At 40.3% G+C, this 271,644-nt stretch overlaps 6 protein-coding genes across 10 annotated transcripts; all 6 read left to right on the top strand.

Annotated features, from left to right (window-relative positions):
• The first annotated feature begins 1,736 nt into the window (after positions 1–1,736).
• hcrt (hypocretin (orexin) neuropeptide precursor) lies at positions 1,737–3,725 on the top strand. Its single transcript, XM_042504727.1, has 2 exons — positions 1,737–1,820; positions 3,357–3,725. The coding sequence occupies exons 1-2, from the start codon at positions 1,737–1,739 to the stop codon at positions 3,723–3,725; spliced, it is 453 nt and encodes a 150-aa protein (XP_042360661.1).
• A 5,649-nt stretch (positions 3,726–9,374) lies between these two features.
• Positions 9,375–32,320, top strand: kcnh4a (potassium voltage-gated channel, subfamily H (eag-related), member 4a). The gene is made up of 16 exons (XM_042505236.1): positions 9,375–9,450; positions 17,687–17,920; positions 18,184–18,315; positions 18,442–18,575; positions 20,793–21,045; positions 22,749–22,906; positions 24,747–24,954; positions 25,339–25,533; positions 25,623–25,822; positions 26,933–27,182; positions 27,281–27,495; positions 27,668–27,706; positions 29,207–29,574; positions 29,668–29,747; positions 31,108–31,184; positions 31,337–32,320. The coding sequence occupies exons 1-16, from the start codon at positions 9,375–9,377 to the stop codon at positions 32,318–32,320; spliced, it is 3,603 nt and encodes a 1,200-aa protein (XP_042361170.1).
• Positions 32,321–36,634: 4,314 nt separating this feature from the next.
• rab5c (RAB5C, member RAS oncogene family) lies at positions 36,635–50,871 on the top strand. The gene is made up of 6 exons (XM_042505002.1): positions 36,635–36,733; positions 44,294–44,632; positions 47,639–47,790; positions 48,008–48,130; positions 48,275–48,368; positions 49,410–50,871. The coding sequence occupies exons 2-6, from the start codon at positions 44,467–44,469 to the stop codon at positions 49,535–49,537; spliced, it is 663 nt and encodes a 220-aa protein (XP_042360936.1). The 5' UTR covers positions 36,635–36,733; positions 44,294–44,466; the 3' UTR covers positions 49,538–50,871.
• A 1,670-nt stretch (positions 50,872–52,541) lies between these two features.
• kat2a (K(lysine) acetyltransferase 2A) lies at positions 52,542–61,558 on the top strand. The gene is made up of 18 exons (XM_042505468.1): positions 52,542–52,806; positions 53,125–53,248; positions 53,408–53,553; positions 53,702–53,791; positions 54,515–54,696; positions 54,808–54,999; positions 55,783–55,889; positions 56,590–56,694; positions 56,933–57,069; positions 57,165–57,373; positions 57,444–57,570; positions 58,192–58,302; positions 58,389–58,532; positions 58,633–58,747; positions 58,828–58,864; positions 59,154–59,217; positions 59,296–59,380; positions 60,248–61,558. The coding sequence occupies exons 1-18, from the start codon at positions 52,582–52,584 to the stop codon at positions 60,439–60,441; spliced, it is 2,394 nt and encodes a 797-aa protein (XP_042361402.1). The 5' UTR covers positions 52,542–52,581; the 3' UTR covers positions 60,442–61,558.
• A 4,265-nt stretch (positions 61,559–65,823) lies between these two features.
• On the top strand, positions 65,824–74,282 carry dhx58 (DEXH (Asp-Glu-X-His) box polypeptide 58). Of its 2 annotated transcripts, none has more exons than XM_042504732.1 (12): positions 65,824–65,914; positions 66,110–66,297; positions 66,407–66,611; positions 66,746–66,936; positions 67,056–67,169; positions 69,028–69,160; positions 69,314–69,496; positions 69,621–69,871; positions 69,977–70,288; positions 70,379–70,569; positions 70,683–70,776; positions 71,996–74,282. In XM_042504732.1, exons 2-12 carry the CDS (start codon positions 66,121–66,123, stop codon positions 72,179–72,181), a joined length of 2,037 nt encoding a protein of 678 aa, XP_042360666.1. In that variant the 5' UTR covers positions 65,824–65,914; positions 66,110–66,120; the 3' UTR covers positions 72,182–74,282. The 2 variants fall into 2 exon arrangements, with proteins under 2 accessions (XP_042360666.1, XP_042360665.1); XM_042504731.1 differs by having other exon boundaries at positions 66,107–66,297.
• Positions 74,283–75,663: 1,381 nt separating this feature from the next.
• Positions 75,664–265,124, top strand: znf385c (zinc finger protein 385C). Of its 4 annotated transcripts, XM_042505282.1 has the most exons (11): positions 75,664–75,821; positions 80,555–80,656; positions 156,842–157,171; positions 234,580–234,722; positions 246,167–246,277; positions 251,789–252,014; positions 259,642–260,010; positions 260,113–260,300; positions 261,873–261,971; positions 262,513–262,602; positions 264,610–265,124. In XM_042505282.1, exons 2-11 carry the CDS (start codon positions 80,596–80,598, stop codon positions 264,838–264,840), a joined length of 1,848 nt encoding a protein of 615 aa, XP_042361216.1. In that variant the 5' UTR covers positions 75,664–75,821; positions 80,555–80,595; the 3' UTR covers positions 264,841–265,124. The 4 variants fall into 4 exon arrangements, with proteins under 4 accessions (XP_042361216.1, XP_042361218.1, XP_042361217.1 ...); XM_042505284.1 differs by lacking the exon at positions 262,513–262,602; XM_042505283.1 differs by lacking the exons at positions 75,664–75,821; positions 80,555–80,656 and adding an exon at positions 99,077–99,122.
• Positions 265,125–271,644: the final 6,520 nt, after the last annotated feature.

The raw sequence follows: 271,644 nt of genomic DNA, 5'->3' as shown, positions 1-271,644 counted from the left end.
AGGAAGAGACCTCTGCAGATTGGCTTTCCTGTGAAAACCTCCTGAGCGTCTGGATATAAAGTTATCAGAAAACAAGGGTGAGCACATATTGGCAGGTGCTGGGCTTGCAGCCAAAACAGCATCAGAGAAACACTGTTTTTTAACATGAAATTGCTTCATTCAGTGTTTTCACAAATTTTTAAATGCATGGTCAGTTTCTTGTGAAATGGAAAAGACTTCTGCAGATAATTCAGCTCCTGGTATAAACCCCCCGAATAATGAACCATAAAGGAATTTTAACTAGGAGTTGATGCTTGGCACGTGAGAGGTTTCAGCCGGTTGCAATCTTCAATCCTCACCACTAGATGTCGATAAATCCTACACACTTCCTCTAAGTATTAAAAGTAAAAGTACACAATGCAGAAGCATTTTTAATCTCTTTCATACATTAAAATAATTTAAAAGAAAATCAGCAAGTCCTCATATTTGAGAAGCTGAAAGCATGAAATATTTTGCATGAAAAATGACTCAAAATAGTTTTTATCAAAGAAAGAAACCGGTGACCAAATTAAATAAATAAATAAAATAATTGAAGCGGAGTAAAAAGGGCAATATCCCATTCTGAGGTTTAGTGGAGTGAATGTACAGAGGTAGTACAGGTCTACAAGAATGTTAAATTTGTTTATTCTCTGTTATTAGACTGGAATTTCCACAATGTATCAGCTAGCGCCTGAACTGATATAACATTGAAACTGATGTCAGAGAATAACTGTGAGTGAAGTGACTTTTTTGGATTGCATTCAAACTGACATCGGCAGCTCTTCAGAGCATTTTGAAAGCAGCTCTTGCAGTGAACAATCAATAAAGCCTTCCAAAGGCTTTATTGATTGCTTTTGATGCACTATGATGCACTGTTAATTCTTCTTGAAGTGAAATTCTCTTCTTATTGATAAACAAAAAGGAGGCCATTAATTTTAACATAAATAAATTAGTCTATTTAAAGCAATGCTTCCTGTTGTCCATAAGATGGCAACAGATATTAAAGAAAGTGAGGATGCGAGGATGAAAAGGTGAAAAACAACAATCTAAAAGTCAATAATTGCTTTCAAGTGATTTTTGTCATGTTTACAGTGCCAGTAATGTCCAGTTTATAAAGCAGGTCATATGAGGGCAGTGGTTACCAGCCTCCCAAAGGAATATTGCTAAAACTTTCTCTTTTTTTCTATTTAAAATAATCCTACTTGAAGTTTTGGGGATCCTTTTCATCTGTGGGCCTATGGAGTGATCAACACTATTTACCCCACTAGTTAACAGCAAGACAAAACTGTTCTTGATATGTCACACCTTTGTACTAGAGAATAAAGCCTCTAGAACCTCATTAGCATGACTTTTGAATGCCATTAGCACAGAGAAAAGGGCATCTCTGCTTTTTTTATTTATTTATATATTAGAATTCATAGGACACATTAGCTAATTGACTTCCGTCAGTCACCACTCATCATAAAGGTATGTCTTCATAGACCTTCGGCATGCATCCACAAAGACATACTTGTAGTTCATCAAAGAACCATAGAAGAGTCTTGGAGATGATCCACCGCAAAAGACTAATTAATGGCAGCGAGCGTGACATCAACCTTTCAAATGAGCAAGTGAGTAGTTTCATGTCATGTTTGTGGTTGGCCTGAATGACGTCCATCGGCGTGGACTCCACAGAACAATATAAAAGACATTTGTTCTTCCCCTGAGCAGATAAGAAGATGACATCCACTCACACAAGTCAGAGGATACTGTGGTTCCCTGCCAATTTACAGAGAGCTGCTGGGATGGACACGCATAACAGGGTGAGGCAGCAAATTTGTATTTCACAAAGTTCAATCAGGATGGTTACTCATTTATGAGTTTGTTTGTGATTTATGGTCTTTCCACTTACAATTCATTTTCATATCCTTTCAGTTCCTCACCCAGACAGAGGCAGCAGACTTCAAGGCATTTTGTTACATTTATTATGTTAAGTTTTATAAACTACTTGAAGAATATGTGCAAGTTTGCATTTGTTTTATGCCTGACATTGCTTCACCATGTCACTGAGATCCTAAGTTGCAAGTTCACTTAGTAAGAACACAACTTGTGTTGCATTTATGGGGACATGTTAGGGCATCCTAGTAAGAAGGTCTTTTGGACAGAGTTTTTTCTCTGTCAGGGGCTCGATATGGATCATAACTGGAACATTTTGGAACACTCTCTGAGGGGTAAACAGTCAATCAGTGTTATTACAATGTATTTTGTAGCCTATTTTCTTTCAGGGCCAAAGCGGGGATGGCTTCTGACATTCCCAAATTTTATTACCAAAATCTATATAATATTATTAAATAAATGTTTTGACATTATTGAGGATCCTGTGCAATTTGCAAATTTCTATAGCACTGAATGACATGTAGCAGACTTGTCAGCTAAACATTATCTCGGCTCCAGCATAATATAACAACTTTACTCCAAATTTCAACCCTACCTATATTATGTAACTCAGAAAAACATCAGACAGTTTTTCTAGGTGACAGGAGTGAAAACTAGTCATCCCTAATAGTTGTTGTGTTATGGTTTCAGAATGATAAAATTAGTCTAAGAAAATGTTGATACAAAATAGGATGAAGGTTTTACAGCACAATTTTTTCCCACTTGACTGTTATTATGTTTTTACCAAATGATGCAAATATTTAAAGCATTCTTATATCTCAAATAGCTTGAAAAATAGTTCTTAGCTGCTGTAAATAGGGAAAAGCATGTCCCAGATCCAACTAGATTTGGGCTAAGCCCTGAATGTTTACAACATCTGCCCCTGGTTTCTATATCTTTTTTTTTCTATATCATCTTTTATGTATATCAGGGCAAGGCTTGCAAATGACTAAAGGTGCCACATGTCACTCTATTTTTATGTATCTGCTTCTATATAATAAAATAAATAAATAAATAAATAATAAAATAGTGCATGCCGATAATCATTTAGGGTTGCATATTATCAATGATACAAACTTTACAAAGTAAACTGCATTCTGTTAGACTGATGTGATTTTGTTTATGTAAAATCCCGTTGACTATAGAGATTAACGGTTGAGCATGCGTATGTAAAATAAATGTCAGTATGATATTGTTGGCTCCTTAGTTACTCATATCCTTTATGCACGGATTATCCCAGTTTCTCATGGGGACACTCTTTAAATCCTTGACTAGAGGTCAGGGTTTTATTTTGTAATTAAAGACTAAATGTCAGCATCCTCTTATTGGAAAATAAGTGATTCATAATCACTATGTTTTATGCCTTCAGATAGTACTCTTGTATCAGTTCTTTTGGGTGTAAACTACTCTTTTTTGCCCAGCAGAAAGTCCTGGTTCTGGTTTTGATGTTGCTGCTGTCTCAACTGGCCTGTGATGCCCACAGCGTGTCTGAGTGCTGCAGACAACCACCACGCTTCTGTCGCCTCCATGTGTTGCTGTGCCGCTCTGGCAGCAAGAACTTGGGGGGGGTGCTCACAGGAGACGCCGCTGCTGGCATCCTCACTCTGGGTAAACGGAGAGAGGATGAGCATCGTTTACAGAGCCGACTCCACCAGCTCCTCCAAGGCTCCAGGAACCAGGCAGCAGGGATCCTGACGATGGGGAAGAGGACTGAGGAGATGGCTGGAGAGCACTTCATGGACTGGATGTCTCAGTCTGGAACCATCACAACACCACTGCCTGTTTTAAGCTAAATACCTCATGGTATAAATATGAGACTCTGTTCAAATCTAGGTGGAAAAAAATGCACCTATTTGGTGACCATTAGTAAACAAAGTGTATATTTCTTTGCTCATATACAAAATGTTTGTGTTGTTTTCTTTATTGTACCTTTATGAATGTGATGCACTGTGCACTGACCTATCAGATTAAAGACACTGTACATATATGAAAAAGGCCTTGGTGTAATAAAAAATCTAAAGCTGACAAAAAATCATTCTTGGGTGGGTGTTTAGGGTTAGAACTAAATATTTCTTACATTTTCTATAGCTAAAGAAAGTGCTCAAACTCTGTTGACTGAAACATTTGACAAAAATAAAATGCAGTAATGATTCTATCATGGCTAAAGCTAGCCTTGCATGAGCCAGATAACTTGCATCATGTAACTTATGTTAATTCTATCTTACGTATGTATCTATTCATCCTTTTAAAAGGCTGTGGTTTAAAAAACTTAAAGCAGAGCCTAATCAAAAATATATAGGAGAAGGATGAAAACACAGAATGAATTATTTATCGCCTAATGTTCATTATAGAAGGGAGCGTCATTGGATTTTTCTTTCTTTTCCAGAGATTCATATAGGTCTATTTATCATTGCAAAATTAACTGAAATAAAGATCAAAATAGTTACATAAAAACTACTATGGACCATAACAGTTTAACAATATGCAGAGAATAATCATATCTGTTTTTCTGCTTCACTTAATTAACTAGTTAGTAGAAGCTCAAATAAAATATCTATTTATATATCTGTCTATCTATCAATCTGTTCGTTTGATGTCTGAGAAACTTTATATGTCTCTCGCACTAAAGAGTCCACTTTTATTGTGCAATATGTGTTGTGTAAATAATGTTGTTCATTTAACACGATAATATAAAAAAAGGAAATAGCCTAGTATTCATCTTGGGCGAACTGTCCCTAAGGAATTTCGGGATGACCCCCATTTTTTTCAGTTTTTGATGTCAGTAACTTTATTGACCTAAGCCACAGGCCCCTCCCATTTTGGACTGAGCCTTGTTCTGTTGAAATCTGATTGGCTCAGTCATTTTCATGTTGATAAGTTTCCACCTGTGCAAAGTTTTATTTCTATTTTTATGGTGAAGGCACTTAGAAAAAACGGTGAGAAAGAAAGAAGACGGGCGCTGAAGAATCAGTGTATGGTGCAGGAAAAAAAGATGTTCTACAAAGCAAAATATGTTGGTGCAAGATGCAGCTATCTGCGCCGAGGTGACATGTCTGTTCCGTGATGGAGGAGCCAGATGGACACTGATGACTGTTGGACTGCGAGAGTACTTGCTGCTGACGTGAGGTAGGCAGTCTCAGTTTGTTTTGGGGTTTGATAGTAGGTTTATATTGCATAGTGGAGGTTGATTTTCTGTCTCCAAATAGTTGCTTTGCTGTTAATAATCTGCTTGTTTTTAACTATTGTGACACACACGCACACACACTTTACTATTTTTTAATGGTACTGCAATTATTGATGATATTTTGAAAAACACCGAGTATCTAAATGTGCATACATGTGTGAGCACGAGTATTTTGCACGCCATATACTGTGGTTGGCAGTATACAGGCTTTCCTGGCCTAACATTGTTTTGATTCAATGCAGATGATGCGTCTTTGGTCTTCAGAATCATCGGATTTTCTTTTGGTGTTGAAAACTTCGATTTTCAATTTTAATAAATAATAAAATACAAACAATGAGCCACGGTTGATGTTACTCGAATATATGTTTAATACAATACACATCTGGCGTCAGAGAAGATCTTAGAATGTGTACATGGACACATACTAAAAACTTGAAGAACAGATGTTTGACGTGTATTTCATACGCCACACAGAAGCATGTGCAACCCTTGGTCCAACCTGTTTAATGGGTTGATCAATATTGGGGTTTTTTTCAGGGCTGATACAGATTATTAGTTATCAGTGAGACCAATAACTGATACTTGGAACTGCTATGTATTTACAATAAAAATGGAAATCTTTATGTCAATATTTAGAATTTGGAATATGACAAACTTCAACACAAAACTTTGCTTAAATGCCTTTAGAAAATGTTTGATCAAAACTGATACGTTCAACATCGTATACAGCAAGTTCCCAGCAACTTTTTTTTAAAAATTTAAATAAAAATATAAACAAAGTTTAAGTTCCTCCCATGCTGTCACTTTCTTTGCACTCTTTAATTAATCAATTTTATTGTTGATTATTAAAATAAAATGCTGATACAGATAATCAGCAAAATGCCAGATGTCGGCCCCAATAATCGGCCAGGTCTATAATCTGTCTACCCCTACTGTTTAACACAAGAGTCTGAAGATCTGAAAGATCGTCTTCAACCATCAGAGCCTCCTGACATCCTGCATGCAGACATACTGAGGCCTTTGAAAATACTAAATCATGGCCATAGATGAATCAGACATTCATACAGTTACTATTGTAATACACGATGACACTCATATACATTTACATTGAATATTTTTTCCAAGACACAATTATACCAAAAACGGTATTAGTGTTAAATTTTTTGCTCATGCCCAGGGCCTGTGCAATGCAGAAGTCCTGAGCAGAACTCTGCCCCTTGATTTCACCTCCCGAGGCTCTTCTATGGCTCCCAGAATGTTTTTCGAATGGCATTAAGGGAAGAATTTCCAGATTATGCTTTGGAAATGCTTTGTTTTGCAATACTTTAGCAAAATGGGGATGGGGATGTTTTGTACCTTTTCTCTGTCTTTCATTGTGATTCTGTCAAAGTCTATTTGCACTGATTTCTGCCATTTTTCTAAAGCTTTGCTCTTATTTACTCCATTCAATTGACCATAGAGAGAGAGAACCAAGGGAGGTAGTTTATATTTTGGGTGAACTGTTCCTTGAATTATCCCCTACCCATATCCCCACCCCACTACTATTTGCCCAGTCCCTGAGACTGAATGAAAGCCAGCATCTCAGCTCATGCCTGGACTTCTATTTTGATTTAGTACAGCTTGCACACACAGTAGGAGTGGGAATAAATTGGAACACAAGATGGCATATGATATGATAAGAAGGAGAAGTGTAGTGATACAGATGATAGATTGTCCAGTCGGATGCCCTGTGCATGCTTTGACCTGTTGCTTTGCTGTGACCTGTTGTGGTAGTGCAGATCTATCAGTACAATAGCGTCTTTGTATTTACACCTAATGAATGAATGATTTTTGAGTAAGCCTTACATAGATAATCCTGCAGGTTCAATACTTCAGAACTCTGCAATAAAAGTATTACCATTATTCTGTAGGTATTCCTCATTTACCTTGTTTTTTACATGCCCTCTCTCCATCACACTACTTCTTTACTTTTTAGCCTATATTTGGTTTTTTTTTAAACGAATTGAACTGAACTTTACGAAGCAACTCTCAGATGTTAAAATAACCCCTGTGAATTTTTCATTTTGAATTAAAAATGTTAGATATAATCATATTTCTTTTTCATTGTTTGTTTGCTTAGTAGACTCAAAGTCCTGACCCTGGTTGAGACCATTGGCTTTGGCTTGTTTTTGCTGAGAGATTCTTTATGATGCTGAACGATACTTGGGTTTTCTATTCACAATCTAAGGTAAACAATGTTTGATCACTTTATCAGCGTTCAGCCTTTTTTGACTGAGGAGTATTATAGAAAAATAGTGAGAGGCTGTTGCTATTGTGGAAATGTTCTTGAATTGAGTTGCAGCAGTTAAAGCAGCAGCTTTATTGACCAAGCAAATAGACTTGGAGTTTAAGGTGAAGTTTGGATGGATTTAGTGTAGATGGATTTAATGGGATCTAGCGGTGAGGATTGCGGATTGCAACCAGCTGAAACTTCTCCTGGTTAGAATTCCTTCGGTTTTCATTGTTAGGAAGGTTTTTATTCATCCGCAGAGGTCTCTTCCTCTCAAAAAAAAAAAGACCCAGGTGATTCAAACCAGTAAAAGGAAAAACAATGACAAAAAACAAAACAAAAACTAAGTTAAGCAGTTTCATATTACAAGTCAGTTTTTCTCAGATGCCGATGCAAAAATGGGAATGCCCTAGAGCCACTGTGTGGTTTTTCTGTTTTGGGCTACTGTATAAGCATTTTGGTGCAATACCGCTCATTCAAAATATAAAAACATAATTAAGGATGCAGATTTACAATGAAAGAGTAAAGAGATAAAATATAAAAGGTAAAATAAAGTACTAAATTATTTGAGTTTTTTTTTTTAGATAAAAATCACCATTAATAATATTAATATTATATTATAATTTCACTGAAGAAAACATACATACTACTTTATTAAATTCCATTTCTGCCAATATATTCCCCCTAAATCCTGCACACTGGACCACTAGCAAACAGTAAGCTAGACTAACATGTAAGCTACATGTGCAACATTTAAGGACTGCTGTTCAGCTACATGTTACGGAAAGCCATTAGCCACTGATAAGTGCATAAAAAGTACTGTAAATTTAAAAAAAAAAAACTACAAAAAAACTAGATAGTATTTAACAACGTTTTTTTTTTTTAATGAAAATGTATTTTAATAGGCTGAGTTTTTGACCTTTCCATGAATAAGTGAAGATCACCAATGCATTAATGAAATGTCATATCTAAGTGGATGTGTGATTGTGCACAACAGCTTCCCTCTCCCCTCCCTCTCCACGTGAAACATTGAGGGAAGGCAGTAATTGCCGAGGATGCTAGTAAAGAACCAGTGTGTGCTGTTATTTAGAAATGCCATCAGTGGGTTTGTGTGTGTGCATGTAGGCTTGCACTCCGTGCGTTAGCGGCTGTGTGTGTGGGTGTTTGTTTATGTGCAGTATAGGCAGCAAAGAAAATGTGATGGCGATACAGACAGCAGGCTGATAGATCATTTAAGCTGCTGACAGACATCTACTACTAATGTGCTGTAGTTTAATTGAGCCAGACTGTGTATCATCATCCATTACTGCGCTTTATTCACCCTGACCTCTGACCTCCAAATGCCCATGAGTGAAAGAAAAGGTTATATGTTAATACAGACTTTCACGACATCTTGTCCTATGTGTTGCAGAGTATCCATGGCAACCAACATGTGCTGAGGCTTTGGATATATACTGTATAATAATCAACAATTAGAAACCAGCAGCCTGAGGAAAAGCACAGCATCTTGTGGTTTCAAAAATGATAGAGGTACAACTCATAAATTCACTGTGTGGACAGGGGGATGGTACAATCTTTTTATATGACAGAGAGAGAAAAAGAGAGAGAGAGAGAGAGAGAGGCAGGGGACTCTGAGATAGCAGGAACCATGGTGAGCAGAGTTACACTGACTGAAGAGAAGCTGAGGTTTCACAGTGATACTGGAGCTGTGCTGAGAGCAGAGGGATGCGCAACCGACTCAATACTGAGAGAGAAGCTTTAGGGAACTGCAACGCTTCCGAGCTCTCCTCCTCCAAAGAAGAAGAAATAATGCAAGTTAATGGTTTCAATGTAAAATAGAAACAACTCTCATTGAAACATTCTGGAAGAGTTTGAAGCAAGCCCAAGGAGAGGCATTGGGTTTTCTTTCAGGTTGTCTTTGGGGAATGGTGAGGAACTGCTGGAAAGTGCTGTTTGAGAGTCTGCAGTCTCTTCCTAATCTTTTACAAGATGCCTGTGATGAAAGGCCTTCTCGCTCCACAAAACACCTTCTTGGACACCATCGCAAACCACTTTGATGGCACTCGTGAGTATATTTTTGGGGAAGAGATTTCCATGCTGCCCCACTGTTGTCCTTGGATATTTATGACTTTTATCTGTGCGGCTTGTCACGGTGAATAATTCTTGCGTATGCCAACTGGTAGTATTCCAAGCTTACAATTTAACTGTAATGTGTGGGACGAACAACAAATTAAGTGCATCCTTTTGGGTGATGGACATCATTGCCTTTGCTGGTTCTTTTGGCATATCATATGGTCACAATACTGCAGTCAGTGTCTTTCACACTTTTTCTCCAGAGATACACATAATCAAATTAAAATTGTGATGTGTGCAAATAGGTTGCTCTTCGTTCAAAGCTTTTAGGAGTTTAGCCTTTGGCACTTTTGTAACCCAGTTCAGAATTGTGAGTGACTGGCGCTGAAAATCACCGCTGTCGACAAATGTGTCCAACAGCAGTGAGATCCAATTATAAGACTGCAAGCTGTGACAGTAAAGCAGAACTACAGTAGAAATGGAGATGGACGGTGCAGTCCAGGGTGATGAATTGGGACTGAGGAGCCACTTGTTGAGTGACAGAGCTGCTTATTAGGAATGTTCACTCTTGAGATTCATGCATGTTTCAGTCTTTTTTTCAAACAAATACTTCAACAGCAACATAGCTATCTAACTTTTTATTTTATTTTATTTTACAAATTATGCTATAACTATACATTTGTCTTAAGATGTCTGTGTGGTTTTTTTTTTTGCTTGGTGTTTTGCTCTTTGGGTTAGGATATTTGTTTGTGTGTATATATATATATATATATATATAATTACATTTGAATTGCAAGGTCGTAATTGCCAAAAACATTTGATTTAATGCCATGTATCCATTTTTTTTCTTTTGTCAAAATCAGTCAAGCCCTTCTGTGGGAAAGCTTACATTTCTGATGTTTCCCTTTTTACTTTATACCCCTTATATTCTGCACAGGGCCACATATTATACTTACCTGCATTGCTTGAATAAGATAAAGATGATTTGTCCAAAAGTTTGTCTTAAATTTGGTTATTACAAATATCTGATCTATTTTGATCTAAATTATCTAATTATCTGCAGACACCCTGGGAGAGGCACAACAAAATGGATTGTCCATGACAATGAGGCCACGGAGGTGTTAACTGGTGAAAATTGGCTTTTGCGGCTGAAAATAGATCAGTCTAAATCAGGACCAGATCTCTTTCAGCACAGCATCAGTCATTTAGTGCCTTTGTGATTCTACAAGCAAGCACATTTCTAAAAAATTTATTTGACCTTTATGTAACTAGAATAGGTCATTACAGGACACAAAAAACTTAATTGAAATGTACGACAGTTTTTACAGAATTATCTGTAAACTTGCAGTTAAACACTACAATGGCAAGAAATTTTAGACCCAAAGAAACAAAGTAATATTTACAAGATGTAAAAAATATATATATTTTTACTTTTATCTGTACCATTTATTTGAGCATTATTGTTTAATTTTTTAACCAAGATTATGCATCAAGAACTAGGTATGTTTGAAACTATTTTTCTCACAATTCTGATTCTGATACTTGAACTTGTGTACCGATCCAATACACTGCATTAATAAGAAAATTTAAAAAATGAATACCTGTATACGGTGAACCCTGTATGGATAGAAAATTATTACAATCATTGTTGTTTGGCATGGCACAGGTTAAACCTCAAACTGGTGGATCTTTTTGTGTAAAATGTTGCCGAATTGTTGAAATTTTTTTGCTAATGGACAAGTGTTTACCAGGAATCAATTCTTTTTTGCTGCTCTAAAACAACAGTTGCCTGTGGCTGCACAGTGCAGCTGTGTAGGCTACTGTTTTAGTGCATCAAACTTGACATGGCAGGGCTTTCAATATCTCCACAGGAGTAAATTCAACTTTTAAATAAAACACAATTGCAAATTGGTTCTTCTCTTGCGCTGGAACTCTGGACCTCTCAGATAGTAATATTTATTCCCTGTTTGAAAATTCCATGCTTCTTGTTTTATGCAGTGTTTTACTCAGCACCATAGCTTTGCACAGAACATACTGTACCTGAATATATATATTAGCTGACGTACCTAGGTGCTCCCTCAGAGACCTACACATGAACCATACCAGTCAGTGCTATTGCTATGTTTGAGTAGTCTAACAATTAGATAGTGGTTTGGACAGTAATGATGTTCACCCACTGTTCATTAATTTTGACCCCTGCTTTGTTGTTTTATGTTTGTTAAGTTCACATCTGTTAGTGTGCACCATGCCTCAGAATCAGCAGAGTAGAAAGTCAGCAAGCACTTGTCAGCTTTTTCCAGAACATGATGAAAAGTGTGACAGCATGTGTTTGGGTCAGACTGTCCATGTCCTTACAACTTATCAGATTCATGAATTCAGTGTGATGGCACTATCTCTGTCTGTATCACACACACAAACACACACACAAACAGATCTTCCACCTTGTCTTCATGCTGTCTCGCCCTCGCTCTCTGTACATGCACATGTATACATAGAATCACACATGAAGGAGCAGACATTTTCTCAGTCTTAGCTGCTACAGTACCTCTGCATCAGATTTGAAAGTGGGCGGATTGACCAAGGAGCCGAGTGGGAGGTGAAGGGGCCAACTGACAAGAGATGTCTTCAGAGCAGAGCAATATTCAGTCTGAGGAACTGCCTTGAATCTGTCTCACTTTAATTGGAAGCTTTTCTGTGTGATGACATCTCTATGAGGACACGGGGATTAAACTATTTCAACTCCTATCTCTTTGCAGGAGGAATAATACAAATATCCACAGTGTGAATGTAATTAGAGGCTAGGCTCAGGAGAATAGAGGTGGTATTCACACGGCCCTGATGTTGGAAGGGAAATTAATTAAAATGAATAATGCAGAGGCAAAAAGCCAGTCAAACATCATCAGAGGTTTTGCTCATCGTCTATGAAAGCAGAAAAAAAATACTTAAATTATTCATATCAGTTGTCACCTCCAAATATTGGTAATTATAGTCAGCTAAAGACAAAATTAAATCAGTTTTTTAGGGTAACATTTATGTTATCTAATTTTTCTTCGAAAACTGTGGAGTATCATAGTAATTGATATAATTGTAGAGTAGCAGCCATAGAAAGTTGTAGCTTCTTTTTTTTTTAAACCCTTCCTCAACAGTCTCTTCTGCTAATTGCGTGTATTGACAATTACATCTTTGTCCTCCTTGTAGTGCTGTCATGGATAATCAGTGATAATCACTGCGTTTGAGTGACTGCAGTTGAACTGAAGAGAAGCATTAGGTGAATATGCTGAGTGGAACTGGAGATGTACAGATGAATAAGACATTTAAAATTATTTTACATTGTGTTCCATCTAGCATAGACATGAAACATTTACTGACAAGAATTTACTCTGAGTAAGTTTCACAGATAAACAATTTCTTTGGCCACTCAGGCGTGAACATGAAGCCATTGAAACAGGCTGAAAAAGAAAAAAAAGACAGGAGAGATGTGGAAGACTTTGATTTTAGAGACAGCACTTGCCAAATAGTGGTAAGGGATCTGAGCAAGATATCATTTGTTTGGGAAGGTCACAGCATCAATTTAAATATAATAAAGGCACATGCTAGTAGTACCTAAGTATCTGTAGCCAACAATGCTATATTTGCATTCTGCATTTATATCTTGGGCGACCTAGCAAAAATGACAAAAATGACGTTGACACTAAAGGGTCTGTTCAGCTTTTCTGCTGAAGTTTATGTACACTGTGTGCATTTGGCAGCTTTATACATTCTTAAGACTAAAAATAATGAGTCATCTAAGTCTAAAAGTAATAAGCCATCAGTGACTCACACCAGTCTGTGCTTGACCAATTCACCCAACACATCGTACTTCCTCTATGAACTATTATTCTTTATACAGTTTCTGCCAGTAACTTTGTGATTTTTTCTTGTAAATTTACTACTGTAATCTTCGAGAATATTCGAGATTGGCTGGCACTAGCCCTGAGAGTGATCTCTTTTCCTGTTCGCAAAATTCAGCTATTAGTCTACAATTAAACACTGCAGTGAAAATATGTTAATAAAAACATTTCAGGCAAAAAAAGGGCGGTGCATCAACATGTGATATATATTTGATCAGCACCCCCTAGTTTTACTACTTGATTGGATTTTGGTCCTAGTTTGAGACAAAGAGGAGCTGGGTCGGGCTCTTGATCTGCTTGTATAGTCTTTGTGTCTGCAGTGGTGACATGGATGGGAGGCAAAACAAAAATACGGAAATCAGAGCAACAGCTATAATATGATAAATAGTACATTATATAGCTTACTATATGTAGAAGATCAGTTAATTTAGCAAAATCTGTGCAAAAGGCTTTAGTTTTAGCTAAGCAGTAATTTATTGGTACTAAATCCTCACTTGTAAGCATTTGAACAATTAGAGTCTATCAAACTGTTAAATGTGTTGAGTATGAGTGGAGCCAATAATGCAGATTCTTTATTGGCTACAATTGTGTTTCAGAGGGATCAGTTTCTGGTGTCCCTGCAGATGCAAAGTGCAGCGTTGGCATATGTTTTCTGTCTTTCCTACACAAATTGCTATGGCAACATGTGCGTGGAAAGATCTTAATTTAGTTTCTTGTGAGATTAACTGCACACTTATCAGGTATAATATCCACACACATCACTAATTGCATGTCTTTTCCTCTGGAACAAACAGTTGTTAACACCCCCCTCCGTGCTGCCTCTGCTCGGTAATTATGTTCCAGTATAAAATAATCTGAAAAGGATCAGGTGAATCAACAGATGCATGTGGTATTATCAGCCTGTGTTTATTTCCTCAGTGTTAGGGACAAAACAAAGCAACACTCACATGAAAATGGGCTGCTGTACAGGTGTTGACTGTGCAGTATTATCATTTTAGTGCTTGAAAAAAATAGTTAAACAAAGATGTTTGTTTGAAATTGAATCAGCTGGCATTCAGTGAAAATGAGCATATAAATGAAAGTAGACACTCAGTCCATCTGTCTAAATATTGAACAATTATTTAAGGTTATGTGTAAGTGAGTGAAAGCAGATAGCAGTGAATGAGATTTTGCTTATATTTGTTGACAATAAACCCTATAGTGCATGGCCCTATATTATTTACTCTTACATCACATAAATAAAGGATTATATTAGGCAGGTTCCTTTCAAGCTCTAAATTCCTTATATGATAGCTCATCAAAAAGGAGGTATCTTTTGTCAGGTTTCCATGGACAGAAAGCATGCAAATAATTTTTTTGTGTTTGTGTATGTAACAGTCTTATAATAGCCTACATTAACAATAGCATCATGGTTGACCCATTTTCTGTTCACATGGCAGTCTGTCAAATCCTCCTAATAGATACATGAAGAAATGAAGAAACTCATGGTATGGAACAGCTCCGTTTTACAGCATCTTGCAGAATACGTTCAGTCATTTTTCTAGTTGCAGTTTCATTATCATTTTCTTCTGCTTCACCACCTACGCTTCCTGACCTGCAATGACTCCTTAATGCTCCAGCAGTTAGCAACAATATATCTTTCTTTTTTTAAACTAAACTTTCATTTTCAAGTATCAATGAAGTATTCGCTTTCTCTCGCTTGCCTTATAGGACCTTGTGCTGTTATATAATATGTGAAATTGAACTTTTAGTAATAGTATGCTTCTTGGCTGTGTGAAAAAGAAAATGTTTCCTTGGCCTACATGATTTTTTTTATCAAGAGTATTGCCAGAATAAAGTATCAATCTTCGAAATAAATATAGCTTTTTTAATGCAAACAAATTTAACAGCAACAAGCATCTTCAGCTTATTTAATTCCCCACACATACTAATACATAGATACATACTTTAGAACATTTTAAAGCTACAGTTGGTAACTTTAATTTAAAAAATCCCTTTTTTTATATTTGCTGACACTGCCTCTGTATTCACAAGACTGGCGGGGCGGCTGTGGCTCAGAGGTAGAGTGGGTCGTCCTCGAATCAGAAGGTCAGCGGTTTGATCCCCAGCTCCTCTGGACAACATGTCGAAGTATCCTTGGGCAAGATACTGAACCCCAAATTGCTCCTGATGCTGCGTCATCGGAGTGTGAGTGTGTGTGAATGATTACTGAGTAGCAGGTGGCACCTTGTATGGTAGATCGGCCACCAGTGTGTGAATGTGTGTGTGAATGGGTGAATGTGACAATGTAGTGTTAAAATGCTTTGAGTGGTCAATAAGACTAGAAAAGCGCTATACAAGTATAGTCCATTTACAATCTGTGGAAAAAAATCTGTCATATTCCTTTCACTTCTCTATTGTCTTGTAGCATTCCTAATGGCCATACTGCACATGAACAAAAACAACCAATCAGAGATAAGGAGTCCTTGACGTAACTTTCAATTATGTCAGTCACTGTTGGTGAACTGCAGTAAAACTGTCAGCTAGGCAGCGTTGATCAAATATGAATTAAGTGAAGCAAATTAAATTAAACTGACTAAAAATAAAGACTTCAGTTTTATAAAACTGCTAAATCATTTGTGGCTCACTCAGGAAAATAGTAAATTGTAATACACATAATTTTGGTGGTCTTACAGCTACAGGTGGACATTTTTATAAAAATTACTTTGTGTCAGAGCTTCTTAAAATGTCACTATAAAAAAGTACACGACAGTTAATTTAATTATTTAATTATTTATTATTTAATTATTTCTCACCTCAAATGTTCCCAGAAACATATTTTAGTTTACTGTTTAGCTGTAAAATGAGACACTTGGTTCTTTGTTGGTACCTCAGTCAACCATTTCCTCATGGCAGCCAGGTTAATGGTGTTCTGCAGTTCTGTATGTGGTTTGTCCAATCTGTGTCACTGTGCCTAGAAAAAGGCTTGTGGGCTTATTTAACTTACATTAATGCCCATATTCTGTTATATTTGTCAAATAGCTCAAGTGAAGTCTGAATCATTTATGAAGTGTAATCATTTATGTTGCACTGCATGTATAGTTTATGTAGACAGCAGTAGCCTTTTATGTACTGCATATTTGTTAACTGTTCTTTATGCTTATGATAAATAATATATTATATAATAAGGAGACCACCCCAGCAGATTTGGTCCCCCGATAGGGTGCCGGTTGGCCTTCATAGCATTATCTAATTCACAGTAATAGTAAAGTGATACACACAGGTAATTTTTGCACTTTTAGTATTCATGAGGTGCCAGAGTGCATAAAACAGCAGTAAAATAGAGCTTATTTATATATATATATATATATTTTATAAAAAGTGCCAGTGGAGGATCTCCTGCATTCCCTGGCAGAAGTCCTTGCTAAGCCCCCGATGTCTTAAAACCTTAGAAATGTCCAGAATCCTAGAAACTTTCTAAAATCCTAAAAATCACCTAAAATCCTAGAAACATCCTAAAATCTGAGAAAATTTCTAAAATGTTTTAAACAACAAACAAAAATAATTTTCCTCAAATCCTAGAAACGTCATTAAGTCCTAGGAACAACATAAAATCCTAGAAACGTCCTAAAATCCTACACACGTATGGGGCTGCTGTGACTGGCATTCCATTTTCCAATGTAGCTCCTAAGTAAACAAGTGGAGTATTCCTGCCTTAGTCCAGAGGCTGGAGAACATTGCTGCGGAGAGGGATGGCTGGACCTTGTTTAGCCTACTGCCACCGCAACAAGACCCGCGCAATCAGCCGGAAAGGGATGAATGGATGAATATTTTATGTTAAGAAACTGTGTGCATGTGTGTGTGTGTGTGTAGTTGTGTAAATACTAACATCCACTGCACAACTGGTGGAGAGATGAAAACATGCCCTGCATGCTAATTAAGGGCCAAAGCCTCACTGAGACACGGGTCCCCTATGGAGCCAGCTGGACCCCCACATGTATCCTTAGACTTCATACACACCACCAGCTTATTTCAAAGCCCTCTCTGATGTACATTCGATGATTTCAGGGCTCGGAGCTGAAGGCAGATGGAGTGACTCAGAAAAAGGAAAAAAAAGTTGTTTTCTGTTGGTGCATCAACAAACAAAACAAATCTGGAGTGAAATCTGTGGAGGAATTGTGGAAAGAGAAGACAACCTGGTCGCCTTGTCTGAATGTTTCAGAGCTTTCTTTCAGAGCTGTAGCTATCTCAAGCTGTGCAGATGGAAAAGCACAAAATATTGCCTGTTGTTCAATCAGTCTTTTTTTCATCCTCAGGGTCACGCAGAAGCTTTACCTCCTACCTTTATTTCTATTGCAGACAGTAACTTCCTGCTGGGAAATGCTCAGGGTCGTCATGGCTACCCCATTGTGTACTGCTCTGATGGGTTTTGTGAGCTGACCGGCTTTGTTCGGACTGAGGTGATGCAGAAAACTTGCACCTGCAGCTTCCTCCATGGAGGTGAGACCAACGAAAGTGTAATCCAGCAGGTTGACAAAGCTCTGGAGGGCCAGCAGGAGTACCAGGGAGAAGTCTGCTTCTATCGGAAAAATGGTGAGGATACCCCAAAGTTGAGTTGGTCATGCACTCTGAAACACACACTTTTTAATATTGTATTTAAACCTAACCAAAAAAGTATTTCTACATGTAAGAAGTGATGATTATATGTTGTATTTAAACCTTTTTTAATTGTGGGGACAGTGAGGTGATGAAGGGGAAAAAACGTTGTTATTCCAGCATTAATAGAAATCCAATCACCATTTTATGGGAGAACTACAGTAATAATCTCAGTGTAATAATTTTTTTAATATCCTTAGGAAATCAATTTTGGTGCCTCCTGGATATTGTGCCAATTAAAAATGAGAAAGGTGAGGTGGTGCTGTTCCTCTTGTCCTTCAAAGACATCAGTGAATCATACGGGAAAAGTCATCACTACAGCCAAGGAGGCGGTGAGGCCTGGCTTTAGACTAATTCATCTTGAAAATGTTATGCTGCCATATTTATTTATACAATTTAAAGTTAAATGGAATATGGCACTTGTATTAATTCAGTGAGTGTGGTGATTTTGCTCACAGGTGTGTCAGAGGCTGCTCACCAGAGCAGGAAAAGCAATCGATCGCACTTTTCCCAAGCTCGAAAACGAGGGAGGACTATTCTGCACCACCTGACCAACCTTTTCAGCAAGAGGGGGAAAAGGAAACTAACTAATGTGAGTGCAAAACCCTCATTAAACCCACAATATATACATACAGAATGAGTCTTATTAGTTTATGACATTGCTGAGCAATGTTTGGCTATTTTTCCTTAGAATCAAAGCATTTGCTGTCTTTAAACCTTTGAAACTTGAGCAAATTGACTTGATGTCTTTCAAAAACATGACAGACAAAAAATTAAAAACAAAATAGACACCAGAAACAGACATAAATTAATAATAACACTAAAATAATACACTATCCTGATATTTTACAAGCTTTAAAGACAAATGTTGCCAACTTATAAACATTAAGATTAAATACCCAACAAATTGTCATCATCATTAGGGTACCAGAACATTTTAGGGTTTTTAACATAAATATCAGGAGCTATTCTTAAATTACCATAATAACAACAATGCAGAAGAAAATGTGATCCAGCCTCTTCTCGTTTGTGTAATTCACACAACCTGTTTTACTCCTGGATGTTTTTAAATCTGCTAGTTTCAAGGGCCAGAGGAAAGACTTCTCTTACCAGCTGTGTAACAAAATGTGTAGCTGTGTGTAACTTGATTTGAATATATGTTTATAATTTTGGTTGTAACAAGATCTCTTTTAACATTTGGTCTTCAAATATAGCTAAAAACTGTCTTCTTGCTGTGTTAACACTGCATGATAAATAATTCCTAGACATATATATTGTACATCAGCTTCCTCAAAAACAGCCTGAGGGCCTGTAGTCCATAGAGAATTATGCAATTAACTCCAAAGAAAAACCCTCTTATTGACCCTGTTTTCTGACACATTAAACAAATAATTCCACAGTCGTTTCATTTTACATATTCACCTTATTGATCCAAGAATCCAACCCATATTACCCTGAATAACAAAGTAGCTGCAAACTTATAAACACACAACAGCAAGCAGCTCTGCTCTCTAGAGTCTGCTACTTCACATTCTTTGAATCCCATATCTCTGAAGCATTATACAATACGGGCAGACACCTGCATCATAAAGTAGTTGGTAAGTAAAATCCGTGAGATACATTAAATTTATGACAACAGACCTTAATGTCCTCCCAGCTGAATCAGTTAATCTACAGTAAATTTAGATATATTTATTCCGGTATATATTTTAGTGTTGAAGTCCCAAAAGTGAAAAAAATCCCACTTTTTGAAATACTTTTTTCCTGTGTTTTGCTTTGATTTATTGACAACCTTGATAGATTTGTGCAGCCACAGATAATGTTTTTCATGTTTTTGTCTGACATCACGCAATCTAATGTTACAGACAGAATGGCGACTCAGCATAGGAGTGATGTTTGCAAGTATTTGGACAAAATAAATGATATGAATGCACAGTGTAAAAAGTGTAATGTTGAACTCTCATATATATAGCTTATCTCTTTAGTCTGTGCTGTTCAGAAAGTTAGGCCAAACCGAATCCCTGCTAGCATTTTTGCTTGTGTATCCATTCCAGACCCTATTCTTATGGGGCATTTTTCTGTGCGTACTCAGTTATAATTCACTGCAGGTACTTAATGTATGGAATATGGAAACAGCACCATGCCTCTGCGATGAAGCCGTGGAACAGAGAAGCTTGGATTGCAGTGGTTGGGTTACCTCATTCTCTGCTCAGGACGCCATTACTCCATATATATCTTTACTAAATATCTTTACTAAACATATATCTATTGGCTGCTACAGTAATGCTTTGATTGTCACATACAGAAGCTTTAAACTACTGCTGTCTCATCAGCATAAATTGTTTATTCAAGGTTATTCAAAATTAAGTCAAGCTGTTGTAGTGATGATGATAGGCAGGTGCACTCAATATCCTCGATGTTTCATGCTGAACTGATTAATGGCGGTGCTGCACCATCAGCACTGGGATGTCCTTAAGAGCTCTGCAGATTAAAATCTCACATTTTTAAATTTTATACAGTTTTTTTAAGGATTCTCATGTGATTCATATGTAAAAAACAAAGAGAGAAACTCCTGCACAATATCCCACTCCCACACACACTGAAAAAGTTGTGTTCTAGCAGGGTCCATTAGTCCGAAACGTCGACTTTTTCACTCAATAAATATGTCAGCAGTAACCGGGACAGCTTGCAGGAGTTTCTCTCTTTGTTTCTGTGTTGCTCCCTCCTCCGACGCACCTGTCAAGCATTCAGGTGTGCAGATATTTTCTTCCGCAATTTCATGTGATTTATATGTACCTTTGTCTTTCAGAGTGTGTTTCAGAAACCCTCTCTACCGGAGTACAAGGTGGCAGCTGTTAAGAAGTCAAGATTCATCCTGCTACACTACAGCATCTCTAAGGCACTGTGGGACTGGCTCATTCTATTGGCTACCTTCTATGTTGCTGTGGCTGTGCCTTATGACATCTGCTTTGTCAGTCATGAGGAGGGCAGTGACTATCACTCACTTGTCAGCCGCAGTACTATGGGCAGTGACATCGCAGTGGAGATGCTGTTTATACTCGGTATGATATGTTTACATTTGAATAAAGTATTTTTGCTATCACTGTATATGTTTGCATTCATGTCAGTAAAGCCTCCGGATGGTAGGCGGGTGTACTCTTCTTTCTGTAAAATAATTGGTAGCTTGTACCACTATATGACTGCATGCTGCACACCCGCTGACCTTCCTGTTGAAGCATCTTGAGTAGAGTTATGAATAGACAGCAGTGTGCAGTTTAAAATACAATCAACTAAACTTCTCAGTGCAGCTGTTTCCCTGGCAATAGCTAAAACACAGCTACAACTCCTACCTTTCCTCACCCACTCAGGGTGTCTCTGTTGCCCCAGGTTACGAATCATAATTAGGTTTCTCTCACTTCGCCCCACTTTTCCTTCAAACGAAGTGTGATAGCACATCTGTCACGAGGCTCTGTGATTTTCTGTCAGGTCAAAATTAGCGTGCCTGGTATGTGCTATTGCTATATATTATCTTTCTCTGAAAGTAAATCATTTGGGGTGAAGATGTTGTGGAGTAGTGCTATAGATGCTTGTCCTTGAACCAGCTTCATGTACATTCATGAACACTCACTTTTCAGTTGTTTTGTAATAAACATGAGAAGAGCTTGTCTTTTCAGAAGCTATGTACAGGGATGTCAGGGGTTTATAGCATTAATTGGGCCATGTTTTTGCTAAGAAATAATACTGATGAGTTTTTTGTTTTTTCAAATAAACACTTGCTTTTTTCATTTAACTCACCTCTTCCAGCTACTTATTCTGCTTTCAATATCCATTTCATATATGTGTGTGTGTGTATATATATATATACATAATGTTTCAGTTTTCAAATATCCATTATAGTTACTGTAGCTATTTTTTAAGAAACAGTTGTTTTATAAGAAATAACTTTTGTCATATTAGCTGAACCTCTCTCTCACAATATTCACACAGCACTAAATAAGTCAAATAATCTATGGAAAAATCATATAGTCTTCTGCCTACTCTATTGCCTCACAGCATTTCTAATTTTCTTACTAAATATGAACAAAAACAACCAGAGCTGAGGAGTCTTTGACTCATCTGTCAATCATGTCTATTGCTCTATGAACTGCATTGGTGATCAAATATGAATAAAGATTCTATTACTGCATTGCAGGTGTGTTTTTAAAAACATAGTTAAGTGCACTGTTTAACTGTGAATTGAAAAAAGCTGGTACTTGGTTGGTACTTCAGTCAACTGTATCCAACATAGTGGCATAGGTTACAAACTTTCTCATGTTACAGCTAAATGCTACACCAAGATGTGTTTCTAGAAACCTCTGAGGTTAACATGATTGACAGCTGTTGGTTGTTTTTTTGTTTGTTTGGTTCAGAAGAGTAATGACATTATTTTTTTCACAGTTAGCTGTCTCGTGTCCTTCTCTGAATATAGTGACAGTTTCAGAAAATGTGACACAAAGTTATTTTCATAAAAATGTCCAACTGTAGCTGTAGAACCAGATAAAATTATGTTAGGTGTATTACAGTTTATTATTTTCCCCAGTGAGCTACAAATGACTTGTTAATTTAATGTAATACTTAATTGTTTTATATGTGCCTGAGCTATAGTCTAAGTAAACTCACAAACTGCCTGTCTTAGGCCAATGGAAGATTTGTTTGTGTGTGTGTGTGTGTGTGTGTGTTTTGTTTCTGTTCTGTGACTCATTGACTGTACTTCTCTCCTTTTCAGATATTATCCTGAATTTCCGTACCACCTATGTCAGTCAGTCAGGCCAAGTCGTGTATGACGCCCGCTCCATCTACCTCCATTACTGCACCACTTGGTTCTTTGTGGATCTGATAGCAGCGTTGCCTTTTGACCTCCTCTATGCTTTCAACATCACAGTGGTAAGATGAAGTTTTATCGCATATCTCAAAGCATGGTGTGCCTGAGGATTTTATACTTTCCTGTCTCTTTTAAGTGCACTAACTTTTAGACCAGTCACTAATGATTTAGTATTGTTCTCCCTGAGCGCTGGACTGGAGATGATTATCTCTCTACATTCAACCACTTCACTGAGCATTCTCGTTTGTCTGCTCGCTTCAGTTTTACCCTCCAGATAAACACAAGTGCTTGTCATGGATCAGTCTTACTCTGCCACAGGCCTCAGATGACACACAAAGACGTCCCTCTATTAGGGCTTTAAACTTCGGCATTTTGTTAAGTTAAACTTTTACTTAGAGATGAGGGCTGCCTCAAAATCCGTTGTTGGGGCTTTGAAGCTTCAGTGATAATTACCTGAAATATATTCAAGCCTTCAACGGGACTCAGGGGGTGAGGAGATATAGTAATCAGTAAGTGATATTCATATACGCTAATCAACCAGCCAAACGCAACTTGACTTCAGCAGGACTTAGCATTGCTGCGTGTGTGAGGAAGAGTGATGGAAAGAGCGAATATAAAGTGAACTACTGCATGCAATGTTTATGTAAGATATTGATAACTTTGAACAACTTGGGTAGGGTCACATCACTCAATAAAAAGCAAGCACTTTGATTCAGCTGCCAGTTACACATAACCTCTGCAATTCGTCTCACCTGTTCATTTTCCTCATCAGACAACCGATTTAAAATTGAAGTTGGGTTCAGTGACACTGCCGAGGTCACTGACCCCCTCCTTTCAGTTTCCTCCACTAGTACACTGGTGAAGAAACTTAACAAAAATGAAGCATTCAAATACTGAATTAGAAGTTGATTACCATGGTAACAGTTTAAGCTGCAAAGCATTTGGGTCAGCCCTATTAGAGATGGAGAGAAACATTACTCTATTACACTGAGATTTAGCATTTAGGTTCAGCAGCTTGATGGAGCCTTTAAAAACGATAGCTTCAAGCACTTTGATTTGCACTTTGGCACGCAATCTTCTGTCTAATGGGAGAGGTTCATATTCAGAGAGGAGAGGATGTTGAGAGTCCGCTGCTGTTTGTTCCATGACTGCCTGCTCGTACAGTCTCTGTTAGGGCTCATACTCTTTCCTACCTCTAACCTTCATAGCTGTTATGTGCATGTTGGCAAGCTTGTATCATTCTCACAGTACTGTTGCTGCGCTAATCATTTTTTACTGTTTGATTTGTCTTATTGTAAGTCTTTATATTGTCTGACGCTTTTTCAAACCCTTTTATGTATGTCTTTTCATGCTGTCCTTGTGTAAAGATCCTATACAAATTAACATGCTTCGTTTCTCCTTCCCTCCAACTATGGTCATGGTTTTGTTATGCCTCTGCGCCGGCAACAGCCATGGCTTGAAAGCATCATATTTTCTGGTTGTCCACTATCCTGTCCCATTCTCGTACACACGATATTGAGAAATACTTTGAGAGAATTTCTTCACAGTTTGCACAAACATTCACTTGAACTCAACAATGAAGTGGTTAGATTTTGGTGGTCAAAGTTCAAGGTCACTATAACCTTGGGTTGGTCTCGTTGTTATGAAGGTGATACCTCAAGAACACCTCAAGGTATTTTTTCAAGTGTGGCACAAAAGTTCTTATTCAGTAGAGACTAATAAAAGACTCTGAATCAAGGTTAGAAAAGAAAAGAGGATGGGTCACAGGTTATACCAACAAATCTGTTTAATAGAACAAGAGGGGAATAAAACTACATACTCTTAAAGAAGTGATAGAAAACACAGCAAAAGTGATACAAAATGATCCATCTTGTACTCTCTGGTTTTCCTCTCTTCGCCCAGACCTCACTGGTGCACTTGTTGAAGACTGTACGTCTGCTGCGTTTGCTGCGCCTGTTGCAGAAACTGGATCGCTACTCCCAGTACAGCGCCGTGGTCCTGACCCTGCTCATGTCTGTGTTTGCTCTGCTGGCTCACTGGATGGCTTGTGTCTGGTACGTCATCGGACGCCAGGAGATAGAAAGCATTGACCCCGTTACCTGGGACATAGGTGAGCACACTGTGTGTGTGTGTGACAGCTCCAACACCACTGAATCAAGACTATAATGTTTTTCCTCACTCATTAAGTTTTGCTGAGACATTTTTAGTATCTCTATTGGAAACCCCAAAGGGCCAGCACTGCACATCTCTAGTCATGCCTGAATGCCTCAGCATCATTATAACCTCAAGCCTGCCTCCTCTCAGGCCAGAGGAAGTGTAGTTCACAGAATAATCCCATTATGTCACCAGTAATGCATTATATCATTCTACATTATATCACCCATCATATAATCGACCTAAGGACAAAGGCCTATTCATTGGAGGAGACATGAAAACGCTAATTTTCTTCTATTGGTTACATCTTATACAACCTTATCCTGACCTCATCCACCAGGCTGGCTTCAGGAGTTGGGAAAGCGCCTGGAGACACCGTATATCAACCGCACTACAGGTGGCCCCTCTATCCCTAGCGCCTACATCGCCTCTCTTTATTTCACTCTCAGTAGCCTCACCAGTGTCGGTTTTGGCAACGTGTGCGCCAACACAGACGCCGAGAAAATCTTCTCCATCTGCATTATGCTCATGGGTGGTGAGTTTACTGGTGATCACAGACAATTTTCAGAATTTAAATAAGTGCTGTGGGAATATCTTAATATTACATCCCTCTCCCACCTCCAGCCCTGATGCATGCTGTGGTCTTCGGCAATGTAACAGCCATCATCCAGCGCATGTACTCACGGCGTTCTCTTTACCACACCCGCATGAAGGATCTCAAAGACTTTATTCGTGTGCATCGGCTGCCTCAGCTGCTGAAGCAGAGGATGCTGGAGTACTTTCAGGCCACATGGTCTGTCAACAATGGCATTAACGCCAATGAGGTGGGTGAAGACTCATATTAGCAACCATTTGTCATTTTTTAAGCACTTAATCCTTATCAAGATGTTTCTCCTGTAAAAGTGAATCTCTTTTTAATAAGTTGCTGTACACTATGTGAAATTTTGAATGTGTGGGCTGCAGAAATGTATTTTTCATGAAGAAATAATACATTTTGTGTGGGTGCTGGATTCCAGATTCAGTAACGTCATCCTTAAAATGTGGGTCACCTCGAAGTCTCTGGTGTCTTATTCCATTTCCTTAAGTAGACGGCACTTTGTTGCAAATAGAACTTCTGTAACAATGCCAGAACTGATCTAGGAGAAGTTCACTGTAATTACAAGAGTAGGAGTTGAAACAGAGAGAATATTCATTAACACCCTCACTGCCACCATCTGTTGATAATTAATTCACTGTTGAAGGTAACAGACACAGCCACTGGTTTCTGAGAATATGGCTTTAACACCTCCTGTCTGTTTTTACCACACAGCTTGGCACGTCACATCGTGCATCAACCTTTATTAACACAATCTATACTTTTTAATCTTTTCTCTCTTAGTACCTTGAGGTAAATATGTCTAATTTCAAGTAGAAGTCTTATTTATGGGCAGCTTTTTTGAGCTGATTTTTTACAAGAAATGGAGAGAATTAAGTTTTAAATAGTGCAACATCAGTATCCACTGTAGTTTTGTTTATGGGCACCTGATGTAGTCATGTGTCTTTCACAGTAGCTCTTGTTCTTCCCCCTACAAGGTTTCTGTGAATCTTTAGAAAGTTTCAATTTTAGGCTTTAAAATGTCAATACGATTAAAAATCTTATAACATTGGTCTTAAAAACTGATGGCCTATGAAAATTAACGTTACTTCTGTAAAGTTGAATTAACTTCAGTTAATGTGTTTTGGGGAAAAATTTGCATCGATCGCACTGTGACAAAACTATAACCTGAAACCAGTATGCAGTATGAATCTGTTGGGTTTTTTTAAAAACATTTTTGGGTTGTTTGGAGTATATTTTTTATGTAAGATTTCTGTTCAACAGTTTTGTGTAAAACCATTAACTGAGTTTTAGCATTTAGTGGGGTTTTTTTTGTTTGTTTTTTTGTCCTCTTTCTTAGCTGCTGCATGACTTCCCAGATGAACTGCGAGCTGACATCGCCATGCACCTGAACAAAGATATCCTGCAGCTGCCTGTATTTGAGCGAGCCAGCAGAGGGTGTCTGCGCTCCCTCTCCCTGCACATCAAGACTTCTTTCTGTGCACCTGGAGAATACCTTATACGCCATGGAGATGCCCTTCAAGCCAATTATTTTGTCTGCTCTGGCTCCCTGGAGGTTCTGAAAGATGGCATGGTCCTGGCCATCCTGGGTCAGTGTGCACCAAATGTGAAACATGTCCTCTCTTACTCATTCTGCACCTTTGAGATGTGTTGCTCCTTGTTGTAGCCCCTCTGTTTTCATCTACAGGCAAAGGTGACCTCATTGGGGCTGATCTCCCAGAAAATGACCAAGTGATCAAGACCAATGCAGACGTGAAGGCGCTGACCTACTGTGACTTGCAGTACATCAGTGTTAGGGCCTTGAGGGAAGTCCTTGGGCTGTACCCAGAGTACGGCAGCCGGTTCAGCTCCGACATCCACCACAACCTCACTTACAATCTGAGGGAGGGCAATGACTCTGATGTAAGACATTTTTTAACACATTTAAAGAGCCAAAACACCGCAGAGACAGACAGAAATGTACCAGTGTTTTATTCCTTTACTCCTGCTCACTAACAGCAGCATATCCATGCTTTGTCATCAAACAGAGAATGTGTATGTAAAGCCTTGTTAATTTTCACTTTAATATCTCCAGGGAGTAACCAAGTTTCCATCGTCCTCCAGGCTGTCTCAGGTATGTGTGCCTCACTAAGGTAATTACTGCCTCATTACTTCATTTGCTTGATATGTCTGGCGGCCTATTACTGCACAATCTGTGTTTACATCATGAGGCATCAGTCTGCTTTACTGAAAATTTTTAAAACTGTCACAGTAACTGGGGGAAATGTCACATTAACTGCTTGAATTTATAGCTGAGATAAAGATGCTTATAGATTATGATGCTGCTAATTAAAAGACAGGAAAAGTGAAGGAAACAGCTTATATGTTGACAACACAGGTGAGATGAATTAGATACTCAAGATTAAACTTAAAAGGGACAGTTCACCCCAAAATCAAAAACACATATTTTTCCTCTTACCTGTAGTGCTATTTATAATTTTAGAATGATGTGGTGTGAGTTGCTGAGTGTTAAGATATCAGCCATAGAGATGCCTGCCTTCTCTGCAATATAATGGAACTAGATGGCACTTGGCTTGTGGTGCTCAAAGCTCCCAAAAAATACTATTGAAAAGCTCAACAGCAATGTGTCTTTACAGAATGGCCCAGTAACTCCAGATAATCCACAGAGCTTTTTGTTAGCAACTTATTGTAGGAACCATTTCCTTTCTACCAAATTACACCCGCTAACAGTATTACCATGCAGAAGGAAGCCTGCATCTACTCATGAACGAGCGGCTCAACTTGTGATAGTGAAAAATGTAAACATTAATGACGTCGTCCTCGGATGAGCTGTAACATTAGCTATCTCAGTGAAGCTAGGTGAGTTAGCAGTAGATGTACCCTTCTGCGCAGTGATACAGTTAGTGGGTGTAGTTAGGTAAAAAGAAAATAGTTCCTCACACTCGACACAAAAAGAATCTAAATTGATAAATAGCATTACAGGTAAGGATAAAATTATGTATATTTTGATTAATGGGTTAACTATCCCTACAAGTATGCAGGTTAACTAAAAGATTTTACAAGGGGAGCCTAAAAGAAGCCTGTACTGTATAAAACTGTTAAAATACATATCGTAACACTTTTGTACTAAGAAGTTAAGAAGACTTTGCTTCATTCATTAATTCAAGCTTGTGTGCACACAATGTTTTGTTTGCCCTTGAAAGATTGTTTTCAGAAATGTAACCTGTCTGTCTGCTTGCATGTTGATAAAAAGTAGGAATGAAAATAATTTCTACAGTTCACTTACTTGTGTAGCAAGACTGTGGCTGTTTGTTTTCTATTTTTTTTTTCCATCTGTTGCAGAGGAGGCAGCTTTGCTTTTATATATCCACTCAGCACTTTCTGTATGCAGATATGTGTTATTTTATCATATTTGACACCAGAAATTAAAATGGATTCCAATATGATTTTTTTCATTAAATAGGATGCTCCACTACTGTATGTTTAATCCCTTATTATGCACTGATATGATGGGTGTGTTGTTAAAAGAAACAAAATATTTAAGACTCTTGCAGCTTCCATCAATTTCCACTTATAAAAAAAACATCTTATTTTCCGTCTCCCATCTCATCAGGGTCGTGGCTCTATGGACCGTAATCTGCTTTATATTGTTGAGGCAGATGACGCTGATCGTGGTGAAGACACTAGACACTCTCAGCACAGGAGAGTGCCTCTGTTACATGGAATGGGCAGCCCTGTTCGACAGCCCTGCCTCAGCAGCCTGTTAGGAGAGGAGCTCCGCCACATCAATGCACTCCAACTCTGTCGGTCACCTGTCCAAGGCAGTAGAGGCTGCAGCCCCTCCCCTCAGCCATTCTCCAATCAGGAGCTCACTCCTTCTCCTATGCCCAGTCTTACCAGTGACCAAGGCTTAAACCATCGGCCTGCCAATCTACTCATGCCATCCTTGCCTTGTGTTAGTCCACTGAGCCTCAGTCCCAGGTATTCTGATCATCCTGCTTTACCCAAGTATAATTCAGTAATCATTTTTTCTATTATTTAAAATGATGTAACACTGATTTGTGTCTCTGATAGGGTCGTGGACGGAATTGAGGACAATGGTCACTCATTTCAGTTTAATGTAGAGCAGAGTGAGACAAAGACTAATGTAACAGGTAAAGTCTTTGCAAGCTGCGCAATGGATGAAAAGTGAACTATGTGGGATTGGGCCAGCAAAAATCTTGATTTAAAAACACCTTTCAGGAGTGATTGCTTAAAGCTGGGGTAGGCAGAAATCCAGAGTAGAGACACACAAACCAAAAAAAAAAAGACTCCTGACCTCCAGACTCCAGAACTGCTGCAGCTCCTTCTTCTCCCCTCTCTGTTCTGTCCCTCCCACCTTTGATCACAGGTATATGCTTGTGTTTTATACAGTAACTCATAGATTGATTTATTTAATCCTTTTTAATTGTACAGTTGCACAAAGCTAATTTGCTCAGCCCCTCGCTGTCCCTCTCTTCATCAGAAAGCAAAGAGACAAGAATTAGCTAACTAGATACTCCACCGTCTCTCTACCTCACTCCCCACGGATGTGGACTGCTTTCCAGGGAGGAGGGCGGGCAGCAGATTAGGAGACTGACATTCTGATGGCAGCTGTAGTGCCTCAAATTCAGCCAGAGCAAATACCACGGAGCCAGGTATCACAGCAACAGGGCCAAGTGTCAGGGCAACAGCCACAAGTCTAACCTGTGTAAAGACAGCAACAGAAAGTTTGCTGATCTGGCGAGGGGTCAAGGCTGTCAGGTTCCCCGCAGCTGTGGTTTGCACTGTCTGAATTTGGGTTGTTGTGGCCTTTGGCTAGGGGTCCGCCCTCCCAATGAGGTGGTGTGGGGAGTGAGGACACACTAATTTGAGGCTCTCACTAATGTTAGCTACACAACATGAGGAAGGCTAAACCATCAGCAACATTTTCTATGCATATCTGAAATGCTTTGCCAATTTTTACAGGTTTTATTTTGTTTATTGTCAGACTCTCTTTTAGACTGACTTTTTGATAAGTCTTTCTTCCTTTTTTATGCTTTGCTGTGTAGACAATTATTAATCATGTAGACAGTCTGCAATATTTGTAGTATAGCCAATAGGAACGCCTGCTCTCTGAAATGGCCTGTGATTGGCCAAAGTCTCCCATCACGGGCTAAATTTTCCAAGCTTGCGAACAGAGACAAGAGGAGGTGCAGAGGTCTAGTGCTCCCACAGTCCACTTGAATTACAATATGCTCCATGTTTGTTATGGCATTTTTGCCCAGAGCCAAAATAAAACTGCGTACCCCAGCTTTACCTTTAAATTATGCAAGATTGAATAAACATAGAAAAATATCAGATTTTAACACTTTGTGACTCATTTTGATTCCCTCTACTCAAGCATTACTTATAATCCTGCTCATTAAAGGTTAGATTTCATACTTATATAGGACATATAGGGGGTTATCTCAGATAAGCTATGTTACATAGCTCTTTTTTTTAATCCATTTTCAGACCGGTTCCAGGTGAGTGCTAACCTGCTTCTGGAGACAGAGGAAGTGAGACAAAACATCAGCAAACTAAACAAAGAGGTATCATCTATACTAGACCCAAATATGAATCAGTTGGCTATAGAGTATATCAGTGCATTCATTTTTGACCTTTAAAGAAACTATGTGCTCCAGTTTGTAATTGCTTTTATCTTTTTTTCCAGAATACTCATTCATACTCATTTTTTTTACAGGTGAACAACTTGAACCAAGAAGTATCCAACTTAGCCAAGGAGCTCCACAATATAATGCATTTCTTACAGTCTCATATGGCCATGCTCCATGCCCCTCCAGTCTCCTCATATTCCTGTGGCATACAGATGGTCCCCAATCCTAGTGTAACTGTCTCCAGCAGCTGGCAGCCCCATGTACCTTTAAAAATTGCTACCGGGCTGCACCTTCACCATGAAGCAATTAGCCACCCTGCCAGAAATGTGTGGGGCTGCAGTGGGATGCCCTCCCAGGGCAGAAGTCCCACCTTGCTGCACTCTTCAAGCCCTGTGTCATCCTGTTTACACCTGTGCTGCTCTGACAGAGAAGGGGCCACAGCACATAGGTTACAGAGCCAGTGTAGCCCCTTCCAAACCTCCAGAACAACCCCAAACTCCCCCTACATGATCCACTCGCGTGCCCAAGGAGGTCCATCCCTCCTGGGTGTCAGTCCTGCCTATAGTGGCTTCCCAGTGATTTGTCAGGCCCCACAGGTGGCATACAACGCTTCTATTCCCACAATGAGCAACTCTCACCCTTTATGTTCCCCAGTAAATTCCAGCTACTCCCATCCACCTCTGAGTGTTCGAACCAAGTCTGATCCCACACATAACCAGACCAGCTCCCAGACGCCAATTCATTCCTCCATCACTTATGCTGGCCAGCTGCAGTATCATACTACCTTCAGCTCTCTCACCCCTCCAGCAATTCACACTTCAACATGCACAGGACACAGCCAGGGCCAACAGGGCTCTCCCATTGGCCCCAGGCAAAATGACCTTGTAGGATCCAGCCCTGTGCACCACACACAGGGCCGTGCATATTCTCTACTGGAGCAGGTAGCAGACACAGACTGTAGAGATTCACTCTATCAAGAGAGGACAAACAGTACTGAATCTCAGGATACGAGCGGCATTACTCCAACTGTAGAAGTTAAACCTCCTCTCTTGGACGTAGAACGAATATAGGGACCAAACTGATGACCTCTGTATCGTATTGTATAATAATTATGACTTAATTGTTCCGTTTAAGACTTTTAGTGTAAAGTGTCCATCAAAAAGTTTTCTTTGCCCAAATGCACGAACAATTGCTGAAATTCTTCTGCCACGACTATATGAACATTTTGTAAATGATTGTACTCGTGTTTTTATAGGATAATGGCATTATTTGTTAAATTGGTTGAGATTGCTTTCCTGTCTTGAGACTGTTGTTTGGCAAAAGCTGTAATATCCACCAAGATGTGCACCATACACTCTCTCATAGCAGGGGCGGAGCGTGGCGTGGCCTTTGGGGCTCCAGTCTTGAATGTTTTATTCTATGCAATCCCCTAAAGAAATCTCATACAGTTTAGGAACTTTTCTTCTTTTAGCCTCATATTTAGAGTATTAAAGAATAAATTTACCTGCCACTGTTGCAGATCCTTGATTTACAATGAGATCAGCCCACATTAGAGCTTTAATATCTGCCTGAGCCCAATTGAGTCCAATGCGACCTGCTAGATTCAGGCCAGGCAGTGCTGTAAGTTATCAATATTCCCTCAGGCTTTACCAGTGTTTTTTGTTGTTGTTATTATAATTATTATTATTCTTAAATGAGCAGTTCGTCTCTTGTCTGTAATTGACAAGAAAACAGACTAGGGGAGGGGGGGACTGTGGCTTAGAGAGGCAAAGTAACAGAACACTTTAGCAACGTAGTGGAGAACCAGGGGAGAGAGAGGGGAAGAAAAAAGAGATAAAAGAGGTGTGCAACAAGGGGCACAGCCTGCTCTGCAGAACCTGTTGTGCATGACACAACAGACTATTGATATTAGAAGAAGTGGTGCAAGGAAACACATCAGCCCCAAGTTTGTAATAAATGTTTTGATTATATATATGGGAAGAAAAAAGAGATAAAAGAGGTGTGCAACAAGGGGCACAGCCTGCTCTGCAGAACCTGTTGTGCATGACACAACAGACTATTGATATTAGAAGAAGTGGTGCAAGGAAACACATCAGCCCCAAGTTTGTAATAAATGTTTTGATTATATATATATATATATATATATATTATATATACATATTCATTTTTTTTTAATTCATCTATTTATTTTTTAATGGACCTTAACTTGGTGCCTTGGTCCGGCCTCAGGTCAGGCTTAAATCGAAACTGTCGGGTTCATGAAGGGTAGAGCCTGGGGATTTTTGGTCCTTATCACAGCTCTAGCCCAGCTTATTGTGGTATGATTTCAAATGTAGCAGATATGTCAGTTAAACATTCACTCTGTGAATTCTGCACCAGCAACAAACATAGGTTTCAAGATTAATGATGCCGTTTACTTCAAGTTCCCACTCTACATAATGTAACTAACATTAACAACAGACTATTTTTGCCTTATTTAAGGTGACAGGAATACAGTTAAGTCATCCTGAACATGTGTGGTGTTATGGTTTCACAATAATGAAGATGGTTGGAGAACAATTAGATACAAAATAGGATAAAGTCTCTATAGTATGTTTTTTTTGGTGTTGTTTTGCTTTTGCTTTGGCATCTGTCGTGTATTTCCCAAACTATGTACAGAATTTTAGGCATTGTCTTAAATAGCTTAGTCTGGCTCTGCCCCTGTATTATAGCATTCTATAAGGATTATTTGGATATTTCTTAAAGTTCTCAGGTACACTGAAAAGCATTAGCATATTGGAAATTTACTGTATATGATTTCACTGCCGTCATCACACTTATTATACCAGTTCAGTGTGCCTGGGCTGAGGTGCAAGTTGCAATGGGTAAGCAGTGCCACTCAGTGGTGACATGTGGTTCCAACTACAAAGGCTGACATTTCATTGCACCCAGCACAGGTGGAACAAACCTCAATATGATGCTCATCCGATGATTCATCTTGAAACTGAGGTAAAACTCTGACAAGCAAAAATACAACTGTACAGTTGATAGTGAAAATCAGAATATTTTGCACTAGATATTTACCAGTCGTTATTTTGATTTGATCTTTTCTATATTTTTATTTTAGCCCACATTTACAAAAACAAAACAAAACAAAACAAACAGCGTGACTGTGGGCATTGGGTTGGGGTTTTTTTTTGTTTGTTTTTTTCATTTCATTTTTGGAAGACATGCTCACAAATTGTCATGCATTCATGTAGCAATTAATTGTCCTGCACCCATGTATGCATATTCTTTACAGCACACACAAGCTGAAACATACTCCAAAGGGACTTTCTTAAGGGAATAAAAGATTCCCTTTTACTACATGGAAATGTCCCTCCAGGAGCTACACTCATAGTGATTGTAGATATTATTATATTGGAAGCGGAAATATATTGCACTCACATAAAATATAGATTTAATTGTGGTGAATCAAAATGCGTGCAAAGTAGGCTTATAAGGCTGAGAGTAGTTGCCACTTAATTTTTTTAAAGCAGACCTCCTCTTTCCTGGGGGATTGACATTCTTTATTCTTTATTTTTAAGCTCAACATCTTTTTTCCCATGTTAACAATGATGAACAATTTACTGTAACTTTTGAACACAAGAGGACATTCAAACACTCTGAAAAATAAGAACAAGAGTCTGTTTTTATTTCAACTTCAGAGGATATTTGGAATAGCTCATGACGTAGGCGACTGGTCTTCTGCAACACATGCATCCCTGTAGCACTGAACATTGAATCTTTGAATGTTGTGTTGTGGCTTGTTATTTATAATTCTGATGTGCACAGTAGCATTAGTGTGTCATCTGTACAAACAAACAAAACAGGCCATTCAGTCAAGTTTTCTATTTGTTTTGGCTGAACTTGGTTGAAGAAATCAAAGTATCCGAGATAGATTATAGCTTTAAAGATCTAGCAATGTTTTAACCTTCTATGACCTCTTCTAACCAGCTCTCACACAGCTATTAAAATCAGGTGAGAACATCCTGTGGAACATAATGTTCATCAGAGACATAATGATAAAGAAGAGGAGGTCTGTTAAATTATCACTTCATTAACGACAATATTTTAAAACTGCATTGCGTCATTGTGTCGTCTTGCCAGAGTGAAAGATTTCCAGACTTAAAGCATGATTATAATGTCTGTTTAGTTGTTAGTTTTTGGAAATGGTTTTTTTTTTATTGTAATTTGATTCATTAAAGTGAATTATAGATCCCTCCTTCAGTCTGATCTGTTTTTTCTGCATGTTTATCAGCATCGTAGTCTAGCAGCAAAGAGCTACTGGCAAAACCATGTACAGCAGCGACAAAGTGAGGAAAAGAGAAGCAAGGTGAGTGCATCCATCCAGGAATAACTGATTAAGCTGAATTGAAGAAACTGGTAGGTAAGAAAAGACAACTGGAAAGGGATCTGGGTGTTAGATAAAACTGTGCCATCTTATTCGAGCAAAGGTGAAAGAAGTAGGCCTACTCAGATCTTTTATCTAAGTAAAAGTGGTAACAGTGTAAACATCTTGCATTACAAGTTAAAAGTCACACACTCAAAGTCTTTCTCAAGTAAAAGTGTTAGCATCAAAAGATACTTTGAATACCACAAGTATTCCACGGACCTTGTTTTGAGCAGTTTCATACACAATGTATTATTTGGTCCAGAAAGATTTTTCAGAAATAATAATAATTATCATTATTATTATTATCATAATTATAATATAACTTTATTCATTGAGCACCTTTAAAAACAGCTGTCTACAAAGGGCTTTGACAGACAAAGCAAAGGCCAGAACTCATGAAAAAATGAAAACAGACATCAACAATCAAGCCAAATGTAACCTTACTGGCTGGCTGCATATTGATACAAAATATAAATTACAGTAACATCACAATCAATATGCAAGAATAAGATGAGGAAAGATAGCCTATGTAATTTTGAGTGGGGGATGAACTGTACCTTTGAGTACGGTTGGATAAATGTATCTAGTTATATTTCACCACTTTTCTCCATTATTTATTTACAACAGAGTTTACCCAGAATCCAGTATACAATTGAATGTACCTGTCCCTCCAGAATTTCTAGGTGTATTTACCTTGCTTACTTACTACAATACAACTTAAAATGTAACTGACTATTAGAAGCCTATTTAGGCTCTGATGCTTGTAAAGGCTTTCATTTTTAATCATAACTCATATAAATAATAGTTAAAATTAACCTTGTGGATTAATATTTGCCTAGGTGCAATATTTGTACATTTGTAATTTCAGACAGTCACTGGGAGTCCCTGCACGCCTCCCCTCTGCAGCAGAAAGTGGTGTCTCGTGCAGACTGCTGTTGTCATTGGTCAGACAGCCGCTGACAAAAAGTGGGACGTTCCCGGAAAAATCGCTAACCGGAAAGGAAGGCCGGAGCCTCAGAAGAAGAAGACAGCCGCCGCCGATGAGACCAGCGAAAGAAGAAAAAGTACTGTAAGTCCAACCAGTTGAAATAAGAGAACATGGGGGTAAAGAGGAACACTGGTCGCATGCTGCACTTTTCTGTCGACGAGCTGTTAACCGTATTTATACACGCGTTGTCAAATTTTGGTCAAACGATCAGCCAAGCAGTAAGTCCGGGTTCAGTCGAAATGTCCATCAGACAGGATCGACAGAGGCTACGAGTTTCTAGCCCTGTGAGACAACCTAACATATCCAAAAAGCCTCATCGCGAAAATGACTGAGAAGCATATGCCATTATGTTTAAGCCAGCAGCAGACACAATAACAAACCTGAGTGTCCGACTTTGTCAAATGTCAAACAGCTGACGACGTGGGGCCGAGAAAAGGAAAGTTGTCTAATGACGTTTTCGACACTGGGCTATAGCTGCTAACCTAACGTTAGCTCACGGTATCAGGACTCAACTTTCAATTTCCAGAGTTTAGCATTAGTTTTTCTGTCGAAAATTCATGCTAGCAAGCTAGTGCTAATGCTAAAGCAACCGATAACGTCTATTACTGACGTTAGCTTGTCGACGTTAGTTGGCAAAGTGCTAATAACAATAGTCACTATTTTGCTTTCTCACGCTAAGTAATTGACTGCGTTCGCTTTATTTTGGCCGGCTAACCTTTGCTAACGATAACTTTATGTTACCCTTGTTAACCAGCATAGGTGCAGGTTTTAAAATGTGAAAATAATTTTAAAAAGCTAAAATACTGTCACCTGATGCTCCTCTACTCTTCCAGTGCATCTGGATTGGAAGTAGGAATTATTTCCACAATACAACATGAAAGAAGGATTTGTGTGTTGACAAAATTAGTTACGTTTACACCATAAATTAATACAGAAAAGGTACAAATTGTTGCCCGTATTTCCACAGGAATTCACAAAGTTCAATGTTTGATTCTAAAAAATTTCTGGTAGAGGACTCCACACCACCCATTTTATATGTGTCCTCCCTCATGAAAGTAGCAGTGGAATTTTATTTTGAAAAAAAAATACATTTACATCAACAATTGATGCAGGAAAGGAACAAATTAGTGCATGAAAATCCACCAAAATTCACAAATTTGTGTTTGATGCTCAAAATATTCTGGCAGACGACACCCAAACCCACCCTTTTATGTGTTTTCCCCTAATGTTGAAAGGAAATGTACACACTTGAGAAGGTCCATATTTGGGTTAGTAAGGTTATGCATTAGCTGATAAATGATTTTCATATCATCAAACAGCAAACCTGTCTCCAACAAATTAAGTCAGTTTATCACTCTGTTAAAGCTAACATTGTCTCAACCAGATAAAGGTAAACATTTTTAACATACTGACTTTTAAAATTTAAATCTAATCTAAACTTAACCATAAATGACAACATTTGTGGCATGCACACGTTTAGTAGGACATTGCTATGCTCATTTTGAGTCCATCCAGTTGCTAATATTTTGCTTTTACCCTGAAGTCACAGGTAACTTTCAAGCTACTTGGTTTTTTTTTTTCAAAAGGTATACTTTAAAAAATGTTGTTTGACAGCTTTTAACTTTCTTTGGAATTGCTATCATTGTAATGTTGGAATTTACAAGTTTACCTTGATGCTTTAACTTAGGCACTCATCTGAGGTAGTTCATGGGTTCACAGTTTCTCACAGTCAGGCCAGTAAATGCCAGCAAGCTTGTACTTTCACACATTAAGTGTCATAAAGATGTCATTACTGCTGACAGCATCTGTGTTGTAATTCTGCCAGTTTGCATTGCATATGTTATAATGTGTCTGCACGTGTGTCTCCTTACATTTAACAGGGAATATTTTCGCACATGTATGTGTCTTCATAGCTCCTATTTATGGGGGAACAAGGGGAACAGAGCCTGGACCTTTGAGACAGAGAAGGGATTTACTGTTACTTGCTTGAGCTCTCGCCAGGTTTATGGCATATGGACCTTGTCCTTCTAAAGTGGTGACGCATCACGAAGAACCAGCCTTACGCCCTGAGAAGGACTATGAATTTGTCCCCCATCTGTATACATAATATTTGTGTTTTTGTTTCTTGAGGACACCCTTCATCTTTTTTTTTTTATTCAGGCTATGTCTCAGCACTGTCTGACATTGTAGGTCAGTACTGTTGAACTGAAAACAAGGGCCTAGTGATGTATTTTAGTTTTCTAAAGTGTATTATGGTCTTGCATATATGTATTTAAGACCGTGGCGGTGAGCTGCCATCCATACATTTTCTGTATCTGCAGAAAGGAGCACATTTTTTTATGATTCATTAAAGGTGTTCATTGAAAAAAACAAGATGGGCACAAAGGCAAGTTGTGGGACCATATCTTAGAGTGCATGCATGTGTGCAGTTGGGATTTTGTGTTAATTTTAACTAGATTTTAATGCATAAAGGAAGATATTGTAAGATAATCTCTTCCTTTGGATTTTCAAATGCCATGTTTAGATAGGAAAACTTTGCAAGACTTAGTCTATACTGTAAGGTAATTTGGTGAGCAATTATGTAACTTGATACCTTAAACTACTATTGTTAATTTATTTTTCAGTTTGTAAACAGTTTTAGTTTTGAATGTTTTGCTGTTATTTCACAGGGAGGTACAGGATTTGGTTGAACCTATGAATTTGCTATATTTGTCTGCTTGGGTACAGAGTGTTTCACACATAAGTCACAAGAAAAGGAAGTCCCTGTGATTTCCTATTGGCCTGGCTAACTGCTAGATGAGTATCATGTTTGCTTTTCCTGTGTTGCGTCCCCAGTTTCCCTGTCACTGCTTCCAAAGCCATTCTTTATTAGAAACTTAAATTGGTGAATGGCTTACCTTAGATCAGGAGCATTTCCTGTTTCATTAGAGATCCCAAGGATTGTTCTGTTATAGTGTCTTTGTTGTTGTTGTCTGGGGGGCAAAATGTCACACATGAAAGCTTTTCACCAGTAATGTCTAGGTCTTAAATATATTGTTTCATTGGTTGCAGTTACATGGAAATCTGCTGCTTTCATGCAAGTGCCTGACCATTTGGTGTAATAGACAAAAGGAGGATGGTGATACAGCCCCTCATATCAGACACCAGCAGTTCCTCCAGGACCCCACCCTTAAAATTAAGTGAGCAGCACAAGTCCCAGCCTGTGTTCTTAAAACTGGAATAGTGACGCCAGCTGCAAAGGTTGTTTGAAAGCTACTTAAAAGGAATGTGTGACTGAGTTCATATTTTTCATTACATGTGCTCTCTTAAGCGTGCAAATTATATGTTGAGCCTATTTTTGTAATCAATAGCTACCTAAGTTCCTTGCAAAGAACTTATCCTGCAATAGATTTTATATTGAGTGGCCTGCTGCAAAGGAAAAAATAACTAGATATTTTTCTTCTTTAAATATTGCAAAAAAAGGAAGCTTCTAAACGAGTGCACTCATCAGTAATCCAATGGGATCTTTCCATTGGATTACTGATGAGTGCACTCGTTTAGAAGGATTTCCATTTTAGGATTTTTGAAGCCTAAATGCAATCACCAGAAGTAAAAAGCTAATGCTAGGCAATCAACAAACTACACTGCAGTTGCATGACTTAATGTCACCAACCACAATAAGGCTGTAAAGCCGTGCTCACCATGATGTCGTTCCACAGTCTCATTTAACCACATGCTAGCAACAGCCTTTTTAAAGAACCATCAAGGCTTCAATATTCACGAGTAGGGTATTTACTGATGTTCTTTATGTCATAGAACAAAACTTAAAAGTCACTTAAGCCTGTGTTAACCTTTGACATTATTTCAGGTACCTAACCAAAAACCTGTTCAAAAAACCCACTGACTTCAAGATGACGGAACCAGAAGTGCCAAAATAAAAAATTAGGACTCATTATTACTATCATTAATAAAGATGAAACAAATGCAATTCTATTGCAGGTCGTGGTAAAAAAAAAAGCACTCACAATAAGTTAGTCATGGTGAATTTCCATTATTAGGATAATCGTGAATATCAAGTCCAGCAGCACCCAAAGAGACAACAGGCAGACAACAGCAGGCAGTATACAACCCAACTGAAAATAGCAACAAAGGTCTTGATTAAGCATCTTTATATTTCAAATAGCCTGGCTTTTTTAAAAACAGTCTTTGAAACAGGTTTTGAATTTGAATAACACTGCCATAAGTTGTGTGTACCTGTGTAGTCATTTAATTTGTGCACCTGTTCTCATATTTAGGTGTTAAATGTGCTGCAATCTCTGCTAAGTGCTTGGATATCATGCTTGCAGCAAAGTATACAGGAGGCCACGATGAATATTTCACAGGCTCTCCCTCTAGTCTGCTCCCTCCTCTTGCCTTTTCTCCTCCCCCTTTCACTGACCCATGTGCCACCGTCTCTCTGTGACCCACTTCCCTGTGGAGGTCTTCAGAGCCCATTAGGGATGCCATCAAAGCGACCGTCGCAGGCTGTTTAAGATGTGTGCAGGTCTGTCTCAGTGCAACAAAGAGCCTCTGATTGCATGATAGACAGCCACTTTAACTTTTTGATCAATGTTGATATTTTGGCACTTAACAGTTGACAACATCAGTTAGTATGTGAGTAGTGTGGGTATGGATTAAATGTTTATTTTTCTATTAATGGTGTATTAGTAGCAAAAACAAATCATCAACACAGGACACATATTCTGCTTTATCTTCTATAGGCGACTCTTTCTGTCAGTTAAACCCCCCTGCACTGTATTCCTTCCATGAATGGCTGCAGTACAATATATTTGTGCTGGCCAAAATTGAAAATAGTGACCACAAATATAAAATTATTGTGCTTCATAACGAAACCTTGTTGGCCCGTTGTTGCTCTAGGTCTATATTACCCATCTGTTTTGTCCAAACTGTCCTTAGTAATCTCACTGAGCAAAATTAACAATTTTTAAAGTTGTCAGTGTGATGAAGGCTTACTTTTCTGCAAAAATGTACATGCATGACTTGCATATCTTATTTATAATAAAATTCCGGCTAATTGTTTACAAAATGTCATTCTTTTCACATCTTCTGTTCAAGAAAAGCAATTAGGCCACATTCTCAGCATTTGCTTGTCAGTGTGTTTTGGAGGTCTGTTTCCAAAGACCCATTCAACCCTCTTCTATTTTTTTCTTTCTCTATTGAGGAATTTAACAGGTGAGAGCCCGGCTCTGCTGCTTGCAATCAAATGAGTTCAGACTAACTGTGCGACCCAGTGAACAGAGTGCCTTTATTCCTTCTCCAACGGCTGCGGCTGTGAAGGATTCCCTCTGCTCTCCCAGGCCTTGTGACAGTGTGTGTCTGCTAGTTAAAGAGTCCAGTGAGACCTTAAGTGCCCGGCTGATGATGTCTGCTCTAGTTGTGTAAGGAGTACTTGCATGTACCCTACGTAAAATCTTTATCAAAAGTTAACAGATTTAGTAACATGCTGAATTTGGAGAATACTTCTTAAATCACAACATGTAAAGCCAACTTGGTTTTTCATTTGGTAAAAAGGGAAAACGGTAAAGGAACTGCTCTGGGTTGCTGCAGCTATGTGTAAGTTCTCTAATAAGTTAAGACAAAAAGTTGACACTCGAGGTGCACCAGTTAGTTACTAATCCAGCTACTAGTATTAGTTGCACCAGGACTACTTTGGGTACAGCTTAACTATTATCGACATAAAGTCATAACAAAGGCAAGTGTGCATCACATTTCAAACTGACATGAGCCACTCGGCATTGTTGCACATAGTAGTAAGCTAGATCAATATTGAAATGTAATGTGTCATATAATGTGTTGCAAAATAGCATGCAGGTAATGAAAAAAAAAGATGCTTTGTGGCAGAAGAACTTCAGTTTTACGATTATTGAGTCTAATTATGTGACATTTTATGCTTTACATGTACCCTACGGGCATGTTTAATGAGTTGTTACTCAGACTTGTGTTGTCATTTATCTTTGTGATGCAACCAGTTTTATTTTTAAAATGCATGAATCAAAACTTGGTTACAATTTACGGTATAACTAGGCTAAGCTTGAACTTACATACAGTTTGTGCAGCAGGCTGCTGGTATTTGTTTTTATTTCCCATAATGCTATGTGACAGTGATTTCTCAACTTAAACTGCAAAACATAATGGGAGACCTGCAGAGCAGAAATTTGGTCACATAATGAACATATGCAGCATGGTTGGTATACCGTCAAATGAAATATGGCAGTTCTGAATATTTTATGGACAGAGCCATTATCTCCTGTCACATGCTGAAGCTTAAGTCCGGCTAAGCTACGAGCTGAGAAAAAGTACAACCAAACTCTTAAGACTATCCCCGGTGACGTCTTAACTTCAGTTTTCCTCATTCTCGACATTTCCCTTCTCCTTCAGGAATAGTCTCACCTCCTCTTATCTTCAGTATGCATTGTGTTTCTGCATTAAGTTGTCCAAGTGACAACACAAAGGCTATCCCAAGTTTTTACATGCTCAGCAGTAAAAAGTCTTCTGCAATCTTCACTTCCTGCTTTGAGCTGAGTTGTGTTTCCTGTCCTTTGACCAAGCAGAAGCTAGCTGACCTCATGAGTATCATCCAACTGAAAAAAAAGATTGGGCAAGATTTCATGTATGCAAAACAGACCCAAGTTAAGAGAAGAAAGCGTTGGCTTTGAATGCTGTTATCATGTGAAGATATGTGACTTTTGTGGGACAAGTTACAATGAATGAAATACCGTGGAAACTTTGAAGACAACCTGTGGCGCAGGTTCCTCTTTGTACTGATTGTTAAGTACCTAAAATCCACAAGAAGACTAAATCCTTGCAAAAAAATGTGGTTGCCAGAGGTTGCAATGTTAAAAATGTTTTATTTTTGACTCACCAATTAATGTTTCATTACCTGGTTTTGGTATCGCTGCTTAGAAACCGCCACAAAGATCTTAACAGCATGTAGTCAGGGTTTCTGACTGTGGCCAGATATCTGTCAGAGATGACTCATAGGAACAAGTGTGTGGAGGCTTAGGCATGGCGGGAGTGTTTGGGCAATATTTAATTCTCTTTTGTATAGTTTATATAGCTTTTCAATTTCTTTAATTTTACTTTTGTTTAATGTACACATGCTTCCGACACCTTCTTTTTATAATTTATATATTTGATTTTTTAGACATGCTTGTTTATTCGGTATATACAGTTCTTTTAAGCAGCTAAAGCAAAGCAAAAAGTAAGAATTTAATTCACATGTCAAAAAACATACTCTATTAGGACAAGCTCAGTTATACATAACACTTGGGTGCTCTTTTCTAGCACTTGTTTATTCTAAACACGGTTAAATAATAAACTCTTTAAGTGGAGGCCCAGCCCCAGTGTGATGCATGTCAACAATTTAAACTCTTAATCGTCAGATGGTAATCTTAGCTAAAACAAAAGCTTTAGTGCAGACATATTTTACAGGTAACCTATATTTTTACTTGATTTATTACTGTTATTGACCACTGACACAGGAAATCAAAGAATTCAGCTTTGTTTGTTTTTCTAAGGCAACACTGACTATAATATTCAGCAGATAACGTGATTGTTTTAACGGAGTTAAACTTAACATTCTGCATGCTTTGTGTTTTCCAGCTCCCACTGGTGAGGTCTCCTCTTCCTTTGGCACATCTACCTGCCTGATCCAAACTTGCCCCCTGTCTAGCTCAGCCTCACCCATTCCCTGCACCAAGCCCCAGCCTAAAGTCAACCAGACATCCTCCCTCTTCTTCCAGCTTCTTCTTTCTACAGATTTTCAACACAGCACGATGGCAGGGCGAGGCGGACCAGCACGAACCAACGGCACTGCAGCAAGCAACAAGATTTGCCAGTTTAAACTCGTGCTGTTGGGGGAATCAGCGGTGGGGAAGTCCAGCTTGGTGCTGCGCTTTGTCAAAGGCCAGTTCCACGAGTACCAGGAGAGCACCATTGGAGGTGAGGGGTTTTGTGTTTTGATTACCAGGATTGCATCTGCTCTCTGTTATGATTTAATAGCATCATAGCTGTACATCTTTTCAGCTGTAATTCATGGCTCAAAGGGATGAAAGGGTAGAAATTAAATGATTTGAAACTTATATTACAAAACTTTCATATGAATTTTCACACCCAAACAATGATAACAGAATTATTACACGACCCGTCCAGTTTTCATTCTGTTTTGTGAAGAATGTATTACTTTCATAAGTGTATCTTGTGGCTCTACAGAACTACTCTACTTTCTTGTATTCACTCTAAAACGATTTCAGCATGTCAATGGACAAAGCATGAATGCTGAAGCAGAAAAAAACATGTCTCTGCCAGTACAGAGGAACTGCTTGCTTGCAGGTCTTAATCTTTTCTGTTGTCAGAGCCTGTGCAGGGGAAGGAGTGGCAGAACCAGTTCTTTGCAGCTGATCACCTGACTCCCCCTTAAGCCACCGAGCTCCTCACACATGGCAGACATAAATATTGATTTGCAGACACAAATTGAATTTCTTAATATTTTTAGACAATAAAGAGCTGCAAATGGACAGAAAATGATTTTAGGTTGTCGTCTGTAAACACCGGTTCTTCAGCGGAGGAGCGAGGTGAATTGAAACAGGAAGGAATTGAGACAACAATGGGGATTTCCTGGACCTCCTTTAGATCACTGAAGCTGGTGAAAGAGTATTGTTACATTTTAAAACAAGAATATAATAATCTGTATCTTTGACGTTTTGCAGTGTGGTGGTTACATGTGTTTGTTTTTCTGCTTTATGGTGATTGCAGCTAGAGGGCTTCAGGAGTAAACTTTTAACTGGGATGTTGAGTGTATGTGCTCTTTCCAGCTGGGAAAACAACAGTGACAGATTTAAAGTGGGGCTGCTGACTTCTGAGACTGCGCTCGTTGCTTCTCGCCCACTGACCTCCTACAGTCTCAACTCTCAGAAGTGTCTGAGTCCTTCAGCTTATTGCCGTAAATGATAATTTGCTCTTTTTTTTTCAACATGCTGCATTTAATATGTTTTACCATGTACATACAGTATACTCATATTTTTACATAAAGACGCTGAAACACTTAGGCTGTGGTTTGGATATCAGTGCAGCCTTTTTTCAAAGTTGACTTGAAATATAAGTGTGAAGTCTAAAACCCTTACAAACACTTATTGATGAACTTATTATTGATCATTAATGTGGTTTATGATCAGTTGAGGAAATTGCTTATTATTTGTGTCCCTAGGATCTTGGGCTGCATCCAACTTTTCATTAATGATTAATCTGCTGATTACAGAGCCCAAGATGACGTCTTCAAGTTGCTTGTTTTGACTGAACAACAGTCTAAATCTGACAGATAATTAATGAACATTGATGTAAAACAAAGGAAAACAGCAGATGGAAGAGGAAGAACTAGTGAACGTTTGACATTCTTGACTTGAAAAATAACTGGATCGGTTACATTTTTGTTGATATTAATCAACTAACCTAATCTAACCTTAGGTTAGTTGGTGACTCTGACGCTGCTCATAGGTGTGAATGTGAGCCTGAGTAGTTGTCTGTCGCTATGTGTCAGCCCTGTGATTCTCTGGTGACCTGTCCAGGGTGCACCCCGCCCCTCATCCAATGTCAGCTGGGATAGGCTCCAGCCTCCATGCAACCCTTAACAGGATAAGCAGTCATGGATAATGAATTAACAAATTAAATAATCTGCTAATTATTTCAGCTGTAATGGTAGACTTCAAGCTACAGTTGGTAATTTTTATGAAAATAATTATGTACCCTATTTGTTGGAACTATCACTTTTTTCTTAAAGAAGTAAGCAAGACAGATAGTTTGCGAAAAAAGAAAAGTGCCTCTTACAACTGCCTCTAATGGTGCTAACGAGAAGCTATCACAGCGCACCAAAAACAAACCATCAAAAACAATCATTTCAGTTGCTCCATGAAATGCAGTCAAACTGTCAAAGTAGGCAGCCCTGATCAGATGTGAAGGAAAAGTCTTTGACTGCATGGCTCGGCACTTCGTTTAACTGTTTCCAACATGGCGGCCGGGTCGCACACTTTCTCGTTTTACAGCGTAACAGTACACTAAAATATGTTTCAGAAAACATTTGTAGCAAGAAATAGGCAGTGCGGTTTGCTTGATGTTTGCTCAGCACTATCTAGTTTGACAATTTGACTGCAGCTCACAAGCAGTAACTTACAGCTGCATTACAGATTCCTCCGCTCTCATTGGTTGTTTTCATTCAGTGGTAAGGCCAATTGAAGTGCTACAAGACAGTAGAGTCGGCAGGGCAATTTTTTTTTTCACAGATTTTCTGTCTCACTTTGTGCTTTGTAGATATAGTAACAGTTTCAGCAAATATGGTGTTTTAAAAAAATAAAAGTTACCAAGTACAGCTTTAATCTGGTAAACTGAGATTATGTGTCTGGTTTAATGCTATGAAGACATTTATATTTGAAGTAGCAGCAGAACTTTTTGTCTCATTTCCTTTTTGCCTTATTTCGAAGCAACATTTCATTTCCACGTTTCCGATGTTTTATGAGTAATGTGGCTGTAGGATGTGGGGACAGGATGCTCAGTGCTTGCACTCACCAAACGAGTCAGCATGTTTTATATTCTACTGAGCCTTGTGGTCAGCTACATGCCTGGTCAAAGATTACAAAGCTTTAAAGTATGTGCGAGTGCTCAGTTTCTGTCATGTGACAGTCGGCTGAGTAAGCGGGTTGTATGCACTTGTGCCTGCTCATTATGTGCTGCAGTATGTTTTTACTATACACATTATTTCTTTTTTCTCTGTGGTATATTTCCATGACTCTACATTATTACCCTTTCCTGACATGTTTTCTTACTTGTTTTTGTAATTCTAGGCAGTACCAGCCAGAATAGTGCTGTGCCATGCACCATAGCCCCCTGTATTTCATTTAAGTTGTTAAACTTGAATATTTGCTATCAGCTTTCTGATTTGAGTCATTTTCTTTCCAGCTGCCTTTCTCACACAGACGGTTTGTTTGGACGATACAACAGTCAAGTTTGAGATCTGGGACACTGCAGGACAGGAACGGTATCACAGCTTGGCGCCCATGTACTACAGGGGAGCCCAGGCCGCCATCGTGGTCTACGATATCACCAACACAGTAAGTCACATGGCCAAGGACAGGACATCTGCCATGACTGTCTTACGTCATTTGTTTGCTAACCCTTGTCTTCCAGTTTGGGTTGATGATTGCTTAATTCAAGAGACAACTCCAGACCTTTGCTCTGACAGTCATATGTAACATGTAGAAGTTACGTCAGGGATTTAAACTTTAAAAGCACAGCATTATATGTTTATGCTTTGTTTTTTTTTTTAAGGATACATTCACACGTGCAAAGAACTGGGTGAAGGAGCTCCAGCGACAAGCCAGCCCAAATATTGTTATTGCACTGGCAGGAAACAAAGCAGACCTGGCCAACAAGAGAGCCATAGATTTCCAGGTAAAACGGGATTTTTTTTTTTTTTTTTACAGACTGATGTCAGAGTTTACAAATAAATTAAAAATAAATTTATTAAAATTAATTCTTGAATAAATTCAAATAAGCTGAGAATGTATTTGTTGCCGTTTGTATTTATTTCTTTAGGAAGCACAAGCATATGCAGATGACAACAGTTTGCTCTTCATGGAGACTTCAGCCAAGACTGCTATGAATGTCAATGAGATTTTTATGGCTATAGGTAAGTGCTCCCCAAAACTGACAGGGACACGATGATCAGTATTCATTGATCTGTAGATCAACAGAAAAAAAACTGCAATTATCAGTCAGTCTGTTAATGTTAAACTTTAGGCAGCAACTAAAGGTTATTTTCATCGTTGATTATGACAATTTATGTTTATGATTTATTTATTAAAAGTGCATGCGTGTGTGCGTGTCAAATGCTGGGAATGTTATTTGCCAGAGCTCAAGGTGCAGTCTTCAAATTCAGTTTTAATTGACCGTCACTCAAAACCTCCTAAAATTCACTTCATTGTAATGCAAGACAAGAAAAAACAGGAAATCTTCGCACTTCAGACACAGGAACCAGAGAGTGTTTGCTTAAAAAATTACTTAAATGATTGATTTTGATAGATTTTGATTGAAATGACGATTTTTAAAATAGTTAACAATTATTTTTCTGTTTTAAATTTCAGCTCTTTTTAAGAATATCAAAGGTAAAATGACAAATGTTTAATAGTTTGATATACGGGTAGGTAATTAGGCCAAAATCTTCTGTCACGATAACGGTAAATATCCATATACAGTAATTGTTGTGGGAACTCAATTAGGAAATAGTTTGAAAAAAACATACCACACTGTCTGTCAGACATATCACATTTGACTCTTTTCATGTAAACAATGAAATAAAGAAACACATTTGACGACACTTTAAGTTAAAAACAAGGACTCATACAAATAAAGTTCTTTGAAAATGTGAGATACCAGCCCTGACCTGCTACATGGCCTGCCCCATATATCTTCTGCTGTAGAAATTGTATTGCCAAATTTTAACTGGACGCATTTTTATAATTGCGTATCGTCCAACCCTTGTTACAGACGATAGAACTTACTGCTTTTTCTTGTCTTGCAGTACAGTGAATTGAATATCTTTGCATATTCACTATTTTCTGCACTTTAAGAGTCAAAATTTAACAGTAATTATCAGAATCATCAATAATGAAAAGAGTTATTTGTTGCCTAAGTGCAGAAATTGATAAGTTCTTCTTCTAACCCAAAACAGCCAAGAAGCTTCCTAAGAACGAGCCTCAGGGCGGAGCGGGCCCAGGTGGGCGAGCCAGAGGCGGCGTGGACCTACAGGAAGCTGCACCACAGGGCAGAAGCGGCCAGTGCTGTGGGGGCGGGAACTAACTAACACGACGAGTCAGCTGATCCAACCAATCTACAGCTTCGATCAACCAGACCAGATATTAGCCAGCTGTCAAACAATGCCCCATTGGTCAAACCAAACCACGGTCGGACCAACCACCCTATGAGCAACAACAGCACCAATTAACTGTTTGGCAAACGAGTCCACTGGCCAGTAAACTGCCAGACCCCCTCTGACGGTTGAACCAACCAACAGACCAAGAAATCCACCCACAGGCTTATTTACAGAATCATGTTTTAACCCCTGGACTTGCCAATCCATGACCTCTCTAATGATGATGGACACTTGACATCACTTTAGAGGGGAAAAAAAAAAGGTCCCATTCGTGGAAGAAGGAAAAAAAAAATCGGTCATTACCAATGGCACTTTATAGGGCCATCTTGCTCACCTTTTTGTTTCTGTGTTTGTGTAGAGAGAAAAAAAAATGAAAGCAACAGGAAGGAATAAAAAGAGGCTTGTTGGCCCTGTCCTTTCTCTTCTGCCCCCTGCTTTCTCATGCACCTTACAATTCATAAGTATGTCCATCGTGGTCTTATGAGGCTGTTTAAACTCCAGGTGCATGCAGCAGTCCTTCACTTTTCTGTCTTGTTCCTGGTGAGCTTCCTGGAAAAGATGAAAAGAGAGAAGGTTCCTAACAGGAGAACGGGAATGGACAGATATTTCCTTCTTAATAGAGCTGTGTAGATTGAATTATTACATTGTTATTGTTATCACTATTATTATTACTTCTTTTGACACAGGCTGTTCTGTATGATTTTAAAGCCTTCAAGGTTTTACAATCATCCATCTATGTTATAAAACCATATACAGTGAATAGTACTTTAACATTGTCACCCATAAGTAATTTTAGCATTAATGTAATGTTTTGGAATCATCAGTGTACAATGATAAAAACATAAAGCAAGATTTCTTGACCAAAATCACAACTGTGTATTGACAACATTGCTGTATTTGTATCAGACTTTTCAAGTTTATAATCAATCAGTAGTTATTGTCGAAACAATATCTTCCCAATCTCTACAGGATGTTTTGTCAACCTTAATTATTTTGTGATGAATTTTTTTTTTTTTTTTATGTCTTAATCTTTTTTTTTTCTCTGAAGATCTATGGTATTAAATGCACTGGTTCTGTCTCATCATCTTTGTGAATTGAGATGTTATCATCAGCTTCCTTTCTTTTTTCTTTTCTCTCTCTTTGTTTTTACTCTTCATATCAGGGAGGGATTGCTTTCAACTGTGTTGTCATCCTGTTATGGCATCAACAACTAGCACAACAGTACCTGCACAGCAGCCGCTGCTGTTAGGTGGGTGGGGGTGGGTGGGGAGGGTGGGATCATGGGTGGAGACAGAAGAGAAAAAACAAAATGTAATTTTACCAATAAACAAGGGGAAGGTATCTTTTCTGTATGCCTGTTTAATCATTTCACCTTATCCAAATAATAATCATTTGTCAGCTAACAGTGAAACGATTGATAATCTTTTATTCAAACAAGTTTCAGAAAACATAAAATATTATAATTAGATCTATATAATATATAAATTAAGTGGCATAATTTTACTTATGTTTAGATTTAACCAGTGTGAAAACATTAAAAGGCATTTGTTTACGCCGGTATATTCGAGTTTTACTACTTGTCCATAAACTACATTACCCATAATCCCCACAACAGGCCAGGCATGTTGCTTTCATGTCCACTAGGAATATTGCTCCGCCTGAAAATGTATTTAATTACAAATTATCTGTATTGCAAGTCAGTTCATGGTACTTGAATTTATCTATTCAAATCTATTCAAGACAGGCTTAATTGACATTCCTAATTGCCTTTTTAAAAAAAAAAAAAAAAAAAAGGTTAAAATGACGGTAGTGTTTTTAATATGCATCCTATTGGTAAGTTAGCAAGGCAGTATTTGTTGCGGGGCTATTAATCGGAATCCGTGACATGGAGTAGAGTTTTGTTTTATAACAGAATAAACCAATAATGCAGATATACTGACATATAACACGACATAACACAATTACTAATTTCTGTAAAGAATATTAATAATCACAATAAATATCGATATCACTCCTGCTCTTATACACAAAGTTATAATTGTAGTCTGGCAAAAAACACAAAAGAAAAAGAAGCTTGTATTCTGAGTCATTTTGAAAACTCACAACCGGAAGTGGTAGTATGTATTTTTAATTATGTTGCAGCTCATGACTTTGTCCGCAAGAGGACAGTAAATATACAGTATGCGTAAGAATAGCATCACGTCTACTGTCACCTCCACCGAGCCGTGTCGACTTTTAGTGAATATTCACGACTATAAACGTCTTCATGATATCTCCACCATAGTACACAATTATAGTGGGATATACTGGTTAATATCTTTAAATATAAAGTACTGTAGTCAGAGATGAAGTAACGCACTGTGACCACTGGAGGGCACTGAACACTCATGAAGACAGTTGCCCGCACCAGCCACATGAGATTTAAGGACGGGGGGAGATTTCATTTTGATGCAAATAATTATGCATTTTGTCTGTAAGGGAAATTGGAAGTTAGAAACACGTATTTTTCTATTTTGATTCAGTGCAGTCCTTCTAAAGTGATATGCAGCGCTGGCTACAGTGCAGGGAGATTGTGTTGTCATGATGGATTGAAAAGATGTAACTGTAGTGTTTGTGTTCAAGACAAAGATGATGGACTTTGTTTTCAATATTGTCTTGTCACTGGGGAAGTTTTTTTTTTTTTATAAATAAATGTACATACGTTATGACTAAACCCTGCCTGGACCATCGGAATCTTAGCCTGTCGTATGAAATGTGCTATATAAATAAACATGACTTGACCTAAAATAACTGATGTATACTATGTATGCTCTTAACACCTGCGTTCATGTGAAAATCTAAAAAAAAAAATAAACAAGTAATTTCCACTTGTAAACACGGATGCGGTCCTCTTAAATCAACATTTTCCGACAGTCCGTGAAGGCAGCAGATGAGGTAAACGGGAGCAGAGGAAGAGAGCAGCAGCGTGGACATGTCGGACCCGGCGGCGCAGGCCTTACAACCCCGGCTTCTTCAAGCTCAGTCTGCTGGGTCAGCTGGGTCCAGTACTGCCTCGACCGGCTCCGGGACCGGGAATAGTGACCCGGCCAGACCGGGACTAAGCCAGCAACAACGTGCGAGCCAGAAGAAAGCCCAAGTCCGAGCTTTCCCACGGGCGAAAAAGCTCGAGAAACTTGGCGTATTCTCCGCATGCAAGGTAGCTAGCTTAGCTAGCCAAAGTTCACCACAACAAAGCACACCTCGGTACTGTTAGCATTAGTATATGAGGGCTCAGCTCAGGCACCTCACACAAAAACATGAACAAATAGCGTAATGACCTGACGTATTTGTTAACTTCTGCAGCTAGCTAGCTTTACTCCCGGATACTTGTATTATTCACAGTGATGTTTTTTGAAGATACATGCATTATCAGCTAGCTTAATATAACTGGTTAGTCATTCATTGGCGAGCATAAACTGCACGTCTGTCACTATTAAAGTCGCTTTATTTCAGGATATTTCTTGCTTATTTTCAGGCTAGTGACACATGCAAGTGCAATGGATGGAAAAACCCAAATCCACCATCAGCCACACGTATGGACCTGCAGCAGCAAGCAGCCAGCCTGAGCGAGCCGTGCCGCAGCTGTGGACATGCTCTGGGTACAAACTAACCAGCCTCCACACACACACACACACACACACACACCAGCCTTTCTCCTAACACCAACTAAAGCTGTATTCCAGGGACTCATTCTTATCCACTGTTGTTTAACACATTATGTTATTGACATTATTATTATGGGACTTGGTGTTTTGCAGCTGATCATGTGTCCCACCTGGAAAATGTGTCTGAGGATGAGATTAACAGGCTGCTGGGGATGGTGGTGGACGTGGAGAATCTTTTTATGTCCGTACACAAAGAGGAGGACACTGACACCAAACAGGTCTACTTCTACCTGTTTAAGGTAAGCAAAAGTGTATCTCACATCAGCATGACAAGTAAAGCAGTCCTATCAATACTCAGGAGTCCACATGTAGTATATTTTTATAGTATAACATATGTTATCATTCATAAATCAATATTGTTTTTATTTTCCACCCTATTTCCTGTAGCTGCTGAGGAAATGCATCTTGCAGATGAGCCAGCCAGTCGTAGAGGGGTCCCTTGGAAGTCCGCCATTTGAAAAGCCCAACATCGAGCAGGTGAACATGACTGAAATAAGCCGCAGGTCATATATTAGAATAGATTTTAAGATTCTCTCACCTGTTTCTAAAGCTTTTAATAGTTTTGGACCGACCTACATTGCAGACTATCAGTCGTTCTATTATTCTTCACAAGCTCTCAGATGTTCTGCTCCTGGGTTTTTAATTACATGCAGTTACACACACAAGAAAACAGCGCGGTTTTCGTGAGCTATGCTCCAAAATTATGGCATACTCTTCCAAAAGCTATAAGATAAGCAGGCTCTGTTAACATTTTTAAATAACAACTGAAAATATATGCATTTAGTCTGTCTTTTAATTTATGTAATTCTTGTATTTATTATTTTAGATCAGTTATCTTATTTTTACTGGTCTCTGTATTTTTTACTTTGACTTTGAAACAGCAACATGATTCTGCTCCCTGTTCTTATTACACATGCCATACTTTTGTATTGTGACAGCAGGTGTTGCCCCGTGTGCGCAACCAATGGAAAATAATTTGTGAGGACAAACAAACTTATGCCAGGATGCTGAAATCTCCCATTTCACATTTTTAAAGGGAGAAGAAAGGACTAGAGCACAGTGATCTATTTACAGCCTCTAATTGTGCAAACAGAATCGTATTTCGGCACCACTGTGTCTCCATCAGAGATGCATTAATTTAATCATTTTTTTTCCCCTCTTCCTCTTATTCTTAATCTTTTGTTTCCTTTTCCTCCAAAGGGTGTTTTGAATTTTGTTCAGTATAAGTTCAGCCACCTTGCACCAAAGGAAAGGCAGACCATGTTTGAGCTGTCAAAGATGTTCCTCTTGTGCCTAAATTACTGGAAGCTGGAGACACCAACGCAGTACCGCCAGCGGACCCAGAAAGACGATGGGACAGCATACAAAGTGGACTATACCAGGTGTGTGGGTGTGTTTATTGTTTCAGAAAACAGGTAATTTTATTTGTTAGATTTCTGTGTTGGATGCTGATATCAGTGTCTACAGTAAGTTGTTTTTCTTATGACTCCCAGGTGGCTGTGCTACTGCCACGTCCCCCAGAGTAACGACAGCCTACCGCGCTATGAAACCACTCATGTGTTTGGCCGCAGTTTGCTCAAGTCCATCTTCACTGTGACCCGACGCCAGCTCCTGGAGAAGTTCAGAGTGGAGAAGGACAAACTGCTGCCAGAGAAACGCACACTCATCCTCACACACTTTCCCAAGTAAGGGCAGGCTGTTTGAAATAGTGTGTGTGTGTGTCAGAGCTTTAATGATAGCTGAAAAATGTTTAGATTCAATAGAGCATGAATCCCTTTTTATCTTTTATTCCAATCCTTGGTGTCGGTACTTCTTTCAGATAGGAAAAAAAAAAATCAAAATACCACGCTTTTCACTGGTCTTGCACCTGTATTTGTAGAAATTCTGGTGCAAACAGAATATCTGCCTCAGATAATGTGTTTGAAAAGGTCACTGCACTGCTTTACAAGGTTATTGTGGATTTGCATTTGTGCACATGAGCATAATGGGCAGTAATCAAACAGCACATCCCTGGATAAAAGGTCATGTTGCATGCTTTCATTATTATCAAAAATTGAATTGAATTTCTCAAAAATATTGAGAAATGCTCACAAATCATTTCAATAGATGGATAATAACCAGTCGCACTGCAGTGGAAAAAAACGCAGTAGGATTCCATAGCATATATAAAATAGGTCTCTTTTGACAATACATTACAGTTTGCATTAAGTTATGCGAAAAAATGGGGGGGTTTTTTGTTACTGTAGTTTCTGTCTCATACCCAGGGTGCTCTAGCTTTGCCTGTATCCATCTGCTCCCGTTAATATTAGCCATTTAAATAAAATTCATAATAATAATCACATTTTATAGCGCTTTTCAAAGTCCTCAAAGATGTTTTACATAGAATGAGATATCTATTTGAAAAAACAAAAGTAGTAAACTCAGATGATAAAATAAAAAATAAAACATTTTATGCTGAATATCATCAGGTTCTTGTCCATGCTGGAGGAGGAAATCTATGGTGAGAATTCCCCAATCTGGGAGGCGGACTTCACCATGCCCGCCTCTGATGGCACACAGCTGGGACATCAGACAGGTGAGACAGATGTTCAGTGTTTTGGTCAGTTCGCTACGATGTTTTTAGTTGGATGGGACCAAACTGAAAAAAAAACACAGCGTCCTGTGCCTTAGCTTTTTGACTGTATAAATGCTTTTAACAATAAGTTTTGTTCTTTAAATCATCATCAGGTCACTTGATGGTGGCAAAAAAAAGCTATTCTCAAGCAGGAATTAACTATGACTTTTATTTTATTTTTTTGGCACGAGCTGTTGTTTGTGTTTTGTGTTGTGTTGGCTAACAGGTTTTTAAAAATGCAGTTGCCAGTGCCACATTGGCTCATGTGATTGACTAATCTCTGTGCGTTTACATTACTTAAGGTTTCTCTTGTGCTTGGAGAGTACTTAATCTGAAGTAAAGGCCAAAAAAGTCCCTCAAAACAATGCTGTTCTGGCGATGCGGACACATTAAAAAAAGCGTTTCTTTGAATTCTGAAAAAGTTTGTCCAGTTTAAAAACGCCTGATGTGAAATAATCTAGTCTGATAGTGCAACTCTAAATCGGTAGTATTATAATTTAAGAGTCATAAATGGGTTTCTTCAGTATATATATCGTACATCATATAAAGGGCAGCATCTACACATATATTTTATGGGTATGATGATAAATATACAGCACATAAAAACATATGTAAATATTGGTGCTTTTAGTTACCTGCATGTTGGTATCTCTTGTTGCAGTGATCAGTCCTGCTGCAGTTTCTGGCTCCCCTGCACTGCCCAAAGGTCTGAGCAGCATCTCCTCTCTGGGCAGCATGGACACTGGAGGTGCAGAGCCCATCACAGGTCTGTCGGCTACTATTTGGAGTGTATTGAAAGTAGAGAGCACCCAACACACACCGGTGACCACATACATATACATACATTAATGGTTTCTAATAGTAATAAACCCTACCAAACTACAGTCCAAAAGGTTTTACCCCACACGCTGCAGCGGCTAACACAATTGTCTGATGGCTCTGAGATCAGCAGTTAGTTGTGTCGTGTCATTGCTTTGTGTTAAATAATGTCCCTGTCTGTTCAGGAGAGAAACGTAAACTTCCGGAGGCGTTGACCCTGGAGGATGCCAAGCGTATCCGTGTGATGGGAGACATTCCTATGGAGCTGGTCAATGAAGTCATGATGACAATCACTGACCCTGCTGCCATGCTCGGACCAGAGGTAAATTCAATGTCTGGTGATTTCTTCATGGAAAAGGCCTTATTAAACTGCAAATTTAAGCCGTAGTTCTCACAGTTTCATGTCTGCATTGCTAGACTAATCTGCTGACGCCAAACGCTGCCCGTGATGAGACTGCCAGACTGGAGGAGAGGCGGGGAATCATAGAGTTTCACGTCATTGGAAACTCGCTTTCCCAAAAGTCCAACAAAAAGATCTTGATGTGGCTGGTTGGCCTGCAGAATGTCTTCTCTCATCAATTACCTCGCATGCCCAAAGAGTACATCACACGACTGGTGTTCGACCCGTAAGTAGGTGCCATATCACATGTCACACGGGATGCCTGCACACTGCTCTAACATCTCCAACTTTCACAGGAAGCACAAGACCCTAGCCCTTATCAAAGATGGCCGCGTCATCGGAGGCATCTGTTTTAGGATGTTTCCCACTCAGGGCTTCACAGAGATCGTCTTCTGTGCCGTCACATCCAACGAGCAAGTTAAGGTACAGAATGATCATCTACTCTCTTGAAAGTTGTAGTGGTCCAGATGACCACACTTTTTCATTTGTAGTAGCTTCTTCATAGCATACTTTTTCTTCTGGTATAAAATTGTCGAAAGAGAAGACTCCTAGTTAGGAATTATGTGGTTTGTTGATCACTTGCAGCCTCTACCAGCCGATTAGAAAGATTGAGGACTCAACAGTCAATGACATTAAAAGTTAATAAAACAGGTTTTTAAACAATTGTGAATGAATGCAATTGCAACAGGTCCTCGAGCACAGAGTCATAAATGTGCACTAGAGTATTAGGCTGACTGGTCCAGAAGTCGGCAAGCTTAGCTGCGGACAGAGGGACACACACACCACTGAGTATTTTGTGCTTGGAGGGGATTTTCTGTATGTAGGTTGCCTGGCTCATAGAAAATATAATATCCTTTTCATCTTTTCTTAAAAAATGTATTGATTTCCATAAGAAAGAAACAGCTATAAGATCCTGTTTCCAAATCAGCCTTTTTTTCATCCACCTTACCTTTAATCATAAAAAGCATAATCATATAAAAAGATCATAGCAGTACTGAGATGCCCTTCGTGACGTTGTCTTTTCACTGCTCTTTTTAATGTCAGGGCTACGGTACCCACCTGATGAACCACCTGAAGGAGTACCACATCAAACACAGCATCCTCTATTTCCTCACTTACGCTGACGAGTATGCCATTGGCTACTTCAAAAAGCAGGTACTGCAGGCATGACCTGTGCATTCGCTCTGGCCCTGTCCTCTCCCCTCACTGCGTCCTTTCAGTAATTTGGTCTCTCCTCCCAGGGCTTTTCCAAAGACATCAAAGTGCCGAAGAGTCGATACCTTGGATACATCAAAGACTACGAGGGAGCGACCCTCATGGAGTGTGAGCTCAACCCGAGAATCCCCTACACCGAGCTCTCTCACATCATTAAAAGACAGAAGGAGGTATGTGAGGCTCAGCCAACCTCACATAAAAGCCAAACCATGTTTTCTTTTGTGAATCTTTGCGTTGTTGATAATTACATAATCTTAAATGTCATAACAGATAATTAAGAAGCTGATTGAGAGGAAACAGAGTCAGATCAGAAAGGTTTATCCAGGTCTCACCTGCTTCAAAGAGGGCGTACGACAGATCCCAGTGGAGAGCATCCCAGGCATAAGTGAGTATTTTGTTTGTGTTAGATGGAAACATATTTGTAATATTAGTATTATCATATTACTTACATGTCTTTTTTTCCAGGAGAGACCGGCTGGAAACCCAGTAATAAGGACAAAGGGTAAGCTTTTAGCATATACAATATAACTCATTATTGTAGTGTTTAGATGCTTGTGCTTTTGATGATGTGTCTGTTGTCTGATACGACCACTGGGGAGCGTCAGTAAATCAAGACATTTATAATTTTCACACATAATGGATTCAATGTTATATCTGTTTCTGTGTCACATGGACACTTGGCCGTTAACAGGTTACACAGTTTGCCCTGATCTCAAAGCACAGTCTCAATACACGCACCTGAATGTTGGTTTAGTCAATACTTCACTCATCTATCATTCCACATTTTGCAGGAAAGAGGTGAAGGATCCTGACGTGTTATATAACATGTTGAAGAACCTCCTGGCCCAGATTAAGGTAAGGCTCACCTGTTGACACGGGACACCACAGTGGTAACAAGAACAGAGACTAACTAGGACGTTATCTCTTCACCAGACTCATCCTGACGCCTGGCCCTTCATGGAACCAGTGAAAAAGTCAGAGGCTCCAGATTACTACGAGATCATCCGCTTTCCCATCGGTGAGTCAGCCTGTCTTCCTGATTACATTTAGTTGCGGTTATTGTCACACATGCGATTCATAGATACTATTCTTACGTATCTATAAGATCTAATTAGGATTTTATAGACTGAAAAAACATAACAACTCAGGTCACTGGGAAGAAGGTGGGGAGGGGTTAAGTTATAATTAGATTCATATGAGGTTTAAAAGGAGGCTGAAAAATTATTGACACAATTAAACACCAAAATTCACTGAAAAACCCCCCCACCAAATTCCGTTCTCAAATCAAACTCATTTCTTTCAATTTTCGTTCAATATTTATCAGTTACTTTTCGAAGTTCACATGAACCTCTCTTCATGGATCTATGGCACAGCACCTACCTAAAGGGAAGATACAACACTTTTCATGCTGGTTCACCTGTTACTGGTTAAGAACACCAGGAGAAATTGCCAGGAACTGATTTTTCTTTAAAACAAAATTATGACTTGTGTGTGCTGCACGCCAAATTAATCTTAACCACCAGACCTGTTTGTAACCTAAAGCCTACCAACGTTATCTCCACAACAACCGTTCCACTGACTTTAAAGGTAAAGATAACAGACCCCGACTGTCCTGCTGTGACCACTGACGTGAACTAACCACACCGACTCACAGGCCTCAATCATGGACTCACGGGGGTGTGCTGCCGCAGTTCACGGCATTTTGCCGTTGCTGAATGAATACGGGGGAAACACTGGAATAGATATGTGGCACAATTTATGACTTTTAAAAAAAGATTGTTTTTAGTCCCACGGGGGTTCCTTCCATGACTGTACGATAACAGAGGAAACACTGTATTATTATTTTACATTGAGCACTTTTTTTTTCCTTTTTTCGTTTCCAAAGACCTGAAGACCATGACAGAAAGACTGAAAAATAGATACTATGTGACCAAGAAGCTTTTCATTGCCGACCTGCAGCGAATCATCACCAACTGTCGCGAGTACAACCCTCCAGACAGCGAGTACTGCAAGAGTGCCAACACCTTGGAAAAGTTCTTCTACTTCAAATTAAAAGATGGAGGCCTGATCGAGAAATGAACTCAGAAATGGTTACCGATTTCTTAACAGACAGGGGGTGACTTTGACACAAAGAGGACAAGGAAAACATCACTAGCTGTTGTCTTATCTGTGTTAATGAAGGGGTATGTACATGACTGAAACAATATACAAGGGATTGTTCGGCGTGAACAAACATAAGAAGTTTGTTTGGAAATATCAGATCATGTTGAGCATCACAAAGTGTAAAAATGGCATTAACCTTTCCCCTTTAAGTTGTCATTTTCTCTTCTCCAATACTCATTGGGTCAATACTCTGCATTTACATGTCTCATTAAGTGTACCAAAGTTATAGGTCCAAGTTATAACAATTTCTCACCTTTATTTATTGTATACCTGGTTTTGTTGCATTTAATTACATTTGTTCATTCCAGTTTGCTTAAAACTCCGAGCGGACATTTACGTAGTGTAGAGTTCTTTCACAGAAAACTGGACCTCGGGACCTAAAGCCACGTTGCCTTCCGTTACTGACAGACACTTGAACATCCCAGCCATCTTCATGGATAAAAAGAAATACACTCTTTGAGGGGTGAAGTCCTCAAAACACTTGACTGAAAGTGGGTAGTACTTTGACTCTTGGGTAGTCTTGAAATGATTTGATCAGGTGATTGGTGACAAATTAATCAAATGCGATTGTTAAAGTTGTTAATGGAGTGCAAATACAGAACATTTGCTGATTTTAGCTCCAGTGTTGGAGTTTTTTTTTCAGATTCAGATTCAGAAAAGAGGAAATTATTTATCATTTAGGCTGCAGCAATTGTTTAACATTCTATATTCTTAACAAATAATGGTAAACATCGCCGATCAACCAATAATAAAAATCACTGTTTTCAGCCCTCCTCTTGAGTAGTTGGACACACTGCTAGTGATGGACTGGGCATCAAATATTTCCAGCACATGCGTGCTAAACAAAATAATTTCCCCCATCGTTGCCTTCAAGAAAACTGTTGTTTTCATGTTGACAACAACATAGTAGATACTTATTTATACAGTAAATATGATACATGCTGTTTATACATTTTCCACCGGCAGGGTTTTATTCCAAACCGTTTCGGATGAGGTCACATTAGTTTAGCTTGTACCACGCTTGCAGGTGATGTTGTTGGCATTGATTTGTTATGTTGCTAGACTCTGTAGTTCAGTCACTTCTGCACACATATGCTAAGTAGTCTATTTAGTGCACAGCCACATTTGTTTGTGGTGTTCACAGGTTTACTGGATAGTTTATGTTGGTAAGATATAAATATGTTGGGAGGAAGCTAATCAGCAGTCCTCATAGTGATTCTGTGTGGAGAGAAGATAACCGGTTTATTTATCACACCGTACACAAGCTGTAGTGCGTGTTATAATGCATGGCGGACAGTTACTGAATTTAAATTCAGAGAAACCATCGAGCTCTAAGCCACTGTTGTTGCAGTTGTTTGTTTTTTTGTTTTTTTTTTACAGTGTTACACACATTGTACTGTTCAGCGGTCAGTGTCAAACGGAGTGCTTCCTGAGATGCATCCACTTCTTTTATCAGAAGTTAACTGTCTGCTGCTGGTTGAGCCTGCTTGTTGAATGTTCCATGACTTGTGAATATGTGTGTGTGAGCGTGTGTTTATTTTGTACTTGAATCATGACTAGCTTTGAATTACTGAAGTGATGTCAGTGTTGCATTATTCAGGGTTGTCTATTGCGTACTTCTCCCTCAATCTACCTATGCTGCATTTCAGATTTTCTTAAAAAGGTCAGTCTGAGTGAACTTTCCACCTGTTTGAGGATGGCTACTGTCTCTAGTTATGGTATAAATGCCATCGGCTGTAACTGTAATACTGTTCATGACAATAAAGGTTTGGTTTTTTTTTGTTTTTTTTTAAAAATAAACAATGGGTGTGAACATGAGTCACTTGACTTGGGACTGCAGTTGTAACTTAGTAAAGACTTTGGGGATTTTAGAAATGATGACATAAGACGACGAGTTTTCACTTTTGCTTTAAGGTAATACGTAATAATAATAAAATAATAATAAAACCATTTCTACCTCATTTCATGTGTAACTAGAGAGGCACTCTGCGAACACAGACCTCCGCTAGTAGTCCAGTCTTCTATGATATGCATATCTGCAAACACAACAACTATATATGTCTGGACATATTTCCAAAACTATTAAATGATGTCAAAATATGGTTTTGCCTATCGGAAGCCTCACCATCTGAGCTCTGCATTAATTAAATTTTACTTCTAAATTGTAAATACGTCTAACTTGTGGTCAATATTATTGCTTGTTTTCTTGATCCATAAAGTGTGAACATTTTTTGTTAATGACCCTGGTGACTGACATCGAAGGATCAAAAAGCGGCATCGCTATGAACGCTCGGCCACCACAAGCCAGTATAACCGGTGCCAGAGCTTGGTCCGCATTGCTGACAGTAAGTCGAACTTGTTTCCGGTGAGGGTTGGACTCTCACAGGGCTGCCCTTTGTCACCGATTCTGTTCATAACTTTTATGGACAGAATTTCTAGGCACAGCCAGGTTGTTGAGGGGGTCCGGTTTGGTGACCTCAGGATTGGGTCTCTGCTCTTGGCTTCATCAGGCCATGACCTCCAGCTCTCACTGGATCGGTTTGCAGCCGAGTGTGAAGCGGCCGGGATGAGAATCAGCACCTCCAAATCCGAGGCCATGGTTCTCAGCCAGAAAAGGGTGGAGTGCCCCCTCCAGATCGGGGACAAGATCCTGCCCCAAGTGGAGGAGTTTAAGTACCTCGGGGTCTTGTTCACGAGTGAGGGAAGGATGGAGCGGGAGATCAACAGGCCGATCGGTGCAGCGTCTGCAGTAATGCGGACGCTGCACCGATCTGTCGTGGTGAAGAAGGAGCTGAGCCGAAAGGCAAAGCTCTCGATTTACCGGTCGATCTTCGTTCCTACCCTCATCTATGGTCACGAGCTTTGGGTAGTGACAGAAAGAACAAGATCGTGGGTACAAGCGGCCGAAATGAGCTTCCTCCGTAGGGTGGCTGGGCTCTCCCTTAGAGATAGGGTGAGAAGCTCAGTCATCCGGGAGGAGCTCAGAGTAGAGCCGCTGCTCCTCCGCGTTGAGAAGAGCCAGATGAGGGGGCTCGGGCATCTAATTAGGATGCCTCCAGGACGCCTCCCTGGTGAGGTGTTCAGGGCATGTCCCACCGGTAGGAGGCCCCGGGGAAGACCTAGGACACGCTGGAGAGACTATGTCTCACAGCTGGCCTAGGAACGCCTGGGGTCCCCCAGGAAGAGCTGGACGAAGTGGCCGGGGAGAGGGAAGTCTGGGCTTCCCTGCTTAGGCTGCTGCCCCCGCGACCTGACCACGGATAAACGGAAGAAAATGGATGTATGGATGGATGGATGGAGAAAACCCGTGTTACAGTATTACAGGTTCTCCCATGAAACCCCTGTTCCCCAGTACCCCATAAAAACTGCTTTCGGTATGAAGTTTGAGCAGCTACATGTGTAGGCTACCTCAGAGGATTACTGGTACCTGTAAGTGAGTAAGTAATATGATAATACTAAGTATTATCTAAACGGGTGCTTCTTATATGATGCATCTGCATGAAATTTTTAGTGCCAAAAAGTGCTTCTCCTTTAGTTTGTAGCAGCCGGTGTTAGGTTTCGTTTTCCTAAGTGATGTTACAAAAACACACAAGCAGGGCCCATTGGGGGTGCACTGTGCTCAAAAGCCGATAATGTTTGTAGTGGCCTCTCCATTTCAGTTTCAATACAACACCACAAGATAAATATGAGATTGCATGTAACTAGAATAGAGAGGGTTTGTGAAAGGCGTGCTTCTTCCCAGTGTAGCTCAGGCTTCCCCTGCCACTGCAAGGTGAAGACCAGCTGTTGTTCCTCCAGAGCCTCCCTCAGTAGGGCCCATCTGTGAGCAGAGTGCACAGAGGTTTTACTTTTGTTTCTCTGTATCACACAGCTGATCATAACAGAATCAAAAAAGAGGATAAGCAGAAATGGTCATTAGCAGGAATTTTAACATATGTATGACCAAAATTTGAGAGAAATATATCTATTGAGTGCATAAAGTCTTAGATCTTTAACTTAAAACTGTGAAAATGGAGCAAAAAAAGGAATTTTTGTTCAGTGTGTAGTAACTGCAGCATATTTATCTTGTACTTTTCATTATCCCGTGATTTCACCCATCTCTTTCCTTGGAGGTAATTCATCCAAAATGGCACCATGTGTTTTCCCTCAGTTTATTATGTTTCATTGATCATCTAATTCTCCTTGTGCTCAGCTTATAGGTGTAGGGGAAGTCAAGGCCACAGTGTGTAGTAACCATAGTTTTAATTTTTGTTAATCATATAAAGATATTGCGATGTGTAAGTATAGAACTTTTGAACTTGTATTCAGGCTGTTGATATCATTTTGAATTTTTGTACATTTGGTTGCACTAGAAGCTATTAACAAGATAAAATTCTTTATTCCTTCATCGCTCTGAAAAGGTGATGTTGCCAATTTTCAACTGATTAGATAAAGTATATAATGCTTTTTTAAAAAAAATTCTGTGCTTTTGCCTCTTTAAAAATCAAGTTATAACCCTTGTTACGCCCTGTATTGTTTATTCATTATCAGTACTGATGTACTTAACTTCCTAGTTTTTTCTTGACTTAACCCCTTAAAACCTGGATCGCCATCAGTTTTCTTGTGCTTTGTTGAGATGCCTTTCAACTTCTGAAGCCTTAGCAAATTTTTCTTTCAAGAACATTTTTTTTTGTTTATTTCCTCATTGCATTTGTTTTTAATTATTTTGGGGTAATTTTCTTGTTTTTTTCTGCTAATTTCTTGCTAATGTTTAGGGAATGTCTTAAATTGAACATCGCTTTCTACCCATGTTTTTAAAAGAAATTAAACACATTTGCTCAGGTTTTAAAGGCTTAAGATTTACTGTAACAAAGTTCTACAAAACAATGACTTGCAACCAAAAGCAGACAGTTGCTGAATAACCGGTTTGCATGAGTAACTATCTAAACAGTGAAGGCGATTTCATGCCAGCACACAAGCAACAACTTTAAGTTTCGTTTTCCTTATGTCATGAAAAGCGAATGGGGCCCAGTAAGGGGGCATAAAACCTCTAAGTACATTTTCAACATCCTACATACGAAAAAGGCCCCAGGAAGCCGCTGAAAGAGCAAATATACAAATAAGATACAAATATAGGCTGCGACATGGCTTTGTTATAAATGGTTGAGATAGACCCTATATGATGTAAGCGTAGTTCAAGCTTCTCCTGTCACTGCAGAATTGACGCTATCTGTTGTTCCTCCAGAGCCTCCCTCAGGTGGGCCCTTTGTTGGAGTTCAAAGGGCTTTTACTTTCATTTTCCTGTCTCCGCGTCACACAGCTGATCTTCACAGTATTTAAAGCCCCTCTGCTGTCACACACTGTGTTAGCTATAGACAAGGAGAAGTGGAGATCGCAACTCAGCCGACCGGTGAGTTAAACATAAATGATTCAGTGATTCAGCATGTACGCAGGAACTCTACCCTGATCCGGCCACACTTTATGGTTTTTATAAAGACAGTTTTGATGATCTAGTTTGATCTAGTGTTTGTTTCTTTTTTCACCTTTCTTCTTTCTACAATAATATTATCATTCTGTGTAATTCTGATGTGTTGTCATCCAGCAGGAGAGTGCAGGATGGCGGACTTTGAGCTTCGTGACTACCAGAAGGAAGTGGTTGAAAGGGCTCTTCAGGGCGAGAACATAGTCATTTGGCTGCCTACGGGAGGTGGAAAGACTCGTGCTGCAGTGTATGTGGCCAAAAAGCATCTGGAGACCACACCACGGGCTAAGGTGGTGGTCCTGGTAAACAAGGTACACAAAATGCACACGAAAGACCGGATAGAATAATTTCAATAATAATAACAAAAAGACTGAGCACTGAACACACTTTTTTTAAAAAAAATTTTTTCCCATACTCTAGGTCCATCTTGTGGACCAACATTACACCAAAGAGTTCAAGCCTCACCTGGGCTGTGAATACACCCTGAGGCCAGTCAGTGGAGAGAGTGATGACAAGGACTTCTTTGGAGAAGTGGTGCGAAACTCAGATGTGGTCATCTGCACAGCACAGATTTTGTACAATGCGATGACTAACACAGAGGAGTCCAAACATGTTGAGCTCTCTGGTCAGTAAAAGCAAACCTTAAACATCCGTTATTATAATGTTGTAGTGACATGATGAGTTGATGTTTGAGAGGTTTTCTACAGTCAGGTTAACAGTCAGATATCGAACCCTTTATGCTTTCCTGGTCCCTTACAGATATTACTCTCCTGATAATCGATGAGTGTCACCACACCCACAAGGACTCTGTGTACAACAAGGTGATGGCATGCTACATAGAGAGAAAGTTGAAAGGAGAACGACCATTGCCGCAGATCCTGGGTCTCACTGCATCACCGGGGACAGGGGGCGCAAAGATCCTGGAGACAGCTGTGGAGCATGTACTGCAGGTTGGGATTTACCTATTCACCCTGGGATGTCACTGAATTTGTCACTAATATGAGCTGGTCTGTTGAATCTCCAACAAGTCTCCTCTTCATCATCATCATCATCTTTCTCTCCCTCTCAGATTTGTGCCAACCTGGACTCAGCCATAGTTTCAACTAAAAACTATGTCTCAGAGCTGAAGAAGAAAGTTCCCAGACCCATCAAGACGTTTGACATTGTGGAGAAAAGGCTTGAGGTGAGCATGTTTTTTTTTTTTTTTTTTTTACTGTCCTCTTCTAAAAGACCAGTATGTAGGATTTAGTGGCGTTAGTGATGAAGTTGTACATTACAACAAACTGAATATCCCTGCTGTCACCCCTGCCTTTCCAAGCATGTCTGAGAACCTACAGTTACATTCAGGTAACGTATATACATGAGTGGCCCTGTGGTGAAAATTCATAGCTGTCATTATTAATTACATATTTTCACACATATCACACACACTGTATTTTATTGCTGGTCTTACCTTGTGTATGACTAAGCTAAGTTAATGACACATTTTAGGTTACTGTAACAGGTTGTGTAACCCTGGCTTCATCCTGGAACAAGACATCAAGTTATTGAAGTTATTGGAAAAACATGTTTTTTATGGTACCACGATCAGATGATTTGAGGGAATGGTTAAATATCAGAAAGAGTCAATCCAATGTCTGTTTTGATTGTTGCGTGAAAAAGAACCGGCCCCTATAAAAAAATTCTATCACTATCTGTCAAATGTGGCTTGCTTCAGTTGCTTTGCAAACCAACTCAGGTCTTTGATTAATGATCTTTATATTTCTCATGACTACGCCTCTGAGTTTCATTTTGAGTTGAAAAGTACACAACAGCCCTCTCAGCACCGGTGATAGGTTTGTCTGTTCTCGGCTTAAGTAGAAACATGGTGATGCAACATGGCAGACACACCTCCTGTGAATATATAAAGCTGTGGCTGGATCAGCTACCTGACCCGCTCACCAGCTGCATGACTCACCGGCCGTACCTGCACCTCAGTCCATGATTAGCCTGTTTTGCCCGTTGGTCTGTAAACAGAAACCCTGAATAAATAGTAAGGTAGCATTTAGCTAGCTATGAAGTGTACACAGTAAACAGTAAGCGAGGCTCTGGCAGAAAGCTGGTTTGGGTGAGGGTTACGTCTCGTTTCTTACAGCATGAATCACATCTTCATGTGTAATGAATTATAAACTGGTAATTACTGGTATTGTGGCAGGATTAAATAACTGTCACATTGGTGGGTTCTTCTTGTATTGGTGGGCGGAGTTTGTTTAGGCGTATCGTAGGCTTTGAATGTATTGTGGTCGCTCATTCATTCATCTAGAGCTCATTCTAACTCATGAAAACACAACAATTGGTAGTTTCAGGTGATTATACAATAATAAAAACATAATTATGAATATTATATTCCAAAAGATCCCCCCAAATCACACACACTGGTCCTTTAAAATTTTAATACCACTATTTGTAAAATTAGAAAAAAAAATGGAAAACTGAGGCTATGGTAGATAGCAATGTACTCTGATAATTACAACTCACCCCACCTGATGAGACCACCTTAGCACGCTGAGATAAATGAGTTGAAACCAACATTACCGGCATCAATTTTAATTTTGGATTCTCTCATTTTAAAGGTCTTGTATGAAGGATTTAGAAGCATGTAACGGTGTGATTGCAACCAACTGAAACTTCTTCCATGTCCCAAGCGTGTAGGACTACGGTGGCTGACACAAAAATGTTAATAGCCCTATCTAGAGTGAGTGTTCGATATGTCCACTCTGGGCTACTGTAGAACAACATGGCACCCTTCATGGAAGAGGACCTGTTCTGTATTAAGATATGAATGGCTCATTCTAAGGTAACAAAAACATGATTCTTAGTTTCAGGGGATTATGTGCTAATGAAAACATAATTATATTATATTTAATTACTGCCAATATATTCCCCCTAAATCCTACACACAGGACCTTAAACAAAAAACGATTTATATCTTTAAAACAATTTGAAAAATACTATAATCACACAGAAATTCTACATGTAGTTAACAACAGTTTTTCTTTTAGGATCCATTCGGGGATCATCTGAAGCAAATGATGCACATTATCCATGGGTACATGAACCTTCCTTCAGATGTCAGACTGCGAGAGTGCGGCACACAAGAGTATGAGCAAGATGTGGTGATACTCAACCAGCGAGGTTAGATCACAGTTTCCTCTTTGATCCTATAATGAAATACTGTGTTCGCTTGTGATGGCAAGGAGAACAAATGTGAGGCAAATTAAATGTAAATCAAATGTGAAGGGAAAGGGAAGCTTTGGTTAATGCTTGTACATAATTTGTATATGTCAGGAATCAGAGAGAACAACAGACTGGTCGCAGAGTGTGCACTCCACCTCAGACAGTACAACGACGCCCTGCTTATCAATGACACCCTGCGAATGATGGACGCTTATCACTCCCTGGAGGACTTCTACAGCAAGCCCACCAAAAACATTGATGGAACAGACTACTTCCTTAAGGCACTTTTCCAAGGTGGGAATCCAGAAATATTAGTTAACTTGTATTTTTGGCTGGGTCATTTTTGTTTATGTTAAGCCCATAATTTTTCCACTCTATTTTCCATGCATACAATAATTAGTCTGTCACTTTTACACAGAGAATCAGGTGGAGCTGAGGACACTTGCCAGAGATTCCCGCTATGAGAACCCAAAGATGGCCAAACTTCAGAGCACCCTGCTGGAACAGTTTTCTCCAGATAAGAATTCACTGGGGATCCTCTTCAGCAAAACCCGTAAAAGCATCCACTGCCTCAATGACTGGGTCCTCACTAATGACGTTTTACAGGAAGCTGGCATCAAGGCAGCCATCCTCACTGGGGCTGGCAACGGTATCACTTACATGACGCTGGTGCGTTTATATATAATCTATGAGCTTTAAGTCAGTTCAGTAATAACTTATCTATGGACGTGTTTCTGTTTTGTATGACTTAGTCCTGTTATGCTTTCTTTGCAGAACGAGCAAGCAGAGACAATCCGCAATTTCCGCCAGGGTAAACTCAACCTCCTGATCTCCACCAGTGTAGCTGAAGAAGGCCTTGACATTCCTGAATGCAACCTGGTGGTACGCTATGGACTGCTTACAAATGAGATTGCCCAGCAGCAGGCCAGCGGACGTGCCAGGGCGCAAGACAGCCGGTACTCAGTGGTCACCCAGAAAGGGGGACGGGAAGAGCGACGGGAGCTCATCAATGAATATCTGGAGGAGCTGACTGGAAGAGCCATTGCTAAGGTCCAAGAAATGAACCTCCATCAGTTTCGCATAAAGGTAAGGGTGCAATACTCTCTCCATCATTGTCCTCTACTCTCACTGCTTAGTGTTTCTGCCATCACTCTTTTTATTCTTCTTTTTCTACAGATAGCAGAGCTACAGAAGGAGGCAGTTATTTGCAGAAAAATTGCAGAGAGCCGCAAAATAGAGAAGAAGACTCGTAACACCGCTGCTGGAGTCCAGCTATTGTGCAGAAACTGTTTCAAGTCTGTGGCCTCTGGCAGTGACATTAAACTTGTTGACAACTCACACTATGTCAACGTCAATTCTGAGTTTGAGTGAGTATAATTCTCTGAGGTGTAACAGCTCATGCAAAAGTACAGTATATTTAGAACGAAATCTTTGCAAATAAACCTTTATTGCTCTAATCATAGCTTATCTTTGCTTTCAGGAAACAATACATAGTAGGTGGGCAGGTGGTGCTAGGAAAGAGATTTGAGGACTGGGAGCCTGGACGTACAATCAGTTGCAGAGACTGCAACAAGGTACAGTGCAATTTTTTAATTTAAAAATTCAGACAAAATAATTTTTATCCTGCTGAAAGGCAACAGTGCCATACTCGGGATCGGTCTTGGTCATGAGACCACGACTCACCAAACTGTCAACAAAGAACTACCAGCAACGAGCATACAGTTGCATCTCTTTAAGTTGCCTCTGTCTTGGCCAAAACAATTCACATGAACACACTGCAAAGACCAATGGCCAGCCAGCATGTATGTTCTGTGCCTGTGTGAGAAAAAAATATTCTCCATTCTAGCAGACACTGGTCTTCTGTAACTATCAGTCATGAAGGGAAAATGGAAGACTATTTTGCTACTAGAAAGCCAGTTAGCATATTAACAACAGAATCAAGTGCTGAAATAACAGAGCATATTTACTGTTCACCAGTGAACAGTAACAAAAACTGTCAGGAAATGTTTCTGCTCAAGAGCTCAACGTCTAAAGAAAAACAATACTACCCAATATCAAAAGTATATTTCAGTCACACACCCTCTTGACTCTGTTTCTTTCCTTACATCTGTTCATCTTCTCTTGCACTGAGGTTAACTGCCAATCAGAGAGATTTTATTTACTGATGGACTTCGCTGTCTGTTGTTCAACATGCTGATTTGGCTGAAAAAAAGGCCAACCATCCAGTACTCACCATGAAGACTAGGGCGACTGACATTCACTGACGGCCCAATATTGACCGATGTCTGTCGTCAGTTTGGTGTGTCAGGGCCTTTAGAATTAACCACATTTTCACTTGTTTGTGTCTTGTCTCTGACAAAGATGACTCACGATTTCATTTCAAGACTGATCAAGACCACAGCTAGGGGAATATCACAAAGTACCTGTGCAAAATAATGTCGAATAAAGATATTTGAATTGATTTCAGCTCCTTAGTGTTTGTATTTGTTTGCTTATAGAAAACAAAGGAAAATTGCCATGCATCAAAGACATTTCTTGTGGTGCATTTTTACACACACACACACACACACACACACACACACACACACACACACACACACACACACATATATATAAACATACAGTATTGCAATAAAAGAGTTGAATGAAGAAGAACATATGTTTTCTGTGGGTGCTTTCATCAGAATGTCAGAATCGCATGCAGTGTGGACTCTCACTGGTTTGGTCTTTGTCTTGACTTCAACATTGCAAGCCAGTCCATCAACTAAGCTGTATTCATCTTTAAATTCACAGGACTGGGGATTTGAGCTGAAGTACAAGGAAGTTGCCTTGCTGCCCAATCTCGCCATTAAGAACTTTGCCCTGCAGACCCCTGAAGGCAGGACAACTGTGAAGAAGTGGAAGGACGTCCCTTTCACTGTTGAAGACTTCAGCTTTGACGAATACTGCCAAGACCACTTCCCTGACCTCCTCGACTGAGAGACCAACAAAAAAAGCTCTATGTGGGTTTTTTCCTACTTCACATGTTTTCATGTGTTGTTTTAATTCTGTCTTTTGGTGTCAGTTTATCATTGCTCATTTACAGAGAGCGTCACTGTATTTTTTTTTTTTAGGTGGTTAAATGTGAACACAGGCTTTTCAATAATGCACTCTTTACATGCTTGCATTAACTGGTGCTTCCGAGCCAGTGAGACAGCAGTGCGCTTAAACCTATTATGCATCGATCATGCTTGAATATAGCATGACAGCTTTGTTTGTGCCCAAGGTCCCAACTCCCTTTGCATGTTTTTGTGTGCATTTCCTCTGCTTCATCTCAAGAAAACAATGAACTGTGCTATAACATCGACCTCAACCATCACAAACACTCTTCATGTCATCACTAAGATGATTCCTCATTAACTCTCTTTAAGATGATTTTAATTGGCAACTACATTTCACAGTAGATGCAATGGTAGACATGTACATGTGTGGCTGTAGTATGTACTGATGAAATCTTTTCTATAAATGTTTTTAGGATATAGCCACATTTTTTAGCTCTTTTATTTCTGTTGCTGTATACTATTTTATTAAAATAAATCCAAAAATACAAATAAACCTGACTAAAGTCGAGATGAAATTACAATCCTCTTGGCCCAGCAGATCTTTTGTAAATATTCTGCCTTCACTAACCACTAGGTGTCAGTGTTGGTTAGCCAATCACGTCAGAAACAATTTCTTTTTCGACCTCCCACTTGGTGTAAAACTGAGGTTGAGGAAGATGAATGTGTAACTCTCTTCTGACCCTCATCACACTTTGCTGATGCACTTTTGAGCAAAGCACAAAAGGGTTGGTAACAGCCCTCAGATGTGTGTGTGCAACATCTGGAAAATAACTGAATATACTCAGTAGATAGGAAAGGGATCAAAGTATTTTCATGTATTGTGATACAGTGGTTTATTTTTTGTGTAACTGTTTCTTATTGCGTGTTCAGGTAGAAGCATTGTATGCACTTAAAATGAATCACAATGTTTGCAAGAGCTTCTCTTTGTAGTTTTCAAAATGTTTTGCTATGAAATATTTTGACTGCTGCAGCTCACCACACTGCTTCTGCATCACTGGATCAATACAGGGTTATGCGTTTCAGCTAGGATCATTTAACACCATCTAAACAGTCTACACAGAGGAGCAGATGTATTAGACTTGCAAATGATCATTTAACACACTTGCTTCAAAGATATATTTTACTTCACTGTTTCTCACAACCCTCACAGTTTGATTCAAGCAATCCCCAAAAGACAAATTTAGCCAGCTAATCACAGAAAACAGTCTCTGCTGACGCTATTGAGTTGCATTTCACTGCTGTGTTTACATACATGAATCAAGTGTGCTATACAGCAGCACAGCATCAGATATAATGAGCAGTTTCCAAAACAAACCCAGATTATGAAATTAAAGCGACTGGCAAGGAAACCATTCATTTCAGGCTGGCAGCAGTACTGGGTAGATTCACTTTTTGACCCACAACACATCTTTGTGTGTATCTCAGGGCTAGACATGATTAGGTCAACCTCACAGTGCCACATGTGCCGTAATCCTTTCAAATCTGGCAGAGAGCTGGAGTCAGTAGTGCTGCCATGGACATAATCACACTAAAAACAGGCTCTGTTCCGGTGTCGTGCCTGATTCAGATTCAGGCAGGCGGAGAGGAGCCGTACAGTGTATGATTTACTCTGATCAGACTCAGGCTCTATAATCAACACTGATTACTTCCTTTTACTTCTCAGCTCAACACCCCATGCATCTTAATTGCAATTAGCTCACTTCTGAAATTAAAGCAGCTTGGAGTAGTTGAGCAAAGGATGATAACATGGTATGTTGTGTGTGTAGGTGTGTGGGTGTGAATTTAGGATATGCTTTTGGCATTTGTATAGAAGGCTTCTTATATTTTGTATCTAGGCCACAATGTATGTGCCATCTAATGCATACTATATGAGTCCAAATCTCTAAGTTTAGTGAATGGAAGCACCTCTTATAGCTGAGGGACTGACAATGTCTGAAATATCCAATAAATGAGACAACTTAGACTTTACTTAACTGCAACATAGCTTTCTCCAGTCTCCATATTTCATTTAAAATGTTGATGCAAGATAGAGATTTTGTGCATGTTATGAAGAAAGTAAAAGGGATCCCCTTTCTTTTAGGGCAGGGTTTATGCAATCTGTTAATAAGAGCTTAAGTATTTGTTGATTATTCGATAATTGAATGATAGAAAATAACTGTTTTGATAATCAGTTAATAATTTGTCATCTACACACAAAATTGCCAAAACTCTGCTTTTTCCAGCATCTTAAATGTGAGTACTTGCTACTTTTTCTGTCATATACGATGAGTAAATGGTACTATATATCTTTGGAATTTGGTCTGCTGGTTAGACAAAAACAGCTGTTAGTTGAATTATGGCATCTGACATAATGTTGAAGTGATTATGTATTAAGACAATTAACAGATTCATTGATAGTGAAAATAATAATAATAATGATTAAAAAAATAAATTGACTTTTTAATTTCATTTTCATGTATTTATTTTATTTTGTCGTGGTTAAATTCAGTTTAGGTGCTTTTAAATAGTTTAATCACAGAAATCTCCAGATATAAATCCTGCTCTCAGTGGTGGTCCCGGATGGGGTCATTGAAAATCTTGTGGTGACACAACAAAAAAAGAAGTGCTTACAGAATTTCAGGAGTTCTACCATGCATTTGAAGTAAATTGGCTATTTGAAAACTATTTTCTCCACTGTCAGTGTTGAGAGTTGAGGAACTGAAAACTGATATACCTTTTTTTTATATTACATTTAATGTCACAAAATATCTGTTGTGCATAGACTGGTACAGTTAACATTTTGAGGTCTGAAACTGTCCCGTTTTAATATGTTATAAATCTATAGGCCTATATGCTAGGACATTCATTGGTGTTCAAATATGCTGGTTGTCATTTCCCTTAAAAAGATAAAAAATAAAGCTTATATTGATTGTAAAGAAAAAGATATTTAGTGTAAATACGTCTTCTCAAATTAGGGGAGGCTTGTGCACACCCATAAACGCCATTTTCAGTCAGATAATGGAAAATGGCCATGCCACTTGTTCGGTCACCAAAAGTTACCCCAATTTCCTGAAAAGCATAGTTGCTACCAGTGAGTGCCTTAGGATGCCACTACCTTTGTTCTGGCTTAAAAAAGAGGGCTCAACAGCTTCTTAAACACTAATTACACTATAGGGGGCCAAAGAGGAGGACCAGTGATTTTATTAGCGGGGCCATGCCCCCCCGCCCACCCTTTGAGGGCACCACTGCTGGCTCTATCTTGGGTGTTGCCTTTAATGTGCGACTGACAGGTCATTAGCCTAATTAGCTTCCTGTAATGGAGGCTCGTGACCTGAGGACCCGTGTGTGTTGAACTATGCAAGGAAGGCGGCAGACGCCTGTCCAGCTGGCTGTTTTTTCCTCAGTATCACAGGATATATATTCAGTGGGCATTTCAACCACTCAACACAAAACAAAGTGAGCTAGTAAATACCACTCAGTGCATGATACGGCGCAGCATGGCAGCTCCATTGTTGGCGTTTGGCAGAACTCAGCCTCAGGTGAGTGTTTCCAAATTAATTGTGAATTGGCAGCGTATTCATTAGCCACACGTTTTACTTTTATAGCTGTACTAATGGGCCAGTGTGTAACGTTAAACAGCGTGTCGGGATTCATAAATGACTCCTCATTTCGCTTCCTCAACTACACAAACATAAGAGAGAGACGCAGTTTGTCGGTTCGTGGCGTTTTGTTGAAGCAGTTCGGCGCTTGTGAGCCATGGACAGCTGGTCTCTCTGGGTTTGCACCAGGTGTGTTGATGAGGGTTTTTGTTGTAGGCTACCCAACATGGCGAAGTTGCTCTGTATTTTGAGTTCACATTTTTAAACGCTCTTCTTCCTAAAATACAAAGTTCATGACTGGTAATTTCTCTGTAATGCATTGTTTGCCATGCTTTCCAGGGCACAACAGAAACCTAGGCTAAGTTTATTTTTTATTTTTTAAGTCTATTAACTTGTGCTCCTAGCACAGGCAAGAGTTATGAGAAGTTAAACCACTTGTTTTTTTTTTTTTCTTTTGTTCTTAAGAGGAGTTTAGATGCCAGAAGTGGTGGAAACATCAGTATTTGTCAACACAAAAGCAGAAATGGCAGAAAAGTCAGCAAGAGCCATGTAACAATGTAGGCTGTATTTTGGCACAGTGTTACTTTGAGCTAAATGCTAACATCAGCATGCTGTATATGTTCCCAATGACAGTGCTAACATGCTGATGTTAAGTTGGTATGTATACCATGATCAGCATCTTAGATTAACATTGCTGCAGTGCAGCTGAGGCTGATGGGAATGTCATTGTTTTTGCAGGTATTTGATTATAAACCACAGCACAGGGCACTGGATAATTAATAGTGCCAGATGATGTTTTTCTGTAGGCTGACATGGAAGTTAGCATCACCATAATTTCCACTGTATTTTGGATTGCGTCACGTTATCATCATATCGTTTATGATACTTACACATATTGTTTAGCAAGATAATCATCACAAATGAACACAACTTCTATGATTTTTTTATGCCTGAATGTAATCGGCCAAAAATAAAAAGCCAATGTTAGGTTATAAATGAACTGACACTCTAGTCGCATGACTTAATGTTGCAACCATGCGACTGGTGCAGCTTGGCATGATGACGTCTCATTAAGCCTCTTGTTAGCAACCGTCTACTGTCAAATCGTGTATTGGCTGACTTACCTAATGTCGCAGAGCTAAACATGAATGTTTCTTAACCTTGTTTTCACCACATACTTTATTTTAAGCATCGAACCAAACTCATTGATCTTCAGATGAAGGAACAGGGAGAGCTAAAATGCTTACTAATGTCTGGGTTTTAAGACTCATTCCTGAAGCACTCATTTTGTTGCTAGATTAAAAATAAGGATGTCAAAGCATGGGAAGCAGGGAAACATAAATGTGCTTGACTGAAAATTTCATAGTCCATCAAATAGTAGGCTGCAGTAGTAGTATGCGAATGATGCTAGGGCAAAAGTAAGAGGATCATTAGAGTAATTAGGATTCATCCTCTGGTAACCATAAGCATCTGTATGAAAATGTTGTGCCATGTAGTGGCTGTTGAGATAAAGCCCTGTTAAGTATTGTCCTGTGTAATGGTTGGTGGTAGCCAGCTGTTTTTTAATCATGACTTTTCAGGCTGTTGGCATCTACAGCTTATTGCTGGAAAAATGGAGACGATATGTCGCTGAATCATAACTGAATGTTGATGCTGAATCATCTCTAGTTATGATGAAGACCATGTAATGTCACTGCAGCCCGCTTTGGAGGCAGTCGGCCGCGCTTTGACCTGACTCTGAAAAAGGTCACTACTCAGCACAACTTGCCACATTTAAGCTGGTGATGGAAACAAAATTCAATGCAGCACGGTTTGACTCAGCATGGCCAAAAAAGCCATCGGTAAAGCCTATAGGGTCAGCTCCCAGACTGCAGTCAGAAGTCACACCTGTTAGGCCATTGTCACACATGAAGCAACACACTCTACTGTCAACAGTTTTAAACACACAGTTGTTTTCTGCTTGTGTATTCGACACACATACTCTCTCCAGCACACAGTCAATGACAGACACAAATATCTGGTACAGTACAGTGAGCCGGTCACCGGGATGGGCTTTTCCTCTGGGACCGGTCTGCTTGTCAGCCAGCTGCTTGGGCTGTCTGAGAGCTTGCCATGTTGCTTGTCGACCCTCTTGTCGAGGACGATATCAGACTTCACATTCCCTATTCTCATGGCAGCAGCAGTGGATCAGGTTACTTTCAGTGACAAGACGGGTGATGACATTAGCATTGTCCCACTGTATGTTGTTATGTCTGTCGTCTGTGCCTTATTTGTAGTTCAAAGTGGTTATCAAGCTGCCGCCGGCCTGTGTGGATGTGCATTACTGCGAGTCCTGTGGTTTGGAGGGAGCGATGGTATCTTCGACATCTCTGTCTTGTAATGCCATGTGACCTCTTTTGGAGCAGTTGTGTCTTGGCTGCTGTCAAAAATCTCTTGGGTGAATTCAAGAAGGAGGGTATTTTAAATTTTACGCAGAGCATTCCTGTCTACATTTTAATTTCATGGTACGTTACTTTTTTAACACCCAGATGCTTGAAAACATGTTTGTGAGTATTTTCGGGGCAACATGAAAGCAATTATAGAAGGCAAAGGGTGCATCTTTGTTGTCGCACGTCTCTTTTGATTGAGGATGTCGCTCTCTGAAGTGGACTGGAACTCTGGAGTCAGTGCCAGAGCTGAGAGTTACCCCAGCCTATTTCATGCTTTATTACAGAGCAGATAAAAGAGATGCTTGTCTTTGCTGTCTGCCACTTTGTGGCTGGGCTTTAGTCTGCTCCTCACTGTCTTGTCCCTTTCTTCTGTCTTTCTTTTGACAGAACTGGCTGCTATATTATTAGAGCCCAGAAACTCAAGGATGAACTCCCCAATAAGTTCGTCATCAGGATCTTTGACTCCCCAGCAGATCATTCTGCTGTTTCACTGGCAAGAAAATTCACTCAAAAAACAAGCAAACATCTCAAAAAGTGCAGTTTTCTATGTTTTAGTCTATAAATCATTGTGACATATCTGCGGTACAAATATTAGCACACATCACAATGTCTGGCAGACACTGTTAACATTGTCATGTTCTTAAATAATCATAGTGCTTCAGATATTTATTTGAAGTATTTGTCCGTGTGCATAGCTGTGTGTGTAGGTTGGTTTGGACGAAAATAAATGTGTCTTTCAGTCCTCCTTCCTCTGTCTCTGCCATTGACTGCAGTTTGTCACTCTAATCCCTGTTATTAATCCATGTTGAGTCGCGTTGAGTCATTCAGGCTGGTGGGGATTATTGTGGGCTCGTATCACAGTCCACAGTTTTTTATTTACTCTTCTCTACGCCGATCACTGGAGGATGATTGAGTGCAGCCTTGTTTGCACGTATGTCACGAATGTGAGGGTTAACTGATTGAATTCAAATCCACTCAAATGTCTTTCCCTTCGACCAAGACTGTAATGGTAAAACAATAAATTTAATCACAAATTAGTCCACTGACTAAAAGGTCAACTTGAATAAGTGTTTGAAGAGTTGAAACAATTAACTGAAGGGCAGATGAATGAATATTTAGTTAGTCATGAAATTATTAATGTTAAAACTAACTTTACTAAAGTAAAACACCTAACTTAAAAAGCAATACTTTTCAGCTTCTTAAATATGAGTATTTGCTGCTTTTCTCAGTTTTCTCATCACTGAATAAAATAGATAATCAATAAAAAAAATCTGAGTTACTGCAGAGAAAGTTGCTGGTCTAGCATTTGCAACAACTGCCTACAATGCTTATTATTTTGTTTATTTTGTTATTTTTGCTTCAAATTTGTGTTTTGTCTTCATTTCTTATGAAGAAGTTTGTAACCTGTGTTTTATGCACACCTGAGGATAAGAGAGGCCAAGATGTAGTCAGAAAATATGCCTAGATTTTTATGGAGCATTTTGCTGAAGAATTGATATTAAATGCTTTGACAATCTGTCTAAACAGACATGACAATAGGGTATACACAAGTAATTGTAACAGAGAGTTAAGCCTGTCCGCCTTTTTATGGAGACACTCTTTGTGAGCTCTGTGCCTGGGACAATTGATGACAGACCATATGCATGCACACAGTGACAGGGCGAACTGTAGCATCTCAAAGGTAGCCTTACCTAACGGTTATTATTGGGTTTAATGACAGAGTGGAGCTTCTTTGGAGTGAGTTTGTTGGGACTGTGTAAAGGCTCTGTGTTTGATGTGAGCTGCTGCTATGTTAGGCTGTGCTAATGCCCCGGAGACCTTCAGTCCTTCAGCTCTGCAGCTAACCTGTTTACGGCAGCCAGAACTTTGCTGTTATGGTGGGAAGTTGGTCGGTTGGGGATCAGACCCTCGGGGCAGTTTTGTTGTCTTCCTCTGAAATTATGAAAGATGTCCACATGAACACCAACATGTTTGGATCTCTTGTCAGCATGCTGCGCTTGTTCTTCCTCTTCTTCTCTGTTTTTATTAGCAGCTTGCAAACAAACTTTAAAGGTGTACAGGGTTTGTAGATGTTGCCCTTGTTAAGCGTATGAAAGCAGTCTGACCTTGTATTATTGGCGCTATTCATTGGCCATCATTTCATTATTGGAAAAATACATAACAATATACATTTCTGCAGCTTCAAGTTGATGTTTATGTAGTTTCCTCTTCTTTATTCCCACACACTACAAACAACTTCACCAGGAGGAGAGTGGACAGCAGCTTCAGAGACAAACCCCCAGTCAATGGCAAATCCAGTCAGCGCAAACCTCAGCTCCGGAGGACCGCACAGCCCTGACTCCCCTGGTAAGACCCTCTTCCAAATGTCTGCTTGAAGTGCATAAACTATAACTGTATATTTAGTTGTTTGTCTGAGAAAGACATAAAGTGTGCGTGACAGTTTGGAGAGTCCTTATGCTCAAGGCTAGGCCAGGGGTGCTTTATGTTGACTGAAAGAACTGCACACACAAGAGGAACTCAAAAGCATTTAACTAAAACAGGCCTGAGTTCGGTACTGAGGATATCGATTGGTGTTTTTATTGCTGGGCGTGTGCAATGTGTGCACTTTGTACTAAGTGAAACTGTGACTATGTGCAGTTACATATCTGGTGTTGTTTTTGTTCAGGCTGTTGTGTTTTTAATGTTATGGTGTGAAAATTGTTGTGTGGAGACATTATTTGTACAGCACGGAGTCCAAGATTCCCCTGCAGGGACAATAAAGTGTGTCGTGTCGTGTCGTGTCGTGTCGTGTCGTGTCGTGTCGTGTCGTGTCGTATTATGCCATGAACACATCCCTTTGAAGCAGTCAAGGCTCAGACATGCAAGGTCTGTTGTTTAGGATATCAACTTCAGAATTTAGAAGAATGTGTAAAGTACAAAATGACTATAGCAGCCTGAAAATTCTGCATGTGACATAACAGAGAAAATTGATGAAAATAGAACTAGGGGGACAAAAAGGAAAAAATGTTGATCATAGTAGGGCGGATAAGGAGAGCTTTGAGGGTAGGAGGTGGAAGGTTGAATTAGAGAGAGGGAACAGCAGCATGGGCTGGAGGGGGAATACTTCCGTATGAAAGTGAAGCCGTTCATCATCTGTAACCTTGCCAGCACATCAGGACAGACTCCCAGAATTCTGATGTAAACAGAGAGAGAACAGCAATACAAAAGTCTCACAGGGCCGGTTGATAAACACTGTTACAATCCCCCAAGCAGCCCAGTCAAACCTAGAAAAAGCTTTGTTTCTGTGTTCCAGTTGGAGCCAGAGATAAGTAGAGGGCTCATATAGCATAAAAAGATTTCCACAGATTTATGAGGCTCTGGCACAGCGAGGTATTGATCCTTTTCCCCCATCCGAGCCATTCAAAGGAGAGTGGAGGCCACTGCAAACCTCAGAATGGTTTACTTACATTTTATATTTTAGGTATGTTGGTTGAGCTCATTCCAAAGTGACTTACTATAATTAGAGAGTAAGAGATTACCAGAATTATTGTTAGGAAGAGCAGTAACAGAGGGTCAAGTCAGAATTATAAATACTGGAGGTGCTTTGCAATGATGTTTCTAGATTATCCTAAGTAACAGGACACTGTCTTTTGAGAGATTTACCCACTGTTGAATTTTTAAAGTTTTATTTTCATTCATTTAAGCAACACAAACAAATTCCATTTACCTCTGTGGTGTGGCAACAAAAGTCTCAGTAATAGATACTGCAGGGTGTGAGTGTAAGATGACTGCTTTTGATTTATATTTTTGTGACACTTTTAAGGAAAAAGAAATGCTAAAGGCTAAACCCCTCTTCTTGGTAAAGGTTGTCCAATCATAGCATAGCAATTGTAACAAGTCATGACAATGGATCTATAAAGAGAACTGGATACAGCATTGGAGGCTGACCCTTGTTCAACCCTAGGAGAGTTTAATTTGCAGGTGTAAAATCACCCAGATTTTGCATATCTACGGGCCCATGAAGGTAGTGCTCTACTGCTTCCTTTAACCCTGCATCGCAAACAGTTGGTCTTGTTACAGATTTGGAGACTTTTTGAGATCATCAGGAAAAAAGAGACAAATATATTGTGATTCTTTACCATGCATGTTCAGAGAAATTGCAGTCCACGGCTGTTTCGCCATCAGCGACGAGTGTCTTGCTCTCTCCTCTTGTGCTGTGCAGTAGGTGTTTGACAGGCAGAGGGAGAGGAGACACTGCTTGTAGTGGAAGTTCAGTTTTGGTGAGTTTCTAGGGTTAAGGTGAAACTCTCGCTCTTTGCATTTGAAGTGCAAGAAAGTGTTGCACTGTAGTATATGCACCATAAATCTCATGCCAATTTAAATTTTTTGTTGAGATGAGTTTTAATGCTTCCATTAATGTGCAATTACATCACCAATATGAAAATCGATGTATGACATCATCTAGTGACTTTTAGCGACTTACGGAGCCAGTGCTAGCTACTTGCATTGAAAAAGAGTTGGCGACACTGTTGGACACATCAGACCTGTCAAGCTTTGGATTTATTAGCATATTTGGCATCTAAAAGTATGTAGGATTTTGTCTTTTTTTCTTTTTTTTAAAAAATCCTTAAAACCAAAACACAACGATAAAAAATGTAAGAAATGGATTAAACAGTGTAAAGCTGCAAGTGTTAGAATGTTCAGCAGCTAATTATCTTACTGCCGCAACACAACCACCCTAACCAATTTTCAAGGCCAAGGAGCATTTCATTCTCTAGATTATTTTTGGTTACAAGTACAATCAAACAATCAAACAAACAAAAAACAGCACCTCTAGTTGCCCTTCACTGTGTGGGAGCTGGTCCTAATTTGATTTGTCGTCCTCTATTGGATTTGGACAAGATAACACTGCAACACTGTAAGCCAAACTTGTTATGCGCAATAGTGCTATGTTAGCATTAGTTAGTCACTTTCTAAAAGACTTCTCTTTCTCTTCAGACAAGAGGAGCACTTTACAGATGTCAGATGGAAACATTCAAACTTCAGCCAGAGACATTTTTCCACCATTGACTGTTTATAAAGATGGATAACACATCTCCACTTCCTCCCACTGTACCAGAATGAAGCCAAAATCTCAGATCTGGCTGCGTCTTGAACCAGTGATAATGTTTGGGGCCAGGTTCTGTTTCATAGTGATCTTTGTGGTATTAAGATCCCGCCCTTCTCCCATTGCAAGTAGGGCCATTGATCTTGAGCACACTGATTGGCACACACAGCTATTAGTCATGAAGTCAAAACCCCTTTTTGTTGCCTCAAATAACTTATTCTAACATTCTAACAAACAAACATCAGCATTATAAGCTTTGCACAAAACAACAGAGACCACTTTTGGGAAACATTGAGGTATCTTTTGGTTTTTTTTGTTTTTGTTTTTTTTAGTTTGGTTCATGTCCCATCTGCTAATATGGAGGGGGCGAGGTTTATGACCTACGCTGTAGCCAGCCACCAGGGGGTCGTCATGTTGTCCATCTTTAATATACAGTTTATGTTTTTAACCAACCAATAATGTTAGCTTAAACTTGCGAGCTAACTTCATTAGCTTAGCATTAGCTTAACAACATTGATAGATGCCAAGAAATCAGAAGCTTGTTTCTGTCAACCACCAGACTGACATTTTAAACCATTCGTTTAAAAAATCTTCTGTTATCATCATGGTCATCATCATCCTCACCAACTACAAAAACAGCAGCAGCAAAATTACAAATCGAGCCATCGATCACTCTCTGAGAGCTGCAGGTCATGGGCTGCAGCTTTGCCTAATAGAGGCACTACATTAAGTGGTGGCAATTTTGACAGATCCAATTAGAATGAGCCCCATACCTCTGCCACTGCCCTGCCCTCCAAGCAACCCTCACACGAGCAACTATAAGGTAGCATGGCATGCACACTGCTGCGGCTCATCCACAGTCTTGTAGTCTCTTTGGTCTTTCTTTGGTGTGTCATGAGTAGATGTAGCAGCAATTAGCAGCACTGGTCAAGCTTTCATTTTTTGCTTCTTGTTTTTCTTGGCTTTGGATATTCTCATAAAACTAATCATACACTGAGGATACAGTACATTACTAGAAAATGCTTGTTTCCACGCTGAATAGTTTTTATGCTGCCACCACACACCCCCTTTTCCCTCAAAATGTCTATTCCTGTCTTTGGTAAAGCTGCTTTTCTCTCGTCTATCCACAAATGTCCAAATGATAGGTTTTGTGTCTAAGGAGAAAAGGGAGTCATGCTTCACAAGATGGAGCACAGCAAAACATCTGACTTCTGCCAAGGAGGGGAAACAAAGCAGACTTTTTTCTTTTTTTTCAAAATCTATTCTTTTGTCCTTGTCTGAAACCCGCTTTCTCTGTGTACTCCTCTCTCTCCCTCCAGCCGCAGTTCTCCCTCTCAATTATTCGTGAGAAACAACGTACTTGTCAATCTTTTCCCTTTCAATAGCTAATGGTCTATCCCCCCTCTGCCCAACAGTCAAGCCAATTAATTCGATCAAGCTGTTGAAAGTCATTTTCAGTCACAGTGGGAGGGCAGTGCCAGACTGACAGCGTTGACTCACTATATCCATTGTTAAGAGAGGAAAAACAATGAGTAAATCGAGGTAAATTAGGCTGAATGGATCCAGAAGTAATTTTATATCTCGACCATTCAATTATGTTTTTGTGTGCATCATTTCCCTGTTATTTTTTTCTCTTATCTCACAACGTGTGTGTGCACACGTATGTGTGCTTTTGCAGTCACTTTCAGAGCAGAAATGGTTGACAGTGGCATGAATCAATATGTCTTGTCAGTGTGAGTACAGGAGGAAAACATATGAGACCGTGAGAAATGAGATTTTTGGTCTATAGTGTGTCCTTGACACTTGTGATGTGATGTGTTTAGAGGGCAATTTGTTGTTTTCAGGTGTCATACTGTACCTGTAAACCTTAGATTTTTGTTGCAAATAGTAATGGATCAAACCCTTTAAAATTGTTCTCCACCCTTCAGCCTGGAGCTTTTTTTTTGGCTTTCTCAAAAGGAAACCTCCCAGAAAATATAACCTCTGTCGCAAGCGCATTGAAAGATGATGAGTTGTCCAAATACTGTTGAATGAGAGACTGATTTTTCTTTCTTTTTTTTTGCTGATGCGAGCTATCAAACCCCTCATGCAGGCCTTTGATGTAGCTCGCCATTGTCTTGCGGAGCTGCAGGAAATTGAAAGGGAAGATCAGGGGAGTGTTAGTGAAGGAGAGAAGAGGTGGAGGACGGGTAGTGACGCGCAGCACAACAGGGTTTTCTGGGACATGGCACACGGAAATGAACAAGCCTTGCATGACCTGCAGGAGCTTGCTCTCAAAGTGTGAGGATATACAGGGCAGAGAAGCACGAACATTTGTTTTAGAAAACACAAGATCAAAGAAATGTTTTTTTATTCGCTAAAAAGACTCCGGGTTTAATATTTCTGTAGCATCCTTCCAAGCCCACGCCACCTCTCACCTCTGCATCCAAAGCTCATCTATTTTAATTCAGAAAAAAAAACCTAAACCTTTTTACACAAAACACACTCGCTCAGCTATAAATGAGCATTTGTCCCTTGAGTGTTAAAAGTAAAGTTGTAATGGAAGCAAAATTTGATTTCAGGCTCACGGTGACTTGAAGAAGAGTGAGACGCTTCCTTTCTCTGTCACTTTCCTTAACACTGTAAGTGCTCTCTCTCTCTCTCTCTCTGTCAATGAACACACACTTTTCCATATTTCTTCTCACACTGATGAATTATAATGACACGACGAAACAGGCTGTTTCAGGTTGGGGAGCACAAAGTGGTTTCAGGCAAGGTTAATAAGTCCATTTCTGCTCTTTTGTGAGTCCTGGAAAGTGGAATTAGCATTTTATTTTAACAGAGCTGTTGCTGTTATTTTTGTGAATATATTTGAATATTTCAACCTTATTCCACAACGTGATTAATAGAAGTTTACATGACTAGTAAAGGGTGTAAATGCTGAAAATTACAAGTCAAACAGTGTTGTTCTTATATATTTTATTAGTCTATTTGTTTAACTTGATACATAGTTTTTGTCCTAATATCAATGCTTGTCCTGAAAGCAAGCTTTTAATCGCAGCATATATGGGTTTTATAGTGTGCAAGCTAATCACTACAGGATTGGGAGCAATTTCATTTAAATGTATGAACATTTCCCTCATGAGTCTAGGTTGCTTAAATGGAGAAGAGGGAGATGAATGCAGAGGACGATGGAAACGGTCTGTTCTATCAAAATGACAGATAAGCATTGAAGGAGCGCTGTTCATTTTTCCTCCCCGCTATTGTGCTCAGGTAGTGTAGAGAAAGAGGTGGGAAGTGTGATGTGCAACATGGCAGGTCAGACCTGGAAAAGTGGGTTTGCTCTGGCGGGAAATGGCTATTTACGTAACTGAAAATGGAGTGGGCCTTTCTGACATTTTCATAGCCCTGCAGGCAAGAGTAACCTTCAGCTGAAAACAGAACGATTAAAGAAACGGCAGGGGGAGAGGCAGAGCGAGAGGTGGGGCAGAAAGCAGGTGAAGTGATTGCATAGGAGAGTCGAAAATGATTGGAAAGTGAGTTTGGGAGAAGAGATGGGCAGAAGGAAATAAAGATGGACAAAAATAGACAAAAATGATTTGGAGGTCATGCAGAGCTGTGAGAGAAGAATCGCTTCCTAACACAAACTGAAAAGTAGGAAATCAAGAAAATAAGGGGAATAATGGAGGGTAATGCTGGACAAGGTTAGCAAAATCTCGCATCTAATCTACAAGAATAAAGTGCAATAAACAACATATTCCAAGCTTTTCCTAACAGCTTTACACCTAGGTGCACCTCTTAAGCGCCGCTGTCAAACTAAGCAATCACTCAGCCTTGAAACATCTCTGCTGATGTGACATGGCAGAGAAATTATGCATGTATAAATCAAAATGACTGTGACAACAACGCAAGTCAATATTTCAGTCGTCAATAGATTTGACATGATGATGGGCAACATAAAGTGTCCTCTTCCCTGTGATTGTCTTGTGCGAGCGAACAACTGAATACAACCAAATATCTCTATCAATTACTTGTGTCACAGTGCGTTACCCCGATTTTCAATCACAGATGCAGTCAAGGTTTGCATATTGCTGTGGCACAAACTAAAAATGAAGAAAAAAACACGTCAGATAGAGGATATTTTCGGTTGTAGTTTAAAAAAAAAATCAACATAGGCAGATAGTTAAATGACTGAATTAGATGCATTTGCCACGCCTACAGTCTACAGTCATGGTAGAAGGTCTGTGAGGCTTCACTTCAGCTTAGTTCACACTACCCAAATTTCAAAATCATTAGATTGCTGTACTGCTAACCACTGCACAACTTGCTGTCCTGTGATCAGGTGTCTTGAAATTGTTGTGGTTTTCACACCATATGACTGACCAGCGCCATGGCTCACACACCTCAAGATGTTTCACCAGGAAGAATCCTGCTAAGTCTTGTGATACACAGGTTGAGCTGCAACCCAGGGTCGGGCAGGTGCTTACAAATATCACAGGCTATTTATAGCTTCCAGAAACATTACATGCAGTAGTCCACCTTCTCTTCACCTCTTGTCACTTTCTCACTCCCTCTCTCTCACACACACACACACACCCACCCACACCTTTGAGAGCACCACTGCATTAAGTTAGCCCTCTGTCCTAAACCTTTTGCGTGCTCATTTGCTGTAGCTCACCAACAGGGTCCCTGACAGGTCCAGATATTTAGCCTGCCAGATATCTGTGGTGTGCCTGGGATGTGTAAATGATGCATTGGAGATTTTAATAGTTCACACTAAACACTTGAGCACCAATTTGCGAATACCGAGCTAATGACTATTTGTCTTTAAACCAGGGCTTCCTTGGGTAGCTCCAAAAACTGTCAATGAGTGGAAAATCAAGTTTTAGATTGTGTTGTGTGAAGCATAGTCCGTAAAATGAATGGATGTAGTTACTGTGACGTCATCCATTGGTTTGTGGCTTTGAGTCGTCATCTTGTTTTTTTGGAGCCAGAGGTGACCATATTTGGGCAAGAGGCTGGAGCTGTGGAGGAGCAAGAGGTGTATCTGACTAAGAAGCCAAAAACACTACTGCGAACAGCCTGTCACTCACCCCTAACTATGTGTAACTGCAAGCCTTAATAAAATGTAAACAAATGAGTTAGATAAAAATTCACCCCCTCTACAGTTGTCACGAGGGGGTAATGTAGCTATAGAGACCAAAAACCCCTTTTGTACCAGGCTGCAAACATGTTTATTTCTGTTGTTAAGTTGGGCATTTTAACATAAGGGTCTATGGGGTTGACTCTGTTTTGGAGCCAGACTCAAGTGGCCATTCAATGAATTGCAGTTTTTTGGCACTTCCATATTGGCTTCATTTTCCAATCCTGGAGATTGCCTCTCTGTGTGACCTAGGCTTTTAGCACAGTGGTGCTTTGAGCTAAATGCCAACATACTTGCAATGACAATTATAGCAGGTTGATGTAAAACAAGTATAATATTCACCATGTTCAGCCCTTAATTTAGTGTGATAGCAATCTAACATTTAACAGTTAATAGAGTGCATAAAGTTCAGCTAAGGCTAATGGGAATGTCATTAGTTTTGCAGGTTTTACCAAAATCAATAGGATTCATAACTACCAGAGGATACCATAACTGCCTGTTCAAAATTTAATGGCAATTCATCCAGTAGTTGTTCAAAGATTCTAATCTGGACCAACATTGTCATCTTGTGAGCCATGCTACCGGTGTGGCCAAAAAAGCAGGATAACACCTTGGGCAGGTTACTTGTCCATCACAGGACCAGCACACAGACAAACAAATTCACATTCACACCTACAGGCTGTTAAGAGTTTCCTCTTCATTGGACCTGCATGTCTTCAGACTGAGGAAGGAAATCGAAGCACAAACCCACGCAGGCATGGCAAGCCAAACATAAAAATGGGACATCAGAACAAAAATATTATAATTGCGTAAAATGTTTTGAATTGCAATTTTAGACAGCCTCTGGGGGTTCTTTGCAGTTCTATAGGCTTTCTGTCTCCCACACCTTTCCTCTCCTGATATAATTGTGCAAATCACCTAGTTCCTTGATGAAAATTTTACCATGTTGCTGGGAGAGCTTATCAGGAGATCATCAGACAGACAATCCAGGAGAAACTTTTGAAGAAAATAGCCTAAATGATTTCTACATGGCTGTGTAGCCAAAGGAGGACAAATTATATCAGTAGATGCACCTAATAGACCATGATTATGAGCAGTCTCATTTCCTACAAATGACTCCTTGCTGAGCTATGAGTGCTAGAATATATTCCTCTTCTTCTATGTCTTTCTTTCATAGCATAACAATGTCACCATAATGAGAAACTTGGTAAAGACACAAATGTATCCAACTTATCTATGCATTTTTTTCCTATAAATCTCACCCTTTGTCTCTGCTGTGTAATTAAGTGAGGCTGCGGGTTCATGAGCTGTGACTGTTTCATTATTTTTGAATAGGCCAGGATGTGCTGATATGGGTGAGAATGAGATATCAATATGTCCACTATTACTTGGCCCTTTATTAATTTTATTCCACCATTCACTGCATACTTCTCATTCAGTATCCTCCCAAGGCTATGCAGGGATAGAAATATCTTTACAAAATGATCATTTTGTGATTCACTTCTGTTGAGGCCAAGCTTTGGGTTATTTAAAGCCCTATATCCAAGAGCTTGGATTGGAAAAATACAAATACAAAAAATGACCATTTCTGTGCTCATAATGTGACCAAAGCTAGTAATACCCAAGGTGTTATGCAGGGCTGGCATTGTGCTAATTCTGTGAGAAAAAGATGCATCAGACATTAGTCAGTTCCACCCACACATGCAGCATAGTTCAGCATGGACGCACAGAGGCTGTCCATTTACCTGGAAGGAAAAAAGTATGTTGATACATCTGTACAGAAAGCAGGAATCCCAGGGTTATCTGTTTTTTTTTGGAGCATACAAGCATAATTTGGCACCAGATCCAAGTAGCCAAGAAGGACAAAAGAGATCTTCATGTGATCGTCTTTGACCCAGCCAACGCATACAACTCTGTTTCCCATGGACTCCCTTTTCAAGTACTGGAGCCCATCACTATGCTGGTAAAGACCTACCATCAAGACATGCAACTGTGCTTCACAACAGCTGACTTCATTGCAATATGGCAGCTTTTGAGGTTGGCATCATGGCATGCTGAACAGTTTTACCCCTAGCCTTTATAGTGGCCATAGAAGTCATCATCAGGTAGAGCTAAAATTAGTAGAAACCAAAGCTGAGCTCCAAAGTGCATCTGACAGGGCACACATGGTCAACATGAGAACGCTGACCACTACTGCCATCAACAAGGCCCTTGTGCGCGGGAAACTGAAGCTCTGGTGCCTTGGTCTGCTCCCCCAGATAATGTGGCCATCAGCAGTGCTGCAGCATCCCTAATAACTGGGCAGAAATGGACACTTTTTGACACAGTGCTGCAAGTCACATCAACCCTGAGGTACAGAGACATCATGGGCAAGCTCAGCAGGTAATAGGAGGCTTTGACCTGGGGGCTGGCAAACCAACTTGGCACAAGGCCACAATGTCAGAGTGGATGAAATTGGCATTCAAGGAGGTACACTAACAGGAGGAGACAGCGAGATTGGTGAAAGTTGTCCCCCTTGCTAAACAGGTGCAATGGATGCAGTGGTGGGAAGATGTGGGGAGAAGAAAGATCACCTTGACAGGTCTATGCAATTTGGAAGCAAGCTAAATTAGCTTTATCATCAAAACTGCATATGGCGTTCTTCTATCATCAAAGAATCTGCAAAGATCCAACCTGTGCCCTCTGTCCAACCCCAAAAACTATCAAACATATCATAACAGATTGTAAGACAAGCCTCACACAAGGCCATTACACCTGGCGACACAGTCAGGTCCTCAAGAGTCTGGCATCAGCTGTTGAATTCAAGCGGAGGGTGACCAACTCCTTACCCTTTCCAATCCCCCTGAAAGCAACAGCATTCATCCAAAGGACAGGAGGGGCCTAACCATCCTTCCACCAAGCCTGAAACAGGACACTGTTCATGACTGGAAAATGCTGGAAACTATTGGTCAGCAGTTTATTTTTCCACCTGAGATTGTTTCTACTGACCTAAGGCTGGATTTGGTCCCCTGGTCCTCTTTACGTAAGACTGCTTTCATCATAGAGCTCACAGTCCTGTTAAAAGACTTGAACAGGGATAAATCTCATATATGGACGAACAAAGAAGTCAGTGGATATGGCTTACATGGAAGAACCCTTTATGGGCTCCAAAAACATCAACATAACTTCAAGAGATGACAAAAAACAAAGTGGGAGAGGGGAGGTTCTGGGACACCAGAATCCAATGTTGAGCCCTCAAGAGACATGGTAGGCTAATGAACAAAACGTTGAGGATTGGAGGGTTCCCACTTGAGAGCCCCCACCTGTCGACCATCTGCCACTCCCAACAACAAAGGATTGTTTCGCATCATTCTGTTTTTTTGTTGTTGTTTATTCTATCCCAATAATAATATCCCAATAAATATACATGTACCGTCCTCTTCAAATTATTATACGGGCATTCAATTGAAGTGAAGCAAACAGATGGACAAGCATTTAATGGTATATTGTTCCACAGGGAAGGCGAACTTCTAAATTTCCCCTCATTTTAACAGAATGTAGGTTTGAAGATGGCACCTGCGCGTCACTTTGACGATTAATCCTGTTAAGACCCAGTAGGCAATCATCTATGTAGGTTCATGAGTAAAAAGCCCAGCCTCTCAAAATTGAAGTGCTTTTCTGGACTCTTATACAGGGTCATTTCAAAGACCTAGAAGATGAGAGCTGCATTTAACCATTTAACAGACTTTGTCCAATAAACTGTTTTTAGAGGTTGCACAAAGAAATATGTTGACATAAGCTATCATGCCAGAGGGCGAGCTTTTTGGTAAACTGACAGTGGCTCCATTCCCAATCACACTCCTCTGTGTAAAAGATGTGGGAATAGGCATTTCTTCTTATTAATATGTATAGCTTTTGCTTCCTTGTCCTCCCTGTGGATTAAAAATCTGATAGCATGTAGTGATAGTGTGAGAGTTTGGAGGCTTTGTTCCTTTGCTGTGTCCCCCTCACTGGGGAAAATACCATGAAAGTCATCAGCAGCATTGGGAGGTTAAGTGCCAAGTCATAAATCTTATAGACAGTTAGGCTACAGGTGCTAATAGCATGTGGCTGCAGTTACTCTCCTGCTGTACCTTGAGTTTTAATACCCTAATATAAATGTCATATTCCAAAACCTGATCAAGAAAGTAATACTGAAAAGCATGCATTGTCATTTCAATCACAATGGGACACTGCTGCGATGTACAAAGGTTTTAAGTGCGCATACTAATCCAATCAGTCACTGATTAGTCTTCAAATAATTAATCAAGTGATTTCAACTGCAATCATTCCAAACCACTGAGTTGTTTGAGAAATGTTAACTTTAAATTCTTTCATTATAAAAAATACCTTAAGATAAAGAAATATTTCCATCTACTATGGTGGAAAGATGTAGCTCTTTGTTTTGAAACCACAAACAAGGCATATTGATCTTTAAAGATCTCTTTCTTTCTGTTAGCCACAAAATCTATTAAGTGGTAAGAAAAAGTTTGGTTAAATCACTACCTTGAAATTAAGTCTTAATTTATAAAAACATCAGTGGAACATGGAACTCTGACCATTAAATAAATATGATAATGAAAATATAATTGGCACTGAATAACCAATATTTGATATTTAATAAAATGCCAACATTGGCCCAATATACATCTCATATCATTAAAACTAACAATTTGTCAATTTATCCATTTTTATTTGCTGAACTTTTTTCATATCAAAGCAACAGCTTCCCCTCTCTTATATCCCTCCACATCTTTAGCAGCGATTCTTCATTTGGTAACTGTCAGTCACATATGAATGTGTCCGACTGCAGGCATCTAGAAAATTGATTGAGCCTAGATGGACAACCAAAGTCTGACTGACAGTGTCTGTGGTGCAGATTATTAAGCTATTTCTCCTCCAGAAAGTCAATAAATATCTGAGGACTCTAACATAGTGTCTTCTCCACTGAAACTTGATGCATTTTTTGGCTTTTATTCCCTTTTATCCTCTTACCTAAGTGCAATGCCCTCTCATTTGTACCAGCATTTTTTTTCCCATTAGTGCCTCAATTGCCATCCAATATAATTAGCTCTATGGTAATCCCACTGGACCCCTCTGATTACCATAGACGCCAAGGGCAAGTGACCATGAAGGGGTCAGCAGCGTCCCCCGACTCTTGAGAAAGGGCACAAGTGAACCATAACTCATGTTGCAGTGGGTTATGGGGTTTTGAGTGGCCTCCCATTTCTTTTATACAGGGGTACAGTAAATCCATGACTTATCTCACAGAAAGCTGAGTGTGTTTACAGTGCAGCAGGCAGAGATGTAACAGTCATGTTGATGTTGGCACTTTATGCATAGCCATGAAATATTTCGAATGAGAAATGCCTGCATTTAGAAGATATGGGATTGAATGTGTAATAAATGCTCTTTTAAGGGTGCCAGTCTGTTAAAGCAAGGGCATTTCATTATGAAGAGGAAACATCCACCTTTAGACAATGTCAAAAGAAGGCACATAACACAGCGTCAAATGATCCAAGAGTGGTCTTCAGCTTTAAAATGCATGTATGAATAAAATGATCTCCGGAGATTGTACCTATTCCTTTCAAACAAAAAGACCAAAAAACCTATTTTGAAGACCATGCTGTATATACCTACATATTTTATATACATTCTGTTTTTATTATAATCAGACATAAATTTTCTGCCTTTTTAGATTCTGTGTTGGAGGGGGACAGATGTAATGGATGGTGAACATGAGTGTGTGGCAAATCCAAAAGAAACGTCAAATCTAAATGGAAATGCAGTTTTCATGCATTTCTCTCTTGTCGGCCCGCCGTATTTTTCTTTTTTTCTTTAAAAAAGGATTTCCATATTTCATTTTTTTTCATACATGCTTCTTTGGCTGCACTCACACTGAAGTTAATCAACTGCCTGAAGTGCCATCGTTCCTCCACCCGCCCTCCTTTTGTTTCTCTCATTTTCAACTCCACTCTCTCTGGTCAATCAAAGGCTCCATTTAAAGATGGGCTTTTTAAAGTTCATGTTGGATGGACACAGTTTACCACTTTGGTTACTGTGGAAACCAGGTTGACGCATGGACAGATTGGTAAGAACAGTGGGAGTGGGAGTTTAAGAGGCTATAGAGGACTGTCAAGACTTATGGATTTTACCGTACAGTTCTACAGACCTAGTGCCAATTTATCCACTGGGATGAGAGAATATACGTTTGCCCAGAAACCACAAGAAAAAGCACAAGTCCAGACTAAAAGGAAGTAAGAAGAGGAAATAAGGTTTCTTGGCTTACAGAGGAGAGTAATTCTCCTTTTATTCTGATGTAAAAATGGATGACAACTTTATAATGTACGTAATATAAGTTATATCGTAATATGGAACTGTAAATTAATAGTTTGTCATTTTGGTGACTATGCTTATTCTCTCCAATGTTTGGAAGAGGTGATTAATACCACTCTTATGGCTGTATATGACCATGATGCTACAGCCAGCAGTTGGCTAACTTAGCTTAGCACAAAGACGGTAAACAGGGTGAAAAAAACTAGCCTGGCTTAGTCCTGCAGCGACAAAATCTGCCAATCAGCACCTCTTAAGCTCACTAACATGTGATATGTATATTTGAGCTTAATTTAAAAATTTAAAAACAACCATTTTCTGGGATTGGTTATGTGCTGGACAATGTCTTATCCAGGAGCAGTAATAGACTGGTGTAAAAATGAGTCCTAAAACCCAGAAACAAGTTAGCAATTTTGCAAACTTGCTTGAAACTTGATTCCTTCTCTTGAAGTCAGTGGGTTTTTTGTAAGATGCCTGAAATAAGTCAAGTGGGACTTTAATGTTTTTCTCTACGACATAAAATACATTAGTAAATTCCCCATTCAGGAATTCTTAAAAAAGACGGTCGTTGAAATGACACTACAGGACGTCCTCAAGCCAAAAATGGCTACATACAGTCTGTTGTAAAGGGAATGTTGAAGTCATGCAACAATTGTGTAGTCTGTTTATAGCTTAGTTTTAGATTTTTACTTCTGGTGATGGCATTTAGGCATCAAAAATCCTAAAAGTAGTGTTCAATTGTGGAGATTATCTTGCTGAACAAAGCAAGTATTGTACAAATTTTCTTTGTGGTTTATTTAATTCATAACCCCAAATCCAATGCAACAATTGAACTTCTTGGCTGGCTTACAAATGAATGCCATCTCTGTACCACTCTATAAGGCACCTAGCAGAAACTCCAGGAAGTTACTGGTCACAGTCATTAAATAGTCTGGTCCATTACTTGGCAAATTGTTATTTTTACAGTAGCTACTCTTTTTTTGTATGAACTGAAGACAGGATATAATGTGTTAATTAGTGAGCTTTAGAGGCGCTGGTATAGGCAGATTGCGTTCCCTTTGGACAGAGTCAGACTAGCTGTTTACAATAGTATGTCCAGGTGGCCTAAGTGGGGCACTGATTTACGCAGGGGTGGCATGAGGTATGAGCACTGCTGTGGGCCACGCACCAGCATAGCTATAATTTACAATTTTTGTCACCACTACCCATACGTACTCTAACTAAAAACATGGCAGTGTCTTACATTTCTGTTTGTAGTTTAGTTTAAATATAAATAGACCTACAAACCACAACACAACAGACTGACACCACACAAATGTTTAAAAAAGCTCTGCTCAGTGGCTCTTTGGCTTTTTGGCAGAGTAGACACTACTCTGGCTCCTCTCAGGTTAAAGACTGAATTACACCTATAAATGAAAATTCTGTTTATTCTTCAGACAGTTCAAACCGACTGGACAGATAGCCAATCATAGTGGGATGGCACCTGGGGTGGCCAATCAGATTCCAGGCCACTCCCGAGACACGCCTCTGACTGTTTCCCAGAGTTTCCACTCTTTGTACTAACTTAACTGGCTGCTGGCTGTGTTAAAGCTTTATATTTAACATACAGACAGTATGAAAGTGTTATCAGAGTTCTCATCTAACCCCTGACAAAAAAACAAAATAGATGTAGGCCTGATTCCCAAAATGTCAAACTTCTCCTTTAAAATAAAATGGCAAGCAGCAACCACCACTGCAATTCTTTGCATAGCCACTTGAGGCTGGCACCAGCAGTGAGTCAATCCCCATAGACCTCCGAGTTAAGATGCCCGACGTTACAGAGGTGAGCAGATATAAACATGTTTACAGCCTGGTACAAAATAATGGTTTTGATTTCTATAGCTAATTTTGGCATTGATGACAACCCTAAGGGGGGTGAATTTAATTATTTATTTATTTATTTTATGAGGCCCAAATTTCTGCATAAGCTATTGACGTCCAGGCAGCTTGAGTGACAGGCCATCTGCAAGGCTTCTTTACTGTCAGTAAGTCAGATCCATCTCTTGCACCTCCACAGCTCCAACCTCTCATCCAAATTTGGTCACTGCTGGCTCTAAAAAACAAAATGATGATGGCCAAAATGCTAAACTTCAAGGCTTCACAACGGCAGTCCACAAACCAATGGTTGATGTCAGGGTAAGTACGTCTATTATTTTACACAGTCTATGTAAAAATGGCATAATTTAAATCTTCTGTTTTTAGGACTTTTTTTCGAATTAGAGATTGTTGTCTTATGACGACAGCTGTACAAAGGTCACAGTTTACTCATCTCCTTTATTTACCACTACAAGCAGTCTATAACCAGCACTGTCAGCACTGAAAGGGCAAGTTGCACCAGCAGTGTGGTCTGTGAGGCAGGTGCATGCTGGTTTGATGGGGTGCAAGATTTGGACAGTGACCAGTCAGATACCTCTTAGGGCTCCGAATCTGGCTTACATTCTGCCCTTTAGCCATTACCAGGGGCTCTGTGTGTGGGCAGAAAGGATTAGTACTGGTACTTTGGAAGCTAAATGTGGAGTAAAATTGTTAAAATGAGAGAAAAGCGGTATGCCTCTGGCATGTTACATTTTTCAAAGGCCGAATACCATCATGCAAATAACAAAAATCTACATGAATGAATTAAAGACTTTTAAGGCATCTTAGTCAGAGGTACTAACGGCTGGTGTTAGTGGGAAGACACGATGGTGTTGTGTTTCATTCACGTTGGTCCCCATGTTCTTGACTGTGGGTTATTTTTATGATCACCGCTTGTTGGAGTGCCAGCACATTTGCATGAAGAAGGACATATCTAGTGCTCATAAATAGGGGAGCCAAGAGTATCCATCACCTCAGTGGTGACAACCTGTTCCATGCATTTCCGCCAGTTTGTCACCCTGTAAAGGGCCCCAGCACATTATAATCAGGACAATTGGCCTTCTGTTAATCATGCCAGATTAAAATCAGTATAAAGCCAGTAGGGAAATAGAATTTAATAGAACAAATGAAGTTTAAAAAGGCCATTAAACCAGTGAGAATCATCAGCAAACTCAGCGTACGAAACAATGTTTTTCTTGGATGACGAGAACAAAACTGGCACAGTGGGATGTTTATTGTCCCTGCAGTAACTATTTTGGAGTCTGGGAAACTGTTCAAATCTGGCAGCATAAACACCTCATTGAGTAGACTATACACTGTCTGTCACATTAGATTTTACCACTAATATTCACCTTTAAGGCAGATCCACATGCCAGTACAATGCAGGATCAATGCCGTCTGTGGGGAGCAGCCATGTGAATGTCCATTAAGAAACACAATTAAGGAGTGGACAGATTTGTATTGGTATATTAGAGTGAATTAACACTTACTAAATGTTCAGTTTGATCATACTCTTATATACAGTGGCAACATTTAATGAAGCCATATTACATTTAAGTAAGAAGTATGACATGCAAAAACAATAAATTCACGCTAAAACATGTATTAGGAGAGGGGGAGAGACTTGTGCAACAAAATGAACCAGTTTTGTTACATTGTATATCTTTTTAATGTGAACAAGGTTTTTATATCAATATTGTCATTGTTAGTCAGCCCACAGTCACAAGTATAAAGAACAATTTAGATCTGTGATGTGCTACAGGAGTTACAACAGCGGGTCAGTGTGAATTGACCAGATCCGAGCAACACTGATAATAAAAGCAAAGACATCCGGTCGTGAATTTCAAAATAAAATTCAGTCATATTTATGGCTCTTGTGTAATAATAATGTAAACGCGAAAATGTAAGTTGTATATGCCTATGCATCATAGAAATGTTGCACTGTGTTGTGTGGAAATTATCTACTGACATTAATTTCTAGATTACTTGCAACCACAGAGAGGTTGACTACCTCCCTGAAAGGGAGGCAGTCTGGTAATGCTGCACATATAATACAGCCCTAACCTCGACTGAAAACATACAAGACAAAGTCAAATCACGCGACAGTTTTTCACCTTAAAAAAGGCCATAAATTAACAGCTGTTGTATAACAGCCGCTTCTCTGCTGGTGTGAGCACATTTACGCCTTTATTTTAAAAAGAGACTTCCGGTCTCAGTTCACATAACGGTGTGAGTTTGACCAAACCGCTGCACTGGACAGCTCTGCTTTTTTTCGCGTTGGCAGCCACTCTGTACCAATCTGTTTCCACTGTTGCTGGGCACGGACGAGCACCGGGAAAGTCGGAAACGCAACGGGACCGGTAAGACGAAGAGCGCTCATATCTTGTTGTTTTGTCACACATGTGGAAGAGTGCTGTCTTTGCAAAAGTTTGGATTTTTCTGAAATTGATCCGGTTGCGATAGTTCTAGGTGTGTAGTTTTGCAGAGTTCTGAAAGACTGAGTGAATTAAACATGTGGTGTTTGCAAAGTTTCATTTCTTTAATCGCTTTTCGCCCAATTGACTGCGCGCATGCTATGGATAAAGACTGCGAATTTTAGACGTTATGCGTAATAGCGCATCAGCAGCTCCAGACGTCTAATCCCCTTTCTCCACACTTGTCGTCCCGTAGGAAAAAAATACTTTAAACTGTCTCATGAGTGATGAAGAAAGATGTTAACTTATGTAACAATATCATGAACAAGTAAATTAAAATTAAACCACAAATGATGCGACAGTATAAGGGAAAATACCATAGATTGCTGTGGGGATGCTATATCAGTGTAACATGGATTAAATGATTTTTTTGTCTTGGTACCTTGTTAGTATATTAACCAAATATGAGGAAGGATGTCCTAAAAATGTTCATCTTACTTGTATTCATAATCAGCAGGGTTTTTATTGTCAACATTTGCTTCTCCCATATTCTCCTCTATACTCAACATCATGCCCCTATCCTGACTCCTGATTTTATTTAATAGTATTTTCCACCAAAAAATGTCAAAGTTTTTTTCCTGGTGTACTTTCTGCTTTGCACTGCAGCCTATTAGTATAATATTTTGTGTATTTAGCAAATATTTGTACAAAATGAAATTTACTGTAATGCATTATTTTTTTACTTTAAAAATAAAGCTAAAAACATTTAACTCAAATTCAAGTGATCTTTTAGATGTTCTAGCTTTCTTAACTTTAATAATGGGAATTCAGGAGTTTATATCCATTGATAAGCTTTGCAAAATGTTTACATAGCACATCTTTGCATCTTGCTGATGGGCATCAAGCTCCATATAATCACAGACTGGACAATCAGTGTTCTTTGCCATTAAAGAAGGTAAACATTTGACTTTGCATGCAAGATCCTGGAACATGTAGGATGATTAAGTCTATATATACACACACACACACACACACACACACACACACACACACACTGTTATCTACTGGGACCATTAATGATGGATTTAACAGCTCAGGGAGGAATTCTCAAGTTTGACATGTCTACTCCATCAGCACTGACAGTGCTCTGATAAGAAAACTAAATTTAATAACTGTACACATTGAGAGTATTGGTGCACAGATGTTGGAATCAGTCAGTCGTCCTAAAGTGAGCAGGATCATAGTGGAGCATGTAAAACTGTCACTTTATTATATTGGCTTCTCCACTGAACACCTCTCTTGCTGCATTGTGAGTGCTCAGTAATTGTTGTAACAAGTAAGAGGTCTGATAAATCAAGTAGAATATCACAAGGTTGATTTAGAGAAATTGACATATTGCGGCTGCTCTGTACAGATTTTATTTATGGGCAGCACCTTTTAGAGCTGGCTTCTCCTGCTGAATGGCCGCTGGCTTATAAATGCTGCAATCTGTCATGCTGTTGTTATGATAAAGTGTGCAATAAGTTTCTTGCAGTCATTTGTGTTTTTATTGTTGTTGTTTTTTTTTTTTTAAATCTTTTGCTCAAAGGAGTTTGGCATTATAGAGTTTTTACCAAGACTGGAGTAAGTAGAGCAAGAGGAGATGGCATTTTATGGTGCCCATGTTCGTCACGAGTCGTTTGGTAAACGACTTTTGGTTTCAGGAATGCAGTAGTAATTTCAGTTTGTCACAAGCCATTTTGTACACAACTTTTGGATGCAGTACAGTAATTACAGTCTGTGTGGAAATGCTTTACATAATTCAAAAGTGCAAATTAAGCTTGGAAAACTTGGCATTGTGTCATTTGTTGGCTGTTATCTAAAACCATACTCGTTAGGTTAAACCAGCTACATTGTTATGGCGAACACAAATGAGAAGGCGAAAAAGGAAAACTTCCCTTTTCTACTCCCAGACCAGATGAAAACAGCATTTGGACATTTTCATAGAGAGCATGAAGTGCTTGGGTCTCACTCTAATGTTAACTAACACATGCATAGTGTGAAGTTACTGATACTGACACACTGTTTCTTTTGTTACTGAGCATATGCGGATGTTAAAGTGCCCTAATTTTAAGTGCAAAACATGTGGAACAAGCTTAAGTGGCTCATGTTTAGCAGACTGCAGGTGTCTCAAAAAGGGAAGCTCTTAGTGTTGCTGTTTTTTCGCATTCATCATTAGTAGGAACATAAATAGAAACCAGGCGCACAATTGTAATGTTTGCAGTCATTAATCGGATTTACTGTATACAAAAAGGATAAGCTTGCACACATTTTTCCACCATGGGGGAAAAACAAACACATTATAAAAGTGATCAAGTGCACTTGTGTCCTGCTGCTTCCTTACTAGAGAAATGTCTGTCAGACTCCCTCAAAACCCCCTCAATGTTCAAACTGTGTCTTGAGATTGGGTTTAGTCGGAAAGACTTTCATTATGTTTCATTTAATCATTTTCTGTCATCTTATTTACAAAAAATCCCACCCACACCTAAATATCCTCTTGCTATTTTGTACAGGAATTATGTGGAGTCTACTGATCATTAGCTATAACACTATTTAAGCTTTGAAGATTCAATTTGAACTTTGAAATTTTTCTTAAAATCATGGATTATTTGGACTTGAATTAATGCACTGCTGAGAGTTTACTTAAAGGGTCAGTGTGAAAGATTTAGGAGGATTTAGTGGCATCTGGCAGTGAGCATTGCAGATTGCGACAGGCCTTCTAGAATTCTGTCCATGTTCTTTGTTCAGGAGGTTTTTACTGGGAGCCGAAAAATCACAGAGGTCTCTTCGTCTCCTTAACAAACAAATGAGGCGATTCAAACCGAAAAACAACAACAAACAAAACCATTGAATATAGCATTTTCACATTAAAAGTCAGTGCTTTTCCAATGCTCTTGTTGTGAAGGTGCTACTTACAATCATGGCTGATGTGAAAATTTGAAGGCCCTCTCTAAAGCTAGTGTTTGTGCTTGTCCTTTCTGGGCTACTGTAGAAACATGTTGGTAACCTGCCAATCTCCTTAGATACAAACAGCGCATTCTAAGGTGACAAAAACACTTATTCTTATTTTTGGGTGATTATACCCTAAAGAAAACATGCTTACATTATAATCCATTTTTGCAAATATATCCCCCTAAATCTTACAAACTGGACCTTTAATTCATTAAATTGAAATTTTAAAGATACATGATTAGTATTAGTGGACCTCCCAGCATGCCTTGTTTAAGAGTTAAAGAAGGGTTCTCTTCCAAAGACGCTACTTGATGTGGTTTGAGGAAAACAAAAACAACTTTTGTGCAAACTGTGAGCTAATTATTCAGTTAAATTCAGTTCTATATTTCAAAACATTTTATTTTTTTCTTTTCCAGTACTAAAACGGTATTGTAGTCGGTACAAGTCTGTTTTGAAGGTAATGCTCAGTTTTTGATTGTTCCTTGTTGGTAGCATTGATGCAGAGTAGCAAGAGACAAACAGCCTGTCTGTCACTGTGTGTTGTTTTAAGGTGATAGTTGTGTTAACTTTGCCACAGCAAAATGCATTCATGCTGTTTGTAGTGCTCAGTGCTGAAGTTATTTGTCTCACTGGGTCAATGGGCAGAGAGTGTTAATATTATATGTGAAAGGGGTCACTGTGGGGCTGCACTCTACAATCTCCCATGTGGGGAATAGGAGAATTAGTTCTTTTGGAGATGGTTATCTGTGATTGCTGGTGTTACTTTGTGGAGAAGCTGGCGTCGGAGTGCACATCAAATGAATGTAAACATTAACACCATTCTTGTTAGAAGAGAAAAGAGTGAGATGAAAACAAAGAGAGAAAGAGTGAGAGGGCATAATTTGGGAACCTATAGAAAGAAGCCCAGCCGCATCCCAGCCCACATATCTTGATAGAGGTAAATGCAAACTGTTTCCGACAGGCGAAGTGTAAGAGTCCAAAGACGTAACGCTCAGTGGTTAACAGTGACACCCTCATTATGACCACGATGCGGAGTGAAGCAGAACGTCTCTGTCTCCGTGTCTTGATGAGAACTCTTTTTCTTGACCTCAGGGCCTCCAGCTTTTTGCTCATCTCCCACAGATCAGGGGTTGCTTAGCTACAAGGGTGGCCTGTTGTTCACACACATATCATGTATGCACACAAATTATATGTGTCTACGGTGGCCGATAAGGGCACAGGGGAGCGGCAAGAAGAACAGCTTGATTTTTTGACCTGAGAGATTGACACCAACGAGAGAGAGATTGTTTTTTAAGTGGGAAGAAAAGTGGCCGAAATACATGGGGCACAGGCCCCTGGTACAGTGAGGTATTCATTTTTAGCATTTTTAAACAGATTGTACTTATTTTTTTACTTATTTTTTTGCACAATTCTATGTAGTTTTTGCCTGTTGGAGGGTCACTGAGGCACAAAGAAGAAAAAAGAAGGCCAGCCGAGTTAAAATATAGAAGAGCCATGCAATGCCTTGCATGGTCAGTGTGGGCATGCTGTGACAGCCATGTTGCAGCATTAGTCTTTTACAATATTGTAAAAGAGCAACTTTTCCAATTTTATGGAATTACTTAGCACACTTAGCAGTCTCCATGGAGGCCTGGAAAACTCCTGTTGTGTTGACTGGATCTGCAGCAATTTTCTTATGCTTTTGTTTATATGATTTGTGTGATATTGATTGAGCATCTTTTCTGTTTTTGCAGCATTTTTGCTGTTAATATGTTTGTTTTGGTTTTCTGCAGCACATTTTTTTTCTTTTGCAGTACATTTCTGTCTTTGTTTTGGATTCAGGTGTTTAAATGGGCATAGTTTCGAAACGTTCAGCATGTTTTTCTTAATGGAAATGTTTTGGGCCGTTGTAGCACATTTGCTCATGTCGGCCACTGTGTATATCTGTGTCCTTGGCATGTTTCAGTGCCTGCTGCCACTGTTGGTCAAGGCTGTCTTGATAAATATATGCATGTGCAAGGCATCTAATTCAAATACATTTAAAGCTGAAGCATTTTATGTGTAATTATACTCACTGTGTAATTTTCTCTGTGATTTTGCTCATCTGCTGTTCAAGTGGCCTCTCGCTATTTTGCCTTGACCTTCTTTTGATCCTCCTCCTTACTGCTGTTATCCATGGCATCATCACCTGCTGAGCCAAGGTGACCAGCCCGCTCACACTGAGCAGCAGACACAGCTGGAGCCCGCAAGGCCCAAGACTGAATTTATAGACTTTTGGATGTTTGTTGACCTCTCTTGTTCTCCGTCTCTCTGTCTTTACGCTGTGTGTGACTAATACCCTCGATTTCATCCCGTGCTGAAAACGGACAGAGTAGTACAGTGACCTTCAGTTGGATTCCATGAAAAGTTTTGTGCTAAAACGGTGACGCACTTGCTGGTCGCTTTTCCAATTGCCAATACAAACACACAGTTAATTCCCAATTAGTGTGGGTGAAGCTTGGCACTGGAGGACATCACTATTCTGTCATGGGCAGGCAGAGCAGCACTGTCATAGCTGATGTTTGTTCATGTGAAGTACAAAAGAAATTTATTTTAATTAAAAACATTCAGACTCTCATGCATTTAACATTCATGTGTGGATTGTGCTTTCTGAAATCATGGGTTCACAATGATTTCATGAAACTGTTAGCAGTGTACTTCATTAAAAGCTGCAGCTTTTTAAAGTCACTGCTTATGCATTGAGTTATTTATTTAGTGAAACATGTCCTTTGGGGATACTCAGTATAAATCAAAAGTGCCGACATATTCCCACATTTCATATTAATTCAGATGTTGTATTGCAAATGACTTTAACAAGCAAGCTTGATAAATTATACATTCCCCTGCCACACTCCAGGGGTTGGGTGAGGACTGACAGGGCAAATAACAAGCTGTGCAGAGCTTCGCATGACAGGTAAAATGAAAAGGGAAAATCTCTATAAAAAGGCCTGAACACTGGCCCCCTCTGGCCATGCTGTCTGTCTGTCCCCAAAGGAGCGTCGCAGTGGTGGGTACCCTTCAACCCCCGAGTCCCTCCTCTGGCCTTGGTTACTGCCCCGTGTAAGGCTCGAGGTGGCAGCGACAGGGTGGGGGTCAGGGATTCTGACAGCTGCATGAAGCCTGCCTCGGGCCATGCAGGCTGCCCTTTTCCCGTTGCGAGCCCCCCCCCCATCCTCCAGCCCCCTGCCTGGCAGACTGGCATGTATGACTGGAGGTGCACGGCTCGGGTATAGACTCAGCAGAGGCTGCCTGCTCCTCAGTGGAGAGCTGTAGAAGTGACACTGCAGGGGAGGCCGGATTTAATCTAACATGCTCCCTCTCTTACCCTTTTTCCGCACTCAAGTGCTGGCTTGGCTTGGCTTGGCTTGGTTTGACTTGGCATGTCAGCTCTGTGCAGCAGGGATTTATGTCTTCATCACAACAGGACTACCTGCTTGAAGGTTTGTCTTTAACTGATGACGACTTGTTATGAGTGATGACGTTTAAAAGCAGTGGGCTGATCAACAGCTAAGGGTTCCTTGTCATTTTTCTGCGAGTGTTTTTCTTAGGGCTGGGCATTGTCAAGAACCTCACAATTCAATTCAATTTCGATTCTTTGGGTCACAATTCGATTCGATTTCGATTCAATTTGATATTGATCCAGCTGCTTTGATATCAATTCAGTTGTGTGTTGATGTCAGAAATACCCAGATAATTTATTAGAATACCTTCTGATATGTTCAATAAAGCATTATTCTAAAGCATTATCTGTAATGATTTACTAAAATAAATTTAAAGTACAGAAAAGTCCACATTATTGCTTGAGTTGAACTTTAACAAAAGTAATAAACAATTATGCAGGATTTATCTTCCTGCATTTGTGTGTGATCCACAGCTTAAGCGTTAGCAACAGGTTGCAAAACATCTGCGGGGTGTCGGCTCAAATGGTTAAGTAGCTTCATTGCATTGTTGGTGGTTTTAACACTGACTTACGAGGCTCACACATGACTTGACTACTAGTGACTTTGTATATCAAAACGACGGCTTTTAATGTTGTCAGCACTGATTTTAACACACCGCTACCTCGCGCCACTGTCGCCATTTTTTTACCCAGCCCTAGTTTTTCCATCACACAGCAGGCAGGTAAAATAAGTTTATCTGTTGGAGGTAAGCTGTTTGCAGAGGTGCAGTAAGAGCCTGTAGTCTGCAGTTCTTCATGTAGCATCTCACTGTGGCTCTTTCTGCGTATATTTTCCTCCCTACAGTATCAGTAGACTTTTATCTTCATAGGGAACAATTTAAAAAAGACACCAGCGCTCAGACACAAATGATATATGGACACAGGCTCTTTAGTTATAATGGAAAAACAAATCGGCACAGCATGGTTTGACTCGGTGCAGCTCAAACCGGTAATAGAAAGGGTGTCTGTGTCCCTCCTCATGTCCTCTTATGATTCCTTTTACACCTCGACCTCCCCTGTGAGCCTTGTGGCCAAACAGGAGTTGATCTGGCAGGGAGAGGGAGGCAGGTTTTTCACCTACAGTAGAAATAGGGGGCAGCTCCCCTTCAGTGGCACATTCAGCGTTGAGCTTCATTTGATCTCATTTTGATTCGTTGTTATGAAATCATTATCCTCATTAACAGAAAGCACCAGAAGCCTGCCTCACTGCCACAAGCCTTAGATACATACACCCTCACACTCACACATGTGTAATGACTCACACTGACAGTGGCCCCAGTGTTAGAGCCTCGCATTCACTTACACAAACACATGCGCACACACAGTGGTGCGTTTATGCTTCTCAGCTGCTGGTGAATGACGGTGCTCTTGGGTTAAACACTGGCTCAGTGTGTTGGGCCAGGTAAACCTCCTCAACCACTCTGCACAACAACAACAAGCACTAAATGGACCGCTTGTTTGGGTCCAACTTGGCAGGAAGGGTGGCGGCTGAAATCATTTGATCAGAAACATGCAGTTATTATACCTTCATGAATATTCAGATATTATGTGCAGTACAGTGTGTGTGTGTGTGTGTGTGTGTGTGTGTGTGTGTAATGTAGTGTAGTGTAGTGTAGTGTCTGGTATCGACTTTTACATTTATTTATGCAGGTATGGTTTGATGCACGGCTTTTTTCAACAACGCCCTGCTTCACATACGCTTATTCACTCAGTCACACATTCACACATAGTTGCTCAGCACAACTGCAGGCTTTCAGTGGAGCTCTGCTGCCGGAGCTGTCGTTGGTTAATTGCCTTGCTCAAGGGCAGAATAGTCATCAATATTGACAGGCAGGAGTGTTACTCGTTTGCTTTCTCTGTGTCAAGATTAATCATAGCTGAGAAGACTAGTTTCTCAGTCTTGATGATGTGTTGTTGAGCTCACTTTCCACTGCGGGGATTATGAGAGCAAAACTCTTGTAGGCAATTCATAAGTAAGTTTTGAAAGTTAAGTTTGAAGACACTTTTCAGTGTGAAATCCCAGGCAGAGCTGCAGTGAGAAATAATCACTCAACACAGGCTTTTGTTTGTTTGTTTGCTGAATGTGAATGAATAAAATGCATTAGTTTAAATAGATTTAGCTGTCAGGGATTACTGTGGGGCTAAATTTCAGATTCACCATGCACTCTAAAAGCTTTTGAATGATATTGTGCGTTTTAGGACAATTTGTCTTCACTTCACTTAAGCTTTGGTCCAAACATTATGTTGCGTTTTTGCTGTATTGAAGAGCTACAGTAGTTTTCTCCACAAGTCAGCTGTGATAAAAACTACCATTGAGGTCATTGCTTCCAAGGATTTTTGTTAAAATCTAGATATACTCCCACTATCTTGTATTAATGTTTCTTCCCTCCTGATATAGGACTTTGATCTCACTGAAGTGGATAGATAAAGCTTGAAATAGAAATAAACATTGTAGCGTACTGTAGTATAACTGTTTGAGCTTAGAAAATACCAAGATCTGAAAAGACAATTTTCAGCTTCAGGCCGAAGACATTTAGCTGTCACTGCTGTCACCTAAACATGAAATAGGAGCAAATGATGAATATTCAACATGAGCAGCCATCAGGTAAGACAGACACCCTGCAGATATTTGGATCAGCTTTGCATCGTCTATTTTACATTCAGCTATCTGAGGCTTCAGGTGAACTTGTAACTGTCTGTGCCGGTGAGTCTCAACCTTCCATCACAGCAATCATTTCAGGGTAGAAAACTGCCAATTAGTTTTCATTGTAGATAAGGCTAAACGATATTGAAAAAATATTGAATTGCAATGATCTAGACTGTTGTTGCAATTGTTATATGATTTGTAATATTGGTGAGGATGATGTTTTTCATTGTTATTTTCAGTTTTGTTAAAACATTAAAAATGATTAGGATTTTTGCAGGACAATGTATCAAACAAAGATGTTTTCTCAAGTCTGTAGTATATGATGTATAGGCCATATCTGCAGCATGAAAATATTTAATTTAAAGTGGTATTTTGACACACATTTCGCCTTTAACAAATATTGTGCCTCCTGCGATTAGAATATTTTGTCAAACTGCAGAGTTATGTAAAATCAGCAAACATGTTTATTTCTGTTGTCATTTTCAGCCGTAACTGTAAACACATACGATTAAGGGGAGACCTTTAGCTCACCAGACTGCAGGCCATGTAGGCTAAGTTTGCAGCGGCCTACACTCTAATCCAACCGACAGCCCTTCGCTGGTTGTTATCTCTGTTCTCTCAGCTCCTTTCTCATCACTCTCCAGCTGTCTTGTTTGAAAGCAAAGCAAAAAACCCTAAAAATAGGTAAATAGAATAGATAGATATATTTAAACACAGTGGTGCAATCTTTCTGGGGTTTCTGCTTTGCTTATTTTATGTAGTGAGTTGCTTTTGTTCTTACTATTTTTGTCAGTGGAGTCTGGTGGCTTTAGTGTACTCATTTATACCCTAAGATTAGCTAAATATTGCATTTTCACTTCAAAAATCATAAAAGTGGTGTAAATATGTAAAGATTATTTTGCTTAACAAAAATTAAGTGGGAAAATCCCATTGGATTTTTTTACAAGAAATCGGGGGCGATGCTAACTTCCACATAGGCATACAAAAAAAAAGTAATTTCTGCAACACCCTCTGGACAGTATCACTGGAACTGCATGGCTAGGAAACAGCTTGGGTCCATGTTTACTTCCTGTCAGCTGATTGCCATGTGTATCCAAACTTTCTATCAGGAAATACAAAGAGAGCCATTAAAGGTTTATGCTGTCAAGTTTAAAACAGTATTATAGAAATATTGTTGAAGAGCCCATAATCTTTATCTCCTCCAAGTTCAAAATGTTAACAGCTCCTTTTCTCAAGAACATAATTATCAAGTTAGAAGAGGTTGTTTTGCAGAAAACCTTCACACTTGAGAAAATCACACATCCGCTTTACCTTCACAACAGTTACACTTGTCTTGCACTTGACCTCAGTCCTCTTGTTGAAACACAGAGAGCTCTGGGAGGGGGGGGGGGGGTGTAACAAATCTTTTACATAATTTATTTCACCAGACAAAAATTAATTCAGACATAATCTTTTTAATGTGCGTGGCAGTTCTGTGGTTCTCAGCTTACATTCTTGCCACCGTCCTTTGGGAGCAGCATCTGTTTTATCTCCTGGAGAGCAAAACGGCTCCTCTCTTGCCTCCCACAGCTCCAGATATCAGCTATCGGAGTCATTACAGCCCGCAGGAGGTGGTACCAAAGCTTCCTCCTCCCCACCAAGCCACCAACCCCCCACCCCCACCTCCATCTCTCATTGATCAGCCTGGAAAGACATCTAATCCATGCTGATCACAGTAACCTCCACCGTCTGGAGGGCTGGATCTGAGGCGCACACTCTTGTTTTACTGTGGCTCTTATTGAACCATGCTGGCTGTGAGGAGAGGAGGCTGGTTATTGATGGGTGTGGCTCAGGTCGCCCCAGCTAGCCTGATAGCGGTGGTGATGCTGATGATAGGCTTGTGATGCCACTATTGACGTAACAGCTGACTAAGAATGGCTGATATAATTCAGCTATCTTCTTTCATTCATGTGTGTCTGCCAACCTCCTCCCAATGAACTGGGGCTTAACAAACCTATCAGTGGTGGCCTGGCCTTTGATTAAAAGTCAGATTATCACCCTCTTACCATATGTGGGTGTAAGCAGCTCTAGAAAACTGACCTTGTTAATTCTTTCCACAGTTTTCTTTCACAGTTTCTGCCATCTACTGTACATGTGTGCTTTATTTCCTGCGCTATCTTCCTCCTCTCATTTAAAGCTGAGGTGTTTTTCATTTTTATGTTTGCAGGAGTGTGTGTGGGTTACTCGCCTTTGCACTCTGCTTGGGGCCTCTTATCTCTGTCAAACTGGTGGGCTGAGAGTGGGTGAAGAAAGCAAGGGCAGCTCTCTTCTCTTCAAAATCTCACATTAACTCCACTTCCTCCAGTTTAAAATCCCTCTCAGCCCCCCAGCAGCCAAGACATCAGCTCTTAACTCACATGGCTGACACACACATCGACTAACTGATCCACTAAATCACTTCTGTTAACTGCATTGATTCACTGTGTCTCTCTCCATTTCTTACCTGTTTGGTGATTCAGTGCTTCTACAGTACATCCGGCTTATCCTGAGATGACTGGCAAAGTTGAATAAGTTAAATAAGACTGCTTCTACTACTTATTTATTGCATACTTTTCACAGTCAGATTTATTTAAAGGTAAAGGTGTAATGTGTAGGAATTATGGTGGTATTTTGGCAGAAATGGAATATCATATACATATACATATACATATACATATAAGTATGTTTTCTTTTCTCGCATAATCACCAAAAAATAAGAATTGTGTCTCTCGTTACCTCAGAATGAGCCATTAATATCATCCACAGAGTACGCAGTCTTGCACTGCCATGTTTTTACAGTAGTCCAGAATGGACAAACCAAACACTGCATCTAGATAGGGCCATTCATGTTGTCGTATCTGTGTTTAGTTAGCAGCCACTTTGTAAGGAGTAACATCTGAAATACTTTTTTTTTTTTTATGTGAAATTGCTTTATTCAGGACGTTTACCAGTTGAAATCAGAGGTTGCATTTGTTTTGGAGAGGAAGAGACCTCTGCAGTTAATTCACCTCATGGTAAAAACCTCCTGAATGCCTGGATTTTAAGTTATCAGGCTAGCGGCCCATCTGGGAAGAGCCAACAGCATCGGAAAAACAAAGATTTAAAAAAAAGGTTTTATGATGAACCTGCATTTTTTTTGTTTAGTTTAGTTTTTACCAGTTATAAGGTCCTTTAGTTGTACAGAGGAAGAGACCTCTATGGGTACCTCAGATCCTGGCAAAAACCTCCTGAACATCTGGTTCAGAAAAAGGGCGAGCACACCTATTTAATCAGAGAAAAGATGTTAGCACACATAAGCAGGTGCTGGGCTAGCGGCCCATCTCTGACATGCTTTATTCAGTGGTTATACCGGTTTAAGTCGCAGAGTCCATTTGTTTTGTAGAAGAGTCCTCTGCGGACAACTTGGCTCCTGATTAAAAACCTCTACAATGAACACTAAATGAATCCTAACTGGGAGTTCATGGGGGATGTTTAGCCTGGTTGCAATCTGCAATCCTTACCACTAGATGCCACTAAATTCTACCTACTGCTCTTTTCATTGGTCTTTATGTTCGCCGATCTAAGTTTTAAACCCAACTGTGTTGCGAGAATGACGCAGCAAAAGCTGAGCCCACAAATACCTCCACTACTTTAGTTGACTTTATCTCCCCTCAGCGCAGTTCAGGCCATCACAAACTCATACCAGCCTGACAGCCCTTATAATTGAACCATATATTTTTTTCCTCTCAGTAAAGAGAAGAAGGGGCATCTTTCAGAGCGCGGCTCCTGGGAGCATTTTTGCTGACAAAACAGGAGCTGCTGGGGTTGGGTTAACAATTGTAACGACACTGCTGTCAGAGAGGGGGCACAGCAAAAGATAAAGAGAGGGGAGGAATGGATGTACCTGCTCTCTGGAAGAGCCGCACAGACCCAACACTTAGTTTGTTAAGCCAAACCGAGAGAGAGAGAGAGAGAGAGAGAGAGAGGAACGAATGAACAGATAGTGACTTTAAAAGGCTCCCTGAAACAACAATATTGTGTTAGGAAATGCTTTCAGATAGCCCACCTCTGCTGCACTAATAACTGTCTGCTGCACTGTGGGACACAAGCTTAATACTGCCACTCTATTTAAAAGGATGTTTTTTTTTCTCATAATGGACATGATTTGGAAACCTTGACACAGGCTGGCTTTGAACAGAAATTTCTTATACAATACTTTTTGTTATGTGTTGGAGATCTTTCACTTGAGCCATTTTAGAAAAAGTAAATTGCACAATTAAATTTCTAATGCTTTATATTACACGTGTCATATCTTTACTTAAACATTTTCAACAACGTTATGTAACTCATAATACAGAAGTATACTCATACATTTTTTAAAATTATTTTTATTTGTTTAAGTTGACAGGCTGACATACAGAATACCAAAGAACCAAACGGGAGCTTATTGTGTCTTAATTCTCCCAGTGTTATGAACAGGGCAGTACAGGATCTGCTGCCCAGTGACGCCTCAGTGACTCTGTTCTAAGAAACAGGGGGAGAATCAAAATAAGACACTCTTCTTCTTCAAAGCCAAATTGAACCACAAACTTCTGTGGGAAATCAATAGCTAGATCGCTGTAGTGAAAGAACACACTCGCTCTGGGCTCTGTTAATGTTTTTTGATAGCAGGCTCGGAGAGAAAACACAGGAGGGAACATCTGAACAAAAGAACCTGAGGGATGCTGACCACCTCTCATGCACTTACTTTGTCTTTTACTTATATACAGTAAATATACTTTCAGATATATTGTTTATTTATGCACACATTAATTTAAGGAATTTAAAAATAGATCCCAATGACATTTCTTTGTCCATCTTCACTGAGGGTAAAAATGTCCATGTAAGTCTCGCATACATAGATTTCCTATGTGACATTGGTAAATTAGGGGGTTTTATCTAAGCTCTCCTCGGGGTTATTTGAGTGAGCATAGACGTGACAAGTAATCAAGGCTGATTACTCACAGGTTTGACAAATCCACAAAATCCTCACACAAATATAGTGCCTTCAATATTTTGAGTAGTTAAATCCATGAATTTCAACTGACATATAATAAAATGAATAAAACTGACAATCGTAAACATGTATTATGTTAAAAATATTCATAAAAAATGTATCTGTACCCCCAAACAATGTGGACATTATAAAGGCAGCAGAGACACTTACATATCATTCTCTGTTTTTTTAGGGCCAGAAAAATGGATGTGTGTGTGTGTGTGTGTGTGTGTGTGTGTGTGTGTGTGTACAGAGAAAATGCCATGCATTACACATGCTTGTTTATTAATGTAATTGTGTTACATTCTCTTGAGTATATTTGCATAATTCTAGCTGATGTAAGCACACCATAGTTCACATTTTATTTTGCCAACTTTTTTAGAAATACACTTGCATGGAAGTCTGTGACTTGAATATGGAATAATTTGACTATTAATTTCAGTGTTTTGCCAAATACTTTTTATTAAATGTCCATAGACAGAATGATATTGTCCTGAGATGTCCCGTGACAGTGACATTTTGTGCTTGTCTGATGCCAATCAGTTCTCCTCAGACACTTTTGATTTTTCTTCTCCCTCAATTATAGCAGCGTAGCAATGTTGAGCACACAGGAAGGCTATTTTTCACAGCAATTCATACGTTCACCTAAAATCCCTCGACAGCAGGATGGAAACATAGCGGGTGCAAAGAATTAGTTTAATATTCTTAACACACTGTTCACAGTCATTGCCTCTGCTGGATGTTGACAGCCTGCCCACTTCACAGCTGATATCAAGGTACTCCTCCTTTACTGCAAACTTTTCTGTGGCACGTGAACACACAGGCATCCTCTGGCCTGGGCTCACGTCTAACCCCAAAAGCACACAGTGAAAACTGCCTGCAGGGAGACTGACCCCTCGCAAGGTTCGGAAAACACAGAGAAGAGTACTGTTCTCCCTCTGGCTGGGACACGGGGGCACACTGGAGCCTTCAGAGAGATGAAGGCAAAAGGACAGGATTGGTGGGAAGGACATACATTGGAGCTCTGTATTTCTGTATTCCACTTCCTCCTCCACCTCCCTCTGGCACAGCCCTCTCTCTACACCGTCCCGTGTTCCTCCCTTCCACACATACGCCTTTGAGACACTTATCCCCAGAGCTGCGTCTGATTTTGGCGTGTGCTTTCTTGCCTGTTTTTCTTGTCTGCTCTGTGATCTCCGAAGCCCAAAAGCTCGAGCCAAGTTGATCCAGCTTCCTCTCTACCCATCAGCTAAAGTCTTCTTAACAGTGTGGACCTACAGAGCTTTATACTAGGGAGAGAGAATGAGCAAGACGTGAGAGGAAGCCTATCTTTCAAAGAGATGAGTAATGGGCCCTGAGGGCACTTCTCAGCTCCAATGGAAGCCTGCGAGCCCTTGCATTTCTACATGCTGAGAGAGGTGTTACATAAATGACAGAACATCCTCGATGGCCACTTTTTGTATGCTAAAAGCCTTCTCCCAGGTTGGTGTTTATGTTAATGACTTTAGTCAGGATTTTGAAGTGCCTGGATGATGAGCAGCTAGCCTAGAAAAGAAGGAGTGGCTCTGACCTTGGCCCACTTCAGGGAAACGCTCTGGTTTCTGACTAATAGAGTATGCCCTATTCTTTCTCCCACAACATGCACTCAAAATAGCTCTGGCATGCCCCATTAAGCAGCATTTTAATTGTTAACACGGCTTGCTCTGTCCTTGGCACACATTAACTACTTCATTTAAATGTCAATCCCAATTAAAGAGGGACGAGGAGACGTTCGTTTCAACCGGGAACGAGTGTGGTGTTGCAACCCCAATCACCATCATCAGCTTTTAAGGGAGATGAAGTGCAACCTTAAAAATTAACAGTTTTTGGTTCTCACCTGATGACTGACAGATCACTCAGGGGTTCAATTAATGATAGAGTGGTAAGATAAGATAACAAACTTCATTAGTCCCACACCAGGGAAATTTACATGTAGCAAAAGCAAAGGAAAATAGTGACTGAGTGATAAATAAAAATGAAAAGATAAAAACACAGCAAAAACTAATTTAATTAAAATTAAAACAATATAAAAGCTGTATACACGTTATACCTTACACAGATGCATAATGTATGTCCATGATGGGTATTTGCACAGGATAATTATAATACACATATGGTATGTCGCACTGAAATATAAAACTAGCCTCTATATTGCACAGCAAGTACTAAATAGTAGGAAAATTGCACAGGAATGTTGCACAGTATAATTACAATGGATATGTATATTGACCGAGCTATATGTAATGACATAGTAGGATGATGAAATGATAGTAAAGGGGAAGTCCACTGTTTTTAAACTTAAGGACATGTTTGCTAGAAATAGAGAGTACTGCTCAGTCTGTCAAACAGTTGTTTGATATCCTCTGGAGGAGTTTTGTGCGGGAAATAATCCCATGCTGCAGGGTTGTCTCAGCTATGGATTAAAGACGTTTTCATGGAAAGCCTGTGTTACTAACTGGTGGTAAGGAGTTTTAAAGTTGTGGGCATTCACCATGCAAAGGGTTTAAAGGCCGGGTTTTGTTTGTAAAGAACTAGATATGCGATGAGTTAGGGCATGGCGATGTCTTCTGAATTTCCACATGGTGCCATCCAAGGTGTGTGTTTGAGAGAGAGTGACAGAGAGAGGGGAAGAAGGTGGAATAATCTTGCGAAGACTATTTATTTAAGTTATTAATAACTTGATTGAAATGCAGCTTTGTCACTTATTTACCCCTTGCCTGAACCACTGAAAAAAATGGTGGTCAGCCAAGTGGATGTGAATTGATAAGAGATGGTGGCAAATCTCAACAATGACAGCAACAAACTTGTACGATTGAAAAGGTCACACTTTGCCCATCTGGCAGCCTACAGTTCATCTAATAGATAAATCAGAATGATACATTTCTAAGTTCTCAATGAATGCCATAAGCACAATGGACGGACACAATGTTGGGCTCAGTGGCAGATGACTGACTACCATTGGTGATGGATGTTGGCATAGTCCATCAGTCCAGCGCTACATTTTATTGACCATTACAGACATTTCCACCAATGCAGAGTTAGGTTTTTGACCATCAGACAAGCATTTCTGTTGAAGCGCACTGGCCCCTTTACAATAGTAAACTATAGAATGTTTCTTCATTTGAACTGTAGGATCCAGACATTTTGACCCATATTGTGCCAGAGTCTAAAGGTCAGGAATATCCCAGCCTTGCCTGCATCAGTTTTGACCATTAAAATCTCTCTCCTGTGACCACTCCAACTTTGTGGAAGTTCTATAATAAATTGCTGCAGTACTCTTTTAAAAGACATGCTCTATAGGGTAAATGTGGTCTGGTGTATGTCACTGTTCACTTCTCAGTCCCGGGCTGCTACAGTGCTTGTCTGTTGGAAAGGAGGTGCCCTTATTTGCAGTAATGCAGTGACAAAGCAGAAGCGTGTGACGGATATTTGTTTCCTAGTGTGTACAGTTCCTCCCTTCCTTCCTCTGACTGTCACCCTAGGCATTACCCTCAGTGAAAACTTCCATAGTTGGCAACCGCCTCTTTCAACCCCCCTGGCCTGCAGCCTGCTCAGCTGTGCTGGGACACAAACCCCATTTTCCCTGGAGAGCAATAATGCTAGCATTACGTTCTGCACAGAGTGGTCCCAGCCCAGGGGCCTGGCATGCAATCGTCCACTGCTGCAAACAGAAGCACACATACACTGAATCCATTCCCAGTACTGCAGTACCAGATGGATGGCAAACAGGGATGCTCCCAGGTCCAAATCACCTCCTGCAGCTGGGTGATAGAGTCCCGCAGCGTTGAGACAAGGCAGGCAAGGATTGGGACCTATTGCGTCTGCTTTTTTTTTTTTTTTTTTGTCGTAGCAGTCCCATTCACTGCCATGTAGCTCTTTGTCTCAGAGTGCGCTTGTATTGCTTTGTTGTTTTTGGTGCATATTTTTCCCTAAAAGGTCTAACTGCTTGTTATGCACCATCTGATAATGGGTAATGCATCGGTGGCTGCCTGCCTAATGAGTTAGATAGGTAGAGGTGCTCATATTGGCAAGCAGGCGTAGTGTTGTCATGGGGATGATGTGTGGGCCTCTCCTCCTCTACTGGAGTGAACCAGCAAGCAGTGCTTGACTGCCCACCAGCAAAAGGTGCAAAAACACTACCACACACACGCTTGCACATACAAGTACACATGTAGAAGTACAGGCATTGCAGTGATAGCAGAGTGGATGAATCAGTGAGCTCTAGCATCTCAAAGAGGAGGTGGAGGAGGAGGAAGTGGCGAAGGGGTTGTCTAGATTGATCCAGTCACATAGCGCTAGCAACAATGAATCACAGTGTTACCTCGGTTTTAATCAACACACTTAGGCTACAAATGACTCACTCGTGGAATAGCGAATCATTTGCATTTCTGGTTTGTTTGCTATTTTAATGCTAATGTGTTCTCCAGTGCCCACCAGCCTACTTGAACACTCTTCATCATTCAGTCTTTCTTTTTATAGCATATTTCTTTCTTTATCTGTCCATCTCTTGCTCTGTCAACCCCTCCGTCCGCCCACCCACCTATTCCACCCATCCCACAGCTCCCACTTCTGTCTGCTGCTGTGCTCCCACATCTAGCATTAGGAAAGGAAATGAGGCGAGGTGCCGATGCAAATATCTTGGACCCCTCGCTGCTCCCTGACTCATCACCCAGAGACAAACAAGAACAGAGTGAGGAGGAGAGGAGGGAGGTAGAGGTGGCAGGGCACAGCGATTTAGACGGGAAAACAGACCTACACAAAGCATACAGTTGATTGGGACACAATGAAAAAAACAGGGAAAAGCGGGTGCCGCTATGTGAAGGCAGAGTTTATTATCATGCAGAAAGCTTTCTCCAGCAAAGTAGAACAACAAAGAGAGCATAAAACATTGAACGCTGCATTATTTCTCACTCTCACTCCCCATCCTTCTTTTTATTGTGGTGCAGCTCTCCTATCATTCAGCCTAGAGTGCTTTTTCAGCAGTTCTGAGGGGTCATTCCTTTTCTCTGCCTCCTGCCTTGCCTATCTCTAGCGCACTTGATTGTTTTGCAGATTGTATTGTAAAGGGCTCAGCAATGCAAGTTTGCCTGTTGCCCAGTTTGCTATTCATTAATATCTAACTGTTGGATTGCTATTGGCTTTCATGGTCAGAGAGGGGCTGAGGAGAAATGCATACAGATTTTGCCATTTTAGGGCTGTGTATGTGTGTGTGTGTCTGCACCTGAAAAGTTTTTCTGTTTCTTTGCAATTCCTATGTCATAGTCGAACAGGGTGGTGGGGAGGTGAAAAAAATTTACATGAATTGAGCAAAAGAGAGCAAAACATAAAAAATGTATTTGTCACAATTGCTACAAAGCTGGCTGCCTACACATTCTTTGTAAAGTGCTGTGAGCCTCTGCTCCTGCAACCAGCTGTAGGTGGAACACCATTCAGCACATTCGTTGTGTGATTATCCGAAGCTGCTACTGCTACAGTATTCAGTCAGGATGTGAAATCTTTAATGTGCTTCTCAGGGATGATACCAGCCACCTCCCTCATCGGCAGGATTATGGAAATGTGGAAGCGTATTGCTGTGTCATGTTCACATTCACATCCAGAATAGTAATGTAAAGACAATTGAGAGATCTCAGTTGCCCCAAATACAGGTCTCCATTTAAAAGTATCAGCTGCATATATATATATATATATATATATATATATATAGTTTGATGTCAAGGATTTGTGTGGATGCAGAGCCAAACAAAAAAAACAAAACATTTTCAAGCAATTAAGAGACAATTCTGGACAACAGACATGGAAGGATCTAAAGCATATTACAATGGACTGCTGCAGAAAATGGCAATAGATGGAGCATGCAATCGACACTATCTCCCTCTCTCTGATGGAAACTACTATCCGGTTGGCGTTACATCGTCAGGGCCTCGCTGTTATGACTGTTATGACACGCCCACTTTTCAACAATCAAATCAAATTCCTTCAAACATTATATCTTTTGTAACTATTCTGTCTCAGATAATTGTCATGATACTGAAGCAAGATACACCCAAAATGCCATTTAATTTTGACCTTAGTGTTGCACATAGATGGCTTTAAACCAGTGAACTATTGGGTCAGTTCAACTTCATTTTCAGTTCCAAGTTATAAAGTTAAAATATATAACAAACGCAAATGATAAATGTAGTAAACCATGGTTGTCGAATCCTCAAATCTTAGATATTAAAGTAAATTACCAAAGTGTGTAGGATTCAACCTTTTGGGAACCATCAGTCTCTGGGCTGTACTTATTCCCCAGTTCATACATCCTGATCCTTTCCTCACAACCTCTCCTTGTGTCTTAGTCCCTACCACCTGAGGTACGAGTAGAGGATGTAAGGAAAAGACACAAGGAGAGAGAGATCGAGGCAATAGGCATTTAACAGAATGACACATCCTTGCTTTAGAGCTGCTATTTAAAGCTTGGTCAATTAAATGACATGTGGCACAGATGCACCATCTGCTATGGGTGAAACCTTTTTCATACATCAGGAATGCCAAAAAGATTTTGCAGAGGATACACCTGCCCTTGCTTATTGCTCTGTTGTCAAGTCTCTCTCCTTAAGATGCATGTTAGGAATTGAGACATCCTTTAAGATGGCACACTGAGATTGATTTTTGGGTCACAGGAATGAGGGCAGAGAAGAAAAGAGACAAGGAGGCACAAAATAGATAAATGACAAGAGCCCTCTTGTAATAGAAGTAGATGTTGGCATACTTCACAAAATAAGTCTAATGTTTGACCGACTAGTGGTGCTAGACAAGAAGTCAGGGAATTTCCAACCTCGATCTGCTTCATCCATGAATGTCTGCCCAACACGTCAGCTAAACATCTATCCATCCAACAGTTGTTGAGATATTTCGGTCTTGACTACAGTGTTGGACCCACTGACTGAGCAATAGACTGACATTGCCATTCCTAGAGCCATGCCACTTGCTTGACTTAAAATAAGATTGAGCTTGTTAAGAAGACTGTAATCTTCCCTCAAGTTTTGCTGCTCTGTCAATAAAAAGACATGTGAAGACATTTGTCCCAGCTGGGGGGATGGCCCACAAAGCTTGCCTTTACCTCCAGCATGACAGTTAAGCTTTAATGGCACAGGGGGTGCACAATGATTTGTAGACAGTACAGTGGAAACCTAATGAGTATAATGATTATCTCTGTAGCTAGCTGAGCCATTTGCCCTGCTGGTCTCTGGGTTTGGTGGATCTCCTCTACTATTCATGCTGTTTGACAAGCTATATGTGAACAGAGAAGGCAGTTTTTCTTAGTACTTAAATGGAAAATATGTGACATCCAGACAAGAGCTGAAACATGATTTCACTGCAGTGCCTCCTGTGAACCCCACCTGTGTTTGTTTGTACATTTGTGTGGCTTCCCGTTCTGTGTAGACTGCAATACACTCCATCTCAAGAGCCAACTCCTGCCATATTGCTATTTAGTCATATATTTCTTGTTCTAATGTAGCTCTCTCTCTGTTTAGCACTTCTAATATTAGGCAGGTCTAATTGCTGTGTTGAGTAGTATCTAAAAAGCTAATTAGGCCAGTGATTTCTGGTTAAAGAGGAGAAGGAAAGTGAACAGACGGTTTCTATTACAGTAATAGGGTCCCCACCCAGACCCTGATGGTGCTGTCTTTGACCTCAGATTTATTCTTGCTATGAATGTCACAGGTCATGACTTTTTCCCCCCCAATAACGACCACATGGATTAGTTGTTCAATTTTTGGACCTGCACATAAGATTTTTTCTCACAGATTGCCGCATTGTGTTTTTGTTTGCACTTCAGAAATAAATGTATATGTGTATGAGTATTATGTTCCAACATATTGTAAAAGCAGTCAAATTTAAATTTCTCTCTGAAATTGATTTCCATTCTTGTGAAAATTATATCATTATATCGAGAAGGCCACAAGGGAATTTCTGTAAATTTGGCACAAATTTCCACTTGGACTCAGTGATGAACTCATTAGAATATGGTGGTCAAAGTTCAAGTTCACTGTGACCTCTTCTGTTTCATTCTTGTGAACGTGATATCTCAAGAACACCTTTTTGTTCAAATTTGGCACAAACATTCACTTGAACTCAAGGATGAAGTAATTCTATGTATATGGTTGTCAGTCAAAGGTAAAAGTCACTGCAAAGGTCATCCACCTCCATCTTTTGGTGATATCAATATCTCAAGATGGCCTTGAAGGAATTTTTTCAAATTTGGCACAAACGTCCACTTGGAATAAAGAACGAATTAATTCAAATTTTGGTGGTCAGAGGTCACTTTGACCTCCCAAAACATGTTTTTGGCCTTAAATCATGAATAAATATGCACATTATTACAAAATTGAATGCAAATGTCTAATAGGATAAGATGATGAAATGATGACAATTTATATCCAAAAGTTCATATGTTGTGTTTTAGACATCATTCAACGCCATAACTCAGAAACAGAAGGGGAGACATTTGGTCAGATACTGAATTGGTGACACTAATCTTGGGTGTCAACCTTAAAACTGTGCTGATTGTATGGATCTTCTTTGTTGTTTAGAGGGGGAATATGTGTTTGGGGCATCCATGTTTTCACAGACATGCATGTAAACTGTAACTGCAACTTCAGTGATTTGCGGAGGCATACAACCACATGACAACTGTTCAAGGTTGTTTTTTACAAGTGATCCTTGCCTCCATTTCAAACATGTGACCTGAATCTGCGTTGATAGTGTGCGTATTGTGTACAGTAGTGTATGTCTAGGTAAATGGCACTGAGGTGCATTAGGACTAAATACATGTATAATATGTGTGACATCTTTATTTCATTCAAACCCTGACAGTAAAAATGCAGTGCAGGGTTGCAGGTTTTCACACTAATCTACTGACTTCTGTAAAGAAATCTTGTTAAAATCCTCTCTGCCATAAGGATCTGCACTTTCTTTCTTTTTTTTTTGTTTTTGTTGGTAAATGTCCCCTCTCTCTTGCTTCCTCTGCCTTTTTGAGTGCGGGCAGCATGAACAAATTAAGACCTAGCTTATTAAACAAGTGAGCCTTCAAATTACAACAGACTGGCCCTGCATGCATGGGTGACTGTCAGAGCCCTCTCCCCTCCACCTCCAGCAAAACAACAAACACAACAGGGAGGGGCCGCGCTTCGCTGTCCCTTATGTTATGTCCGTTCTCTGAGAGTGGCCTGATTTAACACCAATGTGTTTTAGGCTGCTGTAAGGGTGATTTAACATGATGCTTATGTACGGAGTAGTGTGTGTGTATTTGTGTGCGGCTCCTGTTTTTATTTTCTTTCTGTTTTTTCTTTTTTGATTTTGTCTAATTCATTAGGCAGAGGGTAATGAAGGCGAATGTTGATGCTATTTCAGAAGCCTTCTTTCACACAGGGGAAAGTAGGTTTTGTTTGTCTTGATTGGGTTGAATTCTGACAAATGTGAAAGTCTTGTTTTGTCTTTCCCAAGTTGGTGATTGCTGTTGATGTTCTGTACTTATTGTGTTTTGGTCTCAGTGTGTGGAAAGAAGATTGTGCTGCCGGATATAAATAGTTTTATCTTGAACGGCATGCTCAGAGGATGTAGCTGTAGTTGCAGAGTTTTGTTTGTTCTGAGTTCTGGATAGCTTCATTCATTAACTGCTGTTGGTGCCATGTTACAATTTTTTGTCTCACTGAGCCTTTTTAATATTCTTACCCTCCATGTCGTGTATACTTAAAATCTCCTTTGTTTGACACATTTAAAGAATGTGAAAATATTCTTCTGTTTTACATGGTTTTAGCAAAGAAAAAGTTGTTAAAATAGGGGGGAAAAAGACAAGCTGGGTCTGTTCTCCACTCCACCCACCAATGCAGTAGGTTTTGCATTTGATTTCTGCTTCCTCAAGCAATGGCTGAGCACTAAAGTAGAGTGTGGAAATAGGTTTGGCTATTAGGCTTGGGCAATATCTATTTTTTTCATACATTCATGCTTTTATAAACTTTCTCTTGGGTATGCAGCTAATGATGGTATCAGTGTGTGGCGCTAACCCTCGCCAACACTAATTTGCGCCGATTTTTCCGCATGACACATGCAGCTTTCACCAAAAATAGACAGTAAATATGGTCTTTGGTTAATTATATTGACTCTATACCACCTTTTACTGCAGTTTCAGTCTTTATCTGTCACAGACATGAGAAAATACAAATATATCTGTTGTTAACAGTGCAGTAGCTGCAGGGCTTTATAAATGAGTGGAGTATGTGCTTTTAATTGTGGAACTACAGTAGTTATAACAGTAGGCAGCTTTGCAGCAGCAACAAACACTTTCACACACACTTCTCACCCATGCAGTTTGATCTGGGCGTAGCCTTCAGGGCACGTGATGTGCACTGCATGCAAAACATCCTCAATACAGCCTCTCCAGTATGAGGTTAATATTAATATGAGGGTCTGTATTTTTGACATTATTTAAAATCACAAATGTTTGGGATTTCTAAATACCCTGGTATACTGTGACAGTGTGATACCGCCATTCCCACTGGCTTTATGAGACAAGTAATAGGTTAAGTGGTGACAGCAGTGTGCATCAAGGTGGCTAGCATCAGCATTAGAAGACAAACCGAACAGATTCAGTCATATGTCTGAGCCTCAGTCAGACTCAGACCCTGATGAGGAGTCAGGGTCTGAGGAGTGGTCTTATGCACCAAATTTAACGATGGGCAGACATATCTGTGTAGGTAGCATCTTTTATTTGTTTGTGTGTGTTTGTGAGCTTTTTAGCTTGTAGGCTATATGACAGTGGCAAGTTAATGGATATGAAACTTAAAATATTTGCTACAATGGGGTTATTTGTAGATGAAGGGAATCTCCAGGCTCTGGTTTACAGCCAAAAACTGCACACTCTACCATATTTGCTGACCAAACTTTTGCAGTGTTAATGCTAACTCTGCACTCTGTACTGGGGGTTTCAGTTTTCAGGTGTTGTGTTGAAGTCTGTTCCCTGTCAATATGTGTTTCCTGTATTATGTTAATACCTAATCTAGCTTTTCCAGCATGTACAAGTGTTAGTAGTGTCAAGGTCAGACAATTCAGGAGACATAAACAGAAGAAAAACACATTTTTGAGTATAGAAAATCTGTGTGTATGTTGTAATGCACACTGTTTAAGAAAACTGGAATTAAACACTTTTGTTTTCTTTTTATCAAGAAAAGCATTTTAGTTAAAGGTTAGATACTTGCAGGGTGTTTAAAGACACAGCAATTAAGCTAAAGATGAAAGTAATTTGCAGCATGATTTCAGGACTTTTATCACAGAGTGAAAACAGTTAAATGTCATGTTGTAAGATGACAATTGGAATCTGGCTTTGTGCTTGTGAGAGAATGCAATATTGACTCAAATGTTTATCCTTAACTAGTGACTTTTTTCATGAACATAAATCTTTAGTTTTACTTTAACTGCACTATTAAATTTGCTTTAAACCCTCAAAACACAAAAAAATGCTGGAATATATATAGACATTAATTCAGTATCAGTAGTACTATCAAATGAAGAATAATTTACAGAAAAGTATGAAAACTTTAAAAAAAGAGAAATCCATAAAAGCGTTTGACATCTCAGAAATGAATAAAATGAGCGTGAGCTTGCTCTACATAAAGCCGGTGACCCCATTTACCACCCAGTTTCTCCATCACTGCTACTGTAAGTTTTATATTTTCATTAGCTAGTAAGTAAGTTTTCTGTATACGAGGTGAACTTCTGTTCAGCAACTCAGTAGTATCTCTTGTAACATTGACAGTTGGGTTTCCAGCTACATCATGACTTCTCACTTCATATTTTAAATGTGGTTGTTGCTGATAAGTCCTCCCAGCAGAATAGTGCCATGTCTTTGGGGTACCCAGCGCAGTGGGTATAGTGTGAACACTAAGAATGTCTCTCGTTTAATCGGTTTGAAAATGTAGCTGCTCTCCCAAAACATGTGCGTTAATCTCAAAACTGCAGCATTTTTGCCGAGTGGTGAGGCTTTTGCAACACTCACCTGGGAAAATTGTTAAGATTTGTGAAAGCACTCTGACTCCCTTGAGGTGGATAACAACTTTGGGTACTGTAGGTGGGTTTTAGAGCACTTTCTTTTGTCAGTGCGTGGGTTGATTTGGTGGAGTGTTTCTGTCTAATTTGAAAAGGAGCAGGGGGCTCAGGAGGAGAATTAGTGTGGGAGTAGAAGAACAAGATCTCAGGTCTGCCCTGAGGGGTTGAGACCATCAGTGTTAGGATGTGTGGGCATCTTCCAGTGCTAACACAGTGCAGTGGCCTCAACTGTCGGGTATGTTCTCCCCAACACAAAAGACTGCAGCTGGGAACAGATATTAACAAATAAGATAAAGTTTATATTTATAGTTAATAGAGCAAATGTTGTACTACAGTAAACTATAGTGGTTGCTGGTAATGTGAAGGTGAAAGGATGTCTGAGTCTAAGTGTGGCTGAAAAGTGAAATAAAAAGATGTCTAATTTACACATTGCCATTTTTTCTTTTAACAGCATTTCAATGTGCAGCGGACCTATCTACATTTAGTGAAATCAAGTAGCCCAGACCTCCAAAAAAATAAATTTAGTCCAGTTTTACGTAAACAGAAATCTGCAAATTTGCAAATCCATAACTGTTTTTACACAACAGAGACCCAAACAAAGATCCTTCAGTATGCTGGATTTGCCTTTTTACACAGAACCACACAACTCCAGCATTGTCCCGCCCTATTGTGTGATTTTAGACGACATGCCGGCGTTCCAGAGGGAAAAGAGGTATGATGGGCACGACCTATAACACAACCACAACAGCTTCTAGTGTGAAATATAACAAACATACATACAATGGCATAACATCAATCACTGTTATGTGACGATTGATCTCAACCTTTGCAATTTTGGGACATGCTTTCCTGCTGTTCTGCTTTGAGTTAGCTGTTAACTGCTGCTAGCTGCTTTTTAAATCTCCAAGTGGTGGGTTGCACACATAACCCAGGTTTATCTGGTAATGTGTGCAGGGGCACTAACTGGTTATGTAAAACATCTTTTTGGAGCTACACACTCTGTAAACGCAAAGCGTACTCTGGGCACAGATGGAGCAGCAGAACACCAGTGAGTGCAGTGAAAGTGAAACTTAACCTTAAAATAATTGAGTATTCTTTGAACACACTACTGCTTTTCATACAGTCCCATACCATTGCCTCATGCTTTTTACCATTAGTCTGTCAGCTTTAACTTTATAACCCTTTGACCCTTCACCCTCCAGCACTCAGAAAATTAGATTGACTCATGCAGACGTGGCATTACTATTATTTGTTTACTTGAGGACAAGAAATGTCAAACACCCCACCCACTGCCACACTTCACATTTTTTCTCTGTGCCTCCTCCGCAAGAGGCGAATCTTCAGTCACATTTCAGCCTGCGGTGAGTGACGCAGCGAGCTGCTCTCATCACTGTTAAGGAAGAAAAATAAAATGTGATAGAGCACTAGATGTGCCAGCAAAATGTCCACAGCATAAGGTTGTGTGTCTGACACGCGTATGTCTCAGATAATTTATCTGTGGCAGAGACATTACCAGCCTGCATTTACAAATGCTTTATATATATTCAAATCAAGGCATATTTTGTAAAAATATAAAGAATCAAATGTTATTATGTGACTTTTTAAATATTTCACATTGGTTGGTCATGGTTCTGGCTGTTGATATGACAAAGGCTTCTAGCTCATCAAAGAAACTGTGTAACACGTAATTAAATTGGTGACACTTCCAAAGTTTCCCCTTTATATTACATTTTGTTGTAAATACATTGAACTAAACTGAATGGAATTATTCGAATTCAGGGATTGACACATGATTTCCACCTCTAAATAAAACCCAGATTCAGCTGTATGAGAGTAAAAACTGTATCACATGCATGCACAGTTTTCTGTGAATTCCTCATGTTTAAGCCATTTGAATCCAGAATGTGAACAGTAGTTCCCACCACTGCATAGTAACCTCACGCAACGGTTTGTGTAATATCTTCCAAAAATGAACCTAACAGTTCTTATGATATCTAACAAATTAGCACTTCAAAAATGGCGTTGTCACACTATGTACTTAATGTAAAGTTACTACTTAAAGTTATGTAAGTAAGATTTATGAAAGGAATCATGTTTGGCCTTATCACGTTATGCGCTTAACATAAAGTTACGTACATTAGGTTTAGGAAAAAAAGCATGGTTGGGCATCATCACCTTACCATAAAGTTACCTACCTGACATAAAGTGGCGTAGATTATTTTTCAGAATTGTTATGTTATGTTGGTAAGATTTAGGACAAGAAACATCGTTGGGCATTGTCACAGTATGTACTTAACAGGAAGTTATGCACTTAATATACTTGATGAAGAGACCATTCACTTAAAATAACTAAATAATATAAACACAGAAAAAAATGGCAAACATAAATAGTATTAAAAACTGAGTTTAATTTAATTAAAATCTCAAGGACTATCGTTGAGCAGCTCAGGGCTCATGATGCTGTGTTTGAGTTGAGGTGCCATGCTGGTAACATGACAGTTGCACAGTTTTAAAAGGTTGATATGTATCACGTTAATTGAGAACACAATTTTGAGGGGAGTACTGAGCATAGATTTTTTTTATTCAGCAATATTAGAACAAAAAAAAAAATCTGCTGCTGAGTTCTAAAAACACCCATACCGATGTTGAATGGAATCCCACAGCGGACAAAACTTAAAGCATAATAATAATATTAATCCAGGCATTTGTTTTTATCGAAATAAAAGTTCCCTTTATTGACAAGTAGTCACTGTTATTTTCCACACCCCACCTCTCAGACGCATTCATGTCTAAATGCTTTTGTCTATCGTGCTTGTCATGTTGTTACAGCTAGTGCCACTCCACATTCCTTCCATAATACAAGCAATTGCCTTTTGACCTTTTTTATTGTTGCCATCTTCCATTATGTGAAAGGACCATTAGCTGACTGGGGTCATGCTGCTCCAGCTGAAGCCCTAAGCCTCCATACTGAAGATGAAAAGTGAGTGGAACCCATAGAGACATATTGAAGTGGGCTTTGACCAATTTCCTAGAAAGTCTTTCTTATCTTGTATGAAAGATAATCGCTGACGCGAGTATGTATATGTATATATGGACCATTCATGTAATAAAACCAGCAAAACAGCTTCCTAAAATACATTCAAGATGGGAATGTCAGCAGGCTGACATTTCACTTCGATTTCTGATTCTGCCACATTCTGCGACTGTTATAGCTTTAAAAATGATTGGAGTGAGGTACTCCTTATTTAATCCTCTGTGTGTGTGTGTGTGTGTGTGTGTGTGTGTGTGTGTGTGTGTGCGTGCGTGTGCATGTGTGTGCGTGTGATTGTAAAAACTAAAACCAGAATAATCCACCAGAAAATACTCAGCTGCAGGGCTGTGGTTTGACAGTGTGGAGGAGCTGAGCATCCATGAAGCGCAGATGTTGTTGGGATGTAGGTGGAACATAGAAAAGTGTCTTAAACAAAAGGCTCTGTCTTTTATCTCTTGCAGTTGTTTGATTTAGTGTGCTGCTGTGTCAAATGACATGTGTGCAGTACAAGGACAATGAAAGAGTAGATGTTACCAAGGCAACAACAAATGGGGATCCCGGTGAACAATAAGCACAAACGTACCCCCCATAATAAAAACTGACTCTCTGGGATAAGATGCAGATCCTTCCAGACATTGCTCTGACTAAAATCATGTCTAAACATCTATTATTGCAGCCAAAATGATGACATAAGCTAATCCACTTTGATTTACACTTGTGTGTGTCACTGTTTGTTTCTGATCATCCCTCCGCACTGATAGCCCAGTCAGTACAGCAGGTGTCCTCCCCATTGACTGGCATGTTAATCAGGCAGGATTAGGCCTCAATTGAGTACAAATGTGATGGAAAATGGTTTGAATTACATGCTAAGCCCCCACTGGCCTGTAATCCACCGCCCTGCGCTTGGAAGAGTCATCCATGGGGTAAAGTGTGTGTGCGTGTGTGTTTTCATCCACGTGCCAGCATGTGTCTAAGTGCAAGCCTCACACACTCTGTCTACACATGAGCCAAATCCTTATCCCAAACACATCCACTGTCATCAAAGTTTTTGCTCTGGGAGTGACTTCATCTGCTTATTCGGGCTTTCCTGAACAGAGACATTAAGTTCCCATGAAATCAAAATAGACGTCTACATTTTTTTTTTTTATACATGTCTTGCACTAATTTCCACCTTTACACCAGTGTCTGACCCAACAATGACTAAAAAAGTAATTTTGTAGGTTTTCTTAAAGGTCCAGTGTGTAGGATTTTGGAAGATAAATTTGAAGAAATGTTCTGTAATATTCATAGACTTCATTTGTTTATAGTCGCCTGAAAATGAGAACTGTTTTCTTTACTTTGTATTGAGCCTTTTTTTTGCTTGTTTTTTTTTTTTTTTTTTAAATCTACACTTCCAGCAGGTCATCTTCCACAGAGTCTATCATGTTGTTCTACAGTGGCTAGGGATGGACAAATCCAACACTGGCTCTTGATAGGGCCAAATGTGTTTTTGTGTAGGCCACCGTTCTCCTACACGCTTGGCACACTGGAGAAGTTTCAGTTCTGAAACCGTATCGATAGATGCCACCAAATCCTACACACTGGACCTTTGATTGTATTTTACAGTGTGTCATTTCCTGGAGAACGATACAAATGTTGACTCATCATGCACTCGGGAGTTTATAGAAATTTAGCATGCAATGAATGCTTTCTTGAAGTGTTATGCCCCTCCCCCATGACAATAAATGTTGCCAGTTTCTAACCAGTACACTGGGTACAAATAACGAAGAAATGGCACGCTTTGCTGTGCCTTAGATTGGCAAAGCAAGGCAAAGCCATTCCTTTGCTATCCTGTTACCAACGAAGGTAACGAGTACTAGCCAATCATAGGGAGAGTAGGGCGGGTCATTCCTGTGCCACTCTAGGATTTGCACGTTTGCATACAGAGTACAGGTTCTACGAGTTAGCTTATGTAAAAGTGTCGCTCATATGGCAGTTACCACTGATAGTGCCATTCTGGTGTTGTGGCAGTAGCCCAATCCGGTCCCCTACTGGTACACTTAGCATGGCTAGCCACCTCCATGGTAGTTTGTGATGTAGGACTGTCTGCTGTAAACACCAAACAATATCTGCAACAAATACCTCTCCTATAGCTTTGTGTTTTCACAGGAAACCAGCAGATTAAATATGCAGAATCAAATGGCATTCTGCTAAGGCCTTTCATGGGAACTTTCACAAAAATTACAACATAACTGATGTTTGGAGGGATGGAGGGAGTGAGAAAGGAAAAGATGGAGACAGGGATGGTCTGATGGGCTTGAGGCATCCCCTTGGTGTTTTTTGAGCGACATGTAATCAACGTGTTTGTCCCCTCTGAGCCACAGACGGCCTGGATGAAGATAGTCTTGCCATCAAAGCAATAGATCAGTATCTCAAGGACAGTTTACCCCCACACCCATCACACATTAAACTCTGGCGCAGTTGTTTTTATCCTTTCCTGTCACTCAGTTCTCATACCACCTCTTAACCCTCTCTAACTCAGCGACGTTTAAAAATCTCTTGACGCTTCACCTCCATGTTGCTTATTGTCTCTCTACCAGGTGGTTGCGGTTACATTATCATCATGATTAACAGATGGTACATAATCTGCACAGAGATGACTAAAATCCCTTCAGAGAATGAGGCAAAGGTGAATTGTTGCAGATGTGGGCCAGTTCCAGAACTGGGTTTGTGCATTGAAGGCGTGAGTGGAAAGTGTATGAGTAGTGCCGTTTCCCACCTTTAGTGTTACTGCAGTACCTTTGAGCAAATCACTGAATCCCGAGCTACTCAAATGAAGCTGTATCTGACAGCAGAAGACTGTGATACTCATCTTAAAGGTCGATTCACTCAGATTTCACATTGTGAAGCTTCAAATCCTGCAGTTGAAAATAAACGGTGCAAAACACAGTAAATTTAGCCGTGTAAAACCTAAAACAATTAGAAAGGCTTAATTGTACAGCTGCTACCTTTGTGTCATCAGAGCAGCATGTGACAAAAATAAAGGCTGATGGTTTGACATGAAGTCAGGTACTAAAAAGCATCTTATATATTATACAGCAAGAGATGTTAGACTTTTTGTGTGCAATACAGCAATCCTGCATTAATACTTAAAGGCACATGTCAGCTGATGTGGAAGTGTGTGTGTGTGTGTGTGGGGGTGGGGGGGGGAGAAAAATAGAGCTCTTTTTTCTATATATTTTATATCATACAATGACCCTGCTTCTCATTTTATCTATTCAGTAAACAATTTCCTGATGAGTTTATGTCTCAATCGCTAGATCCAAGTCTGTGATAAAGCAGAGCATGTTTTAGGGAATGGCTACCTTGGGATTGAGAAATCACTACCACAACAGTGGATTATCAGGCTGGATGATCAAAATACTTGAGTCTTGAGTGTGTGTGTGTGTGTGTGTGTGTGTGTGTGTGTGTGTGTGTGTGTGTGTGTGTGTATAGTATATGGACCATTCATATCAGAAAATGAGCAAAACAGCTTCCTAAAATAAATGATAATGATAAGTATAACTAAATATTGAATTTGCATTCAAGTAATTTTATTTTGATTTTTATTTTAGTTTATTTTCGCATATTTCATCTCATTATGCATTCAGATTAATGCATTGTAATTCAGTCACTCATCTGATCCTTGCATACACTGCCCAGTGTTGTGGTCCACAGTCTCAAGTATGAATATTTATGTATTTTACTGAAGGAATGGCCCCTTTTTTCAGTGGGAATGATGTTTCTGTTTGGAGATTTTTCCCTTGGAATTTAAGAAGCATTTTCAATGTTGTTATTCACAAAAACCTAGAGCAATTTCGCTGTTTTATGAGGGTGGAGGCAGCAATCTCCATGACCAATTTCTCAAAAACTATTTGCATGCCAAAGACATAAAATTAGAGGCATGTGGGCTCGACATGTTTTTGTGATTTGGGGGGACTAACCCTTTAACAAGAATTCATGTAATTATACAGATATGAAACAGGGAGTTGCTGAAAAAAGAGAAACTGTGCACAGTTGACTTTCCTTGGATAAATAAAGGTCTAAATGATTTATTTTCAGAAGCTCAGATACTGATCTCACTGCATGGTTTGAAGTGTGTGTGTGTTTGTGTGTGTGTGTGTTTGTGTGTGTATGTGTGTGCGCACACACGTGTGTATGTTAATGTGCTGTTCACTCAAGAGATGCACAGAGAAGCCTGAAAAAACACACACGTATGCACGTGCGCTCACACACACATGCAGAGAACTCATGAATAGATAGTAGGGTCATTTGACATAAGTGCTGTCCATGCGACAAGCAGAGACTGTCCTCTGTGGAGGAGAGGGGTAATTCTCTTTCACGCATCATTAGCCCTCCTCATCTCCCCGTGCGCGTGTGTGTGTGTTCAGCATCTGCTGCAGCCAATCAGAGCTGCTCATCAGTCCTGGACCACTCCACCTCCACATCACAGTATGATGGCATCTCATTTCTGTCTCATCTCTTGTGTCTCGACTGGCCCTTATTTCTTCATTTCTCTCTCCCTCTTTATGTCGTTCTCTCTTCTTCCATCTCTCCTTTGCTCTCACCATCTTCATCTCTCAGTGGCAGAGAGACACAATCACTGTCACTCTTGTTTTTGGCTAACAGTCCATTCAGTGTTTGAAAAGTGATTTAATTTCTCTCCTCTCATTCAGCAGCCTCCACTGCTGTTATCATTTGTTGTGAAAAATAGGTTGTAATGGGCGTCATTCTCCTACCTGGGATAATGACTGAATGAGTTCATCATAATGGCATAATTGGTTAAATAATAAACATGTGCTCCCTGTCTATGGGCAGATTGTTTGTGAGCCAGGTAGTCATGGTGAACATGTAGAAACCTTTTCACTTTTAGTTGCCTGTAGGGGTGCTCAGTGTTCCTTTTCACTGCTGTCTCATGTATCATCATCATTTAGTAATTACTTTGACAGCTGCCGTCATCATAATCATTACTGTGCTAGTTGTGTATCAATAGTAACACACCATAACCTGTCCTCATTTCCACTCTATTATCCATTCTATGGGTGACCGCTGATGAATATTAAAACTGATATTACTGATAATTCAGTAGAGCAAAGACTGCGAGTATTATTTCAGATTTGAACAGAATATGTTGAAACTACTGAGCTTATTAATGGACAGAATATGAGTAGATTATACTGACGAGGTGATTTAAGAAGTTTCTATGGATGTATGGATGTTGTTGTTTCTGGGGAAGCTCAGGTCTCTTCTGACAGTTTGAACATCCTGCACAGAACATAGTAATAAGGAAGAATGAGTTTTAAAAAAACCACCAGTGTTAAATCCATCAGGTACCAAGAAATGTGCACTCAGTACAGTGCAGATCTCCATCAGGGAGCTTCCTGGGCTTATCCTGGCTACTCTGGACAATTCTTGTAATTCCAGCAGACTGAGCACAGCACATTTTACAAGCATCCCAGATGTTAATGAAAATATGCACCTCTATTTTTCACAGAACCATGGTGTGTTGTACAAGGCAGATTGAAATTTTCCAAGGTTTCCCACACATTAATTTATTTGTGGCAGGCTGCCACAATTGAAACATCTGTTGCCATATAGTTTTGGAGCTGGACTGTTCTATGCTATTGGAATATACAGTATATGCCGTTCATTTATGCGTTGCACAACAGTCTGGGAGCGCAAAGCGTACTCTTAGCATAGACGGAGCAGCTGAAAGCCAGGGTCAGTGAGGGTGAGACTAAATCATTAATTGCGCTAGGTCTAAAAGTTTGCTTTCACTTGCCTCTACATAAGCTGCTCCTCTCATTCAGCAATCTAATCTGATCATCTCTGAGTGGATTGACAGATCAGTTATCCACTTTGCAAGAAACAGGCACTGTATATAAAATATACAATATAATTATGAGAATGAAGGTATATTTAATTGTTGAAGCACAATCACGAATATTTAATCTGTGTCGTTAATAACTGGATTTGTCGGCTGCAGCACAATATAGTGAGAAGTAACAATGAGAAACTGAAACCAGATAAATAGACAAAATCTGCAAGTCTACAACATGAGGCAGATAAAACACTCCACTTCTGAAACGCTCACTGTGTTGTATGACGCTATGCAGCAGATGTAACCAAATGGGGCTGCACCTGTGCCTGGTGAAATTTTCCCCTCGGCTTCCTTACAGTCATGATTGCAAAGAAGCTAACAAAAATGGGGACTAATAATTATATTAGATATAATTATACAGATATAGAAGTACAGACCAAACCTTTCTATGGATGTCAGTTTTTGAGCCAAAACAAAGGCCAAAATGTGTCCTGCAACACACTATGGCTCATTGTTTTTAGCTGATTTCTGGAAAACTTTAGGCCCCTACTGGTCTTTTTAATGAATAAACCAGTCAATAAAACAGATATTTCAACAGTTGTGAATAAACATAACCATTATAGGTATTTGAGCATATAGCCATTAATGTGCACACAAAACATAAGGCTGATAGGTCCAGTAGTCTGTGAGATTAGCTGCAGACAGACCGAACACGATCCCCTGTAGGCTTTCCTCTGTTGGAGAAAAAAAATACATCAATACAGATGTGAAGTCCACTTTAACCTTCCCATAATTTATCATTGAAGCTGCATTTGTTACTCAGTTTGAGGTAAAATGTGTGGAGACCCTCTCAGCCAATAAGAAGAAGTCAGAGGCAGAAATGTGTTCTTCAGTGTCACGTTTCATCACATTTCTATGTTGTCACTGCGTCTACCCTGGCTGCCCCAGATATGGAAATGGGCCGTGGCTAAAAAGGATCCACCCCATGGCGTTGAATGGCCTTAGGCTGTTAGCAAAAACATCTTTGCTGATTAAGTTGATGGAGAAGCTCATTAAAAAGGAGACTGTACAGCAGGCAGAGAAATTGTTGGATCCTTTTTAATTTGGAGCAGCAGAGGTGTGGAGGATGCTGTTATACTCCTGCTGAATTTTCTGTACAAACATCTGGAGGGCCAAAAAGACTCATGGCTGACTTCATTTCGTTGACTTTTAAAAACTATCCTCCCACACATGCTGGCTGATAAGATGCTTTAGTATTTCTGTTGAGACTGAAATCTAGTGGGACGGTTGATATAGACTTTATGACTAATCCCAATAAGTAGGAAACAAGATGCTTTTAAAGTAGCTTTTTTCTGAGGGCTGGTGTTGATTTAATTATCCCACTCTTTGCTCTCGTCCTCCTTAAAGCAGCACTAGCACATCAGTGTGTGCTATTAAATAAAAGGCAAACATATACAGTTTCAGTCCAACACTAGTGAATAATCCTCTGCCAGGTGGCCTGCAGGTTTTAAGCTCCAGGGTTAGCTGTTGTCCCAGAGAGAGAGATTGAGCTCTGACAGTAAGGCTTCACTCTTTTATCTCTGTGTTTGCCAGAATGTATTTTTTACTGTCCCTTTGGGTGACCATCAGGGCATCTAGCATGTAGAGTCAGAGTTATACCAAACAACCAAATTATTTTCCAGCAAAACCCAAAAATTGATCAAAAGAAACCAGACAGCAGGGGCCAGAAGTTGATCAGAGTTCAGCTGGTGGCTGCTGCTGATTTTTAAGCCGCACTTGTTGATCCAAGCCAAGGCCAACTTTCAGAGTGACTGTACAACCATATATCACACAACACCTAAGTATAGTGCTGCTGTGACACGCAGTGACATACTCACTTGTCACCACAGTATCCAATGATCCATCACACTATTCTAAGAGTGTGTTCTGTTTAATGGCCAGCGTGGAATAACAACAAACAGCTCGTCATTGTGTCACACTGACCCACTGATGTGTTTAACTTCTGGGAGCCGGCCAGATTGGAGAGGTTACTTTATAGATGCATTCCATTACAAATTGTTGTTACTTTTTTGTTGTGCTTTACCATCAAAGTTGGGGTTCATAATATATATTGATCTGAGGGATTACTAAAATTATTCTGGTTATATGTGTCTATGTATATATATATATATATATATATGTGTGTGTGTGTGTGTGTGTGTGTGTGTGTGTATGTATGTATATGTTACAGTACTTTGACATTGGCACCTCATTGTTTCAGTTTTTATCAATAAATCATTAACAGTAATCAGGCAGTCATCACGGTTTATTTTGATTCACAAAAATTCTCTTCTCTTTCACATTTTTGATGGGAAATATCTGCTAAACTGTCAATGCGACAAAAAGACTAAATTGTAGTTATCAGTATTCTCTCACATCATGAAACTTAAAGGGAATTTCTTGCATTTTTAACACAGTTGATCGGCTGCTTGCACTCTGATCATGGTCATGCACTTTGCACCTGCCACCTCCATTGGAGTGATTCGACAAACCTGAATTGGACAATGGTTTGCAACAACCTTTATAAAACAGTATCAATCAAAACCTTTTGGTGTGTTTTTGCCACATTTTTGGAAATTGAAATAGCTGGTAAAGGACATTTGCAAGAGTATTGATGGTTGCACATGAAACAATAAATCATGCATGTTTGTTATTACTGCATATTAATAGGCTTCTACCTCAGTGATTATATGGCAAATTGCCCCACAAGATCCACTAACTAATTTTCAATATTAAACCATTACCCATTTCCAAGGGCCTTTTGTGTACTTCACTTCTACATAACGCATTTCATGTACTGTAGGTCCTGTATATTTTTGCCCTAAATGTACATGTGCTCATCACTTCCTGTGCTTTTCTCAGCTAGTGCAAGTTGATCCTCTGTTTCTGCATAGCTGTTAGTACGTTTATTCCTCTGTAGTGTTTCATCGTGTGATCGATGAGCTCCAGTTGCTTCTGTCACTACCACTAAGACAGTGATGAAGAGGGCCCTTGATCCTTGCTGTTATCCCAAAAATACATCAGGAAACAGACACATAACCAACAGTGACTCGTCTGTACACTCATACAGAGCATGCAAAATCTGTTTAGTGCCAAGTGCTGAATAATTGATATGGTGATAAAACTATTTTCCTACTGGAGTCATTTCTGCAGTTATGGCTGTTGTGGAGGCAGCAGCAGCAGAGTGTTTTGTTATTAATAGCCCGGTAATTGTGAGTGGCAACCTGATTGATTCACTTCACTTCCTGTGAGAGCAATTGAAGACGCACAGACATAATCACACATCTTACTCGATCATGCAAATGTGTGCCTTCTTGCACACGCTCATTTCATACACACACACACACACACTTTCTCACACAGTGTTAAAAGTGTGTGGTACATCATTAGCCTAGTTTAACAGTGTTAATGTGTTCCTCAGGGTCTTTTACATGATGATAGAAAAAAAAGGGGAAGATGTGCCAACAATTGCGACCAGGGAGAGGGAAGAGTGTGTGCTTGTAAGTGTGTGTTGCTGTGCAGAAATACAGCTGGTGCGTTATTTCATTACACACAAACATGCTGCAGAGTTTTTCCCCATGAGCCTACTCTGACCCCAGTCTTAACAGGTCCCTTGACCCTCTCACATTAGACAGAAAATTGGCAACATGTTCAAAGTCACAAACTGGCTCCAATAAAGTTAGTGTTTGCTGCACCAAGTGAAGAGTAAGACATGATATTTAGCTGTGCAGAGATAGATTCAGTCGCAGTGCAATGACTCATGGAAGGATTACTTAACAGGCCTACCGGGCACAGGTCCAGGGGCCAAAAGTGTACAATGTTACTCAAATGTACATGTACTGACCATAGACTGTATATAAGGATGGATGACAACAGCTTCTCAAAACTGAAGCCAAAACATATTGATTGTTTGTTTTTCTTTTAATTTGGGTTTTAATTGGTTATTTGTTGCGTTTTGGCAATATTGCTCAATATGTGTACAGATAGAGGAAGTGGTGATGCTGTCCATATTTATACACACTTTATGGTACTGAGCAAGAAAAGATTCAAAAGTACCACAAACAGCTGCAAAGGAGCTGCAGAGGGAAACAAAATGACTACAGAAAGGGTTAAAACAACCACAGAGACACACTACAACCAATATAGACGACATTATATCAAAGAGACATAAAACCACCACAAAATGCATTATTACTACAAAGAGATGCAAAAAACAGAACTATAAGAGCTATACACAATGAAGTGTGTGTGTCTTGCTCAAAAATTAGGAAGGGGAGGGTGGGCTTCTGCATATCTGTGCCCAGGGCCCCATTGTCTGATAATTTACCCCTGCACGAGGAATGTTAAGGGGCAACTTTATTGGCCTGCAGAGTTTAAAGGTCAGCTTAGTTTGTCTTTTATGACAATATGACAGCTTGTTGGTTTTTTTTTGAAGATGTCACTACAGGGACTTCCACAAAGTGTCTTGTGTGTTTACCAAGTCTGTGGTTGCTATAATTGCACTTTTTCAGTCCTGGCACAACCACAGTGTCCACCAGAAAAGTCATGTTTCTCTGTGCTTAAAGATTGCAAGTATTCCTGACACCACACAGACGAGACTGAAAGCTGATTTATTGGGAATGTGTGAATGTGTCTGTTCATTTGTGTGTTTTGCTATTCCTGCTCACTTTAGCTTGTCCGCTCAGACTGTGTTTTTGGAGAGCATCCAAACACAGAATGAGCCTGTAGTCTTTCCGTCAGAGCGTCAGAGGGTTAACAAAGCAGATGTACTTCCTCATCAAAGATCTGGCACCAATGGTACACAGAATGCAGGAGTGTGCCCGGCTCCATTTACCCTCCACCCCTCTCTCCCACCGCTCTTCATCTCTGCCTTTACGCTCAGAGTCTCTGCAGGGGCAGCCGAGTGCAGCCTTGCTCTGATTGCTCTGACTTTGTCGATCACAGCAAGGATGCCACATTAGGAGCACTTGCTCAGTCACTTTCTCACATACGACCTTAGACCTGATTATAATTTCTGCCATGCATATGCAGCAGATACACAGGGTAGCAGTTTCAAAATGTATGACGCCTACTCATAGTGGTTCAGAAAAAAAAAACAAGTTGTAGGGTTTTTGAAAGGATTTCCAGTCATTTAAAGGATATTGAGATGGTATGAGTTGAGTTGTCTGAATCATAGACTGTATAAAATAATGGGTGCAGCTACAGTGAAGTCACTTTGTGGACTGCCATTTGAACCCTTGAGTTCGGCATTTCATCTATTGCAATTTTGTTTTTTTGTAGCCAGAAGTGATCACATTTAGAAGAGAGAGTGTTGCTGTAGAGGAGCAAAGAGTGGGTCTGACTCATAGTGATGCCTAACAGACAGCCTGTTATGCAAAGCTGCCACTCCCTAACTATATGTAACTTTAAGGCTCAATAAAATGTAAATGGGTGAATGAAAATTCAGCCCCCCTGTACAGTTTTCATTAATACTGAAATTAGCTATAGAGTCCAAAAACATGTTTTGTGCAAGGCTGTAAACATGTTTAATTTTGTTGTTAAATTGGGTATTTTAACACTGGGTTCTAACTCACTTTTTGACTCACTTTTGGAGCGAGCCTCAAGTGGCCATTTAAGGAGCTGCAGTTTTTGGCAATGTTGCAGTGGCCTTATTTTTCAATCCAGTAGGTTGCTGTGTGGTCCGGACGCTATGTTCTCAACATTGAAGTGGCTTAGCCGGCGCCTAGCAACTAATGGTGCTAACTCCATACACAGCACTTAACAACAGCAACAGTGCTGACAGAGCTAACTGCTTGAATCAGGACGGGAACTCGAGGGTGGGAGCTATACTTTCACAATGGCACCATCCCAATATCAGTGGTAACCACCATATGATTGCTGTGCAAATTCAAGGAAGTGAGCTAGCCAGTGGAATACATGCAATAACATGCACATGCGTTCAGACTGGCGTACTACAACAAACCACAGAAAAGCTCAAATTACAAAAGCTCAGGACACCATTTACTCCACTGTTTCGTTTTATAGTAAATAATAGAGGTTTGCTTCTAAAGTACTGTTCCAAATGTTGCATACAAAACCTTCCTTGCATTAAATGGTAAAACTTGTTCTCCAAAATGGAAATCTAAATGAAGTAATTTCAAGGTAGCTATTATTATTTCTTGCTAATGCTCAGAAAAAATGGCTTGAATTTGAAAAGCCCTCTCCAGCTTGCACAGATTCACACTTAAACTCTCATATATCCCCATGTTAAGGACTTGTTGACAAACAGATCTGGATCCCTAGTTTAGATTAAATTAGATTATCGGATTAGATGAAATCAGAGATGCAGACATGGTAAAGCCAAAGAGCTGTAAAGATGAACATGATAATATGACTGTGTAACTACAGCGATGTAATTACGTTCTGGGAGCCGTTGGTGTGTCTTTATGGAGGTCGAGATGCATGGTGATATACAGTAGTGTGTGCTGTGGGAGCTGTATGGCAGTAGCCAGTGTTAATGTGTTTATAGGGCCAACTGAAATGAACTCAGCAGGGACTGCATGCGTCACTACCTTTTATTCACCATGTCAGTCTTTTTACAGCATTGTTCTCCTTTCACCTGATTTTCCCTCCCCTGGTTACACTGCAAAAAGGCAATTCAAGAAAGGCAAGATATCATATTTTAAAGTGATTAAATCTTATTAAAGGTCAATTGCCTTTTCAAGCACTTTTGTTTTACATTATGAAATGTATTTCAAGGTGAAAGTATGTCAGTAATAACACAGCAATTTCTTTTCTTCTGTTGAACTTGTCAAAGGTGGTCTTTGTTTGAAAAACTTAGATATATAAGAAAAATGATGTATGATAGAACTGTTGGATGTTAACTTTAATTGACTTGAAGCAAACCCTAAAACTTGAAATGTGAAAAGCCCTATTGTAAGAGGACATAGGCACATTGTTTGGGGTTTTTTTGCCTGTAGTTCTGCTCCCTTTAACACATTTTTTGGCAACAGAAGGCAGTAGTTTGAAAGCTCTAACACACTTTAAACTACCTGCTCAGCAACTAACAGCAGACCAACAACACAAGTAATGGCCTAATGAACAAAGTGGAGCATTTAGCAGCTAGAGTCTGATATGACCTCTAAATGAGTGCATGTTCCTCTGTGGATGCTATATGTTTGAATAAGTAATGAACAGTAATTGGTATGCAATGTCAGTGATTTGATGTGTATGTTGTGTTTTCAACCTTTTCCACTGCTAAACTGGCCAAAAAAGAAAGAAAACAATCAAATGACGCTTTAAGGCCCTGTATGCTCATTTTGGGTTTTTACTCAAACATGTTTGCATGCTTTTATGTTAAAAAACAAAAACGTTAGATTCCTTATTCTATTTGTGCTGAAAAAACAGTTTTGACCTTCTGTCTGACATTCTGTTTTAGCTCTTGTCTCTTTAAGCGCCCTTCCCGAAGAAGCACAGTCCGCTCTGACTGGTCAGTGTTTCCAGGCCTGCCACATCTTGACATCTGTGCAATGTCATTGCAGCTGGAAAATGACTATAATGGCAAATGGCAACTATTTTTACAGTGAGAAATCACAAATATAAAAGCTGTTAAACCAAAATGTTCTCAATCAGAATAGTTACAGCAGGTAAATAATTCAAAACAAAATTACCAACATCAGCAACCAAGATTACATATTTCCCTGATGCTAGCATGTAGCTACATGTAGCAATGTACTTGCAGCCAGGGCATTGATTGTATATAGCTGAACCTTTTACTATGAAAAATCACCCAAACAAGCTTCTAAACCAAAATCGTCACTACAGGAATGTTTCCTGCGGGGATATCATCTGAAATCGGTGACAAATTTAACAAAATCAGCAAAAACGATTACATTTTTCCCTGACATCGACATGTGGCTACATTTCACTGTATACTTGAAACAGGGGAATGACTGTCTATAGAAGCACTTTCTCCCAGTAAAAATTACAAATAAAACACAACTGAACAACAATATAATCCGAAAAGTTTCCCTGACATCAGCATGACGTCATGTAGCAGTTGAAGGCTATGTAATGTAAACACTTGCAGTAATGGAGCAGATAGCTTCAGCATGTCTTGAAAGTTGGAAAAAATGGTCCATAGCCTGAGGTTTTTGCTTATAGGGATTACTTTTACATACGTTTACCTCATGATTTGAAACTTCGGTTGCATTTAATATGAACATCCAACATTGTAACATTATATATGAAAGCAAAGCAATTTCAAACAGCATATTAAGTCCCTTTTAAGTAAGTTTTGCTTACCCCACCTCCATATTTTTTGTTAGATACTGGCAGATGCTCTGGATTACACAATATTTTGCCTGCGTGTAGAGGGGATTTTTTTATTTTTTTTTTTTTACAGTGTGCACACGGCATATGTTGAGCCCACTCTCTTCACCATTCTTCTCATGCTACTTTCACTCTCTACTCATCTTCCCAGCATCACTCTCTATATATATCGCCTCCCCACTAATCATTTCTTCTTTTTCGTTGTGTGTCCCTGTGAGTAGCATGGCAACATAAATAACGAGTACTCTCAGTTCTGGGCAAGTAATCCTTCCCTTGTCGGAGCTGGCACTGGGAGTGCGACGGGGACTGATGGATGCAGGGGCAGCTTATTGGCAAGGACAGCTTGCATGCCAGCATCAACACCATAGTTTATCCCCAGATAATACGGTTGGATACTCACTCTTAGATACAATGACACACACACACACACACACACACACACACACACACACACACACACACACACAGATAGACATGTGCAGCTGAATCACACTAGCTTACCCACATGCTGAAACAGCATTTCAGCAGCAGTTGTGCTCTTTATCTCCCTTTATTGGGACAACCCTGCCTTTGGTGTTTCCTCTGAGACAATTCTCTGCAGCACTGATGGCGTGTGTGTGTGTGTGTGTGTGTGTGTGTGTGTGTGTGTGTGTGTGTGTGTGTGTGTGTGTGTGTGTTGGTCTGTGTGAATGTGCATATGTTCAGTTTTATGTACTGTGTCTCATTTGAAATCACAGCTCCTCTATCTTCAAGCAGCCATTTTGCGTCCTTTCTTGTAAAAATTCCACATTTGATGCCATATGCTTTGAGTCGAGACGGCTGTTTGTGTGTGCTTGTTGCACAAATACCCCTCAATAAATTACATTTGTTTACAATGGGGCAGGCAATTTGTCAGTGTGTCTAACGCATGTGAGGGAGAAGGACTCAGTTTTCTGTGTCTAATGAATTTCCTCCTACAGAACTAATGTCATTAAGGACAGGTAGGGATGCGCCTAATGCAATCAAATCCTCGCAGTAATTACAACTCTCCCCAGCCGGGCCCAGATACGCCACAAGGTTGAAAAGAAGTAGCTCATTAGGAGTGCTTGTAAGCAGTTCGGCACCAGCATCAGCCGAGGCACCTCCTCTCTCAGAGGTGCCATCAGGTAGATTCAGTGAGTGGAAAATACATGACATGAGTTGAACATGGCAGCGTACAATCCAGTGGAAGTTGTTTTGCCTTTTAATTGGGCGGGGCATATGAGGAAACTGTCAGTATTATGGTGCAACATCTTATTCTTACACTCCAATAGTGTGTGTTCTGTGTGTTTGCAGCATGTCGAGGTGACAGGAGGAGGACGGAAGAGTGAGGTGGCAACTGTGTGTGTGCGCTGCTCTCTGACCTGTTGAGGGAAAACAGGTTGGCAGGTGTGATGCAGGATGTTTGTCACATAGGTGTGGCACAGAGGGGTTCTCACTGTAATGGATAATACAGTAAATCAAAGCATAAGGGCACAAATCTGTTCATGTCACTTATGTCACTGAAAAAATGTTTGTCACCACACAGCAGAACTATCATCATATACACTAATCCAACGTTTTTAATTATGCTGTTCGATAATTTCTTGCATCAATTTAACACTGATATTTTGCCTAAATAGCCCTCTGAATATTTTCTACATTGTCACATCAGTCAAAATTTAAAAGAACAATCAATGCTCAGGGTTAATTATCATGGTATTTTTAGAGATTGATGATAAAACAATTTAAAGTCTGCATATTTAACAGGCATCCCTGTTCATCGTCACCTTCATTGTAACAGTGTTGTTTTGATGATATTATAGTCTACATCGGAATTAACCTTGTGAGATATATTGATTTGCAGCTAGGCTTTTTGTGCCTCTTCTATGCATTATCTTTATACATATTATTTAAATAGAATTGCTGTGGGAGCACATAAAAAGCTTTAAGCACCATCATGAGTGTTTTACATTTCAAAAATATCTAACTTAAATTTACTATTCCTTTTACATATTTTTATTGTGAAGTATGGGCAAAGTAATTATACAGACTTTCATGGAGAAGATACCATGCCTCAAAGGATTCTCTGTGTCTTCCACACATATTTTTAAATTTAAAGTGTGATGTATAACTACATGAAACAGTCTATAACTATTATTTTAATAGCACAGTATTGTATGCATTATAAACAGGTAAGTTAATACATGGCACTTCAGATAACCTAATCACTGTAGGCCCAGTTTATAGTCTACATACAACTCAATCTTTCTACGATGCAGGGTATGTAGTAGGTCCCTGCTCCATCTTTCTTTTAGAAAAGGAGTACTTGGCCTCAAAAAACCTTTGAAGACCCCTGTCCTTTACTGTATATATTTCAGATAATACAGTACCTAGAGATGAATCACTGAACTTGATCCCATTCATGTGAACACATTTAAAGCAGCACTAATTAATATTTCTATGACAGCCATGTTTCAAATCACCCTATGAAACAGTCACTATAAACCTGCTGAGAATTATCACCTGAATCTGCAGCTTTCCTCAACTTTACTGAGCTTTATAGTCAGTTTCAGCTCATGTTTAGCTGTCGCAACAGGCTGAAAATGCTCTTAATATCCACTGTACCCCACCTGCTCTGCACCAAACTACAAACAGATAGCGGCTGGCTGGTGAACTAAGTGGAGCATTTAGCAGCTACAGGAGCCAAAAATTTTGGAGACCAAAAATAGGGCTAAATTGGATTTACATTCACCAGGTGGCCAGAGACATGAATGATAAAGATGCTTGCAGTGTCAAATCTGTTAGACTACTATATTAAAATAAACAAAATGTAAGCGCAAAAATTTCAACCAGCATCCTTCAAGTAATACTTTGAAGATAATTCTGTAAATGTAACATGGTAAGCCTTTAAGGTAAAGCTGTCACCACAGGTTGCACTACAAAAGCATCGCAATGTTAGTTTAAAACCTGCAGTGAGAGATTTAAAGCAGAGTGCTAACTTGTGAGGAAATGTGTTGCTGGAAAAGACGAACATGACTGTATAAATGTCATGACGGCAGGGGTTCTTATATTTATCTCCGTCTTTTTTCCCAGCTGAGGTTTCTGAATCTGTTGAGGTCACTCGTGTCTAGGTATTGTCTGGTCAAAACAGCATGGATTCCTCAGTTATACACATTTAGAAGAGGCTGTGAGAGGAAATGGCTGCTGTAAATGAGAATCCTTGTAGCTGCAGATACCAGCTGATTTACTGTGGTTTTTGTAGTGGGCGGTTTAATTATCCGCCCACCACAAAACATATTAGTTTTCATATTTAATGAGGAGTGTGCAGGTATGTTTTTGTTTGCATGATGACGCTGTGTATTTGTGCAGGAATGTGCAAATAGAAAAGTAAGTTTTTTTTGAGGAGCCTTTTTCAGTGCAAGTATGAAAAACAGTGCTGCACCTGTGCCAAACTTCCATCCCTCTTCCTCCTCTCTTCTGTCCTGAAGGCAATCTGTTTCCTCCCTTCTCCATCAGTCACGCTATCCAGGCTACAGCTAACTCTCTGTTGTCTTCAGAGTGCATGCAATACCTGTTTGTCGCACAAGCTTTGTGGGAAAATTACATGGTCATGGTGCTAGAGTATTGGAGCTTGTATTGGCTCTGCAGATATCTCTTCAAGCATATTAGATAATAATTGCTCTGGTGTTTTAGAGATGAGTTGATAAAGACACATCATTCTTACTTAGCCTATTTTATCTTTTTTTTTAAATATATGCAGGATTAGAGTCTCTTATCTAAAAGCAAAAATCCATCTACTCTCCCTGCAAAATCTATGTCCTGTCAGCTCTGAATTAATCCCATTCCCCAGACATCTGACAGAGCGCACAACATCGTCTGTATCGAGAGACTGATACAGCTGGCTGCAGATTTATGGTTAAAACGAAACTAACCTAAAAGACTTTACCATGGGATTGTGGGCTGAAATTTTCTGGCATCAGTGAGAGCAAAAGTGAGTGAAGGGGAAGTCAGTGCTAGTCACTACCAATTAAGTGGTAAGTGCCGTTGGTACTGCTCTCAAATCGCTAGCTTTTTGTGTAACACCTCAGCCAACAGATGCCTCCTGGGACGAAGAAGACCACTTATTAAAGAATTATTTGGATTCATTCCTTGGCTGGAAATAAATTCTTCAATACAACTTCCAAATATTGATGACCATGACTTTATCTGACAGATGTTACAGAATGTGTCAGATGTTTTGCAGGCAGAAGAGATTAAAAGCACTGGCACAAAGCACACAAAATAAACAGCTCTTAGATAGGCCCTTGGACAAATTGCCATCCAAAATGTTTGCCCTGCAGAATGGGTGAATAAAGAATGTGTCTCTTCATGTTCATGTGCAGCTGGTTGACTCTGTGTGTATGTGACTGTGGCCGAGCCTGGGTTTGTCCATGTCTAAGTATATCTAGTGTTGTATGGAACCTCTCCCAGTGTCTGTGGTTACTCATTTTGGGCAGTTCCCCAGTTGAGTTTGTGGTGAGACGTGAACAAGGCGAATATGGGCCTGTTTTTCCTGCATGGGCTAACTTTAGTTCGTTTGAGGCAGACAGATTTTTGAATAGTAGTGCAAAAACTGGACTGCTCTGTTTTTTTTGTGGTTGAAAAATGAATAGGGCCACACTGGACAGTCAGCATATTCAGTGTAGTGGTTTTGTGCCTTTTGCAAATTGTGAAACCTGGTTTTTGGCATCCAGGAAGGGAAGTCCAATGAAATATGTCTGAAATATGTGATATGATAATGAGACAGTAACATTAAACAGGGCGCAAAGTTTGCACTTGTGAGATACTGAGCACAAGGCAAAGGAAAAAAATGTTCTTAAAGGTCCAAGTGCTTAGGATTTAGTGCCATCTAGCGGTGAAGTTGCAGAACTGAAACTTCTCCTGTTTGCCATGCATGTAGGAGAACTACAGTGGCCGACAAAAAAATGTGAATGGCCCTATTTAAAGCCAGTGTTGGGTTTTTCCATTTTGGGCTACTCCCAAGAACATGTCGATATAAATGGCACATTTGAAGATAATGAACACACAATAATTCTTATTTTCAGGTAATGAGAAACAAATGAAACATCGTTAAGATTATTATGCACCAGTTCTGCCAATAGAAGCCCCTAAAATCCCCTTTTTGTCTGTGTGTGTCTCTTTGTATCATTCTTCATCCCCTCTCTAAATTGGAGGTTTTTTTCAAATCTTTGAACGCAGCGCATGTGAGGTCTTCATGAGTTTTTCTTACACAAGTAGTCGATCTGTTCAGATCGGTGGATGAGGGGAGCAGCTACTGAAGGGGCAAGTGACAGCAAATTTTTAGAATGAGGGCAATGGAGGATTAAGTTTCACTATCACTACGCCTGGCTCTCTGCTTCTCCGTCGGTGCCCACAGTATGGTCTGCTCTCTGAGAGTGTGGTGTGGCACACAATTTTATGGTAACATAAGATGAGATGAGAGAGAACTTTATTTATCCTGAGGGAATCTGCTGTGCAGCATTTGCAATACAAATTTAGAGGAGTATAGATACAAAACATGCAATAAGGACTAACATAAAGTAGAAGGCAATGTATAGCAAACATAAAAAATACAATATCTAAAAAAAACTAAAAATAAACTGGATTACTGCAAGGTGCAAACATAAGAACTAAACCAATGTGTATAATATATTCAATGACACAAAAAGGTTACCAATGTTGATATTGTTCGGGGCTGCCACAAATAAATGAATGTGTGGGGAAACCCTGTAGTTAGATGGAAAGAAAATAGATCCTACATTTAAGTCCTTACAAAAAGGTCTGTGGATTATCTAGAGTAACCTGGTCATGATTTCTAGTAAGAGAAACTGATGTTAGATTTTTTCAAATTTGTTCCTTTTTTTCAATTTTTGTTTATTTATTTATTTATTTTTGCGCTTTGAGCAAAACAAACAGAGGTGCTATCTAGTTCCATTATACTGTAGAGAATGCAAACATCTGTACTGCCGATATTTCCAACACTAGTCACCAACTCACAAAGAAACAGTCTAGATTGATAAATGCCATTACAGGTTTTTGAGGTAAACTTCCCCTTTAAAGATTCACCCTGTTGATCACTCACAATTCTGGAGGTAGACATATGCCGATTAAATAGTTAGTAAAGTTCAATAAATGATCTATTATCTATTTTTGATTTTGCCACAAGGCATTATGCATGCGATGATATGCAGATGAGCAAATGTTTTTCTTCATACTGTGAAAGACATGCTATTAAATAACTCAACGCAACATCGATAAGGCTCTATTCATATCATCCTTACTATTTTGCTCTGTCAAGTATCACTTACATTCACATGTTGAGCAATTTTTAATAGAAGTTCAAAGAGACCAAACTGCACTCTAGAGAAAATATAAACAGAAGATTGAAACTTTTTATATTATTATTCTTTAATCTGTTTTTGTCTGTAAGTGCACACGATTCATGTTTATCTATCTAATCCTGTAGAATTTGTTACAACAAAAGAGTGTTTGCAATTTAGCACAGTTCATACAGGATACTATATGTGCATAGGCTTTTGAGCATGGTGTTAACTTTGGAAAAAGTGCTACAAGCATGCACGCTCACACATGGAGCCAAAAGACATATGCAATTGCGTATGTGCTTACACACAACCACATTCAAAGAGTGAGAAAGAGAGTCTGTCTTTCACACAATTTGAGACCATCCAGCACACATTAATAGCTGTTCCCTGGGGGCTGCATGTCGGAGATGTGGAAATATATCAGTCTGAGAACAAGCACAAAAAAGTGTGGGTAAAGAATACAGACAGACATTCAGTGTGTGTAAGAGAGAGAGATATATAACTGCTTGTTGACTGCATGTTTAGCGTGGAGGAGAAAAACAGGTTGAAAAAACAAACTCCAGCAGTCATAGGGGAGGGAAGGTGATGAAGCTGCATAGCCCAGCAGGAGTCAGCTGACTTCAGACAGAGTGGACACAGTCTTTATACTGAAGGTTGCCTTAAGTTTAACTGTTTTAACTAAATGCAAGTTTTGACCTGGTTAAATTATTGGCGCAAGATAAGAGCAACTGGGGTTTAACTTGCATATCAACTGACGCAAGGTACTGATCCAATACCATAGCTTTAAAAAGAAAAAAAATAGCTGTGTACTACTAATTCTGTATGGATGTGAACTGATTACTGTCAGTGTATGGCATGGCTTAGGTTAAACCCTAAATTGGCTTTGAATGACTTTTCAGTGTAAATTATTGCCAAATTGCTCACATTTTGTTAATGGCTGCTTACGTGAAATCAGTTTGTCTTTGCCGCTCTAAAGTATTAGCTGCCACTAGCTGCATGATGCAGATCTTTGTGTAGGCTACTGTTTTAGAGCTGCAAAGAAGAATCGATTTTCAGGAAAACTGCCGTTATATCCAGTTGTGAAACTACTTAAAAATGTATTGTTAAATCACATGGTATCAGATAGACTTTCATACTCACCAATACCCAATCCAGCATTTTAAGCTGTATTTGAGGCCTATCTGACACTGTTATTGATATCTTAACAACTCTTATTGTTATTGCAGTTTCTATCATCTCACAAAATTTTCAACATCCAAAATAAAGACACAAAAAGACAGTACTCCTCACCCTACAATATATTCCTGCATTGTGGATAGTGGATATAATTTCTAAAAGTAGTGTGTATCTAATCTATGTTAGCTCCAAACAGAGACAGAAATATCCCCAAAATATCTAACCTTTGCATATCTTTTCCCGAAAGGCATTTGCACTTGCAACAGATATGGACCCTCACTGTACCTCACTGTTTTTCTGACGCGTAAAATTGGTGTCTCAACACTATGCTATAGATGTGCAGGTTTGTTTACTTGTTACACAAGCTACCCTTTCTTTATTAGCCTGCTTCTTTAATCAGAAGCCAGCCGTCTATCTTGCCTATCTCCTTCTCTGCTTTGCTCTAAATTCTTGTTCTTTTATCTTTTCTAATACCCTCTGTCCGATGTGTGTACTAACCTGCACAGGCATACACACACACATACACATATGCAAGAGCACACGCACTCAACGTACACACACAATACAGCCTCAGTGATAAGATCAGTGTGTTGCTGTATAAATTTCCCGCTGGTGAAACATTTTTTTTTTTTTTGCTAGGACACACTGACACACACTCGCACACAGGCAAACACACATGCACGCAAGCAAGCAAACACACACAAGCACACTGAATAAATGCCCTCCCTGTGTGTTGCCAACGAACTGCTGCAAACAAAGATTAGAGAAAACACATCAATTTATGTGCCACTGCTTTTTATTTACTCTCGGGCTGGGCCCCGGGGTGACAGGGACTGCAAACACTCTGTCTTAGCTTTCGACTCTGAAGCCAGCCGCGCTATGGTGGTAGCTTCTTTTTCAATAAGCACAGAACTGATTCCTGTATAATTACACTCATTAGAGAAGCGTAGCTTGGACTTTACATAATCAACACTGATACACTGGACACAAAGACATGGAGCTTCAAAGACCTCGGGCCTGTTCTGTAGTTGCAGTACTGACAATACAGCAGTGATGACACTAATGATGCTTTGATGATGCCAATTTAACAAGCACCTTTGTGCTCTCTTTACCAATCTTGCACTCACTTTTTCACATGTCTCTTTCTGTCTCTGTGACCTGATGTTGTAGAGTGCCATGAGCTGTGGTTGATTGTTGGGAGAATTTTGATCCTTACCCACCTGATACATGTCAGACAGGGTAACAGAATATCCTCGCCTGCAGTCATACCGCTAACTGCTCTAGCTGTTCAGAATGCTTAATGGTGAGGAATGCTAACTATTGACATGTTTGCAGTGTTTAGTCAGGGGTCTCCTCCTCTGACTGCCTTTTCCTTCATGCATGTGGATCTATTTATCTCCTCTGGGGGTGTGTGTAGAATATGTATGTGTTCTGGCTGCTGCAATGCTTGTTGTCTTGATTTCATTTTGATGCCCCTGCGCAGGCAATTTCCAAGGCCACGGGCATTATGTTTTCAGGTCTGTCCGTCCATCAGTGTGTATGTCAGTCCGAACATCTGTCCCTCTGTCGAGTACATTATTGTGAACTCGATAGCTCAACAACACTTCAAGGGTTTGTTTTTCAAATTTTGCTCAAACATTCACTTGGACTCAATGATGGGTTGATTAGATTTTGGTGGCCATACGTCAAAGCAATAGCGATATCTCAAGAACACCTTTAGGGAATTTTTTTATTACGTAAACATTCACTTTGATCCAGTGATGACCTGATTTGAATTGGATGTTCAAAGGTCAAGGTCACTGTGGCCTTGCATCCATCTAAATTTTGTGAACACAATATCTGAAAGTGGCCTGGAGGGAGGTTCCTCAAATTTGACACAGACGTTCACTTGGAGTCAAGAATGAACTGATAAGAATCTTATGGTCTAAGGTCAAGGTCATGGTGACCTCATACAGTGTGTTTTTGGCCAAAACCCTCAAGAACCACCTTGAAACTGTCTTTTATTTATTGTATTGATCTCCTGTGTGTGAAACATCCATGTTTTCACAGACATGGATCTTACTGTAAGTGGAACTTGACTGGTGTTCAGAGGCATACAGCCACACAGTGCTATATCTCTGTTGCTGATTGTGATTGTTTATGTTGCTGAGGTCAGTCCATGTGTGCTGGGCAGCAGAGAATATATTTGGTTAAGAATGTCTCTGTTTATTTGTGTGTGTGCTGAATTGCTCTTTCATTGTTTTTTTTTTTTTTCAAATCTGAGTTCAACATATGTTTGCAACTCTACTCGTAACTGTGTGTTTACTGTATGCATGTCAGGAGCGTGCTTGTGTCTCGCTAACAATTTGTATTATGTGGTCATGTGAGCAGTGTGTGAATCACTGTGTCCCAATGGCTTGCACTTGTCGGTGTCCCCCTCTTATCAGTGTGATTTAGGAGCTGCTAACATGCCTGCAGTGTTTGCACTGGTCCATTTGGGGGCCAGTTTCTGCTTACACCAGGAAGAGCCGACACCCTCATGCCAAGTGTGGCCACAGTGGATGGGTGGGGGTGCTCGCCGCGGTGGGTCGGTGGTTAGAGCTGGTTTGAGCTGGGGAAAGTGCTGTAGTATTTCAGGATCAGTGAGCAGCAGACACAAGATCATAAATAGAGTTTTTATTGCCAAGCTGCTACGCTGGTTGAGCCTGGATCTTTCAGCGAGATCACAGCGGTGATTGATGGTTCCCATGTGCCAAAGGAGGCGGGTGCGAGGTATAGGCAGAGGGACACATCAGACAGCGGGAACAGCGAACATGGCAAGGCTGGCAGAGCCTCCTGCCCTCCCTCTCTTCCCCCAGGGTTACCCCCTGACAATCTCCTGTCCTGTGTCAGCCTACAGATCTCTGTGTGCACACACAGCATGGGCTTCTACATAGAGCTGGAAGCATCTATTAAGTCATTCAGTTCAAGCACACATACTGTATGCACAGGTGAAAACTGTTGGAAACAGTGGATTCAGTAGCTTGTCCCGCTCACTGTCAGACACTTCAGAGTGAAGTGCAGGACCCAGAGTGTTGGTTTATAGAAAGGTCCTCAAACATGGCATCCTTTTGTTTCTCCATCCAACAGCTCTGCTCTGCCAGCTATGGACATGATGCCAACAAAAACACAAGATAAAACTTACTATGAGATTAGATGAGTGTGAGTTGGTCTTTAATATTTGCATATGTAGTCTATTTGCACAACCCTCTAAAGCCCTGAAGACTTGGCTCCAAATCCGAAGTATCTTTTTTTTTAAACATTAAATATTCATGACTAAATCACTGCAGCAACAATTGAAGTTACAAATTATCTTTATAAAACTCAACATCTCAACTAAACTGTTCCATGAGGCTTATGTGGGTGTCATTTGATCAAAAAAACAAAACAAGTGTGATCAGATTCTGACTCAAATGTTGCTAAATCCCAGAGCTGCAACTCACTGTGATTTTCTATTGTCAGTTAATCTGTCAATTATATTTTTCAATTAATTGAATAGTTCTTTGACATTTTTCACCATTGTTGGACATTTTATAGACCAATGAGTGAGCCCAAGATGACATCCTCAAATGTCTTGTTAGGTCCACAAGATATTCTGTCATAAAGGAGAAAAAAGTATCTTGACTTTTCTTTTCCTCAAAAATAAGTCACTGATTAAATTATTATTAAATGGGTTTGTGATACATTAATTGTTAAAAGTAACTGAGTAACTGATTCATTATTGCAGCTCTACCAGTGACAAGCTCAAAAGAGAATGTGACAATAACTTTTTCTGAGCAAGTCCTGCCCAACAAGAAAAGCTCAGAGGGAAAAAAAAAAACAATGTAAAATAACCAGACGGTCCAATCTTTGGCAGAAAATAGCTCATCAATAGCTGATAAAAAAAAGTAAACCGTGTAATACATATTCCAACATTTTGAAAAGGTTTGTGCAAACTATTAAGCCAAAATAGACACAGTTGTTTTTTTAAAACACTTGTCTCACCTTTTTGATAACAGTTAAAAAAAACATATTTTATACTCAATCGATTGAAAATATAAAACCCCTAATCAAACATTTTCCTGTTGCTCTGTAACAACACATTCAAAATGCAGATGGTGTAGCAGGTAAAAATACTTTCCTTTCTGCACTCTGTCCAGTCTTTGTGTCTGCTGCATAAATATCGAGTGAATCGCTCAGGTAAGGTTTGTTTACACCAAATTGCACAAAATCACTGTGAGCATCCAAAGCCATATTTACTGTTTTGTTGGGGTTTTTTTTTACTGTGAAAAGAATTTGTCAGACCTGTGCCAGACTGGTCTCTATGGTAACGGTCATGCTAAGGCCATTTCTGCCGGAGGCTAAACAGTATCACAAAATGGCAAGCGTGAGGTTAAGATCCACTTTAGCAGGCCAGACACTGGACCTGTTCTTTATCTTCTAACAGTAAATATGAGTGCTCTATGTCCTGTGAAGGGCTGCCTTTTAGTTCAAGGTTGCGATGGAGGATGAAGGGACTGTATATGCTCCTTATGTTACAGTATGTTCTGTTCTGCAGGTCTTCATTGAGAGTTTTGTTTTTACAACCATGCTAATTTGGGGCGGCTAGCTGAGTAGTTTGGCAGGAGTGTGAGGAGGTTGCGTGGTTAAGGACCACAGAGATTTTTTTCATTCGGTGCCAGAGAGCAGCATCGCTCAAAGCTTTTGAGAAAACATCTGATGGAGCCTCTTGAGTGCTCCCAGATTGGCAACGTGAATAGCAGCTTTCATGGAGGCTGCTTGCCCTAATGTGTTTTTGAACAGTGTGTGTTAGTGTGTGTGTGTGTTTTCATGCATGTAGGTATGTATGCATCATAGACTCCACTTTGCTTTGCTTTGCTTTGGTGTGTGTGTGTGTGTGTGTGTGTGTGTGTGTGTGTGTGTGTGTGTGTGTGTGTTTGAGCGGTTTGGGTGTTTACATAAATAACTCGAGGCGAAGGCAAAGAGCCAGCAGCAGAAACGCACAGCTGGGTGTATTTCAGGGACTTTTTCCAATGGTGATGTCTCAATCTCTCACAGAGCTACTGTAGACCTACCTTTTTATTTATTTATAGAGACAGTAGCTGCATATGAAACAAACAGCTCTTCTCTTTGACTGTCTATCCTGGGAAGGCTTCTACTCTGACCACAGAGCTCTCCATGGAAAAACAGAGGTGTTTAAGTGGCAGCCTTTTTTTGACAGAAATGTCACTTTGCTTGTTTGTGTCTTCTGATATTGCGGTCCTGCTCTTCAGTTCACCCCCCATGTGTCCAGATTTTCACACATCTTTACAGCTAGTTGTACAAACACAGTACATGGAAGATGGAGATTTGTATATTTAATGCAGTTGCTGTTGTATGTGTAATTCTGCCATTCTAATTGAACCTTAATGTCAGCAAGCATCATCAGAGCTGTTTCATAAGCGCTAGTCTCCCAGTTGGTTTCCTGTTTGCCGATTTGAGGCACCGCTTGGCTGAGATCCTCCGCAGAGGCCGCGCTGCTACTGCTGCAGGATTTTGGCTCACAGGGGTGCACAGACAGTAAGCAGGCGTGCAGTCATCATAAGTGAAGCGTCTCGACAGAAGGGCCTCGCTGGTCCTCAGAGAGCCACACTGCAGCACTCTGTCTCCCCCAAGTGGTGCGTCACTGCACCCCACGACCACCACCACCACCTCCGCTCGGACTTGCCACTGTACAGTGTGATCATGTACACAATTAATCTGTCTCTGGTTTCCTGATGTCTTCATGAGTGCGTGTGTGTATACAGTGCAGGTGTCACTTTGTTCTGAGCGTGCTGACAAGCATGACTTACATCAGACAGGAACGAGGTCAGATTCCACACACTCCTCTACAAAGCTTTGGGAATCAGGGGTATTTTTGCCCGTATGCTCTCGGCGGTGATCATGTTTTAACAGGCGAGCTTTGTGTGCTGGGTGAGTCAGGTCATGCCAGACTGGGGAAAGCGATACCTCCATCCACAGGAGACGGGACACACTGCATCACTGTGCTCCATGCTGTGGTGCACATGATGCTGGCTTCAGAAAAGTAGGGAGCGTCAGACATGTGAACAAACTTCAGCGCATGGAGTGGTCTGACACTTGAGCTGTAAAGTGAACCTCTGTGGCAGTGATACTTAACTTTCAGCCCATGGGCGAAATCAGACTCCAGTAGGGTGCCGGGTGCCCCCACCCAAAACATTTTCTAATTTATAAAACAAAATAAAGTGATTCAAACTGGGAATTATCTTCCTCTTTTAGTATACATAAGGTGCCTGAGTTGATAAAACAGCATCAAAATAGAGCTTGTTTATAAAAAAAGGCCAATGGAGGATACTCTGCACCCCCAACAGAGGCCCAAGCTAAGCCGCTAATGTCCTAAAATCCTAGAAATGTTGTAAAACCCTAGAAATTTCATAAAATCCAAAAAATGTACCGAATACCTAGAAATTACCTTAAATCATAGAAATGCCTTAAAATCCAAGAAATATACTAGAAACATGTGTGCGGTTGCTGCGACTGGTCCCTGGCCTCTTGTCATTTTGTAAAAGTCCCCAAGCAAAACAAGTTGAGTATCCGTGTTCTGTGGTCACTATTTTATCCATCCATTTTTTATTCATTCTGTCCTCTTCTTCTATCACAGGAATGAAACGTCCGTTCAGCCCAGCAGCTCTGCCGAGCACGGAGCTGGACAGCAGTGGGTTTGGCGCCGGGCTGGGAGTGCAGATGGCCGTTGAGCCTCACTGCGAAACCCAGGATGAGGGTGCAATACCAGATGAGCAGTCACTAGGGGGTGCCCTGCCTTCTGCACTCTGCCGACCCAAAAGGGAGAGAAAGCAGCGGAGCTACACGTTGTGTGAGGTCTGCAACATCCAACTCAACTCAGCCGCGCAGGCCCAGATCCACTACAATGGCAAATCCCACCAGAAGAGACTCAAGCAGATCAGCAATGGCAAGATGCCAAGCAACACAGGTAGGCCTGCTTGACTGACCACTGTTTATTGTTGTGAAATCAGATGTAAATGCAGAACACTGGATAAAGTGCCCTGCCTCTGGATTTTGTAACCCTGCGTAGCACAATAGGGCTGTGCGGATTAGTAGAATCCCACACACTGTTCACGGCACACTGTCACCAGCCTGTATTTGCCAATCCCCCCAACTTGTATTCAATACAAGTTAAACAAATTCAATTCTATTTGCTGAAATGTGTTCAGACAGAGCCTTCGGCTGAAGACACACACAAACTCTCTCACACACACACACACACACAAACACACACACACACACACAAACACACACACACACACACAAGCAGAACAGGGCCGAGTGAAGTCAGCAAGTGAGAAGCTAATTAAGTGCTGGTTGTGTTTGATGGTTGTGGTCCTGGGAGTGATGCAGCTAGAGCGAAGTTAGACAATTTGTCATTCAAGTCACAGCCTCGATTAGGACTCCGCTCCAGGGGAATCGGTCTCTCGGTTAAGTTTTACTCGTTCACACTCCCGGTATATCTCTCTTTTGCTCTTTCTTCAGCCTGGCTAAAAGGATGCACACATACACACAGAAAACACTCAAGTATAAAAATGTGCAAAAAGACAATGAGCTGACATAGCTCTGTAAAAAAAAATAAACAGGAACAACAATTTGGAAACCCAGTTGAGGCTCAACTGCCACCTTTGGTAGCGACAGGTCGTCTGTGTCTCAGCACAGGATGTTGTCAAGCTGGAAGACATTTGTCTGATATAACCAATCACATGGGCGACATCTGCCCTCCAGAAATGCACACTGTCAACAGCCAACAGAGCCACGTGGATAATTTGGTCAGATGCTTGTGTGTTTATATCTGTGCATTTGTGAGTGTCCTGTTCTGTGTTTCTGAAAGAGCTTGGCAGTATTTGAACCGGCGCTATCTGAAAAGGGCATTTGGGAACATCAGGATATAAAATCCTTCAAAGCAAGTGAAATAATCTCATCCCAGTGGTAGATCTATATGGTTAAATGTCAAACCCCCAAAAGATATTTCTAAGGCAGCACTAGGCTGATGCTTAAGGAAGTAGGCTTGTTTGGTTCGGTTCAATTTCCAAGATGGCTCGGAAAATCTGTGTAGACTCAATAAACCCTCGAGCAAGGCACTTAACCACCAACTGCTACAACATGGCTGCTCTGTGGAGGACAGCAGGTGGCAGTTTCTCTGATGCTCACAGTGTTTCTTAAGCATTCTAAGAGAAATAATAATCTGTTAAATAAAAATAGATAAAGCGATTACATTGTTATGCCTTCATGATGGCAACAGCAGTGGCTGGAGGCATAATGTTGTTTTAGTTGTTCTGACCTTGAACATTATATCTGAAAAATGCCTGGAAGGAATTCCTTCAAATTTGGCTCAATTTTTTTGTTTGATTTAACAATTAATTGATTGTATTTTGGTGGTCATATGTTTGAGGTCAAGGTCACTGTGCCCTTGTCTGTCTTATTCTTGTGAATGTGATATCTCAAGAACACCTTCAGGGAATTTCTACAAATTTGGCACAAATGTTCACTTGGACTCAAAGGTGAACTGATTGGTTTTTGGTGGCCAAAAGTTGAGGTCAATCGGACCTTTCATTCACTTTATTCTTGTGAACATGATGTCTTAAAAACATGTTGAGGAATTTCTTTAAATTTGGCACAAACATTTACTTGGACTCAATGGTGAACTGATTAGATTTTGGAGGTCAAAGGTCCCTTTGATTCTGGCAGTCACTCTTGAAAAAGCAATATTTTAAGAACACCTTGAGGGAATATCTTAAAATTTGGCACTTAGGTCTCAAGAATGAACTGATTAGAATTTGATGGTCAAAGGTCAAGGTCACTGTAACCTCAGAAAACTTGTTTTAAGCCATAACTCATGATTTTATAGGCAAATATTGACAAAATTTCACACAGATGTCTAAAAGGATATTATGAAGAAGTGATGACATTTTATATCCAAAAGGTCAGAGGTCAGCATCATAATGTAACCTGTAAGTGAATGGTTCATTCAGGCATGCAACTGCTAAGTGGTAATTCTAGTTTAGATACTGAAATTCTGATGTGTAAACAATAGGAGGATCTTTTTGCAAAACTCACTGTAGTGCTATAATCATTGCATATTTATCTACTAAAGAAATAAAAATGGGAATCAAGAACCAGTTCAGGATGATAACTGTTTTCAAACATCTGATCCATCAAAATTGTTTGCCTTCAAACTTAGCAATTCCTTTTATTAATGTCGGCATGTCTATCTGACACCTGCACATTGCAATATAAAGACGCCAAACTCATTCGTCTACACTGCTGGAAACTTGCAGCAGGAGGGAGTCATGGCAGAGAGTAAGAAACAATCCAAAGCATGGCTTCATTACACAAAAAGAAATGACAACATCACTGCTTGTAATGTCTGTAAAATGATCATTTTAAACAACACCAGCAAAATGCTGAAACATCTTTGTATGCAACTTTAACTATGCAGCTTAAATGCCAGGAATGCCATGTATTTGACACTCTACCAGGAGCACCACTGCTTCCCAACCAAGCAGCAAGTCTGTTACTTAGGATAAATATCCTGTCATGCAGTAACATTAGTGCCACGCTGCATCACATGCATGACTTTTTTCCACTCTGTTTCTGCAGTGTTCAAAGATGATAAAATAGTTTTGTTGCTGTAGAAAACCTGTAAAGGCCTACTTTTTTCACACAGAAAATGTATCAGAAATCAAGAGGAGAATGAATAAGAATTGACTCCACACATTGATAATTGTATTGGTTTCAAAAAAATCTCACCAATTCCCATCACTATAAATAAATGCTCCATTTCGAAATATTGACTCATAACTAATTACATACTTGTAACCTTGCTTGGTTTTCCAGTGTTTGGAGGGTGAAGCAGTATTCTGAATGACATTGCCATCATTTTGTTATCACATTTGATTACTTTGCTCAAGAGTTTAGTTTTCAGAATTGCATGTGTTAGCCTGTCTTATTATTTTTAATTAGCACCTTTTCTTTGTATTTCTGTGTTTCCTTGTTGGAAAGCTATTATATCACAATGACAGGGGCTGACAACTGTCATACCCATGGGCTAAAAGTGAGAGTTTCCAACCTCTTCGTTTACAACAACGAAACCATTTCAGTGTTCTTTGTTTTATTTTATGACACTGAGTAGTGTAAAGACAAGGATAATGATTAATCAGTGGCTCTGAGTATCTCTTTGTATCTATGTCCTTGCAAAAGACAAATGAAAAATTGCTGTTCTCACACTGTTCCACTGATCTCTTTGTGAAACGGAAAACTGAATTGCAGAACTCTGTAATTCATTTTGCTGAAAGCCAAAGTTGGTAACGTCATATTTGCTGAAACTGTCATTATAATCTGATAGAAGTACATGAGAAAGGCAGTCTGACAAAAAAATCATGTCCTTCCTCTCCTGCTATTGCCTTTAATGGCATTCAATAGAGTCAGACTGTGGTGTGGCATCAACAACCAATCAGAGCAGAGGAGTCTCTAACGAAGTCATCAGTCACTGCTGGAGAACTGCGTTCAAATTGTAAAACTAGGCAGCGCTGATTAAATATAGATCAAGATTATGTAACTGCATTGCCTATTTCTTGTCTGAAATGTTTTCAGAAACGTTTTTAGTATTACTTTTCTAGTGTACTGCTTAGCCATGAAATGAGAAAGTTGTCTGGCAGGAGGGCGACGCTTGGTGCTCTGTTTTAACATGGCCACAAGGCTGCAAATGTTCTAATTTTACAGCTAACCAGCACACAAAGTCTCTGAAAAACATTTAAGGTGAGAAATATGTAATAACAGAACCTTCATTCATATCTGATCAGCGCTGTCTAGTTTGACAGTTTGACTGCAGTTGACGAGTAGTGAGAGACGCCTTGGCTCTGATTGGTTATTTTTGTTCACATGCAGCAAGGTCATTAGAAATGCCACAAGGCAGAGTATAATTTTTTTCACAGATTATCTATCTCATTTAGTGCTGTTTGAATATTGTGACAGCTTCAGCAAATTGGACAGGTTTTTTTAAGTTACCAACCACAGCTTTACATGTTTTATTTATGATATACTTGAGATCAACATATGATCTACTTTTTGAAAAACATGGCTAACTGGCTTAATAATAAGCAAACATAAGCTGTACCAAATTCACACATGTAATGGCAGAAAAGAAAGAGAAATTAAATCACAAATTAATAAATTAAGGTCAATCTGGCCATGAAATTTAATGGTGTGGATAGACTGAAACCTCAAAGGGCTCATATTACAGAGTGGATCACCCTCAATAATGTCCAGTTACAACAATAATATAAAATACTAAGAGGAAGGTATAATGATAGTATCTGCACTCACGTGAAATCACGCAGTTCATAATTGTATAGTATAAAGTCTCAATAAAGTATAGTAGCAAAGTGCCAACTGATATAGAAAAATAACTTAAATCCTCTTTTCTTAATACTGTACATCACCTTGGCCGTACTATTACGAGGCTGTCTTCTTCTGCCTTTGATTCTTCCTGTGATTGCTCAATCCATGGTCTGTCATTGATATATTTTTCTGTTCTATTTTGTCAGACGTCTGCATGAGTATGAAATATTGATTCAATTCAGGAGTTCTATGCAGCACCTACGGAATTTGGTAGGCAGCCCTTATGACAGTCGATCAAATCACTGTTTTAGTTGTGCTTCATCTGACAATAGATGCACAAAAATGTGTCATCAACAACAACATGTCTCTATTGATGCTGATAGTTAGCCATCACAGGGGAGAGGAGAGTGTCATCAGCAGCGATTGCCGAAAGTGTGAATGTTGTCATTTAAACGTTTTTGTCAATGTGGGCTACAGAACTTTCAGAAATTTGCTGTGAAAATGCAGGTGTTGACAGAAAACTCTGGACAGTAAACAGCGCTTCCAGATTTATCTCTGTTAGTGTGGTCACAGCCTGAGATCAGCACATATGAATTCTGCTTATTCCGGGCTGAAAATTAGGTTTTAACATTTGCAAAAAGTGCTTAGGTTCTGCTTTTTGGTGAGAACTTCTTCACCCATAAAACACCCATGGGTCTAGTATTTCTGAGGGCTTGTATGCTGATGGGCCTAAGGAAAAACATGGATTTTACATTTTTTTTTATGTGCATGTGTGTCTGCATGGATACATGCATGCTTTGCGAATGAATAAATACATAAATATCATACACACACACACACACACCCTGGAAGGTGCCATTCTTTTAATAAGACACATTTACACACACACACACACACGCACACACAATCTAGGCCTTGGCATTGTTGGTCCAAATCGGCTCTTATCAGCTGCTGTTTGCCTGATTCAGCATGTTCTGTCTGCAGCAGAGGCAGCCAGTGAGATATAGCTGTCAACTGGCTGCAAATCACTGATTGTACTGATTTCATGCAGTTACTCCTTAAATTTCTACTCCAGCTTTTCTTTCTATTTAATTCCATAAACGCCAGACTACAGACTGAACACATCAGCTCAGAACAAAAACATTTCCTGTTTTGTAACTTCAGACACAGTTTTAGTGATTTACAGAGGTAGTAAAATGTTGGTCTATAAATAAAAATAGTAAAAACAAAGTTGAAAAAATATATATAATAATATATATTTGAACTAAAGAGTGTTTTGGGGAAATGTAAATTTCCCACTTCTTCCAAATTTCCTCAAATGCTCAAATGTAGTTTCCTGAAGCCTAATCGAAAAGTTAGTTCTTTAAATTACAAAGCTTTCACAAATTACATCATACTATTGCATCTGGCTGAAGCCATTTTGAAGTTCTTAACTTAGGTGGTTCCCCTTTAAAAGTAGTTTCACACCCTGATGAAATGGAATGGCAGTTTTCCCAGAAATAAATTCGTCTTCAAAATTATAGCCTATTTAACAGGTTGTGTTGCATAGCCACTGGCCACTACGGTTTTAGAATAGAGAATTGACTTCCAGTAAATAGTTTAACATTAGCAAAATGTTGGTTAAACAGTATTTTAAATCACTATTTTACAGTAAGTATACTTAACCAGTAAAAAGACAACATGCACAGTAGGCAAGGATTTGGTTTCAGGGAAAGAAGCAGCTGTTCATTTTTTTAACACAATTGTATCTGATTGGTACTCTGTATTGGCTGACTAACAAGTTAAGATATTGATATCAGCGAGACTGAAACTGTACTGGAACATCATGCTGCCATTGTCGTCACTCGCTCTACGAGGTGTTAACTTTAGGTGCAGCAGAGGCACAAACTTTATAAATCCTATAATATACCAGAAACTCAGGCATACATGCAGGCCACGTGTTGTCTAAATTCCCTGTTTTGGTACACTGCTGCAGGTGATGCAGACTGCATATATAAAAGTTTGTGCGTACATGTTGTTGTGTTGTGGGGGGTTGTGTGTGTGTGTGTGTGTGTGTGTGTGTGTGTGTGTGTGTGTGTGGCGCAGGGCATGCTGAACTGTTGTGGTGTGCAGATTCTCCCTGACATGCAGTCACAATCACACAGCCTTATCTCTGCTCACCTTCTGCTGACTCCCTGAGGCAGCCAGCCCTGCTGTGTCCTCAGCTCCACCACAGCTTCTCTGCTGTGTGTGTGCTGTGTGTGTGCTGTGTGTGTGTTTGTTTGCGTGTGTGTGTGTGTTTCTGTGTCCGTATGTGCTCATCCTGCATGTCTGGTTTAGATATTTTTAGAATGCTTAAATGCGGCAGAATCTGTAACTTGTGCTGTTAAAACATGAATATGCGCTTCAGAACCTCTGTGTTTCTATCAGCACACGTATGTACAGTAAGGCATCTCTGTGTGGTATGGATCTTTACAGGTTAAGAATCTTTTTATCTTTTAAATCATTGTGACGTTGTGTGTGTGTTACTCCCAGCGAATCGTCTCCATGTCTGCATGCGTTTTCTTCCCTCTCTGCTTCACTGAGCTGACAGAGGGTTCAGGCTCTTTTCTCTCTCTCCTGTCTCCCCTCTTTCCTCTCCCTTCTTCCTCATCTCTCCCTCCTTCTGGCATGGATGCTGGACATGTGGCGGAACCAGTCCCTTGAAAGATGAATATGCCAGTGATTAAGTGATTTCACCCTGTTATCATTGACAGTGCTATGTAGAGAAGCTCGCTGACAGATCTGGATGAAGAGAGGAAGCCCAGATGTTTGGGTGACAATGTGAGTTTAGGTGTTAATTTATGCAGTTTGTGCTCATTTTCATCTTAATGTTTCATAACGAGGGATGTTAAAAATTTAATGCACCTGCCTACTTGTTTTTTTAATACAAGCAAGTCAGGTAGCAGTGATATATCAATGTGAAAACACCATATCTTGCCCCTTTAAGAAAATGTTTATGCCCCCCCCCAAAAATTAACCAAAAAAAAAATCCAACACAAATTAAGTGTTTTTCCACCAACTAGGCTTAAAACAAATAGATTTCCTGATGATAGAATAAAGCTACTTGAGGAAAAAATAAATAAAAAATCAACAAGATATTTTTTTTACATTGTCATGGTTCTTGTGTGGCTGCTAATGCTGGCCATATTTCATCCTGTCGAAAAAAGAAAAACAATCACAGTGCTTGCAATATTTCAATGCCATAGAAGTGTTTTGAACCAGAGCAAAGACTAGTAGATATTTTTCAGATTTATTTACGTTAAATGGGATTAAATCACTTTAAAAAACTCAAGCACCGTAAAACTTTAAAGTGTTAAAGACATTTGTTATTCATTTAATGATTATTTTTACAGAAATAGAAGGAAAAATAAGCCCAAGTGATGGGGGTGACTCATAGTTTGAGTCCTGCTTACTGCCAGACTTCAAGTTGAAGATAGAAATTAAGTTGAGATGCTTTTCTTATTCTTCTTATCTCATTATGTTAGATACCTAGTGAATGTCTTGCATTAAATTTCACCTCACAGCACGCTCCATGTCATTGCATCATATATATGGGGTATGAGGCTGCAGTGCATCCTAACATATGCACAATATAGAATATGACAATACACCTTCAAAAGACTTGTGCTATTTGTATTCAGGCTTCTCCTTTCTTTCCTATCTGTTAAGTTTGAGTGTTGTTGAATGGGTTATTGCAAGCATGGCTTTTATATGCTTTTACATTTACACTTGCATCCCCACAGATTTTTACATTTGACACATTTAGTAGACACAAGCTGCTGAGCAGAAACACAGTTAGCTGGGAGGCACATGTGCGTCAGTGCATATGAGCATGAAACCCCATTTACTTCCTCTCTCCTCCAGTGTTGCTGTTCTCAGTGGGGATGTTGGGAGGCTTCGGACTTCCTCTGATCCACCAATGAGCAACAAAGAGTCCAGTCCTCTGAGGGAGACAGGCCTTACAGCTTCATAATAAGCATTGCTGTTAATTTTGGCCAAGGACTCAGCCAAAAGTGAAAACTAAAATGTGGTGACTGACAATTTAAAGGAAACAGTCATGCTTTTCCTTATTTTCTGTTTTATAGGTAATGTTACAATGCCAGATGTTCATATTAAATACAAGGTACAAGTTTGATTTATTAGTCATTTAAATATAGTTTAAAAAACCAAATTACTTTTGTCCTTGATCCTGCTACATCTGTGGAGTTGAAGGATGACTTGATTAAAATCAACAGCTACAATGAATATTCCATCTGGTTGCTTGGTTATGTTGCTGCTGGTGGCATCATACAATGCCCACAGTGCATTTTTTAAATTTGTATTGGAGTCTTGTACCCTGTCCACTACGAAAAAGGTCCACCTATCTAGTGCAATAGCTTAATCCGGGATGTTACAGATTAACCATGTCTCTGTGAAGATGTGATGTCCCCGATCTCTCGTTGCTGGGTGCGTCTCAATTGTCGGGTCAGCCTTGCCCTGATGCCAGCTCTCCTCCCTCTCTTTGTCTTGTGCTGGTCGCTCGGCACGCACCACTGGTGGGGATCCTCTCGGAGTCTGCTGCATTCAGTCAAAACCCCATACAACTTTTCCAAGTTTATCATTACTCTTTATCCATCCAGTGCTTTTCTCTACTGTAGCAACAAGCGGGCGTTAGCTCGTAACAATTATTTTTATTTATTTTTATTGCAACTGTTTACATTGCATCGCCTACACTGCCACATGTAGCTACATGCTCATGTCAACTCATAGTCTTGGTTGCTGATGTTAATTTGTAGCAGATTTCAGGTCATATTCCTGCTGGAACATGTCCAGTTGTGTTCAGAAGCTTCTATTGGTGATTTTTCTTTATAGAAGAATGTGCTGTTTTACATTCCCTGTCATTCCCTGGCTGCAAGTACCCTGTTAGATTTAGCTACATGCTTACATCAGGGCAACATGAAAGCTTAATCTTGGTTGCTGAGGTTGTTATTTTTTTCTCTGATTTCACATTATATTCCTGCTGTACCATGTCCTATTGTGTGTAGAAGCTTTTATTAATGATTTTTAACTGTGCAAAGATATTCCCTGGCTAAGTATATTGCCACTAGGCCAAACATCTCAATATTGATATTGTGACAGCATGACAGGGTTGACTGTTGGTCCTTTCACTAAATATTTACACAGTGACATTTTTGATAAATATTCATTGGTAATGTGGAAATAAAGACAAAGTGGGTAAAGGAAAATAAAAGAATGGCTAGAACAGTATGTTTAATTCAGAAAATTAAATTACTTCACTGTGATGCAGCCTTTAAAACAAACAAAAAACAACAAAACCTTAGGACATTTTAATATCTAAAATTTAAGAAGATATACTCTCCTATCATGATAATAATGTAATAATTGGCCTAGAAACATTGACCAATCAAATGAGACTGGGCTTTTTTGGGATAGGTGCTTAAAGAGACAAAAGGGTGTATACAGATGAGGAAAATAAAATGTCTTTTGAACATTAAAACATGTAAACATGATCTAATAAGGAACTAAAATACAGGTTTGAACCTGAAAGTAAGCATAATAGTAATAGATTCCCTCTAAAATATACCAAGTCCCTGCTTTAAATGTCTTATGCACATGCACTTACACACACACTTCTTTACCAACATACACACGTGGCTAAACTCTGCAGTACTATAAATAATCCTCCTTTTCATCAAATGATGATGGAAGCGTGTGGAGAGACAGAGGGAAGGGAAAGGGGATGGAGAGTGGACAGCGGCCTGGCCTGATATGACCTAACAGAGCAGCCTGTGGATCTATAAATCTAACAGTCTGACAATACGCTGTTGGCCTGTGTGTGTTTGTTTGTATTTGCCATTGTGGTAATCTTCCTCAGCTGTGTGAGGAGGCATAAATGTGTCATGTGTGGACGTAAGACACAGAAAGCGAGAGGAGGAAGAGGAAGAGAATTTGCATTTATTGGGTTTTTTTTCCCATGGTCCTCCACATCTCATTTTCCTTTGGTTTGTGCATATTTTTGTTGCGTGTTTGAGCGTGTGTGTGTGTGTGTGTGTTAGTGTAATGTGAGCCTCCTCTTCGTGGTTAGTCTCTTCATCATGGTCCCTGTCTGACTCTATCTCTCTGGCTCTGTTTTAATAAAGCGTGAGGAATTGGATTAAAGGCAAGGATTTTCTGCTTGAATGCGTTTGCGCATCTGCGTTTTATTTTTGTGCTGCCTTGCCGTTTTCCTATTTTTTCCCCAGCGGAGTGAAATGACTACACCCTCCACATGCCTTTGGACATTTATGTGCATACATTGACTGTGTGTGGTGTTTCCGTGGTGAGCGGTCTCATCTTGATCTTTGTGTGTCATGAGCATTGCCTGTCTCTGATTGGTATGTTTGATGTTTTTTCATCACAAAGATTCCTTTATGGAGAATAGCTACTGATTGTTAGCTATGTCTAATCCCAGAGGAGACTTTCTTTTTATGTCATTTGGGTAATCATTAAAATCTCCACAAACTGGAATTTATGATAAAAAAAAACAAGCTTTAAATGAATGACAACATGTACAAAGGGGACATATAGGAGGTTTCAGTGACCTATTTTATATTTGCATAATTCCAGTCATTTTACATAGCTTTTTTTCCCTCTGTGTCTCTTTCTGGTTTTGGCAATTTTGGAAATCTCCTGAAATGCAATATGGCTGTGGAGTCCTGCACTTTGTTCCCACCCCTCCACCTCCAACCCCCCTCGTTCGCTGTCCTTCTCTCCCTCCTCAGCACTTTGCCCCAGGGTGCACCCCTCTGTGTGACGGCAGTTCAAACTCTGGAAAAAGGTCGGCGAGCATACCGAGTCGACACACAGAGGTCCACTGGAGCGAGAAACATGAGGAGCGGCGCTTATAAGGCCATGGGGGGAGGGCCGCATATCTCAGACATCATCCGATGTCTGTGTTTATCCGGGTTCTGACAGGTCGACCAGCTCTGTCTGTGGATAAGGCCAAATGAATCTCACCATGAGCCCTTATCTTGCCTGTCTCATACACAAACCCATATTGCCACAGCTGCCTCAGACGTATCTGCTAAATGAATTGAACTGTTTGCCAGTTTGCTAAATGTCAGAAAATATCAGTCAGTTTCAACAGTATTTCATAAATTTGGTCACCTCATACAACCCTGTCTCTGTTTCTCACTCACTGTTGCCTTTCTCTTGTCTCACATGCGTCCTTTTTATGCCTGTGTGGGTGATAGCTGAGACCGGAGATTTTACATCTTTTGGCTGTTCATCTGTCCATCTGTATTTACCTGCCATTCTCATGAATGCAATAACTCAAAACAGATTTTTATGGTCAAAGCTCAAAGTTTAAAGTCACTTTGACCTTACCTGTCTCATACTTGTGAATGCAATATGTCAAGAAAACTTTTTGGGAATTTCATCAAATTTGGCACAAACAGTCACTTGGAATGAACGATGAACTGATTAGATTTAGTTGGTCGAAGGTCAAAGTTCAAAGTCACGGTGACCTTGCGTCACACTCATTTTCATGAATTGAATATCAAGAAATCTTTGACAGAATTCTTTCAAATTTGACTCAAATGTACACTTGGACCCAAGAATAAACTGATTTGAATTTGGTGGTTGACGGTCAAAGGTCATGGTCATTGTGACCTCACAAAACATGTTTTTGGCCATAATTCAAAAATGCAAATGGAAATTATGACAAAATTTCACTGTTTAATAAGATAAAATGATAAAGTGATGACATATGACATCCAAAATGTCAAATGGCAACTTCACTTTGACATCATTATATTTGGCAGAAACATTTTTCTAGCCTTTACTTAGCATCATGTCTGAGAAGGGGAGACATTTGGTCAAATACTGAATTGGTGAAAGTAATCATGGGTGTCCACCTTATACCTGTGCTAAATTGCTTTGCTCTTCTGTGCTACTGGGGGGAAGATGTGGTGAAAGGTCTATGTTTTCACAGACATGGATGTAAACTGTAAGTGCAGCTTGACTGGTTAACTACAGCATACAACTGCAATGCAGTAATTCTAATTTATTTTCAATCTGCAAATTGAGTTTTACTCATTTGGGCTTTTCATTAGTACAGAAGTGTTGTAGTAGTGTTGGTGTGCACATCATGGAGAAACTATTTTTTTCACCTCTGCCAACACACACTGAACAGCCGTAGATATATTGTGCATTTGATATAGAAGCAACAAAGATACAATGTGACCTGATGAGACCGTCTTTCTGTCTTACTCGCTTTATTTCTCTCTTGGCCAATTTTATCCTCTTCTCCCAGTGGCTCATTGTAAAAAGGTCCATGAAAGGCTTTCTTTTTGCGCAGAGACAGGTCCTTTTAAACCCCCCCCACCATCTCCACCTTAGCCATCCTCTAAGCCCCATGATTACAGGCCTTTAGAAGAGCAAAATTACAGCAGAGTGACTTATTACCAGCTGTATCCAGAGATAGGGATGGAGGTTAGACTGGGAGAAGGTAGGCAGGAATTAAGGAGAGATAGAGAGTGATGAGGCAGATGAGGGAGAGGAACAAGGAAGATGGAAGTTCTAAGAGAGGAAGGATCACATCGGCAAGATAGAGAGAAGGGGTAAAGATTAGAAAGGAGATTGAGAGGCTGGCTTGAATAGAGAGAGTGGGTGCACTAGAGGGAGTGAGAAGCAGACGTAGACAAACACTGTCATTTACCGAGCAGCGCAGAGCTGTTTGCTAATGGACACATGATATATGGCCCCTGAAAGTTTGCTCTGCATCACAGTTCACAAAGTTCACACGTACGTCTCATCCTTCACACCCAGTGCCTTGCCAGTGGAAGCAATCCACTATGGGATGCCAGAACCAGCTCTGCTGAGGGTCACAGATCTTTTTTTACTGTCAGCACTGGGACGTTAGAGCATCATTTTTTAGAATTTGATCTAAGCTCATAAGAGCCCTTGTATCACATTGAATGAGTGGAATCAGCAGCAAAGTAGTCTGACAGCGTTGGAGCGTTTGTTGGTGTGTGGCGCGGTGGACCTCCAGAGACCCTCACTGTGTCGTACACAAAACTGAAGCAGACAAGCTTTAGTAAACAGATGTAAACTAGGTGGAATGGGATGAGAATGAAAGTGGGAGGAGGGCACGTATGGTGCACTAACAAACAGAAATAGACATCTCACTGGCGTAGATGACAGTAGCGCACCCACGAAGGAAAATACACTCACGTGCTCGTGCCTTTATTTCACACTGATAAACAAACATATATTTCACATCTCTGTTTGTACCAAACTCAAACCAAACCACATGATAACACATACATAACAAAGTGTTCACATATTGTTTATGCCGTAGGATACACGGGATGCTGCGGGGGCAGACAGAAAGAGTTTTTCAACCAATTCTTGTCATTTGATATTATAGTATGTCATATTATGGTAAATATTAGCAGTATTAAACGAGGGCTTGGCAATAGAATAATAACAATAATTATCTGGATATAGTTTTTTCTCAATAGAATAGAATAAATCCTTGATATTATTAAACCACCCATACGCCTGTAGAGGGGGGCAGTAATGCACCTTTAATAACAATTGCCACCTACCATTAACCAGAAGATGGAGGAGAAGTAGTAGTAAAAGAGACGGGTCACTAATACATACGATACCATTAACTTTACAACGACATTCCACACACTCATAAAGTTATTATTTGCATGTTGCTTTTTTCTACCACAGGCTACCCCACAATTAATGCCTAACTCAAGGCTTCAAAACAGCAGTCCATAAACCAGTGGGTGACCTCACAGTAACTACAAGCATTATTTAAACAGTACATGGCCAAGACATGTTTTCAGGTTTTGTAAGTTTGACAAAAAGAATACCTCAACGGAAAAGTGAACGTGAGTTGTTTTTCAAAAATTTTTGCTCTTGTGTTGTGTAGCAACTATCCAAGTAGATGAAGGACTAACTGCATTCAGATAAATTATTGCAAAGGAGAACAGAGGAAATGTAATTTACAGATCAGATGAAGGGTGTAGCAGAATAAAAAGTTGGATCTAGGAACACAAGTAGTAAGAAAAAAAATTAGATAAAAATAAAACAAATCAAAGCAGTCAGATCAGTTTTATTTATATAATTCCTCTTAGACGGTTTCGCAGCCTCTTCAACATACACCACTTAATATCCTAACCACAGCTGATATGTAAAAGGAAAAAAATACCAAAAAAAAACCCTCTTCAACATGAAAAAAACAAACAACAATTAGATGAAAACAAACAAATATAAATAACAAGATATGCAATTTCTTGCTTCAAATTTATTACAGAAAAAAAAATAATGCGCTTAATCAAATACACAAGGAACAATAAGAGTGATTTAAGGGGAAAATATGTAGTGAACCTTGCTGGAAATAACAGATTTTGGTTTAATCACTGCATTGGACTGAACCACTTTGTGGCCCAACAAGCATTACCCACCTGACTTGCGATCTTAGCTGCTGTACCGAAGGTGTGCCAGTTCTTAGAGGTTTTATGCAAATACGCTCCCTGGTGAGTGTGGCCAAAAGAACTACAGCTTCTTTCGACTCTCACACACAAACATGCAAAGGCACACACACAATGCCATTTAGAGAGCGAGAGAGGCAACTCATGGATGATTTTCATTGTTATTCATGTATTAATTTATTCGGTCATGGCAGATGTGAAACAGGGCTGTAATATGCAGATGTGGGTTTGTTTCTCGATGGGAATTTTCCGGTCCACTGCCTCTAGCTGCCACTAATAATAAAGACAGGCAAGGAAGGTGGAGGAGGAAAGGGGAGGAGAGAGAGAGAGAGAGATGGGAGTTAGGGAGGGAAGGTTGGAGTTGTCAAGATGCCTCCAGTCATACACCAGCTTTAAAACAACTCTCGTACTCCTGTTTCCACACACACACATACACACACACACACACACAGTTGACACACAAGCAATGACCAGGTGTGATGTAGCTGTGAATGCGCTTGTCCTTGACATAAAGGTGAACATGTAGAGTTGTCCTCTCTATTGTTGACAAGATGCTTGAGCAGCTTCAAGGTGTTGCCCCTCTGTCTTTAAATCACCAGTAGCTGATTTTGAACTGGCTGCAGTTAGTGAAACAACACATTAAGATAAAAAGAAAACACTTCTTTTTTTTTTTACCTGCTCTCCGCAGGACAGTTAAAACTCAAATTGTGGCTTAAACAACTACAGCCAACTACTTTTCGACCCTCATCAACATCAGGCTTTATTTCTCAGCCCATAAAGAAAATGAATATCTCTGTTGTGCAGCTGCTTAAAAGCTAATGCATTTTTATGTGCTGCTTTTATTGAAATGCTCGCTGTGAGTGAAGCAGTCTTGGTAAGAAAATAAGCAGTTGAGCAAACTGACTGTGTCACTGCCCCAGACATAAATAGCCGAGGACTTTAAGACACCCTGTAGGCAATTGGCTGTGAGACATGTTGTTTTCTGCGTGTGTTGTTGTGGCGTGGCGCTGTGGTGAGTTCCTGCGGGAGGGTCACAGGCGGGGAACATTGCCATGCCGGAGGAGTAATGATGTCAAAGATGAGATGTTAACAGGCAGCGAAGGATTCACACAATTTTCTCTTCCTGCTGCATTTATTAAAGATATTAACCCCCTCCTGTCTTTGTGATTCAGTGGTGGAATGGCATCTACAGGAGAGGGAGGCAAAACAGAGTTTGTCTAAAGATGGATGTAAGCAGAAGCCGATCACACAGCGATATAACTCAAATGTTGAGCTCTTCAAAATTAATGAGGAACATTTGAGTTCAGACACTGAAAAGATATGTAGCACAATGGCCTATGCAGTTACTGTCAGCTAGATAAACAAGAATAGGTCAAAATCTACTGTGTTATTGGACCGTATGTGAAAGGCGGGAAGGCTTTTAATATGAAACAGGAAATGGTTGCCTTCACTAAGTTACAGACTTGTTTATATAATATGATGTTTATTGGGCTAGCCCCCACTGTTAGGGTTGGGCCAAAAAAAAATCATAACCGTAACGCATAGATATAAAAGACTTGTGTTATACAGACAAGGCTTTTCCTCAGACAAATTGATGAGGTGATCCTTTCTTTCCCACACCCAAAACTATCATTCAGTGCTGCCAACTTGAAAACTTGGTTGCTATGTTTAGCGACTTTTCCGGACATACCAGCGATAGCAACAAATAACAAATTTAGTGACTTATTCAGACCATCATTAAAAAAAGGAAGAACTATATAGTAATTCATTACCATGCATGCATGCTCAGAGTAATAGTAGTCCATGGCTGTTTCACCATCAGCGCAGTCTCTCCCCTTCTCCTCTGGTCTTAGTGCAGTAGGTGTATGACAGGCAGAAGGAGAGCAGATGCCACTCATGTTCAGAGTTCAATTGCAATGAGTTTCTACCTTTAAGGTGAAGTGCTTGCTCTCTTGATTGCAAGTGCAAGAAAGTGGTGCACTGCAGTATATGCGCCATCAGTCTGATGCCATTCAAATTTTTTGTTGAATCCATTCAGCAATGTTTTAATGCTTCCATTAATGCATCATAATGTCATCAATATGCAAAAGAGCATATGATGTCATCCAGCAACTTTTAGCAACTCATGGAGCTAGTGCTAGCTACTTTCATTGGAAAAGAGTTTCATTGGAAATGACACTACTGCTATTTTGACCATAGTTGGCTCATTAGCCATCTAGCTTGCTAATTTCACCATGCTTTTATGGTAATGTTACAGTAGATACAGAAAATGAACCAAACAAAGATGGCAACCATCTAATACTAGTAATGTTCTTTTCTACGCTGTGATAAGAGTATGTGGATTAAGCAAGTTGTTAAATTTTACTCAGGTAACAGCTGGCTAGTTAGCTATGCTACACTGGTTCCAAGAGTAAATAATACAATAATACAGACTTAAAGCATCCACAGCTTCACCAGTGCCTGCGCGTATTAATTTCAAAAGAGCAAAAGCTGATGGGAATACACAAACACTCATGGCATCACTCATTTCGACCAATAGTGTGACTTCATCGCTTGCTCGCTCACTCACTCACTCACTCAAGGACAGACAGTCAGTTTTTACACAGTTTAGATTCATGCACATTGTAAGCTTATTTTACAAGGACAGACAATAAACTACCAACTTTATTAGAAAGGAAATTGATTACAATTGTGTAGAAACACTACAATACTGTGTCATTATAGGTTGAAAGCTAATCAGCAGCATTGTTAGCTGTTTAAAAGGACCGGCAAGCAACACTTTAAAATGTGAGTGTTCAATGTAAGACCACAAACAAAGCTTCAAAAGAGGCTGAAAAAAGGCAAGATGCAAACAAATCAAAATTAATTAGTGTGACAAGGGAACAATTTCAAGGATCATGAACACAAATGCATATGGCATAAACAAAGAAAGATGATAAGCAAAAAGAAAGAAAGATGACAAGCAAACGGTACAGAGTCAACGTGTTATTTTGTCTTGTATAATCTTCTTCAGTGGGTAAAAAGAAGGTCTACCCTAATACTACTTATTCAGATAAAATAAATCAGGTGTAAAAAAAATTATTCAGATCCCTAATTAAGCAAAATGGAATTTGTCCATTACAAGCACAAGTCTTGCATTCAAAATGATGCATATTGTTTACTGTGTTTTCCTCTAAACACAAAGTCATGTTTATGTGGATTGTATGTATCCTTGAGGTCTAAAAAATGGAAATGCATTTTCTTCCTCATTTGCAAAGTTGTTTTTTTATATATTTGAAGTCATGCATTGTTTACACTATATTTTCAGAAGCCTATTAGTCTTTTTCTTCACCATCTTTGTTTGGGCATCAGTGCGTTTCTTTGTGCGGTACCACTGCCAACTGTCAGTTATTGGAACTGTTACTGTCTGAGTCTATTTTATGTTAACAATAAACACATAAAGTCAGGTAAACTGTGTCATACCTTTCTGACTTCTCTCGTCTTATTAGTTACAGGTTATGCAGCGGCAGAGAAATCGTGACAGGGTTTCAGGGCATGTTGTGACAGTAATCCTGCTCACAGGAAAATTGCATCTAGCAAATGATACCATTTTCACAGCATATTAACCTATGTTTTGGTAGCTAGCTAATTAGACAGTAAAATAGCATTAACTGCAGCTAATTCAATAAATACACTAGACTCTTTGTAGACCAAGTGGAGTACATATGGGAATATTCAAGATACCTTACTGTTGTTCTGTGATTTATTGAGGAATCTACAACCTAGCTGCTCCATTCCAGTCAATTTCTCTCTTCCATTGGACAACACTTGCATAAACAATAAGTATTGTAAGTAATCAGAAATATACGAAACAATTTTCCATGTTCCTTGTTTATTGTTAATAAAAAAAGGACAGAAAGTGACAGCATTTTTATTTGTATTGCAAATGTTGAAATTCTATAGATCTATTTCATTTATATCACCACTGGCAGGCAGCTACTGTTTACTGTGATCGCGCTACCACCAAGTGCAGTATGGGCGTGGGGTGAATCTTTCTATTTTTTTCTGATACCATGCTAAAGCAATACTTTTAAAATGGTACTGGTGGTAAAACGGTGCCTGAATCCATACTCTTTACTTTAAAAATGACTAACAGCAGTAAATTCACCTTTTTTATTTTAAAGGCAGATTTAATGTTACCTTATATTATATATTTCCTCTTTACACTTTAAAGTAAACTTAAATATATCGATATGAACAAAAACAAAACAGTGTTAACAATCACCAAATATAATACATTTACACAATAAGTAAAACTAACAACAATTATTTAACACGAAATAACAGTTATAGTACTTATAACAGCAAATAAATTATTAGCTGTGATCAATAATTGGATCCTTTACCCTAACAGCCCTGACATTTCTCCATTATCTGTTTAAGAGTGGCTGAGACTGACACAACAAGAAGAATAGCTGAAGCACAGTCTACTACAAGGGATGCTTACTTTGCTGGCAAACTTCAGGGTTAACCCTTGTCTTTAATCAACAGTTGACAAGACGAGAGAGCATGGCTTGGGTCTTGAGGAGTTGTAGTATTTTTTACACATTACATTGCTCTTTTTCATTCTCTCTGCTGCAGTAAATGTAGCCTCACTGTCACGTGTCACTGTCAAGACATACAGAGTATCTCGATTTCAACCATATAGTTGCTACACACACATCTCTTGCACCAAAAGTGCAATTTTAAAGACAGGTTTGCAACTTGCACTTCAACCCCTAAAGGGAAATTCAGTTTACTTTGTTAAAAGAAGCATAATTCACTTTGCCTTAAATATTTATTGCTAAACTAAAAGCAAAACTTGAGTAATTTTGAGTAATTTCTTTGTCACTTGTAGTTTTTAAGAAGAAAAAAAAATAAAATTGTAAATCGGGTTTGGTGTGAAAAAATTAGAGATTTTATTTTTAGGCCATGTTTTTGAAACATGACCATTGTTTTCCTGTAAAAACTCCATAGGATGCCTTTAAGTGAAAGTACATTGGTAGCAAAATATTTAGAGTGTCCCACGTTACTACTCATTATGTACTCATAATGCAGTAGACTGACCCCTGCTGAGTTACAGTTATAGTTATGTTTTAGTTATGTTGTATAGTAATAAGTGATACATTAACATGGAAGAGGTATTTTTATTTTGCAGCTGTTATTTTTTTCTGTATTGATATGCAAAGTAACTACCAACTAAAGATGCCAAATAAATGATGTGAAATACAAAATGTTTCTCTCTGAATTGCAGGGATAGAAGTATTCAGTGCCAGAAAAATGGTAATAATCAAGCCTCAAAATTGTCCGTCATTACTGTACTTGTAAACGGACTTGGTTATATTCCGCCGCAGCTATAAACACAAACCTCACAGCATCCATCATGCATGCTGACGTCTTGTTCCCCTCTCATCTGTAGACACGCACAGCTATCTGGAGCTGAAGCCCACAGGCATGCACCCAGGCCGGAGTCCAAGCCGTGTCAAATCAGCAGAGTCTTCACCAGAGGCCAAATCTGTAGCGTATAATTAGCTTTTAATCAGCACCCTCATTCAGGCGAGCAGTAAAGATTAGCCCAGCTTGGGCTCTGCTTAAAATAAGCATTCATAAATGCGTGTGAAAGCCTCTGACCCATCGCATCCAATCATACACACACAATACCGAGCTCCCTCCCCGCTGTCCTCTCTCTTCTCGCGTTCCCTGCTCATGCCTGTAAAGCTCCTCTGTATTTTCCCCCTCTCTTTTCTCCTGTCTCTTCTCTGAATTTGTTAACATTTTCCAGGGATGTCGCTCTGCCCATCCTCATTTTTACAGGAAATGTACAGCAATTCTCTGTTGTTGAAAACCTTGTTTATTGTTTGAACAAGGACAGGAGGATACACAAACCTATAAATAACACAACAACCCTGACCTCCATGACACCTTATGCACTGGAGGGTCTATTTGGATAATCCAATATGGAGAATTTAAAGTGAGTGTCTTTATTTAATAAATAAATAAAAAAGCTGCTGGGGTTCGAGAGCGTAACATTTTAGATGAGCTCGTCTCGTCTAATCCCTGCCTCTCTCTGGGGTGAGCCACAGCGTTTATGCCAGTAATGAAGTGCAGTGAGATGAAAGCCTTTTTAATGGGATTTAGTTAAACTGGGACACAAACCAGAAAGTCAGGGAGAGGGGAGGAAAACGCTTCCTCATCATTGCAGCCAACGTCATTGTTATTTCTGTTCTCATGCATGACAGGCTTGCATGCTGGATATGTGTCACCTATCTTTTCTATTGGCTCTGATGAATGTCACTCACTGACATGCTGCTGTAAAGTCATATTGCTTCTCTGGTTTTTCTTTTCTTCATGTTTAATTTTCCTATTGACTCGATAATTTTCCTTTGTTCTCTGCTTTCATCCCCTGCTGGTCAACAGCAAACAAAGAGAGACAGTATATGTCGCAGGTTGCATTGGCACATTGTGTGAGTGTGTGTTTATAGATGACAGGCTGGTTGGGTGGTTCAGGTTCAGTCTGTAACAGCCAAATATGTTCAGATCTACATTATCTGTGTGTGTGACAAGAGAGATCTACATGGTGACACAGTGCAAGACTCTGTGTGCGTGCGTGCGTGCGTGCGTGCGTGTGTGCGTGTGTGTGCGGAGCTTGCATGCCATATTATACTGTATCTGTCTAGTGAGGCATTTGGTTGTGTGTAGTAGACAGTCAGTGTGCAGAAGAAACAATCCTTAGCTGGAAGTTGAGACACAAAGCTAGCAGCCCCAGGCAGTTTCTTTCTTCTATGATCTGGAAAAAAATCACATAGACACACAGCAAACACACACACACAGCACATCACAGCTTTATTAAAGTGCCAAGAGACACAAACCGGCGTAAAAGGTACAACTTTTCCACGAAACTACATAATTTGTGCTGTTCTATAATAGAAATGATGTGACTTAGAGGAAGATTTTTGGGCTAATTGTGCTGTAGATCAGATCTACATTCAGATCAGCATGGCTGGTTGCACCAGATAGGACTTGTTTGTCGTCTATTTGCTATTTGCAGTGGACAGTTGGGAGAAGAATCAAAAGGTGTGATATGTCTAAAGATTTAAATATTTTGCCATCTAGTTTGGTTGTCGCTACTTGTCCCACTTTGATTGAGCTGTCTGGCTGGAGGTGGTACCATTGTTGTCACTGAGGAGCTGGAAAAATAACATTAAACAGTCTGAAGACTAAAAACATGGTGTTGTGCCAGTTGTTAGAGAACTATTCTATAATCCATTCGATTTGGGTTTTAATGCAGAAGAACTGCTGTGGTGAGATTTACTTTGGTCTTACACAGTTCACTAACCTGAAGCTCTTTGCAGACTTATAAAACTTGCTGCACACATTAGTTCAAGTATCACTTCACCTGTGCCTTTATCCTTTGTTTCTCTTTGTTTTCTCAACATATCTGGCACATTTCAAGAGAACAAATACCCATTTCTTGTTAGACCTGTAAGGCCAGAGATATACGTACTTTTAACTATGCATTAATGTGCGCATGAAAGTTGTCTTGCTTATCTTGTGTGCATTTAGGGCAGTGGTGTGCACATTTAAGGCCGACACATCTGCAAGATGCAACTCACACATGAATGGAAGGGGCAGTGTTTGTAGAAAAGAAAAACATGCTTGCTGTTGCCTTGACATGCTTGATACAGACGTCAGATGTCAGAGGGCCTCCTTGGCCTTTATCTGTTTCTCAAATTAACACCAACTGACCAGCAAGGCTCAAAATGACCCCAAATACATGCATATGATCTGCCAAAGATACACCAAAAACTACCAAAACAGGCAAAACAACTACAAAGAGGCACAAAATGTCCAAAAAGGAAGAGACATGACCTCAAAGAGACACAAAATGACTACAAAGAGGCACAAAATTACATTAGAGTCACAAAGCGACTACAAATACCCAGAAAATTACTACAAAGATTCACAAAATGACTTTAAAGAGACTTCAAAACTACCTCAAAAAGATGAAAACTAAACATAAAAGACACAAGATGATTACATGGCAAATCTTCCCAAAAGAGGCACAAAACAAATACAAAAACACATAAGATGACTAATGACACACAAAATTACTACGAAGAGGTACAAAATGACCTCAGTGAGACGTAAAACCACAAAACATGCATAAAGACTACAAAATACGAGACAAAAGCACCACAAAGTCTGTGTGTCTTGCACCTGTGTAGGAGAGGTGCTGGGGCCTTTTGCATATCTTTTCCCATTGTTTCATAATCTGCCCATGCTTACACACCACCTACGATGGCACTGTGCTCGCTTTTTCTGCCATGATTCATGTTGATCTCAGACTTATAATAATAAAATAAAATAAAACAACCTCCTCAGTGTCGCCATGTTTATAGTTTACATTAAGCAATGCTGGAAGTTCTATACAGTCTTCATTCAAGACGTGGCCGCCAACACATTGCTATAAAGCAAGTATACCTCTGGCCTAATTGTAGTCTATGTGTAAAATGTGTGGGATATCTGGGCTGATATTTTTTACTATTCCTCAGGACACACACGCTCCACAACCTCTGACACCTCACACAAAGCAAAACAGGATTTGCATACCAGGAAACAAGTCACTGTGAATGGCTATCGCAGGGTAGCGTTCAGCCTGTGAGAGACAGTGTGTGTGACCAGCGGTGAGTCCAGCTCGCTCCAGCCAGCCAGCGATCCTGCTGCTGCTGTGATGAGTTTGGCTCATGACCTCCTCAGGGCCGCGCTGCCATACTGGCCCCCTGCTTATTGTTCTGTCAACAGCATCTGTTGGGTCTGATAACAGGATTAGACCAGCCCCCTATAGGCCTGCTGGAGTTAGCCAGGATTAGCCAGCAAGGCCTATGTTTTCATACATGTGAGTGTCTGTGTTTGTACAGTATGTGTGTGTGTGTGTGTGTGTGTGTGTGTGTGTGTGTGTGTGTGTGTGTGTGTGTGTGGATGTGATATTAACTCAGAGTCAATCCCTTTATGCTGGCAGAGAACTTACACCACAACAAAAGAGGTTTGAAACCAGCCCTCATCCAGCAGATAAAACCTAATTTCATTTTTTTGTTGCTATCAGTAGTGTACCTTACAGATCTCCGAAAGCCTGTACCATGGATACTCAACTTTCTTTACTTGGGGGCCACTTTTGATAAACAACAGGGGGCCAGGGGCCAGTCACAGCAGCCCCGTACACGTTTCTACTATTTTGGGACTTTTCTAGGATTCCTTGGACATTTGTAGGATCTTAGGACATTTCTAGGTTTTAGGACATTTCTAGGATTCCTTGGATGTTTGTAGGATTTTAGGACATTTCTCAGATTTTTGGACATTTCAGGATTTTAGGATATATGTAGTATTTTAGGACACTTCTAGAAATTTGGGATGATTCTAGAATTTCAGGCTATTTCTATTTTTATACTTTTTTTATGCACTCTGGCACCTTATGGGGTCATTACTTGAGTATTTTTATGAGATCATTGCAAGGATGGACGCTTGTATTAAGAATTGGCTCTCAAGTGCAAAGCAAAGCCAGCATTATTATCCTGACCAGTAGATTGAAGGTCATGTCAAGGTCTAGTAGTGTGTTACTCATGAATATTACATGTTTCTCTCCAACTTCATTACACGCCGTCCTGATTTTCTGGGGAATAAACAGTTTCCGGGGTCGTGGAAGCAGGCGTGCTAATAAATCCCTGGAGTAGAATCCCATGAAACGTAAAGCAGTATGATAATAATCTCTTTGAGCCATTTGGGTTTTTTATTTGTTGTGGCGCCTTCCACAATTATTTATCAGAAAATCACTGCAAAAGATGAGCCAACAATAGCAGTTAACATCTGGGGAGACAAAAACACACACACACAGGTTGATAACTGCCGGTGTGAGAGGCACACAGGAAGGGCACAATCCCAGAATACACATTGGGAATCTCACAGGAGCATGGCAACAACGTCCCCAGCCTCCTCGACTTCCCCCTGGGATACACAAATCCCACTTCCCCTTCACCACGTTTTCCCCGCTGAGAATACACCTGCCAAAGCGGTCGTGCTCCTGTGACATTCCTGCCAAGCCCTGCACCGGCTGATCTGTTTGGTTCCACTTGACCCAGGAATTTGGCAGTATTTTGGATTAAAAGTGGAAGAAAGGTGTGAGACCTGATATACTGTGTGTGTTTTCCCGTCTGTGTGTTTCTGTGTCAAACAAATAGGTGAGAACCTTTGTTGGGGAAAAAAAAACAGAGCTACCCTCAGTGGCTCAGAACAGAGCGCTCACTGTGTGAGAGACGAGTAAATAAAGTAGTAGTCAGTCACGTACCACTCCCCATCCTTTCTTCTTCGCTCCGTCTCTCTAATCTGCATCTTACTCTCCTTCCAGAGTCGTAATCAAGGAGGAAAACTTCCAGCTGCTTAAATGATGAAGCCATTGTGCTGCTCCATGTCATGACACAATATCATACCCGCAGTTTGTGCTCTCCCTCACTGCCATTTCTCTCCCTTCTCGAACTGACACACACAGTGCCATTGCAATGATTTGAGACATTTCACAGAAATGTGGCTTTCCTGTTTACCCTTCCATCCTGGCTTGTCAAGAGCTGCATTTAAAATGGCTGGCAGATGCCATGTTGCAGTGTGGTGATTTGTTGGCGTGTACAGTGTGTCACCGCGACTCGCCGTGTCATGCTGCACCATTCATTTCCCACCAGTCAGATTAATCAGACACTCTTCAGAAGAGGCCACTGGTCACCGTGGCTGCGTCTCTTGCTTCGTAACAGAGGCAGAGCTGAGGCATGAGCCGAAGAAAATGGTGGAGAGATGCAGTTTAATCTCTCCTGGACTCCTCAATCCTCCTCAGGTCAACTCAAAACAAAACTGCATGCGCAGTATACAGCACTGTATTTTAATTTATAAACATCAGTCCTTAGTTTAATAAAAGATGCACAGTGTGTACACTCAGAGTTCACAAACATTTTCAGGTCAAAGCCCTCCAAATACGTTTTCACAGGCCATGTATCATTGATTAGATTCTGTTGTTATGGTTGGGGATACCTTTTTTATACAGACCGAGTATGGACAGGAGGAGAATAGAGACACTTTCCCAACGAGACCCAATAATCAAGTGCTTATCTCAAGCTTTAGGTTAGATGTATTGGCTACCTGTTCAGCAGCCCAGTATCACAGCAATTGTGTTTTTATCAGACAATTCTGCGGTTGATGTTTTATGTCCATTCCCAATAAGTAGTGCCTCTGCAGAGAATATCTGACTTTCATGCAGAAGACTGGAGTTTGAGGTCCATTGCAGACATGCAAATTCACTTTTTTAACTGTTGCCACAACATTTTACCTAACCTTAAAGAAGCTATATGTGGCTTTCAGAGCGTTAATGTAGCAGCAAACCACTATTTGCCTTGTAAAGATTTATTTGAGTGAATGTGTCCTGGAAAAAAAAAAATGTTATGATACCTCTCTGTCTGTAGAAATCTGTGGTATATGTCCTGGCTGTGCATGCATGTTAATGCATGCCTAAAAAAAATTTGTTGGTTCTGAACATTACAAAATATTTTCATTTTATCAATGTAAGCAGATAAAATCGCCCACTATAAACATTATATCTGGCAATAGTGTTGTGTCCAGAGTGTACCTCAGCCCTTCCCAATGGATGCTTTGAGTGCTTTGTTCCCTGAAACCCTGTAAAGTTTTGATCTCTTGATTAAATTTTCTGATATTAGACTCACCCATAAATGCATAACCATGCTCCTCATGTGCTCACTGACAAAGTGAAACCTCACAGAGTTTAAGGCTCAGTAACTCAAGGTGCTTCTGTGGGAAATTGCCCTTTTTGGGAAGCCACCTTTGAGCACGCGCCTTTCTTTGTACAAATGGTTGATATTTAGAGCTCATACACACAACATGAAATTAATCACCATTGGGATCACTTTCAACTCCAGTTAAAACAATTTCAAGCGTTAATGGTATTTAATTTGTTTGTGATTTGTATTGTTTTGTGTGATTTTCTATGGAGTTTTATGTATTTGTACATAAAAGAGATCCATGAAAGGCCAGCTGTTGTAAATGCTGTGGTTTGTAGCATTGGACAATCTTCTGTGCATGTGTAAATGTTATTTAAATGATTATAAGGGATAACAGAGAATGAAATGGATGCACAGTTGGATTGATTGAAGGAGTTTGGACCCCCTATAAACAAATGGGGATTTTTTTTTTATTCCACTGCCTAAGAGGCTGAACTCAGGGCACATAAGGCTCTGAGGTGAAAAAAAGAGTGAAAACTAATCAATAAAGACACTCTTATTGCCCTCTCTTCAAGCCAGTTCATCAATAATCAATAATAGTGAATTATTTTGTGAGAGGGTGATGGCATTGGAGACTGAAGTGAGCTTGAGTATCTCTGCCTTTCTCTAGTGTGCTGAGAGAGGGAGAGAAAGCAGTAAGGGCAGGCAGAGAGCTTCAGACGCTCCGTTTTGCAACTTTGAACAAAAAGGCGCCGCTTCCCTCTGCCGTGCTCCTCTCCCCCCGCCCCCTGACAGAGCCCGACTTTCTGTCTATTGTCCCGCCATCACATTGACTCCCTGTCACTGCCTCTATCTATTATCCGAACTCTTCTGTCTGTCAGTCTCTCCTGCGCTCTATTCCTCTCCACACTGTTAGCCTGTTTCTGTCAAACAGTCTCTCATTCCATGTCTTCACGGCGGCCCCCGCTCTTTATCCCGACACTTGCTCCATCTCATTTTAACAGCCGTTTTATCATATATAACCACGTCTGTCTCTGTGCGAGCACCCACCCCAGGCGTGCGTCTGTTCTGGGTCTTCATGATGATGAGTTCACATGTGCAAAGTGCAAGGTACACACACACACACACACACACACACACACACACACACACACACACACACACAGGTCCACATCAGCATGCACACACACATGCTCGTAGTTACACACACACAGATGGTGTGCAGGTGTAAGATGTGACATAGTCCAGATAACAGGCCATCGCCTCCTCCTGTCTACATTGCAATATGAAACAGGCGAGCCTGGATTCCAGTGACACAGCTCATTCTCTCACCGCCTCTCACTGCCTTTGTGGCTCTATATTGTCTGTTTTATTTGTCCTTCCTCAGATAGATATGATTTGTGTCTATTTGCTTGTGGGCCTTTTGCTGTCTCTGAAGAAAGTTGGCCATATATTGTGTTTTTTTTTTAACCGTAGCGAGGACACTAGACAGTCTGCAGCATCCAAACATTGAACATTAAACACTGCGCTTTAACTGGTTTGTTTGTAAGCCTGCAATTATTATATGATTGTGTCCTGATTATGAACAGTCATAATTCATAACTCCTACCACAAAAATATACCCAGCTTAATAATGCACCATTATGCCCTCTGGAATGACTCATACCTGTACTGTAGTGACACAGTTACGCATGCATTCACACTGGATTTGCACAGAAGTGCTCACACACTGTTGCTATGTGGCTTGTTCTCTACAGTATGTGTGCATGTTTGTTTATTTGCGTGCGTTTGTATGCGGAGGAGGGGGTGGCGGTTGCAGATTGTGCTCAGTCCAGTAGACCCCTCCCAGTCAGAGCGGAGCTGTCTCAGCTCGTCAGCATTAGACTCGCGTGGCACCCTGATCGGCCTCGACAGTCAGCCACAGGAAATGATGGGACGTGAAACCGCCCACAGCACCCATGTGACCCGGTGTGCAGGGATGAGTGGGGAGTCAGGAGGGCGGGGGGTTGTTGGTGGGGGTGTTGGATGTGATGGAAAAACAGGAAGGCGGCGAGGTGATGTGATGTGTCCTCACAATAGCAGAGGCAGAAACCATAGACCCGCCTGGAACAACACAGACAAGATGCACAACACCTTGGCACGCACGCACGCACACATGCACTAACATGCACACACAGACAAATCTCATGCTCATGTACACAAAGACACATACACACACACGCAGTGACATTGGGTGCATGCCATGGCTGCTGTGATATTTTATCCGGTTGAATGGCAGTGAAATGAATCTCAGCATGCCTGGCTCTAGACCTTTAGGATCGTGCCATTGTCTTTAACTCCACATGCTTCAGCTGCCAAACACAAACATTGACACATAGACAAATACACACAGGTGGGACCAACCTGATTATGGCTTTGACGGAGAAAACAGCATCCACTGCATGAAGACACGTAAATAGACAGGGTGAAAAGTCATTTAGTCTATAATCAACTGTTTGATATGAAAAGCACCTCATTGATCTAGAAACTTAATTAACCACATGTCCTTTATTCATTCACTCGCTCCATGAATCAACGAAGTCAACTAGTTATTGTTAGCTAGTGCTTTATTGTTTGGTGAATGCCTGTAAAGAAAAAAGAAAGATCAGACATTTTTATTAAAAATGCTTGTACGTGTATGGAAACTGCTTTTTAAACGTACAGTACTGCATTTTTAATAAATTGTTTTTTCTTGGTTAACCTGATGCAGTTGCCCCAAATAAACTGTTCAATTATGTGTTTATTTTTAAATCATTTTTCTAAATATTATTGAATTAAATCTCTTATAAAGGAAATATGCCTAACAAAATCATAATTTTTACTGAAGGTGCCTTACCTTTATTTAAAAGTGTTCTCATAATTGGTAGGATTAATTCAACTGAGTTGTTTTGCCTCTTATCTCCCCTGCTGCTCAGCCTTCACTTAGTGATTTGTTTTTTACCTGAGTAATTTTGTCATAATCTGTGTGCCTTTTTTTTTTTTTGTCGCTACAGTATAGGAAAATACACCAATCACAAAATTCCAAGCCCATAGAAGAGTCAATCTTTACATTATGCCTACTGTTTATAGATTTTGACAGTATCAAAAACGACCCTCTTGCCTGCCCTCCCATAGCCTTTTACCGCCAAGATTAGCGTATTTATAGAGGTTATTTAAATGCCAGAAAACCCAGTAAAAACAGGCGATTGCCAGTAGACCTGAGACATGTACACCGCTCTTAGTAAACAAGCATGCCTTTCTGTTATTTTTATTTTTATTTTTTCCTGGTGTGTCACATTCCACATCACGCAAAACATGCCAGTAAACAGTAGAAAGCATCATGGTGGCCAGTGAAGATGCTTCAGTGGTTATTTCTTTTTTATATCACCCACCTTTTCAGTTTCTCTTTCAGACTCAGTGCAAACTAAGTTTTAGACAATGTTTGAGTGCCCCTTTGGTGCATGGATTGTATCACTGGATCAAGCCAATCCAAGCAGGAGCCGATAAATACCTGTGACTACTGCAGTTATTTTTCCCGCGAGTGGGTGCTGATTGTAACCGTTACCTTGAAATACAAAAGCCAGATGTTGTGGATGTGAGTGAGTAAGGGGGTCTTCTTTATCATCCATTGCCTTGAAGTTCAGAGAGTGAGATCGGTGTGTGCTGTACACTCGTGCAGATTTCAGTGAACAGAAATGCAGAGGAATGGCCTTGCAACTCTTCTCGCCGACAGCTACTCCCATTAAATAGCAGTCCACTTTCGTGTTTTGATACAATTGGTTTTCAAACCTGATGTGAACAGTACCCGAGTTCACATAATCCATACGTGAGACCACATTTCAAGTGGACACGGTCATGTATCAATTGACTATTCCTGGGCACAGTAGACAGTGTTCACAGTAATCAAACAAACAGGACTTTATGGTCAAGTATACTCCGATCTGAGCCTGGGTCCCTGATATGAAAGCCTCTTAAGTCATTTATTATCTACACTGTATGTCATGCTGGGTCTCTCTATGCAGAGTAATTCCTCCCAGCAGGCCTTCACAGACGGGGCAGAGTGAGGTTATGAGACAGGTGGGGCTGTAACTTGGCCTTGGTGTGAAGGGGACAGGGAGATACAGCATGCATATACAGGGTTTTTCCAAGGCCCAAACCCCATAGCCCTTCACATTTATGGCCCCCTTTTTTACAGATTTTCCAGGCCTACCATCAGGTGCGTCAGACGATGTCATATTTCCAGGCAAGAGCGAAACCCCAGTGTTTCCACTGGGCCCTCCGTGGCTCATACGTACCTCTCCGTGGATTTCTTTCCCCTCTCACCTTCAATATCCCCTCTCATCCCTTTAGATTGAACCACATCTCAAAATCATAGCTGTTTCTCCTCTCTGTGCCTCTCTTTCCATCCTCTGTCTGATGGTCTGCTTCCATACTGTCACATTGTGTAAACCTGATGGAGAATGCCAGAGAGCTCCTTTGCTTCTTTGTAGTACTCTGGTTTTACTGTCATCCCTGCTGCAGTTTTGATGCGTGGCACACAGTAACCACACTACAACCATGATGTCTCTCTGTGGCGGTTTCAAGTGTAGAATATTTGCATGGATGCTCCTCTGAAAGCACAAAGCCTTGTTCAAAAAAATGCATGTGAACCATTTGGATTCTCATCCTTTCTTTGAACATGGTATGCACCCACAAGTGGTTTAGCTGTCATAGTTTACTGTCTTAAATAAATGATATGGCACGTTCCTTAATTTTACTTAGATAAATGCTAAGTTGACCTTGTTGATTGTGAGGACAGTCACTAACCACATTTATTATGTGAAAGCCCTCGCTTTCAACTCTGAATAGCCTTATCTTCAGTGTACAAAGCAGCATTCTGCCACTGCAATGACTCTCCTTCCCTTTATCTGAGCCAACGAGCACACTCGCATCCACTGACTGCCTTTTTGTATTATTTATTGAACACAAAGACACGAGCTCTTCAAGGTGAATGCCACCAAAATGTACCAACATTTTTGTGAGGGCTATGGCTTAATATAAATCACTATACTATATCTACACTCAGACAGCCATGTGGATTATTAGAAATTATTAGCCCTTTGTTTTTACCTTGATTTGACTGATTACCATATACAAATTGAAGTGGAAAAATATGGTTAATGAGTTTTTCATTGGTGGCCTTGAAGCAATAAAAGCTAGAAAAATTTAAAAGCATGTGTCGACATTTATAAAGTTTTTCTCCTCTTTTAAATACTTTATAGGCCAGGGCACTCTCATCAGTATGTGTGAACATGAGTAACCCTGCAAAAACAAGAAAGCAAGAAAGCCAGTGTCTAATATGTGGTAATGTACAGCCCGGAGCCTCTCCACTGATAATAAATAAGAGATTGATTTTTGGCCTCATGCATTGTTTGTCTGTTACAGTAGAGCACTACAGCAGAAGATGATAATTTATTCAACATCCGTCAACCTGGCTGTTGTCACTGTAATCTTTTTCCTTTTTTTTTTTTTCGGAACCATGCGCACAGGAGCGCTACATCAGCCTGACTATGCAAAGTTAATCAGTCTTTCAATTCTGCCTTAAAGGAAATACTCAGGAATGTATGCCTACATAGTCTGAACCATGCTAAAACATTACAATAATGCTAAAATTCAACACTATTCTTTTTTTTAAAAAAAATGTTCTGGTTAAGAGCAAGTAGGACATTTATTATAGCTACTGTGACATCACCAATAGCTTTGTGGATTCCCATTTTGAAGCCTCAAGTTCAGCATCTCAGACGTCGCTATGTTGTTTTTTTGAAAACAGAATTTACCATAATTTAGCGAAAAGCTGGAGCTGTGAAAGAGCGATGGGTGGATCTGGATCTCACTGAGAAGCAGCATTCAAAACAGCCCTGCTCTTAATTATGCATAACTTAAAGCCTTACCAAAATGTAAATGCATGAGGTACAAAAATAATTCACGCCCTGCCCAGCTGTCATGAATGAAATTAGCTAAAGACCAAACTGTTTTTTGTACCAGGCTATAATGTTGTTTATATCTTCTGTAAATTTGGGCATTTTAACATGTGGGTCTATAGGGATTGACTCTGTTTTCAGCCAGCCTCAATTGGCCACTAGATGAATTGCCGTTTTTGTTACTTCTGCATTAGCTTCATTTGTTTTAACCTGAGAGGTTGCCACTTGGTGCGGACCAGACACCATGCTATCAGGGCATGGACCTACAACTAATTAATTATAGGGGATTATTACATTTTGACAGTGTTTTTATTTTAACCAGCACAAAATTTCTAGCATTTACTGTGATTTTGTGGCCTTGGAAACTCACAGGCCAATTGAACCAGTTCCATGTTTTTTACAATTGATGGTCCATGTCAGCTCACAGGCATGTCAGCTGCGGACCTTGGCAGACATGGGCGGATGAATATACACGCACAGGGCTAAATGATATTAAGATAAAGGATCAATGAGTTTAGCGGACTAGACTGAGGTTTTTGCAAGTTCGAGGTTATATGGCCCCACTCACGACTCTGAAATGTCACTGGCCTAACTGTGCTGTGTATTGATAAATCTATGATGCTGTCCATGGTGCTGAAGTAGCAGACTGATTTGTGATTTGACCTCTGTCATTTCATCTCGGCTCTACAATATTCTCTGAACTATTTATAGGAACTACCTTTTAAAAAAGTAACAAATTGCCTACTGTGTGTAGCAATACCGCTGAACTCACTCTTAAAAAAACTGAAATGTATAACCCCTTTAATTACAGTGCCAAGGCAGCAATTAAGGAATAAAAGCACAATTCAGCATTATTCATTCATTGTTCAGCAGTAGTCACTGTCACTGGCCTTGGAAGTGTGAAAGCGAAAATAGAGTTGAATAACAGAAAAAAATGAAGGAAAACAAGGGACATACTTTAGTTGATCTGTAGATGTGTATTCAAGGGTTACGTTGCAGCATGTAGCTACGGTGTAGCTGATGTGTGCCGACTTAAAAAATTTAACTACACATCAGGGCTGCAGCAGCTATTGACACACCATTAACTGACATTATTCAGCATGGGTTTTTTGTGTTCTCTCACGTGTTTCTGACTTTTAGGGGTTGCAGAGAGTGAGGAGTGAGGTTTTATTCTATTACACAGAATAAAACCTTAGTTGACTGACTGCCAGGAATAGTCATATTTAGTAATAGAGCAAGGTGGACCTCCCCACCATCATTCATATCAAAAGTAAATGAAATAATGTAAACAAAGCTCCGGTGGAGAATACAATTAAGCAGAATACAAACTGATCGCACATGATGCATCCATCTCATGTTGCTGTCATATCAACAGGTGGAATCAGGCAATGGGCTACAGCTTATAAACTGTGCAGTACTTATCTACAGCAGGTCTCCTGTAAACTCTTTCTATTTAACATAAATTTGTCTTTTATAGAAAATCGTTCATGTTGTGAATTTTTATGTATCATACTAATAATGTTTTATCACCATCAACATACATTGATGTGATTCCTTGAAGGTTGACTATGACTGTAGTAATAAACCTTCAATGCAATCTGACTTTTAAATCTTAATTTTTAAATGTGTGTCAAGCTGGCAGATTTCCTTATGGAAGCAGCATGCAAAAGGTCAGGGGTCACCTAAAATATAGTGATTTATCCTCCAGGGAACATGCAGCAGATTTTTTTAAGATCACTTGTCTTGGTTGCTTAAGTCCAGATCTTTGAATCCGCCCGCTCTGAGTTGACAGATTCATCTGGAATTGTTACATGGAACAGCAAATTCTCCATGGAAAAGTAATGGTTTCAGTGAGCGCTGCAGGGGTAATAATGATGTTCCAATGAGCACAATGGGACAAACAATGGGCGCCAATTTTTGAAGTGGAATTACAACTTACTTTTGTCACGTAGATTGTGAAAGACATCTCTAAATTGATGGATACTTTTTTTGAGCTTTACAACCCCTACAAAGTTTCTTATTGCACTCTTGAAATCTAATTCATTGGTTAGGATTTTGTATGTCTAGAGCAGCTGCACGATTAAATCATTTTATACCCATTTGGCATTAAACAAGAAATTAGCCACTCAGCCTGCTTGCTTTGTGGGCGCAACGATACAGAAATTCTGGCTAATTTTACACCCAGTAAGTTATTTTTTGGCTTCATTCACCACTTGGCAGGAATGAACTGGGCCCCACCTCTAACCCTGTGTCCAATTCTCTTTACACATTCATGGCTGGAACCAATGAAGAGTAATAACAACCTTACAACTGCAACATGTCTTCTCAATATCACCTGACAATATAGTCATTGCTTCAATCCATTTTTTAATCATGACACAACCAGTATGCTGGCTGAGTGGACAAATTTCAGATTGAGGATGGAAATGGAATTTAACCACTTCACAACATCACTTCTCTTGCACTGCATTCAGATGCCTTTTGCAATCATTTTAACCTCTTTAACCAGAGAGAGTTGGTTTGATTTATTTATGAACACAGGGAAAACATTTTTAGCAACTTGGAAAGAAATGTCCCGCAAACTTTAAAAAATGTGTTTAAGGTGATCAGGAAATTATTTTAAAAATTCTTCTTCTTCTTCTTCTTTTTTAGTTTTTTTTAGTAATTTCTTGAGTTTTATTGTTTGTATTTTGTGTTTTATACCCCCCCCCCCACCCCCCCTTTTTCTTGTATTTGTTTTTTAACTAATTTCTTGCTAATTTTTCCTCCATTTCTTGTAAAGTTGCTTGTCGCCCTTCCATGTCTTTGAAAGTAATCAAGCCAATTTGCCCAGGTTTCAAAGGGTTAACAAGGTGACAGTTCTGTCTTTTAGGAAGATTTACTGTTGGTCATTGAGGCACCAAGGTCACCATCGTAAACAAAGGGTATGATACTACATCCATGTCATGCCAAACTGAATAGTAGTTGAAAAAGACATCCCTGTGTTGGACATTCTGACTAACAGCCTGTAAAGGAGCCTCTGCCTTGAAAATATAGGAATCTTTATATGTTACAGCTATTTAAAACCACAACCCTCCTAGGAAGACAACAGCAGCAAGTTGTTTTCCTTCAAGGCTTTCAGAGAAAGCAAAAGCACAGGGGGGGTTCAAGTTCAGCACAAAACCAAATACAGGCAGAAATAGTGTAGATGTGTGCATGAGTTCTCACACGAATCTTCCATTCAGCCTAAGCGTCCAGTTATTCTTGGCAGCAGTTACGTCAGTGTGTCTGTGGACGCTCTTGTGGTTTCTCTTCCACTCGAAGCACGAAGCAGACATTAGGATTCCCACCTGCTTTTCGTTCCTCTCAGCCAGCAGTTTCCCCTCTCCACCTGATCTTTTTCGCTCCCCCTCACCTCCTCCTCCTCCTCATGCTGCTCCCCTCCTTCATCTTCCAATTGTTGAACCCAGCCAAGACAACGAAACACATTGATGATTTATTTATGTTAGGGAACCTATCTTCCCCTCTTTCCATTACAACTGTCTTTCCCTCTGACACACACACACACATACACACACACATACTTTAGCTCTGTCTCTTCTGGTGTTTGTCTGTCTGTGAAACCATATGTGACGGTTATGTTAAATGGGGCGTCCTCTCTCCTGTTGTGATGAGACGAGGAATGTGCAGGTGGTAGAGCTTACAAGCACAACACACTCTCTCTCTCTCTCTCTCTCTCTCTCTCTCTCTCTCACAAACACACACACTTCTCCTCTGCAGTGTCATGCTGAGATGACAGCATCTCACCGCTCTGGGGTTAACTCACATGATCCAGGTATTTGACACTACCTGCTCCATTCTTTTTAAAGAAACACAATATTTCGAGTGACAGGGGATGACGACATCAGCTGCAATAAGAAGACCTTTTAGTAGCAGACATTTGTTTGTGCTTTTAAGTGCCTTACTTCAAGAATTTCAAATATTATGAGCTCAACATATCTGCTGTAGCCTGGGTTATTTTTTGAACAGTTTACTGCACAGTGTCTGGCGGCTACATACAGTCTCGCCAGACATCGCCCACAACATTCACGTCTTATGTTAACAGGGGCGCCCTGGTGAATCAAAACCTTATGTTATCTGTACATATAAAATCTTGCTCATAAGCAGTACTGACAGGCCTGGAAATGTATCATTTATAGTTACTTACAGTAATGTGGTTCCCTTTTCTTGGCAACATACTTTACAGGGGGTTTTATAAGGTATATGTAGTAGTTTTAGTAATGGATCATGAATAATTTATCGATGCTTTATAGATCAAAATTAAGCCATTTGTAAGAACAATGCCGTTTGCCAGGTTGTTAAAAAATGTCCTCCTCCAGCATAACTTGCTTTGTCTTTCTATCACCGCTTACATTCTGTAAAAGATCTGCAGAGCTCAAACCAAAATACATTAATTAAAGACTAAATACTACAGAATTAATACCTCCACATGTGATGGATTATGAGAGTGAATCAACCAATAAGACAAAGGAGGAGGATGTGTGTCAGAGTATATAAATGTTCTTTGGTCGGGCTCTCTTTTACAGAAGGTAAGTAGTGGTGAATTAAATAATGGAGAAGGACACCAGTGAAATGAAGTTTCCACAACCTGGCAACCCAAATGTTCTTACAAATGGGTTGTTTCTTATTTATAAAACCTTGCTAAATAATTTATTTTACATATTAAACTGATGATTTAGGAAGATGATTTGTCTGGGGCCTAATTGATCTAAAGATAATGTCAACATTTAGAACAAGGGTACTCAACTTGCTTTTCCCAGGAGCCACTTTTGCAAAATGACAGGACACCGGGGGCCAATATATAAACAAACATTAATAAAGTTAAAAAAGGTTTTCAACCTTTTTTTTGTGCTCACTCATCTTTGCGAAGGGGCAAATCAAGTCACAGAAACCCCACACTAATCTCTATAAACAGACTCTGTATATCTATGCGCAGTCTGCTAGAGATTGGAAAAGATTTTGGTCTTAGAAGTAATCCGAGCAGTATTGACCAATCATGTTTGAGTAGCAGGTAAACAATCTGCGTGAAGAGGCACAAAAACAGTGGCAGAAATACTTAACCCATGACCCATTGGCTATCATTTGAAGATGATGTAGCTGTATATTTGTTGTATTTGTAATATCTGCATTCATATGCACATTTATAGAGACTAGACGAAATGACCAACACATGCAACAGGAAGTTATGGCCATGATATCTGCTGCTGTCATGGATGTATTAAGAGGCCTGTGTTAAAGGCGGGACCCCATTCATTCCTATGAAAGCTGGTACATGAAAAGCTCAACGACGACTGATAAAATTACTGGGATGATTGGCGCTGCTTCCGACTAAAGACTTCCACCGGCTGAGCTGGCTACTGAGCTGGTTACTCGCTCCTCTAACTTGAATGAGGATAGAATAATTTTATCTCATGGCTTTTAGACTTTCCAAATTTTATTGGACTGAAAGGATGAAATCCTGATTTATAAACAACCTGATTTGCTGAGGTAGTAATGCTCAAAAACTGTACTTTCTTATTTACAGATATATCTTTTCCAATGTGAGTCTGAGGGGAAAAAGTCTTTTGGGGCCCAGTGCCATCACATGACAGACTCAGGAGTTGTAATTCCACTGTTTGGCCACTATAAAATTGACTTCAAAGCCTAGCGCGCTTCCTGGGAGCTGACTACAATGTATTGAGTATCGACCTTTACCCCCAGAGGATTTATCGTCGTCAGACTATAGCTGATGGGTTACGAGATTGGCCCTACATAGGCCAGTTGTATGCGGGGCGTTTCTAGCTATAAATAATATTTTTATTATTTGGTGTGAAAACAAGGCTTTATGGTCATCTGTGTATAATCAACTTTATTAAATGTATTCTGCTTTTTTCTGGGAAGAGTTACCAATGCAATACTTTTCTGCTTAAAGATCAGATGAAAAATAAATATTACGGGGGAAAAATAGTTTGCAAGTGGGCAGTTGTGATTATTATAATAATGTTTTTTTTTTTTTTTACAAATACACCAGTCAGATGTGATGGAGCCCAATCAAAGATGATGTAAAGCAAATCTTATCAAAACACGATGGTGAACAAAACTCTCACTTTTTTTCTCCCATTTCTCTTTTAAAATCATGTTTGCTCTTACAGCTTGAGCAATCTGTCAGAGAATATTCTCATTTGCATGTTGACCAAGAAGCTAATCACCTAAAATACACACAGTTACAGTTGCCTTCAGGTGTTGTCATATGACTGGGCATTTCACACTGTCACCCATCAGTGTCTGTCTCTCTTGTCCACCCTTTCTCAAATTACTTTAGTTGCTCACAGTCAACCCTCTCAGTCCTCCTCCAACCTCCTGTCAGTCTTTCTGTCACTTAGTTAGTTAGTCTCTCTGTCAGTCAGTCAGGTAGTCGGCCAAGCGGTTACACTGTGAGGGCGTTCCCTCCCATTGCTCTTCAATTCATTTGTTTGTTTCTCAGAGAAAGAGGGTAAGAGAAGCGTGGAGAGATTTTAGTTTACTAGAGAGAAATAGTGAAGTGGAGAGAAAATATGCCAATGAAGTAGGCAAATTGCTGGAGGGACTGAAACAGAGAGAGATAGAGAGATGTCAATTTAGAGAGTGAGAGCTTAGTGTCAGATTTTCAAAAAGAAGAGAGTGTGAGATGGGAAGAATGTCCAGAGTTTGCTTTAGACAAAGATGTATTTCTACAGCGAGAGAGGGAGAAAGGAGAGGGGGCTGATGCTTTAGAGAGAAAAGAGGGGGACTGAAAGCTGTTAGTTTAGAGAGGGGGGCACTGTGAGAGCGAGAAAGGAAAATTGTTAGTTTAGAGAGAGAGTCAGCGAGAAAGATAGATGGCTGTTTGCCTCGTGTGCTACTGCCAGTCATTACCTAGTCAGGCCTCAGCGGCAGGTTGGCAGCGCCAGCTCTAATTGAGGAGGCCGGTGGCTCGGAACAGCAGAGAGAGAGGCAGGGCTAGCTTTCCTCTTTTCTTGTTCATAAATTAGCCTGTCACTCATTACATCCTGGCATGTGGTTGGGATCAGAAAACACCATTTCCAAACACATTTGCATTTGTCACAAGTTCCCATAATATAAAGCAGTAGCCTGGCTCTGTGCATGTTGAATAGAGTTGGGGTGATATCTGGTTTTGCCAGTCCAGTTCCGTGTACGAGCTTAACCAGTTTGATTTAATGCAAACTGTCTGAACCGTTCTAGCAATTTTAAAAGTTGCCTACATAGGCAACTTGTGCTAATGCCGTCACAGTCCATCATGTATTGCATAAGTAATAAAGAATATGACAATGTGATCAACATTATATTATGTTGTTTATAAACGAACTTGAAAAAGAGACAACATGATGTCAGGCCATGAGCCGAGCATAACATGAAGGAGATCAAATTTCAGTAGAAGTGGGAGGGGCAGAGCTGCACATGCCATTTTTCTCTTCCAGAGAGTCTGTGTGTTTGTTGGGGTGACAAAGAGGAGACATGTTATCCTGGAGTCTCTCAAGAAAACTGCAGCAATATGGCAACATTTTGGATTTTAAGCTGACGAAAGAGGTGCCCCAATTGGCTTCAGGTGCCGTTTAGAGCTTAATGTGGCCTATTTTATGTTTATAGGCTATCTGACTCTCATTTTGAAAGCGCCGCAATGGACGATGAACAGATGATTTATGAAGTTGAATGGAGGAATTATATACATTTAGTTCAATTAAAAAAATCAACATAGGTGTCAGCCACTTTGAGGGAGTTTGCTGGGGAGCTGAGGTTCTGATAAGGTACATGACTGTTGCTAATAAAAAGCTAGGCGACTTGCTGTGGGCCGCATTGCATGTAATTTTCAGTAAATACCACAATATAAAACGTCTGTTGTCTTTTCAAAACGAAACATTAAAAACTGATAGCTACGTGGGATGGGGTGAATTGAGAGCTTTGGTGTAATGCAATACAACATGATACATTTATATTGTATGTTTTGTAGTGTTCATAGTGAATGTGCATGTATGTCATGAGCTGTCCAGTTTATATTTTACACAAGATGACTTCTGCACAATGATGTTGCCAGCAGAATAAATAAGATAATTTACAGCTATGCATCAATATCCATTAACCCAGAGGAGTGGCAACAGCATTCCCGCACTCTCGCTCATCAAAAGCAGCTGTGTCACTCTCATCACGCTCTCGCCTTCCCGCTGCATATTGGAAAACAAAAAGGTGGACATTACGAGGCTGTCACGCCATGGCAGGTATTGATCAGGCTGCTCCTGAGAGACAGCTAGATGAACTTCACATCAGCACCAGAGAGAGGATTTGTGGGGGTTTATTGCCATCTGTTAATGACTGATGCACATTGGAGATGTGTGAGGAAAATATAGGCACAAGAGGGAGGGGAGGTGGGTTGGAGGATGTTGAGAGAGTTGCCCAGATGCCACCGCTAAAAAGATGTCACATGGTATTAGGCTTGCTCGGCACTGTCATCTTCTCAGGTGACAGCAGCTATCTCCATATTTCACGCTTCCACTTCCTTCCTCCCCTCAGGTTTTGTGCCCTCGCTGTCATGCAGCACCCAACACACTTTTCTCTCTCTCCCACCTAGCTATACCGCCACAGCCCATCCACCCGAACCAACCCAGCCCACTGTGGTGACAGCGCCGGCACGGAACAGCAAACACACACTGCATGATAATTACAAGACGCTCACCTCCTGTGTAGTTTCCACCTTACCTTTCCATCCTCAAAATCACAACAAACATCAATGCAGTTTCAACATTTCTGTCACATTTATTGCAAATCTTTCACTTCAATTCTCGTATTGAATCCAGCCTTGTATCCTGTTAGTATATGAAGACAGAAAGTGGACAGAAAAGTCCAGAGTTGTGGGAAGACAACTAAATTTCGAAAGACTCGAGTGTGACAGCTTGACCTTCTCTTCTCTCTGGGGTCTGTCACTCATCACCATAGATACTCGGCTCTCGGCAACTCAGTAAATACCATTAGTATCAGCAAAGTCCACCAGTGTTAACTGCAGATTCACCGCCCACCCTCTTACTCATGAGGAGAAAAATCATGTTGGAGATTATTTGTGCTGACCTGACATGCATTACAGCACTTACACCATAGCAACTTGAAAGGAGCAAGTGTGATAAAATCATTTCATTTGCGATGACAGTTTCAACACTTTGTTATGTTGGCAAATCAGTCAATCCAGTATTAAGCCTCTAAAGATTATCTGCCCATGAGGTGAGCTAATGTTGTGATTTTTCCTTGGTTTGAGAAAAAAATGTGAAAACGATTGGTTTAAGTCAAAAGTAAAAGCAGATCGCTCTAATAGTACTGAAAATGACTTCATTAAATGACTGCTTTTAACATTGAATAGAATTGCTTTTCTAAGAGAAACAAAACATCTTGAAAATAGTTGCCAAGGTTTGCCATCATAATTAGTTCTGAACATTTTAACCAATTCCCACGTTGCATTAGAAATATTCAGTTATTCCAATCCTCCAAACTGGAAAAAACAAACCTATTCACTTGTGGTGGACTTATTCATTAGGGGAAGACTTATTAACCGATAACTTGCCTCAGTTGTTTTGAGAAGAATACAAATTTAAAACTCAGTACAAATAATGCCTGGTTTATGTTCTCTGGCATCATTTTCTAGTGTAGAAATTGCTACATTTATGTACTGCAGGTGAGTCATTAAGATCAGGCAGGACATGTAGAGTGCAGGACTTAAACAACAGAGGCCTCCACTTGTGGCTAAATTTAAGCAACAAAAGCACTTTGGTTAAGGTTACAGACAGAGTTTGGTAATGCAGCAGCATCATGTATCACTCAAAACTATAGACTTTAAAATAAAAATAATGGACATAGCCACCCTGATATTGCTGACTGGTTTGTGGACTTTCACTTTGAAGCATTGTTGGCATTTTGGCATCACCTTCTTGGATTTGTGGATGCAGAAGTGACCATAATTGGACAAGAGGGTGGAGCTATGGTGGAGTGAGGAGTGGCTCTGACTGAAAGCCCAAGGAAACTATCAGCGTAGCCTGTCACTCAAGTGGCCAGCCCATAAGTATGCGTAAATTTGGGCCTTAATAAAAATGTAAACTCTAGTTATAAAAAATCACCCTCTGTCCAGTTGCCATGAACGTAAAGCTTAAGCTACAGAGACCAAAACGGTTTTATGTACCAGGCTGTTGACATGTTTATTTCTGCTGTATATTTTAGCATTTTAAATATGGGGGTCTATAAGGATTAACCAAGCAGCAGACTGAGAAGTGAAGCCAATATGGAAGTGCTAAAGACTGCAGTCCTTCAAATGGCCACTTGAAGCTGTCTCCAGAGGTCAGTCAATCCCCGAAGATCTCTGTGTCACAATGCCCGATCTATCAGCAAAAATAAACATGTTCACAGCCATTTTCACAGTTTGAGGCACTTTGCATTGGGTTTTTTTTTTCAGCCTTAGAGGTTGCCATATGGTCAAAACATATTTGCTTTTGCAAATTATAGTATAACTTTTTATTTGTAGGACACGGGTTGTAAAATGAACAGTGCTTCAGTGGTACACTATCAAATTACTGTAAAACTACAGCCAGTTTCTTACAGTTACGTACCGTTTTTCCAAAATACAGTAACATAGTAAATCTTGATGCTTTTTGTAGCCACAACTACAGTTATTATAACCAGTAGGCTGTTGTATGATTTTACAGTGTAATTAATTATTGTTATTTCGCTAATTTAGGCGTAATGGAGGGACAGAAGCAGGTTAGCTACAGTATTACACTGTAAACCTCACATACTGTACCAGAGTGCTGCATTACATTTAACCATAATATACTGTTAAAGTAAATACAGTAGTGACACTATAAAATAATGGTAGGATGCTTATACCCAAAGCTGCCAGTAGTTTAACGTAATTCAAGGTAAACATTTATTTTATTGTAATATAGACCATTTAGAGTAACCATGCATTCTCACTCCAATGGAGTGACTGTCTTTTCACATATAGAGCAAATTATCATGGCTGAGGCTGACTGATGTAAAGCTTGGAGCCATTCCCGTGTTTCTAATTAGCCCTGGCTCTGGCGTGCCAGCCAGCAGGCTGACGGTTGGCATGAGGCAAGACAGCCCAGCTGCCCCCGTGTCCTCCACTCTGCCCTCAGGGGAGAGTTTCTGGGTCCATTGCTGCCTCTGTGAACGGAGAAAAGCAGAAACCTGGATCGGAGGGGAAAGGTAGCTCACACCCCACATAACACTCTGTCAGAGGCAATATTTCATGTTTAGAGGGAACTCTCCATCAGCAGTCTGATGTCTGCTGCCCCTCACTGCTGCCACACTCCCACTTCCACACTTGCAGTGTAACCCTGTGGAACGGTACTCCCACTACACCGTAACAAACAGACTGATAAACAGCATTGTGAATTAGATTAGTGATATGCAAGTATGAAATTAGAAAATTTAAATGCACAACAGAGGCAGCAGATGCAGCTTTATTGTTTGTGGTTGCACAGTGGATCTGAGGAACAATCGAGACACATTTTGAAGGCCTTCTCCCTCAACGATGACATAAACCCAGCAGTACCAGCAGACATTTCTGCCAAACCAGCAAGAGAGGGGGGAGAAAAAAGCGCAACAAGAGATAAAGGCAGAGAAAAACCGAGAGCGGCAAGTGTAAGATGAGATGGATACACAGTTTGTGGAAAGGAGAGAGACAGGAGGAAGGGGGAGAAGAGGGAAAAGAGGGGAAAGTGAACTGAGAGAAGCAGAGAGGGAGCAATTTAATGCTGTAATTAAGTTCCTGATAGCACCCTGGGAGATGTGCTTTGGCGTAGCTCCAGGACAGCTTAGCATTGCACCAAGGCACTTCAACCCGCTATCTGTGCTTACACACACACACACACACACACACGCCATTCGAACAAACAGAAATTTAATACGAGCAGGCTCTCGAGCCAATTCTGAATCCCCGAATATGTGTCAGCTTCACCAAATTATGCATCGACAAGAAGAGACACAAAGGAGGAGCAGACTGGCAAGAGAGATGGCTGTGAGAAACCATCACTTGCAGTCACTCTCCTGTCGCTCTCACTCACACACTGCCGTGCAGCTGCCTTGACAAGTGCACACAAATCATCCTTACGAGAGCTCGAATGGAGAGCTGTCTCAGAAAATATTCTTTTCTTTCCCTTAATGTTTACAGTGCTCCCATCATGCTTCTGCCACCTTTGAGTGCATCTGGCTGCGCCTGTTTTTTTTTTCTTTTTCCTCTCTCTTCTTTCTGGCTGCATGGCAGGGCATACACTCAAACATCAGGTTATGGTGCTGAACTGCAAGACAATAAGTTTGACAAGAGGGCTAATGCAGTGCCAAGTTGTACAGGTATGAAGCCTGTAAAAAAATAGCAGCTAATTTCCCCATCTGTGCATTCCTGTCAAGTTAAAAAGGTGCTCGCTGAGAGGAGGAGAGGAGAGGTAGCACTACAGAGAGGAAGAGATGACAAGGAGAGAGGACTCGGAGAGAGAGCGGAGAAAAGAGAGAGAGAGAGAGAGAGAGAGAGAGAGAGAGAGAAGGAACAGGCAATTACACCCAGCCCCTCTCAAACAGCCCCATTCCTCGCCTCCTTCAGGCCGAGCGGAGCAGTAGCACGAGCAATAGGATTTAACTGAGGATAACGCGCATCAATAGGATCGGAGATTTCTCGGGGATTGGTCACCAAAGACGGAGGAGGAAAAACAAGGATTTCGCAAAGAAATAGTTGTCATTAACAGTGACAAGGGAGGGGAACAAGTTCAGAATCCGACAGATTCCGCGGCTTTTTTTTTTAACAACTACCGGACGCCTCCGGTTCGCACCTGTGCATCGTGCCTGTCCTCTCTCCTCTGGGGATAAAAGTGCGTAAAATTTTGCCGTTTTTACGCACGGTGACACGCCGAGCTGGAGAGACGCGGATACGGTCCTGAACGCACGATGCTGATCGGTGAGTGTTGAACACCTTCCACTCTTTGCCGGTGATGATGTGGCTGCGCTGACTGGAGTAATCCCTATGATAAATTTATGACGGACACCCTCGGGTCCATGTGGATGTTGTTGTTGTTAGAAATAAAATTATTTGTAAGTATATCACTCTGTCATCCAAAACACAAACTATCTAACATTCAAAACGCGTTATTGAGAGGAACAGGCGGACTCAAAGTCGCTGTCCGTGTTAGAAATAATAATTCTGATCTAGTTATCGGGCGCGCGCGCACACTGGGCGTTCAGAGAGTGGCTTTATAATTACACATTGTGTCGGATTTCATTCATGTAGTCGTTTACACGCCGCTATAATGGTCACTGCAGAATTTAAACTATATAGATCAAGTTATATGGAGTTAAAAATAAATTCAAATATGTGCGTCCTGAGAGATGCGGAGTTACGGACACCTCAGCCCTGCTCAGTCCTCCATAGCTGAAAGTTTATTATTATATTGAAAAAAAAGCAGATTTATTTGGTCCATAAATAATGATGATATTAGATTTGTCTCCTCAGAAAATAGAGAAGAACCATCCCGAATGTGTGAAAATATAGGCCTACAGAAATCTGACCTGCATGTCACCATCAAATTCATGATTACCTCCACCCGCAAATAATTAGCAAATCCATTTTCGTTTAAGAATGATTGTGCTGGAATTATTGGCTTTTTGTAAGGCAGAAATGATTTGACTTGGAATATTTATTTATGCAAAATTTGCTTCATGACATATGGGGTCAGACAAGCTTTTAAAATAATCAATAAACATTTATTTTCACAATCCCCAGTGAGGCTTCAGACTATTAGTTGTTAATTTATTTTTATTAATAAAACTGATCCTCATGCTTTGACTTTCTAAAGTAGTGATTTTTTTAAAGAGTGGGGAATAATAATTGACCATGTTTAATATTTTTGCTGGATTTGATATTGGAAAGGTCCAATGATTTAAAAAAAAAAAAAAAGGAAACCCACTAAATCCAGAATAAAGAATGTCTTCACATCATTTGTATAATGAACTCCATCTCCTCTCTGATTATATTAGAAAATGAAGGTGTGCGTTTCTTTTGTGTGGGCTGATGGACCTGCACCGCTTCATGTTCTTAACCTGAAAAACTAATTTATAGCCATTGCGCAATCTACCCTTTCTTTCTCTCGACAAAATACAACTATTGTTACATGTCTGCATTTCTCTGGGTGGACTGAGCTTTGAGCTCTTCATCTCATTTAAGAGATGAAGAAATGGAAAACAGAAGTGAAACTGAAAAGTATGAGATAATTACAAAGATCTAAAGGGAATACACTTGATGGCTTGTTTACTGACTTGGATGTAATGGTTGTATGCTCACAAACACACACACACACACACACACACACACACACACAGGTACACCAGGCCTCTGCATGTGATAGCTCTCGCCATAAGTGAGATTGTGGGGCGCTTTGAGATCTCTTAAAATGGCTTCGGTGCATGGGCCAATGACTCATGCAAATGGATGCCACATTAGCATTTTTCCAGATATTTACTTCTCCTCCCAAACGCCACCTCCTAATCCAATTGCCATGTGAGGATGGATGCACGCGAGGGCACCAAAGCCTTCGGCGTTGAGGTGTATGACCAAACCGCTGTCTTGGTCCCTTCTCATGTCAACGCTCTGTCTCCGCCGTCCTTTTAGTCGGCTCATAAAAGTGCAGCAAGTGGAGCCCAAAGTAGTCAGGCCTTTGTCTTGCGCTGATTTCAGCTCGGCCATTATGTCGTCTAAAGAGCCGCTTGGTGGGTCACAGGGGAGCTCTGTGGCTGCATCGGCTTCTTCTCAGCACTAGATAAGAGCTGTTATTTGACGACGGTGATGATAATTCACCGTGCTGTTGCCGTCTGAGAGACAGGGCTCTACTCCTATTGACTTGAGGAGGAAAAGAGCTTGTGTGGGGGCTCAACCTTCACCCATCCATCCATGACCCCCCTGCCATCCCCCCAGGCAGAAGACAGGTTGTGGAGCTGTGGGAGGGCTGATTACAGGCCTGTCTCCCTGGGAGTGGGTGCCATTCTTCCTCTTCCATTCCTTCTTTTATCTGTAGGATCTGAGGTGGGGGGGTGAGAATGCATGGGAAACAGGGTTAATCTGAGCTAAACAGGGCCCCCAGCTTGATCAGGGCTAATTACATGGGGTTAGGGTTACAGTCTGTGACTCCTGAATGGGGGCAGGCCACACCCTAAGAGTAGGGCTGTAAGAGATTGATGGAAAATGGGAAAATGGTATTGAAAATTAGAGATGTCCCAATCAAGTTTTTTTGTCCCTGATCCCGATCCGAATCATTTGATATTGAGTAACAAGTCCTGATGCATTACTTGTGTTTCCCTGGATAATAAACAGTTTGGGGTTTTTTTTATCTTATTTTATTTTAAAGGGGTCACAATTTTGCATATTACAGCGTTAAAATTAATCTAGTTTACAAAAAATAAACAACAAAAATTTCAATTCCACTTACAGGGGTGTAACAGCTTAGGTTGAATATGAAAAAGAAAACCTGTTTCTACTCATTGGAGCAGCATTATTGTAATAAAACCTGAGTATCTGCCACAAATCGTGCTCAAAATAACGAATCCCAGTCAAGTTATAAAATGCGTTGATCTGATCCCTTTGATCCAATTGGGACATCTTTACTGAAAAGCAGGGTTTTTTTTACTAAGTAGTTGGCATCTATTATGATAGAGTATGTAAAGCCCAGCAGACAGTTCTTCACCTTGAGATGTGTGTGTCCACTTGCCCTTGGCTCCAGCTTTCATGTGTGGAGGCTGGAGAGGTTCCCAAGCAGCAGGGAGCAATGGGACGTCTGTTTGAAGTGGTTGTGCAGGTGGAGGTGGTGTAAAAGAGGAGGTAAATTAAAAGGCAGCACTGCTGGACTGAAGGTTTTAGTCCATTTCCCACCAACTCCACATCTGCACCATCAGCCTCTCAGAGAACAAGCTCCTCCTAAAGTGTGTGATGTGCTTTGGTCTTTTAGGTTAAAGCAGTTGTGGACTTCTGTATGGACTGACGACTCAGTGTGTGTTTGTATGTGTGTGTGTGTGTGTGTGTGTGTGTGTGTGTGTGCGTGTGCGTGCGTGCGTGCGTGCGTGCGTGTGCATTCGCCCGCATGCATGCAAAAGCAAAGAGGCCGTGAGACATTATGATGGATGGATCTCCCGAGCCTCCTGTCTCTTTGTTCATCCCTCGTGGACTGGAGGGATGAAGGTGGCAGCTCTCCAGCTCCTGCTCAACCCATTTCTACCTCCTCTCTCTCACACACACACACTCACAACAGAGACAAATAACCCACTGCTCTATTAGCTCAACAAACACCTCACCTCATATGACAAATATGTAGTCAAAGTGACTTTTTTATTCCTCATTTCCTCGGCTGCTATTAGTCTGCGTCATCTCAGTAAAGACTCCTGTGAGAGTGAGAGAAATGTCGACCACCAACTGGATAATATATTATTTCATATTTATTGTTTCTCATCTTTATATGTTGTCCCACTGGTGTAAAGCCACTAGCTCGATCCCGCTTTTATGCAGTAGTCAATGTATGTGTGTGGCTCTTTTTTCACTTTAATGTGCCTGGCAGCGGTTGCTTCCAGGAAACAGGAACAGTGGGATGCGTTATCACTCCAACACTTTATTATTTTTTTGTTGCCTTGCTGTAGTCACTACTCTTGATCTTATTTTATCTTCCCCTGTAGAGATCAGTCCAGGAGTCGATGTGAGTTTAAAGGAGGATTCTATTCATGGAAGCTCTCACAGTGTTGTATATCATCAACCTCTGATGTTCAGTGCTTTTCAGGAGTTGTTTTGTGACGAGGTGCTGGTGTTGGAGCATGAGTCACACATTCTACTCATAATGCAGCGTGTCTTACGGCAGCACATACTCTGGTCTTTTGGGGCTATTGTGTAAAAAAAAAAAAAAAAAGTATGTATGTGACTCCTCTGTTGGATTTCTTTCTGTATGGTTGCATTATGTTAAAGGGGAACTACACACCAAAGCTTGTTTACAGGTTTGGGAAGGGAGCTCTGCACATGAGGAAAAAAACGTAGCACAAATTCTTTTGTGACTCTAGAGGGAGCTGCCCAAAAGAATATGATACATTTTGTACAAGTTTTATAATAAAAAAAAATTTGGAGATGTGGAATTAGAAATTGTCAGATCTCTGTAGCTGCTCCTCATCTCAGTTGCAGGTACTGTACACGCCAGGTTTTGACAAATGTGGAATACAAACAACAATATTTCTGGTTCTAATCACAAGTCCAACAATGTTAACTGCAATGCTTAGTTTGTGGACTTGTCTTTTATGTACAGAACGAAGGCTTTGAGCTGATTATAAAACAGGGACTGTTTGACACCGTCAGTGTCACAGCCCCTTCACACAAAAATATCAATGAATATTGGAGGCCTCTGTGTGTTTTTTTTTTTTTTTTTTTTTTTTAGACTTGAGTGGGCTTATTCCCAGTACATGTTTTGTTACTTACAGTCAGTGTACATCTTCAAATTAGATTACAACCATGTTTTTCACTCATCATGCCTCTGTAGTGGCGATAGCCATAGCAGAAGGAATTATATTTTTGGGTTTTACATCCATGTGTCCCATTCTCATGGACGCGGTGTCTCAAGAACACCTTGAGCAGTTTTCAGTATGGCACAAATATCCACTTGGCCTCAATGATGACCGGATTCAATGTGGTGCTCGCAAGTCAAAGGTCAAAGTCACTGTGACCTCGTCTGTCTCATTCATGTGAATGTGATATTTTCGGAACTCCTTGAGCAAATTTCTTTAAATTTGGCACAAACATCCACTTGGACTGAAGAATAAAAAGATTAGAATTTTGGTGGTCGAAAGGTCACTGTGACCTCACATGTTTTTGGCCATAACTCAAGAATTGATGTGCAAATTTTGACAGTAATTTACAGAAATGTCTAATAGGATGCAGTGGTGAAATGATGACATTTTATATCCAAAAGGTAAAAGGTCGGCTTCACTGTGACATCATAATGTTCAGCAAAAGCACTTTTCTGGCCATTATTCAGCATCTTTAATCGGGTACAGAAGAGGAGATAATTGATCAGATACTAAATTGGTGACCCTAATCTTGAATGCCCACCTTGAAACTGAGTGGATTGTATGCGCTGTCTCATTGAAAATATGTGTGCAACACCCATTTTTTCACAGACATTGATATAAAACTGTAACTGCAACTAGACTGATTTTGTGGAAGCATACAACTGTGAGGCGGTTAATTCTAGGGGTTGTTTATGTCCACTTTTGTGTCTCTCTCCTGCTTCAGCTCTTTTTCATACTCCACTATCCCTGGTGAAACATCTACATACCACTTCATAAATCAAAACTGAAATGCATATTTGTATGTAAATGTGTTTAGGGTGAGTTTTTGTGCGTAAATTGTATTCAGAAGAGCATGAGGACCAGGGTGAGTGGGTGGACTGTTGAAGTGGTAATAATTAGACCTGTCTACATGGGCCTGCAGGCGCCTTTCAAAAAGGTCAGAGGTCAGCAAAGAGCAGAGGTCACAAGCTAATGAAGTTTCTGCAACATTGCCTATTCTGTGCTAGTTTTGCCTGCCTCCCGTAGGTATGCATGAGAGATTTTTCTTTGTTTTCTTTAACACACTTGTATGCTTTTTGTAGTGAAAGCTATTAATATGTAACTGTGGGATTTGTATCACCACAGAAACTACATGTCTGCTGTTTGTATGCACAGCTCGTACTATATGTGCCCCTTCTTGGCCTCGGGGCCCCCCGTAGGGAAAATGCCCGCGTGTGAGTGACAGTTCAAGTCATTTCATTGAAATGACAGTGTGGGTTTGATTGGCCAGCCTGCTGAAGTGATGGCTTCTGGATGCTGAGAGCTCCCAGCGGGAGCTCTGACAACATGAGAAACGGTCCCGCGCTGCACTCGGCACCAAAGCCTCACCACTTAGCCTCTCATTCCCAGGGTGCTAAGGCTAAAGATGGAGACCTTGAAGGGAGGCATGAGCGCATCATCGCCCAGCTGCTGCATATGTGTGTGTGTGTGTGTGTGTGTGTGTGTGTGTGTGTGTGTGTGTTTTATGCACTTGTGAATTAATCGGTCTTTAGCAGGTAAAGCAGCTTTCAGCTGAAGTGGGCGACTTCTCTTCATTCTCTGACCTTGACTTAAATGAGCGAGAGAAGAGTTAAAGGCTGTTAAGTGCAACAGACTGAAGGAGGAGAAGGAGCGCATAAAGAAAAGAGAGAGCAGACAAAGAGAGACAGAGAAAGCTAGAAACTGAGACAGGTAGAAATAGAGAGGACTGAGACATAAAGGGAATGTAACTTGAAAAGGATATCTCCCTCTTATTCTCCTCTGTGGTTCTCAGTCCTCACTGTCTCAAGTGTGTTTGTAAGTCAAACCAGACTGTCTGTAACCACCTCGGCTCTCTGAGCAGGAGGGGGATCAGCAGCTGAGAAAGTAACAAAGGCCATCGATTTTACAGTCAACTCCAGCCATCAGAATCTGGTGCTCTGACCACCAATCTGCAATAGTTCTAGATCCAATGCCCATAATAGAGTGCAGCTAGTGTGTAAATGGTGGAAAGTGTAAACAGAAGACTCTGTGATCCAGCTCTAATGGCTGTCTTTGCTCCAGCTCTTTGTTAGCCATCGGGATACTGACCTCTGCCTGTACTGCACGCCATCTCATGAGAGTTTAAACAGCCACCGCTCTGCAGATTAATTAAAGTGGCTGGGGATTCATGCCTGATACTTATATTAGATGCACAAGTGCACAAACATGGATTATGTGGAAAACAAAGACTGTGTGCACACACAAAAGAAAAACCAAATGTAAACAAAAGTGCTGCTATTTAAAAGTTATTTCTTTTATCGCTCGGTGTCAACAGATAACCGCCGACAATATTTTTGACAAGTAACGCATATTAGTCAACAGGTTCATTTTGCTTCACTGTAAAAAGAAGTATAACTTTTTGTTTTAAGTTGACTGGATTTGAGAAGACAGGTTGTTTCATCACAAAATTACCTCAACTTGTATTATCAGATTCAGTCAACTTAAAATTTAGAGGCAGGCCAGACACTAGCTTTTTTTAAGTTAAAAAGTATATGTTACTTTTTACAGTGTACTTTTCTGTTAACTGCACTCCATACTACTCAGATCGGGTGGAAGACAGACAGATGGCCTGCCATATAAACATATAGTGCCCATTGCCTAACCACAGTTTTCCACTGGTTAGTTAGCCTTGGCCGCTCTGCTCTGCATATCAGCAGGGTCAGGTGAGAGCTAGCTATCAGAGCTGCTCATTTAGCTCAGTAACATTATCCCAACCCAACAGCATTGCTGTGGAAACATTGTGCCCAGCCTCCGGTTTCCAGGCAGTGTCCGCACAGCTAGTGATGCTAACATGACAACAATGCTAAAAGAGGTTTTGCAGCTCAAATTGAAGACACTTAGTGGGGGGTGTGACTTGGGAGGAGGCTGGAAGTGGCCGCTATGTTTCAGACACAGTGTCATCCCACTTGTAACCGGAATGACAGCGTTACCAGCTGTAGTTGCCAATGAGTGGCTCTGTGAGCTAGCTCCCACCTGATCCAGCTGGTGCAGAGCGGCCAAGGCTAATGTTGGGGCAGTGTTTCTGCATGTTAACGCTGCTAGCTGGCTGTAAGTCAAAACCAACAGAAAATAAAATGTAAAGTGAAAAATGTGCTTTTTATTTCTTTAAAATTAACTGTTAGCTACATGATAATGGGTGTCTGGCTAAATGCTTATATCAGCTGTAAACAGTTTTTTTTAAAAAAGTGAGTTGAGAAACCAGAATGCTCTAACTCTATAATAATGTTAATAGATTTCACATTTTTGCAGTTTTAAAAATCAAGTAGAAGTGTAGGTTTTTCTAAATCTATAAATAATTAGAAAAATGCAATAACAGACACACACAATAGAGGTAGATCTCAGCTCTGAATTGCTGTGCCTAAACAACAAATGTACATAAATCAATTAATGAAATGCAATCACCAAAACATATGGTTTGCATTTCTGTGCTCACACAAAAGATGCAATCTCCAATATAAACATTAAGTATTTTCTGTACACAAAACACACACCTATGCGCATACACACAGAGGGACACATATAAATTGGCAGAGCTGTGCACGGAGGAACAAACTCAGCCAACTTATGATACTCATAAATCAAATGGAAAAACCACAAACACAAATACAGAAATTCTAGTGGCCATTTTTGTTCTCACACCCACTCAGACACACATTTAAATGCAATCAGTGGTTTAAATTTGTTGTGTAATGGGACTGCAGTGAGTACACACAAACAGAATATGAATATACATAAATGAGTTGATAAAATGTAGTTGCGAGTACATAAATACAGTGGGTGTTTTTGGGCGCGCAAACATAATTATATATGAAACACGTAGAATATGTACAAGCTTTGTACATAAATACATCTCAAGTCACCTGCTGTTTGGTTCAGCTTTCTCACTTCTGCGTGTTGATGTTTTGCACTACAAAGGTGTGTGTGTGTGTTGTTCCTGAGTGTGTTCGTGTGTTGGCTTACATCTCCTACAGAAACTGGCATTCTCGCTTCTTTTCGTCAGTACTGAGCCGCTGTGGAGAGAGAGCCTGACTGGGAATGATCAGCTCTAATGATTTTATGAGAGTCTACATGATTAATGTTGGCACAGCAGTGTGTTTGTGAACAAGCCTCTCTCGCTCTCCCTCTCTCCCTGCTCTTCATCCCCTCCCACGCCACCCTTCCTCCCCCATCTCAGAGGGAATATCCAGTCTCGGTGTGTGCTGATTTCTGTGGCGCTAGCTGCCGTTTGCCACATTAGTGTGTGACAATGGGTCTCTTTGAAGTGGGTTATTCTAGCGCGGCTCACAGCCCAGCGCAGTGGAGAAGATGTGCCAGCTCGCTGTGTAGACAGGGCCAGCTACGAGCACAGGGATAGACAGAAGGTATAGACGCACACGTGCACGCCGGCACAGACAAAATACCGGGGTCAACACAATAGCTTTCACACCCACATCTTCTCTAAATACGCTTTATATAAGCACTTCCATAGCAGACAAAAGCCATGCACTCCTCCTCCGTAGGCACGCATCTGCCTCAAAGCACAGCGAAATAAGAGTCTGCACCATCCTCACATCACCTCATCAACAATCTGCCCATCTATCATCCACCCGCCCATCCATCCATCCATCCATCCATCCATCCTCTCTGTTTTTTTTTTTCCCGTTCTCCTCTGCTCCCTCTGTAGGCCCAGTCCAATCTGAAAGCTTAGTTGAGCTCCGTCTCTTCTCGGCTTATCTCCAAAAGCTGCCTCTTTCATTTGAGTAAATGCCTTCATTCCCAGCTCCTCTATGAGGAAGCTGATAAGGGATGTCTTTTATCCACAGCAGATAGGCTCACCACCCCCACCAGCCCTGCTTGTGTGTATTTAAATGCCTGCACAGCATATGCAAAATTACGTGTGAGAGATTATATTTGTGAGTCCTCTTTGAATATATATATATATATATATATATATATATATATATATATATATATATATATACAGTATTTGTGAGACTTAAATGAATAGTTTTTGAGAATGGCTGATGATTCTGCGACACGCTTTGAGCCATCTTTCCTCGCTGTTTATCATTCAAATGTGACATTTCTGTGATTGCACATAATCACACAAGACTGCTTCAACCTTGCAGGTGTCTCTAATAGGAAGTGATTAAGTGAGACAAGCTAATCATTGCAGCGTGTAACTCATGTGTGTGTGTGCTTGCGTGTGTTTGTTCAAGAGGAGGCTGTGGATTGTGCGGATTTTGTTGCCAGGCATGATGGAGAGATACGTTTTGTGTGTTTTGACTCAAACTAAGCCGTTGCCAAATGTTCCACTTCTGTCTCGCTTTAACACTACAATGACATCGATTGGTCTTTGATGTCATATGTCAAAAGCTATGGTTACATAGACAATATTTCTTCAATCTGATTGAAATGATTCCATCTTCTTAAATATGAAAATTTGCTGCTTCTCCTTTTCATATATGACAGTAAAGAAGGAGTCTTTTGGTTTTGGACTGTTGGCTGGATAAGAGATGCAATGGTGTCGGTTTTGGTTCTGGGAAATTTGGATGAGCATTTTTCACTTTTTTTGGTCAATATTTTATGGTCTAAAGATTAATTGTGAATGTATTTGGTAGATTGATGAATAATTAATAGTTTTTCCTTGTCGTTATAATTTATGGATGGGCCCTGATCTTTTGCTATCAGTAATGCCAGACGATTGTTATTCAGACAGCAATTCAGACTGTGACTAATAAGTGACATAAGGCTACTTTTCCAAAATCAAATAGCGCTCCGAACAGAATGTAGCACTAGCAGAGTGGTCAATTTTTTTTTTAATTCATTGAACGATTCTTTGTCAAAACTGTATAAATAATGGCTGTAGCTACTGTGCCATACCCATTGGTGCATGAACTGCCGTTTTGATACTCGAGTTCAGCATTTTGGCGAATGGTTATTTCTGGCCATCTTGGATTTTTGAAAATTCCTTCTGATAGGGTCAGTCTCTGTTTTCATTTGGAATTTTTATTTTAATTATCAGTGGAATATTAAAGTCAATTTAAACACAGCAAGTGTTATTGAAAGTGTTTTTATGCCTCCGGGCTGGAGATAACTGAGGCCGGAGGCATTATGTTTTCGGGTTGTCCATCTGTCTGTATGTACATCCATCAGACACATTCTTCTGAACGTGATGTCTCAAAAACGCCCCAAGAGAATTTTTTCAAATTTGACACAAATAATCACTTAGACTCAACAATGGGCTGATAAGATTTTTGTGGCCAAAGGTCAAAGGTCTTTGTCACCTTGTATCCCTCTCATTTTCATGAATGCAATATCTGAAGATTGATCCTTGAGGAAGTTTCCTCAACTTTGGCACAAACGTTCACATGGGTTGAAGAAATTGATTAGAACCTTGTAGTCAAAGGTCAAGGTCACAGTGACCTCATAAAAGATGTTTTTGGCCATTTGAAATGATCTGATTGTATAGATCTCCTGTCCTGCTGGGGTCAAGATGTGTGTGTGAAGCATCTTTGCTTTCACGCACGAAGGCACACAACTGCGTGGTGGTATATCTAGTTTAAGTGTTCAGAATGAGACTCAACACAGAAGTCTGCCCTGTGTCTTCCATATACTCATTCCCTGTGTGTCTCTTTTGCTCACTGTCCTCTCTGTCTCTGATAACAGTCCCAGTGGTCACATGCTGCTGTGTCTCGGACATTGTGTTACAGGAGCGCAGAGTGGTTCAGCAGGGGTAGTAAATAGTGTTACAGTCCTTTTCTCAGGTCTGGGCGAACATCTCTCTCCCTGTAGTTGTTTGAGACCAAAGGAGCCGCCCCTGCTCTCTTTTAACCTCAGTGGAAGTCCCAGCTTGTCTTCTTAGATCTGCATTTTCCAACATTGTCTGCCCCGTTTGGCGCTCCTGCCCTCCCCTCAAGCACAAGCACTCTGCAGTCAAATCTCTCCAGGGACATATGAATAAAATTTGTAAAGCTATTGGAGCCAGCGCTAGAAAAATACTCCTCAGTGCTCCCCAAGGAGCCCCAACCTCATTGACTTGGGTTTGTTTGCTTGAGGCCAACGATTGTGTTCAGGCTGATCTTAGCAGAATAGCGAGTGCGGAGTCAATGAGAATGATGCATTAGCAGCTCTGCATCTATTAAAGCTGCTTGCTGTGGTTGAAGCCACACACCACTTTGAAGGGATTTATCAAGCAGCTTACCAAAGAGAGGTGATTGAAATCATTTGCTTACTAATGAGGAGGGATTGAGGATTGTACACTTCCCCGGCTACACTTCCACCTGTTAAAACCATTTGCTCATTACTGCAATCAAATCCAACGTTTGTTCTGTGTTACAATCAAACCTTTTTGTCAGCTCATCAGCTGCCTTTGTGCCTTTTTAATGCTCAAACTCATTTCATATGTGCTGCTTTGTTTTGGCTTGTGTCATTAAGGGTGGGAGTTACCTTCTGGGGCTAATTAAATAGTGGAATTTGTGTCTTGTGCAAATGCATCAAGTTTTTGTGTGAATAATTTTACTGATTTATGTTGTTTTTAGGACTTTCGAAAACAAATCCAGTTCATTTCACAATAATTATCTCACATCAGGGTCATATTTTTCTACTCAAGCCAGTTTAAATCACTTGTTGAGGGTTTTTCTTTTGCATTACCCCATGCAAAACACTCACATGTAATCAAATCCAATCAGATTGAACTGTGTCAGCTCTCTCTCTATCTCTCAGTCAATCAACGAAATTGATTTTATTAGAGGTAATTGTTCCCTGTTTGACGTTCATGATGTCTTGATTAATCCCTTCTCTGGAGTGTTGTTGTGGAGAGCATGCTCTCCTGCTGTTGTTAAGGCCAGATAAACGGTAAATCCTCTTTGTCTCAGCAGACACACGCAGACAGACTGGAGTGGGTTAGCTGAGTCCTGACCAGTCAGTCAGACAGGGTTACAGTGAGTTAGCCAAAGGTCAGCAAAGCTCTAGTTACACCAGAGTTATGTCATCAAATTTACAGAGAGCACTCCTCTTGGATGCTGCCTTTATAAATATGGGATTGATCCCCAAGATGTTAGGACTGATGTAACTGTTAAGTAAGATCTTGTCCCAGACCGCTCTGTGCTATATTATATCTGTAACACATTTTTTTATACATTACAGGTTCTGAAATAGCGGCCGCCACTTGGCAAATGTGGGTAAATTCTAGGCGGTGGTGGGTAAAATCATTAAACCAATTACTACATCGGCCGACATGGAAAACACACAACAGCAAGACACCATTAATAAGGTTAGCATATGACTGGATAGGGCTTCACATTTGAAAGTCAGTCGCAACTGCTACACAAAAGCAACGCCAGTGGCCGTAGAACCTTACTCATTTTGACTGATAGTAAAAAAAATCATTTAATCCTAATCAATAACCATCAGTCAAAAAACATTGCTTTTTTGTCATAGGCTAAATATTCTCTGTATCAATTGAAATTTATTGATAATTCAGAATATTTTTTACACGTAGGTGTAGCGCATTTAGACATGCGTGTGCATGTGCACAGTACACTTTGACCCCCCCCAAAAAAATAGAGCTCCATGTTAAGGTGTACTGTGTAATTCCAAAACTGTGAAATTACCATGCATGTAATGTTTTTTGTGTAAATATATCAAACACTGAATGACAGCAATTTTATACATAAAATTAGGCCTCAATGTTCCAAATATTGTTTCTTTATTTAGCGCAAAGATTGACAGCTAAAGGAGAGAAAAAAGTGCTTGCCACAGTGGAAGTGAAAAAAAAATGCAGCATATTGTGTCCTCAAACTTTGGCTAAGATCTAAATTGGCAACATATTTTACTACAAACATTTTTCACTATATAAACAGAGACAGTGATGATTCCATGAAAATTTGATTGCTCTGATCATTAAAAAGCAACCTAAAAAAATAAATTGTAAAATGGCTGAGACAAGTCGCTAACTAATCATTACAAACACATTAGATGTTCAACGAATGATATAATGCCTTAATAAAAGTGGCCTTACCAATTCATATGAGTAAAGTTTTCAAAACAAAAAAAAGGTCCCACAAACTAGTCAGTGAGTAATTGATGATATTTTAATGGACACTATAAGGAGAAAAAAACAGATTTCTCCCTCCACGCTCACCAAGATATTAAAAATCCCAATTAACAATAATTTTTAGAGTATTTTTATATTAAGACAACTTAAAAGCAATACCATTTGCTGCAGTAGGATTTTGGCTTATTTTAAAGTCCCTGAAAACTAAGGTGGCATGATATGCAAAACAAGATCATATTGTGGTCATTTTTGACAGATATGACAACTGCCGTTTTAGTGTGAGTGGAATTTTGTGTTTTATTTTCTGTGAAAAACATATCAAAATGAAGGTGACAGGATTTTTTTCTGGGGTCTGTAACAAGCAAGTATGTTCTCGTCTGGAATGTGATTTGAAGGCCGGGGCATCTCTGTAGCACCACAATGCTTCACTTATAATAGTTTGTTGTGACATGTTTTACCTTTATCAAAAATTTGCTGCTCCTGCGATTTAGATATTGCACACATTTCTTCAGTGAGCTTCCAGCTATGATTGATGGGATCTTCCATGAATAAGTGTAGTATTTTTTGCAAAGTTAGAACTGTCTTTGTTATCTTACATGAGAGATATCTGTATTCGTGTCTTACTCTGTGCTACTCTCACTGGTTTGAAGTGGGCGGGAATTAGTTAGATTAAGTCGATGATGTCATGAATGCCTGTGCACCAGTCAGGATTTATCAACATTTGACTCGGAATTTGATGACAGTTGGTGGGTTAATCAAACCACACCCACACATTCCTAATAAAGCAGATTATCTGACTTCTTAAACTTCTTAAAGGATTAAACTCAACTATAAATAGTATCCCAAAAATGTTTTTTCATACTTTGATGCTGCTAATTTTGGTTACAGACATTTAAGTTATGGAGAATTGAAGATTTGATGCCAAGTTTTCAGGGGCTTTATACTAAAATGGTTTTGATTATTTGACAATACATATCAAACACTTAAATGCTTACAAGTTGCAGTGAAAAGAATTCATATTCTCTCAGTTATCACTAAGCCTTGAGGATACAGTGATGCTAATGAAGATTTGTGTTCAATATAAATCCTCGGCATTGTGCCATATTGAAAGTAACAGAGAGCATCCTAATTAAGGAAAGTAATGAAAAGCATTTGGAGGTCGTTGTTTTCACCCTAAATGGGTATGAATAATGTATTTTTCTATTCATAATATAACAGTACAGGACTAGATATTGCCAGTCTCTGATCTCTTAAGATGGCTCAACCTTAGCCCTAAACAAGGCTCTAGACAAACTGAAAAGCACCACTAAAATTGTCATGCAACTCAGCGCATTCATATTCTTTTTCCATCTTAATATATTACTGACACATGCTTGAGTAATTAATAGGTAATATACAAAAATAGTAATGTCCTGATTTTTTTTTTTTTTTTTAGAAAAACACAATGAGTTACTGAGCTCTGAAGTTTGCTGGTGTTTGCTGGGAACATTGCTGAATTTACCAATGTTTACACTGCAAGTTTTTAGAAATGTAGCTGCTTGAAGGGAAAACAAATGTGGGACTTTTGGCAATTTTCCAATTTCACGTAGTAAAATCGCTTGATTTTGAGTCAGTCTGTGGTCAGAACTGTTCTTAATTGTAATTTGATTGTCAACTCTTTCCAGCAATCCAACATCAAAGGATCAAGTAATTTTTCTTCCAGTTTAGTGGGATTTCTTAACTAATAAGGGGTGCAGGTAACATATTTTATACTTTCTGTCAATATGATCCAATTAATCTTATTTACATATATGTATTACCACTGTGTTAACACCTTATTTTGATAAGCAGATGTGGTTATATGTGTATCCTGGGCAATTTAGCACGCCTTTGGATGACCAAACAGAGTAAGGATTGGATTTGACTCAGCTTGGCTAACATAGAAAAAGACCGCCGTCAAGCAAGACATCACTTGCACCAGACCAACAACCGCTAAAGTTCGAGACAGACAAATGAGGAGCAAAGCAAAGTCATGGAGAGTGCAGCAAACGTAACGACGCTTGCGAGGCAATACACACAGACATACACACCAATTCTAGCTCCCTCATGTTGTTTCGCATGATATACGATGATAATTTAAAAAGCAAACAAAGAGACAAAAACGAGTGGCACATTTTGATGCTTCAATTTTTGAATTTGATTGATGATTTTTGAATTTTTGATGATTCAATGCTTCCCCTTCCATCCTCAAAAAAAAAAACTTTGATTCTCTGATTTTTTCATTGACTGTTTTAAATATGGATAAAAACAAGAGCTAATAAGCAATCAACACAAAAAATAACAATTAAGATAAATAACAATAAGATGATGTAACAATAAAAGAATACAGTATGGGGAAATTTACTATTTTTTTTATTCTTTTATTCTTTTTTTTTATACTGTGGCCCAGATTACCATACCTTGCTCTTTTATTTTCTGACTGTGATGAACCCTCACTGATGTACACATCAAGGTAAACTACATTTCCAGGACTAGAAATGGTACATTGGTGGATCTGCCAGGTAGATGCTAGTTATGAAATTTAGTAGCAACGTTTTAAAAAAATGTTTGCATAATGTGATGGACTGGTTACAGTCTGGAGCCCTGCTTAGAAAGTATTTTCAAAGTAGTCTGAATAAGTTGTGAAAATGTAAAACCAGCAGAGTTAATTTCACTGATCTAAGAAAATAAGTTCAATAATGCATGCTGGGAAATCTACAGCTATTCTAATTGTTTATTTAGAAACATAATGTACTCATCACTAAAGTCATCATTTCAAAATCAAAGATGTAAAGTGAATAACATAATTATATCAAGTTAATTAAAAAAGATTAGTTGATTCACTACCGTCCTATATGATGTTTTACAGTGTAGTGTTTCAACAATAAACATCGACTTGTTAGTTATCAGTCTGCTGACAAATGGAGAGTTTAGGCGTTATTGCACAGTAAAGCAGTAATGTTACAGTGCCACAATAAATGTTGCACAATACATGTTTCAGATGATTTAAATCTATGTGAGGAAGAGTTTCTTTCAGCAGCCAAATCTGTGATAGTCATGCTGGTATGAGTGGTGGAAACATGAGATCCATGCCGTTCCAACAGCAGCAGGCCGAGGTGTACCACAGGCAGGCGTCGAAGAAGTCAGTTAAATCAAGATTTCACATGATGAGGGCTTAATCCAGTCTGTGTGCGCTTTACAGTATTGCCCCGCTTTGTGGGTGTTCGTCCATCCCAAATGACCTCGGAGCTTATTTTCAGTCTTTTCATTGGATCGTCTCCGCTGTGCTCTCCCGCGATAAGTAGTAACGCTTTGACGCTTGAGGACACTTCAGCAACTTTCAATCGAGATTAATCTGTCTTTGAGATCTGCCAAGGTCTCTGTGGATGCACAGCTGAGAGAACGAGGGGAGAGAGAAAGAGAAGCCGGTTATAGAGATGGGCCATTTGTAGCTGCTGTCTCAGTGATGTGGTTCCATTCCCACTTTGCAACCAGAGGGGACAGCTCACTATATCATTCAGCCGTTTGTTATTTTGTCTGAAGCAGGAGTTGGCCGAAGGGGAGAAATGTCTGTCTCTTTCCCCAGTTGCCTGAAGGTGAAACCCATGCATCATCCTGCAGAAAGCGCGTGCGCCTGTTTGCTTTTGCACGCATTCTTGTGTGTGTGTGCGTGTTCATGCAGATGTCCACATCAATATGTGTGAATAAATGGGAGGCTTATTCCTGAGCTATCAGGTGTCAGAGACTATTGTTCAGGCTGAGTGAACCAGATTGGATTCCCGTGATTCAGTTTGGTATTTCTTTGGTGTTAAACTAAACAAACCAGACGGGTTGCCTGTGTTTTTTGACAACATCCGCTTATTTCCAGCCTCTCTATTCATGTCTCTCCCTGTTCATTTTGCTTTCAGCCCTGCTCCTCCTGTTTTCTTCTCTGACATTCCTCTCTGCTATTACATCTCATTTGTACTTGCATATTGATATTAAAGGGATAGTTCAGTTTTTGAGTTTTCTTAAGTGGGGTATGGGTTACTTAGGGTACTCAGTCCAACACAAGCTAAGCAGCACATTCTCATCACATAACAGTTTGAGGCAGCGATAGACAGCTTCTGTATTAAGTGATGGTAATTCACTGTTTTCCTCTGTGAAGTCTGGTTTTGAGAAGAGCAGTATAATGGTTTAAGTTTGCAATTGGAATTTACTGTCCAACATTTTTTTCTAAATACAGTATGTTAAAAGTGATGAAGTTGTAAAAGTGAGGTTGTGAGGTTGCTAAAATATGTCTTGTTGCTGACTCCTCCAAATCAGTACATTTCTGAAATTCCATGTCGGACTCCAACCTGCTTCTCCAAACGGGAGCTGTACAGACTAACATCTACTGTAGGTAATATACTGTCTATGGATATGGACCTCATACAACCCCAATTCAGAAAAATCTGAACTATCCCTTTAAAGTTTTCATAGAGCTGAAACTGAGTTAGTGTTGGACTTCATATCCTCTCTGGGTGTTCATGGGCTCTGTGTGGCCATGAGCAGTGGGAAACTCGTTTGCAATTCCCAGTACTCCCCAGTGAATCGCAGTGATCCGTGTTTCTGCTGTTTCTGCGGCAGTTATTAAAAGCCAGGGGAAAGGTTACAGTAAATGCCACTCAGCTGATGCGCAACTCAAGCTTGGCAAACCTCCCCAACCCCCCTGCCACTGTGGGGTTTCACTCTAACATTTTAGGGAAAAGTAATTTCACCTTACTTGCTTTTCTCCCCTCTGCTACACCTCCCCCAAAATTGCCAACTGCATCCCTACTTTCCCTTCAAAAAACCTACCACACAGCCCGACCTAAAAGTCTGCTAGGGCTGCATTTACTGCCACAGAATTAAAATTAAAGGCATGAAAAGCAAAAGCAGCCCCAAACCTCACCGAGCACCTGAGTCTGACAAATTGGCAGTTTCCCCCTCCTCCTTCTCCTCCTCTATGTCTCCAGTACTAGCCCTCTGAGGCATCCTCCCCCCTCCTCTCGCTCCCTTGTCACCACTTCTCCCAGACGCCCCGGGCACTCATCACAGAGGTCACACACCTGTCGCCTGCTGTAAACAGGAAATGAATAATTCAGGAGTCAGCGCTGGTTGACTGCAACAGCTGATGGTCCTCTCCGTGACGAGCAAAGATGTATCCCAAGGATTCACATTATAATCCTCAGATGGAATCACACTAATGAGAACGCTCTCCAGAGAGTCTGAGGACCCACTCGGAGCCAGACCGCACGTCCTTGACCTCTTTGGCTGATAAAGTTAGTTCGAAATGGCAGCCTGTAGTGGCACGTTGAACTTCTGCCACACACGCTGATTTGCATTTTTAGAGGATCATGCTGATACAGTAGGACCACATGCACTCTTCACTGGCCTAACTGTTAAAGAGCATCTCCCTTGGCCTTTGGTATCTCCTCTGCTCCTGAACGAAACAGCCCGCAGAGTGAGCTGACCTATAACAGAAAGCCAGTTATATTTGAGAGAAAAACCCAAGTAGCAGGTTGAGAGGCAGTGAGATGCCAGTTGGGGCTGCCGGGTAGCTGGAGTGATTGCTTTTCACTCTTTATCGCCACACCAGCAGGTGTCTAAGACGCGCTGTACTGCGGCACTCCGAGGGGATTCACAATTATAACACCCTGGCCACCGGCTCACCCGTCACACCACACACACAACTCCCATCCCCACCTCCACCCATCCATCCTTCTTTTCTCACTCTCTTCACATCGAGAGAAATCCTGCTGGCCAATAGTAACTCAGCAATCCTGTTATGGCCTCACTCCTCCAAACACCTGCACAGGCTCTGATAAGAATCCTTATCTGCTCAGCCCCATGTCTCCTCTCTGCACCCAGGCGGAGCAGGAGGGCCCTACAGCTGGAGCAAAGGATATATAACACCTCCATGGGTGGCCACATTGTTTTTAAACCATATTATTGTGTCTGCTGTATCATGTTTGAAAAGCTTTGGAAGTGGAAGTAGGCAGCCGCATGTTAAATCCTGTGGTGAAGTTTTCCTGTTTTGAAGAGACGCCGGCTGCCTGGCTCGCCCGCAGTACAATGCCTCATATGTAGAATCATCCCTTTATGCCGCTCTCCCATCTTTGTAATTACACATGAGGAATGAGAGGAGACATCTGCATGCCAGCACTTTGAGGAGAGGAGGAAGGAGACAACAAAGGGCAAAGCAGCTTCTCACAAAGGCTTTCCAATTTGCAGCTTGCAGCTGTTTCTCTTCAGAGAGCTCGACGAACGTCCCGTCCTCTCTCAGCCCTCTCTCACAATCCAAACGCTGATTCCTCAGCCACCGCTGATTGGAGGCCAATTTTTGGCAAACGATGACTGTTTTCCTCCTTTTTTTAAAAATGTGTTGACTGTCTGAGGCTGACTTTCCTCCATTAACAGGTGTTTAGACACAGACATAATAAGAGATGGATCATTTGGGGATGACAGTTCATCACATGAACATGAGTCTCTGCATCTGTCTTACTGCAAACTGTCTATGCCTGTAAGTGTTAGAAACTGTGCGTGTGGCTGTGCACAAATATTGAGCTGTCTGTGCATTGTGTTCGCTTGTTCCCCCACCGCTGTGTCACCTTTGTTTAGCTGCATATGCTGTACAGGATTGAAAACCAAATGAGCCTAATGGATCCACAAGGCATGGCACTGCGACCCGTAAATTAAGTCCCACAGATGTGCTTCTGTAGATTAATCTTCACGCTCACGAGCAATTATTCTGGCAGTGACGTTGAGGCATGAGGTTGATTTGAAACAATTACAGCCCAGGTTGGGCAAAATTAGCTCGTTTATTTCCCATGGACGATGCTGATTGAGAGTGAGGGCATTTTAAAAAAGCACCTAAGGGGTAATTGGTTTTTAACATCGGCGTCGTCCTTCAGGCAACCTTTTAACCTCAAGCACGGGCTCTGTGGGGTTAAATTCTTTCAGATAATTGTCTTTCAGTTTTGCTTCCAGTCATCAAAGATATGATAGTTAGTAGTTATATTTTGTAAGCATATGCAACTAATTAAAATTATCTTTGATTGGAATTATCCTTGTTTTTTTTCTTGCTGTGTTATTTACATTTTAGAACATGAGCTAATTTATGCAGTACTGCTGTGCTAACCTTCACAGCTGGACAGATGGAGGATTTTTATTACCTAAGCCATATTCCTGTGCCATATTGCTCATGTAACTGCATTTCTGTTCCTTAGATAACATAGATAAGAGTTTTCTCCAACTTCCCTGCTACGTTTTAAGAGGTAGAAAAATAAACACTTGGCCTTACAGCGCGGACTAATAAAGAACAGGAAAGCTTTGCCTTTTTATAGCACACATTTCCATTAGGAATTTTAATTGGCCGTAGACGCACGCCTAAAAGCGGAATTCAAATTAGGGGAGAAAAGTCTGAAACAAAGGACCTGGAAAGAGTGAGGAAAGTATGTAAAAGAAATTCAGGTGGAATTGGAGTAGATGTTCAGTGGGCCATTTGACGGCAAGCTAAAAAAAAAAAAAGGGGAAAAAAATCTGCTCTGGAAGGAAATTTACTGGCTGGCTGCAAATTGCTTAGCAGGAGCTCTTTTGCATAACAATGAATGCAATAATGCACAAGTAATGTACAGTACAATGCTCTCTGCAAGCAGTTTGCTAAAGTCGTTTATATAAATAAAGGGAATGTTCTCGCCTGCAATACCTACAGTAAGAATCTCTGAACACTTGCAGCTGTGTAAATGAATCATTAATTGTAAGACTTTTTCTCCTCCGTGTGTGTGTGTGTGTGTGTGTGTGTGCGTGTGTGCGTGTGTGTGTGTGTATGCCTGTGTGATACAGTATTCATCTCTGATGAGAAATTCAGGAGAGGATAGTTCCTCTGTGTTCGGCGCAGCTACAACTTCATTTTCATTTCACATTTGTCACAGCCTCGTAGCCACCTTTATGTCTTCCTCTCAGTGTCTGAGCAAGTGTTTTCATGTCTTGCTCCTCTCCTCAGCTGAGGAGTTAAAATTAGAAAGCAACCTCTGTCTTGTGCTTATTTTCTCCTGTATACCGCATCCCTGTCTGTCTCTCTTTCTTGCGCTCAAAGATCCAACCAGCCCAGCTCGCCCACCATATCTAATGAATTTCTAATGACTTGTCACAGTTCGCATGATGGCTGTGTGACGCTTGGTTGACCGGCCTGATATTTATTCATGTAAAAAACGATGTCGCACTTAATGCCACTTCCACAAATGACTCAATTTGCTGAGGAAATGAACCTCATCTGAGTTCCTGTCAATCCTGCAGAATTCAGCCCTGGGTTTTTGCATATGTGTGGGCTTTGAATTAGTTTATGTTTGTTTGTTTTTGCATGCCACAGCAAGATGGTTATGCTAGTTCTGATAATGAAAATGGATATGACGCCAACGTTGACACTCTCAGACAGATGTTTCAACACTTTGGCATATTTTACCTTTAATCATCTCCCACTGTGTTATAAAAGTTTGTTAGCACCTAGAGGGGAAGGTCCGACAGCTGTCATTATCCTTGCAAAGCAAAGGGAGGAGATTAAGAAAAGTGTGGGTGACTTATTAAAGCTGCTCACCCTAAGGCTTGAAAGCAAATAAAGATTCTTTTCAGATTTTTTTTCATTCTTTGCTGTTTATCATCACGTCGAAGTTCTGTGTACAGCTGCTGCTGCTGCTGCTGCTGCAGAGCAATGGCTGGCCATCGGCACCATCTGCATAGATTAATGTGTTTGATATTTCCCTTCTCCGCCTCCTTTTTCCTGTGTAGCATCAGGAATCAGTAGCATCTCTGTTGCCCGCCCGTAGCCGTCTGCCTCGTAGGGTTTCACAGTGGGGAAGCTGAGCAATTTGTTTCTGGATGGCTCCGGGCTTATCGTCTCAGCTTGACAGATGGGCCTTGCCTCTGCTCAAGTTGGGTTCGGCAGCAGCGCGCTGTTCGCCGCCTGCCTGACAGAACTCATTATAGACACTCCCCAGGAAAAGAAGCATCTCCACGAGGTCCTGTTACTACTGCCGGGCTGCCACGAGTCACTACAGAGCCAGACACCGTAGACCTGAAAATACTGCTGGAAAATTTTCTGTAGCCTGAAGTAAAAGGTTACATTTTGGAATAATTTGTTCAAAGTATTTTTTTTTTAACTTTTCTTTCCCTTATTTAATCTTTTGTCCAAAAAGCAAATGTTAAAGCTTCAGTGTGGATTTTTCTTGTAAATATGACAATAAGTTGGGGTTTTCTTTAATAACTGTCTCCATATCCTGACAGTAGTGCAGGAGGCAGATAATCTGTGAAACAATTATGTTGCTCTAGCTCCTCCTTGTCCTACAGAAGAAGATCACCATCTGTGAAAGTGAAAGTAAGCTTTTCATCATCAGTTTTTTTTTTACTTGTGTTTGCCATGTATGTTGTTGTTGGCAGTGCAGCTTGTGCACAAGTGATGATTCACATGTTAGGACCCTCACACACAAACTTGACGATCGGCTGTCAATCGATGCCGGGCCGTTTGTGAGTGTCTGCTGCCCTAGCTTTTGTAGTGTGTCCCGTACTGTTGGCCCTTGTTGGCCCTTGTGAGGTTTTTTTTTGGCTGATTCAGCATGTTAAAATGGCGTCGGAGTCGGTGAAGTCGATTGGTGAGTGAAATCATTCTGACTGGCCGTTCAGCTCAGTGCATAAGACAAATGGGAGTGGGGAAAGCGAAACATTGAGGATGTAAGCTTGAAACAAACTTCTTATATTAGGTATGATCATTTTAGCTATTGAGCTCTTTAGCACAAATGGATGTGTTCACTGTAAGAAGAAACAATTTGGTTTAACTTAAAAAGTTAGTGTCCAGTCTGCCTTAAAATTTGAAGTTCACCAAATTTGACAAGACAAGTTGAGGTAATTTTGTAATGATACAGCTTTTCTTCTCCAAATCAGTCAACTCAAAAATTTACGGCAGTCCAGACACTAACTTTTTAAGCTGAAACAAACAGCTTCAGGTTGTGTTGTTAATGGGCTAACTGGCTAAGTAGCATCTTGAATCCATTCTTACAGTCACCTGGTTTCCCATTTTGAATGACAAATACAAACTACTGCCATCTGCTGCTAAGGTGAGTTATCTCCTTTTAAGCAGGAGTGAAATGTATGTGCAAGTTGGTAATTAAATGTAGACATTTTGGCTGAGACATGACTACAAAAAGCAACACAACAGTCTGCCATCATCACTGCTATTTCTTTGGCATCTGTTTGGTGTGTCTTGGCCTTTAGAGACTCTGATTGGTTGTTTTTTGAGGCACAGTTGACTTTTGTAAATGCCATTAGGAGCACTCTGAGGTGCCAGAGGAACATTTTTTAACAGCTTATCTACCATTATGATATACTGACACTTACAAAGAATTAGTTTTTGTCATATTTGCTGAAAATGTTACCTATTGTAGCTTAATGCAAAGATATAACATTATAAAAGAGAGACATGAGGGATAAATTACAGTAATTTCAGGGTCGACCTCTCCTCTTTCACTGTACACTACTTATAATCGAATTTGAAGCCTATCCTTGTTGTTTGCCAATGCCAGTAACACAGGCAGAGGCTGATATCTTTCTCTGATGAAGCAGCATCGCCGCTGAAGCCAGAGGCTGAATATCGATCTTATTTAAACTTCAATGTCAGGCCATATTTTATTTATTGGCTATAAATGAGCCTCTGTGTACATGTATCCACACTGTGACAGAAGTGTGTGAGGGCTAAATCTGCTTCTAAATCTCCTTACTTCTACTGCTTCTGATTTTGTGCTCTGTGATTAATAAAGCACTAAACGGATTATATAAATGTACCTGAGTAAGCAAAAGCCTGGTTGAGAACAGGTGAGGGCTGACTGAGATATAAACTCAACAGATTTAGTGTTTGACTGTGCATTATTTCTCTACATGTGAAGAAAAAGTTATGAAGTCATCCTCCTTCCTGATAATGCTCTATTTTCAGTCGTGGGGCAAACTGTGCTTAGCCTTGCATATAATCAGGCCACACGGAGCAATCTGCCACCTCCTGCAATCCAGGGAAAAGGAAGAGAAAGGAGGACAGAACTACACAAGAGATTTTTTAAAGAGCAGATTATTTTAAAACAGGGTCGCAGAAAGGAAGTAACACTGCTGAGATTAAATATAATCCTCATAAGAAAAAATCTTTACAACCTTATAAGAGCTTGACTCGGGTATCTCTGCTGGAAATATCTCAGCACATTTTTTATCATGTCGCTTTTTGTACCTGTGCTCGCTCCTCTCTCCACACACGGACTAAACACAAACTAAAGAGGACAAGCTGACACTTGATTGTTCAGACATCAAACAGGGTAAAGTTGGAGCTCTGTTCTGCTCAAATATTCCTTGCATATATTTACCGAGTAAACCATATCTGCCTGCTGCACATACATTGGGATGCAAACTGTCATGTGTAGCACATGCAGACATCAACTTACACACTCCAGTACACAATATACAGTCACAGTGCCGGCAGCACGGCATGCTGAGTGACCCAAAAAAAATATGATGCACATAAACAACTTTAAAGGCTTTAAGATGAGGTGAGGAAATGACAGAGGAAAGATGAAATGAGAGGGCTCTTTGTAGAAATTTTAAATTGCATGCTATTGAGAATAGTTTACGTTCCTCTGCTGAGACAGGAAAGTGGCTTGCATACATAAAAGTCTACAAAAAAGGTCAATTTGAATGCAAAAGCAGCTAGAATCACGCATTTGTTTGGCCACGCTCCACATTTTCGTCTATTTAGAATAACACTGCATCATGATGAGATCTGCAGCTGCAGAGAAACATATCATTCTTGTCTGTTTTATGCAACAGAATTGGCTTAATTGAGAGCTAATTGAAGTTCTTTCATCATCTTGGCACTGTTTCATCTAATCAGTCCAGGAGGATCCTTAATTTTTCAACTCAGGTTTGCAGATTATCATCATATTTTAAGGGGGAGTGGAGAACAGGATAGAGGAGGAAACGGCTGGGGAATGGAGAGGAATAAAAAGCGTCAGTCTTTAATTAAAACTGATTGTGGTTAATGTCTCCCGTCCATGCTATAATGGTTCCCACAGTGGCCCTCACACCACCTCCTGATCAAGCGGAAGCTAATTGGCTGTTAAGAGTCACTTTTCTCTCTCTCCCTCTTTGTCTCTCTCCCCACGTCTCTCAGTGGAGTACATTTGGACATCCAGAGGCAGTGCAATGTCATTTCATGCCCTCGAATGGCCGTGAGTCTCTAATACACCATGAGGCCAATTTACGACTTCCAGGCGCAGCGCGTGGGGAGACAGACATTTGTATGCATAGCATGTCTCTGGTTATTTCATACCTCTGTCGATAAAGAAGCCCCTGTTGGTTGGGTTATTGTAAGTAAAAAGCTCCAGCTCTATATTGATGCAGAGGGTTGAAGTTGCCGGCTCTTCCTGCCCTGTCAGATCCAGTACCATCAGAGGCAGGACAGCGGCCGCTGGGAAGTTTTTCAGGGTGGCTGGGGGATGGTGAAACAGTGTGGCAACAGTGTGGCAGATGCACAGTGAGCATCAGCGTGTTATGTTTGTGCGTGTCAGGGCTGGAGTGTGTGCACATTTGGTGCTGGCATATGAAGACCGCTCTAAACATTCTCAAAAAAGAGAGGTTATTATGTGTAGTTGGCAACTGACGAAAGAATCGTCCACATGGCGCAGAGTAATTATGCTCATATTGTGCCTGCACTTAGTGCTCATCATTTCACCGGTCAGCAATTTCCCTTGCAAATTCCCAGCTCAACATATTCAAGTTTAGAAGTGGAGATATTCATTATCACAGCTGGATAATCAGATCAGAGGCTTGATGGCGAAGGTCTAACTGACAGTCCGACTGTTACTCAGCAGGCAGCTGAGGCTGAGCAGCAAAGATGTGGTGCATAATGCTCTTAAATTCTGCAGAAATCAACAAAGACAATAGCTCTCACCCCAGTGATCCCACAATCACTTCTCTCTGCAAAGAAAGAAAAAATAGACAACGCCATCTCTGGTGTATTCTTTCAAATGTTCTTACACAAAAGATTTCATCATGCTTTCTTTTCTGCTAGGCTCTATAGGAAACTGAATAATGAGAGACTTTTCCTCTTCAGTTGTGCTTGTTGAAGGACTTAGCAGCAGGAGACGTCTTGTACGTTATTTCACCTCAACAAGCAGCCTTTTGTCTTTTTACACCACCAGTATAGCCAAAGTCATGAGCGTCCTCAGGGTTCCACAAGGGTTCATTGCTAGCAGCAGCACAGTGTCCTTGTTTTTCCTCTCTGTGGGCTGAATTACGACAGAGCTCTGCCATACTGGAGTCTAGATCAGCAACTCTTTAAATGGAAAATTAACATTACATTTTATGTGAATTTTTAAAAATATTTTGAGAGAAGATATTTTTCCAGGGCCCAAAGTACAGGAAACAATTGCTTCTTGTGTTAAAGTCCAACGTTTTGCAAACCCAACTATCCCCAAACTAGACCTCCACTCCAAATTTTTGTTTGACTTTTCTTGCTCTCTAATTATGTCACTTCTACTTCAGAATTTGCTCTCCTCATATGCTCGTTCACATTGCAAGCTTTAGCGCTCAATTCAAAGTAAATTCAAGCCATACTCCCACTGACCCTCTCGTGGGGAGGCCACTGGTGGTGGGATCTTGACATAAACTGCTTTCCTGAATCATTCAAGGTCTACTTTCAACTACATATGTGAGCGCCTCTTTCATGTTTGTATTCACCGAGTGACTCTCACCAAGGCTGATATGATTGCTCAGACTGAAGTCACATAGAAAAAAATCTGGCCTGTATCTGATTTACAGTCACATGTGAACGTGGCCCAAATCAGAAATGAAAAGATCAGATTCATTTGATGTTCACACTGTTATGAAAACAACAAACCTGATTCCCATATGAGCAAAAATTAAAAAAAAAAGTCTAAATGGATAAATTATGACTGCAGGCCAAAAAAGGGCTTTGTGTCTTGAATGTAAAAATGTCACTTTGGGCCACTTGCTCAAACAACTGACGCTCTTGTTCTTCTCCGGAGGACAGTCTTTAAATGGCACCTGTTTTAAGCAAGTTCATTTAAAGTGAAACAATGGGGTGTCTTTTGAGAGGGCTAGACAACAACAGGCAAAGAGAAAAAGAAGGTGGAAATGCACTCACCCAACTCCAAGACCCTGCTGTGCCAGCATCTATCCCACATAATTACACTGGGCTACAAATAGAAAGGCAGTTTTCTCTCTCCTCCCCGACCCTCTCCTTTTCTCCTTCCTGTGCCGCTCAGCAGCACTTTGTAGGAATACTCAGAGCACGGGGGTTGGGTTGGAGGTATTTAGATGTGAGAAAAGGCAATTTGTCAGAAACCTAAGGGAGCACTGGAGTGATGACAAGAGAATTACAGTAGAAGGACTAAAAGGTTGAACGGCTAATTCTGCGATAGAAGAGGAATGTGGAGGCAAGGCTCAGTATGTTTGCTTGTGCACATTTGGAAATCCACTGTTTTCTCAGATGAGCAAGGAGAAAATAATTGAAAAATCAATGTTTGAATTCCACGGTTCAGATGCACTACACAAACATACACGCATCCAAGGAGATGCGATGTGACGGTGGCTGTTGTGTAAGCAAGCCCAGTGAGTCATGAGCGGGAGGATTGTGATGGTTGGAGGAGGAGGAGGTCTGCCTGGGGAAAGACTGGCAGAGACAGTCAGATCCGTTAGTAAAGTCATCTGGGAGAGGGAGAGAAAGAGGCTGGACATTTGGTTTCGGGCCTTGCCTTAACTGCCAGCGGTTGTCTGGACCGGACCACAAGTGAGGCATGAATACACCCTGAGCCTTGATGCAGACATGACTCCGGACTGAGAGAACATATGTGCACATAGCCATGCAAACACACACATATGTGCAGACACATCAGTAAATGAGCGGAAAATGACGCAGTGTGATAGAAGGAGGTTATCAGGGGCTGCAGGCTGAATAAGCCATCCTTGCACACACAAACACATACAAAAACAAAAGAAATTTGCTTTGAAAATTTATGGTGCTTTGCTTTAAAGTGTGCTCTTGCTGGAATCACACACAATATGTGCCAAGTGCAAAATTATACCTTTTTGTGTTTGTATGTGTGTGTGAGTGTTTATATTGACTTCCCCCTTGCCCTGGGAGCTATTTGTTTTCAGAGGTGCGTAGGCAGTTCTGTTTGTATGTGTTTGTGTGTGATTCTGGTCGAGTACATGCAAACCAAGCACACACACGCACACATACACTCCCTCGCTTGCTGCTGTACATGCCTGGATGCGGGCTGTGCCTCCGTTATCATCCAAAGAGGCAAACAGCCAGCTCCTGATTTAATAAGCTGCCTAGGGAGTCACAGAGAGGTGGGGAAGCACTATCAGCTGATAACTGTCCTCCCTGCAAGCCCAGCTTTTTCCCTCTGATAGCCCTGCCAAGAGAAGACTCAGCTTCTCCTCGTTTTCCGTGTGAACGTGTATGTGTGCTGAGCGTGTGAGCGATCCCCCGCCGGCTGCTGCCCACGTGTCTGTAGGCTGCGTCCATCCCTTTTGCTGCATCTCCCTGGGTGTCAGACAGACAGCAGAGGAGAGCCCACACATGGCAAAGGCAGGCCAGAGCCCAGTGCTGAGGAGCATATGCTCAAAGCTTCAGTCTTTTAGCCCCCCCACCCACCAACAACATACACCCCGCGTCATTGCTGCTAATCCTGCCAAGCCGCAGAGAGCCATGGGCCAGACTACTGACAGATTCTCCATCTATCACTCTGTTCTGTACTTCACACGAGCCATACAGCAGTATCATCATTGTAGCACAACCTTGAAACCAATGCTAAGAAAAAAAATACTACTAATACGCCACAACAAAGGAACAAAACACCACAAATGTGGAGTTTTTTTATTTTTTGTGTTTCTTTGATGGCTTTGTAGCAATGTTTGAGCAGTCTAGGTGAAAGATAAGTGGAATATTACAGTATTTCAGCCTTTCTAGAAAATAGTGTTCAGAGTCGTTTTGTGATCAGGCAAAAAATAGGATGATGGGTGCATAGTGTGCTTGGTTTTTCTGAAATCATGATCTTTTCATAAACTTGAAAGTGTTTTAGTTAATAAAGTGAATAATTAATGGAAAAAGGGGTTTAGCAAAATAAGTTTAGATTCTGAGTAAATTCAACTTAAGACTTGGTGAACATTTTGACACTGCTGTCTTGTTTTTAGCAACATTAGTTTTGAATTTTGAACTGATTGGAATGCAGTCATGCAACACAATAAGTCAATTGATATTAAACATTTCTAAAGCTCCTTTCTCCTTGGGAAAAACAACACTAAAGGCTCATTTCAACTCTCTTTACATACGAAAATTGATATGTCTGTTTCACACATTGTAAACTTCACTGCATTCATACTTTTATGTCCTTGATGTGATAGCATAGACACAGACAACAAAGGTTACAATCGGTATTCACTCCTGGTACATATGACTCTGCAGTAGTCTTGAGTATTTATCAGTTCCAGCTTTGATCAGCTTTTTTTGGCATTGATGGAATTCCGACACCGTGCTGGCACAATGCCATGACAGGTCACCACATAATATCATCCATCTCCACCCAAGCAGTACTCGAAAATTGTGCGAGGTTTGGAGAGAGACTGAATAAGGAAGAGATATTAAAAATATATATATAAAAACATTTTCACTGACCTCCATGCTGCTTTCTACTGTTTACTAACATTTTTTTCCAGCCCGTCCATGACAACAAACAGGAGACACCAGGAAAAAAAAACAAAAACAGAAAGGCATACTCATCAACTACAAATGGGAAATAACTTATCAACGATTTTCTGTGTTTAAAACATCTTCCTAAACACGCTGATCTTGTTGAAAAACAGTTTTCGGATTCAGTGTTGAATTCAGTCTTTTCTCTTAGTGAGAGAGTAATTATATTTCACCATCACGATTGCCCTGTGGCAAAAACAGAGTAGTATCGTACATGATGCACTCACAGCTTTGAATATATTACCAATTTTTAAGTCTGACATCCCTCTTTCTGTCTTCACCTTTGTCTTTTCCTATCCCACCATCTGTCTCTGAAATCTTGCATGTCTCCCTTCCCTCCTCTGAGAAAAAAATACTCCTTTTTGGAAAGTCTTTTCCATCTCTAAGCCACTGGTGTTATTGTAAGGTCAGTGATTACTTTTTTTTTTTTTGCAGTGTGAGTTATCGCACACGAATACAACTGCGTCACTGTGTATGTGTGTGTGTTGGGAGGGCTTGCATGATAGGCATACTTTGGTGTGGCCACGGTGACCCGCAGCTGACACCGATGATTGATCCTGGTGCTGGGATAAGTGCCTGTGCACCGGTGAGCACGCTGGTCCACTGAAACGCAGCCAAGCAGAAAATTAGAAATCTCTTCATCCCTGGTCCATTTGAAATCCGATATCTCCCATCTTCCCCTCGCACCGGCACCTTTCCTCAGCCAATAAATCTGTAATTAAATGATCTGTGTGTGTGTGTGTGTGTGTGTGTGTGTGTGTGTGTGTGTGTCTGTACATCAGGACATGTGGCTTGTCCTTGGGGGATCAGCTGAGGCAGTGGGGGTGATGGGAGTATTAAGTCTCCAGCAAAACTGGCTGCCCCCCCAAAACCCCCATGTACACCTCCTGTTGTCTGCATAAAAACAGATACACACACTCTGTTGTCCCAGATACAAGCACATGGTCCCTCACAAGCACACACACACTTAAGTTTTGCAATGTGTGTTGGGTGTCAGCTGGAGGTGTAATGGTGCCTCAGGTCTCAAATAAATCAAAGTCAGGCCTCCTCTGAGCGGTGCATCTGACCTTTTTAAAGCCATCAGTGCAGTTCCACCTCTACAATCACACTGGGACAGAAAGTCCCTCATGTTAACGTTTCCCGTTGTTTCTTAACTCCTAAACATCTATCTCTTTGTGTTGTCCAGGTACGTCAGCCCAGGGCAGCCCCCTGCTGGCTTCCCTCCCCGTCCCGGGACGGCCTCTGCAGCCTCAGCTCGACCTCAAACACCTCCTGCCCTTCAGACTCAATGGATCCTCCCCTCTCAGCCTCTTCCCCAATTTTAACACGGTGAGTGCAGTGGCTCTTTGGCAGCTGATATCGTGAAACCAATTAATCTCTGACGTTTATCCACAAGGAATTTCAACAGTGATAAAGGATAAAGGTCACGAGTCCAAGATAACCTGTACATAGTAAAGTACTATAGACTGTGTAAATTAAGTGGAGGTAGCAAAGTGAAGCCAATGTGAAAGTGTTTTAAACCTGCATTCTTTCTAATGGCAAGCAGGGGGTGATTGTATTAGAGAATGACATTACGTCTTTATTGATTTATTACCTCTACATTTTCATAATGAGTTTATGGTCGTGATTGCTAGTTTTTAAGTCTTACAGCAAAATGTTGATTTTGTAAATTATGGTTCTATTTAGAGGCTTGTGACTGACAAGTCACTACCACAGAGACTTGTCGATCAGGATAGAAATATAGAGACAGAGCATTTCAGTCCCACCCCCACTGGGGTGGCAGTCGAACGCTCTCCATTGACTTTGAATTGAGTAAAGTTGCCTTAGTGTCTTTTACATCTGCTAGCAAACAACAGAAACATACATAAAAGCTGCTGTGTGTTGGGATGCACTACCAACAGTGTAAATAACACAAAACTAAGTTTCTATAAGCTGCCAAATTGAAAAGATGAATTTATAAGAGGGCAAGAGTGGATACACCAGTGAGGGATCAGCAGAGAGAAAAGAGGGCAGCAGGTACTCTCAAATCTGATCAGGCAAACTGTGAAGTTAGAAGCCAGCTGTTACTCACTCTTTGGGAGACATAAGGTGCTAAAACATAGCTCCACCTACTCATCCAAATTTGTGCACCTCTGCTCCAAAAAAAACAAAATGGTGAGGGCCAAAATGCCAAACTTCATGCTTTAAAATGGTGGTCCACAATGGGTGACATCACAGTCGATTCATGCCAATAACTGTATGTAAAGATGAACAATGGTTCTTCACTTCCATCCACTTTTTGTACAAAAATGAAGCCAAAATATCCTGAATACAGCTGCTGTCATCTTACACTGGTGACGTCATTTGGAGCCTGGGGGTGCAGTCCACACAAAAGTAAAATTAACACTGGCAAAAATATGCCCACTATTCACTTTCATTCACATGTGAGCAGAGGGATGAATGAAATATTCAATTCCGGTGGTGAAGTAAATTTGCGTAATTTCATCAGTTTAACTTTGGTGAACTTACTGGTGAAGTCACAGCCTCAACTAATAACAAAGGGCTATGTGTGTAGGAGATAGTGATTGTTACCATGTCTAACATGTTGATTTTGTATGATACTGTCCATGAAAAATACAAACTGCCCCAGTGAGTCAGAAGACAGACAGGGAATGAAAGAAACTGGAAAATGTACCCATACCTTTATATTTTGAGGTACTTATTAACAAGATAGTTTTCCCAGTGTGTCACAACCAGCACTACCCACACTATCACCTCAGCAGGTGATAGTCGCCCGCAGTCGCTCATGTGTGACTGTATCTATAGTCTGCACAGTAGCAATCTCAACGGCGTGTCTTAGCTCACCTTCCAGCGCTGCCCATTTTTGAGACTTTTTTCACATTCCAGGGTGGAGGTATTCAAGCCAAAAGTGGGGGGTTCAATTGCTCTTTAAGAATCACACAGATTGGCACACACAGCTGTCAGCATGATGTCAACCCCCCTTTTAAAAACATCATATAACTAATTAAAGCCAAACTTATCGCAAAAACAAACCCTTGAACAAACATTAGTCTGATAAAGAGCTAAATAAAATGTCAGAAACTACATAGTGAAATAAGTCTTTTGCAGAAGTTTTAATGCTCACCAAAATTTACATATATATCATTCCCAATTTAAGTCAAAGGGAAAAAGTCTTTCAGGGCCTTGTAGCATCATGTGATGGACGCACAAGTTGTACCACTTTTGACCACTATGTAAAATTTGCTTAAAAGCCCAGTGCTCTTCCTAGAGGCTTGGTCCACACTTGTGCTGTTCCTAATTAGATCCAGAAATATCCTGTGAAGAGCTGACACATTTCACCACAGAAAAATATTCTCATTTTACTATTAGGTAACTTCCTTTTTTTAGCTTGAGAATAAAATGTCTTTTAAATATTTTGTCTTTTTGCAAAATGCCACTGATTTTGCTTAAAAAGACTGTCAACTCCCCAACAGATGTATTAAAATCTTTTTGTGCACTGGACCAGTGGTGACCTTAATTTTATGGTTAAGGGTTGTGATCCACATACTTCATAAATTTAGTGTCAGTGTTCATCCCCCTGATCACTGAGAGCTAAAAAGGCAGACGGGCCTATAAAACCGTGTCCTTAACGCTAGTCACTCTGTTATTCACCTCCTCACTATCTGTTCTGCCAGACCTCCAGTGCTCATCCCATAAACTCTTCGGCTGTCTCTGTGCAGGGGTGTTACTTCAGGCTCGGGGTGCTGATCTTTATTCGAGTGGTGTTTCACCTCTCAGCATTCCAGTTGTCGCCTCAGCATCTCCACCGATGAGACCGTTATTACTTTGTTTCAAACGTCAGCAGCAAACTGTTCGGTCTTCAAGCACCTCGGCTCTGATGCTTACCTCGCCTTGGTGCCTGGAATTAAAAGCCTGTATCTTTGATCCTTTACTTACCAGCGCTATACCCATTGTCGTTTTGTGTGTGTATAGGCACTTCTGATTTCTTTGATCCTAGTTTTACGCTGTGTGTGTGTGTGTGTGTGTGTGTGTGTGTGTGTGTGTGTGTTCCCTCATCGCACACTGTGAAACCATCTCCAGTTCTGTGGTCTGTAAATGAAACATAAGCCAGAGCTTTGGCTGCAGCGTACACTTTACACCTTTTACAAACCAAGCGAAAAAAGGTAGAGAGAGAGGGAAGTAGGGCCACACAGACATCTGGCTGGCTGGTTCTTAGTGTGGAGGACATGTGTGCAGGTGGATAAACGTGTGCCGTATGTGTAGGGGGTCTCCAACCTGCTATGTGAAGAGTGCATTTTATTCATTTGTTCTGCCGCCCACTGCTTTGGGGTTGTGGGGTCGCCTATACTGCCCTATGGAGAATTGAGCATGCCCAGCAGCAAAGTCAGCATGGAAAACAGCCGTTCCTCTAACACCCTCATGTATTTATATTAGTGGTGGAGGCAGTAGGGCAGGTCTCTGGTCAGTGTTTTGTCTGTGTTATGCTCATGCTTCAATTGGAAAATTGCTGTTTCTATTCTCAAACCGACGTCTGTGCCTCATAGCTTTGTGTTGTTTTATAAAAATAATTTGTGGAAACCCCCAGCAAATATGTATATCAGAATTTAAAGCAGTGTTTACCTACATACTGGCAATAGCTATAGTCACAGTTGTTTTGGGGTTTTTTATGTCTGTTCATCTCATTCTTGTGAACACAATATCTCAAGAACATGTGGAGGGAATTTCTTCAAATCTGGCACAAATGTCAACTGATTAGACTTTGGTGACCATATGTCAAATATCCTTATGTCTCATTTTCCTCAACACACAGAACACCTTAAGAGAATGTCTTCAAATTTGGCACAAGCATCCACATGACTAAAGGATGAACTGACCGGAATTTAATGATCAAAGGTCAAAATGACCTTGCATCTGTCTCATTCTCTTGAACACAATATCTCAAGAAGGCCTTGCAGGATTTTTTAAAAAACTGGGCACAAACGTCCACTTGGACACAAGGATGAACTGATTAGAATGTGGTGGTCAAAGGTCAAGGACACTGTAACTTAATAATTATTACAGAATTTAACACGATTGTCTTATAGGATAAAATGCCAAAGGTTAATGTTTTATATCCAAGAGGTCAAAGGTCAGCTTCACTGTGAAATTGTAATGTTCTGCAAAAAATATCAATACTAGTCATTATTCAGTGTCATAGGAACAGAGGGGGAGACATTCGGTCAGATACTGAATTGGTGACATTAATATTGAAATGATGCTGATTGTATAGATCATCTGTGCTGCCGAGTTGAAGATGTGTGTGAAACATCCACGTTTTTACAGACATGGATGAAAACTGTAAGTCCAGCTTGACTGGTTTGCGGAGGCATACAACTGGAGGCAGTAGTTCTAGTTGTTCGTCATGCAACCTTTGTTAGAAATAACAAAAGCAGCCATATTAGACACAGTTTTAGGAGAAAAAGCAGTAGATTTTTAATGAATGTAGCAAGCTACTTCACAGGAAGATGCAATAATATTCAGTCTTGCAGCCATTGTTAAATAACTGGCAGTAGGACGAGAAATCTACCTCAACCAGAATGCAGAAATTATGATAACTGTGGAAATAACATCAAATCAGTGTCGCTTCAGTCCCAGGAGGAGATGATTAGCCTCCATAACACACAGTCTGACAGCGCAGCTGTGGCATTAATCACAAAGTCCATTCAACTGGGAGCCCCAGGTTCTCTTAGCCCTGATAAGGCACACGTTGTCCCGGACGTGTGCAGGGGGGGGAAGATGAATGCACCTGTCTCTAAAACTAAATATCCTCCGGTTCCCCTGGTGTCCCCTCTTACATCCTCCCCCCGCACTGCCCCCCTTCTCTATCTCTGTGTGTCTCTTTCTCCTTCTTTCTCTCTACCTGCCATGAAACCGCATCATGGACTCAGCCGCCCGGTGCAGGATAAGTTCTGTCTGCACCAGGATGGCGGGGGAGGACGGAGGGCTTGGACAAAAGACTCATTTATAGCAGTCGGTTCAGGATGGCTGCGGATGGACAATGGGCACATTCTTCAGCTCCTAAAACAAATAACTGTGTGCAGCCTGCCCTGCAAAGGTGGACAGAGGGCAGCAGGAGTGGGAGAGCTAGGTTTCATGGTCAGGCTACGGCTGGTGGAGGGAAAAGTCAGTTGCTCCCAGAGGTAGCTTTGAGTCATGTAGAAGAGGCCAAAATAAAGCAACAAAGGAAAGGATAGCCCTGAGGGAGAGATATACCTCCAGCACTGAGCTTTCAGTGTGAGCTGTGTTTATATTCCCTCTCACACCTGGCCTTCTTGAGGACTCCGTAGTAAACAGACTCCACTCTTGCAGCCGCCTTGGACGTGGCACAGCTCTTTGTGAGGTTCAGAGGAATCTAATGTTGTTCAGGCTTGTGTATCAGAGAGAAAGCAAGGCAGCTCGCCATCCTCGCTGCCATCAATACACCAACACTCCTTGATCTCTGGGCAGCTGAGGCTGTCTGCCGTGCCACCGCTGTGGTTCCAGTGAGCGGTCTGACTCTGTGTGAGAACAGCACTCTTCCTGGTCATCCCTCTGCCATGCCAGTAGAGGAATGGACTGAGCCAGGCTCTGCGCCAACCTGGGGAGAGCTCCAAGATGATTGTTATATGTGATACCATGCTGAAGGGTGCCGCAATGAAATCAGCTGTCATCGTGGCATGCAGACCTTCTAATGAAGCCTCGGCTTTCACTCTACTGTTTATAGTTTGCTGTTCTGGGACTGTCTGCAGTCTATTTACAGACAGTTAAAACTGAATTAGTCTGCCCCAAACCATCTCCAAACACTTCCCTCCGGGCTGCTCTGACTCATAATGTATCAGACAGCCACATTTCTGAGATTACAATGAACTCTAACTGCATTTAAATACGAGCTGGAGAGAGGCTTGTGACAACAAGGCAATAAAGTCGTGTTAGGAACAAACTCACTCACCCCACTGAGTCTGTCTGGAGAGAAACATGAAGCTGGAAATTTCGCTGGAAATTTCGTCTTTCACCACACACATGATCAGACTTTGTCATGATTTAATTATGTTTTCCACTGTAACTGTGTATACATTCTTAATTTACTCTGTGATAAAGGGCGATGGTGGGCTACACACATACTGCGGAGTACACTTAAGTCATCATAAACTACATCAGTGGCTCTAAAATGTTTTACAATGTGTACTACCTCAGGAAATAATAGGCTAAGTATAGTATTATAGTGTTATAATTATTTGATATAATTAACTTAATTTAAAAAAAATATTTAAGAGATTTCCCTTCTACCACCAGTGCTACACAAACTATATTTTGAGAACCAGTGATCTATGTGACATTTGTTTATTTTAAGGATTGATCTGTTCTTGTTTTGTCTTAAATTTTTGTTTGATTTGTTCAAGAAGATGTAGTGAATATTGGGAAAGAAGGTGGGAATATTCATGTTTAAAATTAGTTTTTTTTTTGATGAAGCTGAAAAAAAAGGCAGTAGGATGAAGTGTACAGTTCCTCCGACTCCTATTCGGACGTGAAATATTTATGTTGTTTACTTATTATGTCCAATAGGCATTCTGAGGTTGTTTTTCTTACTTATATTTCATTTTCATTCTTCAAATATATTTGGCATGTTCGAAATGAAGATCAAAAACTAAAAACTAAACTTATGTTGTCACTACAGTGTAGAAAAAAAGCGCCAATCACAAGTTCCCAAGCTTGTACAGTGGAGTTGACCTTCACATTATACACATTGACACGGTCAAAAACAATCCTCATGCGTAGGCAGATTTTGTTGGAGACTGTCGGTGTTGAGGAATGCCTTACTTACTAACAGTTACTCACATTAAATAGCTGTCCACTCTTGTGTTTTGGCACAGTTGGTTCATGAAATGAGCTGGACAATGTGGTTAAGTGTACTAGGATCCGGGCCTAAGTCCCTGATGTAAAAGCCTCATTTCAGAACAAGAGCTACATCCAAGCAACATATGTAATTTTGCCATTTCTTACTGGTGAATAAAAGACTGCAGCTATGCACTTGCTGTAATTCACCTTTCATTCATTCAAAGAGAGCAGTGATCGTGAACATGAGGCCTGCAGTGTCAAGGCTTTGCTAGATGTGTGTTAGTGAAAAAGGTAAACTACCAAAAGTCATTCTTCAAATTCCTTAATGTTCTCTTCACTCTCAACAATCTGTAAAGGAAAATCAGAAACTTGAAGGAGAAAACATGAGCAGCCTAAGCTGACCAGTTGCAATTCTTACAGTCCCAGCATGGTGGTATTGAAGTATAATCTCTTAGCTCATAAGTAGGCTATAACTCCAGCTGATTACAAATTGATTGCAGTGAAAGCCACATCTCAGCAGCGCAGACCTTCTTCCTGGCAGACATTTTGACATGTCAGTAGGAAAAGCACAGGTGTATTTAAAAACATTATAGTTGTATTCATTTAGGGGATGCTGGGGATTGTGCACACTGCTCACTGGAACACTTAATGGAACTGAGCTATCGTTAATGTTTTTAATTTCAAATGTGCTTTTTCTACTATGACAAGTTAAAAATGTCTGCTGTAAAAAAGGTCCGCTGTTAAAAGTAGCAAACATCATAAGCATTCAGCGGATCTCTGCATACGCCTTTAACCTAAAGAAAATCCTGCTTTCTGGGTGGGCTGAAATTTCTGAAAACTTGCATCAGCTTTTATTTTTTTTGTCAGCATGAATAATTTTAGAAGCCGTATTTTCAGTATTGTTATTATTTCTATCCTGGACCCCGTCCATCATACCCCACCTCTCTCAGCAAAGCAAAGGGGACCGTCTTGGCTCTACACCATTTTTGAGGTCTGGATGTCAAATTAAAAAGGGTTTTTTTTGTTAGTGGTGAGTGGGTGTGGTAGCTCTATTAATATATTCCACCCTGTGAGAGCAGGGACAGCCCTGATGATTACTTTAGCCTGCAACGCATGAGTGAAGAGTGAATCTGACACACATCTTAATTATTATCTGAACACGGTGACCAGACACATACAGCAAGCTCTACAGCAGCAGAATGTCTCCTGTCTTCACGGTGGAGGTAATTAGGAGACAACAGCCACAGGAATATCTCATGCACATGAAATCAAAATATCTTCCCCTCCAATTTTTATTGCATAACAAAAGTACTCAGGTGCAAAATAAAGTGACATAAAACCAGCAGCAGTCCCTCAGACTTTCATCACTGCTCACAGAGTCATGCTTTCAGGTCACTTAAATATAGCAGGCACAGGTGTGTTCAGTGAGCATTCAGCTCAGTTAAGTAGAAAGAGGAACTGTTCTAACAGCACAAATACAGAATATACTAAACATACTGTAGGCTGCTGTCATATGAGTCATATTACATCATGTCGCTGGACCTAAATATTCAAGCAGTCATGTTGCTCCCATTGCCTCAGAAATAGAAAGTGGAAAAAAGGACTTTAAAAGAGGGCTATGATAAACAAAGTTTATTGAAAACAATACGACAAAGTGAAAAATAGTTAAGTGTGAAAACTAATTGCAAGCAAAGAAAAATTGTTCTCATGAGTGCGATTAACATAAAAAAATTGCCAGTTCAGTGCTCCACCCAACAGGTGTTTTTTGTGTTAACCTGCTGATTAGGCCTGTTCTCTGCATAAAGTTGTGCCAGTATTTCACTGTAACAGGTGCAACTTAAGAGTGAGGAAGATGTCAATGAAACCCATTATGTGCACACATCAACTGTCATGAGAGGAGGTCTAATTAGACTAATATGTGGAAACACCTGGGTGGGTGGGCCATAGGTGTTTGCTTTGATGTTTGCAGTTAAAAATTGACATTGTCAATAAGTTTTTCAAAGTCAATTGAAAATGCATTAGGATTGAAAAAACATTTTGAAGGAAATATGTTTTGCATAGAACAAGGCTGAATAAGAAGAAACAAAGTGGGAGTGGTTTAATTCAGTGTAATTTCCTATAGGGCACATGGGTGCAATTAACACCAAATATTCGCTTTCCATCCATTTCCATTTTATTGTGAGCAGATGGGCGAATCAAACATTTTCTTCAAGTGGCAAACATCTGCACATTGTGTCGCAGCCTCAACCAATAGCAAAGGAGTGTGTGTTTTGGAGACATTGAGTGCTGCCATGTTATAATAATGTCCAAAAAAAAAAACATCCACAAACTGCCCCACATTAAAGATGCAGCCTGGCTGGCAGACACACATGGAACTGACAACATGGAAAATGTACAAATAACATCATATTTCATGGTATTTATCAGCCAACTAGCTAACATTAGCTAGAAAACCAGCTCTCTGTTGCCCCAGTAAGTAATAGTCACTTGCCTGCACCCTCACACTGCAGACCCTGGGCTTTTCTCATTTGTCTATTTTGTGCCTCCTCATCACCTCACTCCTCCATCCTCCTGCCCGTGACCCGGAAATCAATCTCTTTGTGCCATCTGTCTCAGTTCCTAAAATGCATCTTGAGGAGTCTTGCTGGAGAAGCTATGAGCAAGAATGCACAGGTGTAGCCTTTGCAGAAGTCTTTTCAGCATCTTTGACATATAAAAGAGGCATGGCACACAGCTGACAATGCAGCTGTGCCACATGTCATATTTAATTGACGCCGATGACACGTAGCTTCGTCAATGTGACTTCTAGTGTTACTGCAATGATGTGTCATCTGAAACTTGGGTCTTGGGTAATCTCTAGGCAGTTAACCAAGTACTGTGTTTCTTTATTTTTTAGTTTCACTTTTATTAATGACAGATTTTTTCAGTCTAAATTAAATATATATTTCTGGTCCTCTTGTTATTTAAATGCACTGAGACACATTTGGAAAGCATCCACCTATTGTTCAAAAGCATTACACTCAGCCTGAATATATTTACATGTGTGCTTATCACAGTCAGCATTACTTTCTATAATTGTGACAGTTCAGTCACAGTGCTTAATTAGTTGGCATGCATTATAGTTTGATGAAACGTATAAAGGAAGTTTCTCCACTGAGTCAGCTGTCTCCTCTAACTGTCACATACTTTTATCCACTGCATCATAAGAAGCGCGTAAGTAACTATGTTTACATGCACACTTATTTTCAACTATTTTTCAATAAATGACAACATTCTGAATTTAGGGTCAAATAAGGATCATATAAATAGCTTATTCTGTTTAGATATGACGAGTTGCGCCTTTTTCCGCATGTAGCATATTCAGATTAAAACCTGGGTTATGATGGTGTTGTTTGGGTTTTTGGAGCATTCTATGGACAAGTATACAGCACATTCAGAATCTGCATCTTCACTGGGGGTTTTGCTGCATTTTGTGACACAAAACACCTTGCCTGATAATGGCCAGCTCTGTGCATTGTTCACAAACCAACTGGCAATAACTTTGTTTCACTGGGTGAGGGACATATATAAAACAAAGGGCTATGCTGTAAATGTCTTCAATTGTGTTTAGAAAAGCCTACATTTCGGGTCAGAAGAAGAAACAGACCCGCTTTTAAACATTATGAAAAAAATGGCCTTTTCAAGAGGGTGTTTGACGAGACAGGCTGTATTTGCACAGTCAAAATGTCTGACACTGATGGAAAGTTTTTAAAAGATACTATTTTGATGCAAAGACACAAAATAGTGACAGCTGTTCCACTTATCATACTTTGAAGTGATGAAGGGCATGTACGGGCACATTAATCTGAGTATGCATGACTGCATGTACACAGGAATATCAGTGGAACATTCATTTTTATTAGTCATGTAAACAACTTAGTTAGATTGTCTTTTTCAGAATAAGGGCAAAAATACATTTATCTACTTTTTTTTGTGCACGTGAACGCTGACTCTTGATGCACTTTAGCTTCTTCCCTTTTATAAAAAATAACAAAATAAAGCACAGCCTCTGGTAAAGTTACTCCATGCAAGTTCTGTAGGCGAAACAGCCAGAGATGTCAGAAAAATCATGCACAAAGCTCTGAGTATCATACGCTGTCCTTGCAGCAGCAGAAACTGAGATATTCTCCTCACATCACAGGGCCATGCAACCACATGCCAATTCACTGAGGTGACTTGAGTGAAGTTTTCATTTGCTCCAGATTTATGCCACAAACCTGCTCAGCTTTCACAGGTAGACGCCCCCCTGCTTATCCCGGATTTCTTGTTCATATTTTTATGTATTTATCTTCTTTTTATTTTTTTATCTTTAATCATTTTGATTAACATGTGAGTAACATATTGACGTCATGCCCTCTGGTTTCAGATTGTAGCAGCACCACAAATGCAGCTTCCAAAACCAGCACACTGAATTCGCCTCCTCCAAAAACTGTTCAAACAAATCAGATCATTATAACCTTCATAAGGGGGATTTATTGACTGTTGTACTAAAGTGCACTTGTCGTAGCTAGCCAACTTTCACCTCTAACAAGGAATTGGCTGTAAATATTTTCAATATATTTCTCTGCATCGGTGCCAAATGTTGAATCGTGAACATTGCCCTTCAATTAATTCTGAGAGACTGACAACATTTATCAATGATAACTGAAATTATTCCCCCATAACCTTCTGCTGTAGCTGCTGGAAATTATGTTTGGCTGTCAAATGATGAAATCGAGGATACTTAATAAAAGTGTGGCCACACTGTAGATTAAATCTTGACTTTCTGGGGAACAACTTCACCTCTGAGTTGTTTTGCAGCACAGACATTTCTCATTTGGGGAAATAAAATCATCTAGAACTGATGTTGTTTGTACTTGTATTTTCTTCCTGTCCCTCAGATGGACCCTGTCCAGAAGGCAGTGATCAACCACACATTTGGAGTCCCTCAGCCCCTCAAGAAGAAACAGATTATCTCCTGCAACATTTGCCACCTGCGTTTTAACTCAACGGTAAGTACTGTTTTAGTGGCTTTATGCTTTGGCATTTCTAAGAAATATAGAGAGGTTGTGGGATGATAAGAGAGAAAGAGACTGCATGCAGGAATGTGTGATTTACAACATAAAAGCAATCTATAGAGAAAAGTGAGTCTAGCCTCAGAGAACATAATCTCTTTGTTTTGTGCTTCTGCTATCTGCTTGACTGTTGTTTTTTGAAAATATGGCCGTCCCTCAATTACCTAAGCCCTTATCATCCCCACTGACTCTGTTTGTGTACCCTGTGTGTGAATAAGCAAATGTGTGTATGTTTGTGTCTGTATGCAAAACAAAAACTGTAAGTGGAGCCCCTTTCTGCAAATTTATGTAAAAGTTAAAGTTTTTCTAGTTATGTGTGTATAAAAGTTTGTTGAGTTTCTCTTTCAGTGAAATCTGTGTGTGTGTGTGTGTGTCTGCCTGTTGTTTTGGTATGAGGGATTAGACAGCAGGGAGAGCTGTCGTTTATCAGCAAAGACCAGAAACAATCAGCAGCCCCAGCAGGAAGCAGCATTCTCGGCTCCTCGTTCCATTTCTCCCATCCTTGCCACCCCAGGCACACGCACACATACACAAATACGCACACACACGTACTGTACGCTTGCAAATATGCACATGAGAGCACACACATGCACAAACAAGCAAACATCCCATGACATTTCATGCATATTCACATAAACCAATAGATAATAGTCCAGAAAGCCTTAAGAAATCTCATGTCTGGGCACAGTAAAATACACACACACACATGCAGCGGCACACACTTTTTTTTTGGACTCCATCTTCAAAGAGGAGCTGAGGCACAGGAGACAGGGAGTCGAGGGAGGAGAGGAGACTCAGACGTGCTCCTCACATACTAGAGCAAATCCCATTCCCTGCCTCTGCACACCGACTTAAAGAGGAGTGTCAGGTCTGACTGTAGCTTTATCTGTCTCTCTGAGAGCATGAATACTTTCCTAACACTTCCGTGTACCCTCCTCAGAGTTTGCTCACATATTATACCAAGTCATCCTTATGCATAATGCTCAAAGGGGAATTAAGGAAGCTTTCTCTGCTGCTCAGTAAAGCACAAATTGACCTTAAAGAGCATCTTAACATCGGCTGTAGTCTTGTCTTTGCTACCTCCAGTGGTTGAATCTCTCACTTAGCTGCAGTGACATAGAGGTGTACTTGCCAAGAATTAGATGAGATCAATACGGCTGATGTCTGTATGGTAAATATGAAACTGGAGATGGTTAGTTCAGCTTAGAACAAAGACTGAAAACGGGGAGAATATTCCTAACTGCACCTTTAAAATAAGGTTGTTTTACAGGAGGTTGTGTGCTGTATCATGTCTTGGTCAGGCGTAGTTACTTTCTGGAGTCTTTTCATTAGCCAAGGGTGGTATCGTGATGTTACAGTTTACCAGGGTATTTAGAAATCTTGATAGTATGATTTTTAATATTGTCAAAAATACAGATTCTTCTCTTTCCATTAAAATGACAGGGAGATGCTGTATTGAGCCGCTGTAATGCCTAGCAAGCGCCACCAGAGGTTAGTCGCTCCAGGCAGTTGAGCGGAGAAAGATGGTGACTGCAAGTGGTGGGGACATGTTAAAGGATGACAAAGCTAAAATCTGGGGGAAACAGCGTGTTTTCACATGTAACTCTGCAATTAAGTGTTTCTTCTCTTTTTTTTTTTCCTTTCTCGACCAACCCAGAGTTGGTGATTGTTGGAATAGTTGACAAACTAACTAAATTAACAAGACTTACAAAGATAGATTTGGTGAGTGTTATTTTGGTTCTATCAAGTTTGAATGAAATGTGTTATATGATGAGATAGGGAAAAATTGAGCTAAAGTAAGTCTCAGAAGGTGTACAATTTTATTTTTCTGTTTAATAAGAAAAATAGGTGTAAAAATATTTCCTTTCTTGACATTTAAGCATATGGTACATAGCGAACTCGTTACTTGACACATCTCCAAGCTGAAACTATAAGGTGGTATTTTTTACACAATTACCGTCATATACCCCAGTGAAATGTCAGGAAGGTGTGATCGTCTGAAAAAATACATAATGCGCAAGCCTACTTGTCATCACTGCAAGGTTGCTAGGCAACCAACGCAAAGTCCAGACTGATACTGTGCCTGGCCAAGAAATTGCCCAGCACACAAACCTGTCAATCCTCCTCATTTTGACATTTTGTTTTTTGTACAAATCAAATCACGAGAAATAATGAGAGGTGCTTTTAGGGGACAGTATTACCTTCAGACAGACTAAACTTGTTGTTTCACATGTGTTTCCAATCTTTCAAATTCAAGGTTGATTTATTATAATTTTACTGTACAGGGCTGCACAAGAAAATGCAGGTTTAGTCCCTTTATTCTACACAAGTAAAACAAAATAAAAACAGGAGTACATTCCTGAAATGCATTTTTTTCTTATTTGCTTCAGGGGGGATGTAAACAGCAGCAATAAAAACACTGGTGAATTCTCTGGGCAGATAACATGGTCTTTGTACTAAGATAAGCTAACCAGCTGCTGGCGGTTGCTTTGTAATTACTGTACAGAACATGAGAGACATTGATGATTTTTTTTTTTTGTCATCTAACTCTCTGCAAAAAAAATCAAATAAGCACATTACTCCAAAATGGCAAACTATTTATTTAAAGGTACATTAGAGGAGCACCTGGTTGTCCTTGAGCATTTCTGTGGTGACTGAAAAGCCCTGTTCAGTCCAAAATAGGAAATGAAATGGTTTAAGGAAGTTTCACTATTACAGCATTTTGTATGATGTGGATGATAGGACCATCAGATATTCCTGTTATGCTCCATATTTTGTTGTTTATTTAATTACTAGTTGAGATTGGAGGATTCATTGTCTCTGATTTTGTGTGTGTGTGTGTGTGTGTGTGTGTGTGTGTGTGTGTGTGTGTGTGTGCGTGTGTGTGTGTGTGTGTGTCGTCTTCTCTTGTACCTGTGCACATTTTTTATTTGATCTCCTACCTCTTCCTCACATTTTTATTTTACATTCTGATAACACAATAGAATATAATTAGGCTACATATATTTATAGCATAGTGCAGCGAAAAGTATCACAAATACAACTGGTAAATTTAGTCAAAGCGATATTTTTTACCACCATCCTACATTTTTTAGTGACTTGAGAGAAAACATGCACCTCCACAGTCAAAACAGGCTGCTCAGTGATTGCTGAATTAAGCAAACCAACTGGCAAATCCACTTTATTTTTATGTCTTTGTTGTTATTTTTGCTACAAGCAAGTCATTACTGGGAGACAGCATTCGGCGCCATTTCAGAGCTATGGGGGTACACATTCGACACCCACTAAACATATGTCTGTGCACCAGATACAGTCCAATGTTTACTTTTAGCCGTAGGATTGCTTAATCACTGGACAATGAAGAATCCCTCAGAAGAGAACTGTATCCGGCTGGCCGGCGTGTTGATGTGAAAACCAAAGCTCATTTCACACCTTGTCCCTCTGCCTCCACTGAGGCTCAGTTGGACGGAGTGACTGGTGGTGGAGAAGGCGCTTGCTGAATTCGTCACATCACGCTAATCTCCGAAGCCTTTTCACGGCATATCAGTCACGACTCGCTCAAGTATTGGAGTTGTTTTTACAGATGCTTTGACAGCCACATTATTTATAGGCCCTCACTATATCACACCATTAGGCTCACTAATGAGGAGTGTACATGTTTAACTTCATCCCCAGAGTGGGGTTTACATAGAGTTAATACCTGCAAGGGCTTAGGTTTCAACATTGGGGGACATATATATATATATATATATATATATATATATATATATATATATATATATATATAGATGGTGTAAGCCAAAAAATGAGCATTAAACACTTAATTTCCTGCATTCTTGTGATTTTTTTGGCTTACACCATCCTAATTTCTACACCTTTGTTATTAATGATTAGTAACAAATAGTGAGATGTAAGTCTATAAAAGAAGATTTTAACATTTTGCAACCATGCCATATTTTACTTTGGTAAATAAACTAAATTAAATATGACAATACCTCTGGTGCTATAATAACCTCAATTTAGTACGTTTACACAACAGGTATCAACTCGACACCGATGACTTGGGCTCGAGTTAGACTTGAGTTAAGTAATTGGTGACTTTAGACTCCACTTGATAAAATCAGTGTTGAACAAAATAATACACATGACCTTTAAAACAGCACAGGATAAACATAGTAGTTGTATTTCAATATTGGGGGGATACATATATAACATTATATAACACAACTGTGAGCATCAGATGCTTAATTTACTGGATTCTTGAACATGCATCTGCATCCTTTTATGGTGTAAATGTCTTAAATTTGTGCCTGTAACCTTGGATCTGGGCACTAACACAGCCCAAGCTTCTTATTCCTTGCTTACATGTCTTAATGTGTTGTTAATGCTCAGGTAATCAGAAAAAAAAATTGCTTCTACTGAAAAAGTGTTGAAGTTATTTCGGCATGCACGTAGAAGTCCTTCAAAATAAAGTCCAGCCTCTTTACTAAACTTGTTTGCTCCCTGAGGATTTGCATGATTTATTTCTTTAGGAGGTAAAACTGGATGAGAGCTTGGGAGGAAGCAGTGCAGACTTGGAGGAAAAACTTGCCTTGTGCCACATGTCAAAAAAATACACCCCTCAGAAGAAAAAGGCTATTTTATACTTAATCCTTCATCCTTAATCCATTTATCTCTGAAATATTGCGGGTATGAAAATGTCCATAATGCTTACTATTCTCTGAAATTTGAGTTATTTGGGGACATTTAAGTTTCTGCACTTTGGATTTAATTAGAACAAAACTCCTCATTTAGGCAGGCTCTATTTCTGCTCCTTCCCTCTATAACTGTGTCCTATCCAGGCCAGGAGCTGATGAGAGCTGATCCCCGGAGGTTGTTTTAGCTTTTAATGAGTGATCTCTGTATTGATTTCTCTGCTATTCCTATGTATCCACGCTTGCGCTGACAACAGGGGCTTTGTTCTCGGATTGAACAGGGTCGTGAGAATGATGAAAATGTGAAGGTAAATCTCAGTCCACCCGGAGGGAAATTTGTGTGAATGTGTTTATTGCTGCATCGCAGTCAGTCAGAATGTGTTCTGCGTCTGATTTGTGTTTGTGTGCTGTGTGAGTGCTCAGATGTATGTGTGTGTGTGTGTTGCCACGTGTCTCGGATTTGCAGAGGCTGACTCTCACAGTGCACATTAATAGGGTGGTTGTGGAGATGGGATCCTCTCTCTTGTTGCATATTACACATGCAATTATACCTCTGGCCTCCCAATGTGCCAGCGCTGTTATCAGGTGGAAACAGACTCTCGTCCTTGCAGTTTGTATATGCCTGCAAGAGAGCGAATATTCAGGTGTGCATTTTAACATTTATTGCACGTGGGCTCCAGTCTCTCCAGCACATAATACACTAAGTCAAACACTCCTTTCTACTCCTCTAACCTGGTTTTCTCTCATTTTCCAGAACCAAGCAGAGGCTCACTATAAGGGCCACAAGCACGCCCGGAAGCTCAAAGCCATGGAGGCCCAGAAGAACAGGCAACGACGAGCTGGAGAGGCCTCGTCCACAGGAAGAGAGAGAGATCGAGACAGAGAACGGGAACGGGAACGAGATCAGGACAGGAGCAAGACATCCACATCGGCGGCCGCTCTTCCTGCACTCATGGATACAAGCTTACTGGAGGGAACAAGTACGTTAAAAAAAGCATCTTATGGGTTAGGGTTACTCTTATTGGCTCTTACAGAGCTTTCGTTGAATAGTGAGTGTGGTTGTTAGCTCTGCACCACTGTCTGTCTCTCCTGTGAGCAGGGCATTGAAACACCATGCGCCATAGATGACAGAAAAAAATCCATAGAAGGAAGTGCCTATAACTTGGGTAAATAATGTAAATAAACAGTCTCATACTGTGTCTTTCTTTCATGGTGTGTTGTGTTTCACCCTTGCTCTTGCACACACTCTCCTCCACTCTGCTGAGCAGCCATAAGAGTAATATATTAATGTAGCTTAATCTGTGCAAAAGATGTCCAGATGACGAAAATAAACACTTATCCGAAAACAGTTCATTGAGGCTGCACTAAAGCAAAAAACCCTGGAAAGTAATCTCTTAAAGGGACAGAGAAACTGCTTTGAGATAGAGACAAGGCCAGAGAGATTAAAGAAAGGGGTTGTTATTTTATACATTATTTTGTAAATAAATAAATAAATAATAAGCTGATTGAAAAAAACATCAAGGAACCACTTGGATGCAGGATGCATTTTTTTTTCTTAACATATTGCAGAGCTGCTCATTTGTCAATCTTAGGCTATGGTCTTCACTGAATTGATTTAAATATTTTTAAGTACTTAAAGTGTGCACTGTGCACCTGTATAGAGTGCCACAGGTCTGATTTTTTTCTGTAGTCCGACATGGAAGTTAGCACCAGCCTGGTTCCCTCATCAAAATACCATGGGATTTTTGATTACTGTAGAAAACATGTTCTGCTGAGCAGAGTGGAGGAAAGACAGATTGTGTAAAGTTTGTGAGTTGACAATGACTGCACTCATTTTATTTCTGTTAGGCATTGCAAGTAAAAACACCCGTGTGACAGCTGACGCAAAGCAAAGGATCGGACAGGGCTCTATATAGCTCAGTGTAACAGATAATGATCAAATAATGCCTAGATCGGCCCGATAATGATTTTTGAGATCAGTTTGGGACACCCCTATTCTAAACCTCCCCCCACCAATCCTCCTCTCACATCTTTGACACCTTCCATCATCTCCTCCATATCTTGACCTCCCTTATCTCTTTCCCTCTGCTCCTTTGTGTTACTCTTTGAGATTACATCTTCTGTACACCTTATCCTTCAACCTCTCGCCTTCCTATCCCCTCTGTGTTTCTGTGCATTCAAACCTCAGTAATTTTGACCCACACTATACCACTTAAACCTCTCTGACCTGGCCCTCCGTCCCTCTGTCCCTGTGGCTCGTGATGGATGGCGGACTGGGAATGCGGGATGTCTGGAAGCAAGAGATGTTGTGTTAATAAAGGGGCTGGCCTCACCAAGGTCATTTTTACCACCTTTGCCTCTTAATTTCCACTGCCTGGCTCTCAAGCTCTGCCCTGTTTGTCTCGGTTACATAGAGAGGGTAGTTGTACAACCAGAATCGTTACATTTGTGCAGCATGAAAAGAACGACACACAGCACTGGCTGAGTTGAGAGGGAGCAAAACAGTGGTGAGATTTTTCATTTGAGGTGCTGTCAAATGGAAAATAAAGTTGAATGAAATCAAAGGCATTCATCTCCTTTTACAAACAGTTCAAATGCTTTCACATGAGTGGTGTAAATATAGACATTTTTACTTTTGATAAAGAAAGAGGAGTGCGTTGATTTTTCTTCCAGCAGAATGTTGACTTTTCCACTCGGCATGGCTGCAACTCTTACTCTGATGCCGTTTGGACTGCAGAGCGAGCCCATTACCTTCTCATGTTGCACTCGTCTGGGTCCACACTTTTCATTTATCCACCCAAGGTGATGGGAGTGGAGAGCAGTTTTCTCTCCCTCTCTCCTAGTTTTCTCTCCTGCTTCATCCTCCCCTGCGCCTCACAGAAGATCATTATCTGAGGAGAATTTCAAAATGCGCTTGGATGCTAGATGGAATATCATAGGAGAGATATGAGGGTGCTGGGGGGAGAAGGGGACAGTTTGTACTTTACCCTCCCACCCCCTCACAGACATGCTCATGTACACGTGGATACACATGCGCACACATTTTTGCCTTGAGCACTAAGAGTCTCCTTCAGAAAGGAGAAAGTGGACAAAAGACTCAGAGCCTGATAACACTCTCATCAAATCTCATTTTAATATTCCACTGTTGCAAAGGAGAGCTCTGAAAGAGGGAAGCAGCACTGGAGACGAAACGAGATGAGTGGAAAATGAAAGATAAGATGAAATGAATGAAGGGGAGAGAGAGGAAGAGAGAGGAAGAGAGAGAGCATGGGGGGGGGGGGGGTCAGAGGAGAGAGAAAGTAGATAAGTCATAGCTAGTTTTTATGCTGTGAATAATTTTACAGTTCCAAGGCAATTTTGTGAGGAGGAACACTCTTTAATAAGCCCAATTGTGTGATTGGCCTAATGTGAAATTGAAAAGCAGCAGTGCGAGCCAGTGGTGGCATGCACCACAATGCCAACCTGTAGTGGAATAGCACTCCAAATTAACACTCTATGAAATGAGTTATGTCTGCCATGAAACTGAGGGCTGGTGCGAAGCTGGCTGACGTTAATGCCACATTGTCTGCCATCGGGAACCAATAACACACCTGTTGGCTATCCCTCTGAGCACTCTGTCTGGCTCAGAATAAACAGACTCTAGACCCACAAGGTCGGCCTCTTCAGCTCCATTAAACATCTACCAATGCACATTTAGAGGCAAGAGGCCCCTGTCATTCATATACCGCCTTTTGACTGTGAGGTTGGATGGAGCTTAAAGTGTGCTTTTTCTATGGTACACAAAACAAATGATGAATCACAAATTGATTTCCAGGTGTTTTTGGGCAAGTGCCGCAGTGGAATGAATTTGGTAATTAAGATGTAGGTCTTGTCACAAGTAGTTAAGAGAAATATAACAATACTTACATAAATTGAATAGCAGTATATACTTGGGCTGTCATACAATAAATGTTTTAAATCCCAATAAATTGCAGTATTTCCATAGTTAATTGTGAAAAATAAATTTTTTTTTCAATCACATTATTAATTACATTGTTTTGCATTTCAAAACAATTTGTAAGTTCATATTGACAGGGTTAAGCCCTTCTTACTAGATTGTCTCGATTAGGAATCAAATGACAGCAATAAACTGCATGGGACAAGCATAAAGTGGGCATATCTGTAAAGGGGAGACTCATGGGTAAATGTATTAGCAACAGCCGTGAGCCTTTGGCTCTGGTAAGCAGATTGTTAAACTATTAACAAGATTTTCTCTCCATGTCTGAAATGCAGCATCAATATTGGCAAGCGTTTTCTTTTGTTTATTTTTAGACTTTTTTGTCTTCATTTTTTTGGTTGTTAGCAGTGTAGGTACTTGTTTCCAATGCTGGAATACCAGCTTTCTCTGCAGGATTCTTTGCAATTAAATCAGTCTTAGCTAAGGCCCTAATGTCCTAAAATCTTAGAAACATCCTAAAATCCTAGAAATACCAAAAATCCGAGAAATGTCTTAATGTCAGATAAATGCCCTATAAAATCTCCTAAAATCCTTGGAACTTCCTAAAATCCTAGAAATGTCCTAAAATTTAAGAAACATGTATGGGGCTGCTGTGACTGGCCCTTGGCCTCCTGTCATTTTGCTAAAGTGGCCCCCAACCAAAGCAAGTTGAGTATCCCTGCCCTATACCAACCAAGATGTCCTGGAAGATAAGATAAGCCTTTGTTGATATACTGTTTATAGAAGTTGTTGGTTTTACTTTTTCAAACTACCAACAAGTGTCCCATAATGTACGTAACTTTTTGCTTCTTATAAAAATCTTAATTTATGTAACGTATGGTTAAACTTTCCAGCATCTCTTACTTTTGATCTGTATCCTGTCATTTAGAGCACCACAACAATTCATAGGTACAGGAAGGAGACAGAAAAGAGCAGAGATGATGTGTTCAATCATATGAAGGAACTAATCGATGCTTATAAACCATATCCCAGGCCAACAATGGAGCAAGTGAACACAGCGAGTGAGCATGTGAGAGCAGCAGGCCGGTGCCCGGAGACAGAGGGCCTGCATCAGTTGTGACAAGCATCAGTCATCGTCTGCTTTGATTGACTCTGCTGTTGAAACCGTCTTTGCAGGGACTCTGTCTGTCACTACAGTAATGATGATTTAAAGCAGGATTTTTCCCCAAGGGAAGTTGTTTATATTCTGAGGCTGCCTTGGATCAGTGCTCGCCTGCTAAAGCGAGTGCTCGGTGGCTGTATGTGCATGTGTGCATAATGAGGCTGCGATTCATATTCGTTTGCTGTTTGGCGGTGGTTAAAGTTCTCAACGGATCAATCTGCTGAATTGAGATCTCCTCAGATGTGTTTACACTCTAAATGCCTGTCAGATTTAATTGGACTGTTAAAACACAGATTGGATTCTTTTCATGGTAAAGAAAACTGATGATTGCCTGCATAACATTGATCCAAATATCCATAATTTGCTGCAGTGTAGTTCCACTTCACAGAGGCCCTGCTGACACTGCCAATATGTTGGCCTTTGTTCTGACAGTTTGGCAATGTTGGTGGCAGTTTCTCTCATCATGTAGATGGTCAGAGAGCAAGAGGGACAACAAACAAGTGGACAGACAAGCTTTTTAGGGAAGAGGGCACAATAATCTCAGTGTCTATAAAACTTTTTAGCAGTTCCACAGGATTTTGACTCACTGTATTTGCAGTTTTTTATCAGGGTTGCAACTAATGATTGTTTTCCATTATGAATAAATTTGTGAGTGATCAGTGGGTTATTTTTTTAATGAATCAGAATTGCTTTTCAGTGATTTCATGTTTTATGACATTTTTTACTCATCCATTTTTGAAACATACCTGGTGTTTGGGTCTTAGCTCATTTCTTTCTCTCTATGTTTTTATATGTGTTTTGTTTTAATTGTAAAGCACTTTGTAACTGTGTTACATACATTAATCTATGCTTTTCAGTCTGTAAAATGCCTGAAATGCTCCCTCAGAGGTGTTATCTTAACAGAAGTTGCAAATCCTCACATTTAGGAGCCCAGAATCTACGGAAGCCCATTTCTGTTGAGTGTTGGAGCAATTCATCATTTTGTAGTATTTAATAATTAAACATTTCTTATCTCTGCCATGTGTAAGCCTGGAGAGGATTATGCATTTGGCATATGCGTGTGTATCTGTCTGTCCGCCATTAATCTTGTATACTACTGGACCAGCCAAATATTTTGTGTGCACATTTATAACTGTATGCTTAAGAAACTCTCATGGTTGCAGGGATTTACAGTCATTAAAAAAAACAGTTTTTATATCATTATTTACTGCCGACTCCTCGCTCTTATTAACTTGTTTTCTGGCTAAAACAATAAGCCGTATCTAGGCCATTGCAGGCCAAATTTTGACCTTTGTTGTGTTTCAAATACCGATATCCACAAAAACTTTGGTGTCATTTTGAATGGGAGCATCTGCAGATCACTTCCATACCTGATGTGTTATGATACACTAAAATTAGACATGATACACATTATTTTCTGGGCCATTTCTTGTCAAGTTGCTCGTTGCCCTCTTCCCATCTTTTTTTTTTTTAATCAAGCCAATTTGCTCAGGTTTCAAAGGGTTAAAACAAGCATACCTTAAACCCAATACTTTTCTAAATGAGGTCCTTCAAGATCTGAGTCTTTGGATTTTGTCAGCCTTTGATTCCCACCAGCCACCATGTCGTCCTCTGTAAGGTTCCTGCTAAATCCATTGATCAGTATCAGTCCCCTCCAGAGACTTCTCAGGTGGCCCTGTCTTTCAGAGGAGCTCAAATCCCTCAGGGGTCACTCTCATTACAGCTAGGGGACTGTCTAATCTTGCTTCTATATAGGTTCTTTTTCTTTAGCGGGAATGAGAGAGGAAGACCCTTATCTCCAATGATGAATTTACTCTGAGACGTAAAAGGGAAAATCAATGGAGCAGCATTGCATAGAGGTGGAGTGTGTGTGTGTGTGTGTGTGTGTGTGTGTGTGTGTGTGTGTGTGTGTGTGTGTGTGTGTGTGTGTGTGTGTGTGTCTGTGTGTCTGTGTGGGTGTGAGTGTGTGTGTGTGTGTGTGTGTGTGTGTGTGTATGTAGGGAGAAAGCACACTAAATGAAACTAAATGAAATGGAGATATTCAGCCAGTGTAGCACACAGTGCTCTGGGGTGAAGTGTGCGACTCCCTTGGGAGGGAAATGGGGTGAAGGGGAAATGTGTAATGGAACTCCAGTGACTTATCGGCCGGCCCGGCAGTCGATGGGTTTGTTTATATTGACTGAGACTCGGGGTCCACTTGATATTTGGATAGTGAGGGAGAGGGAGGGGAGAAGGGGGGAGTGAGAAGTGTTATGGTATTTACTCGCCCCAACCAACGCTAATCTAGTCTGTTCCACTTGGTTTATAACAAAGGCTGATACTATATCAGGAAAATGCTACAAAGCAAACATTTGAAATGCACTCTTTATGTTGCCTCCAATATTGTATTAAAAGAGAAATGGTTATTTGGAGATTAATTCGGCCAGCTTGCACTCAAAAAGTTCAGTCAATCTAAAGAGTACTTTGCTGATTAGGCATTCAAGGGGATTAATGTTGGCTCATTGTTTGTTTTCCAGACATCATGCTGTGCTGGTATTAATATTAACTGCAAGGGAAAGAGCTTATAATCAGTTTGGCAAGTTACTTGAAATATGAAGTCAACTACTCATTGTATATTTAAAAAGTAGTTATACTGTATTACCAGTAATTACGAAAAAATGAGAAAGTTCTCTTAAACTGTTACTTCTGTTACCCACACTTCATTGTGAGTTTCAGATTGTTTTCTAAAAAATGTAATGTAAATGTATTCTTCTGTTCACTCTCACAGCTCTCATAGCATCATTTTCAGTTGCAGCAGACAGCAGTTTTCAGCAAGAAAGCTGTAAAAACCCAATGTTTACTGCTTGCTCAGGACCAAACAGCAGACAGACACAGTTAGCAACTGGCTGGTGAACATACCCAGGAAACATTGCCCAGATGGTGATGCTTCTGAGTACAATATTGTTGCCATGGAAAAAACAAATGCATGTGCCTTTGTTTTTTAATTTGTTTTTGTAAAATGACAATTCATTTGATTGCTTTTGATCAGACAGCCACTCTTTTATGTCCACTCCATACACAGAGAATAGTTTTACTTAATGCCAATTTTTTAAAATACAAAAAATGTTTATACCCTTTATTACATTTAAATTATATTCCTGTCTCATAGTTTTAAGCCTGTGGTGTTTGTAAAAGCCATAAGTGTTTATCCAAGCTGTCTTTGATCATGCAGTGCAGTCGGCTTTCATATTTTGCTGCCAGACACTCAGGTGACGTAGATGTTCATGTAGGGGGAAACTGGGGGTGCACAATATTGGATTTTTGCTGATATGGGATTTGCTGACATATAACAAATCATTTGGTTGATAACCGATACCGATATCAATATATCCTTTTTTCCCTATCTAATTTTAGTGATAATAAAGTGTCTTCTGTAGTGGAATTAACATCATATTATGCCTACTCTTATGGTGATGGCCTACAAGTACATGGAGACATGACATGGCTTTATCTGTGGCTTTTTACACAGGTCTTCAGTCTGACCTTGAGCCAGCCAACCTGGAGGCAAAGCTTGAAGAGAGTCCCAGAAGTTCAGTTATGTTGACACCAGTGTCCGAGGTTTCCTCCATGGAGCTGGTCACTCTCTCCCCTCCTCAGATTTCGCCTTCGTCACAGCTCTCAGAGACTGCCTCAGACACCAGCACCCCCGAAGTCCCAGAGGCTATCGAGGCCGTGGATCCAACCACTGAGACCGGAAGCCATGCAGATGCATCCAGCGTAAAAGAGGAGCCCCGTACAGATGAGGACAAAGACCCCAAGAAGAGCAAGGCTCATCTCCATTGTCCTGTCTGTAAAGTCACAGTCAACTCCATCTCCCAACTGGAAGCACATAACAGTGGTAACACACTTTTATATTGGCTGGTCGAACATCTGAGCACCAAATAATAATGTAACATTATTTAATGTGAAGTACAACAAACCTGCCAACTTTCCCCACCAGGCACAAAGCACAAACTGATGCTGGAAGGTCACAGTGTTTTGCCGCGGCGAAGGGGGAAAGTGGTGGCAGCTCGCGTGGGCTGCAAGAGCAAGCGGCTGGCTAGCAAAGGCAGCGTCGGCGTGCCCAGCAAGAACTTTCAGTGTGAAGTGTGTGAGATCTTTGTGAACTCTGAGACTCAGCTTAGCCAGGTAAGTGTCAAAGATAACATGATTATGTAGGTTGTATTACACGTTTAGTTAATTTAATGTGACATATAGGCCACTTTAAAAGAAAACAGGTCAGTTTTAGGACGAGAGTAAGTAGCAGTGGATGATAGATAGCAAGGCTGCACCTGACTCAGAATCATGCCATTCAAATCGGATTTGGCTGGACTTGGCTATATGATGGTAGGTAAACAAGCTAACAGCACCAACAACATACAAAAGCCAGGGACTGGATCATACTAAGATGCTGTGAGCTCTAAATTCACCACTTTCAAGAGGAAGATCTCTCCTCCTCTGTGCTGTCGTCTATGCACTGCTTGCATGTCAGCAGCTCCAAAGAGTAGCATGAAAGTCAAGAACACTCACTCCGTAGCAAAATCTGGGGACCAAAACAACCCCCAGAAGACTGCTTTACTTGAAGCAATCTCAGTTGACTGAGGGGTCTCCAACTTTCAAGGGGCTGTTCTAATGGCTAGTATATTCTGGTAAAAAAAATGGACAGAAATCAAACATGTCAAACTTGATGAGGGAAGGGAAGCAGGGGCTTGGAGAAGTCCTGCAGATTTGTCAAGGCATGCTAAGCGAGAGTGTTACTAACCTGATAGGATTTTGATCAAAAGTGCATTGAAGTACTGTTGACTCTTCAGGGAGAAGCACTCTTGCCCAATCACATCAGGCAGCGGGGAAAATATTGCATCTAATTACCTCACCTCTGCCGACAGATGATGCGGCCACAGAATAATCAGGAAACAGAACTGCCTGCACAGAGTTACCTCAGACGTACTAAGACCAGACTGACCTCTAATGTGACAAATATAAAACATATCACAAATGATGTGCCTAAAAGTGATAAATAAGCATGATGGGATTTTAAAGACCTTACATAATCCAAGAGACCATTTCAGCATCACCTTGATGCAGGATGGCTTAAATCAAAGCAGCACTTTCTTTTATAGCCACATGAATGAAGCCATTGAAAGCAGGTTGTGGGTGCTGAGTGCGTTCAAGCAGCAGCTTTTTTTCTCCACATTATACAGATAACATCTGACGCTATAACTAACTGCAAAGCTGCAAAGTGAGCAGGCATTTATTTACCACTCATTATTGCTCGCTGCTAATGCCTCCCATATTTAATTTTCTGGTTATGCTGGCAACAAACCAGGTTGGGGAAGTAATTTCTCCCCTTTAGATGTTCATTAAATACTGAGTCTGAGTAAAGGGACTGTCTTGGAAACTTTTTCTACGCTGGAGTGGAATGTGGAAAAGATACAGGATATGTTGGCATGTGTGAGCACCCAGGCTGATTTAGCCGTAAATGCATTCCACCAGTCTTATATAAACAACTGCTATCCCAGGAGGACGTGCGCCTGTTAGTACTGCAGCCAGAGGAGGAGACAGTGAGGCAGTCGTAGAAAGTAATGTGATGTAATTTCTGTGTACTTCAGTCATACTCAATGTGTATGCATTATTAATCAGCAGATAACATTTTAAGTTGTTCCACTGTGGTACAACAGGTGCTTGTTAGCTGGCTGATGGTATTTCTGCTTGTCTCTGCAGCACATGAATAGCAGAAGGCACAAGGATAGGCTGGCTGGAAAACCACCCAAACCCAAATTTACCCCCCACAGCAAGAGCCAGCCAAGCACCAGCTTAGCGGTAAGTCTCAGCATAAAGACACAGACAAACAAAACACTGTCACGCAAATATGCGCGCATGCACACACACTCAAGGAAGACAAACAAAACATAATTGCCTTTCTCCAAGAGCAGATATGCTTGGACTTGCTGCACACATGTGCCAGAATTGGAATACATTCAGTCTAGCTTGTAAACTAATGCATTTTTAAACATCCTGTTTTAATTTATCTGTGTTACAGTTAAGTGATTTGACCCCCAGCAGACACACAGTTAAGAAACACACACAGATCTCATTGAGCTCAGGGGCTTCCATGTCTCCCAGAGGCAGCATGCTTGTGTGCCTGTACTGTCACAGAGGTTAAGCACACTGTTGTACTCCGTGAGTCCCCTACCCCTGAGACAGGTCTAAAATAGTCCTGCTCTCCCCGACTGACCAGCTCTGACAACAGCAGCCTGAATCAGCACTCCAGATTAATCACTTCTCTGCTACTGTCATATACACACCTCCCCATCTCTCCTTCTCCCCACACTCCTCCTCCTCCTCCTCCTCCATCCTACAGAACGTGAGATGGAGTGGCTATGCAGGCGTGGCTGTGTCTGCCATGAAGAAAGCGTTCAGCCAGTACAATCTCACCTCCCTCTCCTCGCAGGTCAGTGGCGGGAGAGGCTGAGTCTGGGGTTGGATTGGAGGGCGAGAGCTTCAGATGGCTGAACTTTAGGCCTGGCCACGGGACAGGGGACTGAGCAGAGATAATGAAGAAATCGTGTTTATATTAAAGGGATAGTTCTGATTTTTTTGTATGATTTTCTTTTTATATGAGGTGTTACTCATTTTACTCGCTGGTGGTGATGTCAATGAAGTATTGAAGCGGGAGGAGATTGTTTTTGCCCCTGGTTTCTACAAGAAAAAATACATGAATTTTCCTCATCAGAAATATGATGTGACTCACAGTTGGAACACTTTTTAAGCTTCGCTAGAACGCAGAAAACTTTCCCATGAAATATCCGGTTCTTAAATAAAAAGTCAAAGGTGCAAGGCTGTGAAGAGAAAAAAAAAAATCAGGGTAGAAGGTAACAACAACTCTCTTTCAGTAAGAAACATCCAATCACAGAGCTTAAAATTCTTTGTTGTGTGCTCCAATAACAGGAGAAGGAAGCGAAATACTGCACTCTTGAGAGATCTAACAATATGATCTGCATCAATTCACTGTTGGATTCAGGGTCTTCTTTTTATTAATTCAGCAACTTTGGGATTGTTTGTTCTTTACAAGTTCAAGAACGAAGCATTTTGAATTTCCTGCTGAGGCACGTTGGTACTGTAGTATTGACAAAACCAACGGACAAGAGATTTCTCAGAAACTAAGTTGAAATATTCAAAACTGTTGGTCAAGAAATAAATTCACACAGTTGTGAAGGTTTTCTGCAGAATCCTTTAGGCTTCAAAAATCTTGAAAGTGGTGTTCATTTAGAGCAATCATCTTGCTGAACAAAAGTAAGTATCATGAACGTTTGTTCGGAGCTTATTTTCTGCAATGATCCAAAATACAATGGAAAAATCCTTTAGGCTTTTTGACAAGGGAACCGAAGCAAAGTCAATTAAAAATAGTAAATTTAAATTAAGAAAGAAAAACAATAAATAAAAAGGATGATAGTATTACATATCATAAACTTGCTATCTTACTGTAGCAAGTGGATGTGCATGAGTGCTGAACTGCTTTTTTAATGTTTTAATTTGGTAACTATCCCATCTGTTGTCTTCAGGGCATGGCTGATAAGAAGGATGACTTTATTGAGTTACACTCATCTACTGAGCCTATATTGATGAAAATTAGTTTTTAAAGTTTAGCTATTTTCAACAGTGCATCAGTCCAGTCTTGAATTTATGTAGCACTGCTGTCACTCTTTTGTCAACTTTTTGGCAGCAGCGAAGCTAACAAAAACTTTTCAAGCCCAAATTTCAACCCTTCAAGGTTGAGTATTTGATAAGAAGAGTAGGGATTTTGTTTTTATGGTTTGAAATATTTTTGTCAAAAGATCTTACAGGATACGTTAATACACATGCATCATCATCATGGCCAGTGAGTAAAGCATTTTATAGTTTGTTAAAAAAATAAAAGAACTATCCTTTTAACATCCTAGAGCTTTGAAGTAAATGGCTGCCATCTAACCCTGGTCCTATCTAATGTGTGTAATTCTAGCAATAACCTAGTGTGTATGTCTGAGTACAGGAGCTATCAGGAATCCAGCTGTGTATAAAATTTAGTATGGGGCAACATGTAAAAGTAGGACTGTCAGCGTTAACACATTAATTGTGACGTGATCAAGGTCCATAAATAACTTCTTTTTTTTGCTGTTATTTGAATCCTAAATGAGATCATCCAGTGGGATTTGCTTTACTTTGTCTATATTGACTTCAAAACTGTTTTGAAATGCAAAATAATGAAACCAAAAAGTGACTAAATGGAATTAATTGGGATTAACTTTTTCTGCAATTAATCGCGATTTAAGTAATTTAGCGTTTGACAGCCCGAATAAAATTGCATTCCTCTGTGTGTGCAAACAAGGCCCATGAGTTTAGGAAACATGTTTGCCCAGGAACTGTCACCTAACTGTGGTCTTCTCTCACTTCTCAACGTTCCCCCTCCTGTCTCCTCCAGACCAAACTGGCCTTGCAGAAGCAGCTGACCAAGAGCTTGACAACTGGCTTCCTGCCCAGCCCCCTCACCCAGCCAACGCTGTGCACAATGGCGACTAACCCGCTGGCTCTGCGCCATCCAGTGGGCACCACCACCTTCATTCAGACACCCTTCCTGGGCCCTGCACTGTTTCGGCCCGCCCCGGGTCCGCTGCGGGCCACACACACACCCATCATCTTCTCCCCTTACTAAAAACTTGACCCACATCCCATCTGAGCTCCACCCTTGTCCCTTTACCAAACCCCAGGCCCTCCCTTAGTGTGACCCACATGACAAAGGCCACACGCAAACTATGCAGCCCGTCTGACTTACACGGAGAGAGTGCACAAGCCCTGACGCTCAGGAGGCCATCAGGCCTGAGAGCTGTTCCTATCATAAAGGCCAAGGTCCCCCATCATGCCTTCTTTCTGCTCCTCTTATCATGACCTACGGAGCAGGACAGGCCTCCAGACAGTGACTGGTGCACAGAGGCCGCATTTATAGCCATTTCATGGGTCAACATGGTTTGGATTATGGATATTATTGTGTAATTTATTAGAGAACAAATATAGACGAGTCTAGATGTATGTTTAGTGTGGTTGCCACAAAATAAGTTCCCTTTACTTGATGCTCTTTTAAAACGTTTTTAACTTATTGGTTTTGGGGTTTCATGAATGGTGGGAGGATCATAGATCATTAAAACAGATGAACCAGAGGCATCCTCATGTATGGATGGTCTCATTGATCAGTGTTTTCAGCTAACAAGCTTAAGGGATCATCTGAGGGCAATTGCTGTCACATTTTATCTCAGATATCGCAATTAGCAAACAGTCCTCACTGTGGGTGGTATTTGAAGTTATAACTACATACTGTATTTCCATATATTAAAACCCAGTTAGCGCCACTTTTGCACCTCCAGCTGTTTCCTTTGGCCCTTAACTCGTACAAATGAAAGCTTCTTTCTTCTTTATGAGTCACAGCCACAGTCATAGCCCTCCAGATTTTTTTTCTTCTGTGTATCCCCAGGATTAAGCACTCATTAAGGTCCAGAAAAGGTCAGCTTGTCAACTTGACTTTGTTTCAATTTGCAAAACTGTCCTTGAAATGATTTTTTTTTTTTTTTTGCTCCAGTGCGTCATTCATGTAATGCAGCTTGATTATGTTCTCTCCAACCTAACAGCACAGACACATTTTTGCAGCCATGGATGTCTTACATTGCAAAATGCCATTATTTCTTTCCCCTCATGACTGTTCTTTTCCTTCCTCCTTCACCCCGCCGTCACCTCGCTGTTGCCCTTGATTTTCTGCGGCATGATCCCAGCATGAGCTGATGAGGAGGAGGAGGAGGAGCGGGGGAGGGGTGAAGCCTCCCGCCCAGCACGCGTGCACACGCCCGTGTACATGATGAAAACACAATGGATAACTTGAAGACTTGATGGGTTCTCAGAGCTCGGTGAAAAGTTAGGATGACAGTGGGTGGGGAGGCTGCTCAGCCACTTTTTGAGTGACATCCCGTTGCGGTGTCAGTGCACAGCGTGGGAGGGAACAAAGCACAGTGCCATGGCAACCACATTAAAAGCACCTTAAAACTGATTTACTTACAAAAGCAATGTGTTGATGTTCACCTTTGTTTTGCCCTAGGTGTATGTTTTTACAATCCCATGTCAGTTTCATTTGAAAGGGAAAAAAACAATCAGGTGAGAACGATCACATTATGGTTTATCCATATTAAGACAAGTCTCACATTTAAAGCAATACATTCAGTATGTTTATGTTTATGATGTGTTTCCAGTGTGTCAATGGCTTTATCTATTCTATACTGTACGCACCTGTAACAATGTATTATGTACTCCAACACAGCCAAGGGCCAACGCTGCATTGTCAGTGAAGAGTCATTTGAAATGAGGGGGTTGTCCTGACGATGCTGCCCTTGATGCTTGATGCTCACACGGTCCGTCTCCACATGTTGTGACTCCGGGGGCTGAGCCGTTTTCCATTTATAGCTGCTCTCGCACTGCGGAGAGGGTGCTTCAGCGCCATATGACATTGCTGTTTCACTTTTCAGAGGAGCAGGGGAACTTTTGTATGACTTCCACTGAGCAAAACAATGTTACGTCAGAGACAAGTGTTTGGGATAAGTGTCACAAGTGCAACATCAACTGTCATATTGCTGTCCATGTGCTGTCCCCCTTCTCCTCGCCACCCAGGATCCCTACTGACACTCAAGCCTCCCTCTGCCAACCTGAACTGTCGGCAAGGTCTCATAAGGACTCGTACACATCATCTTTCCTTCAGCACCAAATCACTTAAATTACAGTAATGGAGCAAATCCTATGCATTTCTCATTGTGCAATATGTATAGTTGTCTGTGATGCAGCAGTGCCATCTGTCGTAAGAACCCTGTAATTGCCATCCAGTACTAGTGCTTCTACAAAAACCTTCGATCCTATGTACATTTCTGTTTAAGGACCCCCAAGTCTTTCTGGGTAAGCGAGGCCATACTGATGTGATTTTCCCCAGTCGCACTACTCAGTGAACCAGCCAGCCTTTAATCTTCACTGTTTGTTTGTTTCTATTGCTCAGTGGGAACTCTGAATCTAAAGAACTTTCTTAAAATACAGAATCTAAAGAAGGCAAATTATATGTAGAAACCATAGAGTAACTATAGAGATTTTATCAGAGTTGTTATCTGTATCAAAATGAACTGCTATAGAAGAGAGTAGATTATGTTACTGTAGGCTCTGTGCAGCATATAGGGAAAGGAATAATGCTTTCTTTCGTTTATTTACATGTTTTTTTTAAAGTACAAGAGAAAATATTTAAAATGATTTCTTTCTGAGTGAGCTCTTTTTTTTCTCCTTGTTGATGGTGACTGAATTAATAATGTAATTCAAGGCCTTTTTTTAAGACAATATCCTAAAGTCACATTAGCCAGGCCTTCTCAGGGGTGACAGGTTGAGCAACATGACCATCCATTCAGGGTATCCCTCCATAGCTCTAGAGAGCAGGAAACACTGTACACGTGGATGGACTGACTAAAAAAAAAAAAAAAAACACACAACTTACAGTGCTGTACCATAGAGAGGACAAGGGATGGATTTTGGAAAATAAAGCTTTTAGAACTTGTAAGAAAATGTTTTTAACAATTATGTGTTTGTGTGCTTTTCCTGCGTCATAATGGGTAAAAATGAAAAACATCACAGACTGACTCAGACTGATATTTGAGCGGTAACAATATGTGTGTGGGTGTGTGAAGACAGAAAAAAAAACTCAGGCAGATGATTGCTAATGAATAAAGAGTGACAATATGAACACAGATTTGCGAAGATGCTCAGAATTGCACTTTCTTTGATGGAATTATACTTTAGAAAAGAAAACACCACTTTTTTAAAATTCTACTTATTAATCAGTTTGTAAAAAAAAAAAAAAAAAAAAAGAGCACATCCAGCTCTGAGTGAGAAAATGAAAACTGATTTTAAATGTGATCCTGAGTTTGCAGGTGCAGAAGGTGCCAGCTTCTCTGAAAAGTGTGCACCACCCTCGCAGCATCTGTTCATGTGGCAACCCCACAGCTACTCATTTTCCAGCCATTTCAGGAAACAACTTGTGACAGCAGGGCTGGTGTTTAGCCAAGATACGACGGTGAAAGCAAATGGAAACAAGTGTCTGAGCTCTGTTGCATCTGCGGCACACAGAGGAGAGATACAATAATATACCTGAGTGGTTGATGTGGTTTAGAGACAGACTAATCTCCTTTATCTACACATGATTCTCCACAGATGGCCATTTCACTCTGGATTGGTACTAAACAATGAATCCTCCTGGACTGTTAAACAGCAGCTGTGTGTTTGCCAACATGACACAGTTTTGCCCCTCTCTGCCCATCTTTGCTTCAACGCAGTGAAAACGAGCAGACCATTTTCACATGTAATATTGACTTTTATCCATCTCACTGGATAATCACGAATTTAACTTTGTGTTAATTTTCAAGTTTTCTCCTTTACTTGAAGAAGAGTCCTTGGATTATTTATTGATGCTGTCTTTAGGCTATTAGGCTTTGTGGAAACGGCAGATAAGCACAACATCCAAGTCCAGCAGCTCCTGTGGTGCCAATCAAAGGGAAGCCATTGGATCCCCAGTTCTTACTAAAGGCGGTGATATGGCAGGAAGGACATGATGACCTTGCTAAGCTGTGACACTGGTGTGTATCCGCTGTATTGATCCATTATCTTATCTGAGTCCTCCCTCCTCTCCATGGAGGGAGTGACACCCTTATCTCTTGTTGTGTTGGTCAGGCACTACTCCTTAACTCAAGAGTCACTCCTTAAAAACATAGCTTCAGTGTGTGTGTGTGTGTGTGTGTGTGTGTGTGTGTGTGTGTGTGTGTGTGTGCGTGCGCTTCTGTTTAACTGCAGAAGAAACAACACAATAGAGACATGGCGAGGCTTTGTAGTGCCATGTTAAACTTAGGCCTAATACTGATTCATTGTAGTCTATGTAACTGTCATGACTACTAATGTAACATAATGGCTAGTGGAAAATTAAATATGCAACAAAATATAGGCAAATTGTAGCACTTTATTGTACAATACATTTACTCAGTATTAAACTTAGCCTGCTGTAGACTTATGTCCTAACTTTAAAATGTATTTAGTAGGCTATTTGTTGGTTGGTATAAAAAGGCAAAGTAACAAGTACTTTGTACAGTAAGCTAATTATAAGGTAGGTATTATTTTCAGTCGTGATTATTTTGTATATAAAAGTAGCCTAATTTTCGAGTCAAGTCCCAAGTCCTGAACATTGAGTTTCAAGTCCTGAACAAGTCATAATGTGCTCTTCACCAATTGTAAAGTCATTTTAACAACAGAGTAATAATATGTTAAATATATTTATTTAGCTGTTAAGCTAACAGTAGCTCAGCACTTGCTTGCTAACTATGTTAACCCTTAAACTACCGGTCTTTGTGCAACTTGTGCAAGTTTTTGCGTCTCTGTCTATACTGTTTGCATACTATTAGTCGTTTTTTTGACCATGTGGTTTTTGTAGGCTACTCAAACAAAATTCTTTTTGGCATTATTTTTTTCAACTGGCTCTCAGAAATGTAATTTCATGGTTCTCTCCTGCAATTTGACTGGATACTGACAGATTGGTTCAAAAAAAGTGGAACATCTGGGGAATTAGGTGTTGATTTGCTGGGAATAGCATTAATGACAGTTGATTTGGGATATGAAGGGAAACTAATTGATTGGTGGCACACTATTTAAATAGACTAACATAAAGATTTGGACTAGGGGGAAGGTATCTAGTATCTAATAGTGCCAAGTAAAAAGGCACAAGTCGAGTGAAGTTATTAGTCAGTAGCTGACCTGATTTGCATAAAATAGTTAACTTTACTCGGTAATCAACAAAATGCACTTTTTACTTTTTTAAAATTTTTTTACCAAGTAACAGTTAATTGCAGGGGTAAAAAACACAGTGAAGCAAACTTAAACCACCTAAGAGCTCCAAAGTCTACCATAAAAGTCTAAATCGAAGAAGAAGTAGAAGAAGAGGCTGAGGTCTGAGCGTGCGCAGTAGCTTAAGTTCAGATCTGCATAGCATGAGCAGGAGTATTGGCGCCGACGAGGAGACAGAGGAAAGACAGCCAGGCTGCTCGGATTTTTACCATTCTCTTTTAAAGAATAACAAGGTAAGTTATCAAACAATAGTTGTGTGTGAGCTTGTGGGTCTGACTGCTGCCAATATTAGTTAGCGTTAGCAAACGTATGCTAAGCGCTAGCTAACACACGCTAGCGCTAACAGTGCCTGTTAGCAAGTTAGCTAACTTGCTAGCAGGCACTGCACAGTATTTTAGGTGCCAGCAGAGCTTGCTTAAGATTGTTTCGGTAATGCTTCCCCACCACTGCCCAGGGGTTGCCTGAAAACCTCTTTTAACTTTGGATACAAAAGTGTGTAGTTGCAAACTTGAAATGTTGTCGATTTTGAGACACACGCTTCAGTGGTTGCTTACACATTTGATGCTTTGGCCTGTAAACCAGAGTACTGTTTACCACGCATAAACAATTGTCAGTTTAAAAAAGTTATAACTATAGAGTTAAAATCACATTTCATGTTGAGCTTTTATGTACACCTGAGCAGTGCAGATTTGCTCAATATTCATTTGGATCATGAATTTATTCATTGTCCATATTTATATATTAATATCTGTTTTAAATGGAAACTAATGTTGAAAATGAGATTTTGGTGAAATTTGCACTGTGCAAATGTTAACTTTATATAAGTTATATAAGCCTATTTAGTCACTTTTTTCGTTTTTGCTGTTGTAGGTATTTGCAGAGTGACTTTTTTAATGCCTTGGACCCCTACACACCACACTTTGTCATAATCTTTAAGTCCAAGAAAGGATGTGTTGGAGACTCATTGGCTAAATTTGAGCAGCAGATTGAGAACCATTATTATCATGGTGATTTTTGTTTTGTTTTATTTTATTTTTTGCAACAATGGTGATGAGGGGGGGTATGATGGAATAAGAATAAGGTTATATCTTAAAAATCACTGAGTGTCACTCAGTAACTGTTTGCTGCACTGTCAAACAAACTTTGTGGGGACTCTTGTTCCATATTCACTTTGACAAAAATGTTTGCTCAGTGAATTCTGAATGTTGCATAAACTTTTATTGTTCACTTCTAGAAACCAGATGAGACAGCTTTTCGCACCTGTTCTACTTGGTGATGAACCCAGTAACTTCTACAAGACCTGCTTCGTAAGTTCTCTTATTTTCATCTTGAAGTAGCATAAAGAGTTTTGGGGGAATTTGCTTTGTGTTTGCTGGTATTGTAGTGAGTCAGATATAAGGACTAATGTCAATTATATCTCTGAGTTCAGTACAAAGATGGGTATGGACTGCATGCTAACCATGACAGTTGAGTGGGTGTATGTATGTGTATTTAGTGTATGTGTTTCTATGTTAGTTTCACTTGCTGGGAATCTGCCGAAGCGGCCACGTTGCTCTGTAGC

The sequence above is a fragment of the Plectropomus leopardus genome, chromosome 17 (genome assembly GCF_008729295.1).
Source record: "Plectropomus leopardus isolate mb chromosome 17, YSFRI_Pleo_2.0, whole genome shotgun sequence".
Taxonomy (NCBI): domain Eukaryota; kingdom Metazoa; phylum Chordata; class Actinopteri; order Perciformes; family Serranidae; genus Plectropomus; species Plectropomus leopardus.
This window is presented reverse-complemented; position numbering and strand designations above follow the sequence as displayed.

Coding starts and splice junctions, on each gene's coding strand:
- hcrt (XM_042504727.1), top strand. CDS start 1,737: ATGACATCCACTCACACAAGTCAGAGGATACTGTGGTTCCCTGCCAAT. Junction 1,821..3,356: donor GGATGGACACGCATAACAGG/GTGAGGCAGCAA, acceptor TTTGCCCAGCAG/AAAGTCCTGGTTCTGGTTTT.
- kcnh4a (XM_042505236.1), top strand. CDS start 9,375: ATGCCTGTGATGAAAGGCCTTCTCGCTCCACAAAACACCTTCTTGGAC. Junction 18,576..20,792: donor GGAAAAGGAAACTAACTAAT/GTGAGTGCAAAA, acceptor TTTGTCTTTCAG/AGTGTGTTTCAGAAACCCTC. Junction 24,955..25,338: donor CCCCGTTACCTGGGACATAG/GTGAGCACACTG, acceptor CTCATCCACCAG/GCTGGCTTCAGGAGTTGGGA.
- rab5c (XM_042505002.1), top strand. CDS start 44,467: ATGGCAGGGCGAGGCGGACCAGCACGAACCAACGGCACTGCAGCAAGC. Junction 47,791..48,007: donor TCTACGATATCACCAACACA/GTAAGTCACATG, acceptor TTTTTTTTTAAG/GATACATTCACACGTGCAAA. Junction 48,369..49,409: donor TGAGATTTTTATGGCTATAG/GTAAGTGCTCCC, acceptor AACCCAAAACAG/CCAAGAAGCTTCCTAAGAAC.
- kat2a (XM_042505468.1), top strand. CDS start 52,582: ATGTCGGACCCGGCGGCGCAGGCCTTACAACCCCGGCTTCTTCAAGCT. Junction 53,554..53,701: donor TCTACTTCTACCTGTTTAAG/GTAAGCAAAAGT, acceptor TATTTCCTGTAG/CTGCTGAGGAAATGCATCTT. Junction 57,374..57,443: donor ACACGACTGGTGTTCGACCC/GTAAGTAGGTGC, acceptor CAACTTTCACAG/GAAGCACAAGACCCTAGCCC.
- dhx58 (XM_042504732.1), top strand. CDS start 66,121: ATGGCGGACTTTGAGCTTCGTGACTACCAGAAGGAAGTGGTTGAAAGG. Junction 67,170..69,027: donor TTGTGGAGAAAAGGCTTGAG/GTGAGCATGTTT, acceptor TTTTTCTTTTAG/GATCCATTCGGGGATCATCT. Junction 70,777..71,995: donor GTTGCAGAGACTGCAACAAG/GTACAGTGCAAT, acceptor TTAAATTCACAG/GACTGGGGATTTGAGCTGAA.
- znf385c (XM_042505282.1), top strand. CDS start 80,596: ATGGCAAATCCAGTCAGCGCAAACCTCAGCTCCGGAGGACCGCACAGC. Junction 80,657..156,841: donor GCACAGCCCTGACTCCCCTG/GTAAGACCCTCT, acceptor CTTCTATCACAG/GAATGAAACGTCCGTTCAGC. Junction 262,603..264,609: donor TCACCTCCCTCTCCTCGCAG/GTCAGTGGCGGG, acceptor TGTCTCCTCCAG/ACCAAACTGGCCTTGCAGAA.